Source organism: Anomaloglossus baeobatrachus, chromosome 4 (assembly GCF_048569485.1).
Source record: "Anomaloglossus baeobatrachus isolate aAnoBae1 chromosome 4, aAnoBae1.hap1, whole genome shotgun sequence".
Lineage (NCBI taxonomy): Eukaryota > Metazoa > Chordata > Amphibia > Anura > Aromobatidae > Anomaloglossus > Anomaloglossus baeobatrachus.
The window spans coordinates 404410839-404699196 of NC_134356.1; the positions used below are offsets into that span (position 1 = coordinate 404410839).

The following is a 288358-nucleotide window of genomic DNA, read 5'->3' on the forward strand; positions in this document are numbered from 1 at the left end:
CAGTGTATTATGGCACTGTGTATTATGGCACTGTGTATTATGGCACAGTGTATTATGGCACTGTGTATTATGGCACTGTGTATTATGGCACTGTGTATTATGGCTTGATGTATTATGGCACATGACATGATGTATAATGGCACATGATGCTATTATGGCACTATGTATTAGAGCACATGGCACTATATACAGTTAGGTCCAGAAATATTTGGACAGTAACACAATTTTCGCGAGTTGGGCTCTGCATGCCACCACATTGGATTTGAAATGAAACCTCTACAACAGAATTCAAGTGCAGATTGTAACGTTTAATTTGAAGGTTTGAACAAAAATATCTGATAGAAATTGTAGGAATTGTACACATTTCTTTACAAACACTCCACATTTTAGGAGGTCAAAAGTAATTGGACAAATAAACCAAACCCAAACAAAATATTTTTATTTTCAATATTTTGTTGCGAATCCTTTGGAGGCAATCACTGCCTTAAGTCTGGAACCTATGGACATCACCAAACGCTGGGTTTCCTCCTTCTTAATGCTTTGCCAGGCTTTTACAGCCGCAGCCTTCAGGTATTGCTTGTTTGTGGGTCTTTCCGTCTTAAGTCTGGATTTAAGCAAGTGAAATGCATGCTCAATTGGGTTAAGATCTGGTGATTGACTTGGCCATTGCAGAATGTTCCACTTTTTTGCACTCATGAACTCCTGGGTAGCTTTGGCTGTATGCTTGGGTTCATTGTCCATCTGTACTATGAAGCGCCGTCCGATCAACTTTGCAGCATTTGGCTGAATCTGGGCTGAAAGTATATCCCGGTACACTTCAGAATTCATCCGGCTACTCTTGTCTGCTGTTATGTCATCAATAAACACAAGTGACCCAGTGCCATTGAAAGCCATGCATGCCCATGCCATCACGTTGCCTCCACCATGTTTTACAGAGAATGTGGTGTGCCTTGGATCATGTGCCGTTCCCTTTCTTCTCCAAACTTTTTTCTTCCCATCATTCTGGTACAGGTTGATCTTTCGCTCATCTGTCCATAGAATACTTTTCCAGAACTGAGCTGGCTTCATGAGGTGTTTTTCAGCAAATTTAACTCTGGCCTGTCTATTTTTGGAATTGATGAATGGTTTGCATCTAGATGTGAACCCTTTGTATTTACTTTCATGGAGTCTTCTCTTTACTGTTGACTTAGAGACAGATACACCTACTTCACTGAGAGTGTTCTGGACTTCAGTTGATGTTGTGAACGGGTTCTTCTTCACCAAAGAAAGTATGCGGCGATCATCCACCACTGTTGTCATCCGTGCACGCCCAGGCCTTTTTGAGTTCCCAAGCTCACCAGTCAATTCCTTTTTTCTCAGAATGTACCCGACTGTTGATTTTGCTACTCCAAGCATGTCTGCTATCTCTCTGATGGATTTTTTCTTTTTTTTCAGCCTCAGGATGTTCTGCTTCACCTCAATTGAGAGTTCCTTAGACCGCATGTTGTCTGGTCACAGCAACAGCTTCCAAATGCAAAACCACACACCTGTAATCAACCCCAGACCTTTTAACTACTTCATTGATTACAGGTTAACGAGGGAGACGCCTTCAGAGTTAATTGCAGCCCTTAGAGTCCCTTGTCCAATTACTTTTGGTCCCTTGAAAAAGAGGAGGCTATGCATTACAGAGCTATGATTCCTAAACCCTTTCTCTGATTTGGATGTGAAAACTCTCATATTGCAGCTGGGAGTGTGCACTTTCAGCCCATATTATATATATAATTGTATTTCTGAACATGTTTTTGTAAACAGCTAAAATAACAAAACGTGTGTCACTGTCCAAATATTTCTGGACCTAACTGTATTATGGCACATGGCAAAATGTATTATGGCTTGATATATAATGGCACATAGCACAATGTATTATGGAACTTCTTTTTCAGGGTGTATGTACAGTATCTATATTATATATACTGCTGAAAAAAATTAAGGGAACACAAATAACACAATGGTATTTTAGTATTTTCTTTATACAGTTTATATTTTAAAATATAATTTAGAAGCATCATAATTCGGCAGGGTTCATAGTATATTGTATTACATTATTTTCTGATAAATGTATGTCACACATTCTTTTTTGTTTTAGTTTTGTTTTCTTACTGTTAACAAATTGCAAGTGTTAAACCACAGAAGTTGCCTAAAATATTGTGCAGTATAAGTTGAATCAAGCTTGGTAAAGATCTGCATAGAAAACGTTGACCGTGCAAAACCTAGAGGGCTTGTAAAATATTCTTCAAGTATTATACACTTCTACATGTTTATAAAAATATATTGAAATAAAAAAGAGATAAGGCTTTGTTCACACTAGCATTGAAGAATTGTCATAGAAGTTGCCTAATTGATTGCCAGTGAGTGACTTTAATAAATCTTTATTGCTAGGAATATTTTGTAAGGACTAATCGTACTTTCTGATTTAGATTTGTGTGCTATGTGTGAACACATATGCCACAAACGTGCTTTGTGTTGGTATATACCTGCCATTGCAGGTTATACGTACTAGTTCTCCCCTGATGAACTCTCTGATAACTTGGAGAGGGAAACGCGTTGGGAGGGGTGTAATTTCATTGGGGTAGTTTTTTCTGACTTGGGTGCTGCCCTTGTAAGGGCGAAAGTATTTTGCATGAGCACGACAGGGGTAAGGATTTACTGACTTTGTCCCCCCCATTTTTTAACTCTGCCCTCTTCCACCTGTGGTTATCAGGTGGTGTCTGATCTACTCGGGAGAAGAGTCGGGTGAGATCTATCATTTTATAATTTATGCACTGCACTTTATATCTATTATGATCTGTCGGTTTTAGACAATTGATATTAAAAGTTATATTTTAATATTTGCTGTACTGTTACAGCTGCTGAATTATACTACCTGTAATAGTTCTGAGTGCCCTACACGACCGTAGATTCCCTAATGGGAGAGAATTGGGTTGATCATGCAAATGACACTATGATCAGAGTGCCAGCTTAGTGTGATCCGAGGCTCTCGCTTGAGAAAATCAGAAATTGAGTGAGTAAAGGATGGAGAACAGAATTTCTCCATCGTCTCCATCTTGTGGCATTGAGTGCAGTCCGACGATTTCCACACACCCGTATACTTGAATGTACACTGTCCGATTTGCTCTGCCACTCATAACACACTGCATTTATTTTTTATGCCACATCTGCATGAGAAAAAGAAAACTGATTGGCACTACCCATAGAATAACATTGAATGTAATGTAGTCTAACAAAACATCAGCTAGCACTTGTCTGACTTACTGTATATGCTCATGTGAATGAGCTGTTATGGCACAGCAGGGATCTATCAGATGTTAGCTCCACTTTACTTTTGGATTGGACTCTGCACCTCCTTCTCCTTTGGATCTAATTGTACATCTTTTAGTTATAATTGTTACTCTATGCTCCATTCATATCCACTCAATGTGCATGCTTCATCTACGGCAGATACTTTATGATTCTATCATCATATAGCAGCGAAATGTATGTTTTCATTACCCCCAATATACTCCAATCACACATCTTCTCATATCCTTCTACCCTCAGATTAGAGTTGCCACAAACCTGTATCCCAAGGTTTTTGGGCAAGTGGAGGTCATAGTAATCAATCATTGGAATACCTGATACTATTTATTTAGCTCTTCTTCCTATAGGGTGGTTCACTCATTACTTTACCAGGAAAAATTGCTGTAACTTCCAAAAAAGAAGTACGGAAGTTTGGACTGTATATACTTTGGTTCATGAGAAGTGAGAATGCAATGAACTTCAGTGATTGGGACAAAAAAGATCCTCACGCCGAGCTGTCTCACTGACTTGTTGCCCCACCAGTCACCACCACTATGAAATAGACTTGCTGCACACCTTTCTGGGAGTCTGTAGTTTACATGTGGTGCTTGCATTTCACTTCTGCCAAATTCCTTCTTCATTTGTTAACATTGTACAGATACAGTTTGGAGGAGCATGTTTTCATTGTGAATACTTATCGAAAAACTGAGTCCTTAAAGGGGTGCAAAAATGAGTGTTTAAAGAAGTTTCCAGGTCAAAATCCGCCATCTGTCATTGGTGGACAAGCTGGAATGTACAGGAAGATTACTTGATTGGCATGATGGTGGACGTCCGAAAATGTCTCAGGAAACAATTCAACATGTGAAACAGTGACTTCTGGCATATTACACACTGTCCGAGAAAACATATAGCGAGAAAGTCAGGCTATGACCCCAGATGTCCTGCGTAATACATTCAACAATATGGAACAGAGTGTTCAGGTGTGATTGGATGTGAACGGTGGACATTTTGAACACATGCTTTAAACCATCAGTGTCTCATGAATTAAAGTATCTACAGTCTAAATTTCAGTACACTAGATCATCTCTTTTAGAAGTTACAGCAATTTTTTTTCTGGTAAAATAGCAAGTGATTCACCCTTTATATGAATATAACCCCTTTCAAAAATTGGGAAATTTCTCATGGGTAAAGGATATTCACTCAAGATTTTTTAATTGCACAGTTCACAAATATGACACAAAACAAAGATAGCAGAGCAGCTGAATATCTTGTCTATGTCATACCTAAAATAAATGGCTCCAATGTCTTTTTATTCATGTGATTCCATAATGTGCATAGAAAAAGAACGTTTTCGGTCCCACTGGACCTTCTTCAGTTGTACATTAGGAAAAAAAGCGCCTATGAGTAGTGACATGGAAAGCCTGGTATCCACCACCGAATGTGAGCCGCCAAAAAGTTCTTTTTGTATGCACATTATTGAATCGCATGAATAAAAACACATTGCAGCCATCTGGGAGTGCCTTGTTTCTCCTTTGAAGTTCACAGGCTTGAAATCTATTGAGTCCACCCCTAACTACTATTATTATCTCCATCTGGGAAGTGCCATTTGCTAAATAATCTATACCTAAAATAAATGACAACAAATTAGTTTATTAATTTGTATATGTTTTCCTGAATCTAGTAGAGAAAAATAAATTATAAAATCAGGAAAATGTTGAAGAAACCTTATTAACTCACTTCCTGACAAATATTAAAGCACAACTTATTCTCTATGTGAAGAAAATGGCTTAACACTAGAACTACTGGACTCGTGACACCTATATAGAAATACATGGTGCAAAGTAGTCAAAATGACTACCTCAGTAGTTCTAGTATTAGGCTGGGGCCACACGGGCACTACTGCGATCCACTTGCATGAGACTCGGCTCGTGCTGGCAGTACAGCAGAGCCGAGTGTCATGCCTGTGTCTTTGCAACTGAGGTCCGTTCGTGCAAGCAGACCTCAGCTGCGGGGGGCGGGCCGGCACTCAGGAGGGGAGGGAGGGATTTCACTCCCTCTCTACTGCGTAGCCGGCTATTGCCATTCTCGCACTGCACTAGCAGTACACCGGTGTACTGCGAGTGCAGTGCGATTTTTCTCTCGCCCCATTCACTTGAATGGGTGCGAGAGAAAGAGACTCAGCTTACAATCGCAGCATGCTGCGATTGTTTTCTCAGTCCGATTAGGGCTGAGAAAATAATCGCCCATGTGTGCTGACACACAGGCTAGAATTGGTCCGAGGGGAATGCGATGTTTTATCGCACTCCACTCGCACTGTTTTTCTCGCCGTGTGGCTTAGCCCTTAAAGCAGTGGTCAGGTACCTTTTTGGCTGAGTGAGCCATGAACACCACATATTTTAAAATGTAACTCTGTGAGAGCCATACTCACCATGGGATAGCGGCGGTGGTGGAGCAGCTCAGAAAGTCCCAGGAGGCAGGATCAGTGATACTGCAGGCATAAAAGAGGGGGTGTCACGCCTCAAGAGGGTCAGAGTGTGGAGAGTCGGCGATACTGCTGCGGGCTCGAGGGGTGTCATGGCGGCGGGTGCCATTGATCTGCCAGCGGGCTGCTTTGAATCTCCCGCAGTTGACGAGATCGACTTCAAGAAAATGGCCATGGCGCATGCATAGATTGATGCAATGGACTTCAAGAAAAGTGGAGTCCTACCTGTGCACATGCCACCTTTGTGCCACACACACTAAGAGAGAGACTAGGCACCACCTGGGCAATTAAATAAAGCCATGTGCCATGTACCAAACAAGGACCCAAACAGCAAAAAAAGGTACATGTGAGGCACCAGGCTTTAGAATAGAAGATAATGACTAGGGCGGACCTTGAATTGTGCAAAAATATACAATATTTATTTAGGCAAGGTGGCAATAGACACAAACATAGTTAAAATCATTTAAAATCAGACATGGACACATACACTAACAACTCCATGAATTAGGAAAAAAAAAACACACACATAGGATAACATTAGGAAATAATTGCACATTCAATGTATTCCGTGTGCTCTGATAAGGAACTCATGATAAACCTATGTTAATATTTCCTGCGTGCTATGTATAGTACTAGCAAAGCTCTGAAATGTAGCTGGTGAAGCGCCAAGTGGACTAATAATGGCGGGAAAAAAAAAATATATATATATCTATAGGAAAAAGTGCAAAAAAGGCTAAGTAGCCAAAAACTCACCAGGGGTAAAAATCCCAAGGTAGTTACCAGAGCACTATTGCAGGACCAGGAGTGATAGTGTAGCAGCCCGACGCGTTGCGCCAGTCAAGCTGGCTTCATCAGGAGAATACCACCTAATGTGCTGTGGAGGTATATAAATACGTCCCCAACAAAATATTTGCCCTATCTGAGAGGGGGATAGATGATTGGATTAAATGAAAAACAGGTGTCTTACCAGAGTGGTGATAGAAGGCTTTGTTACCATACAGATCTCTAATCCACATGCTGCCGCCGCCATTATGCAGAAGGACCCGGAAGTATACCATATAGCCACTTGTTCCCCCTGTGGCACACTCTCTGCGTGTCACAGAGCGGAGACTATGCAGCGGTCACGTGATCGATGCAGAGCGCTATCGCGCCATGCATCCTGTAATGTTAAATGGCCACTGGTGGCCAGTGGGTGGTGGAACGCATGCCTGCGTTCCACCGACCGGAAGTGAAGCATTATGCCTGTGCTCATGCAAAATCCCTCATTCTATACGGTCCCCCGGGTACACCGTGCAAGCACAATAGTTCTATGTGTATTGGCAAACTAAATGGACATGCATGGATTATGTTAATAAACCACCCAAGCATATACACATAGTAAATAATAATTATTAAATTACATATGGAAAAATTTCAATCCTCAACAGACCTGCAATGTACATTTAGATAGGCAGAAATATGACGAAAAAAATGCAGTTAGCATAAACTGTCTTCGCATAACTAGTATAGATATAACAACAATCATGCTAATGAACCCCAGTGATGCTGTCGTGTCCAACCTGTTCACTTCAGCATTCCATATCAGCGCTGATATTATATTTTGTTAATGCTTGTAGAACCCCGTGAATAATAAATCCTCATTAATTCCACCAGGATGTACACTATTTAATTTATACATCCATCTGGATTCACTACGTAGGAGAGCTGGTACAACGTTATCCCCTCTAACAGACATCTGGATCAGTTCCAAACCTACAACAAATGTATTCCTAATTTTGCAATTATGCAGTTTATGGTAACGCATATCAACAGTGGAGATTTGATTACATTTTTTAAGATGATTACTACCCAGAGATATATTAGATAGGTGCTGTTGTATTCGCTTACGCAGTTTTTGCATAGTTTGGCCCACATATATCTGTGGGCAGGGGCAAACCAAAGCATAGACAACATTTTTAGATTGACAGTGGATGTAGTTATTCAACTTGTAACTCTTTTGCGTACTAGGGTGTAAAAATTCATAAGTAGCGGGCATAAAGGAACAAATTGAACAATTCCCACAAGCAAAAGATCCTGTTAAGGAGTACCCTCTGTGTAAACTGATTGTGGGCCGTACAAAATGGCTACAACTTAAACAGTCTTTTAGATTTCATGCTCTTCTGGGTGTAAGTTTTGGAGTTGCTGTGATGACATCTTTGAGTTTGGCCTATGTGTGGAGAATGTTCCAATTTTTCTTAAGTATCTTGTGAAGATCCTGCCATTGGTCATTATATGTTGTCACAAGACGTACCATATTGTCTGTTCTTCTCAATTTGGGGGTCAGTAAGTTGGTTCGTTCCATGTCCATAGAGCGAGCAAGAGCTTGACTGATGACTCGTTTTGGATAACCTCTCCTATCCAACCACTGTGCCACCATCTCCGCCTGTGAACGAAAATCGAGTTTCTTTAGTGCAATTTCTTTTTGTTCTGATGAACTGTCCATATGGGATCCCTCTTTTTAAATGTTGGGGATGAAAGCTTGTGTAGTGTAGCAAATTGTTGGTTGCTGTAGGTTTGCGGAATAAAGTAGATGTTATTTTATTGCCCTCAATGGACAATGTAACATTCAGGTAATCGACCGTCATGCCCATCAAGTGTGTCAGGACTATATTGAACATGTTTGTATTTAGTTCCTTGTTGAACTTCACGCCATCATTGATAGTACCCGACCAGATGAAAAGGATGTCGTCGATGTACCTGTACCATCCTACTGCATGCTGTGCAAAATTCTTGTGGGGGTACACCTGAAGTTCCTCCACCACCCCAAAAATAGATTGACATACGACGGGGCGCAACACGCCCCCATCGCTGTGCTAGACACCTGCTCTTAGTAAGTTCGATCAAATACAAAGAAGTTATGATGTAGGACGAAGTATAGGAGATCCAATAGAAGAATGTTATGTGGCTCAGAAAGACCTTCACCAAGATCAAGAAAATTTTTTACCACATTGCAGCCGATGTGCGGAATGTGCACATTCCTCAGATGTGCAGAATACTAGTATACAATGCTTCCACAACTAATGTTATTAGTGTGGAATTTGATGGTATAATCAGATTTTCAAGATTTTGTAAAAGATGCATTGTATCTCTTGTATATGATTTGAGTCTGTGAACTTTTGGTTGTTAAAAATAATAAAATAATCGATATATTCACATACGCGTTCGTTAAGACTACCTATACCAGCTACTACTGGTCCACCCGGAGGAGCAGTCATGGATTTGTGCACCTTGGGTACCAAATAACAAGTGGAGGTAGTAGGTTTGAGGGTGATCAAAAAATTCCGCTCACCTTTGTTAATGATGCCTTGCATGAAAGCTGTTTCAACAATTCTGTCTACCTTCTTTTTGAAGACACAAGTAGGATCTGATGGAAGAGTGACATAAATGGAAGGATTATTCAACTGTCTTTTTGCTTCTGAGAGGTAGAGGTGAACAGGTCAGAGATCAATATTACCTCCTTTATCAGCTTCCCTTACAATGAACTCTTTATTTTCACTTAGTTGTCGTATTGCTTCCCTCTGTTCCTTGGAGATATTGGTAGTCTGCCGTGAATAGGAAGTCAGATTTTGTACATCATGTACCATTACCCTAAAAAAGCTTTGAATAGCAGGAGATAAGGCAAGAGAGGGTGTGGCTTGTGAAGGTAAGCACCGGTCAAACGGTCTCCTACCTGGAAAGTTCTCATTTTCTCCTAATAGATCAAGAAGATCTCTAAAGACCTGTTGTTCATTTTCAGGTAGCTGATTGGCCAAGTCGGGTTGATGGTATAGCAGTTTGAAGGTTAAATTTCTACAAAATAAGTAGACATCTTTGTTAAAAACAAATTCGTCCAATCTCTGTGTTGGAGAGAAGGTGAAACCTTTCTCCAGTACTAACCTCTCAGTAGAAGATAGTTCATAATCCGTCAGGTTGATAATCTGTAGGTCATCAGTCAATTCTGTTGCCAATTCTATCATGCTCGATTCTGTTTGCCCCTTTTCCGAAAGTAAATTGATGTTGTAGGAAAGGTTCTGTTTCTGAGGGTTCTGACGTTTCCTCCACTGACGCCCACCACGTCTGGACCACTGTCTTGATCGCTGGCGTCTGTAGATAAAAAAATCACTCGACGCATAGATACTCGTCTCTTTTCTGCCTTTGTCTTGTATGGGGCTAGATTTTATACATTTATTCCCTGTATGGGACCACCTGAAAGCCCCCTGGGTCTCAAAGTCTTGTTTATTTCTATGAAATTTATTTTTTTTTCCCAGAGATGACATTCTTTTCATAGGCTTCTATAGAACCTTCAAGTTTGGTCAGAAATGGTTTAACTAAACTCTCTTGATCAAAAACATTGATCTCTCTAGTACAAATCTGTATTTCCTCTTTGGTTTGACTAAGGATAAATCTATCATGTTCTATAAGTAACTTCATCAGAATCTGTGACCATTCAACCAATCCTGCCTCCCATGAGGTTTTAAATTTTTCATCTGCCTCCCAAGCCGGAAAAATTTGTACTCTAAGGCGGGCTTTACACATTGTGACATCAGTAACGATATATCGTCGGGGTAACGTCGTTAGTGACATACATCCGGCGCCGTTACTGAAATCGCAGCGTGTAAACCCTAGGAGCGACAATCACCGATCGCAAAAACGGCAAAAATCGTTGATCGGTGACACATCGTTCCTTTTCATAATATCGCTGCTGCTGCCGGTATGATGTTGTTTGTCGTTCCTGCAGCACCACACATCGCTGTGTGTGACACCGCGGGAACGACGAACATCTCCTTACCTGCCTCCACCGACAATGCGAAAGGAAGGAGGTGGGCGGGATGTTATGTCCCGCTCATCTCCGCCCCTCCTCTTCTATTGGCCGGCCACTTAGTGATGTCGCGGTGACGTCGCTGTGACGCCGAACGCACCTCCCCCCTGAAGGAGATATTGTTTGGCGGTCACAGCGACGTCGCCGACCAGGTATATGCATGTGAAGCTGCCGTAGCGATAATGGTCACTATGGCAGCAATCATCAAATGTCGCATGTGATTGATAACCGAGAATATTCCTCCAAACTGTTCACATTCCACCATACCCTGGTGTATTTTTTATGTAGATTAGTTAATTTACTAGTCATTGCCTGAAAATCACCACTCTGTACAACAACACCTGGAATGTCATTGGTCTGAAATATCGCCGTAAACTTATCTTTCCATCCTGCCTCTCTAACATCACGGCCCAACGCCATTTTATTCAACTAACAATAATGTTAATAAAGATGCATAAATAGACAAATACTCAAATAATGTAATGGTGTGCACTCAGCCTATCGTAAGTTTCCTTGCTTCAATGAACCGTTTGACCACCCACTGGCCACCAGCGGCCATTTAACATTATAGGATGCATGGCGCGATAGCGCTCTGCATCGATCACGTGACCGCTGAATAGTCTCCGCTCAGTGACACGCAGAGAGCGTGCCACAGGGGGAACAAGTGGCTGTATGGGATACTTCTGGGTCCTTCTGCATAATGGCGGCGACAGCATGTGGATTAGAGATCTGTATGATAACAAAGCAGGCTATCACCACTCAGGTAAGACACCTGTTTTTCATTTTGTCTAATCATCTATCCCCCTCTCTGATACGGCAAATATTTTGTTGGGGACGTATTTATAGACCCCCACAACACATTAGGTGGTATTCTCCTGATGCAGCCAGTTTGACTGGTGCAACGCGTCGGGCTGCTACACTATCACTCCTGGTCCTGCAATAGTGCTCTGATAACTACTTTGGGATTTTTACCCCTGGTGAGATTTTGGCTACTTAGCCTTTTTTGCACTTTTTCCTATATATATATTTTTTTATTATTAGTCCCCTTGGCGCTTCATCAGCTACATTTCAGAGCTTTGCTAGTACTATACATAGCACGCAGGGAATATTAACATAGGTTTATCATGAATTCCTTATCAGGGCACACGGAATACATTGTATGTGTAATTATTACCTAATGTTATCCTATGTGTGTGTGTTTTTTTTTTTTACCTAATTCATGGAGTTGTTAGTATTTTAGGTGTCCATGTCTGACTTTAAATGATTTTAACTATGTTTGTGTTTATTGCCACCTTGTCTAAATAAATATTGTATATTTTTGCACAATTCAAGGTCCGCCCTAGTCATTATCTTCTATTCTAAATCCTGGTGCCTCACATGTACCTTTTTTTTTGCTGTTTTCGTGCCACCTTTGTGGCCATTTTTTTTAAGTCAATCTCGTCAACTGCGGGAAATTTAAAGCAGCCCCCAGATCAATGGCGCCTGCCGCAGCAACACTCCAAGAGCCCGCAGTATTGCCAACCATGCGCCACCACTGCCGCCCCGGTAAGCCATATGCGGTTTGTAAAACGAACCCCCATTTTTCCCCCAGTTTGGGGGGAAAAAAGTGCATCTTATAAACTGGAAAATATGGTATTTTGTCATTAAAGATTTGTCTGCGACTCAGATGCAGCCATCAAAAGAGCCACATCTGGCTTTCGAGTCATAGGTTCCCGACTCCTGGCTTAAAGTCATAGCGGAGCAGTTGGAATTGGCTTATTGAAAGAAAATATGGCTTCCAAGAAGATAAAATAGGTAGACCAAGGAAGAAGTGAAAGCATCAATAGTACCTTTTTCAGCACTACATGCAGCAAAACCAGTGCCATGATGTGAACAAATAGGAGTAATGGATAAAGACAGATCAAAGCAGATCTGCCACCAGATTTCACAATACAAACGACTTAGGGGTACTTCTCACATAGCGAGATCGCTAGTCCCAGTTTTTGTGATGCACCAGTGACCTCATTAGCGATATCGCTGTGTGTGACACTGAGCAGCGATCTGGCCCCTGCTGTGAAATGGCTGCTCATTACATACAGTGCTGGTTCATTTTTTGGACGTTACTCTCCTGCTGTGAAGCACACATCGCTGTGTTTGACAGCGAGAGAGCAACGATCTAAATGTGCAGGGAGCAGGGAACCGGCATCTGGCAGCCTGCGGTAAGCTGTAACCAAGGTAAATATCTGGTAACCAAGCGAAGCCCTTTGCTTGGTTACCCGATATTTACCTTGGTCACTAGTGTCCGCCACTCTGAGGTTGCAAGCGCCGGCTCCCTGCTCCCTGCACACATAGCCGGAGTACACATCGGATAAATAAGCAAAGCGGTTTGCTTATTAACCCGATGTGTACTCTGGCTAGGAGTGCAGGGAGCCAGCGCTAAGCGGTATGCGCTGGTAACCAAGGTACATATCGGGTAACCAAGGGTAGTGCTTTGCTTGGTTACTCGATATTTACCTTAGTTACCAAGCGCAGCATCGCTTCCACGCGTCGCTGGTGGCTGGGGGCTGGTCACTAGTCGCTGGTGAGATCTGCCTGATTGACAGCTCACCAGCGACCATGTAGCGATGCACCAGCGATCCTGACCAGGTCAGATCGCTTGTGGGATCGCTGGAGCGTTGCTAAGGTGTGACAGTACCCTTACATTATAAAATAGATGTACTTACTGTAAAAAGCCATTATTGGCTGTAAAATCCTGATTTTACATAAACATTTTATCAGTTCAGCTAAAGAGTGAGTTTATTCATTGGAAGTCTATTCAGACACCTGATTGATAGCTGCAGCTTGTACTGAGCAGTGAAAGGAGTGGGAAATCTCAGCAGGTATGAAGGACACAGGGGAGCTGTCAATCAGGAGAGGTGGGTATAGATGAAGTTTTAACAAAAAAAGATTCTACAACCATTCGGACATGGAATATTAAAGTATGAACACAAGGTACAATCAGGTCTAAGGGATTTAATATTATATTCAGTTTGTATGGTGAAATCTGATGACAGATCCACTTTAAAGGGAATCTTTCAGCAGGACTTCACTACCCAAACTATTTATATGTACATGTAGTTCTTACAAAGACCAGTTCAGCCATACCTTTTTCTAAGGGCTCACTCACACATGCTAGAGCATCAGATATATTATGCAAATGACTCTTGGCTCAAATTCTGCTCCAAGTGTGAGCCGAGTGTCAGCTTACGATGATCCGATGATGATGACAATAATGACAAATTAATTTATAGCAAATAGTACAAGTAGTGCTGAAAAGTATGACAAAGTGGGAAATTTGGATTCCATGAAAAGGAATCACTGCACATCAACTGCACATAACTGTTACAGTGCCCATACACATTAGACAGCTGTCGGATGAACAATTGTTCTGCAAATAGCTATCACTCTCAATTCGTGAATCAGCCTCAGCTTATGTCCTGTCACATCTGTGCTGAAACCCCTGGCCTAGTTTCTAGGCAGCACAACAACATTAATATCACAATTATTGATGGGGGCTGTCAGCGTGTGGAAATGTAGCTTGTAGGTTGCTTTGACTAGTTGTCCCTTTCTTCTCCACCTGTGTTTTGCTGCATTGAGCTGGTATGTAATGAACTCTATGCTTGGAGCTATGGGCGAAATGCCTTCTATATAAAACCCAGCAGACAATCTATAGCTGCCAGTCATTTAGTTTGTTCAGCTAGACCTAGTTTCTCTGTTACTTTGTGTGCTTTTCCCAATTCCCTGTTGTCTGACCTCGGCTTGTATTTTGACCACCCGCTTGCCTCCTAATTTTGTCTCTGAGACAACTTCTTGGTATTGACCCTGCAAGACAACATCTCTTGCCTCTGGATTGTTCCTTTGGTCAGCAATCCTTAAGTGGAAACAATCCAGTAGTCTCCATTGTGTAAAAACATCACTTTATAGGTGTTAAAGGGTGAAGGCCAGGGATTCTTCTGGCATTTGCGAGATGGAGTGACTGTGCCAAATCTGTCCAAGGTAGACTTTTTGAGTCTACGGCCTTGGACAGATGTATCCTCACTGAACAGGCGTGAAATTCCACTGGCCAGACCCTTTTCTCCCTCGACATCATCTGTAAGGATTAAATCGGGAGGCCCCCAGACATATTGAGTGGTTTTCCAGCCTTGCTAAAATTGCTAAGTTAGGATAACCTTTATCTAAAGTATGTAGAGAGCTTAATAGATAGATACCACAAAACCCAGATGTGTAGAGGTTGCTGATGTGTCTGTACTGATTGAGTGTGCATTCATAGATGGACAGAAACATGATTTTTGCTTGACTGAACCTTCATTTTTCAACAAAAAATTATTTATTCTATAAGGCTGTTTCCAGAAAAAAATAAAAAAAGACAACAAACAAAATTTGTAACGCTACTATTTATTTTAATGTATCGTTTACAAATAAAATAAGAACAGAAAAGTAGCAAGAGTAATATTTGCACTTATTATACATAAGCACCTTCTGAGTGCAAACTTTCATTACTGCCACATAGAGGTTTTTACAAACATCGCCAACTGTCATGGCGGTGTTGGGATCTGTTCAGACTACAGATTGTGACACTCTGCCTGATAACTTCTCTGATGTCTGTGATCAGTGCAAGCAGACTCAGGCATCGACCAACACAAGGGTAAATCATAGGCAGGCTATCAAGAGTTAACCTTTGCTGGTCTATTTTTTAGTCTCCTTTGATCACATGCTCTGGGGGAGCCAATCACATCTGCTCCGCTCATATATATGCTGGCTAAATCCTTCCTTTTATGCCAGCTATAGTTTATCTAAGCTAGTCTGGTGAAGTGTTGTGGTCTAGACTAACTGGTGGATGTTGTACTTGTAGCTGTGTGCAGTTGTGGATTAACCCTATTTGACTTTTGTGGCTACCTTCCTGCTCTTGCTTTTCTCCTTAGTCTCTCATTGTTTGTTCCAGTGATTTTACAGTGTGTCATAATTTTGGTTTTCCCCTGTCTGTCTTTATCTGTTTACATCTCCCTCCTGAATCTTCCTTCCCTGGTGGAAGGGGGAATCAAATTGATTCTGATGGGGAGTATAGCCAGTCACAAGACTCAGGCATCTCCACCATTAGGTGTAACCCTGAGGTTAGGGATAGCCTAGAGTACCCTAGTGTGAGAGACAGCATAGGAGCTTCTGTTCCATGCTATCCTAAGGTCACATTGTGACAGTTACAGTGCCATTGAGAAATGTTGCAAATTTCTTCATACATATTGCAAAAATACACAATAGATAATAGTACAATACATGACAATAGGTTTTAAAAAAAAACCCATAAACATTTTCAAGAAAAATGTAATGACGATTTCAGGACATGTTGTCAATTTTCAAATCTTCCTATCTTGTGAAATTTGAATAGAATTTTAATTTTGCATAAAAAAGGATAAATTCACAGCAATTTTTTTGCAAAATCTAAAGTGGAAAAAATATGTTCTAACCACGGAGTGTTTGACACACTATAAAGCCATAAAGTGTCTCTACACACTGACAAGTAAAAGTATAACAACGTTTTGAACTTTTGACTTTCAGGCTCCATATCTCACCATCCACTAAAGCTCTGAACATGAGACTACCTTCAATTTATAGACAATCATCTTGGCTATCCCATATATAAATTGTACTTGCAGCTATTTAGCACATGATTAGTTATGCAGATTCTTATCATGTCACTGCATTGCTACTGTTTTGCTGGTGGTGGAAAAATCTTTTTCTTCCTGTATACTGCAAATTACAACCTGTTCTCACATTCCCTAATAGCTCAGGGTGTTATTAGGTTAATTTCCAAGTGGAAGGTCACTGGTTCGAATTGAGGAGCAGCCATGAAAAAGATTTCCCAAGAAAAGAAAAAAGCATCAGGCAAAATATTGGAGTCAACAAGTCGGCTCATACAAGGTCTATCAGTTTTGGCAGGAATAAAACACGGCAGTGGAAGTGGCTCGTATGCTTCATAATAGTGAAATCACATAGTCCATTTTTCTTACCTCTCTCACTACCTTCGGATCTTCAGTGCTGACGTGCACCCCCGCTCTGGATTAATCACTTTGCAGCTTGGCAGCTACATCCCTCCGGATACATGCAGTACCGCAGGTAAAAACGCGGAATGGTGCTGGACCATCCCCCCTTTGTTCTTCTTTACATGTGGAAAGGGAACGTCACACCTTAAATAGGAGCGCCCAGACAGGCTGCAACCCAAACCACAATTAAAAACAATCTCAATGGAGAATGCACAATAAAATAAATTGTATACAGACAAGAAATGTCCGGTGGACCTGTGGAAGCCTAATTAAGGCGAAACGGCCGTCGTCCTCTCTTGGGAGCCGCCAGGCAGGTTGCCTCCAGCCCTCCTCTCACCCATGCACCTGACCAAATAAATGTTTTCCAGCACTAGTACAGCGGATGGAGTGCGGTCTTTTTCTTACCTCTCTCACTACCTTCGGATCTTCAGTGCTGACGTGCACCCCCGCTCTGGATTAATCACTTTGCAGCTTGGCAGCTACATCCTTCCGGATACATGCAGTACCGCAGGTAAAAACGCGGAATGGTGCTGGACCATCCCCCCTTTGTTCTTTGAATTGCTCTGGACTATTTGTTACAGGTCCCTTTGCACGCCGCTCTGTTTGTTTACCTTGACTGTTTGTTCGCGGTGTGATAAAACTGCATGTTAACTATGGAGGTCTCTGATGTTTGCAGCGATGTGCCAGCTGGTGCTAGTGGTGTGCAGGCTGGACGGGCCGATGCCGGCTCCTTCTTTGGTGAATGCAATTTTAAAAAAGACACTGAGGTTCTTGGATTAAAGACACTTGAATATCAGATCCAGAACCTTGCTGAAAAAGAAGTGAGGCTGTTTTGGACTGTACAGTCTTTGCAGTCATATGTGGAGTGCGGTCGGGTCCCACGTGGACTCAGAATTATTAAATCTCTCTCTCACTTCCAGGATGATACTTTGTTCACCCAGCAATGGGAAAGCATACAGCTTGAATGTTCTATGAAGCTTTTACATTTGGTATTGAAAAAGAATGAAGAGGATTATGCCTCATTGACTACTGAGTTGGACACTCTTAAACAGGAGACCTGTGCACGCATGGCTAGTGAGGAATGGACGGCGTTTTCTCAGAAATTGGATAAAAAATTGATTACTGTGCAGACTGATATTAAAAATAAAAAAAGAGAGAAATTCTTGAGGGACAAAAGAGATTACGATCTGAAGCAGGTTTTCTGTTGGACCAAGGATAAAACCAGAAATTACAGACAAAAGTCATATAAAAAGAGGAAATGTGCAAATTCCACCAACAGGGGGTACTGGACCACGGACTCAGAGTCCAGTGGCTCGGAGGACGTGATTCCAGGGCCCTCTGGTGGGGTGTCCTCGTCTGTAAGAACCACCGCCCCTTTAGAAGACGCACCCGGCGGGGGGTAGGAAGAGGTGGAAGAGGCAGGGGTCGCAAGAGGAAATCGGTGTCTTGGAGGAGTTAGGCAGTATTCCTGACCCCCAGTCCCTGGCTAGCACTGTCATCAATCTTTCTTCCCATACGTTATCTCCTGATATGCTGTCCGTCTTGTCCAAGGGTCTAAAATATTGTATTCCTGAGAATTTCGATTTTGCGGACTTTAAAGTTGACCTTTTTAAGGCAATTAGAAAAATTCATTTATACAAACATTTTAGGTCTGTGCCCGATACCCTGAGTGCCGCTCCTGAGGGACATATCCCCTGCAGGGTGGAAAGTGGACGGTTTGATCTTACAGGAGCCTTTGATTCTGATATTATTCAGGGTGCTGGCTTATTGCTTAGCCTAAATGAACCACCTCTTGAGTCAGGCCCTGTTTCCGTCCCTACCTCTTTTGAGCCCGACAGATTTACTAAGGGGGTCAGGTCGGACTTTTTTCCTCCCACCACCCCGGGAAATTTGGTTGATCTGTTCCAGGAGACGGTATTAAGGGATGTTGAGGCACTGGTCTACAAAAGCCCTGTTCCTAATTTGAGTCAAGGGGAGCTGTCCGCCATTCGTACCATGCAGGGTTGGGAGGACACGGTGTTCCGTGAGGCCGATAAGGGGGGCAACGTGGTCCTCCTAACCCGTAGTGGTTATGTTCAGGAATGTCGTAGACAGTTGGCGGACAGGACTACCTATACTCCCCTGTCATCTAATCCTATACAGGGCTTTAAGAAGTCATTGGTACGGTTGCTGGATCGGTACGTGGGCCTTGGCCTGCTCTCTCGTACGCAGGCGGATAAATTGATTCCCCTCCACCCTACGAGACCTTGCTGGTACTGTATCCCCAAGGTGCACAAGAGTAGGGAGAACCCACCGGGTCGTCCGATAGTGGCCGGGATCGGATCCTTGACCGAGCCGCTATCACACTACCTGGATTGGTTGTTGAGACCTATGTTGGGTCATATTCCCTCTTATGTGAGAGACAGTAGTGACTTTTTGGAGTTGCTGAAAGGGGTAACGTGGCAGCAGGGTTTCAACTTGACGACTATTGACGTCGAGAGTTTATATACTCGGATCCCTCAAGGGTTGGGTGTACGGGCCGTGAAGGATATGGTAACTAAATGTGGCAAGAGTGATCTTTTTTGCAATTTCGTGGGTGAAGCCCTGGATTTTATGTTATCCAGGAATGCTTTCATGTTTTTGGACCAATGGTACCTGCAGTGCGGGGGTACCGCTATGGGTACCCCCGTCTCTTGTGCCATGGCCAACATTTTTTTGGGTGCCTTCGAATGCAAATATGTTTTTTCTGACACCAATCCTTATCTGAGGTATATTCGCCACTATCTGAGGTATGTGGATGACATATTCATTGTGTGGGACGGCCCAGAGACTCTGTTCTCGGATTTTGTACACCATCTCAATTCCGTCAACACAATGAATATGTCCTTCACTTCCTCATTTGGTGGCAGCACCCTCAGTTTTTTGGATGTTGATGTTTCCATCAGGGATGGTGTAGTTCACACCCAGGTGTTCAGGAAGCCCACGGCTTCCAATTCACTCTTGCACTATAATAGTGCTCATCCATTTTATACTAAGACGGCCTTACCTTACAGCCAATTTTTGAGGGTTCGTAGGGTCAACAATACAGATGAGTCTTTTTTGCAACAGTCAGCTGACCTCAGGGATAGGTTGCAACAGAGGGGTTATCCTAAGAGGCTTGTCGACAGTGCCTTCGAGAGGGTTAGATCCGGTCCCGCGTTCCCTGTCCAGCGTGACCGTACCATTGACAAGAGAAACAGTCCAAAAAGATTTATTTTTAGTTTCAAATTTGGACCCTTGGATGACGTAATTAGGGGAGTTTTACGTAGAAACTGGCATATTTTGGAGAAGGATTCCGACTTGGCCGAAATGACTGTGGCCAGTCCTTTGGTCACGTTCAGACGCTGTAATAATTTACGTGACATGTTGGTTAGGAACAGGCTTACTAGCACTTCTACATGGTTGGATAAATGTTGCCCCCCGGGTAATTACCGGTGTGGCAACTGTAAGTTCTGCAACCTGCATGTCACTGGCGGATCTGTGCAGGTGGGCCCTCATGTTCATAAGGTGCGTCAGTTCATTTCTTGTAAGTCTAAGTTTGTTGTCTATGTGGTCCTTTGTGTCTGTGGAAGGTTCTACATAGGCAAAACTATTAGGTGTCTATATGTGAGATTCAGAGAACATTACAATTCCATTGCTTCTGGTAAAGGTTCTCCCAGGTTGATTACCCATGTACAGGAACAGCACGGGGGTGACCCCAGTGTTTTGCGTTTCGCGGGCCTGAAGAGGGTCGCCCTCCCGCCTAAGGGGGGCGATCTACACAAATTATTATTACAAGCTGAAGCGAAACTTATAATAAATTATGGGGCGCAGGGCAACCTGGGTATGAATGATCGGGTGGACCTTACGGTTTTCTTGTAGGCTAGACGTTCGTTCTTCAGTTATCCTTCTTTTTTAGTGTAGGGTATGCATATTCCTATGTGTCTTTTGGTGTCTTTGTCTTTTGTTTTTTTGTGAATTTTGTATTTGAGACATTTCTTGTCTGTATACAATGTATTTTATTGTGCATTCTCCATTGAGATTGTTTTTAATTGTGGTTTGGGTTGCAGCCTGTCTGGGCGCTCCTATTTAAGGTGTGACGTTCCCTTTCCACATGTAAAGAAGTGTGGACCTGTGGAAGCCTAATTAAGGCGAAACGGCCGTCGTCCTCTCTTGGGAGCCGCCAGGCAGGTTGCCTCCAGCCCTCCTCTCACCCATGCACCTGACCAAATAAACGTTTTCCAGCACTAGTACAGCGGATGGAGAGCGGTCTTTTTCTTACCTCTCTCACATAGTCCATTTAAGAACCATGGAACACACGTTACACAAGTCTGGAATGGTGGCTCAAAAAAAGATAAAGAAGCCTAGACTTCAAAATCATCATAAGAAGTGTCGGCTCAAGCATGTAAAAATGTGAACAGTAAAAAATTTGAAAATGAGTGATTTGGAGCGATGAGACGAAAGTCAGTAAACTAGGCTATGATAGGTGCAAATGGATCTGAAATAAACAAGAGGAAAAAGGGGCTAAAGGATCGAGAAATTGAAACAACTGTCAAGTTTGGTGAAGGAAGCCATATGATACGGGGTTGTTTCACAGGAAAAGGTTTTGGATACTTGACCAGGATTGTTGGTGGATTGATGGTGGACTATATCTGGGCTATATCTGAGTATCCTGCAAGACGAGTTACATCGTACACTAAAGTGCTGTGGGTATGAAAAAAATGACAGTGTTCCAGCAGGACAGTGACCCAAAGCATATGTCGAGATTGGTGAAGAAATGGTTCAAAAACTATGAAGTAGAGATCCTGGATTGGCCTCCACAGTCCCCAAACCTCAACCCAATCGAACACTTGTGGGTAGAGTTGAAAGAAAAGCTGTTTACATACCCAAATGAGTAGACCAGTATGCACCAAAATTGGGAACTTGTAAAAGAGACCTATAATAATAATTTTTACTTATATATCGCTAACATATTCTGCAGCGCTTTACAATTCATAGGGGACATGTACAGACAACATGGAACGTTACAAAATAACAAAATTCAGATACCAAGAGGAGTGAGGGCCCTGCTCGTGAGCTTACAGTCTATGAGGAAATAGGGGAGGCACAAAAGGTGAATGGGGGAGGGGGTGGGGAGAAGAGAAAAGCCTGTCATATATGGTCCAGCCATCGATTTTACAGGGGATTCAAAACCCGCTGCGTGGACCGGTCACCAGCCAGAATTTATACAGGTACAGAGTGTAAAAAAGTACATGAAGAGGAAGGAAGCAGAAGATACAGGGGACAAGAATTGGAAGTAAATTTTATGAAGGGCAGAATGGGACTAGATTAGATGAGGGAGGGGAGGTGATAGGCTAGTCTAAAGAAATGTGTTTTTAGGGCCTGCCTAAAGGTGTGAATGTTGGGAACTAATTGGATTGTTCTTGGTAGTGTGTTCCAGAGCATAGGCGCAGCTCGTGAGAAATTTTGAAGACGGGAGTGGGAGGTTCGAATTGTTGAGGATGTCAGTCTTAAGGGTACTTTACACACTGTGATATCGGTACCGATATCGCTAGCGAGCGTACCCGCCCCGTCAGTTGTGCGACATGGGCAAATCGCCTCCCATGGCGCACAACATCGCTAACACCCGTCACACGGACTTACCTTCCCTGCCACGTCGCTCTGGCCGGCGAACCGCCTCCTTTCTAAGGAGGCGGTTCATGCGGCGTCACAGTGATGTCACACGGCAGCCGTCAAATAGCAGAGGAGGTGCGGAGATGAGCGGCTGGAACATGCCACCCACCTCCTTCCTTCCACATTGCCGGTGGACGGAGGTAAGGAGATGTTCGTCGCTCCTACGGTGTCACACATAGCGATATGTGATCCGCAGGAACGACGAACAATATTGCTACTGACCAGACAATGATTTTTCATAAATAAACAACCTCTCTCAGACAAACGATTTTTGCCTCTTTTGCAATCGTTTAAGGTCGCTCCAGCCTGTCACATGCGATGTTGCTAACGACGCCGGATGTGCGTCACAAGCACTGTGGCCCCAACGGTATATCATTAGAGATGTCGCAGCGTGTAAATGGCCCTTTAGGTCATTAGCAGAACAGAGGGCACGGGTGGGATGATAGACAGAGATGAGGGAAGAGATGTAGGGTGGTACAGAACTGTGGAAAGCTTTGTGAGTGAGAGTGATACATTTATGTTGGATTCTGTAGCGGAAAGGCAACCAGTGCAATGACTGGCACAGAGCACAGGCATCAGTGGAACAGTTGGAGAGGAAAATGATCCTGGCTGCGGCATTCAGAATGGATTGGAGAGGGGAGAGTTTAGTAACAGGGAGACCAATTAGTAAAGAATTACAATAAACCTGACGATAATGAATAAGGGTAAGTTCACACAGCGCGTTTTTCGCGGCGTTTTTGCCCGTTTTTCAGGTGCGTTTTTGGCCTCAAAACTGCATGACTTTGCTTCCCCAGCAAAGTCTGAGTTTTCATTTTTGCTGTCCGCACACAACTTTTTTTTTAAGCTGCGTTTTTGAGCTTAAAAAAAAATGGACATGTCAATTCTTTCCTGCAGAGATCAAAAACGCAGCCAAAAACGCACCAAATGCATGCGTTTTTTTGCCGCGGGTGCGTTTTTGTGCGTTTTTAGTGGCCAAAAACGCACAAAAACGCAGCGTCAAAAAAAGCAGCGTGTGAACATAGCCTAAGAGCGACAGTAAGAGTTTTTGCAGAGTCAGCGGCAAGAAAAGGTCAAATTCTAGAGATGTTTTTGAGGTGGAATTGACATGAACGAGCAAGTGAACGAATATAGGGAGTGAAGGAGAGATCAGAGTCAAATATAACCCCAAAACAGTGAGTATGCTGCTGGGGTGTAATGGTAGAACCACACACAGAAATAGTAATATTGGGTTTCGGAAGGTTGGGGGAGGGAAGAAACATGAGGAGTTCAGTTTTTAACAGGTTCAGTTTTAGATAGAGGGAGGACATGATGTTGGAGACAGCGGACAGACAATTGCTAGTATTTTGTAATAATGCAGGGGTGATGTCAGGAGATGATGTATACAGTTGGTTGTCATCAGCATGGAGATGGTACTAGAAACCAAATCTGCTGATCGTTTGTCCAATAGGGGCAGTGTATAGAGAGAAAAGGAGGGGAACCCCGACCGTAAGGGCAAGAGGAGAGGAAGTGGAGCCAGCAATAGATACAGTGAATGAGTGGTCAGAAAGGTAAGAGGAGAACCAAGAAAGAACGGTGTCCTCGAGCCCGATAGAGTGGAGCATAGTGAGGAGGAGCTGGTGATCCACAGTATCAAATGCAGCAGAGAGATCCAGGAGAATCAGCAGGGAGTAGTGACCATTAGATTTAGCTGTTAGTAGATCATTAGAGACTTTAGTAAGAGTAGTTTCAGTAGAGTGCAAGGAGCGGAAACCGGATTGTAGAGGGTCAAGGAGAGAATTATCTGACAGATAGCGGATTAGACAGCAGTGGACCAAGCGTTCCAATAGTTTGGAGATGAAGGGGAGATTAGAGACACGTCTGTAGTTAGCGGCACAATTTTGGTCCAGGGATTTTTTTTAAGTAATGAGTGTATGCTGGCATGTTTGAAGGAGGAGGGAAAGACACCAGAGGAGAGAGAGGTATTGAATATTTTAGTTAGGTCAGTTGGGACAGCTGGGCTGACAGATTTAAGGAGATGTGAGGGAATAGGGTCACTGGTGCAGGTAGTAGGGTGAGAAGATGCGATGAGCCTAGTTACTTCTGGGACCTGGGATCAGATTTCGGTTTAGACATGCTTGAATATAATCAAGAGCATGCCCAGAAGGATTCAAACATTTGTTTAAAAGAACTGAAGTCCTCAGTGGTTGATACCTTTTAATGGCTAACTGAAAAGATGGTAATAATTGCAAGCTTTCGAGACTACTCAGGTCTCTTCATCAGGCATGGTATAACACAAAATCTGAAGTAGTAGTCTCGAAAGCTTGCAATTATTACCATCTTTTCAGTTAGCCATTAAAAGGTATCAACCACTGAGGACTTCAGTTCTTTTAAACAAATTTATTTATCTCTACTGGCTAACACGGTACAAAGATATATTTTACTTGTATCAAAATGGAGGATACCAGAATGTACCGCATCTTTATGGAACTAAAGACGCTTCTGAAGAAACGCGCACAACTGGACAGCGACATATTTTTCTTCTTCAGATTTTGTGTTATACCATGCCTGATGAAGAGACCTGAGTAGTCTCGAAAGCTTGCTATTATTACCATCTTTTCAGATAGTCATTAAAAGGTATCAACCACTGAGGAGTCTCTGTTCTTTTAAACAATTTTTTTATCTCTACTGGCTAACACGGTCCAAAGATATATTTTACTTGTATCAGAAGGATTCAGGCAGTGTTAAAAGTGAAAAAGGGATTTACAAAATAAAATAATTTAATTTAGATTTTTAGGAGCAAAACAGTTATAATACTGTGACAAGACAAGAATCTGCATAAGTAATCATATATTAAATAGTTGCAAGTCAAATTTTTTTATGAGATATCCAAGATGATTGTCTATAAAATGAAGGTAGTATCACGCTCAAAGCTGTAGTAGGTGATGTGATATGGAGCCTGAAAGTCAAAAGTTCAAAACATGGTAACGCTTTTGCTCATCATCAGTGTTTGTCACCATGCTATTGAGATATTCTATACCTAATATTATGTAGACATTTTAATACGTCCATGGATTCCAGTGCAGCATGTCATATGCCATGTGAGGCATGCAGAGATTTTTTTTATTTTGAGTCAGAAGTCAGTAATATATAGTATACAGAGTATAATCTACTACATCTAGTTTAGTTGCAACAACTAGTATTTTATTTTTTTAACAACGTACCCTAGTATGAATGGTGCAGCTTTGCAATTTGGTGTTTACATTTACCAAAACACATGTAAGAATAACTTAACTGTAAGAAAAGGTTATAGCCGTTATTTAATGACTTTTAGGTTATATTCAATTTACCCAATCAGAACTTCACAATTCCATTATTGAAAATCCCATGACAACAGTGGTATCTAGAATAAAGACTTGAATAGAAAAATAAAAATGTAAGAGTAAAACAGACAATAGAGCAAACGCAACAGGATCAGAGCATAGTCGGTGAATGTCGGTGAATGACTGGGCATGTGTACTGCGATATATTCACCTGGAGATATTTTCTACTGAATACCAGGAAATGAGCTAACCACAGTAGATATGACAAGCCACAGGAACTAAATGGTAACGAACTACTCTTCAAAGAGCTCTGCACTGGTGCATTGTCTTCATAACTTACTATCTACACTAAACTCATTTTCCATTTTCACATACATTTTTTTATAATAATTAACTTGATGACCTTTTTTATATACAGTACAGACATTCAAATATGATGTAAAAAGAAAAGTTCATAATTGTCAAAAAATATACATCGAAAGATTTTAAAAACATCCAGCATCAAACTCCCGAATCACCTGAGTCTCATACTGAGAATGCAGGTTATACATTTGTGACATTTTGAGAAAAGCGAATCTTAAATTCATCAGCTTCACTGATTTTTTAGCACCAAACTCAATTCATTGTAAATCGATTTGCCTCAAAACACAAGTGCCACAAAGCTATTCATTGGGAACCTGACAGTTGCTACACTCTGCCTGATCTACAGGCAGCATGTTTGTGATGCTGGCTGTATGGTTTCTGACATGTTTGAAAAACATATTTTAATAGCCGCCAGGGACTGACTCTCATGGGAGACACGCAGGTCCCTGGCAGATTTTTCCTGCCCGCTCTCCTGGAGTGACAGGTATTTCCCTATATATGCACACAGAAAAAGCCACTCAATGGGAAAGGACAAGGAGAAGCCACAGGGACTCACCCATCTGAGTAGTCTCCCTTTCAGCTCTGTCCCTGGTGACTCTATGTTTTTGTATGAAACACCACAATGTTTCAGAGTTAAAGAGGTGGTCCACTACAACATCAGTGCCCTCCGGCCGCCCATTTCCCTGCACCGCCCAACTCCCCCCAACGGGTCCCGGGGCCACCATCCCTACCCACGGAGGAGTTAACAACTTGCTGCGCAACATCTCCCCCGGGTGCCCCGTAACTGCAGCGGTGGTGTCCACCTTCACCACATCCCGTGGGTGGCGTAACGAACTTAACATGGCTCCGGCCGTACACCTACGTCCCCAAGCCATAAACCCCTTTTTGATTGGAGTGACCGCAGGACCCCTGGGTCCGGAGACCCTCGAGCCACCCACTGAAGGTCCAGACCCGAGCAGCTCGGCTGCCGAGCACGGGGCAGCACACAATTAGCTGATAGAGATCGCAGCAAAGAAAGCCAGAGACACCCCTGTCACTAATGTGTCACGAATAAAGATGGGCGAACCCGAACTGTAAAGTTCGGGGATCATATCGAACACATAGTGATCATGCACATGATCCCGAACATGAGCTTTCCCTGGAAGCTCGTGTTACAGTTTGGGTCCAGTTTGGGTCCAGGGGTTGTAAAAAAGAGGACATTATTAAAAAAAACATTATGGTCCTGTGACACATCCTGCAGACTTTGTCTCTCAGTCGCTTCTGCTTCTGATCATTGCTGTGTCCCCCAGTAAGCAGCACCACTGACTAAAGGACCTTCCATGACGTCGTAGCCTTGTGACCAGTCTGGTGTGAATGTTTTACAGACATTGGCTTACAGACTGGTCACATGGCTATGACCTCATCGAAGGTCCTGTTAACTGAATCTTGACTGGCACTGTCCAAGTGTCGCATCAGCATCACCCGGGATGGCTGCACACTCTCCTTACAGGAGCGGTCGGCTACATGTATTTCCATGCAGCTGAGGCGCTCGTGTCCAGAGATTGTCAGTCCGTGCCGGGTGATGCCGATGTGAGACTGCACGACTCATATGCAAGTAGAACTCCGGCCTCAGTGTCAGCCTGCTTCTCACTCTGTATAGACGCTGTCTGTACAGAGTGATGAAGCAGAGCTGACAATGCTCTGTCTGCTTCTCACTCTGTATCTGTCTCCTGTCGGGAGAGTGTGCGCCGTACCAGGTGATGCAATGCGACACTCGCACAGTGACAGTCAAATTTCAGTTAACAGGACCTTCGATGACGTCATAGCCATGTAACCAGTCTGTAAGCCAATGTCTGGACACATTCACATTGGACTGGTCGCATGGCTATGACGTCATGGAAGGTTATTTATTCAGTGGTGGTTACCCGGTAGCACAGGAATGATTGGACAGCAGAAGCGGCAAGGAGACAGAGTCTGCAGGACGCGTAGCAGGACCTCTAAGTATAATGACAATGTTTATTATTAACTATACATTGTGTGCAGAATTATTAGGCAAATGAGTATTTTGATCACATGATACTTTTTATACATGTTGTCCTACTCCCAGCTGTATAGGCTTGAGAGCCAACTACCAATTAAGTAAATCAGGTGATGTGCATCTCTGTAATGAGGAGGGATGTGGTGTAATTACATCAACACCCTATATAAGGTGTGCTTAATTAGTAGGCAACTTCCTGTCCTTTGGCAAAATGGGTCAGAAGAAAGATTTGACGGGCTCTGAAAAGTCCAAAATTGTGAGATGTCTTGCAGGGGGATGCAGCAATCTTGATATTGCCAAACTTTTGAAGCGTGATCACCAAACAATCAAGCATTTCATGGCAAATAGCCAACAGGGTCGCAAGAAGCGTGTTGGGCAAACAAGGCGCAAAATAACTGCTCATGAATTGAGGAAAATCAAGCGTGAAGCTGCCAAGATGCCATTTGCCACCAGTTTGGCCATATTTCAGAGCTGCAACGTTACTGGAGTATCAAAAAGCACAAGGTGTGCCCTACTCTAGGAAGGCTGAAAAATGACCACTTTTGAACAAGAAACATAAGATAAAACGTCAATACTGGGCCAAGAAATATCTTAAGCCTGATTTTTCAAAAGTTTTATGGACTGATGAAATGAGAGTGACTCTTGATGGGCCAGAAGGATGAGCCAGAGGCTGGATCAGTAAAGGGCAGAGAGCTCCACTCTGACTCAGACGCCAGCAAGGTGGAGGTGGGGTACTAGTATGAGCTCGTATCATCAAAGATGAATTTGTGGGACCTTTTCGGGTTGAGGATGGAATGAAACTCAACTTCTAGACCTACTGCCAGTTTATGGAAGACAACTTCTTCAAGCAGTGGTATAGGAAGAAGTCAGTATCGTTCAAGAAATACATGATTTTCATGCAGGACAATGCTCCATCACTTCCAACTACTCCACAGCGTGGCTGGCCAGTAAAGGTCTAAAAGATGAAAAAATAATGACATGGCCCCCTTGTACACCTGATCTGAACCCCATTGAGAATCTGTGGTCCCTCATAAAATGTGAGATCTACAGGGAGGGAAAACAGTACACCTCTCGGAACAGTGTCTGGGAGGCTGTGGTGGCTGCTGCACGCAATGTGGATCGTAAACAGATCAAGCAATTGACAGAATCTATGGATGGTAGGCTGTTGAGTGTCATCAGAAAGAAATGTGGCTATATTGGTCACTAATTTTTTGGGGTTTTGTTTTTGCATGTCAGAAATGTTTATTTCTAAATTTTGTGCAGTTATATTGGTTTACCTGTTGAAAATAAACCAGTGAGATGGGAATATATTTGGTTTTTCTTAAGTTGTCTAATAATTCTGCACAGTAATATTTACCTGCACAAACAGATATCCTCCTAAGATAGCTAAATCTAAAAAAAAAAACACTCCAACTTCCAAAACTATTAATCTTTGATATTTATGAGTCTTTTGGGTTGATTGAGAACATAGTTGTTGATCAATAATAAAAATAATCCGCTAAAATACAACTTGCCTAAAAATTCTGCACACGGTTTATTCTTTATTTTACAGCCACCCCCCACCCCATCCCATACCTATAAAGCCTGAGTTCGGTGTTCGGAGTTCGCATTATATCAGAACCCAAACTCGAGCTTTACAAAACGTTCGGGCAAGGTTCCCGATGTCGAACATCGGGAGTTTCACCCATTACTGGTCACGAACTATAAGTTAAACTATTAGATAGAAAAATGACTTACTTGCTTATCTCATTGCACACAGAGTGTACAATAGACACAGATCCTTCTTGTAATGATAAAATGATAGTTCCCACAGAACATACACTAATACTGCATACACATCCCCACAAAATTCCAAAATTGCAAATGGCCCTTAAGTGTAAGTGTTAAATCACTTACATTTGAGATAGAAAAGAGTAAATAGCCATACGGAAATAGGCCCGTGTATTACTTCTAATAGCCTTAGCCGGGAGCACCGATGGCCTAGGCGTCCCGGGCACAACATCGCGTTAGGAGTGGACACGTGTGCCCCTACATAGCGGGATAGACCCACGGGGCACCTAATTACCCCTATATATTTCAGTCTCCACATCACTATCGAAGGAGGCAACTGAGCCACCAATGGAGTCCTTTACCCATATACGCAAGTACTGCCATTTGTGTTCCTAAACACACTTTTTAAATACATTTTATTGGCATATCACCTCTATATTGAATTGTTCTTCCAATCTACAAACAACTTTTAATCAACTGCTGTCTTTAAAGGTACCGTCACACTTTGCAACGCTCCACCGATCCCACCATCTGACCTGGCAAGTATCGCTGGAGCGTCGCTACATGGTCGCTGGTGAGCTGTCAATCACTCAGATCTCCACAGCGATCAGAGATCAGCCACCAGCCACCAGCGATGTGACGACGTTGTGCTTGGTAACCATAGTACACATCGGGTTACTAAGCAAAGCGCTTTGCTTATAGTTACCCGATGTGTACCTTGGCTACGTGTACAGGGAGCAGGGAGCTGGCTTCTAGAAGCTGCGGATGCTGGTAACTAGAGATGAGCAATGTTCGAGTCGAACGGTTCGCCAATTTCATGTTCGAGGGATTTTGGAGGGTGTTCGAGTCGTTCGACGAACTCAAACAATTTGCTAAAAGTTCGGCAGTTCAAGTTATGTTCGAAAACAGTTTGATCACCAAAAAGCGTAGCTAGTTACTAGCTGGCTTTTCACTGTAATAGTGTGAGTCACTGTGAATCATGATATTCTCAAAATTCAGCTTATAGTGTGCGGGGGGGACGGGGTTTAGATCAGTGCTGCTGCTGAGTGCTGAAAGAATGGCGATCGCCTTTTTTTTTTTTCCCTAACCGCACGTACAGTGGGGTGGGCCAGGCTGCCAGCAAATCACAGACACACACATAGCCAAGTAGACTTTTGCCTGACAAGCAAGGGCATGTGTCATAAGCTGTGCATGTCACATGTCCTTGCCTTATAAGACATGGCCCTTTTCCCCATCGCCGCCATTATCTGTCTGCTGCGGGTGGGTGACAGTCACCGCTCCCGCTCCTGCTGCTGTGTGCGCTATAGACATACAGTACAATCTACACAGTGCTTTAGGGATTAGGGATTACTTGTAATTTCAGCCCTTTTCAGGGCTACATTACAGCCGTTCATAGCCATAATTGCTAGGCAGGTCTGTGCCAACACTGTGCTGGGGTTTCTATCACAGCGTATGGCTACATCAGCTCAGGCAATTCCTTGGGGCATTGTTTCATTGGCAGGGATAGAAAGTGAGGCTTCTTTTGCTGACCAGCAAGCTACAGCACCTGTGAATTCTACACACCTGCCCATTTTTGCTACGCAATTTTAATTGCAAACAGTGCTGACACTTTTAGTGGCATACTAAAATTGTCTGGGATACTAACTTAGTGTTCCATTGCTGTCCATCTAGCTACAGCACCTTTGCATTCTACACACCTGCCCATTTTTGCTACGCAATTTTAATTGCAAACAGTGCTGACACTTTTAGTGGCATACTAAAATTGTCTGGGATAATAACTTAGTGTTCCTTTGCTGTCCAGCTAGCTACAGCACCTGTACATTCTACACACCTGCCCATTTTTGCTACGCAATTTTAATTGCCAAAAGTGCTGCCATTGTTAGGGCCATACTTTCATTGTCTGTGATACTACGTTAGGATTCTTCTGCTGACAATTTTGCTATACCACGTCTGCATTGTACAGCTCCTGTCCATTTGTGCTACGCAATTTTAATTGCCAAAAGTGCTGTCATTGTTAGGGCCATACTTTCATTGTCTGGGATACTACATTAGGGTTCCTCTGCTGACAATTTTGCTATACCACCTCTGCATTGTACATCACCTGTCCATTTGTGAACGCAATTTTAATTGCCAAAAGTGCTGCCATTGTTAGGGCCATACTTTCATTGTCTGGGATAGTCACTGTTGGTTCTTCAGCTGTCAATAAAGCTAGACCACCTCTGCATTGTACACCACCTCTACATTTTTTCTACGACATTTTAAGTGTCCAATCTGGTCACAAACAAAATGAGTGGCAAAAGGACAGATGCTGGTGGAAAGGGGAACAGGCGTGTTGGAAAGGGAAAAAAGTTTGTGTCCGTGGGTTAGGTGGTAAAGCTACAGTAACATCTGCTGAAGAAAGGCCATCTTCCAGCATAAGTAAGATGTCTACTACTTTTCGTGGACAATCTGATGTGATCCTTTTCTACGGAACCGAACAACTCTAACAAAGGTAGATGATGCACAAAAAAAGAACATGCTTGAGTGGACCTCAAGTGCTCCAACAAGTGGCCTCTCCTCCACCTCAACTTCAACATCCAAAAACAACAGTCCTCTGAGTTGTCACCTCAATCGCACTTGCTTTCTACCAGCTCTCAAGTCTCCACCCGCCCTGCAGAGTATGGTGTAACAGAGATGGGTGAGTCTGCAGAGCTGTTCAGTCACACTATAGCCTGGGAATCAGAGGTCTGCTCCCAAGCTACAGTGAGTACAGACCAGGAAATGATCTGCAGTGATGCCCAGAAGCTTTGTGAGTCAGATTCAGGCCCTGATGACCAAGTTTCTAATGTAGACCCTCATTCCGAAACTGTAACTCCTCTTGGAGGAGACAATGAGGAACATACTGATGACGATGAGACTCAGATACCTGAGTCAGAGTACTGGTAGCACGTCAACAACTGCATCCTCAGCCACAACTCTGCCTGTGAGCACAAGTCGGGGTGGCTCTGCAGGTCACATGGGCTCTAATAGTTGCCTAGCCTGGTACTTTTTTGACATCGCAAAGGATCACCCAACTCATGTGATCTGTAAGATTTGTCGCCATTCTGTAAGTAGAGGCCAAAAACTCACTAGTTAGACTACTTCGTCCATGAACTGTCACATGAATAACAAGCATAAGTCCCAGTAGGAAGCTCACTAAGCTCACTGTGCTACAATGCGGCCTAGCGGAGCGGGCCAACCACCGTCTGCCCCTTCAAGTGCATCTGCGTACTCTTCATCCTCTATGACTGTGGGGACAGCTGTCACACATGCTTTTCGACGCAGACCTTCCACCTCTTTAACCGTAACAGGCAGTTTGATTGGCAGGTGGTCAGTTGCTTTGGAAGGAGAAACAGGTACTGGTGTAGAGCTCTCTCAGACATCGAGAGCACCAACTTTGGATGAAGGCAACATCATGTCTCCGCCTGCACTTTCCTCACAGACCTGCAATTTTCCAGGGACACCCTACTCAACGCCATCTCCACACAGCAGCCAGATCTCGGTCCCTCAGATGTGGACAATTAAAAGACCATTTCCTCCTAGCCATGACAAAGCTAAGAGGTTGACTTTCACCCTCTGCAAGCTGTTGGCTACAGAAATGCTGCCTTTCTGCCTGGTGGACACAGAGGATTTTCAAGACCTTATGTCCGTCGCTGTGCCCCAGTACCAGATGCCCAGTCGCCACTACTTCTCCAAGAAAAGCGTGCCTGCACTACACCAGCATGTCGCACACAACATCACCGCTTCCTTGAGAAATTCTGTGTGTGACAGGGTGCATTTCACCACCAATAGTTGGACCAGTAAGCATGGACAGGGGCGTTACATGTCGCTGACTGGGCACTGGGTAACTATGGTGAGAGATGGAGAAGGGTCTGCTGTACAAGTCTTGCCGTCCACGAGTTGTGTGTCAATCCTCTGTATGTAGAAGTTCCTCCACTGCTTCTGCCTCCTCAACCTTGTCTGGGTCCTTCACCTCCACCCAAAGCCTGTCTGGTCAGGCAACCCACGTTGTAACTGCACACAAGGAATCCCGCACACCTCCTTACTATGCTGGCAGCAGAGCTCAACGGCATCAGGTGGTCTTTACGTTGAAATGTCTGGGAAATAACAGTCACACAGCTGAGGAGTGGTCAGCTCTGGAGACCGAGTTTCGTAAATGGTTGTCTCCACTCAACCTGCAGCCAGGGAAGGTCGTGTGCGACAATGCTGCAAACCTGGGTGCGGCCCTTCGCCGGGACAAGGTGACACACATGCCTTGTATGGCTCACATGTTGAACCTTGTTGTCCAGCAATTTTTAACCCACTATCCCGGCCTAGATGGGCTTCTGCACAGGGCACGGTCACTCTCTGCTCACTTCCGACGTTCAACCGCTGCAGCTGACCGACTTGCATCGCTCCAGAAGTCTTTCGGCCTGCCGGTTCACCGCCTAAAATGCAATGTATCGACACGCTGGAATTCGACTCTCCACATGTTGCAGCGACTGTGGCAGCACCGCCGAGCCCTGGTGCAATACGTTATGACGTATAGCCTGGGCCAATGAGATGCAGAGGTGGGGCAGATCACGCTGATGGAGTGGTCTCAGATCAAGGACCTATGCACCTTTCTGCACAGTTTCGACATGGCGACAAATATGTTTAGCACTGACAATGCCATTATCAGCATGACAATTCCAGTCATTTACATGCTGGAACACACGCTAAACACTATTCGGAGTCAGGTGGTGGGGACAAGAGGAAGGGGAGGAAGTACAGGAGGATTCATATGCGGCAGGGATACCAACATCTACAAGGTCCAGACGTTCATCATCACCAAGGCGGCAGGCATGGGACGGTGGAGTAGAGGGATTAACAAGGGCGCATGGTAGCAGCCAAACTGTTGAGGAAGGTGCAGGAGCCCAGGAAGAAATGGAGGAAGAACTGTCGATGGGCATGGAAGACTCAGCAGATGAGGGAGACCTTGGTGAAATGTCGGTCGTTCGAGGTTGGGGGGGAGATGTCTGAGGAAAGAAGCACGGTTATCACCTCGCCGCCACAAACACAGCGTGGACTTGGTCCGCATGGATGCGCTAGACACATGAGCTCCTTCTTGCTGCACTACCTACAACATGACCCTCGGATTGTCTGAATTAGAAGTAATGATGACTACTGGTTTGCCACACTATTAGATCCCCGGTACAAGTCCAAATTTGGCGAAATAATTCCAGCCATAGAAAGGGACGCACGTATGCAGGAGTATCATCAGAAGCTGTTACGCAATCTTAGCTTGGTTTTTCCACCAAACACCAGTGGTGCACAGAGTGAATCTCCCAGTTGTAACTTGCCAAGCATGGGACTGTCTCGTCATCATCAGTCAAACTGTACCAGCAACACTGTATCTGGTGGTAACAGCAATTTTATGGAATTGTTTCATAATTTTTTTAGACCATCCAATGCAAGACCACAAGAGACAAGAAGTCTGACACATAGTCAACGGCTGGAGAGGATGATACAGGAGTATCTCTAAATGAACATCGATGCCATGAATTTGCAACTGGAGCCTTGCTCATTTTGGGCTTCCAATCTTGAAAAATGGCCTGAGCTTGCCACTTACGCCTTGGAGATCTTGTCGTGATCCGCAGCCAGCGTTGTCTCGGAACGTGTCTTCAGTGCTGCTGGGTGTGTGGTGACAGATAAGCGCACGCGTCTGTCCAGTGACAATGTGGACAGACTAACGTTCATCAAGTTGAACAAGTCATGGATCCGCAAGGACTTTACTACCCCTGTGTCATCCTGGGAAGAGTAAAGGCTGGCGTATTTTGGAATGTACTTGATGCAAATCAAAATGTGAAGTTTGCAACTGGGGGACAAGTGATGCCACTTAAGTGGTTTCTGTGGCCCAATTTTTGGAGAAAAGGGAGACTCTGCTTGGAGTCCCCTTGCTGTGTTTTACATGTTTTTAGAAGGGCATGACATGCCTATATCGGTGTCTCTTCCTCCTTTTACTCATCCAGCTCTTTTGTTTTTGCATGAGTATATGTCCTTCTCACTTTTCCATGTGTTTGTGGTGTCTTGTGAGTTGTTTGTCACCTTTTGGACACCTTAGAAGGTGTTTTCTATGTATTTGTATGTATTTGTGTTTGCCTGCCATTGTTTTCAATGGGGTTCGAGTTGGTTCGTCGAACGTTCGTCGAACGTTCGACGAACTTGTCCTCCGTTCGATGAACTGAACTCGAACTCTAGGGGAGTGGCTCATCTCTACTGGTAACCAAGGTAAATATCGGGTAACCAAGCAAAGCGCTTTGCTTGGTTACCCGATGTGTACCTTGGTTACCAGCGTCCGCAGAAGCCGTCTCCCTGCTCCCTGCACATTCAGATCGTTGCCCTCTCGCTGACAAACACAGCGATGTGTGCTTCACAGCGGGAGAGCAACGACCAAAAAATGGTCCAGGACATTCAGCAATGACCTGCGACCTCACAGCAGGAGCCAGGTCGTTGCTGGATGTCACTCACAGCGACATCGCTAGCAAGATCGCTGTTGCGTCACAAGAACCCTGACTCAGCAGCGATGTCACTAGCGATGTCGCTTAGTGAGACGTGGCCTTAAGTCTATTAGAAGAATGGGTATTTACTCTTTTCTAACTCACATGGAAATCAGTTAACCCTTAGGGTACCTTCACACTTAGCGATGCAGCAGCGATCCGACCAGCGATCTGACCTGGTCAGGATCGCTGCTGCATCGCTACATGGTCGCTGGTGAGCTGTCAAACAGGCAGATCTCACCAGCGACCAGTGAACAGCCCCCAGCCAGCAGCGACGTGCAAGCGACGCTGCGCTTGCACGGAGCTGCCCTGCGGAGACTGGTAACTAAGGTAAACATCGGGTATGGTTACCCGATGTTTACATTAGTTACCAGCGCACAGCTGTGTGTGCAGGGAGCAGGGAGCCGCGCACACTGAGCGCTGGCTCCTTGCTCTCCTACCATAGCTACAGTACACATCGGGTTAATTAACCCGATGTGTAATGCAGCTACATGTGCAGAGAGCAGGGAGCCGCGCACACTGCTTAGCGCTGGCTCCTTGCTCTCCTAGCTGCTGTACACATCGGGTTAATTAACCCGATGTGTACAGCAGCTACATGTGCAGAGAGCCGGAGCCGGCAGCACAGGCAGCGTGAGAGCTGCAGATGCTGGTAACTAAGGTAAATATCGGGTAACCACCTTGGTTACCCGATGTTTATCTTGGATACAGCTTACCTCAGCTGTCAGACGCCGGCTCCTGCTCCCTGCTCGCTTCATTTGTCGCTCTCTTGCTGTCACACACAGCGATCTGTGTGTCACAGCAGGAGAGCGGCTTTGAAGAAAATGAACCAGGGCTGTGTGTAACGAGCAGCGATCTCGCAGCAGGGGCCAGATCGCTGCTCAGTGTCACACACAGCGAGATCGCTAATGAGGTCACTGCTGCGTCACAAAAAGCGTGACTCAGCAGCGATCTCGGCAGCGAGCTCGCTGTGTGTGAAGCACCCCTTACACCTAGGGTTCATTTGCACTTTTGGAAAGTTGTTGGGATTGTATATGCAACATTATTGTATGTTCTGTGGGCACTATCATTTTGTTATCATTACAAAAAGGATCTGTGCCTATTGTACACTCGTTATGCAATGAGATAAGCGCATAAGCCATTTTTGTATCTAATAGTTAGTTAATTGATTTTATATCGATTTTATATTTTGATAAATTAGACATTTTGAACTTAGTGAAGCCAAATATGTGTATTTTTTAAATTGTTTTAATTGTTTTATTTTCAATGGAGCAAAAGGGGGGTGATTTGAATTTTTTGTGTTTTTTATTTATATTCTTTTAAAACTTTTTTTTTCACTTTTTATTGATTATACTAGTAACCTTGAAGCTGACATAGTCCAATCGCTTCTGCTGTTCAGGGCAATGCTTCAGCACCGCTTGTAAAAAACAAACAAGAAAAGAATGCTCATACTTTGTCTTGCCACGTCTGTAACAACCCGATCTATATATCTGTCACACTAGTTAACCTTTTCAGTGAACACGGTAAAAAAAAATAAAACACATAGCAAAAACTGTCTTTTCATCATACAGCTGATAAAGTGTACTAAAAAGCGATCAAAAAGTCATATATACAGTACATTTAAAACCAGCAGTTTAAATAGACTATCTAAAAAGACACATATGCATGTTTTTCTCACTATCTGACATGAAATCAGAATAAACCTTTCCCGTTTTAGGTCAATTAGGAACCAAAATTATGTATATTTGCCAAATGCCAGAATAATGAGAGAGAGCGAGAGAGAGAGAGAGAGAGAGAGAGAATGTTTTAAGACATTTTTATTACTTTCTGCAAAATCAAAAGTATACATTAATTTCATTAGTATTTGGTACCATTGCCCTTAAACTGTATGACTTGGCTAAAATGTTTTTGATATCCTTCCTCAAGCTTCTCACAATAGTTGGTAGGAATTTGAGCCCTTTCCTCCTGACAGAACTGGTGTAACTGAGCCATGTTTGTAGGTCGCCTTGCTCGCACTTGCCTTTTCAGCTTTGCCCATAAATTTTCAATAGGATTGTGATCAGGGTTTTGTGATGGCCACTACAAAACATTGACTTTGTTATCCTAAAGCCACTTTGTAACCAGTTATGCAGTATGCTTCAGGTTATTGTACATTTAGAAGACCATTTCTGCCCAAGCATTAAGTTCCTGGCTGATATCTTGAGATGTTGCTTCAGTATTGCCACATAATCTTAGTTCCTCATGCACTAGTCCCTCCTGCAGCAAAACAACCCAACATCATGATGCTGCCACACCCGTGTTTCACAGTTGCAATGGTGTTCTTAAGCTTCAAAGCTTCTCCCTTTTTCCTCCAAATGTAACAATGGTCATTACAGCCAAACAGTTCAATTTTAGTTTCCTCAAACCACAAGACATGTCTCTTCAAAATCCTAAAATTAAGGTCTTGGTTCCTGTGTGCATTTGCAAACATAACTCTGGCATTTTTATGTTTCTTTTATCGTGATGGCTTCTTCCTTTTCAGAGTGGCCTTTCAGCCCATGTTGATACAGTACTAGTTGCATTTGGGATAATGACACAATCTTACCAGCTTCCGCCAGCATCTTCACAAGGTCTTTTACTTTTGTTCTTGGGTTAATATGCACATGTCTGACCAAACCATGTTTATCTCTGGTACACAGAATCCGTCTCCTTCCTGAGTGGTATGATGGCTGGATGTTCACATCCTGTTTGTACTTGCAGATAATTGACTCTTCAGATGAGCAAGGCACCTTCAGGTATCTGGAAATTGCACCTGAGGATGAACAAGTCCATAATTCTCTTCCTGAGATCTTGGCTGATTTCTTTTTACTTTCCATGATCCTGCACAAAGAAGCAGTGTGTTTCAGGTGTGCATTGAAATACATCCACAGGTGTGTCTCTAATTAACCTAGATGTTGCCAATAAATCAGAAGCTTCTAAAGACATGACATCATCATATGGGCTGTCCCATATTGTTTAAATGCATAGTACTCTTATGCGGGCATCACACGGTACGATATATCGGGCGATATGTCGGCGGGGTAACATCATAAGTGACGCACATCCGGCATCGTTTGATATATCGTAGCGTGTGACAGCTACGAACGATGGTGAACGAGCAAAAATACTCACCGTATCGTTGCTCGTTGACACGTCGATCATTTTCAAAAATAAAAATTTGTTTCTTCTTCTGTGCGCCGGTGGTTCATCGTTCCCGGGGCAGCAGACATCGCTCCGTGTGACACCCCAGGAACCTGTCCCATCTAAAATACTGTATTTAAAAGCTTACTGGTGGTGGCTGCAGGTTATAGGGGCCAAATATGGTGACAGGTTCACTTTAAAGAAATGATAAAAATGAGCTTTATTATTGCTTATTCCAATAGGTGGCACAAGAGTTCCTGCCTTCTTCCTCTCTGAGAGGCTGTTTGCATAGTCTTCACAAATAATTTTTATTGAAATTTTTAGAAAAATATTTACAGGAAAAGAAAAAAGAAAACAAAAGCAAAAACACATAAACAATATACAATAATCACATCTATAAAGTGGGGAGGGATGAAAAAGGAGGTAAGGGTAGGAAACAATGTTTTATTACAGGGAAAGAAAAAAGGAACATTAAGGCGGGCTTTGCACGCTGCGACATCGGTAACAATGTGTTACCGATGCTGCAGCGATAGTCCCGCCCCCGTCGCACGTGCGATATCTAGTGAAAGCAGCCGTAGCGATTATTATCGCTACGGCAGCTTCACACATACATACCTGCTGTGCGACGTCCCTCTGGCCAGCGACCCGCCTCCTTCCTAAGGGGGCGGGTCATGTGGCGTCACAGCGACGTCACACGGCAGGCGGCCAATTGAAGCGGAGGGGCGGAGATGAGCAGGATGTAAACATCCCGCCCACCTCCGTCCTTCTCATTGCAGCCGGGAGGCAGGTAAGGTGATGTTCCTCGCTCCTGCGGCTTCACACACAGCGATGTGTGCTGCTGCAGGAGCGAGGAACAACATCGCACCTGTCTCTGCACCGGCATTATGGAAATGTCGGAGGCTGCAGCGATGATACGATAACGACGCTTTTGCGCTCGTTCATCGTATCAAAAAGGTTTTACACGTTGCGATATCGAGTGTGACGCCGGATGTGTGTCACTTTCGATTTGACCCCATCGACATCGCACGTGCGATGTCGCAACGTGTAAAGCCGCCCTAACTCTTTTGAAGAAAAGGAAGGGAAGATGACAAAGGTTAATATGTGTATACTTACAATACTATTAATTCCTTATTGACACAGATACTGATAAGTCTAAAAGTAGTAGCTAAAAGGGGAAAAAAACAGGTTAGTAACAAACAGTAGACAATAAACTTTGTTTTCGTGTTTCACGTTTGTCATGTTTTTGAACCTGTGACGACTCAATGGGTGAAAAGTTCTATTGAAATCCACTTGACAATCCTAAGGTGCAGTGAGTACCTAGAGAAGCCAAAAAAAAAGAATCAAACATGTTTATTAGCTGTAAATAAATAAGCTAGATTAGAAGAAAAGTCTCAAGTTCTTTGATGTGTTCCTTTTTCGAGAGCGACATCCATTGAAGTTCAAATCTTGGTTTATTCTTGTCCCTTCACCACAGTGTTGATTTTTAATTACCGAAGAAGGTCTGGGCCATCATCAGGAGAGGAAATTGAGATTGATGGAATTGTAAGATTGATGAGTTGGTTCACTGGTACTTAATTCCTGCTTGGGTTAGTTCTTTCATTATTTTTTAAAAAGATTTACCGGCTTGGATGGTAGATCTGGAGAGGTCTTACTCTTTAAATAGGAGAATGGTGTTGAATGGCTTCTGTGGTTTCTGAGAGTCTCTTGTGACTGCAAATTGGTTATTCCTAATATACGAGGAACAAAATGTATTTATTACGTCTCTATGAATTTTTCCTGGAAGGTGTTGTGGTTCAGGAATCCTGTATGATTCGAGAATGATTTCTTTGTTAGAGAGTTTCAGCAATGTTTGTAATATATTGGTCCAGATTAGCAGGCAATATTTTTTTCAGGAATTCCTTATTTTTATTTTTTTTTTTTTCTGGATTGATCTTTCAAGTTGGCCAATTTAAAAGTCAATGAGGAATTTTCTTCCTGAGTAGTGATTTTGAAGATTTTTCTGATTTTGTTGTAGGGTATTGACTGAGTTGTTTATTTCTTTTAGCTGAATGTTTTATCTTTGAGATCTCCGAGGCAATTATTGAAGTTTGTGATATGATAATACAGGTCTGCGACTAAAAAGCTGTTTGACTATTTTCATCTAATTTCCATGTATTTTGATGTGCTGAAAATGAAAAAAATATTGAAAAAAATCCTGGACGTCAGGATTTGCCACAAAATGCAAAATTCTCTTCAAATGTAGTAAATTTTTCTTAATTTTTATTCTTTTTTTTTTTTTAGGGTTTTGAAAGTCTAAATTACTATTAATTAATTAATTCACATCAATGCATTGAAGATATATAATGCAAAAAAAATATAACTTTCAAAGAAAATAACTTTCAGAGTGAGCTAATGAAACCAGCATCAACATTTTGCAAGCTGAATGAGCAGACTCTAACATGCCCAGGCTTGTTTCAATTGTTTTATCTTTGTTCTCGCCTGTTCACACTTTTTAATCTCAGTTCGTGTTAGCTCTTCATATTCAACCGTGTTTCCCAAAATTAGCATTATGGCTCAGTGGAAGTGTATTATTCACCTGACCGTGCACCCCTCCCCCAGTTGCCACAGGTAATCTCATTCTATATAGCAGGTTCCTACGTGCCCATACACAGGAGGTTTTTAACCCAGAGAGAGGCTTCAGAATAGTGTTAGGTACCCAGTTAGGCTATGTGCGCACTAGGCGTTTTTGCCGCGTTTTTAGCGGCGTTTTTTACCGCGTTTTTGTGCTGAAAACGCAGTGACATTGCTTCCCCAGCAATGTCAATGGGTTTTCAGAAGTGCTGTCCTCACACAGCGTTTTTTTTTAGCTGCGTTTTTGTGGTGACCACAAAAACGCAGCATGTCAATTATTTCTGCGTTTTCCACTGCGTTTTTCACTCATTGAATTCAATGAGATGTTAAAAACGCAATGAATAACGCATATAGCCGCGTTTCTATGACTAAAAACGCAGCTATAAACGCAAGGGGTGGGTACTACAGTGACGTGTACAGGAAGAGGATTCCTTCTGTTGGTAAACACAGAAGCATGAATCCTCCCGGTACCGTCACCGCTGCCTCCACCTCCCGTCCTGTGCATGTCAGCTCCGTGCGGCGCCATGTCTGGGCGGGAGGTGGAGGCAGCGGCGAAAACCAAAGTGAACAGTAGAAAAAAAAAATGTCATATACTCACCTGTCCGCAGGGTCCCGGTGCCATGCCCGCTCCCAGCTCCTCCCGGTCCCGCCGCTCTGGCTGTGTGCAGTCTCCCCGGGGCAGGACCTTGCTTGCAGGACCTGGCGCTGATCACCTGATGCAGTCACCTGACGCATCAGCTGATCGCGGTGTCGCCGGCTTTTTCGCGCCCGGCCGGCTATCAGCTGATCCTGCCGTCAGGGGACTTCATCAGCTGATTACCAGCAGCTCCGGCAGCGATCGTATAGGATCAGACTCCTGTCCAATCGATCGCTCCAGGAGCTGCCGGTAATCACCACAGCACATAAGTGAGTATTATTTTTTTTTTTTTTCTACTGATGCATCTGCTGATTGTATAATCGGCTTTTATACAATCAGCTGATGTATGATGTGATTCAGGCACTTGATCCTGACACATCATCTGATCGCTTTGCCTTCCAGCAAACCGATCAGATGATATTGGATCCGGATTGGACGGCGCGGGACCCTGACCCAGGATTACTGCGGAGGGGGGGTTTATTTCAATAAAGATGGAGTCACTAATTGTGTTGTGTTTTATTTCTAATAAAAATATTTTTCTCTGTGTTGTGTTTTTTTTTTATCATTACTAGAAATTCATGGTGGCCATGTCTAATATTGGCGTGACACCATGAATTTCGGGCTTAGGGCGAGCTATACAGCTAGCCCTAACCCCATTATTACCTAGCTAGCCACCCGGCTTCAGGGCAGCTGGAAGAGTTGGATACAGCGCCAGAAGATGGCGCTTCTATGAAAGCGCCATTTTCTGGGGTGGCTGCGGACTGCAATTCGCAGTGGGGGTGCCCAGAAAGCATGGGCACCCTGCACTGTGGATTCCAATCCCCAGCTGCCTAGTTGTACCCGGCTGGACTCAAAAATTAGGCGAAGCCCACGTCATTTTTTTTTTTAATTATTTCATGAAATAATTAAAAAAAAAGGGCTTCTCTATATTTTTGGTTCCCAGCCGGGTACAAATAGGCAGCTGGGGGTTGGGGGCAGCCCGTACCTGCCTGCTGTACCCGGCTAGCATACAAAAATATGGCGAAGCCCACGTCATTTTTTTTTTCTTTTTGGGCAAAAAACTGCATACAGTCCTGGATGGAGGATGCTGAGACTTGTAGTTCTGCAGCTGCTGTCTGCTCTCCTGCATACACTAGTGAATGGAGGATGCTGAGACTTGTAGTTCTGCAGCTGCTGTCTGCTCTCCTGCATACACTAGTGAATGGAGGATGCTGAGACTTGTAGTTCTGCAGCTGCTGTCTGCTCTCCTGCATACACTAGTGAATGGAGGATGCTGAGACTTGTAGTTCTGCAGCTGCTGTCTGCTCTCCTGCATACACTAGTGAATGGAGGATGCTGAGACTTGTAGTTCTGCAGCTGCTGTCTGCTCTACTGCATACACTAGTGAATGGAGTATGCTGAGCCTTGAAGTTCTGCAGCTGCTGTCTGCTCTCCTGCATACACTAGTGAATGGAGGATGCTGAGACTTGTAGTTCTGCAGCTGCTGTCTGCTCTCCTGCATACACTAGTGAATGGAGGATGCTGAGACTTGTAGTTCTGCAGCTGCTGTCTGCTCTCCTGCATACACTAGTGAATGGAGGATGCTGAGACTTGTAGTTCTGCAGCTGCTGTCTGCTCTCCTGCATACACTAGTGAATGGAGGATGCTGAGACTTGTAGTTCTGCAGCTGCTGTCTGCTCTCCTCCATACACTAGTGAATGGAGGATGCTGAGACTTGTAGTTCTGCAGCTGCTGTCTGCTCTCCTGCATACACTAGTTCTGCAGCTGTCTGCTCTCCTGCATACAATGAACATTTTGAAGAAGGAAATGACATCAGACCTTTTTTTTTTTTTTTTCATCAACAATCTTTAATGGCATTGTGCACTGATTAAAAACGCAGTGAGCAAAAACGCAGCAAAAAACGCACCAAATCGCGGCAAAAACGCATGCGTTTTTGCCGCGTTTTTTTAGCCGCGGGTGCGTTTTTTAGACAAAAACGCACATAAAAACGCAGCGTGAAAAAAACGCCTAGTGCGCACATAGCCTTACGAGATATGTCGTGAAGGGGCAACTGGGCAGATATACAAATGGCCATTTCTATATGCTAAATATCTAATTTTTCTTAGATTTTCCTTAGCAGTAATGCAGGTCCATGTTCACACATTCATGGTTTCCATACTTTAGCATTATCAGAGCACAAACTGTCTTTTTTTGTATTTTATGTCATGTTCAGTTATGCGCCTGTTCACACGTCAGGTCGATGAGGCTGAGTGCAGGCAGTCTTTTTTGTCTATATCAAGAGGGTCATACCTTCTGACCGTGCACCCCTCCCCCAGTTGCCGCAGGTAATCTCATTCTATATAGCAGGTTCCTACGTGCCCATACACAGGAGGTTTTTAACCCAGAGAGAGGCTGCAGAATAGCGTTAGGTACCCAGTTACGAGATATGCCGTGAAGGGGCAACTGGGCAGATATACAAATGGCCATTTCTATATGCTAAATATCTCATTTTTCTTAGATTTTCCTTAGCAGTAATGCAGGTCCATGTTCACACATTCATGGTTTCCATACTTTAGCATTATCAGAGCGCAAACTGTCTTTTTTTGTAGTTTCTGTTACATTTGTGGTGAATATACAGTGTTGAAGCAACAGCTGAATATTACAGACTTTGTAAAAAAAAAGTATACTTCGCATATTTTGGACTAAAACTTGGAGATCAAGATAAAGCTTGGGCGCCTCATAAAGTGTGCAAACGGTGTGTTGAGGACCTACGAAATTGGTTCAAGGGTAAGAAAAAAGCTTTCTGTTATGGGATTCCTATGGCATGGCAAGAGCAAAAGAACCATAGTGACGATTGTTACTTTTGTTCATGCGATGTGAAAGGGTATAATTCAAAATGGAAGCATTCCATTTCATACCTCAATATTCACTCAGCAATTCGTCCCATCCCCAAAGGCACAGATATACCAGTACCCAAGGCCCCTGCTACCTTGAAAGAGATAACTATGTCCAAAGAAGTTGGAGTCATACCTGAACCAGATGAATCAAGTTCTGACTTTGAAGATGGTACAAGACCAAAATTGTTTTCCCAGGAGGAGATGAATGATTTGGTAAGAGACTTAAATCTTCCCAAAGATGCCGCTGAGTTACTCGGCTCTAGGCTCAAAAGCAAGAATTTATTGTTGCCAGGAGTGTCTTTTTCATGGTTTCATTGCATCGATGTCGAAGGTTTGATGGATCAATTCAAAATCCAATATGATTCAGCGCAATGGCGTCTTTTTATAGATTCTTCAAAAAGAAGTCTTAAAACAGTTTTACTCGACAACAGCGGTTTTTATGCTTCCAACTCTGTAGGTCATTCCGTACACCTCAAGGAAACCTACGAGAACTTGGAATTGGTTCTTCTTAAACTTAAATATGAAGACCACGGTTGGCAAGTGTGCAGGGATTTGAAAGTCTTGTGCATGCTGCTCGGGCAACAAGCTAGGTATATCAAATACCCTTGTTTTCTGTGTCTATGGGACAGACGAGACAAAATCACTGGACCAAGAAGAATTGGCAGTCGAGGGTGTTCACAGTTGGTGAAAAAAATGTCCTCCAAGACACTTTGGTTCCTCCTCATAAAGTTCTTCTACCACCTCTCCACATCAAATTGGGATTGATGAAGCAATTCGTAAAATCTCTTCCAAAAGATGGAGAATGCTTCAAATACTTGGTCGCCAAGTTTCCAGGCCTCTCGAAGGCAAAATTGAAGGAAGGTGTGTTCGTCGGCCAGACATTAGAAGGCTTATAGCTGATCAAGAGTATATCAATACTATGACGCATCGTCAAAAAGAAGGGTGGATTGCATTTAAAGAGGTCGTAGAGAATTTTTTAGGCAATAACAAAGACCCTGACTACAAACAAATCGTCGGACGAATGCTGAAAGCATTTCAAGCTTTAGATTGCCTGATGAGTTTGAAAGTGCATTTCCTCCATTCCCACCTTGACAATTTTCCTGAAAATTTGGGAGCTGTGAGTGAGGAGCAAGGTGAATGATTCCACCAGGACATTAAAGAGATGCAAAGAAGATACCAGGGAAGATGGAGCATTACAATGATGGCAGACTACTGTTGGACGCTTCAGAGAGACATTACAGATGCTACTCAGAAGCATAAATGTACCAAGAGAAGCCTCACAGGGAAGAAGAATCGATTTTAATGGGTGTTAGTGAGCTCATTACAGTTAAAAAAATGATTTTCATGAAACATTTGTAATAAAAAAATAATTTTATGAGTCTATTTTTATATTATATTTTGAGGCATTTTCTTATTTAACCACTTCACGACCATGGACAGATATATCCATCATGGAGCATGTCCCGTTAAGCCCCGCCCCCTGCCGCGGGCAGGCGGCGGCGGTCGGCACACATATCAGCTGTTTTCAACAGCTGACATGTGTGCCTGCATGTTGTGAGTGGAATCGCTTCCACTTGCAACATTTAACCCCTTAAATCTCGCTGCCAAAGTCTGGCAGCGAGATCTATACGCGCGCGGCCTTGATTTTTACTTACCGCCGCCCCCACCGGAAGTCACGTGCGTGATCATGTGACTTTCAGTGGTTGCTATCGTAGCGCAGGGTCATATGATGACGCCTGCAGCTATGAAGTTTCACTTTCGTTTTCCCTCGGCCGGGAGCAGAGAGAAACAGGAAGTGACTGAATCTGCTGTTTACAGCCGTATAGCTGTGATCAGCAGATAGATAAGAGCGATCTGATTGCTGATCGCTATAGCCCCCTAGGGGGACTAGTAAAATAAAAAAAAAAGTTTTAAAAAATAAAAAAAAATAAAAAAACCTAAAAGTTCAAATCACCCCCCTTTAGCCCCATTGAAAATTAAAGGGTTAAAAAATAAATAAATATACACATATTTTGTATCGCCGCGTTCAGAAATGCCCGATCTATCAAAATATAAAATCAATTAATCTGATTGGTAAACGGCGTAGTGGCAAAAAAATTCCAAATGCCGAAATTACGTTTTTTGGTCGCCGCAAGTTTTACGCAAAATGCAATAACAGGCGATCAAAACATAGCATCTGCGCAAAAATGGTACCATTAGAAACAACAGCTCGAGATGCAAAAAATAAGCTGTCACTGAGCCATAGATCCCAAAAAATGAGAACTCTACGGTTTTTGGAAAATGGCGCAAAACGTGCGCCACTTTTATTGGACAAGCTTGTGAATTTTGTTTAACCCCTTAGATACAAGTAAACCTATACATGTTTTGTGTCTACAAACTCGCACCGACCTCAGGCATCATACCCATACATCAGTTTTACCATATAGTGAACACCGTGAATAAAACATCCCAAAAACTATTGTCCCATCACACTTTTTTTTCCAGTTTTTCCACACTTGGAATTTTTTTGTTGTTTTCCAGTACACCATATGGTAAAAGTTATGGTTTCATTTAAAAGTACAACTTGTCCTGCAGAAAACAAGCCCTCATATGGCAAGAGTGACAGAAAAATAAAAAAGTTACGGCTCTCGGAAGAAGGGGAGCAAAAAACAAAAACGCAAAAACGGAAAGTGCCCTGGGGCTGAAGGGGTTAACATAGTTACTTAAATTGTCAGAAAACGTGATGTCCTATGACAAAACTAAGGTCATTTTCATATTCAGCACACTCAAAAACAAAGATTACGTGGAATAACCAAAACAGCTCTCGAAAAAAAATTTTTTGCAAACCTGTGTAATTTATTGAAACATTTGAATAAGTTTTTTAAATGTATTCTTTATCTCTGATACTGGTTTATCTGTATCTTCTTTATCTTCCGATCCCATCCCATCGTTATCTGAGTAAGAACTGTAAAGAAAGTTGCTACATGAGTCCATGGGATCATCACTTTTTGGATCAGAATGATTGAGGTCTGTGTCAAAATGGTTTTTAGATTCGATTATAAAGTAGAAAGGTTTCCAGCACTTTCTTGAATAAAATTCAGATTTCTTTATTTCGCAAGTTTAAAACATGGCATGGGGTCGCAGGCCCCTCTGGTGCTGACTCTTAAGGCCGCTTTACACGCAATGACATCGCTAAGGAGATGTCGTTGGGGTCACGGAATTCGTGACGCACATCCGTTCTCGTTAGCGACGTCATTGCGTGTGACACGTACGAGTAACCGCTAACGATCAAAAATACTCACCTTATCATTGATCGTTGACACGCTGTCCATTTCCCAAATATCGTTGCTGTTGCAGGTTCAATGTTGTTCGTCGTTCCTGCGGCAGCACACATCGCTATGTGTGACACCGCAGGAATGAAGAACCTCACCTTACCTGCGGCCGCCCGCAATGAGGAAGCAAGGAGGGGGCGGGATGTTCGTCCCGCTCATCTCCTCCCCTCCACTTCTATTGGGCGGCCGCTTAGTGACGCCGAATGAACCGCCCCCTAGAAAGGAGGCGGTTCACCGGTCACAGCGACATCGCTAGGCAGGTAAGTAGTGTGACGGGTCCGGGCGATGTTGTGCGCCACGCGCTGCGATTTGCCCGTGACGCACAACCGACGGGGGCGGGTACGCTCGCTAGTGATCTCGCTAGCTTGTAAAGTGGCCTTAAGTCGTAGGAGGTTTTTACATTCGTCTTGTTTTTTTAGCAGCTGTTGTAAACGAGTTATTATTTGTAGTGTTATCGGGATAGTTGCTGTAATATGTTGAGAAATCTTCAAATATCTTTTTTAAAAATCCCTTTGTTGCAGGTTTATTTGTAGCTGAGATACGTTGTAGAATAACATGAGGGTTAATTTTTTTATAACAGAAACTCTCATTGGATCTTTATAATAGGGGCCATATCCTATGGATGAATCATATCCTAATGATATGGAGTTATCGGACTCTTTTGAATCTTCTGAAGGATCAAAGGTGTATAAAGGATCTGAATACGAGTCGCTTTGGTAGTTGCCTTGATTATGTGTCTCTGGAGAAGTTTCCTGTTACAGTTTATTTAGTAGAGGAATCTCTTCTGGAAGAACAATCTGAGAAAATTCTCTGTATCGAGGGTATAGTTTAAAAAAGGATTTAAGTGCCTTGTTCTCTTTTCCTTGATTATTGCGATCTAAGTTAGAGGGCTTTTGGTTCTCAGTGGGTCCATTTGAAGTGTTTTCTTTTACTGACAAAAGGAATAGGAATTCAGGTGTATCAAGTAATGTGTTGTAATTGTTATTCAGATGTAAAGAGCATCCAAAATTAGAGGACTCGTCCATAAAAGCGTTTTTGTTGATTTACAATATAGGAAGTTCCTGAGAATTATCAGTTCTATAGTTTTGTAAGTGTTAATAGTGCACTTATTCATTGTGTGGCCTATGGTGTTTCCCAATCTACCCTTTCTAAAAGGAATCCTGGAAATGTAAGTTTTATTTTGGGTGGGTTTTTGGTTGTGCCATTTATGAAGTCTTATACCATCTGTTTGTCTACTTCTAAGTGATGGAATTGGGATGTCATTTTTATTGTAGGCTCCCAGATATGTGCCTCCAGGGTTTGATACTGTGCCTGGAGCAAGCTCAGTGCACTCTTGTTTGGTTGAGTCTTCATTGTGCTTAACCAAAGTGTCTGTTTGTTTTAAATTTAATTCCTCCACCATGACCCATCTATTATTGACCCGCTGTCTCAGCTTGCTGGAAACTAGGGTGAGATTTGTGGTGGCTGCAGCTACAGTGACATTTATAATAAGGAATAACGTTTGGAACACCATTCTAAGTCTGAACTGGGTGCAAAAACCTAAAAAAACATCACTATGGGGAGATAAGGTATGCACACCAGTGACTATGTAAGGGGAATACATGAAAGCAGAAACTGCTGTGTGAATACTGACTTGAAAAATCCAATAGCTATATGTAAGAGTGAAAATGTGAAAAATGGAATCTGCATTACTGCCATGAACATATGAATAAAGAGAAATTTAGCTACTGAATTGATCAATGCAATAGAGCCCCAACACTACGCCAAAGTATTTCTCTACGTTGGGGTCCCTAGCTTGTGTGTGTCCTCTCATGCAGTTAAAAAACTTACCGTGTATGGGAAGCTGAAATACTTTGGCGTAGTGTTGGGGCTCTATTGCATTGATCAATTCAGTAGCTAAATGTCTCTTTATTCATATGTTCATGGCAGTAATGCAGATTCCATTTTTCACATTTTCACTCTTCCATATAGCTATTGGATTTTTCAAGTCAGTATTCACACAGCAGTTTCTGCTTTCATGTATTCCCCTTACATAGTCACTGGTGTGCATACCTTATCTCCCCATAGTGATGTTTTTTTAGGTTTTTGCACCCAGTTCAGACTTAGAATGGTGTTCCAAACGTTATTCCTTATTGTTAGTAGTTTTTCGTTTGGGAACCCTCCCCAACCACACCTATTGCCAATCCATATCATACGCATAAATAGCCTGGGTCTCAGCTTCCCATACACGGTAAGTTTTTTAACTGCATGAGAGGACACACACAAGCTAGGGACCCCAACGTAGAGAAATACTTTGGCGTAGTGTTGGGGCTCTATTGCATTGATCAATTCAGTAGCTAAATTTCTCTTTATTCATATGTTCATGGCAGTAATGCAGATTCCATTTTTCACATTTTCACTTTTACATATAGCTATTGGATTTTTCAAGTCAGTATTCACACAGCAGTTTCTGCTTTCATGTATTCCCCTTACATAGTCACTGGTGTGCATACCTTATCTCCCCACAGTGACATTTATAGCTGCTGCTCTATTCTTCTTAGAGAGGTCTCCCTGTGGTGGGTGCCTCACTACTACATAGTTAGAAATGCTAGGAGAGGATTCAGGACACTGTCCCACTGTGCCAGAGGTTGAGGGGAGACTTTGACATCTATGGAGACCGCGGTTGTGATTGCGATCTTGTGGTTCTGCACAAAAATTCTGTGTTACAATTCTCTATGTGCCTCCCTCCTGCAGGTCTGCATGGGTCAAGGAAGGGGTCCGCTGTCAGTGTACATCTTTGGGTCTTCTCAGATTTAAGGAATTTAAGGTGGCACAGAAGGGTTCTTTACAGAGCGGGGTTTGCGCTCCTGCTTGTGTGAAATCACCACTCCTTGCTTAGTAGCGGTGACACAGCACTTTCCATTAGAGCCTTTGGGGTGTTGATTTCTTCTAGTGGAGTCCAATTTCCTCCTTCTAAAGGATTGAGGCATGTTCCAGAGGGTCTTCCGCACCAAATGTGCTAGCCCAGTGTAGCTTTTCTTTTAAGGTTGAGCAGGAACTCAGACAAACCATGTCTGCTCCAGACCTTCAGTAAACCATGGCCCTCTGTTTGCATCTTGAGCCTGCACAGCAACAGCTGCTCCTAGGTTGTAAACTAGTGGCATTGTTTTAAGCCTATATAACAGGGTGCAAGCACTACTCAAGTAAGGCCGGATGAGGTTTGCAAGCCTAGAAGGGAGGCCATCATGATGGGGTTAGAGCGGAAAGGAAGGGGTTAAGGAAAAATAAGTTCAAGTGGAGGTGAAGGGGTGTGCAAGAAGCATTCATGTTAAGGTCAGATAAGGTCAGGGCTACGAGGGGGTATAAAACAGTATCGCCGCCATGACAGTATTTGAACGCAGGTCAAAAATGCTTCAAGTAGCGTTTTTGAAAAAAAGTGAAAATACTGCAAGTCACTGGATCCTGAAGGTACCGCACGCAACCACATGTGAACGCAACTTACCGCTATTCCATTGAAAATGCATTGAAATGACAACGCATTTGTCAAGGATCCGGTCAGATGCATTTTGCGTTTTTTTTACGTCCGTCAAAAAAAAAGCTGACGTGTGTGAAAGCAGCCTAATAGGGTTTTAGGGAGGATGTTAAGGGGTTTTGTAGAATGACTTGCCAATATGCTTTGTCATGAATTTGACACACTTTGCACAAGGCGTGAATCTGGCGCACTACACATTATATTATTTGTTAGAATTAGTGATGAGCGAGTACGCTTGTCACTACTCGGTACTCGCACGAGTATCACTGTACTCGGGCTACTCGGCGGGTACCGAGTAATTTCGCGATACTCGTGCTGTAGTCGTGGTCTTCATCCCTGCATGTTGGCGCTCTTTTGAGAGCCAGCTCTCATGCAGAGATTGGTCACCTCCATGCAGCAGAGCTGGAAGCGACGCTGGAGGTCCGTGGATTACGCCGGACATGGAGGGCTTTTTGGGGCTTATTAAATTGGTTACGAGGGAATTGGTTTGTGTTTTTTATTTCTAATAAATGATTTTTTCATGTGTGAGTGTGTGTGTTTATTTACTGTAATTTACAGATTAATCATGGAAGGTTTCTCGACATGATTAATCTAGGATGCCTGACATGATTAATCTAGGATTTAGTGGCAGCTATGGGCTGCCAATAACTCCTTATTACCCTGATTTGCCAACGCACCAGGGCAAATCGGGAAGAGCCGGGTACAGTCCCAGAACTGTCGCATCTAATGTATGCGGCAATTCTGGGCGGCTGCTGACTGATATTGTTAGGCTGGGGGGCTCCCCATAACGTGGAGCTCCCCATCCTGAGAATACCAGCCTTAAGCCGTATGGCTTTATCTTGCTGGTATTAAAATTGGGGGGACCGCACACCGTTTTTTTTAATGATTTAATTATTTATTTCACTGCACAGTATACACACGCCCACCGGCTGCTGTGATTGGGTGCAGTGAGACACCTGTCACTCAGCGTGGGGGCGTGTCTCACTGCAACCAATCATAGGCGCCGAAAAGCAGGAAAGCAGGGAATACGAGATTGTTTAATGAGCGGCCGGCTTTTTCAAAAGTGGAAAAGCCGCCGGAGTTTAGTGAACAGCTGTTCAGCGCCGCGGCAGTGATCGGGGAACGGTAAGTATGAGAGAGGGGGGAGACTGACCGACAGATTGTGAGAGGGGGACAGACAAGACAGAGAGAGACTGACAGACAGACAGAGAGACCGACCGACGGACTAAGGGAGATAGAATGAAAAAAATAAAAATGACCGACATCGCTAGTAAAAAGCACAAAACGTGCGTTTTGGACATCGGAGTGCCACACAATGTTTTCACGTAAAATCTTTCATGTAATCTCAAAAAGTAACATACACCAGCTCTATCTCACTATTGGGTATGTGCCCTTAACATTTCCGCCATGAAAATTCATTTTGGTGTCATTTTGGAAGGTTTTCTGGTGAGTCCGTAAAAATGGCGTAAAACTCGGACAAAATTGTTCACAGCTGTGACTTTTGAGTGATAAATGCTTCAAGGGGTCTTCCCCATGCTGTTGCCATGTCATTTGAGCACTCTTCTTTTGTGACATTTTTAGGGTTTCTACATGCTGCCGGGGGGTCATTTCATAAAAATACTCGGGTCTCCCATAGGATAACATTGGGCTCGTTGCTCGGGCCGAGTACACGAGCATCTTGGGATGCTCGGCCCAAGCCTCGAGCACCCGAGCTTTTTGGTACTCGCTCATCACTAGTTAGAATGTGTGTTTTTTGAATTGTGGAAAGTTATAGTTATTTCTGTTTTATACAATTTAGATTGAATACGTCTTCACTTCTAAGGTGTCACATGTTGGGTATAATTTTCTTTCTTAGAAACATTTACAACTTAGGCTAAGTTCACACTTCCGTTGTTTTGCATCAGTCACAATCCGTCGCCTAGAGGAATTACGGTATCCTGCAAAATATTTTGCAGGAATCCTGTTTTTCCCCATAGACTTCTATTAGTGACGGATTGCGACTGATGATGTTGCGTTGCATCCGCTGCGTCGTGGGCAGTCATTTTTTAACTGACCGCCGGGCGGGGGCAACGCAGCCTGTAACGTTTTTTGAGCAGCGTGATCCGTAGGACTGTGCTGCGCATGCTCTCTCTGGCTCCCTGCCCCCGTAACCAGGATAAACATCGGGTAACCAAGCAATGCGCTTTGGTTAGTTACCCGATATTTACAGTGGTTACGGGTGCAGGGAGCCCGCGCTAAGCGGTGTACGCTGGTATCCAAGATAAATATCGGGTAACCAAGCAAAAAGTGCTTTGCTTTTAGTTACCCGATATTTTCCCTGGATACAGTGTGCAAGAAGGCCGACACTTCCCCACTCGGCTCCGCCCCCTCCCGCACTCCGCATGTGTACACTCACACACACACACACACACACTCACACACACACTCACACACACACTCAACACACTCACTTGTCCCCAGCCCCGCGGCACTGACGTCCTCAGCTCCACGGCCCCGTTCGGCTTTGCCCCCTCGCGCTCCGCCCCCTCCCGCACTCCGCATGTACATACGCATGTAGACACACACACCTGTCCCCAGCCATGCAGACCGCGGCACTGACGTCCTCAGCTCCGCCCCCCGAACTCCGCCCCCGCACACAATGGAGTCCAACAATGAAATTCTTTTCTTTGTCATCCGTTGTACAACGCATCAGTCACATGCGTCAAGCAACGCATGTGACTGATGCAAAACAATGGAAATGTTAACTTAGCCTTACACAGCCACAGCCACTGGTGGTAAAAATACTTTTACAATTGTAATGTTTGTACAGTTACAACCATACACCCACTTAGCCTAGTGGGAGTTTTCGTACTTTATGAGCCCAACTTATCAAGACGCATGTTAGTAACGGTGGCATTTAGGAGATGTGGATGACATCAGTAATGTTACCGCTCCGCAAACGTTCTGGTGACGCTGCGTGGTTCTTGACTCTGACCAGCGGTTACGTTACTGATCTCACTACTCTTCAGAGGCACCGAGTCTCACGCAGCACAGGGTGACCCATAAGTGTCTGTTAGCAAAGTCAGAACAATGCTCCATGGATTTAGTTTGTTGGAATCGTTGAACTATGTCAGATGTGCTCTGGAATTTTTATATTTTTAATTCTTTTAATAAAGTAGTGAACAAGTGTAAGTTTCATTTCTTTGTTTGTATGTTTGGGGGTCTTTTCAGGTTTACATTTCTAGACTAGAATGGATTAGGTGGACTACGGCGGAACTACGTGGATTTTTTTTATAATAAAGTGGGGAACATGGGAACGTTTCGGAGGAGTGTTTATTTTAATAAAGGATTTTTGTGTGTGTCTTTTTTAATATTACTGGGCTAGTAATGGGGGTGTCTGATAGACATCTTTCCATTGCTAACACCAGGGCTTGATGCCAGCTCTATTTTTGGACAGTTTACAGCTGTCATCAACCCCATAAACCATTACCCCAATTGCCACTACACCAAGGCGATGGGGAAGAGCCAAGGTAAATCATAAGAATTGGAGCATCTCGTGATGCTCCATTTTCGAGGCTCGTATTTGTAAGCTGGGAAGAGCCCAATGACCATGAACCTTCCCAGTCTGATAGTATCAGCACCCAGCTGTCCGCTTTACCTTTGCTAGTTATCAAAAATTATTTCTATCGCTATCTATCTCTATCTATCTATCCTCTATCCATCCATCTATCTATCTATCTATGTATCTATCATCTTTGCAAGTCTTTAAAACTTATAAATCAGTAATTTCTTGGGTAAAAAAAATTTGTTTAAAAGAACAGAAAGTCCTCAGTGGTTATAAGTGATAATTTCTTGGATGCATTTAATTCTTGTCCATGTCAAATGGACGGAACATGTGTTCTGCACGTAGATATTAATGAGTATGCATGTGAACATGTCTGGTACGTTTGAAAACAGACACCACACGTGCCAAAACACGTATGAGTCAGGGGACCTTAGGCAGTAATCAGGAGGTTTATTTGCCAAACATACAACCTAATTTACAATGGAGGTTGAATAATTTTGATTGAAACTGTACGGAATTTAATTATGTGGATTGTTTTTCTTAGTTCAGTAACTCTTATTTTGCTTAGTTCAAGTTCTCTGATTTTAGAAGAAACTTTCTTTACAAGAGCAAAATTGAGCACAGTTTGCTAAAGTTGCTAAGGCAAACATTATAGAAAAATGAAGTTTCTTTGTGATTTCCCGGAAACCCTCGTGTTTAGTTATGCAGTGTTATGTTAATGAATGATTATGACTACATTCCCATGATGAGCTTTTGGTGAGTTTTTGCTGTTGCAATTTCTGCACTTATTATGTAAATTAGATTAGTTGTATTTTTTTCCATTGTGTTTTTGTGTGCATTTTCTTTTTTTTTTAACTTCGTTTTATTAACAATTTCAAACATGGTACAACTGACATTTGCCAAATAAACATAGTTCAGTATATAGATAATAATATTTGAATATAACAGTGAACAGTCATATAAAGTCCATAATATCTTTAGCACTTAAGATAGAACAATGTTATTATCCATACTTCTTATCATTTGCATATATATCTAATTTTATATTGAGCACAAGAACAGCTCTATCCATCAGTATGACCATATTTTGAAAACAAGATAGAAAGAGGAATAGAAAAAGGAAGAAAGAAAGAACAACATTGCATTATTATACCACAATATACCTACCATTGGACAGTGTTTCATATCCCAACATCTAACGGGAACCACTATTATCCATATAATCTCCCTCAAACCTCCGCAAGTGTGTCTGGAGAAGAATTCCACAAACCCCAGATTTTGTTAAATTTTCCCGGGCACCCCCTATTATAATATACCACCCGCTCATAGACTATGGTTGCATTGACTAGTTTAACCCAGGACCGCACAGTTGGATTCAAATCTCCCATCCACTTCAGAGCTATTAATTTCCTAGCAGAAACAATGCCTCTCTGAGGAATATTGTCATGTAATGATCCCAGGACTAGAGTTGAGCGCGGTTCGTGGTTCGTGGTTCTCCAGTTCGCGGCTCGAGTGATTTTGGGGCATGTTCTAGATCGAACTAGAACTCGAGCTTTTTGCAAAAGCTCGATAGTTCTAGAAACGTTCGAGAACGGTTCTAGCAGCCAAAAAACAGCTAAATCCTAGCTTGGTTTCTGCTGTAATAGTGTAAGTCACTCTGTGAATCACACTATTATCACATTTCAGTGTATAGTGTGCGTGAACAGCGCCTTCAGATCACTGCTGTTTCTATAATGGCGATCGCCATTTTTTTTTTTTTTTTTCTTGTCTTCCTTCCCTAAGCGCGCGCGTCTTGTGGGGCGGGCCAGCATGTCAGCCAATCACAGACACACACACACCTAAGTGGACTTTGAGCCAGAGAAGCAACGGCATGTGTGATAGGATCTGCATGTCACATGTCCCTGCATTATAAAACCGGACATTTTCTTCACGAACGCCATTATCTGCCTTCTGCGTCTTTGGTGTCAGACATCAGTGTCGCAGCTCCGTCCTCCTGAGTCCTATAGCCGATACAGCTGTATGCGCTGCATACACAGCGTTAGACAGCTTAGGGAGAGCACATTCTAGCAGTCCTTTTAAGGGCTCAAAGCGGCAGGGTCAGAGAGCCATAAGTGACAGGTCCTGCAAACAGCAACAGCGTCTGTGTAGCCCAGGTCAGGGATTTCCTCCCTGCATTTCACCATTAGGAGGGAATAGAAAGGCAGGCTTCCATTCCTCTACCCAGAGCACCACAATCCTGCCACTGTACCCTCTTGTCCTCTGCACACTCCAACTCATTCTAACTAAGCCATTATACTAGCAAACACTCAGTGTACCTAGTGGCATCCTAAACGTGGCTATTGGACTTTGCTATAGTCCCACTAGTGCAAAGACATTAGCAGAGCACATCTGCCTGCATTGCACACTCCAAGTTTTTTAAACTAAGCAATTTTACTAGCAAACACTCAGTGTACCTAGTGGCATCCTATACGTGGCTATTGGACTTTGCTATAGTCCCACTAGTGCAAAGACATTTGCAGAGCACGTCTGCCTGCATTGCACACTACAACTTTTTTAAACTAAGCAATTTTACTAGCAAACACTCAGTGTACCTAGTGGCATCCTATACGTGGCTATTGGACTTTGCTATAGTCCCACTAGTGCAAAGACATTTGCAGAGCACGTCTGCCTGCATTGCACACTACAACTTTTTTAAACTAAGCAATTTTACTAGCAAACACTCAGTGTACCTAGTGGCATCCTATACGTGGCTATTGGACTTTGCTATAGTCCCACTAGTGCAAAGACATTTGCAGAGCACGTCTGCCTGCATTGCACACTACAACTTTTTTAAACTAAGCAATTTTACTAGCAAACACTCAGTGTACCTAGTGGCATCCTATACGTGGCTATTGGACTTTGCTATAGTCCCACTAGTGCAAAGACATTTGCAGAGCACGTCTGCCTGCATTGCACACTACAACTTTTTTAAACTAATCAATTTTACTAGCAAACACTCAGTGTACCTAGTGGCATCCTAAACGTGGCTATTGGACTTTGCTATAGTCCCACTAGTGCAAAGACATTAGCAGAGCACATCTGCCTGCATTGCACACTCCAAGTTTTTTAAACTAAGCAATTTTACTAGCAAACACTCAGTGTACCTAGTGGCATCCTATACGTGGCTATTGGACTTTGCTATAGTCCCACTAGTGCAAAGACATTTGCAGAGCACGTCTGCCTGCATTGCACACTACAACTTTTTTAAACTAAGCAATTTTACTAGCAAACACTCAGTGTACCTAGTGGCATCCTATACGTGGCTATTGGACTTTGCTATAGTCCCACTAGTGCAAAGACATTTGCAGAGCACGTCTGCCTGCATTGCACACTACAACTTTTTTAAACTAAGCAATTTTACTAGCAAACACTCAGTGTACCTAGTGGCATCCTATACGTGGCTATTGGACTTTGCTATAGTCCCACTAGTGCCAAGACATTTGCAGAGCGCATCTGCCTGCGTTGCACACTCCAACTAATTATAACGAAGCCATTATACTAGCAAACACTCAGTGTACCTAGTGGCATCCTATACGTGGCTATTGGACTTTGCTATAGTCCCACTAGTGCAAAGACATTAGCAGAGCACATCTGCCTGCATTGCACACTCCAAGTTTTTTAAACTAAGCAATTTTACTAGCAAACACTCAGTGTACCTAGTGGCATCCTATACGTGGCTATTGGACTTTGCTATAGTCCCACTAGTGCAAAGACATTTGCAGAGCACGTCTGCCTGCATTGCACACTACAACTTTTTTAAACTAAGCAATTTTACTAGCAAACACTCAGTGTACCTAGTGGCATCCTATACGTGGCTATTGGACTTTGCTATAGTCCCACTAGTGCAAAGACATTTGCAGAGCACGTCTGCCTGCATTGCACACTACAACTTTTTTAAACTAATCAATTTTACTAGCAAACACTCAGTGTACCTAGTGGCATCCTAAACGTGGCTATTGGACTTTGCTATAGTCCCACTAGTGCAAAGACATTAGCAGAGCACATCTGCCTGCATTGCACACTCAAAGTTTTTTAAACTAAGCAATTTTACTAGCAAACACTCAGTGTACCTAGTGGCATCCTATACGTGGCTATTGGACTTTGCTATAGTCCCACTAGTGCAAAGACATTTGCAGAGCACGTCTGCCTGCATTGCACACTACAACTTTTTTAAACTAAGCAATTTTACTAGCAAACACTCAGTGTACCTAGTGGCATCCTATACGTGGCTATTGGACTTTGCTATAGTCCCACTAGTGCAAAGACATTTGCAGAGCACGTCTGCCTGCATTGCACACTACAACTTTTTTAAACTAAGCAATTTTACTAGCAAACACTCAGTGTACCTAGTGGCATCCTATACGTGGCTATTGGACTTTGCTATAGTCCCACTAGTGCCAAGACATTTGCAGAGCGCATCTGCCTGCGTTGCACACTCCAACTAATTATAACGAAGCCATTATACTAGCAAACACTCAGTGTACCTAGTGGCATCCTATACGTGGCTATTGGACTTTGCTATAGTCCCACTAGTGCAAAGACATTAGCAGAGCACATCTGCCTGCATTGCACACTCCAAGTTTTTTAAACTAAGCAATTTTACTAGCAAACACTCAGTGTACCTAGTGGCATCCTATACGTGGCTATTGGACTTTGCTATAGTCCCACTAGTGCAAAGACATTTGCAGAGCACGTCTGCCTGCATTGCACACTACAACTTTTTTAAACTAATCAATTTTACTAGCAAACACTCAGTGTACCTAGTGGCATCCTAAACGTGGCTATTGGACTTTGCTATAGTCCCACTAGTGCAAAGACATTAGCAGAGCACATCTGCCTGCATTGCACACTCCAAGTTTTTTAAACTAAGCAATTTTACTAGCAAACACTCAGTGTACCTAGTGGCATCCTATACGTGGCTATTGGACTTTGCTATAGTCCCACTAGTGCAAAGACATTTGCAGAGCACGTCTGCCTGCATTGCACACTACAACTTTTTTAAACTAAGCAATTTTACTAGCAAACACTCAGTGTACCTAGTGGCATCCTATACGTGGCTATTGGACTTTGCTATAGTCCCACTAGTGCAAAGACATTTGCAGAGCACGTCTGCCTGCATTGCACACTACAACTTTTTTAAACTAAGCAATTTTACTAGCAAACACTCAGTGTACCTAGTGGCATCCTATACGTGGCTATTGGACTTTGCTATAGTCCCACTAGTGCCAAGACATTTGCAGAGCGCATCTGCCTGCGTTGCACACTCCAACTAATTATAACGAAGCCATTATACTAGCAAACACTCAGTGTACCTAGTGGCATCCTATACGTGGCTATTGGACTTTTGTCAATTCACAGTATTGGAACGTTATTTGCATGACATCTGCCTGCATTGCACACTCTAACTTTTTTAAACTCAGCCATTATACTAGCAAACACTCACTGTACCTAGTTGTATCCTAAACGTGGCTATTGTACTTTTGTCAATTCACAGTATTGGAACGTTATTTGCAGGACATCTGCCTGCATTGCACACTCAAACTTTTTTAAACTCAGCCATTATACTAGCAAACACTCACTGTACCTAGTTGTATCCTAAACGTGGCTATTGTACTTTTGTCAATTCACAGTATTGGAACGTTATTTGCAGGACGTCTGCCTGCATTGCACACTCAAACTTTTTTAAACTCAGCCATTATACTAGCAAACACTCACTGTACCTAGTTGTATCCTAAACGTGGCTATTGTACTTTTGTCAATTCACAGTATTGGAACGTTATTTGCAGCACGCCTGCCTGCATTGCACACTCAAACTTTTTTAAACTCAGCCATTATACTAGCAAACACTCACTGTACCTAGTTGTATCCTAAACGTGGCTATTGTACTTTTGTCAATTCACAGTATTGGAACGTTATTTGCAGGACATCTGCCTGCCTTGCACACTCAAACTTTTTTAAACTCAGCCATTATACTAGCAAACACTCACTGTACCTAGTTGTATCCTAAACGTGGCTATTGTACTTTTGTCAATTCACAGTATTGGAACGTTATTTGCAGCACGTCTGCCTGCATTGCACACTCAAACTTTTTTAAACTCAGCCATTATACTAGCAAACACTCACTGTACCTAGTTGTATCCTAAACGTGGCTATTGTACTTTTGTCAATTCACAGTATTGGAACGTTATTTGCAGCACGTCTGCCTGCATTGCACACTCAAACTTTTTTAAACTCAGCCATTATACTAGCAAACACTCACTGTACCTAGTTGTATCGTAAACGTGGCTATTGTACTTTTGTCAATTCACAGTATTGGAACGTTATTTGCAGGACATCTGCCTGCCTTGCACACTCAAACTTTTTTAAACTCAGCCATTATACTAGCAAACACTCACTGTACCTAGTTGTATCCTAAACGTGGCTATTGTACTTTTGTCAATTCACAGTATTGGAACGTTATTTGCAGGACGTCTGCCTGCATTGCACACTCAAACTTTTTTAAACTCAGCCATTATACTAGCAAACACTCACTGTACCTAGTTGTATCGTAAACGTGGCTATTGTACTTTTGTCAATTCACAGTATTGGAACGTTATTTGCAGGACATCTGCCTGCCTTGCACACTCAAACTTTTTTAAACTCAGCCATTATACTAGCAAACACTCACTGTACCTAGTTGTATCCTAAACGTGGCTATTGTACTTTTGTCAATTCACAGTATTGGAACGTTATTTGCAGCACGTCTGCCTGCATTGCACACTCAAACTTTTTTAAACTCAGCCATTATACTAGCAAACACTCACTGTACCTAGTTGTATCCTAAACGTGGCTATTGTACTTTTGTCAATTCACAGTATTGGAACGTTATTTGCAGGACGTCTGCCTGCATTGCACACTCAAACTTTTTTAAACTCAGCCATTATACTAGCAAACACTCACTGTACCTAGTTGTATCCTAAACGTGGCTATTGGACTTTTGTCAATTCACAGTATTGGAACGTTATTAGCAGCACGTCTGCCTGCATTGCACACTCAAACTTTTTTAAACTCAGCCATTATACTAGCAAACACTCACTGTACCTAGTTGTATCCTAAACGTGGCTATTGTACTTTTGTCAATTCACAGTATTGGAACGTTATTTGCAGGACATCTGCCTGCCTTGCACACTCAAACTTTTTTAAACTCAGCCATTATACTAGCAAACACTCACTGTACCTAGTTGGATCCTATACGTGGCTATTGGACTTTGCTATAGTCCCACTAGTGCCAAGACATTTGCAGAGCGCATCTGCCTGCGTTGCACACTCCAACTAATTATAACGAAGCCATTATACTAGCAAACACTCAGTGTACCTAGTGGCATCCTATACGTGGCTATTGATCTTTGCTATAGTCCCACTAGTGCAAAGACATTAGCAGAGCACATCTGCCTGCATTGCACACTCCAAGTTTTTTAAACTAAGCAATTTTACTAGCAAACACTCAGTGTACCTAGTGGCATCCTAAACGTGGCTATTGGACTTTGCTATAGTCCCACTAGTGCAAAGACATTAGCAGAGCACATCTGCCTGCATTGCACACTCCAAGTTTTTTAAACTAAGCAATTTTACTAGCAAACACTCAGTGTACCTAGTGGCATCCTATACGTGGCTATTGGACTTTGCTATAGTCCCACTAGTGCAAAGACATTTGCAGAGCACGTCTGCCTGCATTGCACACTACAACTTTTTTAAACTAAGCAATTTTACTAGCAAACACTCAGTGTACCTAGTGGCATCCTATACGTGGCTATTGGACTTTGCTATAGTCCCACTAGTGCAAAGACATTTGCAGAGCACGTCTGCCTGCATTGCACACTACAACTTTTTTAAACTAAGCAATTTTACTAGCAAACACTCAGTGTACCTAGTGGCATCCTATACGTGGCTATTGGACTTTGCTATAGTCCCACTAGTGCCAAGACATTTGCAGAGCGCATCTGCCTGCGTTGCACACTCCAACTAATTATAACGAAGCCATTATACTAGCAAACACTCAGTGTACCTAGTGGCATCCTATACGTGGCTATTGGACTTTTGTCAATTCACAGTATTGGAACGTTATTTGCATGACATCTGCCTGCATTGCACACTCTAACTTTTTTAAACTCAGCCATTATACTAGCAAACACTCACTGTACCTAGTTGTATCCTAAACGTGGCTATTGTACTTTTGTCAATTCACAGTATTGGAACGTTATTTGCAGGACATCTGCCTGCATTGCACACTCAAACTTTTTTAAACTCAGCCATTATACTAGCAAACACTCACTGTACCTAGTTGTATCCTAAACGTGGCTATTGTACTTTTGTCAATTCACAGTATTGGAACGTTATTTGCAGGACGTCTGCCTGCATTGCACACTCAAACTTTTTTAAACTCAGCCATTATACTAGCAAACACTCACTGTACCTAGTTGTATCCTAAACGTGGCTATTGTACTTTTGTCAATTCACAGTATTGGAACGTTATTTGCAGCACGCCTGCCTGCATTGCACACTCAAACTTTTTTAAACTCAGCCATTATACTAGCAAACACTCACTGTACCTAGTTGTATCCTAAACGTGGCTATTGTACTTTTGTCAATTCACAGTATTGGAACGTTATTTGCAGGACATCTGCCTGCCTTGCACACTCAAACTTTTTTAAACTCAGCCATTATACTAGCAAACACTCACTGTACCTAGTTGTATCCTAAACGTGGCTATTGTACTTTTGTCAATTCACAGTATTGGAACGTTATTTGCAGCACGTCTGCCTGCATTGCACACTCAAACTTTTTTAAACTCAGCCATTATACTAGCAAACACTCACTGTACCTAGTTGTATCCTAAACGTGGCTATTGTACTTTTGTCAATTCACAGTATTGGAACGTTATTTGCAGCACGTCTGCCTGCATTGCACACTCAAACTTTTTTAAACTCAGCCATTATACTAGCAAACACTCACTGTACCTAGTTGTATCGTAAACGTGGCTATTGTACTTTTGTCAATTCACAGTATTGGAACGTTATTTGCAGGACATCTGCCTGCCTTGCACACTCAAACTTTTTTAAACTCAGCCATTATACTAGCAAACACTCACTGTACCTAGTTGTATCCTAAACGTGGCTATTGTACTTTTGTCAATTCACAGTATTGGAACGTTATTTGCAGGACGTCTGCCTGCATTGCACACTCAAACTTTTTTAAACTCAGCCATTATACTAGCAAACACTCACTGTACCTAGTTGTATCGTAAACGTGGCTATTGTACTTTTGTCAATTCACAGTATTGGAACGTTATTTGCAGGACATCTGCCTGCCTTGCACACTCAAACTTTTTTAAACTCAGCCATTATACTAGCAAACACTCACTGTACCTAGTTGTATCCTAAACGTGGCTATTGTACTTTTGTCAATTCACAGTATTGGAACGTTATTTGCAGCACGTCTGCCTGCATTGCACACTCAAACTTTTTTAAACTCAGCCATTATACTAGCAAACACTCACTGTACCTACTTGTATCCTAAACGTGGCTATTGTACTTTTGTCAATTCACAGTATTGGAACGTTATTTGCAGGACGTCTGCCTGCATTGCACACTCAAACTTTTTTAAACTCAGCCATTATACTAGCAAACACTCACTGTACCTAGTTGTATCCTAAACGTGGCTATTGTACTTTTGTCAATTCACAGTATTGGAACGTTATTAGCAGCACGTCTGCCTGCATTGCACACTCAAACTTTTTTAAACTCAGCCATTATACTAGCAAACACTCACTGTACCTAGTTGTATCCTAAACGTGGCTATTGTACTTTTGTCAATTCACAGTATTGGAACGTTATTTGCAGGACATCTGCCTGCCTTGCACACTCAAACTTTTTTAAACTCAGCCATTATACTAGCAAACACTCACTGTACCTAGTTGGATCCTAAACGTGGCTATTGTACTTTTGTCAATTCACAGTATTGGAACGTTATTTGCAGCACGTCTGCCTGCATTGCACACTCAAACTTTTTTAAACTCAGCCATTATACTAGCAAACACTCACTGTACCTAGTTGTATCCTAAACGTGGCTATTGTACTTTTGTCAATTCACAGTATTGGAACGTTATTTGCAGCACGTCTGCCTGCATTGCACACTCAAACTTTTTTAAACTCAGCCATTATACTAGCAAACACTCACTGTACCTAGTTGTATCGTAAACGTGGCTATTGTACTTTTGTCAATTCACAGTATTGGAACGTTATTTGCAGGACATCTGCCTGCCTTGCACACTCAAACTTTTTTAAACTCAGCCATTATACTAGCAAACACTCACTGTACCTAGTTGTATCCTAAACGTGGCTATTGTACTTTTGTCAATTCACAGTATTGGAACGTTATTTGCAGGACGTCTGCCTGCATTGCACACTCAAACTTTTTTAAACTCAGCCATTATACTAGCAAACACTCACTGTACCTAGTTGTATCCTAAACGTGGCTATTGTACTTTTGTCAATTCACAGTATTGGAACGTTATTTGCAGGACATCTGCCTGCATTGCACACTCAAACTTTTTTAAACTCAGCCATTATACTAGCAAACACTCACTGTACCTAGTTGTATCCTAAACGTGGCTATTGTACTTTTGTCAATTCACACTACTGCAAATCTATGTGCAGCACCTCTGCATGACAACCTCGTGCTCTGTTTTTAATAAGCTATAATGATAGCACAAAATACTGCCATTTTGTGGCATCATAGAACTGGCTGTTGTATTCCATTAGTGCCCCACTGGTGACAAGCTATTTCTAGCACCTCTACATCACACCCTCATGCACATTTTGCTACGCTAATGTTATAGCAAACTCATGGAATTCATTGCTGCATTTCATAATTCGGAGGGATAGAAAGTCAGGCTTCCTTTAGCTTTTCCTTCTGTTCATAGACAGCATCTCCAAGACAAATTTCCCCTCCACGTCTAAGTGTGGAGAGGCAGCTAGTGCGCATGCGTGTGCCGATGTACCCCAGCTGCAGCATAATTACAGTGTTTCGCCTAGTGAGTATGCTCAGCCTGACTGTGCCATTCCTGACGCTAAGTTTTCATTTCGGGATACAGCGCATGCTCCCACACTAAGTGTGAAAAGCCTCTTTGCACAGGTGCTTGCATTCCGTGCCGGGTATAAGTCCTGTTTTGGGCATAGACACCATGCTAAAGCTGATAGTCTTTTTTCAGAGACTGTATTTCATGCTACTGAGCATGCTCAGGCACTTCCTGCATCAGAGACTAGGTCCGGTAATGAACTCTTTGGCCCTGGCCCTGATGTGGGGGTCCCATATAGACCACAGGGCATCAGGTGTCCTCCCAAATGGCTTGCAGAGGCCCACACCTATGACTTGTCACCGCATTATTGATGCTCAGACGATGACTGGTGAGGTGTTTGGGTCATGGCAGCCATGAGGTCATCATTGAAGTTGCGTTTCCAAATAGGACGCTAGTTATGCCACTCATGACGTGTCACTCTACTTTTGTCTCCAGGAGGTGCATTGTGGTTCACCCTGGTTTGGGGCGGACCCAGGTTATAAAAGGGGCTGGAGCCAACAAGGAGGTGCGCAGTCTTCTATTATGCTCCGAAAGAGCACACCTCCATGTGTTGAACCCATTGCGGCTTTAGGCCAGAGGTAGGCAGGGATCGGGTGGTGGATGCAGGCCACCACCACAGTTGGTAACGCAGAACGGTTAAGACCAGCTCCTGTCCTAACAGTCCTGCTTGTGCAGCCCAGTGGCATTAACAGGCCTGCTGCTGCTGATGCGCCTGCTGTCCACAGGTGTGGCCCCTACGCACACGGTCAGCGTACTCAATGGCCCCTGTGTTGTTAACAGGGAGTTCCTGGGCTGGGTGGGCATGTGGACCCTGTGACGCTAACAGGGCTCACAGTCTCCAGATCCGAATGGCGTCTAACTCGGTTCAGGCTACTATTAGTTTCATAGCCACACAGCTCTGTATCCTCCACCAAACCTTCAAGTTGCCAACCTCTCCTTTTCCAACTGGGAGCACGGTGGACACTGACTGCTGATGGGGATATATACCTTTCTCTTTCTTTTCTTATTAATTTTCGTTATATAGCAGTCACAGATTATATACCACTTTATCCAAATCTGCCAGTCCCACTGTAACAGATGTTGTTTCTTCATCAAATGTTACAGTTGCTTAACCACCAAATCCACGGACCAAAACTTTTTTCCCCTTTCCAACACACCTGTTCCCCTTTCCAACAGCATCTGTCCTTTTTCAACTCATTTTGGGATATGACCAAAAGTGCAACTGTGCAGGGACACCGTACTCAACGCCATCTCAGCACAGCAGCCATCCCTCGGTCCCTCCGATGTGGACAAGTAAAAGACCATTTCCTCCTATCCATGACAAAGCGTTGAGATTCACTCTGTGCAGCACTGGTGTTTAGTGGACAAGTAGATCTAAGATTGCGTACCACATTCTGCAGATACTCCTGTATACGTGCGTCTATTTCTATGGCAGGAATTAGTTCGCCAAATTTTGTCTTGTACCGGGGATCTAACAGTGTGGCAACCCAGTATTCAGGATTAGTTCAAATTCATACAATCCGAGGGTCATGTAGGTAGTGCAGCAAGAAGGCGCTCATGTGTCTTGTGCATCCAGGAGGACCAAGTCCTTGGTGTGTTGGTGGCAGAGAGGTGAGAATCGTGCATCCTTCCTCTGCCCTCTCCCCCCAACCTCGCACAACCGAAATGTGAGCAAGCTCTCACTCATCTGCTGAGTCTTCCATGCCCATCGCCAGTTCGTCCTCCATTTCTTCATGGGCTCCTGCACTTTCATCAACACTTTTTGCTGATACTATGCGCCCTTGTTAATCCCTCTCCCTCACCATGACTGCCGCATAGGTGCCGCTGACCATCTGGACCTCGTAGATCTTGTTATCCCTTCCGCATATGACTCCTCCTGTACTTCCTCCCCTTCCTCTTGTCCCAACACCTGACTCCGAATAATAATTACAGTGTGCTCCATCATGTAGATGACCAGAATTGTCACGCTGAGAATGACATTGCCAGTGCTAAACATCTTCGTCGACATTTCAAAACTGTGTAGCAGGGTGCATAGGTCCTTGATCTGACACCACTCCAGCAGCGTGATCTGCACCACCTCTGGATCAAGTTATCCCAGGCTATATGTCTTACCGTATTTCAGCAGGGCTCTGCGGTGCTGCCACACACGCTGCAACATGTGCAGATTCCAATTCCTGCGTGTCGAAACATCGCATTTACGGCGTTTAACTGCCAGACCCTAAGACTTCCGGAGTGATGAAAGTTGTTGAGCTGCTGTGTGCGCACGATGGAAGTGAGCACATAGCGAGCGTGCCCACTGCACAAGGCCATGTAGGCCGTGATGGTGTTTTAAAAATTGCTGGCGAATTCGGTTCAACACGTGAGCCCTAAAAGGCACGTGTGTCACATTGCCCTGAGGATGGCCCGCAGCCAGGTTTGCATCATTGCCGCACACGGCTGTTAAGTCACCAACGGAGTCCGCTCCGTCAATTTGTACTCCGGTCGCCAGGTGACAACGTGTTCCTTTCATGAATAGTGCTGATGATGGGAGAGTAGTCGATGCCAGCGGCGCAGGTGGACGCAGGTTATGCTCACCCACTGGGCTGCATTACCTTGACAGATGCAGAATCTCTGGCTGAATGTAGCTGGTGGGTATCTCACAGATGAAATACCATCATTCAGCTACAACCAATGGGAAGACACCACACCCTTTTTTATGCCCATCCTGTCTGCAGACCACTGCCAGACATAGCTATGAACCTCTGGTTAATTTTACCCCCAGTTCAGTTTTATGATTTTGTGTGCTTGTTACCTGACTACTTTTCCTGCTTGCTGTTTATGTACCTTGTTGGCCGATACGCATTTCACCTCTGCTTGTTTTCTGATTCTTTCCTGGCCGTCCCATTCTGTTCCTGTTCCTCAATTAATGTTTTGACCCTGCCTGACTACTATTCTCTGTAATAGCGGTGTGACTCACATTTCCCATACATTTCAAAGTAAAACTTTGACCGCCTGATGGCATTGAGCTCTGCTGCCAGCATAGTAAGGAGGTGTGTGGTAGTCCTTGTGCGCAGTTGCAAGGAAGGGTGGCCTGACCACACAGGGTTTGCGCCAAGGTAGAGGACCCACACGAGGTTGAAGAGGCAGAAGCAGTGTATTAACTTCTACATACAGAACAAGGATTGAAACAACTCGTGGGGACGGCAAGACTTGTACAGCAGACCCTTCTCCATCTCTCACCATAGTTTGCCAGTGCCCAGTCAGTGACATGTAATGACCCTGTCTATGCTTACTGGTCCAAGTATCTGTGTTGAAATGCACCCTGTCGCACACAGATTTTCTCAAGGAAGTGGTGATGTTGTGTGCGACATGCTGGTGTAGCGCGGGCATGCTTTTCTTGGAGAAGCAGTGGTGATTGGGCATCTGGTACTGGGGCACAGCGACAGACATAAGGTCTGTAAAATCCTGTGTGTCCACTACGCGTAAAGGCAGCATTTCGGTAGCCAACAGCTTACAGAGGGATAGAGTCAACCACTTAGCTTTGTCATGGGTCGCAGTAAGTGGCCTTTTATTTGACCACATCTGAGGGACAGAGATCTGGCTGCTGTCTGTAGACGGTGTTGAGTAGGGTGTCCCTGGAAAAATGCAGGTTTGTGAGAAAAGTGCAGGCGGAGACATGATGTTGCCTTCATCTTGCCTTCAGATCTGTTCATCTTGTATCATTTTTAAAAAACACAGCAAGCAAGGGTTACTCCAAGCGGAGTCTACCTTTTTTCCCCAAATTGGGCACACAGACACCCCATCAGTGGCAGGACTTGTGCCCTAGTTGCAAACAGGATGTTTTGATTTGCATCAAGCACATTCCAAATCCACAAGCATTTACTCTCCCCAGGATGACACAGGGGTAGTAAATTCCTTCTGGATCCATGACTTGTTCATTTTGATGAACGTCAGTCTGTCCACATTGTCACTGGACAGACGCGTGCGCTTATCTGTCAGCACACACCCAGCAGCACTGAAGACACGTTCAGAGACAACGCTGGCAGCTGGACACGACAAAATCTTCAAGGCGTAACTGGAGAGCTCTTGACATTTTTCTAGATTTGAAGCACAAAAGGAGCAAGGCTCCATTTGCAAAGTCATTGCATCGATGTTCATTTGGAGATACTCCTGTATCATCCTCTCCATCCGTTGACTATGTGACACACTTGATGTCTCTGGTGGCCTTGCAAAGGAGGGTCTAAAAAAATTATGAAAAGATTCCATAAAATTGCTGTTACCAGCACCAGATACGGTCCTACTGGTACGGGTAGACTGTTGAAGATGACGAGGCCGTCCCATGTTTGTCAAGTTACAACTGGGAGAATCACTCCCTTCACCTGCACGGTTGTTTGGTGGAAAAGCCGAGCTAAGATCGAGTAACAGCTTCTGCTGATACTCCTGCATACGTGCGTCCCTTTCTATGGGTGGAATTATGTCACAAAATTTGGACTTGTCACGGGGATCTAATAGTGTGGCAAGCCAGTAGTCATCATCACTTCTAATTTTGACAATACGAGGGTCATGTTGGAGGTAGTGCAACAAGAAGGCACTCATGTGTCTTGCGCAGCCATGCGGACCAAGTCCACGCTGTGTTTGTGGCATAGAGGTGCTAACCGTTCTTTCTTCCTCTGTCATCTCCCCCCAACCTCTTTCAACTTAAATTTGACCAAGGTCCCCCTCATCAGCTGAGTCTTCCATGTCCATGGACAGTTCGTCCTCCATATCTTCATGTCCTCCTGCACCTTCCTCAACATCTCGCCTGCTACCATGCGCCCTTGTTGATCCCTGTCCCCCATGGTCCCATGCCTGCCGCGTTGGTGATGATGAACGTCTGGACCTTGGTGATGTTGTTGTGTCTTGCGCATATGAATCCTCCTGTAGTTCCTCCCCTTCCTGTTGTCCCACCCCCTGACTCCGAATAGTGTTTAGCGTGTGCTCCAGCATGTAAATGACTGTAATCGTCATGCTGATAATGGCATTGTCAGCGCTAAACATATTCGTCGCCATGTCGAAACTGTGCAGAAGGGTGCATAGGTCCGTGATCTGAGATCACTCCATCAGGGTGATCTGCCCCACCTCTGCATCTCGTTGGCCCAGGCTATACGTCATGACGTATTGCACCAGGGCTCTGCGGTGCTGCCACAGTCGCTGTAACATGTGGAGAGTTGAATTCCAGCGTGTCGCCACATCGCATTTCAGGCGATGAACCGGCAGGCCGAAAGACTTCTGGAGCGATGCAAGTCGCTCAGCTGCGGCGCTTGAACGGCGGAAGTGAGCACTGCAGACAGTTTCCGTGCCCTGGTCAGAAGGCCATCTAGGCCGGGATAGTGTGTTAAAAATTGCTGGACAACAAGGTTCAACACGTGAGCCATACAAGGCACGTGTGTCACCTTGCCCAGGCGAAGGGCCGCACCCAGGTTTGCAGCATTGTCGCACACGGCCTTACCAGGCTGCAGGTTGAGTGGAGACAACCATTTATTAAACTCGGACCGCAGAGCTGACCACAACTCCTCAGCTGTGTGACTCTTATTCCCAAGACATGTCAAGCTAAAGACCGCCTGATGCCGTTGCGCTCTGCTGCCAGCATAGTAATGAGGGGTGCGTGATTCCTTCTGCGCAGTGAGAACGCTGGTGGCCTGACCAGGCAGGCTTGGGGCGGAGGTGGAGGACCCAGATGAGGTGGAGGATGCAGAAGCAGTGGCGGAACTTGGACAGACAGAGGATTGACAAACAAGTCGTGGGGACGGCAAGACTTGTGCAGCAGACCCTTCACCATCTATCACCATAGTTACCCAGTGCCCAGTCAGCGACATGTAACGTCCCTGTCCATGCTTACTGGTCCAAGTATCGGTGCTGAAATTTACCCGTTCACACACAGAGTTTCTCAAGGAAGCGGTGATATTGTGTGCGACATGCTGGTGTAGCGCGGGCACACCTTTCTTAGAGAAGTAGTGGCGACTAGGCATCTGGTACTGGGGCACAGCGACAGATATAAGGTCTCTAAAATCCTGTGTGTCCACTAGGCGGAAAGGCAGCATTTCTGTAGCCAACAGCTTACAGAGGGATAGAGTCAACCTCTTCGCTTTGTCATGGGTCGAAGGAAGTGGCCTTTTATTTGACCACATCTGAGGGACAGAGATCTGGCTGCTGTGTGTAGACGGTGTTGAGTAGGGTGTCCCTGGAAAAATGCAGCTTTGGGAGGAAAGTGCAGGCGGAGACATGATGTTGCCTTCATCCAAAGTTGGTGCTATCGATGTCTGAGAGAGCTGTACACACTCACTTGTTTCCCCTTCCAAACCAACTGACGACCTACCAAGCAAACTGCCTGTTGCGGTTACAGTGGTGGAAGTTGTGGGTGGAAAAACAGGTGTGACAGCTGTCCCCACAGTCCTAGAAGATGACGAGCGCGCGGATGCCCTGGAAGGGGCAGGCGGTGGATGGTTGGCTCCACTAGGCCGCATTGCAGCACGGTGAGCTTCCCACCAGGCCATATGATATTTATTCATGTGACGATTCATGGAAGAAGTTGTCAAACTGCTGAGGTTTTGACCTCTACTAAGATAACCATGGCAAATGTTACAGATCACATAATTTGGCCGATCTTTTTTTATGTCAAAAAAGGACCAGGCTAGGCAAGGCTTAGAGGCCATGCGACCTGTTGATCCACCCCGAATAATGCTCAGAGGCAGAGTGGTGGCTGAGGATGCAGTTGTAGACGTGCTACCAGTGCTCCGACTGTGTCCAGGAAGGCGCCAGGTTACTTCGACGTCGGTTGCATCCTCCTCCACCGCCTCTATTGACCTCCTTGAGTGTCTGACTGTGGGTTGACAGTAGGTGGGATCTAGAACTTCATCATCAATTGTTGTGTTTGCACTCCCCTCCCCCTCAGACCGAGTTTCTTCTTGCCCTGACCGAATATTTAAGTTGTCATCCCAATCGGGTATCTGCGTCTCATCTTCATCAGTATGTTCCTCATTGCCTATAACCACAGTTGTTGGAAAGGCAGCATTTTGGTAGCCAACAGTTTGCATTTTATGAAAGTCAACCTCCAAGCCATGTCATGCCCTTCTAAAAGCATGTATAACACAGCGAGGGGACTCCAACCACAGTCTCCCTCGTTGCCACTCACTGGGCCACACACACCCCACTTGACTGGCATCGGTTGAGCCCCCTTTTGAAAAAGAAAAAGATGCTTTGCATGAAGCACTCTCAAAAATACGCGTGCCTTTCCCGTCCCCTGGCTGACCCCGGGGAAGAAAAGTCCTCTGAGAGCCATGACTTGTTCATCTTGGTTCTTTTAGAAACACAGCGAGGGGACTCCAACCACAGTCTCCCTCGTTGCCACTCACTGGGCCACACACACCCCACTTGACTGGCATCGGTTGAGCCCCCTTTTGAAAAAGAAAAAGATGCTTTGCATGAAGCACTCTCAAAAATACGCGTGCCTTTCCCGTCCCCTGGCTGACCCCGGGGAAGAAAAGTCCTCTGAGAGCCATGACTTGTTCATCTTGGTTCTTTTAGAAACACAGCGAGGGGACTCCAACCACAGTCTCCCTCGTTGCCACTCACTGGGCCACACACACCCCACTTGACTGGCATCGGTTGAGCCCCCTTTTGAAAAAGAAAAAGATGCTTTGCATGAAGCACTCTCAAAAATACGCGTGCCTTTCCCGTCCCCTGGCTGACCCCGGGGAAGAAAAGTCCTCTGAGAGCCATGACTTGTTCATCTTGGTTCTTTTAGAAACACAGCGAGGGGACTCCAACCACAGTCTCCCTCGTTGCCACTCACTGGGCCACACACACCCCACTTGACTGGCATCGGTTGAGCCCCCTTTTGAAAAAGAAAAAGATGCTTTGCATGAAGCACTCTCAAAAATACGCGTGCCTTTCCCGTCCCCTGGCTGACCCCGGGGAAGAAAAGTCCTCTGAGAGCCATGACTTGTTCATCTTGGTTCTTTTAGAAACACAGCGAGGGGACTCCAACCACAGTCTCCCTCGTTGCCACTCACTGGGCCACACACACCCCACTTGACTGGCATCGGTTGAGCCCCCTTTTGAAAAAGAAAAAGATGCTTTGCATGAAGCACTCTCAAAAATACGCGTGCCTTTCCCGTCCCCTGGCTGACCCCGGGGAAGAAAAGTCCTCTGAGAGCCATGACTTGTTCATCTTGGTTCTTTTAGAAACACAGCGAGGGGACTCCAACCACAGTCTCCCTCGTTGCCACTCACTGGGCCACACACACCCCACTTGACTGGCATCGGTTGAGCCCCCTTTTGAAAAAGAAAAAGATGCTTTGCATGAAGCACTCTCAAAAATACGCGTGCCTTTCCCGTCCCCTGGCTGACCCCGGGGAAGAAAAGTCCTCTGAGAGCCATGACTTGTTCATCTTGGTTCTTTTAGAAACACAGCGAGGGGACTCCAACCACAGTCTCCCTCGTTGCCACTCACTGGGCCACACACACCCCACTTGACTGGCATCGGTTGAGCCCCCTTTTGAAAAAAAAAAAGATGCTTTGCATGAAGCACTCTCAAAAATACGCGTGCCTTTCCCGTCCCCTGGCTGACCCCGGGGAAGAAAAGTCCTCTGAGAGCCATGACTTGTTCATCTTGGTTCTTTTAGAAACACAGCGAGGGGACTCCAACCACAGTCTCCCTCGTTGCCACTCACTGGGCCACACACACCCCACTTGACTGGCATCGGTTGAGCCCCCTTTTGAAAAAGAAAAAGATGCTTTGCATGAAGCACTCTCAAAAATACGCGTGCCTTTCCCGTCCCCTGGCTGACCCCGGGGAAGAAAAGTCCTCTGAGAGCCATGACTTGTTCATCTTGGTTCTTTTAGAAACACAGCAAGGGGACTCCAACCACAGTCTCCCTCGTTGCCACTCACTGGGCCACACACACCCCACTTGACTGGCATCGGTTGAGCCCCCTATTGAAAAAGAAAAAGATGCTTTGCATGAAGCACTCTCAAAAATACGCGTGCCTTTCCCGTCCCCTGGCTGACCCCGGGGAAGAAAAGTCCTCTGAGAGCCATGACTTGTTGATCTTGGTTCTTTTAGAAACACAGCGAGGGGACTCCAACCACAGTCTCCCTCGTTGCCACTCACTGGGCCACACACACCCCACTTGACTGGCATCGGTTGAGCCCCCTTTTGAAAAAGAAAAAGATGCTTTGCATGAAGCACTCTCAAAAATACGCGTGCCTTTCCCGTCCCCTGGCTGACCCCGGGGAAGAAAAGTCCTCTGAGAGCCATGACTTGTTCATCTTGGTTCTTTTAGAAACACAGCGAGGGGACTCCAACCACAGTCTCCCTCGTTGCCACTCACTGGGCCACACACACCCCACTTGACTGGCATCGGTTGAGCCCCCTTTTGAAAAAGAAAAAGATGCTTTGCATGAAGCACTCTCAAAAATACGCGTGCCTTTCCCGTCCCCTGGCTGACCCCGGGGAAGAAAAGTCCTCTGAGAGCCATGACTTGTTCACCTTGGTTCTTTTAGAAACACAGCGAGGGGACTCCAACCACAGTCTCCCTCGTTGCCACTCACTGGGCCACACACACCCCACTTGACTGGCATCGGTTGAGCCCCCTTTTGAAAAAGAAAAAGATGCTTTGCATGAAGCACTCTCAAAAATACGCGTGCCTTTCCCGTCCCCTGGCTGACCCCGGGGAAGAAAAGTCCTCTGAGAGCCATGTCCACATTGTCAGTGGACAGACACGTGTGCTTATCTGCCAGCAGACCCACAGCAGCACTGAAGACAGGTTCCGAGAGAACGCTGGCTGCAGGACACGACAAGATCCCCAAGACGTACGTGGCGAGCTCAGGCAATTTATCAAGATTGGAAGCCAAGAATGAGCAGGGCTCAAGTTGCACAATAATGGCATGTTTCCTTGCATATACTCATATATCTGTGTGTCCTCCTCTTTTTCCTTGTCCAGCTCTTTTGTTTTCGCATGAGTATATGTCCTTGTCACTTTCCCATGTGTTGTGAGTTGTTTGTGACCTTTTGGACACCTTTGAGGGTGTTTTCTAGGTGTTTTTCTGTGTTTGTGATTGCCTGCCATTGTTTCCTATGCAGTTCGAGTTCGGTTCGTCGAACGTTCGACGAACCGAACTCGAACGGGAGGTCCGTTCGGCGAACCAACCTCGAGCCGAACCGCGACCGGTTCGCTCATCTCTACCCAGGACTCTTCCTCCACCACCCCAAACAGGCATATCAAAGGGTCACACAAAACAGGAATCGACACAATCGATATCAGCAGAGATGTCACTCCCCGCCAGTACGAAGATATATTGGGACAGCTCCAAATCATATGTATGAAATTTGCCCCTGAGAGATGACACCTCGGGCACTCTGATGTACGAGAATGGCCCATACTGAATAATCGAGTTGGAGTAAGGTATGCCTGGTGGACAATGTAGCATTGAATCAACTTATTATTAACTGAAGGGGATACCGCAGTCGGAGATTCCAATATCTCTTCCCATTCCTCTCCCTGTAGAGGGGGAATTAGAGATTTCCATCTATCCTGGGCTGGCAAAGGGTCCGACTCCACCCCCACAGACAACAGGTAAGTATATATAGCTGAGATTAGGCTTCGAGGTTCTTGTGATTTTAGAATACCTATCATAGGAAGTGATGATATCCATTTCCTCACTCCAATTCTCTGTTTGTGGGATTGAATCGCTTTGCGAATTTGCATGTATCTGAAAAACTGTGATCTTGGAACATTATATTCAATCTGGACTTGTTCAAAGGACTTGAAGGTTGTGGTTCCCGGGACAAAAAGATCACCTAATGCACTGACGCTGTGAGTGGCCCAGAATTGTGCCGAGGGGTGATCTCTCAGAGTATGGAAGTGGCTATTCCCCCATAATGGGAGTTCCGCCACCACCCCTTCGAAGTGTGCCACCCTCTTGGCTTGTCGCCAGACTAATCTTGCCAACCTGAGGAGGGGTAATTGCCGTGGTGTTGTCAGTCCATCTGATTCCAGAAAACCCATTAAACAATCAGTCCCAGCCGCGTGTGCCAAGTGCCTTCCTCTGGATCAACATGTTAGGCTACGGGTTGAACTAGATGGACTTAGAGTCTCCCTTCAACCTTAAAAACTATGATACTATGATACTATGACTCTCAGATTTTGGCAGCTGACATCCAGGCATCCAAGTCTCTAGTGCCCTAAGCTGTCCCGCGAGGTAGTAGAGGAAGAACTCCGGTAGAGCCATCCCTCCCAGTCTTTTGGATCTCTGTAAAATGGATAACCGAAGTTTGGGTCTGGATTTCCCCCAGATGAAAGAGGTAGTAAGTGAGTTCAACATTGAGAAGAAGGATTTGGGTACTGATACTGCACTATGTTGTAGTGTATAACTAAGCTTTGGAAGTAATATCATTTTGCTTAAATTTATTCTGCCAACCACTGACAGAGGTAGCTTGCTCCACAAGTTATATTTAAGTTTAACGTGCTCCAGAAGTGGTGTTATACTCGTCTGCAGGTCTAGTGTATGGTGTTTCTGTATGTCTATTCCCAGGTATTTAAAGCTAGTTACCACTTGCAGAGGTGACCTACCCTCCATTGAAATTCCAGACCCATGCATTAATGGCATCAAAGCCGACTTATCCCAGTTGATGCGTAGTCCCGAAAACTCCCCAAATTTATCTATAGTGTCTATAACCACTGGTAGAGTCTCTTGCACTCGATCTAAGAAGACAACCATGTCATCCACATACAATCCTATTTGATCTGTGCGGTCGGCTATAGTGATTCCAGTGATCTGTGGATGAGAGCGGATTCTAATTGCCAAAGCTTCAATAACTAGTGCAAACAGTGCTGGAGACAGAGGGCATCCCTGTCTTGTCTTGTGCCCCGATTCAATGAGAAGGGTGTAGACATAGCACCATTGACTAGTATCCTGGCTGTCGGGGACCTATACAACATATGAATCCAATTACTGAATTTAGGCCCAAAGGCGAATCTCTGGAGGCAGGCAAATAAAAATGGCCATTCTACCGAGTCAAATGCCTTGGCCGCATCCAGCGAGGCCAAGGCCCACTCGTTCTCCTGGACCAGTGTGCTATATTGCACTATGGACTGGACCCGTCTTATATTTATAGAGGTGTTTTTCCCAGGCATAAATCCGGTTTGATCTGTGTGAACTATACTCAATATGACTGAATTAAGCCTGGACGCCAGTATTTTGGAAAGATCTTGTAATCCAAGTTAACTAGGGATATAGGACGGTACGAACCGCAGTCTAGTGGGTCTTTACCCTCCTTCCTCAGTACGACTATATGTGCTTCGTACAAGGAGGCAGGTAGAGAGTCGCCGGCTGAAAAATGTGAGAAAACCTCTAAAAGAATCGGGGCCAATACGTCACAATATTTACTATAGAATTCTATGGGAAGGCTATCTGAACCCAGAGATTTCCCCCTAGCCATATCCGAGATGGCAGTAATCACTTCATCCAGTGTGATGTCCGCCTCCAGAGACTCCCGTTGTGATCCACTCAAAGTGGGAAACTCCAAATCCGACAAATATGTCATGCAACTTTGAACTCCATGAGGATTTCTAGAAGTGTATAGGGTTTTATAGTATTCATAAAAGCACTCTAAAATATCTTCAGGGGATGTAGCTATTGAGCCATCCATCCTCTGTATACCCAATATTGTATTTGAAGTGTTGTGCTGCCTAACCAGATATGCCAATAATTAACTGGATTGATTTCCAAGCTCAAAATATGATTGCCGGGTAAAGAACAATTTGCGTTTGGACTAGATCTCAGAGTGCTGCATATATAACCTATATGATTGCATCCAGGCCGCCCTATTTCCATCGGTTGGGGCCAATATATATATTGCCTCTGAGTCCCTAAGTCTCCCCTCTACTATATCATCCTCAGTTTTAGTCACTCTTTTAAGATATGTTATGGTTGAAGACAAACACCCTCTAAGGTAGGCTTTAAGAGTGTCCTACACCAAGTTAATATTCCAGGGTTTAGGGTGGGCTTCCAGGAAATCCTCTATTTGGGTCAGAGTTCTATCACTTTGATCTATTAGTTTAAGCCAAACGTGGTTTGCCAACACCTTGGTTAGTCTTCATAGTAAGAATCACTGGGCTGTGATCTGATATGCCCCTGACCCCGTGTACCACGTCATCCACCCAGGTTGCGATATTGCTCGACCCAAAAATATAATCCAGTCGGGACAGCATGCGTCTAGTAGAAGAATGACATGTATATTCTCGGGTATTAGGATGCCGGAGTCGCCAAAGGTCAATCCACCCACCCCCTCCACGCAATGCTGCAAATCAGTCAAGTGTGTGGCCGAATGTTGTCCCCCTCCATCCATCCGAAACCTGTCCTGCTCCTCATTTATCACAAGATTAAAATCCCCCATACATAACACATACGCATCTGGATAATTGAGGGCAAAGCTCAGTGCTTGTTTAAGAATGGAGATGCGAGCTGGCGGGGGGTTGTAAATGCATAACAGCACATAATCTCTAGAGTTTATAGACGCATATATAAACACAAATCACCCCTCCGGGTCCTGCCTCACCACCTTCACTTCCCAACGGCTATGTCTATGGACCAATAGAGAGACACCCCTCTAGTAGCTGGTGTGAACGCATGTGCCGACCATTGTACCCATGGTTTGTTTACTAGTCTGGCTGTGTCCCGTGTGAGGTGAGTCTCTACCAGTACCACCAGTTGGGCCTTGACTTGCTTAATTTGGGAGAATACCTTAATACGTTTTTTGGGCGATTTAAGGCCTCTGACATTCCAGGTCATAAATATCAGCTCTGACCCCATATCACATAGATTTTTTTATAGAACCAGGATCCCAGGTATAAGACGCTTTCTGCCCTGCAATTAAGTGTGGTTAACCCTCCAACAGTAATAAGCCTGTCCCTGCAAAGAAATAAAGTTAATGCAATTGCAGCTGTAAACATAAAGAACCAATATCGAACTTCAGGACCTTTCCGATACGTCCTGTAAAACATTTCAAACATCAATGGGGATACCACCACTGAATACAGTGTCCTGGTATACGTGGTATAAGGGTGCACAAGATAGGGCTCCCATTTCACAAGAACCAATTCCTGGCCAATTCCTCCATCACTCGAGGCACGGGGAAGTCTCATCTGTCGCCAAAGGGGGCTTCAAGCAACCAGTGAAGAAGAGGGTCGCCAGGGGGCACAGAAAATGTCACCTAGGAAAGTAATCTCATTGCTTCTGCCCCTTAGGTTTCGGGTGTACCTGTAGCCAGTACTCAGCCTCAGCAGGTGTAGTAAAAAACAGAGACGGCCCTTCATGCACTATGCGGAGCCAGGCAGGGTACAGCATAGAGTAGGCGATGTTCCGCTCCCTTAATTTCTTCTTCACCTCCATGAAGTGGGCCCTCTGTTTCTGGAGGTCCACCGAAAAGTCCGGAAAGATCGAGAGCACAGCATTATTGAACTTGAGTGGGCTCTTCTGTTGGGCCAGACGGAGTGCTGTGTCTCTATCTCTGTAGTTGAGCATCCTTGCTAAAAAGGGACGTGGTGGCGCGCCTGGAATAGGAGGCCTCATTGAAACTCTGTGCGCCCTCTCCACCGCAAATGTCGAGGAGAACTCATCTCCGAGATTAGATTTCAGCCACTCCTCCAGGAATTGTTCCGGATGCTAACCTTCCGAGCGCTCTGGCAGTCCTATGATTCGTATATTGTTTCGACGCATGCAGTTCTCCAGATCGTCTGCTTTCTGGCGCCATGCATTTGCCGATCCGGCCACTGTGGGCATTTTTGTTTTGAGTGTTACAGTTTGATCCTCCAGTTCAGACACTCGTGTCTCGACTTCCACTGTTCGGGCCCTCAGGGATTGAATGTCCTGACGCAGGAGGCCCTCCTCTGAATGTACCTCCTCAATCTTCCCTGTGAGGGAGCTGTTGCTTGTAGAAATTTCTTGTAGAAGCTGTTCATACACCTGCCTCAAGGTTAAATCATCTTGATCCTCTGACCCGTCATCCAATAGTGCCTGACCTTTTGGGGTTGCATTTTGTCTTGGCTTTAGGGGCATCTGCCTGACCACCCCTTGCGAACTCCTTAAGTTTGTCAATAGCTCCACTTTGTTTAGGGGGACTTATATTGATACACTGGGGATTTGCTGATTCTGCACCCCTCTCTTATCGTGCCCCCGTGCGTCTGAATCTGTGCCTTTATAATGTATATTTAGTAATATGTCTGTCTCCACTTCCTCACCACATCCAGAGAGCCAGAAAACAGCCACTTATATTGTGGATAATAAGAATGAAGGGAGCCCCAAGGCAGCACAGCACTCAGGGTGTATTTATCAGGATGATGCAGGCCTGCGCAGCGTGTGGACTTCAATATGTGCCACTTATTTGTTTTCATGTGTCAGGGAGAATCTGCAGGGCCTGTGTTTCAAGGCACACACTCCAGACCCTCCAGCACTCTATGGGTTAAAGTCTCATACACAGCCCCTTAATGGGCTGCTGCTCACTGACTGCCAGTTACACAGCTAAGGGATTAACTCCATGTGCTCACTGCTCCTGGATCTTCACCTCTGGCCATAAATCTGTCACTCCTCCGGAGTCATGCTCTGCTGTTGACTGTGAAAATGCAGGCTGTAGGGAAGATGGCTGCTGCTCCACACTCTCCAGCCTCAGGAGATCCAGCAACGCCGTGCAAGAGTCAGGGAATAGCTCCAGTGGGAATCACCAGCCTCCAGATGGTGTCTCCTGTCACAGCAGCAGGTCAGTTAGTAAATGGGTCAGGTAACCGGGTGTAAATGGCCAGGATAAGATCAGGATTATAGGAGCTCTCTTCCCATGCGTCCTCTCTGGTCGGCTACATCACCCCGCCCCGTGCATTTTCTTTACATGCATTTTTTTCTCACATATTTGATGCTGTATTTTTTATCTCTTTTTGGTATGTCATGATTTAAGCAAAGCTGCATTGTTTTTGATACTTCCAGCTTTGCGAAAACATTAGCAACATACTTGTGAGTATTTAATGCATTTCCACAACGGAAAAGCACTAAAAATGCATGTTTGATTTTTACCTGCAGATTTTCTAAATCTACAGTACAGACCAAAAGTTTGGACACAGCTTCTCATTCAGAGTTTTCTTTATTTTCATGACTCTGAAAATTGTAGATTCACATTGAAGGCATCAAAACGATGAATTAACACATGTGGAATGAAATACTTAACAAAAAAGTGTGAAACAACTGAAAATATGTCTTAGATTCTAGGTTCTTCAAAGTAGCCACCTTTTGCTTTGATTACTGCTTTGCACATACTTTGCACTGACGAGGGGCAAGCACCCCGAAACACCGTGTCTGCAAATTGGGATTCTGATCTGGCATATATATCCTAAGTTCTATGTAAAGGATTGCTAAAAATCCACATTTAACTTTTTAGGATCGCTACTTCCAATAGGTGGCGCTGCGCTAGAGTTTGTCTCCTGTCCTGGAGAGACAATTTGCACACTCTTGGCAATCTCTTGATGAGCTTCAAGAGGTAGTCACCGGAAATGGTTTTCACTTCACAGGTGTGCCCTGTCAAGTTTAATAAGTGGGATTTCTTGCCTTATAAATGGGGTTGGGACCATCAGTTGTGTTGTGCAGAAGTCTGGTGGATACACAGCTGATAGTCCTACTGAATAGACTGTTAGAATTTATATTATGACAAGAAAAAAGCAGCTAAGTAAAGGAAAATGAGTGGCCATCATTACTTTAAGAAATGAAGGTCAGTCAGTCCGAAAAATTGGGAAAACTTTAAAAGTGTCCCCAAGTACAGTGGCAAAAAACATCAAATGCTACAAAGAAACTGGCTCACATGAGGAGCGCCCCAGGAAAGGAAGACCAAGAGTCACCTCTGCTGCGGAGGATAAGTTTATCCAAGTCAACAGCCTCAGAAATCGCACATTAACAGCAGCTCAGAGTAGAGACCATGTCAATGCCACACAGAGTTCTAGCACCAGACACATCTCTAGAACAATTGTTAAGAGGAGACTTTGGGCAGCAGGTCTTCATGGTAAAATAGCTGCTGGGAAACCACTGCTAAGGACAGGCAACAAACAGAAGAGACTAATTGGGGCTAAAGAACACAAGGAATGGACATTAGACCAGTGGAAATCTTTGCTTTGGTCTGAGGAGTCCAAATTTGAAATTTTTGGATCCAACTACTGTGTCTTTGTGTGACGCAGAAAAGGTGGACGGATGGACTCTACATGCCTGGTTCCCACCGTGAAGCATGGAGGAGGAGATGTGATGGTGTAAGAATGCTTTACTGCTGACACTGTTGCGGAATTATTCAAAATTGAAGGCATACTGAACCAGCATGGCTACCACAGCATCTTGCAGCGGCATGCTATTCCATCCGGTTGGCATTTAGTTGGACCATCATTTATTTTTCAACAGGACAATGACCCGAAACACACCTCCAGGCTGTGTAAGGGCTATTTGACTAAGAAAGAGAGTGATGGGGTGCTACGCCAGATGACCTGGCCTCCACAGTCTCCAGACCTGAACCCAGTCGAGTAGACCATTAGCTTTAAACAGTAGGGGGCGCCACCACCACCTACATATCAGTAAGAAATCTCATGCTATACTGATGCTTTGTATAAGACCCAGTTTTTTACGCACACCCATTGACTTGAATTCAAGAGTTTGACAACATATACTGTAGAGAAAACTAGCGCATGCTGTGACTTTTTTCACAAGCAATTTCGATCACAAAAATAAATGCTCATCTGAACAGTCCAACTAAATAGCATTGTTTTAAGTACAGCCACTTTTTTCTGAGACAGCACTCAGACCTTACATATTACGTTCATGTGAGCCTACCTAATAATGATTGCACATTAACCATTTTGTGCCAGAGCTTATTTTAGTCTTTGTGATAGGGCCAATTCTTTCACTTCTGACCAGTGTCACTTAATGAGGTTATTACTCTGGTACGCTTCAACAAATTCCAGAAATTCTGAGACTGTTTTTTCGTGACATATTGTACTTCAGGATAGGGGTAAAATTAGGACGATATCATTAGTGTTTATTTGTGAAAATATTGGAAATTTTATTCAAAGTTTTAATTTTTATACCCTTAAACCAGAGAGCTATGTCACACAAAATAGTTACTAATAACATTTCCCACATGTCTACATTGCATCAACACAATTTTTGAAACATTACTTTTTTGTTAGGAAGTTAGAAGGTTCAAAGTTCATCAGCAATTTCTCATTTTTACAATAAAATTCACAAAGCCATTTTTTTTAGGGACCACATCAAATTTGAATTGACTTTGAGAGGCGTAGGTGACAGAAAACACCCAAAACTGACACCATTCTAAAAGCTGCACCCCTCAGACTGCTCAAAATCATATCCAAGAAGTTTATTAACCCTTCAGGGTCTTCACAGGAACTAAAGAAGCAATGTGGAAGAAAAAAATGAAAATGTTACTTTTTCCTACATAATGTTACTTTACCCTCAAATGTTGCATTTTATCAAGGGTAACAAGAGGAAGTGCACTATACAATTTATTGTGCAATTTCTCCTGAGTACGTCGATACCTCACATGTGGTGAAAATCTTAGAGTATTGGTACACGCAGGACTCAGAAGAGAAGTAGCGCTAGTTACATTTTTTTAAAGCAAAATTATCTCGAATCATTAGCGGACACCATGTCATGTTTGGAGAGCGATTGAGGTGCCTAAACACTGGAGCTCCCCCACAAGTGACCATAATTTGGAAACTAAACCCCTCAAGGAATTTATCTAGATGTTTGATGAGCACCTTGAACCACTGGGGGCTGCAAAGTAGTTTATAACGTTGAGCCATGAAAATATAAAGAATACATTTTTACCACAAAATTGTTACTTCATCCAGAGTTCTTTTTTTTCACAAGGGAAAAAATGCACCATAAAATTTATTGAGCAATTGCTCCTGCGTACACCGATATCTCATATGTGGTTGAAATCTACTGTTTGGGCGCACAGCAGGGCTTGGAATGGAAGAAGTGCCGTTTGAATTTTCGAGCACAAAATTGTCTAGAATAGTTGACACCATGTTGCATTTGGAGAGTCATGTGAGGTTTTGTTTTTAGCGGGACGAGCTGACGTTTCTCTTGGTACAATTTTCGGGGCACATAATATTTTTTTAATCATTTTATTTTCTCATTTTTGGTAGGTAGAATTAACATGAAACAGCAATTCAGGAATTGGTTTTTATACCGTTCACTGTCTGGTAAAAGTAACAACACAGGTTTATTCTTTGGGTCAGTATTATTACAGAGATGCCACATTTATCTCATTTTCTATGTTTTGCCGCTTTTACACAATAAAAACGGCTTTTTAGAAAAATTATTTTTTGTATGGCATTGCTGTATTCTCAGAGCTATAACTTTTTTATTCTTCCACTGATGAAGCAGTGTGGCAGCTTGTTTTTTGCGGGAAAAGATGTAGTTTTTAGTAATTCCATTTTTATTTATGTTCAACTTTTTTTATTGAATTTTATTCCACTTTTTTTCTGTTATGATTAAAAAGTATTTTTTTGCCACATTTTTTTAAAAACTGTTCACTTAAGGAGTTAAATAGTGTGACAGTTTTATGAATCAAGTCTGGACGGACGTGGCAATACCAAATACATGTACTTTTTTGTTTACTTTTGTTTTTATATAAATAAATGTATTTTTTGGTATATTTTTTAGAAATTGTCTGTGATTTTTTTACTTTTTACACATTTTGCAAGGTTTTTTTACTTTTTTTACTTTTTTACTTCATCCCTATATGGGACTTTAACTTTTCTAAAGGAGGATTTACACGCTGCGACATCGCTAATGATATATCGTCGGGGTCACGGTGTTTGTGACGCACACCCGGCGTCGTTAGCGACGTTGCAGTGTGTGACAGGCTGGAACGACATGAAATGATCGCAAAAAATACAAAAATCGTTTGCTTTGGAGCGATCGTTTAATTACAAAAAATCATTGGCAGGTAAGTAGCGATGTTGTTCATCGTTCCTGCGGCACCACACATCGCTATGTGTCACACCGCAGGAGCGATGAACATCTCCTTACCTGCGTCCACCGGCAATGCGGAAGGAAGAAGGTGGGCGTGATGTTACGTCCCTCTCATCTCTGCCCCTCCGCTTCTATTGGATGGCCGCTTAGTAACGCAGCAGTGGCCACATCTTTTTAAATCTCCTGAGTACTGCAGGTATGACGCATGGCTACTCTGCTGATTAGGAGTGTTGCTTGACCCCTTGAAAATTTCCTTATCGGGTGTTAGGCTTACTTCAGAAACCTATCACAAGTGTTTAGGATCCCAATGAAGTATGGGAATTTTGGCACACTCATGAATATCTGTATTAAAGTCCTCCTGATGAACCCCTTGATTAATGAACCAGGGGGGGAAACGCGTTGAGGTGAAGGATTGATTGGATTGTTGATTATTGCCGGCCACCCATGCTGCATGTGTCCAAATGAAATAAAGGGAAATGATGGCTATCTGGAACTAACAAACCATCTAATTCTACTAATCCCCTGAAGAAATTCCTGGAGCTTATTCAAACTCAGAGTGGATATGGGAGATATTCAGGATATGTTCATCAAGAGCTTGAATTTTACTAACATGAACTAACATTCTATCCGGACTAATAATAACTACAGCTTGGTTGGCTTTAATTAATTTAGACCAACGGGTGTAATTATTGCATCTGCATCCGTTGGAATATTTATTAATATCTATATAACAAGAGTGCTGGTCTTCTGGTTTTGGATATTCACTGGTACCCACCGGGGATGTAATGATTATCTGATAGTGTGGTTACCGGTGAATGTCCACTTGGTTTGAGGAGGAGTGGCCTTTGTGTGAATATTTTATCTATGGTGGATCTGAGGTATCATTTACTTGAACAATGGTGGAAGCCACTTAAGGGACTTTTTGTTCATTCTGTTGGTGTGTTTGTATTTATGATGGTACAATTATAGTCTCGATATGATCCACCTTACTAAATATAACTAATTCTGTCTTTTACTCCCTTTCTCCTTACATTCATCCACCTTTGGTCTTATTGCATAATTTCATGCGACCAGTGTAGTGTATGTTATATCTTCCTTTGAAGTGGGGATTCGATAGGAAGAGTTTTATGAGGTTTTTGGCCTTCCATCAACTGATATAAAAAATCGTAATATCTGTGTAAAGTGGGTAACTTGATGCCTTTATTGATGCTCCTTTGTTCTGCTTTGTGGGTGTTTTTTTAATGAATAAATAATAAAGTTATTTTAATAAAATAAATTGGGGTATTTTGTTATATTTACTGTCCCAGACCCCAAAGTCAATCTGATTATACTATTTACATGGAGGTTATTATCCATTAAAAATATAGGATTGTATGACTTTTACCGTGAGCTATTATTTTTTATTGTATATTTCTTTACATATTAATGGAAGTAGCCAATTAGGCTGATCCGCTAAGACAGCATATTCATTGACTTGTTTTACATAAAGCACCTTGAACAGAAAATTAGATCAAGGACAGCTGAACCCACAAATTTTGTCAGTTTCAGCCAAAAATGTACTGAGCATGCTAAGTTAAAGATAGAGAAGAAAGATGACTGCTAATGGTTTTTCTGAAGAATATTTAAAGTAGCAAGATTTAGTTTAATGAGAATTTATGATCAGAAAATGACATTTTGATTAAATAAGGTTTTTTGTTAAATATATTTTTTCGACAATTTTTTGACAATGGTTTTTTTTGTTGTTTTTTTTTACATATCTATCATAAGTGTGTCTTGCTTTGTGGAGACCACTGGCGAGTCTGGGACCAGAAGGTTACAACACCTTATTATGCGTAGGGCTACAACTTATATTTGAGTTAATCTACTTTCTTTTAGTGCTGTAGCAGTAAAGGACTCTTTCCTTTCTGGCTGTGCTTTTTAGCCTTAATTTCAGGTGCAGCTCTTTTGTGACTACTGCCCCTCACTATAAAAAGTCACGTCTTACCATCTGATGCTAGTTATAGAATCTCATTCTTATGCTGACCACTTTGGAAGGAGCCTGTTTCTGGAAGAAGCTGAAGAGTCGTGACTATTGCAGCTGTGCTCTTTGGCTGCATTGGAGGAGCTTGGATATTTTTGCTTTTGTGTCTATTTTCCCTCTGTTTGTCTCCCTTACCTTGTGTTGTATTATTGCAGTGGTGAGACTTAAGGTGGTGTCACACACAGCGACAACGACAACGACGTCGCTGCTACGTCACAATTTTCTGTAACGTTGCAGCGACGTCCCGTCGCTGTCGCTGTGTGTGACATCCAGCAACGAGCTGGCCCCTGCTGTGAGGTCGCCGCTCGTTGCTGAATGTCCAGCTTCATTTTTTGGTCCTCGCTCTCCCGCTGTGACGCACAGATCGCTGTGTGTGACAGCGAGAGAGCGACGAAATGAAGCGAGCAGGAAGCAGGAGCCGGCATCTGGCAGCTGTAACCGAGGTAAACATCGGGTAACCAAGGTGGTTACCCGATATTTACCTTCGTTACCAGCCTCCGCCGCTCTCACGCTGCCAGCGCCGGCTCCTGCTCTGTGCACATGTAGCTGCAGTACACATCGTGTAATTAACCCGATGTGTACTGTAGCTAGGAGAGCAAGGAGCCAGCGCTAAGCAGTGTGCGCGGCTCCCTGCTCTCTGCACTGTGACATGTAGCTGCAGTACACATCGGGTTAATTAACCCGATGTGTACTGTAGCTAGGAGAGCAAGGAGTCAGCGCTAAGCAGTGTGCGCGGCTCCCTGCTCTCTGCACTGTGACATGTAGCTGCAGTACACATCGGGTTAATTAACCCGATGTGTACTGTAGCTAGGAGAGCAAGGAGCCAGCGCTAAGCAGTGTGCGCGGCTCCCTGCTCTCTGCACTGTGACATGTAGCTGCAGTACACATCGGGTTAATTAACCCGATGTGTACTGTAGCTAGGAGAGCAAGGAGCCAGCGCTAAGCAGTGTGCGCGGCTCCCTGCTCTCTGCACATGTTGCAGCACAGCGACGCGTGTCGTTATGATCGCTGCTTCGGCTGCTGTGTTTGACAGCTAAGCAGCGATCATAACAGTGACTTACAAGGTCGCTGCTACGTCACAGAAAATGGTGACGTAACAGCGACGTCGTTGTCGCTGTCGTTTAGTGTGACCCCAGCTTAAGATTCTCTCCCTTGCTAGTGAGAAGGCCGGCGAGTTCAGGTCAAGCAAGGTTCTGGATATTTAACAGCAATGGGGAAAGGACCAATATAGGGATGTTAGAGAGTGCAGGGTCAAGTGAGTTACAGGAGGTGTCCCTTCTCCCTATTACCAGGGCCTTTCTTTTATACCATTCCCATTGTTACCTTTGTGTTGCACAGCAGGCTAGGCATCTGTATATCACAATTTGCATTAAAAATAAAAATCTTGCAATATTAATACTGACCACTAGTGCCATTTTAGACTCATAATTTTTTGTATCCGGAGAAAACACATGTACGTAGCCACAATAGTTGAACCCAAGCATACGTTTTAATTGAAGAGTCTAATGAACCTATGCAAACATCATTGTGAAGGGAGGAGGAGCAAGGTCATTTGTGACATCACCTATTGTGGATGGTGTGTAGCATGGCTCGGGGCAGTAGCCATGGGCGAGTGCTTCGTGTTCTGTGCCCTAGTACACAACAGACAAATTGGGGTGCTGTGCGTGTTGTTGTTACCATTGACACCTTCACCTTCAGGCCTGCCACACTCTGTACAGCATCCGACCCCTTTGTCTCCAAGATGAGGAAATCAGCCAAGTTAGTAAAAACAGAGTTTTCTTTGACAATAAATTCAGATACACAGAGCAGTAGGCATTGCACTTCAAGGACACTGCTGTATAATACAGAGGCACGTTCATCAGGATTACAGGTGATGGCACTTTGCTTGTCAATGGTATAAAGGAGGAACAGATTAGGTGAGCCTCCATCTTCCTGGTGCATGGCCACATGGGTCACTGTGTTATGCTGTGAACCCTGCAACCAGACTACTGGCTGTGGTCCCTGACAAGGGCTACTATGACATTTCCAGGAGGGATTTTCCGGTCGTTGATTCCTATATTATTTCCAATTACCCTTACCCGGTATCAATAATACACGGACACTGCTTGCGACTTGGTAAAAAATGGCCACAGCAGCCCTTTATTGCCTATTGTTTACACACTAACACAAGGGGGCGCCGTCCAACGGGCGTCCCCAACATTTAACAATAGGTAATACCATAATAATAATAATAATACAGTACGTAATACAATACGTAACCCTGGGTAGGCCCGGTCCAGAAACCACCTTCCACCACCAAAACATGATCCCTGGCCGCAACACACACCGGGCCGGAGATGAGGTATGAATCACCTACGGATCAATACCCCCCACCTTGCAGGACCCATGCCTGCAAGATCCTTGCAACCGGAGCCACTATATCCTACAAGTGACTCTCCAATCAAATAACATTATCCGTTAAACCGCCTCTGGACCAGACCTACCCCCGCCATAAGTCCGGTCCAGAAGCCATACTCCACCACCAGAACACAATCCCTGGCCGCAACACACCGACCCAGAGATACGAGGCATTAATCACCTACGGATCAATACCCCAACCTTGCAGGACCCCATGCCTGCAAGATCCCTGTAACCAAAGCCACTGTATTCCGCAAGTGACTCTTCAATCACACAAACCGTCAGAAAACACGATCCCTGGCCGCAACACACCGAATCAGAGATACGAGGCATTAATCACCTACGGATCAATACCCCAACCTTGCAGGACCCCATGCCTGCAAGATCCCTGTAACCAAAGCCACTATATCCTACAAGTGACCCTTCAATCACACAACCGTCAGAAACACGATCCCTGGCCACAACACACCGACCCAGAGATGGGGGCATTAATCACCTACGGATTAAAACCCCCCCAAGAAGCATCAAGTATCAACCGTGTCTCAAAACCTTACATTCCTCTTTACCTCCAACTCAATATTATCCCCGGCTGCAACCTCCAGCCCAGAGATATGAGGCATCAATCACCTACGGATCAATCCCCCATGTGCATAACAGTAACTGTGACCTCAAAAACCTTAAAGCCCGTTAGCGACTTTAATCCAGCAACATCCCCGGCTGCAACGAGCCCAGAGATAAGGGGTATTAATCACCTATGGATCAAAACCCCTATGCCTTGCAGAACCACGTGCTTGCACTGCACTTGGATCCAGAACCATGACCCCAACCAGTGACTCCTCCTGCGATTACCATTTCACCAAAATGGATCACTGACCATAACAATGGTCCCATATTTAAATGAGGTAAAAGTCACCAAAGGAGTAATACCCTTACCCAAACCAAAAACACCCGTACTTTCAATTACCTATCACCTGGGGCACTATAGCCACCTGTGACTCCCTGGCAACCATCAACTCCTTAATATATAATCCTTGGCAACAACCCTGACCCATATATAAGGCATTGATCACCAACGGAGCAATACCTCCTCCCTGCAGACAACCTTGTACCTGCAGGTCACCAGTAACCGGAGCCACTGTACCTTCCCCAGTGGCTCTCCATCCAAACACCAGTAACCATTAGAGCTCCTCTGGACCAGACCTACCCCCGCTGCTGTGACAAAGGACATAATCCCCATTATTTATGCTGACCATACACATATACATCATACACATCATATACATATACATATACATATATTCCCACATTACCCCCATCTTATTCACCCACTTCCAAGAATCCCAAATGACAATATACATCACAATCCACAAAGAAATCTCTTTTCTTTCGTTTTGTTTTTTTTTTCGTTTTATTTTATACACGACACTTTCTCCAATCCTTTCTTTTCTCATTTTTTTTTTTTTTTTTTTGTTGTAATGGCTCTTAAAATTGAATAATTATACATGCATATAAACACACCAATAATAACAATACACAATAGAAGGGAGGGTGGGTGGGAAGCTGTCATCCAGGAAGTGCAAAAGGAGGTAATTGACTCCCACCTCCTATTATATACACCATAAAGCTCCCTCCTTTCCTTCCACCACACTCCACCCCCTAACCAATCACCTTCTTTTCCTCATTCCTAAACGAACCAACACTGTTTAACCCCATCAACTCCCTACCCTCCGGGCTGTCATGTCGCCCCTACACCCTATGGGTTCCATGGCTTTCTTGACATTTCCAGGAGGGATTTTCCGGTCGTTGCCACAGCAGCCCTTTATTGCCTATTGTTTACACACTAACACAAGGGGGCGCCGTCCAACGGGCGTCCCCAACATTTAACAATAGGTAATACCATAATAATAATAATACAGTACGTAATACAATACGTAACCCTGGGTAGGCCCGGTCCAGAAACCACCTTCCACCACCAAAACATGATCCCTGGCCGCAACACACACCGGGCCGGAGATGAGGTATGAATCACCTACGGATCAATACCCCCCACCTTGCAGGACCCATGCCTGCAAGATCCTTGTAACCGGAGCCACTATATCCTACAAGTGACTCTCCAATCAAATAACATTATCCGTTAAACCGCCTCTGGACCAGACCTACCCCCGCCTAAGAACAGGCCACGTGACACCTTGCGTGACCTGGACCCCCACACACCCAACGCTTGCTCCCCCAACTTGCAAGCCAAACCAACCATTAAAACCTTTCCATCTATCACTTAAACTCTGAGCATCCAATATATGCACCAGCCAGCGTACCCAGTCCACCTTACTGCACCGCACTCCCCTGATCCTTGGTGGCAGGAGCCACCGGGTCCCTGTGACGGCCACTCAGGCCCACCATGCCACAAGCTCCCAAACTATACTGGAATCCACACCATGCCCCGCTGGCCTTATTATACCCAATTAAATGCAGTACCGACTGTACCATCGTCCTCCCCAGTACCGACCAAAGAACCACTGTACAGTTACCCTGTACAGTCAGTCCTCCTCCTGTCTCCAGCTGAATTAAACCACCACTGGGGTTGAGATACAACAACAGGATGACACTCACACTGCTTATGCTACTGGGTCACTTCGCACCCCAAACCTAGTTCTCCCAGGAAACCGCTAAAGTGAAACCCCGCTGTAAAACGACTGCAATCCATAGCCTTGAAATTTCCCCTACAGCTGACCTTGCAGCTTCCCCAGAGCCAAATATCACTACCGGTCTCCCCTGACCAATTTATTCCGCCATCACACCCTCTGACAACAACAGAGGCTCGAGCTCTCTTCCCCAGAAAATCCCAAAATCTTCCCACATACTTAACTACCACACTAATATACCTTCTTCATCCGAAATCAGGCCCACTTAATTTCAACGAGGCCCACACGGCCTAACGGAACCATGCTCCACCCCAAAGTTAACACGGCCTCAAAAAACAAAACAACCGCAACCATCGCCCTGTACCCCTTACTGAGGCGAAGATATTGAAGCATTACCTTCGATCCCAAGGTCCCCAACAACACCTCCAACCATAATGCATAGTCCGCTTGCCTCCGCAAACCGGAACACGACAAGCTCCCTGTACTGCAATGCCCACCGGAAAATTGCAGCCACACCACTGGCCCGATTGACTCCATATGCAACTATGGGCATCAGGAGACACAACTTTACCAAACACCATATCCGGGCCTTTCGATCTCAAGGAAAAACCTTGTGACATGCAACCCCCTTTGAGCTCTCATATTGCACTCCAAGATAAATTAAAACCTTGGCCACACCATAGTATCCGCTCAAAGCCGACCACCGAGGGGCGTACCACTATTTTCCCGTAACGCACAACTGCACCTTCAAACCAAATACCTTCGTGCCGTGAGACCGGAGCACCACGACTCCCTAAGCAAACCCTTACCCAGATGCCCATACCTACCACCGGGCCAAGCATTCCTTTTTTTTTTTTTAAATTGTATATGAATATTAAATAGACTCCACCAGCCCACAGATGCCAGGAGTCCACCCATGCAAAACACCCAATAATACCAGATGGCCCTAAGCTATCCGACCTACACTCTATGCACCACAAGTACCCAATCCTCTAATCCAAACCACAACTCGCATAGCCTCCACCCGTAATCACGGCTGTCCGAAGAACTCCATTATTCCGTCCGCAGCCCACCATTGCTGATTAACCAAGATCACCCACAGCAGCCCAAAGCTGCCCAGCACCTACATTGACACCAATTCAGTCACGCTGGACTCAACATTCCTCCCAGCACAAACCTCCACAATGGGATAACATGCTGACTAGCCACAAATTAACCCCATGTTACCATTGATGCGGTTGCAAACCTACAAGCCCATTACAGCAACCAACACTTCACCTTCACCTACATTTCCGCTCTCCTTTATTCACTTATCCACAGCAACCCTCGCACCATACCGGGGCCCCGCACCTACACATCACTCACAAAAACCCCCTGAAAACTCCTCGCACACACCGTACCGCGGGACCCCTCGCCCCTTTACCTTACCCACCATAATTCATCCAATAAGAACCACCATGCATCAGAAGATTAATAATGACACACCCCAGCAAACCTTCAATAACTGCGCCGTCTCACCCGCTCACATGTGCCGCAATCATCAGCCCCCTTAACCAAGTCTCACAAGACCAAAACTGCGGTAAACGCCGAACCTCGCCATCCCCAACCTGCAACTGTAACAACCGGACCTGACGCCACCTGCACCCTCACGGCCCCGCTGCCATGAGACCACCCCGTCCGTAACTCTGCCCCTGGCCTCCAGAACATGAACCCACACCCCCCGGGGACCACGGCACCAACCGACCTATGAACTAACCACATGCTCCAAACCCCCCCAGCTGCTACCCATATCTCCAGACACTACTCCACTACAGCGACTGTCCCCCCACCACTACAAAAAGGCTGAAACTTAAATTGATTACCGCGCCAGGCTGCCTCCAGAGGACGCCCTCAGATCAGCCGTCACCGTCCTTTTCGCCAGTCGTCCGTCGCTGATCCCGGGACAGTCCCTCAAGCTGCAGGCACCGAATGCCCGACGGGTTCACCCCCTGACGCCAGGAGCACCGTGTCCACATGCCCTGTTTGGGCCGATTGTCGCCTCCACCATGCTGGGTGCTCCCCTCCTGGGGGAAGCCGCTACTAATGAGAGCTGCACCCTTGTCCCAATGCCTGCTCCAGGATAGACAGCAGGCCTCCTGTCTCCTCCTCGTTGCCACCTGCTGCGCCCAGTCCTCCGGTCCCAATGATCCAGCCACACAGGTGAGGTGACCCTGCAGGCGCCTCCTGTCTCTTCCTCGCCGCCGCCTACTGCACCCAGTCCTCCGGTCCCGATAATCCAGCCACACAGGTGAGGTGACCCTGCAGGCGCCTCCTGTCTCCTCCTCGCCGCCCAGCTGCGGAGGGTCCCCACGGGAGTGGGGGCTCTCACGTTGTCCTCCTCACCCCCACCTTCCCCAAAAGACCCCGGCGAGTCCTGAAACTGCCAGCACTGCAGCAAAGAGGGGGGGGTGGGGGAGGGGAAGGTGCCGAGGAGACACCCAGGAAGCCTGGGTGTGGGACTGCACTGCCTGGGCGCCCTGCACCGCCATGCTGACCAGATCTGAGGATTCCTCAGGACATCATGATGGAGGTTCCCCAGCTCGTCCAAGCTGCAGATCTGCGATGTCCGGATCCATCAGGCTGGATGTCATGATGGAGGTTCCCCAGCCCGTCCAAGCTGTCATTCAGAAAGTGCAAGAGAAGGTAATTGACTCCCACCTCCTATTATATACACCATGAAGCTCCCTCCTTTCCTTCCACCACACTCCACCCCCTAACCAATCACCTTCTTTTCCTCATTCCTAAACGAACCAACACTGTTTAACCCCATCAACTCCCTACCCTCCGGGCTGTCATGTCGCCCCTACACCCTATGGGTTCCATGGCTTTCTAACTCTTCTGTGTCCACAGCTGGATAGATCCTTTTGTGACGCCCCTGGACTAGTCAGGGCGTCACAGGGTACTGCACGCTCTTCATCTCTCAGTGCAGGACTCAACTCCCCCATGGTTCTGGGTTCCTAACCTACAGTTCTGTCTCCATCAGCATTCAAATCCCAATCACACCACACACCACACCCTGTCAGACACACCAGTGGGCTGCTGAGCTGGAATACGGCCGCCCACCTAAGGGTCAGGCAGACTGGTGGGAGGTGACATAGGGGTCAGTCAGCTCCAGGGGAGCAAGGAGAGTGGTAGTCCTCGAGGACTGAGGAGCTAGGGGAGTGTGTGGCTCCCGGGGAGTAAGAGGTTGGGTAGCAAACGGTGGTCTGGGCCTGGAGGAGTCGGAGACCCCGTCGCGGGGTATTGGGATGTGTCGCCCTGGGCAAGCCAGGGGACACAGGTCATCACACCACCACACCCTACATCCCAGTTAGGAACACCACAGCTAACCAAAAATCCTTGTTGCCTTCCTCCAGAGGCTGATGATTCACACCAGGGGGTGAGCCAGGTGGTTGGCTCCGCCCACCGAGGAGTTCACAGCTCTGGAGGCGGGAGAAACCAGACAGAACAGCTCAGGGGGAGCTAGAGTGAGGAGCTAAGTGAAAGGAGTAAACAAGTAGTGAAAGTAGAAAGAAGTAAAGTGGTAAAGGAGGAAAGCAAGAGTGGTGACAGAAAGTAAGCCTGAAGTAGTCCAGCTGTGTGCAGGACAGGTCAGCAAGGCCAGCAACGGCGGTGACTGTCTGGAGGGGGACCGTTTGGAAGTTCCTGGAAGGACCGCGGACGGGTAGTGTCCCGGCGGTCTGGAGCAGTGTACCGAAGGACAGTCAGCACCAGGGCAGGGGCCTCTCGGACCCTGGCAAGGCTAGGAGTCGCCATAATTTGCCAAATCCGTCAGTGAAGGGGACGTAGATCCCCCAACAACCAAGTCCCGATTGAAGGCAACAGCCCAACCAGAGTAGGAGAGACACCGCCACCGCCAAGGCACCAGTCTCTCAGGGCCAGCGCCGGCGGGCAAAGAGTAGAGCTCCTCCGGTCCAGCTTGAAGCTGGGGAGTGGGTTACCGGTGGGAATCCATCGCTACCAACACAGAAACAAAGGTGCAAGGAAAAGGGACATCACCGTCACCTACTGGGAGAGCAAGTGCAGCCGTCCGTGGGAACCGTCTTTCCAGCCGTGTGGTTTACCGTAAAACTGTGTCAACGTCTCAGGCTGAGTGAGTACCACAGTGCCGCAAGGCACAGCGCTGCCCCCGCGTCCCTGCGCCCACCGGGCCCTGCACCTCCCTCACCATCACCGGGCCCCGGGATCACCAACCCCTACCCACGGAGGGGCAACACAACACCTGGCTGCTCCGCACCACCATCCCCGGGATCCCCATATTGAGCAGCGGTGGTGAAATCACCACAACCGTGGGTGGCGTCACGGACAATAAACTATTCCCACACCCAACAACCCCCTTTCACTCACGGGCGAGGAGTGCCGCTCGAGAACCCCCGGGATCCGGCCCACAGCTCGAGCCACCACTGAGCAGCAGCCGCCGGACCTGAGCAGAAGGGGTGAGCGTAGTGTGCTGACACCCTCCTCCCCGCCCGCGACAGGGACTGGGTGCCTAGACCTGGTCTTGGAGGACGGTCAGCAGCTCGAGTCGAATAACCGGTCCGGGACCGAAAGCACAGCGGGGTACTGGACCCTAGGTCGGGGAGTAGCTTCAGGCAACCCGGCAATTAACCTGCGGAGGATAGTGACTTTATGGACTGTCCCCACGAAGCTCAGAGATCAAGGGCACTAGCGCAACGAGGGGGATAGGGCTTTCCAGCCCACGCAGCCCACAGAAATCCCAAGTGTGAGGTCTTGAGAGCACAGCTCCACTATCAACAGTATGGAGCGGAGCCCGGACAGCTTTATGCCAACGGGCCATCAGAACACTACCAATTTGTGCACGGAGGCAGGCTCTGGACCACCCGGCAGTGCTGTGGTGGACGGATACCCGGACGAGCTCCCCTCAAGAGGGCAGCGGCAACCCAGAGACTTGGTTTACTTTGTTGTCAGCATCTGTTTTTCATCACCGGTGCTGTCTGAGTGAGTACATGGTCCTCCCCTGCTTTCCACTAGCCCTGCGCTCCCCTGCACCAGGGAGTCCTGCATCTCGAGTCCCGGGGCCATCCCCTACCCGTGGAGGGAAACGTCATCTGTCTGCCCCACTCCATCGCCCCCGGGTACTCCCATCAGCAGCGGTGGTACTCCCCGTTACCGCACACCACGGGTGGTGTCACGATCTCTTATCCCCTGTAAATAATCCCCCACTTTTCATTTGAGAGTGGCCGTGAGCCCCCGGGCCGGAGACCCTCGAGCCAAAGCCGCGACAACCCCGGATCCGAGCGGTTCGACCGCTGCAAGGGCCGGCATACTTTTCCTACCTAAGATCACCCAGGTCTGTCCGATACTGTACTCACTTCCCTACCAAGTCTCTCTCAAGCTGGTTTGACCGACTTGCCTGTGTGTCTGTCACCAATTATGTTTTTTCTTTCCTGGTCTTGTGCCCTGGTACTGAACACACAAACATAAAATAAGTTGTCTTCTCTTTCAAGGTCTCCGCTACACAGAACTCCTAACAGGAAAACAGTCTCTTGCCCTGCACTTTGGCCCCTCCTACCGTGGACTAGTCTGAACTGTTAACTCTAACTGTCCCTGTTCACTGACTGTTGCTAAGCAGAACACAGCTTTCTCAAATGGCAATGCACAACATTATGCAGGCAAATATTAAGGCTGGAGTCAAACTAGCGTATGCATCCGATACGAAAGCATCGGATGCAATTTGCTAATGACCCCCGGCTCAGGCTCTGCTGCGAGCGTGAGCCAAGTGTCGTGTAACTGCGATCTGATCCTGTCATAGGATTGCAGGTGTGCAAAAGAAGGAAAGATTAATTTCTCCTTCTTCTCCATTGCCTATTTCTGTTAATATTGCTCTGTACTGATGACATCCGAGTGCAGTCCAATGTTTCACACGCAACCATAGACTTGTTTGGGTGTGACTGAGCCGAGGCTCGCACACAATTGTAGCATGCTGCAGTGTTTTTTCTGTCCGATTGGGGCTGAGGAAAACACTAGGGATGATCGAAAACCTTAAATATTCAGCTTTGCGAATATCCGACGAATAGGTCGACGCTATGCGAATATTCGATACGCAATGTAAGTCTACGGGAATCCCGAATAGTTCGGAATAGTTGTTATTCGGGTTTCCCATAGACTGACATTGCGTATCGAATATTCGCGAATAGTCGAATAGCGACGACCTATTCGGCAAATATTTGCGAAGCCGAATATTTGATGTATTCGATCATCCCTAGAAAACACCCCAGATCTGAGTTGCACCATTTACTAACATTGGGCCAAGTGCAATGCAAGAAAAAGTGAATCATTCACCAGTGTGACTCTACCCTTACTTTATCTTAACCTATGTCCAACAAACCCATTTAAACATTATACATCACAGTTCAGATTACATCAATATGATTGGCGTCTTCATGTGGAAACGTGACAGCTTGTCCACCTCCTTATTATTATTATTATTATTATTGTTTATTTATAGAGCACCATTGATTCCATGGTGCTGTACATGAGGGGGTTACATACAGAATACATATACAAGTTACAATGGACAGACTAGCACAGAGGGAAGAGGGCCCTGCCCTTGCGGGCTTACATCCTAAAGGATTTTGGGGAGGAGACAGTAGGTGGGGTGTAGGTGGGGCGGCAGCTCCGCACGGTGGTGGGGCGGCAGCTCCGCACGGTGGTGGGGCGGCAGCTCCGCACGGTGGTGGGGCGGCAGCTCCGCACGGTGGTGGGGCGGCAGCTCCGCACGGTGGTGGGGCGGCAGCTCCGCACGGTGGTGGGGCGGCAGCTCCGCACGGTGGTGGGGCGGTGGCGTCATTGTAGATTATAGGCATTTCTGAACAGATGAGTTTTCAGAGTCCGTTTGAAGTTTGCAAGTGTAGTAGATAGTCTGATGTGTTGAGGCAGTGAGTTCCAGGAGACTGGGGATGCTCGGGAGAAGTCTTGGAGTCGGTTGCATGAGGAGCGGATGAGAGAGGAGGAGAGAAGGAGATCTTGGGAGGACCGGAGGTTACGTTTTGGAGTGTAGCGAGAGATTAGTTCAGAGATATATGGAGGAGACAGATTATGGATAGCTTTGTAGGTCAGGGTTAGTAGTTTGAATTGGATACGATAGACGATTGGGAGCCAGTGGAGGGTCTTGCAGAGAGGAGAAGTGGGGTGGTATTGAGGAGAGAGGTGGATCATTCGGGCAGCAGAGTTAAGGATGGACTGGAGAGGGGCGAGTGTGTTAGCAGGGAGACCACAGAGGAGGATGTTGCAGTAGTCGATGCGGGAGATTATGAGGGCATGCACTAGCATTTTTGTAGATTGGGGATTGAGGAAAGGGCGGATTCTGGAGATATTTTTGAGTTGAAAACGGCAGGAGGTGGTGAGGGATTGGATGTGCGGTATGAAGGACAGGGCAGAGTCAAAGGTCACTCCGAGGCACCGAACTTTGGGTGCTGGGGAGAGCGTGATGTTATTAATTGTAATGGATAGGTCAGGTGGAGAGTGTAGGGGAGATGGAGGAAAGATGATCAGTTCAGTTTTGGCCACGTTAAGCTTTAGAAAGCGAGAGGAAAAGAAGGAAGATATAGCAGATAGGCACTCTGGGATTCTGGACAGCAGAGATGTGACATCTGGACCAGAGAGGTAGATCTGAGTGTCATCGGCATATAGGTGGTACTGAAAGCCATGGGACTTTATGAGTTGTCCCAGGCCAAATGTATAGATAGAAAAAAGTAAGGGTCCCAGGACAGAGCCTTGAGGGACACCAACAGAGAGAGAATGGGATGAAGAGGTTGTGTGGGAATGGGAGACACTAAAAGTGCGGTTGGAGAGGTATGAAGAGATCCAAGAGAGGGCGAGATCTCTGACACCAAGGGAAGAGAGGATCTGTAGTAGCAGGGAGTGGTCAACAGTGTCAAAGGCTGAGGATAGGTCTAGAAGTAGGAGTACAGATGCATTCTATGTTACCTTTCATTGTAATCCTGCCTCTGCTGATAAAAATACTCCTGTAAAAGCTTACTGAAATTGCAGGAAGTATGCCACTATGAAAATTGCAAAATACAGTTTTTTGTTTTTAGTAAAGAATGTAATATGACAAAATAAAAAAGAAACATTGTCAATGTTTGTTTGTTTTTTTTCAAAGTACATGTAACACAAAAACCTGCTTTAAACACGTCATTTTCTGATGATAGTTCTCCTTTAAAAATGACTGCTGTGTAGGCAGGGGGATCTGAAGCTGTCACATGCTTTATAGGAGGTGTTATATTTAATTCTAATCCTATCTAGTGATGAGCGAGTACTAAAAAGCTCGGGTGCTCGAGGCTCGGGCCGAGCATCCCAAGATACTCGTGTACTCGGCCCGAGCACCGAGCCCAATGTTATCCTATGGGAGACCCGAGTATTTTTCTGAAATGACCCCCGGCAGCATGTAGAAACCCTAAAAATGTCACAAAAGTCTCAGAAGAGTGCTCAAATGACATGGCAACAGCATGGGGAAGACCCCTTGAAGCATTTATCACTCAAAAGTCACAGCTGTGAACAATTTTGTCCGAGTTTTACGCCATTTTTACGGACTCACCAGAAAACCTTCCAAAATGACACCAAAATGAATTTTCATGGCGGAAATGTTAAGGGCACATACCCAATAGTGAGATAGAGCTGGTGTAGGTTACTTTTTGAGATTAATACATGAAAGATTTTACGTGAAAACCTTGTGTGGCACTCCGATGTCCAAAACGCACGTTTTGTGCTTTTTACTAGCGATGTCGGTCATTTTTTTTTTCATTCTATCTCCCGTCGGTCGGTCTCGCTCTGTCGGTCTCTCTCTGTCTTGTCTGTCCCCCTCTCACAGTCTGTCGGTCATTCTCCCCCCTCTCTCTTACTCACCGTTCCCCGATCACTGCCGCGGCGCTGCACGGCTGTTCACTAAACTCCGGCGGCTTTTCCTCTTTTGAAAAAGCCGGCCGCTCATTAAACCATCTCGTATTCTCTGCTTTCCTGCTTTTCGGCGCCTATGATTGGTTGCAGTGAGACACGCCCCCACACTGAGTGACAGCTGTCTCACTGCACCCAATCACAGCAGCCGGTGTGTGTGTATACTGTGCTGTGAAATAAATAATTAAATAATTTAAAAAAACGGCGTGCGGTCCCCCCAATTTTAATACCAGCCAGATAAAGCCATACGGCTGAAGGCTGGTATTCTCAGGATGGGGAGCTCCACGTTATGGGGAGCCCCCCACCCTAACAATATCAGTCAGCAGCCGCCCAGAATTGCCGCATACATTATATGCGACAGTTCTGGGACTGTACCCGGCTCTTCCCGATTTACCCTAGTGCGTTGGCAAATCGGGGTAATAAGGAGTTAATGGCAGCCCATAGCTGCCACTAAATCCTAGATTAATCATGTCAGGCGTCTCCCCGAGATTCCTTCCATGATTAATCTGTAAATTACAGTTAAAAAACACACACACCCGAAAAATCCTTTATTAGAAATAAAAAACACTAACAAAGTCCCTCATTACCAATTTATTAACCCCGACAAACCCTCCATGTCCGGCGTACTCCACAGTCCTCCAGCGTCACATCTAGCTGTGCTGCATGCAGGTGACAGGAGCTGCAGAATACACCGCCGCTCCTGTCACCTCCACGCAGCTAATGAGGTGAGTATAGCGATCAGCTGAGCTGTCACTGAGGTTACCTGGATCCAGCGGTGGCCGCGGGTAACCTCAGTGACAGCTCAGCTGATCGCGCTACTCACCGCCGCTCCGGTCAGCTCCATGCACCAACTGAGGTGAGTATAGCGATCAGCTGCTGTCACTGAGGTTAATCGTGGCCACCGCTGGATCCAGCGGTGGCCGGGAGTTACCTGACTGACAGCAGCTGATCGCGCTATTCCCTTCATTAGCTGCGTGGAGGTGACCGGAGCGGCGGTGTCTTCTGCAGCTCCTGTCACTTCCATGCAGCAGAGCTGGACGCGACGCTGGAGGTCCGTGGATTACGCCGGACATGGAGGGTTTGTCGGGGTTAATAAATTGGTAATGAGGGACTTTGTTAGTGTTTTTTATTTCTAATAAATGATTTTTTCGGGTGTGTGTGTTTTTTAACTGTAATTTACAGATTAATCATGGAAGGTATCTCATAGACGCCTGACATGATTAATCTAGGATTTAGTGGCAGCTATGGGCTGCCATTAACTCCTTATTACCCCGATTTGCCAACGCACTAGGGTAAATCGGGAAGAGCTGGGTACAGTCCCAGAACTGTCACATATAATGTATGCGGCAATTCTGGGCAGCTGCTGACTGATATTGTTAGGGTGGGGGGCTCCCCATAACGTGGAGCTCCCCATCCTGAGAATACCAGCCTTCAGCTGTATGGCTTTATCTGGCTGGTATTAAAATTGGGGGGACCGCACGCCGTTTTTTTTAATTATTTAATTATTTATTTCACTGCACAGTATACACACACACCGGCTGCTGTGATTGGGTGCAGTGAGACACCTGTCACTCAGCGTGGGGGTGTGTCTCACTGCAACCAATCATAGGCGCCTGTGGGCATGGAAAGCAGGGAATATGAGATGGCTGTGTACAGAGCACAGCGCGCCCGCCGGTATAAAGGCTCGGTCACGCTGTGCAGGCCGGCCAATCACTGCAATTCCACAACTAACAGGGCTGTGGCATTGCAGTGGTCTGCCAGCCAATCCCTGCATGAGGGCTGGCTCTCAAAAGAGCGCCAACATGCAGGGATGAAGACCACGAGTACAGCACGAGTATTGCAAAATTACTCGGTACCCGCCAAGTAGCCCGAGTACAGTGATACTCGTGCGAGTACCGAGTAGTAACAAGCATACTCGCTCATCACTAATCCTATCTTCTTATTATAATGAGATCATCCATTTGCATCCCCATTCCCTGAATAATTTTAAGTCAAGTCAAATAATCAGCACAACAATGTCCACAAAACATCCCAGAAATGCACAATTTTGTTAGCAAACTTGCCAAACTTGGACCACCTCGGGATCTATGTACAGTTAGGTCCAGAAATATTTGGACAGTGACACAAGTTTTGTTATTTTAGCTGTTTACAAAAACATGTTCAGAAATACAATTATATATATAATATGGGCTGAAAGTGCACACTCCCAGCTGCAATATGAGTGTTTTCACATCCAAATCGGAGAAAGGGTTTAGGAATCATAGCTCTGTATTGCATAGCCTCCTCTTTTTCAAGGGACCAAAAGTAATTGGACAAGGGACTCTAAGGGCTGCGATTAACTCTGAAGGCGTCTCCCTCGTTAACCTGTAATCAATGAAGTAGTTAAAAGGTCTGGGGTTGATTACAGGTGTGTGGTTTTGCATTTGGAAGCTGTTGCTGTGACCAGACAACATGCGGTCTAAGGAACTCTCAATTAAGGTGAAGCAGAACATCCTGAGGCTGAAAAAAAAGAAAAAATCCATCAGAGAGATAGCAGACATGCTTGGAGTAGCAAAATCAACAGTCGGGTACATTCTGAGAAAAATGGAATGGACTGGTGAGCTTGGGAACTCAAAAAGGCCTGGGCGTCCACGGATGACAACAGTGGTGGATGATCGCCGCATACTTTCTTTGGTGAAGAAGAACCCGTTCACAACATCAACTGAAGTCCAGAACACTCTCAGTGAAGTAGGTGTATCTGTCTCTAAGTCAACAATAAAGAGAAGACTCCATGAAAGTAAATACAAAGGGTTCACATCTAGATGCAAACCATTCATCAATTCCAAAAATAGACAGGCCAGAGTTAAATTTGCTGAAAAACACCTCATGAAGCCAGCTCAGTTCTGGAAAAGTATTCTATGGACAGATGAGACCAAGATCAACCTGTACCAGAATGATGGGAAGAAAAAAGTTTGGAGAAGAAAGGGAACGGCACATGATCCAAGGCACACCACATCCTCTGTAAAACATGGTGGAGGCAACGTGATGGCATGGGCATGCATGGCTTTCAATGGCACTGGGTCACTTGTGTTTATTGATGACATAACAGCAGAAAAGAGTAGCCGGATGAATTCTGAAGTGTACCGGGATATACTTTCAGCCCAGATTCAGCCAAATGCCGCAAAGTTTATCGGCCTTCGCTTCATAGTACAGATGGACAATGACCCCAAGCATACAGCCAAAGCTACCCAGGAGTTCATGAGTGCAAAAAAGTGGAACATTCTGCAATGGCCAAGTCAATCACCAGATCTTAACCCAATTGAGCATGCATTTCACTTGCTCAAATCCAGACTTAAGACGGAAAGACCCACAAACAAGCAAGACCTGAAGGCTGCGGCTGTAAAGGCCTGGCAAAGCATTAAGAAGGAGGAAACCCAGCGTTTGGTGATGTCCATGGGTTCCAGACTTAAAGCAGTGATTGCCTCCAAAGGATTCGCAACAAAATATTGAAAAAAAAAACTTTTTTTTGGGTTTGGTTTATTTGTCCAATTACTTTTGACCTCCTAAAATGTGGAGTGTTTGTAAAGAAATGTGTATAATTCCTACAATTTCTATCAGATATTTTTATTCAAACCTTCAAATTAAACGTTACAATCTGCACTTGAATTCTGTTGTAGAGGTTTCATTTCAAATCCAATGTGGTGGCATGCAGAGCCCAACTCGCGAAAATTGTGTCACTGTCCAAATATTTCTGGACCTAACTGTATGAGCTTTCTCATTCTCTATATTTCTCCATGTGTAAGATACGCTCTCTCTCTTCTTCTATATTCAATATTTATAAATCTTTTATTTATATATATATATATATATATATATATATATAGTACAGACCAAAAGTTTGGACACACCTCCTCATTCAAAGACTTTTCTTTATTTTCATGACTCTAAAAAATGTAGATTCGCATTGAAGGCATCAAAACTGTGAATTAAAACATGTGGAATGAAATACTTAAAAAAGTGTGAAACAACTGAAAATATGTCTTATATTCTAGGTACTTCAAAGTAGCCACCTTTTGCTTTGATTACTGCTTTGCACACTCTTGGCATTCTCTTGATGAGCTTCAAGAGGTAGTCACCGGAAATGGTTTTCCAACAGTCTTGAAGGAGTTTCCAGGAATGCTTAGCACTTGTTGGCCCTTTAACCTTCACTCTGAGCTCCAGTTCACCCCCAAACCATCTCGATTGGGTTCAGGTCTGGTGGCTGTGGAGGCCAGGTCATCTGGCGTAGCACCCCATCACTCTCCTTCTTAGTCAAATAGGACTTACACAGCCTGGAGGTGTGTTTTGGGTCAATGTCCTGTTGAAAAATAAAATATGGTCCAACTAAACGCAAACCGGATGGAATAGCATGCCGCTGCAAGATGCTGTAGTAGGCATGCTGGTTCAGTATGCCTTCAATTTTAAATAAATCCCCAACAGTGTCAGCAGCAAAGCACTCCCACACCATCACAGCTCTTCCTCCATGCTTCATGGTGGGAACCAGGCATGTAGAGTCCATCCGGTCACCTTTTCTACAAAGACATGGTGGTTAGATCCAAAGATCTCAAATTTGGACTCATCAGACCAAAGCACAGATTTCCACTGGTCTAATGTCCATTCCTTGTGTTCATTAGCCCAAAGAAGTCTCTTCTTCTTCGCTTGTTGCCTGTCCTTAGCAGTGGTTACCTAGCAGCTATCTTACCATGAAAGCCTGCTGCACAAAGTCTCCTCTTAATAGTTGTTCTAGAGATGAGAAGGTGTGTCCAAACTTTTGGTCTGTAATATATATATATATATATATATATATATATATATATATATAATATATACATTTATTAACTGATAGATGGATAGATAGATGAAGGGAGATTGTCATGGGATGGCAGAGGATAACAGGGGATCGGCTTCTAAACTGCCCCCCAGGCTAGTGGGGCCATAGCTGTCCCTGATCCCAGACTCTCAGACACATCTGATGGTGAGGATGTCTGAGCCGCCTTCATACCCATGCTCTGACCAGCTCTGACTTAATACTCCCTTCCTACCCCTTTGGGGAAGGGGGGTAGGAGCATGTGAACACCAACAGTGATAGACAGAAGAAACCAAGACTCTATTACACTCTATCAAAACTAAAGCAGGCATGATATAACCAAACAACAGTAGGAATTACACACCAAGCAACATTCGGTAAATTACCAGAGTGGAAAACAACAGCACGTACCGGTGTAGCAGAAAGCTATAGTCGGCACAGGAAGACACATTCCTCCTTCTTAAAAATGTGGAGGATACTTATGATAGGTCTCCGGCAACAAGTGATCAAAGAGGTAACCAGCAGGCTGGCAGAAATTAACTCCTGCTAGTCCTATCATTAATGAGCACACAGCTGGTCGATGCCCAAGCCTACCTGTGCAACTCAGAAGCACCAGAGAAAGTATAGTGAGGAGTGTCAGAGAATGTGGACTCAACAGCGTCTGATGCCGCCATTACAATCAGCGAGTCTACAGCAAAACGCTGTGTCACAGATAGATGGATGGATAGGGATTCACCACCATGCGGAGCTGCAGCCTCACCACCGTGTGGAGCTGCCGCCTCACCGCCGTGCGGAGCTGCCGCCTCACCGCCATGCGGAGCTGCTGCCTCACCGCTGTGCGGAGCTGCCGCCCAACCTACACCCTACCTACTGTCTCCTCCCCAAAATCCTATAGAATGTAAGCCCGCAAGGGCAGGGCCCTCTTCCCTCTGTACCAGTCTGTCTACTGTAACTTGTATATGTATTCTGTATGTAACCCACTTCTCATGTACAGCACTATGGAATTAATGGTGCTCTATAAATAAATAATAATAATAATAAATAGATACTATAGATAGATATGTAGAAAAAATATGGAAGGCAGAACTCCAAAAATTGTAGAAATAGGACTTTAAGGCTGTGACCACACTTTGCGTTTCCACCTGCATTTTGGGTGCTTTTTAGGTCCGTTTTGAGAAGCACCTTTTTCATGCCAAAAGGCATGTGTTTTGATTTCACAGCAAAGTCTATGGAAAATGGGGATTTCTAGACCGCACTTTGCGTTTCTAAATGCTGCGTTTAATTTGCATATTTTGCGGCAAAAAACATGCGTTCAAAGAAGCAGCATGTCAGTTGTTTTTGCCATTTTGGGTGCGTTTTGCTAACATTGGAGTCAATGAGAAATGTCAAAAACCAAGTTTCCTACAAATTCCTGCGTTTTACCTGCTTTTTCTGTGCAGAAAACATGCGTTTTGAACTTACAAAACGCATGTTTATTTCACATTAAAATAATGATTTCATATGTCCCTTTACACACACATAATCCGACAATTAAATTAAAGAAAAAGTTAAATTTATTGCTATTTTTCTAATAAAAACTATATTACCGCTATAATTTCATTATATATTTCTATTTTCTTTTTAATTTATGCACTTATGTACTTATTCCTTTTTTTTATCTTTTTTCAATATATTTGAATGTTTAACCTTTATTTAGCAAAACGCATTTGTCAAAACGCAGGTGGAAAAGCAGGTAAAAAGCGCTGAAAACGCATCAAAAACGCGGTAAATACGCATGCGTTTTCAGCGCTAAATTTCTGAAAAAGGCAACTTTGGTCAAATCAATTAAGCACAAAACGTGCGTTAAGAACTGCAAGTAGGAGAACGCAAAGTGCGGTCATAGCCTAACAGCCCAAGTGGCGTGGGGACTTTTTAGCTCCTTGGAACCTATTTCAAGTCTGAAAAACTGAAACAGCGCCACACCACATGGGCTATTAAAGTCCTATTTCTACAAATGATTTTTGGAGTGCTGCTAGATAGTATATCATCATAACACCAAAAATTTAAAAAAATACTGTTTCTGTGACATAAAAACAATAGCACATTTTCACACAATAGATTGCTTTCCATATATTAGTCTGGTGTGAGTCAATTACTGTCAGTGTGATATAGAAATACCCTTGTGACTTCCCTGCCAGCACTTGGCTTGTTTCTATACCCAAGGCCGTGCACTCACTGGGGTTATATTAGTGTCTTGTAATGCTGGATATTGATAACAGCAGGTGCTGCTGACATTTGTAAGTTGCCAGACAAATCAGGAAAGACCGAGCTGAAGTTAGTGCAGATGACACATTTGCCAACACATAGACCACTGTATCGCTTCCTGCTCTACAGATCATACATTTACTACATTTTCTACAAATGCTCGTTTCAGGCTCTTCCTCCTAGATAAGCAGCTGAAGGAAAGGAACGTCTTATATATAAACAACTTCATGTCTCACTGTTACACAGGAAAAGATATGTCTCCATTTCTACGAATAAGTCTCTCCAATTTTGAAGTCGGGCCGTACACACCACCGAATGGGGATGCCATACAGAGACCCTATTGTGCTGTAATAGTCAAAGAAGCTGTTGAGACAGGTATGTGTCCACCTATATGTACTTACGCTTATTCTGCTAGAAAGTTTTAACAGAATCGCCAAGTTGTGCAATAAATTCTTGAACAATATTTATAGAATAGGTTGTATAATAATAATAATAACAATAAGTGACCAGAATTATTGAATAATATATACTGTAATATATTCCTATTGTAGTTAAATATTGGTTTCTATAGATATCATGTCAGATTTGTAAATTGTGATTGATGTTATTTAGTTCAGATATACATTAAAGTCGCTCTCCAAGTTATCACCTAGATATCAGATACGTTACAATGGAACGCCAGTGTGCATGCCCAACCCCCGCTCCATTCATTCTATATGGGAGTGCCACAAAAAGCTGAGCAGACAGCTCATCACACCCATAGGGAATGAATGGAGAGGCAATCAATTATGCACACTGCGGCTCAATTCTAACATGGCTAAAAGTACCCAATTCTGCTGACTAGTGTGGGTCCCAAAGGTTGGACCCCCACCAATCAATTAGTATCTATCCTATGAATAAGTGATTATATGTTTTCACAGAAGATTGAATGGAATGCTATTTGAATGGAATCTGTCACAAGATTTTTTCTACCCCATCTGAGAACAGCATGATGTAAGGGCATAGATCCTAATTCCAGCAATGTATCACTTAATATACTGGCTTCTGTAGTTTTGTTCCAATTACTATTTAATCTGCTGGAAATCTAGTACCAGTGTTGGGGGAGACCTCCAATGGGTGTCTCTCAGGGTCTCGAAGGAGGATTCCAAATCAGACCTGCGCAGATGAATCAGGAGACATGACCACACAGAGACGTGTCTCTATCCGGGAGAAGCTCAATGCTCTTCTGACCCTTGTATTTAAAACATAGCATACATATACAGCTTATTCAGTACATCCACATTATCTATTAACCAACCAGCTAGCTTGGGCATAAATCATTCCCTTATTTGAGCAACATTCTTTAGTAAAGCATTTCAGCTGTATCAAGGCATAGACGAGAGTCTATGAATGGAACAATGTCAGTTACTTATTCTCTTCTATTCATGAATGTCAGTTACTTATTTTAAACTACAGAACAGTATCTCTTCTATTCATGAATGTCAGTTACTTATTCATTAACTAAAACTTATTCTACTTAGCCCTAAGCATAATTTGTTTTGGTTATACATTCCGTTAATATCTCAATTAGGTATATGTGGAGAAGCAATACATAAAGCATTCAAAGGACAGATTATCTTATTATATTACAATGAACAAATGATTCATTGCCTAGGCCTTCACACCAGTAGGTCACTGTATGCTAAGCCTTCCATAACCCAGTACACACCACTGATTGTCAACTTTCTATGTACATTGTGCATAGGCAGAAAGCTGCCAATTGGTGGGTTGTGCGGGGTTACACAGAGCTCATGAATTTGGATAACTACATGGCAGCATCTAGTGATAATCTCCTTCTGATGAAACAGTGATTTTAACCAAACTACAGCAAGTAGCCAATTACTTGCAAACCTTTTGGAATTAAATTCTCTGCCCTTATATTATACTGCTCTCAGATTACATGGCACAAACCTGGTGACACATTACCTTTAAAGGGGTTGTGCACTACTTGGACAATCTCTTCTCATTCCCTATGTGTGCCTCCATAGAAATAAAAAAGTCTATACTCTCAAGTGCTAGCGCGGTTGCAGTGATGTTGGAATTCGCGTTCTCTGTGCCCACGTAACGTTGTTATGACACGCGAGCCCCATGATCAATCAGTGCCAGCTTCTTTCTCCCTGCCATCGGATGTTTAATTAAAAGATGTGAGCGCTGTGGCTGACCTCTCACTTCCTGTTAATTAGTTAAACAGACAAATTCAGGGATAAGACTGATTGGTCGTGGGGCTTGCGTGGAAGAACAATTTCACATGGGCCTCAGGAACGCGAGTTCCGACATTGCTTGAGCAACACCAGCACCGGAGGTGAATATGCTGTATGCTTTTTTATTTTTATGGGGGCACACATGTGAATAAGAAGAGGTTGTCCAATTAGTAGACAACCCCTTTAACTGCTGTCATGCCTTGTGGTTGGAACCAAGGACCTTCTGATTCCCTCCATGTTCAGCCGCCGATTGAACTCTTTTACCTTCAGATTTGCTTCTTTTTCTTATGGTGTGCAGTTAGCACCTGTTTTCTGTTGCTAATTGTCTGTGCTCCAATCACATTATGGGTTTTGCTATATACTCCCTTTTTCCAGTATATCATTGCTGGTTATATTCATCCTGGTGGATTCTGCTAGGGGGTTTCAGCCCCCTGTATTAAGGCTTACTAAGGCCAAGTTTGAGGTCCAGAGCACTGTGGAAGAGGTTTTCTTCCAGCATATCTCTGTACTTGGCCGCATTCATCTTTTCTTCAAGTGCAACCAGTCATCTTGTCCCTGCAGCTGAAAAACACCCCCCAGAGCATGATGCTGCCACCACCTTGTTTCACTGTTGGGATTGTATTGGGCAGGTGATGAGCAGTGCCTAGTTTTCTCTACACATACAGCTTAGAATTATCACCAAAAAGTTCTATCTTCGTCTCATCAGACCAGAGTATTTTATTTCTCCTAGTCTGGGAGTCCTTCATGTGTTTTTTTACAAACTCTATGCTGGCTTTCATATGTCTTGAACTGAGGAGAGGCTTCCATTGGGCCACTCTGCCATAAAGACTTGACTATTGAAGAGCTGCAGTGATAGTTAACTTTGTGGAACCTTCTCCCATCTCTCTATTGCATCTTTGGAGCTCAGCCACAGTGATCTTGGTGTTCTTCTTTACCTCACTCACCAAGGCTCTTCTCCCACAATTGCTCAGTTTGGCTGGACGGCCAGGTTTAGGAAGAGTTCTGGTGGTCCCAAACTTCTTCCATTTAAGGAATATGCAGGCTACTGTGCTCTTAGGAACCTTGAGTACTGCAGAAATTTTTTTGTAGCCTTGGCCAGATCTGTGCCTTGCCACAATTCTTTCTCTGAGCTCCTTAGTGTTACGAATTGGCACCGCTATAGCCACAAGCAGCCTGCTGCGGTTCCTGTTGCGCCCAGGCGCTGGCTGCCATTTTTGGCCGTGCCTCGGGTCATCCAGCTGGCTGCTTCTTCCTCCACGTCTAAGTGTGGAGAAGTGGCTAGTGCACATGCGCGCACCGATTTACTCCAGCCAGAGCCCAAGTCCAGTGTTTCGCCTAGTGAGCATGCTCAGCCTGATAGTGCCATTTCTGAGGCCAAGTCCTCTGTTCAGGCTACTGAGCATGCTCCTACAGTTAGTGCGAAAAGCCTCTTTGCACAGGTACTTGGGCATCGCGCCGTGTCTAAGTCCTGTGTTCTGCCTACTGAGCATGCTCAGGCAGATATTCTGATTTATGAGACTGTTGTTCAGGCTACTGAGCATGCTCAGGCACTTGATGCATCAGAGACTAGGTCCGGTAAGGACCTCACTGGGCATGTCTGTGAGGTGGCAGGCTCTGGTGTTTGGGGCGTGGCTGCCATGAGGTCATCAATGACGTGGCGGTTCCGGATAGGCCGCTGGTGATGTCGATGATGACATGGCACTCTGCTATTGGACCCTGGAGGTGCCATTGTGGTCCACCCTGGGTTTGGGGCAGACCCAGGTTATAAAAGTGGCTGGCGACAACATGGAGGTGCGCAGTCTTCTCATATGCTTGTTCTGAGTACACCTCAATGTATAGAGCCCATTGCGGCATAAGCCTTTGGAAGCGGTAGGTAGGGTTAGGTGAACGGTGCCTGTCACTCCAAGATTCGTGGCTCAGCACATCAGGGTCAGGTGCCGTGCTTCCCTCCTGCCGTTCCAGTCTTGCTGCAGCAGCCCAGTGTTAACTGGGCTGCGTCTGCTGCGCCATCTGTCCGGTTGTGCCCCCTACGTGCACGAACAGTGTACCCCAGGACCTCTGTGGTGTTAACAGGGAGTTCATGGGTTGGGTGTGCAGACCCTGTTATCCTCTTTGGCTTCCCAGTGAACGCTACTGGTGTGACCACCTGGCCTGACGTGTCCTTCACACACGTGGCCAGTCGAGATGTGACCAGAAACGCTAATCAGAGGACCGCTCGGCCTGACGTGTCCTACACATGTGGCCAACAGGGCGCTTTTGCGGCGGTCTTGTGGTCAATGCTACCTGGTCACCACCCAGCCTGACGTGTTCCCTGCACACGTAGTCATTGTAGCGCCAGGTACACCAAAACGCTAACTGGGTTGTCGTCCAGCCTGATGTGTCCCTACACAGATGACCGGTTCCCAGGTTTCCTGGGTTATCTCAGAGCCATCCAGCTCTATATTCTCCGCCTAACCTTCGGGTTGACAGCAGCTCCTTTGTCATCTGGAGCACGGTGGGCCCCGATTGGTGATTGGGACATTTAACACCTTATCTTGATCTGCCAGTCCCCCCGTAACAGTTGGGCAGTTCCTTTGACCTCATGATTCTCATTTGGTCTCTGACATGCACTGTGAGCTGTGAGGTCTTATATAGACAACTATGTGCCTTTCCAAATCAAGTCTTATCAGTTTAATTAAATACAGCTGGACTCCAATAAAGGAGTAGAACCATCTCAAGGAGGATCGCAAGGAAATGGACAGCATATGACTTAAATATCAGTGTCTGAGCAAACGGTCTGAATACTTATGACCATGTGATATTTCAGTTTTTCTTGTTTAAACAATTTTCAAAAATTTCTATATTTCTGTTTTTTCTCTGTAAAGATGGGGTGCAGAGTGTACGTTAGAGAAAAAAAATGAACTTTTTTGAATTTACCAAATGATTGCAATGAAACAAAGAGTGAATAATTTAATGGGGTCTGAATACTTTCCATACCCACTGTTCAGTTATGCCCAAAAGTGTTCATATCCTGGTAACTGTTCCAGAAAATGAAGTATTTCTCTAAGAAAATAATTTCAAGGACACAAATTTTGTTAAACATATGTTTATTTCCTTTGCGTGTTTTGGAACAAAACAAAAAAAGAGAAAAAATGCAAATTGGACATAATTTCATAAAAAACATAAAAAATTGTTGGTACCTTTCCAAAGATTGTGTGTAAACAACTTTGTTTCAAGCATGTGATGCTGGTTCAAACTCACTAGTTGCAAATAACAGGTGTGGGCAATATGAAAATCTCACCTAAAGCTAGGTAAAAAGGGGAGAAGTTGACTCAATCTTTCATTGTGGTTTTGTGTATGCCACACTAAGTATGGAGAGCAGAAAGAGTAGAGGAAAACTGTATGTTGACTTGAGAACTAAAATTGTTGAAAAATATCAACAATCTGCTGAAGGTTACAAGTCCAACATATGAATCAAATGAAACACTATGGAAGGAGGCTCAGGAGGACCTCATTGCTGACACAGAGACATCAAAAAGCTAGACTGTAGTTTTCCAAAATATATTTGAGTAAGCCAAAACCCTTCTAGGAAAGTGTCTTGTAGACAGATGAGACCAAGATAGATCTTTCTGATAAACACAGCTTCTACAGTTTACTGAAAATGGAATGAGGCCTACAAAGAAAAGAATACAGTACCTACAGTGAAATATGGTGACGGTTCAAAGATGATTTAGGGTTGCTCTTCTGGTTTTGGCACTGGGTGCCTTGACATCATAAAATATGAGGATTACCAAAGGAATTTGGGTGGCAATGTAGTGCCCAGTGTCAGAAAGCTGGGTATGCGTCCGACATCATGGGTCTTTCATCAGCATAATAACCCCAAAAATACTTCAAGAAGCCCCCAGAAATGAATGGAAACAAAGTGCCAGAGAGTTCTTAAGTGGCCAGCATTGAGTCTGGATTTAAATCCCATTGAACACCTGTAGAGAGATCTTAAAGTTGCTCTTGTGAGAATGCACGCTTCTAATATGAGAATGTGACGCCCCTGGACTATCAGGTCGTCACAGGGTATTATACACTCTACCCTCTTGTGCTATATCCACCTCCTCCTTGGTTTAGGGTCCCTAACTGCATGGTGTTGCTGACAACAGCCAATAAAATCCTAGGTACACTCTGCACCACACCAGACACACCAGTGGATGGCCTGAGTGGAATAGAGTCGCCCACTTGGGGGGGTTGATTAAGGGGAGGTTAGGAGTGTCAGGAGTAGGAGAGTGAAGTGAGGAAGTAAAGGGAGAGGAGGTCAGGAGCCAGGCTCCTTGGAAGCAACTAGATAGCAGACGGCCATCTGGGCCTAGTAGGAGATGGACCCCCGGTCGCAGGGGATCGTGACAAGGGACACGGAACTGTTGAGGAGGACAGCTGGCGGCCTTGTACCATCACCGGGCTGGGACCAGGGCACGACGGGGTACATGGACCCTAGGTCAGGGAGTAGCTTCAGGCAACCTGACAATTTACCCAATGAGAATGGAGCCTTCAAGATCCGCTCTCCACCCGCTCCAAAATCGGGGTACTAGCGCAATGAGGAGATAGGACTTTCCACAAAAACGGTCCAGAAAGTTCCAAGCGTGAACTCGGAGAGCAAGCTCCCACAGTTAGCCACACTGGGGAGCAGGACCCGACTAGTTTTATGCTACCGGGGCCAAGACAAGAGAGAACTTAGTGCCAGGAGGAAGGTCACAGATCACCAAGCAGCACCATTGGGGATGGGACACAAACTAGCTCCCCTCAGCGGCAGCGGTGTCCAGAACTTTGGTTTATCCGGTAGTTGGTGTCAGATTTATGGACTGAGTGAGTACGCAAGTGACCCCCTGCGCTCCCCACGGCACTCACCGAACACCATTACCAAGTGCCGGGGCATTCCCTGTACCCGTGGAGGGTTCTAACATCCGGCTGCCCCACTCCATCGCCCCCGGGTACTCCCAACTGCAGCGGTGGTACTGCACATTACCACACACCATGGGTGGCGTCACAAAATCTAAATACAATCTCCTGTAAATACCCCCCTTCATTTGAGTGGCCGCACGACCCCCGGGTCCGGACGCCCCTCGAGCCACCGCGGGTCCGGATCCGAGCAGCTCGGCTGCTGGCACGGGGGCGGCCTAGACCAGCATGCAAGAGAAGAGAAGAGAAGCAGCTTCACTTCACCTATACTTTATCTTGTTATTTGAGCACCAGTGTTTATCGGTTATTATATATATCTATCAAGTTTTCCTTTCTGCAGAATGTAGAGTAACACTCTCCTCAGTGTGCTGCTTCATAATAGCAACTGGCTGTCAAATCCAGTCTTGTTTATCAACAAACCATTACTTGTGTTTCCAGCTTGCATGATCATTGCACATACAGTGCCTTGCGAAAGTATTCAGCCTCCTTGAGTTTTTCAACATTTTCCCACATTTCAGGCTTCAAACATAAAGATACAAATTTTAATATTATGGTGAAGAATCAACAACAAGTGGGACACAATCGTGAAGTTGTACAAAATGTATTCCTTATTTTAAATTTTTGTAAAAAATAAAAAACTGAAAATTGGGGCGTGCAATATTATTCGGCCACTTTACTTTCAGTGCAGCACACTCACTCCAGAAGTTTATTGAGGATCTCTGAATGATCCAATATTGTCCTAAATGACTGATGATGATAAATATAAGCCACCTGTGTGTAATCTAGTCTCCGTATCAATGCACCTGCTCTGTGATAGGCCTAAGCCACACGTCGAGAAAATCGGTGCGAGTGGAGTGCGATAAAACATTGCATTCCACTCGGACCAATTCTAGCCTGTGTGTCAGCGCACATGAGCGATTATTTTCTCAACCCTAATCGGACCGAGAAAACAATCGCAGCATGCTGCGATTGTAATGCGAGACTCTTTTCTCTCGCACCCATTCAAGTGAATGGTGCGAGAGAAAAATCGCACTGCACTCGCGGTACACCGGTGTACCGCGCGTGCAGAGCGAGAATCGCAATAGCCGGCTACGGAGGAGAGAGGGAGATAAATCCCTCCCTCCCCTCCTCCGTGCCAGCCCACCCCTCCGCAGCGCTGGCCCGCCCCTCCTCAAAGCCAGCCCACCCCCCACAGCTGAGGTCTGCTCGCACGGCCGGACCTCAGTAGCAGGGACACTCGCATGACACTCGGCTCTGCTGTACTGCCAGCGCGAGCCGAGTGTCATGCAAGGGGATCGCAGTAATCCCCATGTGGCCCTGGCCATAGTCTCAGTGTTCTGTTTAAAACACAGAGAGCATCATGAAGACCAAGGAATACAACAGGCAGGTCCGTGATACTGTTGTGGAGAAGAAGCCGGATTTGGTTGCAAAAAGATTTACAAAACTTTAAACATGCCAAGAAGCACAAGCCATCATATTGAAATGGAAAGAGTATCATACCACTGCAAATCTACTAAGATCCGGCCATCCCTCAAAACTTTCATGTCAAACAAGGAGAAGACTGATCAGAGAGGCAGCCAAGAGGCCCATGGTCACTGTGGATGAACTCCAGAGATCTACGGCTGAGGTGGGAGAGTCTGTCCATAGGACAACAATCAGTTGTACACTGCACAAATCTACCTTTATGGAAGAGTGGCAAGAAGAAAACCATTTCTCAAAGATATCCATAAAAAGTGTTGTTTAAAAGTTTGCCACAAGCCACCTGGGAGACACACCAAACATGTGGAAGAAGGTGTTCTGGTCAGATAAAACCAAAATCGAATTATTTGGGCACAATGCCAAACAATATGTTTGGCGTAAAAGCAACACAGCTCATCACTCTGAACACACCATCCCCACTATCAAACATGGTGGTGGCAGCATCATGGTTCGGGCCTGCTTTTCTTCAGAAGGGACAGGGAAAATGATTACAATTGATGGGAAGATGGATGGAGCCAAATACAGGACCATTCTTGAAGAAAACCCGTTGGAGTCTCCAACAGACCTGAGACTGGGATAGAGATTTGTCTTTCAACAAGACAATGATCCAAAACATAAAGCAAAATCCACAATGGAATGGTTCACAAATAAACGTATCTAGGTGTTAGAATGGCCAAGTCAAAGTCCAGACCTGAATCCAATCGAGAATCTGTGGAAAGAGCTGAAAACTGCTGTTCACAAACGCTCTCCATCCAACCTCACTGACCTCGATCTGTTTGCAAAGGAAGAATGGGCAAGAATTTCAGTCTCTTGATGTGGAAAACTGATAGACACATACCCCAAGAGACTTTCAGCTGTAATCGCAGCAAAAGGTGGCGCTACAAAATATTAACTTAAAGGGGACGAATAATATTGCACACCCCCCTTTTCAGTTTTTTATTTTTTACAAAAACTTAAAATGAGCAATAAATATTGTTCACCTTCACAATTGTGTCCCACTTGTTGATTCTTGACCATTAAATTTAAAATTTTTATCTTTATGTTTGAAGCCTCAAACAGTGGAAAAGGTTGAAAAATTCAAGGGGGCAGAATATTTTCGCAAGGCACTGTATGTAGGCACTGAAAGCGAGCATGAGGTACTAGTTTATAGTGCAGCATACTGACCTAAAAAAAAATCCTGTTACCACTGTTTTGTAAAGTAGGTAAAACTTTCACACTCAGAATCATGCTTTTTATGTATCATCAGTTCTACTTACATTACACAAGATTAAGTGAGCATTGTACCTTTTCAAGTGAAGGATGAATGATTTGCCAACTAAGTCTGACTTTCTTTTATAATTTTCCAATATAATTTCAGTGATTCCAAACATTATTTTATATTTTTTTTTGTTATACTATTTCTTCACAATAAAAGTATGTTTTATGGAGAAAAAAAATACATGTTTTAATTTAACATATTCCAATAGCCAAAACGTTCTTATTTTTTGGTGTATATATAGCCATATCAGGGATTGTCACTTGCCGGATGACTATCTATATATATTGCTACTATTTTAGTTCCGTATAGTATAATAAATAACTTTTATGATACAAAGTTTATGAATTATATACAAAAAAACACAGCAAATCTATGTTTTTTTTATTTGAGGCAACGTGCTATATCAACATTCTTATAAAGGTTGCAAAAATTGCAGTGATATCACATATATATATTTACATATATATTTTTCCCTATGGTTTACTACAGGGTGGGCCACAGAAAACAACTCTTTCCTTTATGTCTGCCTTTGTTAACAGGCACCACCGTATTCATTTTGTGGGAGGTGCTGATGATAGAGGAGATGTTATGGCTAATATCAGTGGGTGACAGTCTCGGTACTTTGGTATGACTAAGACCAGTGGTGCCGGCGCCACCCAGTCGGGTAGAATGGGGGTGTATGCTGTTATTGGCTAACCTTACTTCTCTTTGACTGACCTCCTGGAATCTGATACCAGCTGTAACCCAGACTATGGTTTCTCTAGTAATTCTGTCCTTGTCCTGTCTCTCTTGTTGTTGGTCTGGCTGCTTTGACCATCCTTGTCTCAAGCTCACGCCTCCATTCAGCAGCCGCTCTGAGAATGTAGCCCAGTGGCCTCGCAGTAGGTCCAAATCCCATTGTAGAAGTTAAAGAGTGCTGTCAATCACCATTCAACTTTTTAGCAGTCTCAGTTGGGGGTGGTGCACTTTCACTCCTCCCAAATTCTGCCAATCATAGCTCAGCAGTCTACCCTCCTGAGTACACACCCACAAAGAAGACTGAAGAAACGACCAGTTGGTCACCAAGCAGAGACTTCATAAAGCCCAGAAGAAACAAAAGTGGATATCTTTTAAATGGAGTGATGCACAAAACAGAAAAAAAGTCTCAGATTCAGAGGCTCTTATGGATTTTACTAGGTAGTTAACTAATTTTTTTTTGCAAGTGACAGATCTCAAGTGGCCGACCACATTGGCTGCTCAGTGCAAAACATTTATCAGAGTATATGGGTGTATTGTATTAAAGAGAATCTGTCAGCAAGTTTTTGCTATGTAATCTGAGAATAGCATGAGTTAGGGGCTGAGACACTGATTTCAGTGATATATCACTTTTTAGGCTGTGTGCTGTTGTTTCAGTACAATAAATGTTTTCCAGAAGGAGATCATATCTGCCCAGACTGGGTGCCCCTGTGAGAACTGGTCCAACTACACCCCCAGCAGTGATTAACAACCTACTGTCAATATCCAATGTACACAGAAATCTGTTGTGTGGGTGGGGTTCGCTTTCTAACCTCTAATAAAGACTTAGCAGACTAAAGCTGGGTTTACACACTGCAACATCGCAAACGACATCGCTGTAACGTCACCGGTTTTGTGACGTTACAGCGACCTCCCCAGCGACATTGCAGTGTGTGAAACCTATCAGCGACCTGGCCCCTGCTGTGAAGTTGTGATCACTACAAATCGTTCAGGACCATTCCTAGGTCCTTTGTTTCCCGCTGTGCAGCATGCATCGCTAGCAAGTTTCAGTGTGTAAAGGGGACTTTACAGCGACTCAGCGGCTCTGTCTGTGTAGCGTCCTGATTAGCGGTCACCTGTGAAGGATTCACCTGTGACCGCTAATCCCCTGAGTGACTGAAGTGTCCCCCCCTCTCTCATACTCACCGATCCCCGATCACCGGCGCTGCACGGCGTTCACTCTGCTCCAGCGGCTTTTCCTTTTTTGAAAAAGCCGGCCGCTCATTAAACAATCTCGTATTCCCTGCTTTTCCCCGCCCACCGGCAAATATGATTGGTTGCAGTGAGACACGCCCACACGCTGAGTGACAGCTGTGTCACTGCACCCAATCACAGCAGCTGTTGGGCGTGTCTATACTGTGCAGTAAAATAAATAAATAATTAAAAAATCCGGCGTGAGGTCCCCCCCAATTTTAATACCAGCCAGATAAAGCCATACGGCTAAAGGCTGGTATTCTCAGGATGGGGAGCTCCACGTTATGGGGAGCCCCCCCGCCTAACAATATCAGCCAGCAGCCGCCCAGAATTGCCGCATACATTAGATGCGACAGTTCTGGGACTGTACCCGGCTCTTCCCGATTTGCCCTGGTGCGTTGGAAAATCGGGGTAATAAGGAGTTATTGGCAGCCCATAGCTACCAATAAGTCCTAGATTAATCATGTCAGGCGTCTCCCCGAGATACCTTCCATGATTAATCTGTAAATTACAGTTAAAAAACACACACCCGAAAAATCCTTTATTAGAAATAAAAAACACTAACAAATTCCCTCATTACCAATTTATTACCCACAACAAAGCCCTCCTTGTCCGGCGTAATCCACGGTCCTCCAGCGTCGCATCCAGCTCTGCTGCATGCAGGTGACAGGAGCAGCAGAAGACACAGCCGCTCCTGTCACCTCCACGCAGCTAATGAAGAGAGCCGTGTGATCGGCTGAGCTGTCACTGAGGTTACCTGGATCCAGCGGTGGATGCAGCGGTAGCCGCGGGTAACCTCAGTGACAGCTCAGCTGATCGCGCTACTCACCGCCGCTCCGGTCAGCTCCACGCAGCAAATGAGGTGAGTAGCGCGATCAGCTGAGCTGTCACTGAGGTTACCCGCGGCCACCGCTGCATCCACCGCTGGATCCAGGTAGCCTCAGTGACAGCTCAGCCGATCACACGGCTCTCTTCATTAGCTGCGTGCAGGTGACAGGAGCGGCTGTGTCTTCTGCTGCTCCTCTCACCTGCATGCAGCAGAGCTGGATGCGACGCTGGAGGACCGTGGATTACGCCTGACAAGGAGGGCTTTGTTGTGGGTAATAAATTGGTAATGAGGGAATGTGTTTGTGTTTTTAATTTCTAATAAAGGATTTTTTCGGGTGTGTGTGTTTATTTACTGTCACTTACAGATTAATCATGGAAGGTATCTCGGGGAGACGCCTGACATGATTAATCTAGGACTTATTGGCAGCTATTGGCTGCCAATATCTCCTTATTACCCCGATTTGCCAACGCACCAGGGTAAATCGGGAAGAGCCGGGTACAGTCCCAGATCTGTCGCATCTAATGTATGCGGCAATTCTGGGCGTCTGCTGGCTGATATTGTTAGGCTGGGGGGCTCCCCATAACGTGGGGCTCCCCATCCTGAGAATACCAGCCTGCAGCCGTATGGCTTTATCTGGCTGGTATTAAAATAGGGGGGGACCGCACGCCGGATTTTTTAATTATTTATTTATTTACACGGCACACAGAGCCGCGCGGCATTAAATGAAGTCGGGTGAAGTTCACCTGCTTTTTTGACACGTCCCCAACGACCAGCTAGTCGCTCTGCAGGTCCGGATCGCTGTTAGGTCGTTGGCCAGGTCTGCCTGTTTGACAGCTCACCAGAGACTTTGTAGCGATCCCGGCTAGGTTGAGATCACAGGTTGGATCGCTAGAAAGTCTCAGTGTGTAAACCCAGCTTAAGTGATACATCATTGGAATTAGGGTCTCTTTTCCTACATTATGCTGCTCTCAGATGAGATAGCAAAAACCTTGTGACAAATCCCCTTTATTCCAGTTTATACGAAACCTGCTGTGTGATTAATCTGCATGTAAATAAGCAATGACTCCCTGAAGTAGCAGTACCAATAAGAAAAGTATTTCGATCATATTTCTGATGGAAGAGGCACAATCTTACATGTGCACACAGTGAATGTTTCTGCATATAAATAGACAAATGCTATCATATGATGCTTTTAATGCCACCACTTACAAACAGCTGGAGATTTTTTTATCGTTTCATCTATCAGAAACCCTAAAGTATAACATTGCCAGAAGATGATTTAAATTCTACGCTAACTGGCACTATTGAGTGTAAAAAAAAAACCAACAAAACATAAAGCAGCACCAATCAAATAAAGTACAGATACTAGCCACAATATTCGGACAGCTGAACCACTGGAAATATGTAATAAAAAATAACAGCACTCCAATTTCAAAAAAGGTGAAAAATAAAAAAGTATTTATTAAAGAACAATTCCATAGTTTTTGTATTATTATTTAACTGCTGGAGTATCAGTCAGAGAAGCATGACAAAGACAGAGAACTCCTAGAAATCCCAACACTGACCGGACGTCTCCCGGTGAAGGTATATGAGCTTCTGTCTTTGCTATATTTCATCTGATCTTAAATAGTGACTTGTACAAATATTACAAGCCTTATAGTTAATGTGTTGTATTTCCAATTCATCTTTGCTCTCCAGTGGCCAGTCTTTGAGTTTAGATGAATCAGAGATACTACTCCACACATCAGACAATGGGGCAATAAACCTCCCCAATTCAGTTCTCCCAAAAGTACATATCAGGTATTTCAGCTAAATAAATCACTAGGTTTCTGTTACAATGAACCATTATGAACCATTGTCTGTCTGAATCAATAGTATGTTATAGTTTAACATAATGTATGTACTCAAAAATAACCATTTTTATATTAGTAAACAGATTACTCCACCAAATAGCAAGTACTGATGATGCCATCATCAGTGATTCTATTTCACTTGTATGCCTGCTTGAAAAAATGCTTGAGTCCATGATGGATGAGATGGTGGCACAGGAGGAAGAGGAGCAGGATGAACAGGGAACATTGACACTATTATCAGGACAGTCATCCACACAGGGCTTTGAGGGTAGGTTCCTGTACCAACAGCAGGCATGTACACAAGTTTCCAGCCAGAGGCCAGTTTTGGAGGAGAAGGAACATCTTCACAGCAGGGTGACACTAACATTTGTTCAGGTGCATCAATGGAGCGTTGTTGGTGGGATACAGAGGACCCAACCCACACACCTTAGACTATGGACAGCTTGTTGTTTCTGGGCTTCCTGGCACACATGAGCCAATACATGCACTAGTGCCTGCTCAACAACAACCAACTTGCCAGGATTGTGACTAGTGCTGACTACTACATGGGTACCCTGCTGAATCCATGCTATAAGGACAATGTACCATCGTTACTTCCATCATTAGAGCGTGATTTGAAAATCCATGAATAGAAGTACATGCTGGTAGAGGCACTACTGACGTCGTCCCAACCTTACAGCGGGAGTTCAGTGGAAGGACAAGGCAGAAGAGAAGGAAGTGGTCAACTCAACTGGTGCAACTGGACATGGTGAAAGAGTACGTATCCACACGTCTATCTGTACTAAGTGATGGGTCTGCCACCTTTAACATCTGGGTCTCCAAATTGGACAGATGGTTTGAGCTTGCCCTTTACACCTTGGAGGTGTTGGCCTGCCCTGTGGCAAGTGTACTGTCAGAACGAGTGTTTAATACGGCAGGGGGTCTGCTCACATTCATTAAAATGACCCAGGTGTGGATCACACAGAACATTTTCGTACCTTTGGTTGACAAGGCAACTACACCAGTCGTACTCATCCATTGGTATACTCTATTTGCCATTCAGAATGTTTCGGAGCCTCCCAAAATAAAATAATAACTAAAATAAAAAAGAGTTGGCTACTACATCCTCTGCCTCTTCCACCTATACCGCCACATCCACCTCAACCTCCTCCTTCACTTGGACCTCCTCCTCCTTGTTCAAGACATTTTTTTATTTATTATTATACCTTAATTTAAGTAATTCCCCCCCCCCCCAAAAAAAAACGGAAAGGAAAAAAAGACAAAACACTGTTGGCTACCTCCTCCTCTTTCACCTACACCGCTATGTCCACCTCCACTTGGATCTCCACCTCCTGGTTCAATATTTCTTTTTATTCCTATGTTATTTTAAAGGGCTTCTGTGTGGCTGGGGGACAACTGGGAAAACAAGCTCTGTAAGGCCTTTTTGGAAAATTGTTTCTGTATGGGTAAACTCTGCCAATCTTCACTGTCTGGGTCAACTCTGAAAACTGGCTCTATGGCTCTATATGGGGGGCCTTTTTCAAAATTGTTTCTCTGTAGTGGAATTCTGCCAATCTTGTCTGTCTGGGTGAACTCTGAAAACAGTCTCTTTAAGGGCCTTTTTGAAAATTGTTGCTCTGTTGTTAAACTCTGCCAATGATGACTGTCTGGATCTGAAAACAGGAATGGCTTGATACAGTGATTATTTAGTCTACACCTGATGTGACTGTTATAGCAGCTATTCCTGCAAGCTGCTTGCAATCCAATACTGCTAGAAACAAACGGCGTATCAGTCTCTCACATTATTGTATAGAAAGTTCTTTTATATATAATTAAATTTCACAATTCATATGTTATCCAATTTATTCAAACACCACTGTGCAGAACAGGCAAAAAATGTTTCTTATATCAGTGCGTTGTTATTCTCCAAGTGTTTCTAGATGTTTCTTGATTATTTGAACTTTGTATGGAATCTTTGTTCACTTGGTAGTGTGACGCCCTGGCCTATCAGGTCGTCACAGGGTATTGTGCAATCTGCCCTTTTGTACAGTATCCACCTCCTCCTTGGTTACGGGTCCCTAACCTTTGGTGTTGCCAAGAACAAGCTAATCAAATTCCTAGGAGCACTCTGCACCACATCCACCAGACACACCAGTGGATGGCCTGAGTGGAATAGGATCGCCCAATTGGGGGGTTGGTTAAGGGGAGGTCAGGAGTGTCAGGAGTAGGCCAGTGTAGTGTTGGAGGTGAAAGTGAGAGTAGGTCAGGAGCTGGGCTCCTTGGAAAGGTTCCGGTTCAGAAGATTGGAACATGGATTGGGAACATGGAGAGGCAGGATGGGTATAGGAATTAAGACAACAGACAGACAGCAGACTCGAGTGCTGACGATATTAGTCTCACCAGGAGACCTGCAAAATGTACGCAGACCCTGGAGTTTGGGTATCATAGAAGGAGGAGGGGAGCACGTACGTAAGCCGTGGTGGTGAGGAGATCAGCGTACCTGCCGAGGAAAGTAGGCAAGACAGTGCAGGGATGGCAACGTTACTCTGGTTCTAAGTTACAATCACATTTTTTTGTTTAAACAATTAATTTTTTTCATGTAATGGAATCCTTGCTTTGAAAATGCACAACAGAATGGGAGTACAATATAGTTTTTGAAAGATTTTTGAGTCAAGCTATACTAGTCTTAGGCTGGAAAACTTTCAAAAAGGATTATACAGCCATGCTGACACCGATTTGTTCAGCAGCTCTACAAATCTAAGAGATCTATTCAATAATGTATGCACTTTGCATTGAAGGAATCTGATAATACTTGTATGCCTCCTTAAGCCCACTTTACACGTTGCAATTAGTTGTACAATCGCATTTGCGATGTGACACACCCAGGTTGCATACGGGATCTATGAGATTTCACGTTGGTCGTTCATTTGCTGTCACACGAGCGTTAGTAGTCTATGTTAAATTGGTCAATTTTGTGTGCGATCCTTTAGATCATGTGTTCTGTGACGTATGCATTGAGCACCTTTTTTTTTTTTTATTTATTGACTTGCCAAGCGTGTGTAATGTGTAGAGATGCGTTTTTACTATGTCATCTGCCATTCAGCTCTGCTACATGGCCGCTAACAGCAGACACAGACAGCCATGTAGCAGCGGTGAATGGCAGATGACAGCAGACACAGACAGAGCCGCACTGTCAGAATGAACTCGGGTGAACTTCACCCGACTTCATTGTGATGCTGCGGCTCTGTCTGTGTCGCGTCCTGATTAGCGGTCACCTGTGAAGGACTCACCAGTGACCGCTAATCTCCTGAGTAACTGAAGTTAGCAGCCCTCTCTCATATACTCACCAATCCCCGATCCCCGGCGCTGCACGGCATTCACACTGCTCCGGCGGCTTTTACTGTTTTGAAAAAGCCGGCCGCCCATTAAACAATTTCGTATTCCCTGCTTTCCCCGCCCACAGGCGCCTATGATTGGTTACAGTGAGACACGCCCCCACTCTGAGTGACAGGTGTCACACTGCACCCAATCACAGCAGCCGGTGGGCGTGTCTATACTGTGTAGTGAAATAAATAATTAAATAATTAAAAAAAACGGCGTGCGGTTCCCCCCATTTTTAAAACCAGCCAGATAAAGCCATACGGCTGAAGGCTGGTATTCTCAGGATGGGGAGCTCCACGTTATGGGGAGCCCCCCACCCTAACAATATCAGCCAACAGCCGCCCAGAATTGCCGCATACATTATATGCGACAGTTCTGGGACTGTACCCGGCTCTTCCCGATTTACCCTGGTGCGTTGGCAAATCGGGGTAATAAGGAGTTATTGGCAGCCCATAGCTGCCAATAAGTCCTAGATTAATCATGTGAGGCGTCTATGAGACACCCTCCATGATTAATCTGTAAGTTACAGTAAATAAACACACACCCGAAAAAATCCTTTATTAGAAATAAAAACACACACATATACCCTGGTTCACCACTTTAATCAGCCCCAAAAAGCCCTCCTTGTCCGGCGTAATCCAGGATGATCCAGCGTCGCATCCAGCGCTGCTGCATGGAGGTGACCGGAGCTGCAGCAGACACAGCCGCTCCGGTCACCTCCACACAGCAAATGAACACAGCCGCGCGATCAGCTGCTGTCACTGAGGTTACCCGCGGCCACCGCTGCATCCACCGGTGGCCGCGGGTAACCTCAGTGACAGCAGCTGATCGCACGGCTGTCTTCATTAGCTGCGTGCAGGTGACAGGAGCGGCTGTGTCTGCTGCGGCTCCGGTCACCTCCATGCAGCTGCGGTGGAAGCGACGCTGGATCATCCTGGATTACGCCGGACATGGAGGGCTTTTTGGGGCTGATTAAAGTGGTGAACCAGGGTATATGTGTGTGTTTTTATTTCTAATAAAGGATTTTTTCGGGTGTGTGTTTATTTACTGTAACTTACAGATTAATCATGGAGGGTGTCTCATAGACGCCTGACATGATTAATCTAGGACTTATTGGCAGCTATGGGCTGCCAATAACTCCTTATTACCCCGATTTGCCAACGCACCAGGGTAAATCGGGAAGAGCCGGGTACAGTCCCAGAACTGTAGCATATAATGTATGCGGCAATTCTGGGCGGCTGTTGGCTGATATTGTTAGGGTGGGGGGCTCCCCATAACGTGGAGCTCCCCATCCTGAGAATACCAGCCTTCAGCCGTATGGCTTTATCTGGCTGGTTTTAAAAATGGGGGGAACCGCACGCCGTTTTTTTTAATTATTTAATTATTTATTTCACTACACAGTATAGACACGCCCACCGGCTGCTGTGATTGGGTGCAGTGTGACACCTGTCACTCAGCGTGGGGGGCGTGTCTCACTGTAACCAATCATAGGCGCCGGTGGGCGGGGAAAGCAGGGAATACGAAATTGTTTAATGGGCGGCCGGCTTTTTCAAAACAGTAAAAGCCGCCGGAGCAGTGTGAATGCCGTGCAGCGCCAGGGATCGGGGATCGGTGAGTATATGAGAGAGGGGGATAGACTGACATGGACTGAGAGTGAGGGACAGAGATAGTGACGGACTGACAGAGATTAGTGCATGACAGACATTGTGAGGCGCTTCAGAACGCAGCTTTTCAGCTGCGCTCTGAAGCAGACCTTTTTTAAGCTGCGGTGCAGAGCGCACACCTGCGCACATAGCCTCAGACACAAAAATCGTATGAGGGATGTCACACGTTACAATTGACTAGGTTCGTGCAACAAAACGCTCAATTCTAGAGAATGATACGATGTGTTTGCGATCAACGGTTTTGCGTTCAATCCTGATCGCATGTAGCTGTCACACGCAGATACCTCACAAACGATGCCGGATGTGCGTCACTTACAACTTGACCCCAACGACGGATTGTGAGATATATTGAAGCGTGTGTAGCGGGCTTTAGTAGGTCACTTTCATTTTCTTTCAGAGGATCATCTCATTTCAGCATTTAGGTGGATGTATATAAGGTTTTTCTTGTATATTGATTTTGAGGTTATAGAAGAGTCTCATACATAAGCTTTTCATATATATACATATACAGCGATGAAATAAGTATTGAATACGTCATCAATTTTCTAAGTAAATATATTTCTAAAGGTGGTATCGACATGAATTACTCACCAGATGACGGTAACAACCCGTTCAATCCACACCGGCAAAGAAATCAAACCATAGAGGTCCATAAATTTAGTGATGTGTAATAATCAGAAATGACACAGGCAAAAAGTATTGAACCCGCTAACCAAAATGTATTTATTACTTCAATCAAAAGACTTTGTTGGTGATGACAGCTTCAAGATACCTCCTGTATGAGAAAATTAGTCACATGAACTGCTCAGGTTTCTATGAACTCTGAACTTTAGTTCCTTCCATAAATTTTCCACTGGTTTCAGTTCAGGTGATTGAGCCATTCTAGCAGCTTTGTTTTTCCTCTTTGAAACCAATTGAGAGTTTCTTTGGCTGTGTGTATGTGATCATTGTCTTGCTTAAATGTCCACCCTCTTTTCATCTTCATCATCCTGGTAGATGGCAGTAGATTTTTATAAAAAATGTCTCTGTACATTGTCCATTCATCCTTTCTTCAACCATCTGAAGTTTGCCATTGCTGTATGGTAAAAATAGCCCAAACCATGACGTTCACACCTTCAAACTTCACTGTTGGTATGGTGATTTTGGAATGATATGCAGTGCCTTTTGGTCTCCAAACATGGTGTGTATTATGACATCCAAAGAGTTTAATTTTGGTCTCATCTGATCAGAACATATTCTCTCAGTATTTCACAGGTTTGTCTTAATGTTGTTGAACAAACGTTAAACGCGCTTGAGCATGCTTTTTGTTGAGCAATGTACTTTTGCATGGTGAGTTTGCATACAAGCTGTGGAGGTTGAGTGCATTACTTATTTTCTTTGAATAATTATGATGATAACTCTACTAATAATTCTTTTCACTTCTCTGTCTGAAATTTTGGGTTAAATACCTGGTCGTGGCCAGTTTATGGTGAAATTATGTTCTTTCCACTTCTGGATTATGGCCCCAACAGTGCTCCCTAGTATTCTGTGCTGCCCCCGTGCCAGCAGCCGAGCTGCTCGAATCCTGGTTCTCAGTGGCTCGAGCGTCTCCGGACTCAGGGGTCATGCGGCCACTCAAATGAAGGGTTTTATTTACGAGGTATTTTATAGAGTTCGTGATGCCACCCGTGGTATGTGGTAATTAGGAGTACCACCACTGCAGTTGGGAGTACCCGGGGATGATGGAATGGGGAAACCAGGTACTTTGACCCTCCACGGGTAGGGGGGATACCCCGGGGCTCGGTGATGGAAGGAGAGTGCCGTTCATTGAAAAGGGGTCACTTGCGTACTCACTCAGTCCATTAAGCTGACACTGATAACTGGATAAACCAAAGTTCTGGATACCGCTGCCGCTGGAGGGAGCTTAGTTCAGGTCCCGTCCCCAATGGTGTTGCCTGGTGATCCGTGACCTGCCTCCTGGCACTAAGTTTACTTCTTTGGTGGTTCCGGTAATATGAAACTTGCCGGGTCCCGCTCCCCACTATGGCTAAGTGTGGGAGCTTGCCCTCAGGGTTCACGCTTGGGATTTTCTGGACCATTTTGAGTGGAAAGTCCTATCCCCCTCATTGTGCTAGTACCCCAATTTTGAAGTGGGTGGGAACGGATCTTGAAGGCTCCGTTCTCCTCGGATAAATTATCGGGTTGCCTGAAGCTACTCCCTGACTTAGGGTCCACGAACCCCGTCGTGCCTTGGTCTCAGCCCGGTAATGGTGCAAGGCCGCCGGCTGTCCTGCTGGACAGATCCGTGTCCCTTGCCAAGATCCCCTGCGACTGGGGGTCCAGCTCCTCTAGGCCCAGACCACTGTCTGCCACCTAGATTGCTTCCCAGGAGCCCTGATCCTGACCTCCTCTCACTTTCACTTCTCAGACCCAACTCTCTCCTTCTGACACTCCTGACCTCCTCTCCCAACCCTCCATGTGCGCGACTCTATTTCACTCAAGCCGTCCACTGGTGTGTTTGGTGGGTGTGGTGCAGGGTGTATCTAGGGTTTGATTAGCTGATATAGGCAACACCATATGGTTAGGAACCTTAAACCAAGAAGGAGGTGGATACTGCACGGGAGGGCAGATTGTGCAATACCCTGTGACGACCTGATAGTCCAGGGGCGTCACAATTCTATAATAAATGCCAATATATACTGTATATATGTTTTGCAACAATTAAATTGTGAACGTTTTGAAATAGCTCCCTGGTTTTACAGATGTTTCTTGTGTGGCACCATGGTAAAGAGACACCTATTTATAGGCCGTCAGTTGAACCATATGATATTATTTTTCAGTAAGTGGCAGAATTGCTTTGTAATTACTGATAGATTTCAGCTGGTGCCATGACTTCCTATGGCTTTTTGCATTTCCCGTTTTTCATGTGTTCAATACTTTTTCACTGTGTAATTTATCATCATTACACATCAGTATGATTATGGACATTTATGGTTTGATTTCTTCGCCTACGTGGATTGGATGGGTTGATACTGACATCTGGGGAGAAATACATGTCAATTGCACCTTTAGAGATATATTTATTTATAAAATTGGTGACATGTTCACTACTTACATATATAGACACACCCATACAGTTACTCTCCGACTTTGTGAATCATTTGTATTCGGTCTTTTGAAAACATTTCTTCTTCACAGACCAGCTGTGTGACTTGTGTTGTCATATTTCTGTTGCACTTGTTTTAGAATTGAAAGCAGTGCTGGATATGTTCCAGTTTCAAAGAAATATAATGTGGCGCCCCTGACCTGGTCAGGCACCACTGAGTACTGCACCCATGCTGGGGACAGTACAAAACAGGTAATCCAGAAGGCTGACCGAGGTGTGACTACACAGGCGCATAGTGATCAGGTCTCACACATTTACCTTTGAGAGGACCCCTGGGGATCCCAGGAGGGGGCGAAGCCTCCATCTCCACTCGAGGGGTGTGGTAGAGAGCCTGGTTGCTAGGTGACGTAGGCAAGAACAGGAGAGGAGGGAAGAGTGAGCCGAAGACAGTTGAGTGGTGAAGTTCAGGGAGGGCAGAAGCAGACCCTGTAGCTCTACACAATTCTGACAACGTACGCGCAGTGACTACCGACGGGGGAGAACGGTCACCTGGTAGTGCTGCCCGAAATCCACACACGGCTAAAGAGAGAGCAACGGAGTGGAAAGTAAGGAGACTGTCAGGGAGATACCAGGCCCAAACGGGTAACAGGTCCCAGTGCAGGGATAGATCCACCTGTCCTTTGCCAAACCTGCATGAGGGGGCACTTTACACCCCCAAGACAACACCACAGAGTCCGCAGCCACGTAGCCAAAGTGAGGGCCCATAGCTCACAGGAGGCAAGCAGCCGGAGTGACCTGGTCCAGGCTACAAGCAAACGGGCCAAAAAGAAGGGGAGAGAGGCACCAGCAACTTCCCTGGGCGACCCCAGCAGGGCTTCAAGCAGGGGTTACCCCAAAACACAACGGGCTAAGGAAGGCGAGTTGGTAGCCACCCTCATAAGTCAGCCTGAAGGACACCTGGTTCCAGCCTGGTTCATCCCAGCTACGCCCGGGTTACTCACCCTGCCACCATCAGTGAGTAAAATCCCTGAAAGACATCCTGCTTGTGCGTGTGAGTCATTCTGCGACTTGTAGTTCCACACACCTACACGGGACCCTGGGGCATGCCTCACTCTCAGGAGGCTATTACAACTGACTGCACCTACTATCAGCCCCAGGCACCCCTAACCTGCAGTGGCGGTCCCCACTGACCGCAATTCTGAGAGTGGCATCACGACAATCAAAATAGAGGATTTCCTACCTGTGACGAGATCCAGCCGCGTGGAGTCCCTGAAGGTAATGCACCGCTGCACCGACACCGAGCCTCGGGGCCCCACACATCTGGCGTCACGAACAGGATAAGGACTAGACCTGTTCAGACAGGTGACCATGTGCCTGGGCGGTCCGCTTGGAAAATTGGAAGCGCCGCCATATTGCCACCATGAAAAGCGCGCTGAAAAACAACAGCAGCCCGCGCTGGGAGAAGTTACCGCCCACGAAGAGGTGTGGCTACCCAGGGATCCCCTGAAGGGTCCTGGCCTCGCAAGTGATGAGAGCGGAGGCGTTCAGAGACGTCGGGAAAGAAAGGGAGCCAGAAGCCTGCTACTAGAAGAAGGAGACGCAGAGGAAATGGCGTCTGAACGCAGAGACCCAGAACCAGGCTCCGCTGCCTGGTGGTATCGGGAACTTGCCCAGTTTTGCGACCAACTGGAGGCCAGGGTCGTATGGCAGATCAGCGAGGGACGTACGGAGCTTCTGGAGACGGCTGCAGCGGTTCAGGCCTATGAGAGGGGAACCGCACGACGAGTGCCAGACCGAGCGGCGACGACTCAGACCCCGATGATGTTACCGATGGGTGAGTCCTGTGTTGCCCCTGTCAGCGCGAGTGCCCCGACCCCTGCTGCCATGCCCGCGGTCCCTGGAGAGATGCCCGGCGCGGCGACGCTGAATCAGGCCGCAGCCATGCCAGGTGCGGCCCGCCGAGCCCAGGCCGCCGCAACGATGCCCAGCCCGGCCCGCAAAGATCCGGCTGCCACCGCGACCCTCCTCCACGCCGCAGGTGCGGCCCGCCAAGGACCGGCTGCAGCTGCGACGCCAATCCAGGCCGCAGGGGCGATGCCCAGCCCGCCCTGCACAGATCCCATCGCAGCCGCGATGCCAATTCAGGCCGCCGCAGCGACGCCCAGTCCGGCCCGCCAAGTCCAGGCCGCTGCCACGCCAGGCTCGGCCCGCCAAGATAAGACTGTACAATTATTTACCCCGGCCTGCAAGGCCAGAGCAGACACCGCTCCCCAGCCCAAGGAAGTCCCTGCTAGGAAGTCCCTGCTGGGGGAGGACCCCGAATACTGGAAGCTGAAGGCTGATCTAGAGGCCCACTTCCCAAAGGAGATGGTGGACCGGTATCTGCTCCCTCCGCATACTCACAGGAAAACTCCTGCAACATTCATGTCTAAGGGTCCCCCGCCCTGGCCTGCTGATGAAAATCCATCCCTAGCGCTGCCACAAGAGAAGTGCCCAGAAGAACTAAGGGGGAGGGGAGGCCAGGAAGCTGAGAAGCTGACCCCAGAGCCATCAGCAGTGGATGCAGCACCAGTCCAAGAGCCCGAGATGCTGCCGTACTCCCGCTGGGATGAAGAGGGCCCGACATCCTCCGCTGAGGAAGATTTGTCCAGATACCTCACCTGGGAGCCTGCAAGCGGTGAGGTGGCAGCCAGGCAGGACCCAGCCCGCAGGACACGGCGCCGCAGCAGGACAAGGGATCCACCTGCACAGCAGTCTCCTGAGGAGAAGGACGAGGTCACGGCCAGAGACTTAGAGGAAAAGCGGTCCTTGAGAAGGGCCAAATCGCAGGTCAGAGGCCCACTTTGTCGAGGAGTTGTAGAAGACTTCAGTCTAAGGTCTGGATATGGCTTTATAGTAGCACCTGGTGTAAAAGAGGGCATATTTGTGAACAGAAGGGATGTTAGAGCACACTTACCTAGAGGACATCCAGGAAGAAACCTACAGATAGGAGACCCAGTAGAATTTACAAAGCACCAAGGAGAACGCGGATGGTACGCACTAGATGTCACACCCTGCCCCAGAAATCCCTACAGTAAACCTGCTATCTCAACAACAGAAGATGAGGATACAGAAAAAGAAACAGACGACAGAAACATAGAAAATGTCAGGTGCCAAAGCCCAATAGGCAAAAGCCCTGGTGGAATGGAGTAGAGAAAAGTAAAGAAAACTACAGCAGTTTGAAAAGTTTTGCAACGTTCAAGTTTAAGCACGTGCCCACATGAACTTGTGTGAGAAACCCTTTTGCACTTTAACCCATGAACCTTAAGGCTATGAATTGGCTATAGCCACAAACTCTCGCAGTGTTTATAGTTACCCCATAGGTACGACCACTACCAGGGAGCACGCCTGTTTATGGGGCCTGGCTCTCCACCACAAAGAGGGTACCTGGTCAGCACCAACTGTGGAGGCCGCCTCTACATCCTGCCAGAAGTGGCTGAAGGCGCGGCTCCACCAGGCCAGGTATACCCTGAAACCACCAGACCATGAAAGCCGCCTCTACATCCTGCCAGAAGTGGCTGAAGGCGCGGCCAACGGGAGAGGCAGATGGGAAGAAAGGTCTGGGGAAGCTGATGGCCCAGACCTGGTTACCAAAAGAAACCGGTGACCTGCCGCCTGAGAGGGTTTAGGGTGGGTTAACGAACTTGTGGGTGGAGGGTGGTGATGTATGGTACCTGTTGGTTTTAAAACGTTTTACCATGTTTTACTGTTTTACGCATTTTAAAATGTTGTCTTACAGCCCGAGGACGTGCTGGTGATAACTAAGGGGGAATGTGGCGCCCCTGACCTGGTCAGGCACCACTGAGTACTGCACCCATGCTGGGGACAGTACAAAACAGGTAATCCAGAAGGCTGACCGAGGTGTGACTACACAGGCGCATAGTGATCAGGTCTCACACATTTACCTTTGAGAGGACCCCTGGGGATCCCAGGAGGGGGCGAAGCCTCCATCTCCACTCGAGGGGTGTGGTAGAGAGCCTGGTTGCTAGGTGACGTAGGCAAGAACAGGAGAGGAGGGAAGAGTGAGCCGAAGACAGTTGAGTGGTGAAGTTCAGGGAGGGCAGAAGCAGACCCTGTAGCTCTACACAATTCTGACAACGTACGCGCAGTGACTACCGACGGGGGAGAACGGTCACCTGGTAGTGCTGCCCGAAATCCACACACGGCTAAAGAGAGAGCAACGGAGTGGAAAGTAAGGAGACTGTCAGGGAGATACCAGGCCCAAACGGGTAACAGGTCCCAGTGCAGGGATAGATCCACCTGTCCTTTGCCAAACCTGCATGAGGGGGCACTTTACACCCCCAAGACAACACCACAGAGTCCGCAGCCACGTAGCCAAAGTGAGGGCCCATAGCTCACAGGAGGCAAGCAGCCGGAGTGACCTGGTCCAGGCTACAAGCAAACGGGCCAAAAAGAAGGGGAGAGAGGCACCAGCAACTTCCCTGGGCGACCCCAGCAGGGCTTCAAGCAGGGGTTACCCCAAAACACAACGGGCTAAGGAAGGCGAGTTGGTAGCCACCCTCATAAGTCAGCCTGAAGGACACCTGGTTCCAGCCTGGTTCATCCCAGCTACGCCCGGGTTACTCACCCTGCCACCATCAGTGAGTAAAATCCCTGAAAGACATCCTGCTTGTGCGTGTGAGTCATTCTGCGACTTGTAGTTCCACACACCTACACGGGACCCTGGGGCATGCCTCACTCTCAGGAGGCTATTACAACTGACTGCACCTACTATCAGCCCCAGGCACCCCTAACCTGCAGTGGCGGTCCCCACTGACCGCAATTCTGAGAGTGGCGTCACGACAATCAAAATAGAGGATTTCCTACCTGTGACGAGATCCAGCCGCGTGGAGTCCCTGAAGGTAATGCACCGCTGCACCGACACCGAGCCTCGGGGCCCCACAATAACACGACCATTTCCGTCACTGACCACTGTGTTTCTAGACCTCAACTTTTTCACATTTCTTTTTAACTCACATTAAGGCGGGCTTTGCACACTACGACATCGCAGGTGCGATGTCGGTGGGGTCAAATCGAAAGTGACGCACATCCGGCGTCGCAGTCGATATCGTAGTGTGCAAATCCTTTTTGATACGATTAACGAGTGCAAAAGCGTCGTTATCGTATCATCGGTGTAGGGTCCGACATTTCCATAATTCCGGTGCAGCGACAGGTACGATGTAGTTCCTCGTTCCTGCAGCAGCGCACATCGCTGTGTGTGAAGCCGCAGGAGCAAGGAACATCTCCTACCTGCTTTCCGGCTGCAATGCGGAAGGAAGGAGGTGGGCGGGATGTTTACATTCTGCTCAGCTCCGCCCCTCCGCTGCTATTGGCTGCCTTCCGTGTGACGTCGCTGTGACGCCTCATGACCCGCCCCCTTAGGAAGGAGGCGGGTCACCGGCCAGAGCGACGTCGCACGGCAGGTGAGTGCATGTGAAGCTGGCGTAGCGATAATGTTCACTACGCCAGCAATCACAAGATATCACTGCTGCGACGGGGGCGGGGACTATCGCACTCGACATCGCGGCACCGGCTTGCGATGTCACAGCGTGCAAAATACCCCTAAGGCTAGCGCCACACATCCGTGCCTCCGGCACGTGTTTGTCATTTTTTACACGTACCGGCGGCACGGAGACATGTACAGCAATGCCACCCTATGGTAGCAGGCACACACACGTAAAACCACACGGAACGTGTGTCCGTGTGCGTTTGTACGTGTGTGCGATTTTCAAAGCGCTGACATGTCAGTGTTTTCTCCGGCAGCACGGGTGTTAAACGGCCCGCACCCGTACCACACGGGTGTAGTGTGGATGCGGTCCCGTGTGACACGCGCCGGAGTAAACACACATGTCAGGGAAAAAAAACCAAAACATTAACTCACCTTCTCCAGCCCTCCTGTCTCTGCCGCTGCTGCCTCTTGCTGCCGACCGCCGCTCATTATTCTCATTGAATATTCACTTCACTGCCTGGCAGCAGCAGCAGCGGGGAGACGGGAGGGCTGGAGACCGAGGATCAGCACCACGGACAGCAGGAAGGACCAGGTGAGTATAATAATTACCGATTCTACGTGTGCTATCGCGGATAGCACACGTAGAACACACGTGTCACGCACGTACCAGAGACACGTACTTAACTGCACGCAACACGCAGGGAAAATACGTGTCTCTCGGCACGTGCGTGAATTTCACGTGAGTGTGGCAGAAGCCTAAGGCAGCACATCTTGAAACAACACACAACAATCTCTTTGAAAAACGCAGTCCCCAAAAATTCTTTTATACATTTATATTCCAGTTATTGATAAAAAGGTAAGTGGTTAGTATGAGTATTATGTTGTAATGTATCATTTAAAGGGGTAGTTTCATCTCCAAGATCCTATCCCAATATTTAGTGGGCATTATTATATTAATATTAGCAAATACCTCCATTTAGAAATGTACAAGTAGATATAACTATGTCTCTTATTTCATATGTAGGATATTGCAGCTTAGGTATCTACAATTATGACCATGAGCATCTAACTGTCACTATATGAGAAGACATAACCATAGATAACTAAGCTGCAATGCCCTGCAGATGAGTTAAGAGACATGCTTATATCAGGAGAACTATATTACATTTGTACTAGAAGATATTTCCTAATATTATTATGACACCTACTACATATTGGGATAGGATCTTGGACATGGGAATACCCCTTTAAGCTCTTTAATTACCATTTTTGCCAAGCACAATGCGATACCCTAACTTTGATTCTTATCTGATCCCTCTTTACAGTATTATTTCTTCTCTGTAATTGCAGATACCGCTACATTAATATTTCTTTTTCCTGTAGAAAATGGTAAGATTTTCGTACAGAAGAAGCCAACTATGTTTCCACCTTGGGAGAGCACATTTGATGCTCACATTAACAAAGGAAGAGTAATGCATATAATTGTGGAAGGAAGGACGGCAGGGGTGGTATCGGAGACCACGATTGAACTGTTTTCCCTGGCTGAACGATGCAAAAAAAATAATGGAAAGATGGAGATTTGGGTAAGATTCAATTATATTTCATATTAAGTAGTTGTTCAATAAAGGATAACCATATATGATTTGCTTGTCTGTGCAGTCTACAAGAAAAAAACACAACTGCATGCCCACCTTTGTGACCAGTGCCATTCCTCCATAGTTGACAATGCGTCCACCGGTGGTCAAGTGACAATGATTGACAAATCATATGAACATTGCAGCCAGTCAACAACAGCAGTAGAGGAATGGTGCCAGATTGGGAAGTAAGCAGTTTTTTTTATTTTAGGCTGCACAGTTTCACTATTCTGTGACAAAGCCAGCTAGTGGCGAAACGTGTGGGGTCACTTTTCCTATCTGGCGTGTCTGCATATTTACAAATGCTATATAATGCTCTTTTTACTTTGACTTTTCTGCTTTCTTGGTTTATGCCATTGTGATTATTATTGGATGTTGCATTACTTTTACTTTAGTACCATTATATAAATGTATCTACATTTATTGGTATTTGATATACCATTATGTTAGATTTTGTCTGTTACATTTCGTCCCCTTGTTGCTCCTGCATAATTAGTAAACCCTGGTGTTGAGTTTCTGTCTTCAATTTAGGCTAAAGTTACACAACCAAATAAAAAAATCGTTCATAAATTCATCCAGAAAATATGGACATTTTTTTTCTCATTTGTCTTCTGTCTGCAATCCTTTTTTACACATCCAAATACATTTTCTTGTGTTAATAATGGCAAACTTGGACACTCTACAGCTGCTCCTTATGGAATCCATTATATTAAGGGGGGGTTGTGGGACCATTATACTGAGTGAGGGGCTGTGGGGGCATTAAGGTAAGTGGGGGCTGTGGGGACTATCATACTAAGTGAGGGGCTGTGGGGGCTACTATATTAAGGGGGCATGATACTTAATGAGGAGCTGTGGGTGCATCTCACTGAGTGGTTGTGGGCACAACCGAGTGAGGGGGTGTGGGATCTATCATAATAAGTGATGGGCTGTGGGGGCCATCAGATTGAATGAGGGTTTCATCCTGACAGGCTTTCATACTATGTGTGAGCATTGATACTGTGTGGGATAATTATAAAGACATCCTACAGTTGAGGGGCAGTTTAGGAACATTAAGTTGATGGGGTAATAGACCATCTTGAGAGCATTGAGGTAGCATCATTCTTTGAACCGAGGCACTGTGGTGTCATCATATTTCATGTGGGAATAGGATAAAATAGTGGTGGGGTGGGGGTTGATTCACAGTAAGGATATCATACTTTATATGTGTGGGTGGCGGCAATTTTTTGGAGCATCATACTCTATAATAGCTATGAAAGGGGTGTCATTGGTTAGAACACTAAGGCTATGTGCCCACGGGAGCTCGCACCTGCAGATATATCCGTAGGTATGTCTGCAGGTATCCCGCAGCAGCTCCCCGGAATCCGCAGCTATCCATAACTGCGGGATTCCAGCGAAATAGCTGCGGAAAACCTGCGAACATTCCTGCGACTTACCTATGGAAGTCCTGGCCTCTATCTCCATAGTGAATGGCTGGCAATTCCGCAGGTATTTCCTCAGGAATAATTGAAATGCAGTTACGTGCGGGAAATCCGCAGCATATTCTGCAACCGCACATACCGCAGCATGGACACAGCACTCCCCATGTCCCATAGGATAACATGGGGAGTGTCTGTACTTGCTAAAACCTGCGGATTTATCTAGAAAATAAAGATAAATCCGCAGGTTTTCCACGGCAAAATCTGCGGGTACATAGTCCCGTGGGCACATAGCCTTAGGGGCTTTACACGGGCATTACTGTGTACATGCCACAATAAATGCCATCATAATTGTTTATAAAACTTAGGAAATATGACCCCAGCCTACTCTGCCAATTATGTTTTGGGGGGTGCAGAAGTGAATGGAAGGAGGGTCGTATTAGAACGTTTGTCATGGGACTTGTTATTACTATGTATGCCCCTGAGCCCTCACACAGGTCCATCAGCAGAAAAATAAAGTTTCAATCTCAGAAAAAGGGTGAAATAAACTAATTTTTTTGTACAAAGTTTAGAATTTTTAACGAGTAAAATAAAAAAAAAAAAATAAACCCCCCCCCCCAAAAACTAGAAGTTTGGTATGGCTGTAATCATCCTCTCCTGGAGAATTATTTTGCCAGATCATCATCTCAAAACAGTGAAAACAGTAAAAGCAAAACCCCAAAATGCCATGGTGGAATTATAGATTTTTCCATTAATACATCGTACTTGGAATTTTATCCTATTTTACAGCACAATGAATGGGGAAATGAAAAAGCTACGGTATATTACAGCAATATAAACTGATCACTTTTAGTAATTGTGCTCAATTTCCTTCATCAGATTATCTTATTAAAAATAATTTTGGAGGTTAAAATAGACATTAAATTTATTAATCAACAGGTTATAAGTTAACCAAGGCTATGATTTGAAATTACTGCTCCATATTTTGACTATTCAGTGGCTTGCAGTCAGGAATAAGACATGGAATCAGTAAATATAGACTTTATTACACTATTACTTCTCCATTTCTCCATTCTTAGATAATTTTTATTCAGTTTGCAATTCCTTTTTGAAAACTTTGATGAGATAATATTAGAAATTACTTAATTTCTACTTGTTAAAAATTATTATTTTCTTTTTTTTTTATGTGCAGATAGAACTTAAACCACACGGTAGAATGATAATGAATGCAAAGTATTTTCTGGAGCAATCAGGCAAGTACATTTTCTTTTTAAAAACATTTATTTACAACTGGGTATTATCATAATTTATTCTCCTGCCAACAGATGGTGTTTTCTAACTCAATTTAAAGGGAATCTATCAAGTGCAATATGGACCCAGAACCACAAGCAGTTCTGGGTGTATATTGCTAATCGCTGCCTGACCGTCCCTGCATCTAGTAGCATAAATAAAGAGATCTTTAGAAAAAGTAGTTCTAAAGATCTTTTATCATATGCTAATGAGCGAGGGCTCAGATACAGCACATACCCATTATTTCTATGGTGCTATTCATATGTCTGTGCAACATGGGCATATTTTTTTTTTCAGGTAGCACGGAAAACAAGGATCAATACAAGTCTATAGGGGGCTTTACACGCTGTGATATCGTTAGTGAATTATCGTCGGGGTCACGGTGTTTGTGACGCACATCCGGCTTCATTAACGAGATCACAGTGTGTGATACCTACGAACGACCTTAAACGATCGCAAAATAAGTAAAAATCGTTTGCGGAGAGGTCGTCCTGAAACCAAAAATCGTCTGCTTATTAGCGATGTTGTTCCTCATTCCTGCGGCACCACACATCGCTGTGTGTGACACCACAGGAGCAACGAACATCCCCTTACCTGCGGCCCGCCGGCAATGCGGAAGGAAGGAGGTGGGCGGGATGTTACGTCCCGCTCAGGGCGGGATGTTACGTCCCGCTCATCTCCGTCCCACCGCTTCTACTGGACACCTGCCGTGTGACATTGCTTAGAAAGGAGGCGGTTTGCCTCGACATCGCAGGGCAGGTAAGTCCGTGTGACGGTCACTAACGAGGTTGTGCACCACGGGCAGTGATTTTGCCCGTGTCGCACAACCGACAGGGGCGGGTACGATCGCTTGCGATCTAGCTAGCGAGATCGCAGCGTGTAAAGTACCCTTAAGGGTCTATGAAAAACACGTATAGCACATGGATCAGTGTGCCATTCATGTTGTACATGTTTAACATTGCAAAGTATAAAAGAAGCTTTGTAATTCACTTATTTCTTTACCATCTGTGAAAAACACTGATGACACATGGAAGTTAAAAACAGACACATGAACCATACCCTGATCCAAAACACTGATTTACATCAGTACCATTCTTTTTATGTATATGTTATGGTAAATTGGCTCACTCAGCAGCTTCACAATGTAGACAGAAGAACGCTTCTCATTTGAATTTCCAGCAGTTTTCTTAAAAATGTCATAAACCGACACTAAATGAAGCAAAACAAAAACAGCCTTTTCAGCATAAAGAAAACAAAGCAGTATTTAAACAGTCCTTACATCTACAAAGTCCACTCACACAGAATTTGGGTTCAGCTCTCTTCAAAGAGAGCACAGCTGTAGAGGTCTGCCACCTCCATACACAAAGCACTTCATGGATCCAGGGGGCTTCATTTTACCTGATGGATCACACCCTAGGGTGGAGATATGTGAACAGCCATCTCACCCATTTCTATTACTGTTCTTAAAAAATCCGACCTTTGTCATGGCCGATTACCCAGCTCAGCACATAATAACCTAAGTGAAAAATATTTCGCCTTTAGGATTTTACCATTGACTATTGCAACTTTCAGTCTCTAAGCAGGGAAGTCTCAACAGGGCATCTGCATTACTAGGTAGTTTCCCAAGCTCTACATGGAAGCTGAAATCCTGGAGCACCAGAAACCACCTGATCACCCAGGCATTCTTTCCCTTCCTTGCTCTCATCGATATCAGGGATGTACAATCTCACACCAACCTAAATTTTCAGGGTAACAGGTAGTACTTCAAGGTGTCAAGTGCCCGTTTAATGGCCAAGCATTCTTTCTCCACAACAGCGCAGTTTTTTCAGAGGAAAATAATTTCCTACTCAGGTACAGGGTCTGATGTTCCTCGCCATTCACTTCCTGATACAATACGGCTCTCAACTTGACCTCTGAAACATCCGTTTGGACCACAAACTCCTTCTTGAAGTCAGGTGCCACCAAGTCCAGCTGTTTACACAGGGCTATCTTCAACTCCTGGGAAGCAGTCTCTATTTCGGAAGTCCACTTAACCATCGATGACTTTGTGCCCTTGAGAATGTCAGTTAGAGGTGCGGCTATCATGGCAAAATATGAGAGAAACTGCCTATAGTATCCCACAATTCCCAGAAACGCCCTCACCTGCTTCTTGGAGAGCTCTTGAGACCAATTTTGGATTGCTTCAACTCTGTTTACTTGTGGCTTGATTTCACCCCTACTGACAATATAGTCTAAGTATTTGGCCTCCTCCTTCCCCATGATATATTTTTGGGGGTTTATGGTAAATCCCGCATTCCTCAGTGGAATAAACACCACCTGGATCTTCTTCAGAGGATTTCCTAAATCCAGGCTGAAGAGCGCAATATTGTCTAGGTATACCGCTAAATACTTCTTATGGGGGGCTAGGATCCGGTTCATGACCCTCTGAAAAGTGGCTGAAGCTCCCTGCAACCTCAGCTGGAACCCCTCTTGGGTTTTCTCTATACACAGATGATGCCCCAAGACATAATAATGGGGTATGTCTAAGACCATACATCTATAGGCTCCTGGTACCAACAGTTGCTCTATTACCTCACCCCTCAGGTTGGTAACTTGATATAGCAAGTCCCAAATATCAAGTAGGGGAACCTGGTGTCACCCCTTGGCTACTGAGGAAACCCATTTAGAACTGTAACATTATCAAATGCCCCTTTTAGCATAAGGTCCCTCATTTAAACAGTCCCAAAGTTCAGCCAAATACTCCCAACTCAGGGATGTCGGCCTCATGGGTTGCTGCCTTGGCCTCATCACCAATGAGCACACACAAGGGAAACTTCTTCCCCACCGACTGCAATGAGATTTCTTTAAGGGCGAACCACTTCTTATATGTGGGACTGGGCACTGCCATCTTTGCCACAAGTCCCAGAACATCTATTATCACTGGGTGTAGCAAGTCTATGACCACCGCAACTTCATGTGACTCAGGGCCACAGTTTGTTTCTATTGTCACTCTAGTGACAGGGTTGTCCTTGGCATACCCATGGATATAGCGGACGTCCACTATCTTTCCGGGAATCAACTGGTGGGAGAGTGTGGCCCTTACCAGAGTTGCCAAATTCCCCGAGTCCAAGAGTCCAGTAAATAGTATGCTTTATATAGTCACTGGACATGCCTGTGGACCCTCGCTGGGTTGACCATCCACACTGCAGGCCAGATAAACATAATATGAACAGTGAGATCTTATGCTGCAGTCCATCTGCTCAGTAGTCATGTGAGAATGGGAAACTATGTTTCCTGGGCCATGAAACCCTTTAGAAACCCCAGTACAGATATGCTATTACTCCTGGCTTCTCTATGGACTTCTCAACCGCCTGGTGCCTTTCCATAAGGCCAAATGGAAGGATAACCCCGGCACACTACCACTCCCAAAAATAAACAATAATCCAGTAATAAATATGCAAAAAAAGTTTCTTTATTGATCAGGTTTGTTCAAAATTTATCACGTGCATGTGCTTGGTCCACAAATTAATTAAGACGTTTCGGCCAGGGGCCTTCGTCAGCATGGACTTTTATCACGAAATTAAATGGCAAAGAAACTAGGCTCTTGAGCCGCATTAAGATAATGTGGAGAGTCACTCCAATGTCATACACTGTAATTAATAAGGTACTATCAGGTGCCAAATGTGCACTGCATCAGGGGCGATGTAGCAGGTACTAGGACTCCATACAAAACTAGAAAGCAGGACGGGGGAAGGGTTCCAGGACCTAAATGTCACCCGTCTTCAATGAGACAGCATATACTGAGTCATATTAATATACATGTGGCATAGCTGCTAGACCCTGCTACAGAAGGATCAGGGTTCTTTAGAAAAGCAAGTAGGTTATGGCCTGTGTGAGCTGTTAGTCCTGCCAATATATGTGAAAAGATGCTAACCTAGACACGTCCAGGGAGGAAGTGTGGCCGGTGAATCCGGTAGGAGAATGTGATCATTCCTAACCTCAGCTGGGCATGTGTACCATGTGAGGGGTCCTGCACTTTTGCTGGATCACACCCTAGGGTTCCCTATACGTGAACAGATATCCCACCTATTTCTTTGACTGTTCACAAAAAAATCCATCCCTTGTCATGGCCGATTAACCCTCTCAGCATCTGGCATGCTAGAGCTTATTTTCTAGGTTTCACATCACTGAAGCTAATAACCCCAGTGAACAATATTTCCCCTCCAGGATTGACCATCTCACAGTGTTTAAATAAGGACATGTGAATAAGGCCGCATATAGACTTTTCTATTTCTGAGATGCTAGAAGCAGCTGATGCTTAGAAAGTTCTATGGACAAGGGAGGGAGAGGATGAGTTAGTATCTAGCGGCAGACACCGACATTCTACTGCAAGTTCTCTTGAAACAATAGTTACAATTTATTGGGGTTATTTGAGACTTTTGTAATTTTTCTCTTATGGAGCTAAGAACTTATAAGCATGTAATAGCTAACTACTCAAGTGTTCTTACGAGTGCCGATCTCTTCTCACGTTTCTGCTGGGTCAGATGATGTCTTGTCAACAGATCCGCTTCTTCTCTTTTGCTCTGCTTTATATATGAGGTGCCTCTGCCAATATCATGATGTTTGATAGCCAGTTCCCTGCTGCATAACTACTCTGAGTCAGCTGTCAATTAGCATGTCATTGCCAGTGACACCCTGTCATTGGAGCAAAATGAAAGAGAAAGAGCTGCTTTGTTTATGTGAGGCAAGTAAAGCAGCAAAATCACCAATAGGAACAGTCCATGACCAGTCTGTGCTACCAGAGAACTATATCAGGAAGAATAGGCAGATAGTAGCCTCTCCCTGCCTATAAATTTCACAGGTGTGCAAGGGTAAAACTGTGTGAAAAGTAAGAGCTGATTTTTATATACGTATTTTTTGGATTATAAGACGCACTTTTCCTCCCAAAAATTTGGGAGGAAAAAGAGGGGTGCATCTTAAAATCTGAATGTAGCTTACCGGGGTGGTGGAGAATGGGCACTGTGCTGGCTACGGTGGATGCTGTAAAGAGCAGGGCATGCATGGCTGTGCTGGGTGCGATAGGTGACATGCTCTGTCGGCAGTGCGGGGCTGTGCTTGCTGCGGCGGGTGAGATGCTCTGTCGGCAGTGCGGGGCTGTGCTGTCTGTGGCAGGTGAGATGGTGTGTCAGTGGTATGGGGCCGTGCTGGCTGCAGCAGGTAAGAAGCTCTGTCGGCGGTGCAGGGCTGTGCTGGCTGTGGTGGGCGCTGAGTGGAGCAGGGCGGATGAGATACTCTATCGCCAGTACGATTTTCAAATAATGCTGCCAGGAATCGGCGCGTGCACAGATGGAGCACTCGGATTGTCATTGAGCCAAGAGCTTAATCTGCGCAGGTGCCGATTCCCGGCGGCATTATTTGAAGATCGCACCGCCGAAAGAGCCACACTGCCCTGCTCTACACAGCCAGCATAGTCAGGCGTACAGCAGCCAGCACAGCCGGCCGCACTGCAGCCAGCACAGCTGACCACACCACATCCAGCACAGCCGGCTACACTACAACCAGCACAGCCGGCTACACCACAGCCACTATTGCCCCGGTGACCCCCACTCTACCACTGGTGACGGCCCCAATGGTAAGACACTACTAGAGTATAAAAGAGACCCCATTTTTTTATTTTCTTTTTTTATCTCTATATTTGGGGGTGCGTCTTATAATCCAGTGCGTCTTAGAAAACGAAAAATGCGCTGATCGCAGAACTCAGTTAAAGTATCAAAAAAAACTCCATGACATACAGTTTTTTTAAAAGACGCTGACTTCATAACTTTCTCTTGCCCCATACATACTTTGCTGTAAAACTAGGTGATCAGGACAAGTTGTTAGCTCCATATGTTGTGTGCTCTGTTTGTGTTAAAGAACTATGACAGTGGTCTAAAGGGAAGAAAGAGAACTCTTGTTTTGGAGTGCGTATGATCTGGAGGGAACCGTAAAATCTTAGTGATAACTGTTATTTTGGTACATGCAGTGTGGATGGATTCAGCCTTAAGAATAAGAAGGAAATTGTATACCTCTCGTCAGCGATTGTTCTGTGCCTCACGGTTTAGGAATACCTGTCCTTTCACCTGCAGAGAAACTTGAAGATACACCTGATTCAGCAGACTCAAAACATGAAGAGCAGGATTCTGACTAAGGGGTACTTTGCACGTTGCGACATCACTACTGCGATATCGTCGGGGTCAAATCGAAAGTGACATACATCTGGCGCCGGTAACAACGTCGCAACATGTAAAGCCTAGGAGAGAAGATGAACGAGCGTGAAACAGTCAAAAATCGGTGATCTGTGTAACGTCGGTCATTTTCATAATGTCGGTGTGTCCGTAGGTACGATGTTGTTTGTCGACCCTGCAGCTCCACACATCGCTGTGTGTGAAGCCGCAGGAGCGACAAACATCTCCTTACCTGCACCCGCCAATCACCGGCAGTGAGGAAGCGAGAAGGTGGGCGGGATGTTTACATCACGCTCATCTCCGCCCCTCCGCTTCTATTGGCCGGCCGATTAGTGACGTCACAGTGACGCCGAACACACCGCCTCCTTGAAGGAGGGATTCTTCGACAGTCCCAGCGACGTCGCCGACCAGGTAAGTGCGTGTGAAGCTGCCGTAGCGATAATGTTCGCTACGGCAGCTATTACAAGATATCGCATGTGCGACGGGGGCGGGTACTATCGCGCTCGGCATCGCTATCATCTGCTAGCGATGTTGCAGCGTGCAAAGTACCCCTAAGACTTTCATGCTAGTCCAATGAGCCACAGCTTTCTTTCAAGCTCGAATTAAATGATTTAGTCAGGGACTTAGGGGTACTTTGCACGTTGCAACATCGTTACTGTGATATCGTCAGGGTCAAATCGAAAGTGACGTACATCCGGCGCCGGTAACAACGTTGCAACGTGTAAAGCTTAGGAGAGAAGATGAACGAGCGTGAAACAGTCAAAAATCGGTGATCTGTGTCACGTCGTTCATTTTCATAATGTCGGTGCGTCCGCAGGTACGATGTTGTTTGTCGTTCCTGCAGCTCCACACATCACTGTGTGCGAAGCCGCAGAAGCGACAAACATCTCCTTACCTGCGCCCGCCGATCACCGGCAATGCGGAACGGAGAAGGTGGGCCTTCCGCATTGCCGGTGATCGGCGGGCGGGATGTTTAAATCCCGCTCATCTCCGCCCCTTCGCTTCTATTGGCCGGCCGATTAGTGACGTCGCGGTGATGCCGAACACACCGCCTCCTTGAAGGAGGGATTCTTCGGCAGTCACAGTGACGTCCCCGACCAGGTAAGTGCGTGTGAAGCTGCCGTAGCAATAATGTTGGCTACGGCAGCTATCACAAGATATCGCATTTGTGACGGGGGCGGGGGCTATCGCGCTCGGCATCGCTATCATCGGCTAGCGATGTCGCAGCGTGCAAAGTACCCCTTAGACCTCCCTAAACATTCTGCAGAACTTTTAGGCTCTAAACTAAAGGAAAAGAACCTGCTAGATCCTGGTACCTGTTATTCATGGTACAGAAGCAAAGAAAAGGAATTCCTTCTTACTTTTCTCAAGATGGTGCTCTAGTATAAGATTCAAACTTAAAGTCCATTATGGAGAATATGCCGAAAAGTTTCAAAGCCTTGGGTTATCTGATGAATTTGAAGTTACATTTTTTACATTCCCATTTGGGCTACTTTTTTGAAAACCTTGGTGCTGTTAGTAAATAGCAAGGAGAAAGATTTCAAAAAGATTTCAAGGAGATGGAATGAAGAAGATACCAAGGCAGATGGAACGTGAACATGATTGGGGACGACTGCTGGATGCCTCACAAAGAAAATCCGCTGGCCTTCTATAAGAGAAAAGGTATCAAGAAAAGCTTTGAAGTTAAAGTTTGAAGTTTGAAGTTAAACTTTGAAGTTTAAAGTTTGAAGGAAAAGGCGCAAGAAATGATTTCCAATAAAGTTGCAGAATGAATATGTAATAACTTTATAAATACAATATTGTGCAAATTTTTTGCTACAATAAAGATTTTTCTTGATCCCTTCACTTATACATAATTTCATGAACGTTTTCTGCAAAATCCATATGTGATAGTTAAAAGTAGAATTATTTTATTTATTTATTTATTTACTTCAAATCAGCGCATAAGAATCAGTCATTGCATTTGAAAAAAGAAAATTGATAAACCCAAATTTTGCATACCTGTGTTCTTAAGGCTGCTTTACACGCTGCGACATTGCTAAAGCGGTGTCGTTGGAGTCACAGAATTCGTGACGCACATCCTGCTGCGTTAGCGATGTCGTTGCGTGTGACACCTACGTGCGATGGAAAATTGTCGCAAACACGTACAAAATCGCTAATCGTTTACATGCTCCCCTCTTCCCAATTATCGTTGCTGCTGCAGGTACCATGTTGTTCGTCGTTCCTGCAGCAACACACATCGCTATGTGTGACACCGCAGGAACGAGGAACCTCACCTTACCTGCGGCCGCCGGCAATGAGGAAGGGAATAGGTGGGTGGGATGTTCGTCCCGCTCATCTCCGCCCCTCCGCTTCGATTGGGTGGCCAGTTAGGGATGTTGCTGTGATGCTGAACGAACCACCCCCTTAGAAAGGAGGCGGTTCACTGGTCACAGCGACATCGCTAGGCAGGTAAGTAGTGTGACAGGTACGTGTGATTTTGTGCGCCACGGGTAGCGATTTGCCCGTGACGCACAAACGATGGGGGCGGGTACGCACGCTAGCGATCTTGCTAGCGAGATTGCAGCGTGTAAAGCACCCTTTAGTCCCATGAGAAAAAAAATCTACAAGTTCTGAGTAAGCCCTTCAACCATATGGCAGTCACACATACGATGTCACCTAATGCTCTGATAGATCATTTAGAAAAGCATTTAGGAAAGGTTAACAGGTTGTAGGATTTCTGGGCAATCTGACAAGAGAATTATTTTCTCTTTGATGTTCTTCCTGTGGTGATGAAGAATGAGTATAATCTTTGCTAACTTCTCAAACTATAATGTTATGTTTGTATACCTTAGGAATAACACTTCTTTTGGCCAATTAATGTCTTGAATCGTGAATTCACAGATTTACCACTCTACACGCTCTATCTTTAATATTCAATTATCCCTGAGCTACTGGGTGGAAACTAGCTCCCATGCAATGCACACACAGAAATGAGTCCATGCTGCTCTCCTGGCTCTGTGTAGCATATATTCAGAAGCAGAAACAAAAACATTTTATAGCAGTAAAGAGCAGTGTACCTATGAATCCATCACTGGGGAGAGAACCACCTAGCACCATAACACATCAGCTCCAATTACACTTAACCAGATAATGCAATTGTTTCGAACACATTGGGTGTAGACTAACAAAAAACATGGTTATTAAAGGGCTTAATTGTGGCAGTAATATATAGCATTACCATTAATGAAATGATAATGTATGTAAGGTAATTGTTTTTATACTTTTATTTTATTTTTCATTTTATTTTATGTTTCTTTCCTTCTATAGATCCAAAAAGCCATTATGATCCAGACTCAGAAAGCCAATTTGCTTTACATCAGCGTCGTGGAGCCATTAAACAGGCCAAGGTTCATAACATCAAGTGTCATGAGTTTATAGCTACTTTCTTCCCACAGCCAACGTTTTGCTCCGTTTGTCATGAATTCGTATGGTAATTTTAATGTTTCGTGTTTTTAACCTGAAAACATTCATATTACATGCAGTTATGATTTTGTAAATTTGGTGTACATTTTGATGAATTCGACTTATGATCTTCACTACACTATTCCACCATAGCTGCTCTCATTTTGGCAAAGCGTAACAATGCCAAAAGTCGCCACATTTTTGCATAAATTTGATTTGTGCAGAAATGTTGCAATCATTTCAAGATGTTTGATGCCAGTGTAAGAACCTTGATGAATCAGGGACACAAAATGTAGCATATGATCTGCATTTGTGTCTGCTTTGGCCCAGTCTAACTATTTCTGTTATTGGACAGTTCGACACTGTTCCTTGAGTTATAATATTCACACGGCACTGGGATGCCACACTCTGAGCCTCTGGACTCAGTGTCCCCTTTGGCAACAAGCAGCACCAATACCAAACAAAATATCTTGAGAACAGGGCAAATTGTCAAGTTGCAAGCACTATCTAATTATAACTATATAAAAAGATGGGAAAAACTATTACTCATTATCTAAGCAAATCATACCCAGACTCATATGGACAGCCTGTCACACAGAGGGAGCCAGTGGAGTGCAGCAGGCATGGCGGAGAGTGAGTATGAGTTCCTCGGATAATTGATAATACCTGGCTATCACTTAGTTCACAGTTCGTAATCAATGTTGCACAGATAGTTAACTCTCCAAAATCAACAATGTCTCACCGTATAATGTAAATAGAGTTTTTCTTTAAAATATAACCTTTATTAAATATTAATTGTTAAAAAGTCACCTATAGTGCCTAATTGGACACCACTAGTTCAAACTATAATAAAGGTGCTCTGTATATTCCCAAAGTGCCAACCGGCCAGACCGAAAATATATTGGATTACCCTGATTGGTGTAGTATACTGTGCTCTAAGCTAAAGGTCCAGTCACACTAAACAACTTACCAGCGATCCCAACAACGATAGGGATCGCTGGTAAGTTGCTAGGAGGTTGCTGGTGAGATGTCACACTGCGACGCTCCAGCGATCCCACCAGCAACCTGACCTGGCAGGGATCGCTGGAGCGTCGCTACACGAGTTGCTGGTGAGCTCACCAGCAACCAGTGACCAGCCCCCAGCGCCGCGTGGAAGATGCTGCGCTTGGTAACTAAGGTAAATATCGGGTAACCAACCCGATATTTACCTTGGTTACCAGCTCACGCAGCTACACGTGCAGAGAGCAGGGAGCAGCGCACACTGAGCGCTGGCTCCCTGCTCTCCTAGTTACAGCACACATCGGGTTAATTACCCGATGTGTGCTGCAGCTACATGTGCACAGAGCAGGGAGCAGTGCACACTGCTTAGCGCTGGCTCCTTGCTCTCCTAGTTACAGCACACATCGGGTTAATTAACCCGATGTGTCCTGCAGCTACATGTGCATAGAGCAGGAGCCGGCACTGACAGTGAGAGCGGCGGAGGCTGGTATCAAAGGTAAATATCGGGTAACCAAGGACAGGGCTTCTTGGTTACCCGATGTTTACATTGGTTACCAGCCTCCGCAGAAGCCGGCTCCCTGCTGCCTGCACATTTAGTTGTTGCTGTCTCGCTGTCACACACAGCGATCTGTGCTGCACAGCGGGACAGCAACAACTAAAAAATGGCCCAGGACATTCAGCAACAACCAACGACCTCACAGCAGGGGCCGGGTTGTTGCTGGATGTCACACACAGCAACATCGCTAGCAACGTCACAAAAGTTGTTCGTTAGCAGCGATGTTGCTAGCGATGTTGCTTAGTGTGATGGGGCCTTTAGTGTCAAGCTATAGATAAGCTTGAGGAGCACATAATAGTGCTAGTAGAAGGCAGAGCACCCTTTCCTCCCTAAATTCTACTAGCATTACATCGATGCTCTGCACAGGGGGGCGATCAGCATAGTCAATTTTAAGACATAATTTAACATTGTCTGTGCACAGTTTCCACTTAATATCTAGTGGACCCTAAGCTTAGCCCTACATATAATGCATAGTCCATATAGATTGTACATAGTATCAGCTCTATACACCACAGTATATAAAATGTTGGCTTGTGGTTCATTTTGTGGGGGACTATAAGAGCAGGCTCCTTACTGGTAAATATCTACCCCAATAAGATTGCCTAGCACTATGAGGACTATTCCGATTTCAGACCTTGATGATATAATATACTACACCAATCAGGATAATCTATTTATTTCCGGTCTGGCCGGTTGGCACTTTAGAAATACACAGAGCGCCTTTATTATTGTTTGAACTAGTGGTGTCCAATTGGGCACTATAGGTGACTTTTTAACAATTAATATTTAATAAAGGTTACATTTTAAAGAAAAACTCTATTTAAATTATACGGTGAGACATTGTTGATTTTAGAGAGTTAACTATCTATGCAACGTTGATTACGAACTGTGAACTAAGTAATAGCCAGGTATTATCAATTATCCGAGGAACTCATACTCACTCTCCGCCATGCCTGCTGCACTCCACTGGCTCCCTCTGTGTGACAGGCTGTCCATATGAGTGTGGGTATGATTTGCTTAGATAATGAGTAATAGTTTTTCTCATCTTTTTATATAGGTATAATTAGATAGTGCTTGCAACTTCACAATTAGCCCTGTTCTCAAGATATTTTGTTTGGTCTTTTATTGGTGCTGCTTGTTGCCAAAGGGGACACTGAGTCCAGAGGCGAGACACTGGCTATTACTTAATTTGATGCAATTTTTTATCTATTCACTTGATCGTGTATTAATTCTTTGTTCTAGTACTTTTATGAGAATCTTAATTTAGTTCTCTTCTGCCTTACACGGTTATTTTTTATGAAATGAATATTGTGCATCATAGGCTTTTAGACTAATGTGCAGTGAGGTTGGCTGAATCATAGGTTAGATGATGAATTGTGCCAATATTTGCTGCCATTACATTAATAGATCGTCAATTGCATTCTATTATACTCAAACTATTGAAAACCAATCTTGATATTTGTTGACTATATTGTTAATTTTGTTTAGGGGCCTCAACAAGCAAGGATATCAATGCAGACGTAAGTATTTGTTTTAATTGTCTAGAAAGCTGTATATAATTGTCCATAATATTTATTTTTTCTGTTTCATTTTTTACATGCAGAGTGCAATGCAGCTATTCACAAGAAATGCATTGATAAAGTAATAGCAAAGTGCACAGGATCTGCCATCAACAGCAACGAGACAGTGGTATGTTTGACATCTATATTTTATTTTGTATAATATCTCTTTTATATACTTTATGCAGAAATATATGCAAGTATCATAGTGGGATATTTTATGCAGTGTGGCGAAAGTACAACTCCGTGATTCCACAGCAAAAATCAAAACTAGTCCCCATTATAGATATAGTTATAGGTTTCACATAAATGGCCTCCATAAACATAAGATTGTGAAGAAAAGAACAAATAGGACAAAATAACTGAAAACATCAGTGTGCACATCTATTCAACCCTCTAAAATCAGTACTCTGTAAAACCTCCTTTTGCAGTAATTACTGATGCAAGTTGCTTTGGATAAGTCTCTATGAGTTTTTCACTCTTGCCACTGGGATTTTTGCCCATTCCTCAAGGCAAAACCGCTCCAGCTCCTTCAAGTTAGATGGTTTCCTCTGGTGAACTGCAATATTCAAGTCAGACCATAGGTTCTCAATTGAATTTAAGGTCTGAGCTTTGACTGGACCACTCCAATACATTTACACTCTTCCCCTTAAACCACTCGAGTGTTGATTTAGCAGTATGCTTTAGGTCATTGTCTTGTTGGAAGGGGAACCTCCATCTCTGCCTCAAATCACTGACAGACTGAAACACGCTTTGCTCAAGAATATACCTGTATTTTGCACCATCCATCTTCCCCTCAACTCGGACCATTTTCGATGTTTCTGCTGCCAAAAAAACATCTCCACAGCATGATGCGGCCACCACCATGCTTCACTGTGGGGATGGTGTTCTTGGGGTGATATTCTTTACGTTTATAAAAAGTTCAGTTGTGGTCTCATCTAACCACAACACCTTCCTCCATACATTTGGGGAGTCCCCATGTGTCTTCTGGCAAAATTAAAATGAGCCCTCCAATTTTTATCTGTATGTAAAGGCATTTTTCTGGTCACTTTTCCATAAAGGCCAGCTCTATGGACTGTAAGGCTTATTGTGGTCATATGGACAGATACTCCAGTCTCTGCATGGGAACTCGGCAGCTCCTTCAGGGTTATCTTTGATCTCTGTGCTACCTCCGTGATTAATGCCCTCCTTCCCAGGCTGATAGTTTTGGTTTCGGTCCTTTCTTGGCAGGTTAATTGTGGTATCATGTTCTTACCATTTGATAATAATGGAATTGATGGTGCTTCGGGGGATCATCAGAGGTTGGGTTATATTTTTTAAAACCCAACTGACTTCTACTTCTCAACAACTTTGTCTCTGACTTGTTTGGAAATCTGCTTGGTCTTTATGGTGTTGTTTGATTAGTGGTGCCTCTTGATACTGGTGTTGCAGCCTCTGTGTCCTTTCAGAAATGGTGTGCATATACTAACAGTCCTTGTGACACTTAGATTGCACACAAATGGACTTCTTTTCACTAAGCATGTGATTTAGAAGTTAATTTCTTGCACCAGAAATTTTTAGGGACCTTATAGGAAATTGAGTGAATACATATGCACAGGGCAATTTTTATTTATTTTATCCCATAAATTTAATTTTTGCCTAGATTTTTCTCACTTCATTTCCCCAATTTAGACTATTTAGTGCTGATGCATCACAAATTGGATTACAAAAATATTTAAACACAAATTGTAATTTAAGAAAATAGGTAAGAAGCCAAGGGGGTGAATACTTTTGCAAGGCACTGAATTTTGTCAGCTTCTCGCTATTTCATCTGTGTTTGTTTTGCCTTTTACACCCTTTCAATTAGTTTTCTTCTTCATTTGTGTTCAAATATGCCACCTTTGAAAATATTGGTTTCAAGTTAGTTTACTCCAGTAAAGAATTTATAAATGATGTTGCTTGTAGATAAGTCATTTCATTACCTTACTGCTTGCACTGCACTCCTGACTCATACATGACCACTTCATAAAACCTTCAATTCTCCTCCACTTCAAAAGTGTTTTGAAGCCTAGTCCCTATACCCTTGAGATGCTCTTTGTACCTTCCATCTGCACTTCATAGGCTTTGGCTCTTGTATTAAAAATTATCAAATACAGAATAGCAAATGTAAGCAAGGAACACTTGCTAGACCTCCTTATGATGAGGACTCTTTTGTGTCTTTTCCGTATGTCATTGATGGGATGGGTTTGTTAAGTGATATGACTTTGATGCTTCATTTTTTCTGACATTGTCACTATTAACAGTTAGTGGGTAGAGAATGTGTGACTCACGTTAGTAAGTAATCAACAATTGTACAGTCAATGTCATATTGTGTTACTTTAGAATGAACGTACTCTTTCCAAGTCATGGTTGAAGGTAGTTTCACACATAGTGGGGTTTGGAAAAAAACAGCTATTTTGTTGTCAACAATTTTGTTGTTGACTGTACAAGTCAAAGTACATTTTTGTGACTTATTTGTTGAGTTTGTGCTTTTTACAGTTCTGGTGTAAAAAAGTCATAAACATATTAAAAAGTCCCAAAATTAATGGATAAAATTGATGCCTTTATTTGCAAGATAAAAATAAGTATAAAACAAGTTTGAACAAAGCCTAAAGGAGAAAGTAATGTTTTGTAACTAAAAAATGCTAATATTTCATTGGTATTAGTCGGAGTACTGAAGACCCAATGGTCACTAGTTAAAATAATAGGGGAATGGTATGGTCCCGTCTGTATTTTTCTGGACACTTCCTCTCCTAATTAGGCAAAAATGTGCAACATGGTTCTAGTCAAGTAAATATAATACATAGAATGAAAACGTAGGAGTCACTATATGTAACTTGGGATGAAAGCCCTTCATAGTAGTGAACTGTGGAGGTGTAGTTAGTTGGACCTAAATTATTCAAGTAGTGACATATGCTAGCAATATTTCATAGCTTGTTGTAGTGTGAAAATACTGAATGTGGATGAACTGTGGTGGATGACGGGTTAATCGTGAGTGTCCCTCAGGGAGTTAAAGAGGTATTCCGGGGAGATAAAAAATTCTTCTGCCCTCATAAACTATGCAGTCCTCTATTTTCACAGTACCTGTAATTCAGTGTGTCTAAAGCTGCTCTCACACCTCAGCTTTCTCCAGAGTTGGCTCCTTCTAAGTGGACAGCAGAGGTATGAGCTATAGCTGGCATAGGAAGGAGTGAGGCGTGGATACTTATAGCAGACGGGAGTGGCTGCAGCTGAGATTACAACTACCTGTTAGATCACTTCAGAATATAAATGAAACTTAAGTCCTTCAGTATAGGATGATATTAAATAAGCTCCAACTCAGGATAAACGATGAGCGGGCACTAAAAAAAAACCAAGATCACCAACACGCTGCAACCTTCGGATCCCAGATCCCCCCGAGATCACGACAGACTGTGACACACTCGTGACAGTAACACCACAGATAATAAACATTGATAAATCTGTATCCAGATTATGTTCTGGTTGCCATCTACAGTAAGAGCCATTTAACCAGACCTTCCATAGATTAGCTACACAGAACCCGGTCAGTGATAATTTAATAGCTTGTAGACAGATCAATCCCATGTGCACAGAGCAACAGTTAATACCATCCTCCTGGGCTCATAGGACATCATGTTATTTGCAGCATACCTGCACACCTGTGGTGCTGCTGAGGACCACATTTGTAAAGCTGGCTTAACCCCTTAACGACCGCGGGCAGTAAAATTACGTCCTAGTGGTCATAGTGTTAATCTTCCGCTGCTGCTTCCGGCAGCAGAGGGAGATTAGCACACATCTCAGCTGATTTATACAGCTGACATGTGTGCCTGCTAGGCACGAGCGGAATCGTTATCCGACCATGCCGTTTAACCCCTTAAATGGTGCTGTCAATGAGTGACAGCTTCATTATAATTGCGATCGTGGTAAACATTTACTTACTGCCTGATACCGGAAGTCGTGTGATGTGATCACGTGACTTCTCTTGGTTGTCATGGTAGAACAGGGTCATGTGATGACTCCTGCAGCTCACATGACTCACCGTTTCACCCAGCCGAGAGTTGGGTGAGGCTGGAAATAAGCATATCTGCTGTTCACAGCTGTGTAACTGTGATCAGCAGATATGGAAGAGTGGTCAGACAGCTGATCCATATAGCCCCCTAGGGGACCTAGTAAAATAAAAAAAAAGTTTAAAAAAAAGTTTTAAGAAATAAAAAAAATAAAAAAACCTAAAAGTTCAAATCACCCCCCTTTCGCCCCATTGAAAAATTAAATGGTTAAAAAAATAAAAAATATACACACATTTGGTATTGCCGCGTTCAGAAATGCCTGATCTATCAAAATATAAAATCAATTAATCTGATCGCAAATGGTGTAGCAGCAAAAAAATCCAAACACCAAAATTTGGTCGCCGCAAATTTTGCACTAAATGCAATAACACACGCTCAAAAAGTAGCATCTGCGCAAAAGTGGTATCGTTAAAACGTCAGCCTGAGACACAAAAAATAAGCTGTTACTGACCCATAGATTCCGAAAATTGAGAACGCTATGGGTCACGGAATATGGCATAACACATACACCACTTTTTTCGGCTAAAAGTCTGTTTTTATTAACCCCTTAAAAGTAAAAAAGTAAACCTATTCATGTTTGGTGTCTATGAACTCACACTGACCTGAGACATCACACTGACACATCAGTTTTACCATACAGTGAACACTATGAATAAAATATCTCAAAAACAATAGTGGTATCGCACTTTTTGTTACAATTTTTCCACATTTGGGATTTTTTTGCCGTTTTCTACTACACTATATGGTAAAATTCATCATTTCATTTAAAAAGTACAGCTTGTTCCGCAAAAAAAAAGCCCTCACATGCCTATATTGACGTAAAAATAAAAACAATATGGCTCTCGAAAGAAGAATGGTGAAAAAAAAAACGGAAAGCGCAAAATCGGCCGGTCGTGAAGGAGTTAAAAAGGATCTTGCGAATATAATATACTAACATCACCGCTTAGCCAGGGTCTGAGAATATTTTTGATGATCAAAAATAATAAAACCAAAAAATAAAGATACTGAACAAAAGTATAATCAAAATGTAAAACCAAATTTTATTTAACTGAAATATAAAATAGGATATACATTAAAACCATATGTACGTCAAACATAAGAAAAACATTGCTGTCAGCAAATAGAGATTAAAGGGCTATTCTTAAGTTGTTTCTTGAGCTTCACACAACTCATCAACCTACTTGCTTCCTGGTTTCTGCCATGGTGGGCTCTCCTCTTTAAGTGACAGTTCTTGTGAGCAGCAGAGCTATAGTATTAGTAGAACTATAAAGCTCAGCACAAGTTCTACTATAACACATTCAGTTATCAGTATTTATTCTAAAGTCTACACTGTTATCATTATTAGGAAAACTGCTCTGGAAGCAGCCAATGGAGGGGGTGGTGGTTTTGCAAGATTTAAACAATAGTTTGTCATGATTTGTGAGGGAGAGGGAGGTGAGCAGATAACTGCTATTTAATAGTGATAGGCAAACCTGAATTGTAAAGTTTGGGGTCCGTACTGAACACATAGTGTTCGTGCACTAACTCCCGAACATGGGTTTTCCTGGGAAACCCGTGTTAATGTTCGGGTCCAGGAGCTGTAAAAAAAATACATTATTAAAAACATTATGATTATACTTACTGGTCCCGCGACGAGTCCTGCAAACCCGCTATCTCCCGACGGCTTCTGCTTCCGGGTCCAATCATTAACTTCCGGGGGTATTCACTGCACTGCTCATCACTTGGCAGTCTTCCGATTTTTTCGGCTGTGTTCTCGGTGATGTCACGATTCACCCGAGTCCATGGCTTAGCCATGGACTCAATTGAACTTTGACTATCACTTTCAGTGTCAGCCTGCTTCTCGCTCTGTAGAGATGCTTGTCTGTACAGAGCAATGAAGCAGAGCTGACATTGCTCCCCCTGTGGACTATGTCAGACTAAGGATTTTTGTATAATAAAGGTGAAGTCTCTAAATGTTTGGGTTTTTTTTCGTTTTATTTCTAATAAAAAAAAAAAATAAATTATGTATTGTGGAGTTTTTTTTACCGTTTACTAGAAATTCATGGTGGCCATGTTTAATTTGGCATGACTCCATGAATTGCGGGCTTAGTGCCAGCTGCTAATACAAAGCTGGTCCTAACCCCTTTATTACCTAGCATGCCACTGCCATTGGGGACACTGAACGAGCCAAGTAAAGCAACCTGGAAATGGTGCTAAGAAACAAAGAGCCATTTCCAGGGGTGGCTGCGGGCTGCGTTTTTTAGCGTGCGGGGACCAGAACGTTTAGGCCTTACCACACTGAGAATCCCATCGCCCAGCTGCCTGGTTTTACCTGGTTGTCGATCAAAATACAGCGGGAGTCCACGCATTTTTTTATTTATTTTCTTAAATAATTAAAAAATTAATGGGCTTCCTGTATTTTGATTGCCAGCCAAGGTAAGTCAGGCAGAAGGACAACTGCATGAGAGGACACACACAAGCTAGGGACACCAACGTAGAGAAATACTTTGCATTGATCAATTCAGTAGCTAAATTTCTCTTTATTCATATATTCATGGCAGTAATGCAGGTTCCATTTTTCCCATTTCATTCTTCCATATAGCTATTGAATTTTTCATGTCAGTATTCACACAGCAGTTTCTGCTATTACATGTATTCCCCTTGCATAGTCACTGGTGTGCATACCTTATCTCCATATAGTGATGTTTTTTTAGGTTTTTGCACCCAGTTCAGACATAGAATGGAGTTCCAAACGTTATTCCTTATTTGTTAGGCAGAAGGGGGTGGCAGCCCGTAGCCGTCCGCTTTATTTGCGCTGAGAATCAAAAATACAGCGGAGCGCTATGTCATTTTTTAAAATTATTTATTTATTTTTACACTACTATATGTGTGAGGGACCCAACAGCCAATCACAGATGCTGTCACAGAGTGAGTGTCTGTGATTGGATGCTGGTGTAAACCATGGACTCGGGTGAACCTTGACATTACCGCGAACTCGGCCGAAAAAAGCTGAAGAGTGCCGAGTGACAAGCAGTGCAGTGAATACCACAAGAAGTTAATGATCAAACACGGAAGCAGAAGCGGCAGGGAGACAGCGTCTGCAGGACACGTTGCGGGACTGGTAAGTGTAATGACAATGTTTATTATTAACTATATTCTTTATATAACATTTCTGCTCAGTGTGGATCAACTTTTATCTGTGAACAGCACTGAGGCTCACTGGTCTCTTGTCCAGCATGAGAATGACACATGCTCAGTGGTGTGGTCAGGTACCCTTGTTTTCTAGCACACAGAACATGTTGATGTAAATTGTTTTGAATAGTCTGATGTGACACTTGGGTGCCTCTTACCTCCCTTAACCCCTTCAGCCCCCGGGCACTTTCCGTTTTTGCGTTTTTGTGTTTTTGTTTTTTGCTCCCCTTCTTCCGAGAGGCGTAATTTTTTTATTTTTCCATCAATCTTGCCATATGAGGGCTTGTTTTTTGCGGGACGAGTTGTACTTTTAAATGAAACCATAAGTTTTACCATATAGTGTACTGGAAAACGGCAATAAAATTCCAAGTGAGGAAAAATTGCAAAAAAAGTGTGATCGTACAATAGTTTTTGGGATATTTTATTCACTGTGTTCACTATATGGTAAAACTAAGGTATCTATGTCGGTGCAAGTTTGTAGACACCAAACATGTATAGGTTTAACTTGTATCTAAGGGGTTAAAAAAAATTCACAAGCTTGTCCAAAAAACGTGGCGCACGTTTTGCGCCATTTTCCAAAACCCGTAGCGTTCTCATTTTTCAGGATCTGAGGCTCAGTAATAGCTTATTTTTTGTGTCTCGACCTGACATTTTTAACGGTACTATTTTTGCGCAGATGCTACGTTTTGATCGCCTGTTATTGCATTTTGCGCAAAATTTGCGGCGACCAAAAAACTTAATTTTGGCGTTTGGAATTTTTTTGCCGCTACGCCGTTTACTGATCAGATTCATTGATTTTATATTTTGATAGATCGGGCATTTCTGAACGTGGCGATACCAAATGTGTGTATTTTTTATTTTTTTAACCCTTTAATTTTCAATGGGGTGAAAGGGGGGTGATTTGAACTTTTAGGTTTTTTTATTTTTTTTTAATTTTTTTTTACTTTTTTTTTACTTTTTTTTTTATTTTACTAGTCCCCCTAGGGGGCTATAGCGATCAGCAATCCGATCGCTTTGCACTATCTGCAGATCTCAGCTACAGAGCTGAGAACTGCAGATTTGCTGCTTCACTTTCAATGCCGGCTATATTCCGGCATTGAGAGGAAGTGAGTCATGTTAGCTACAGGCGTCATCACATGACCCTGTGCTACCATGGCAACCGCCGAAAGTCACGAGATCATGTCACATGACTTCCGGTGGGGGCGGGGTAAGTGACTGTCATGGCGGCGCCCATATACATATCGCTGCCAAGATTTTGGCAGCGAAATGTAAGGGGTTAATGGCCGCGGGTGGAAGCGATTCCACCCGCGGCTAGCAGGCACACATGTCAGCTGTTCATAACAGCTGATATGTGCGCGGATCGCCGCCGCCTACCGGCGGCAGGGGGCGGGGCTTACCTGCACACGATCCATGACGTACCCAGTACGTCATGGGTCGTTAAGGGGTTAAATGTGCCTGGAGTTGTGCGGCATTCATCATCCGATTCTAAAGGGCATTGTTCACAATGAAGCGGTCATCAATGTGGGATGTGGCCAAAGGATGTCCACTTCTATGCCTTTCTGGGACTTTTCCAGTCTCTTTGTATCTCTGTTGCAACTTGCTGATGACACTCTGCTACATTCTAAGCTCAGTGGCCACTTCCATCTGAGAACATCCTGCTTGAAGCCTCGCAATGGCAAGTTATTATTGAACAATTGTTAGGTGTCGTCTTGGTCTCATGATGTCAAATTGTGAACAGCATGATGAGAAGGACTGTTTAAATACCAATTCTATTTGAACCCCAAAATATATTGGGTGATTCAGGGACCAAATACCTGTTGTTATTTTTGCCATTAAGCTCCTTGTTAGAGAATAGAGAACAGCAAGTTGTGCAAACAGTACTGACACATTGAACAGTGGGACATGCGCATCCAAAAGTTTAGAGGTCACATTAAGTTTTCCTGAAAAGGTTAGAATGCATTTTAGGATCATCTTGAAATTTCACCCTGAAGCCAAATATCCCTATTTTTTTGTGAGTACTACAGTAGTATAAAGCTGGTGTCACACATAACGACGACGACAACGACGTCGCTGCTACGTCACCATTTTCTGTGACGTTGCAGCGACGTCCCGTCGCTGTCGCTGTGTGTGACATCCAGCAACGACCTGGCCCCTTCTGTGAGGTCGCCGGTCGTTGCTGAATGTCCAGCTTCATTTTTTGGTCGTCACTCTCCCGCTGTGACACACACATCGCTGTGTGTGACAGCGAGAGAGCGACGAAATGAAGCGATCAGGAGCCGGCACTGGCAGCTGCGGTAAGCTGTAACCAGCGTAAACATCGGGTAACCAAGGGAAGACCTTTCCCTGGTTACCCGATGTTTACGCTGGTTACCAGCCTCCGCTCTTGCTGCCAGTGCCGGCTCCTGCACTGTGACATGTGGCTGCAGTATGCATCGGGTAATTAACCCGATGTATACTGTAGCAAGGAGAGCAAGGAGCCAGCGCTAAGCAGTGCGCGCGGCTCCTTGCTCTCTGCACTGTGACATGTAGCTGCAGCACACATCGGGTTAATTAACCCGATGTGTACTGTACCTAGGAGAGCAAGGAGCCAGCGCTAAGCGCGGCTCCCTGCTCTCTGCACATGTAGCACAGCGACGTTATGATCGCTGCTTCTGCTGTGTTTGACAGCTAAGCAGCGATCATAACAGCGACTTACAAGGTCGCTGTTACGTCACCGAAAATGGTGACGTAACAGCGACGTCGCTGTCGCTGTCGCTTAGTGTGACACCAGCTTTAGTGCAATTTTATTTATTCATGTCTGATCTTGTTACTTGACTAAAGGGTACTTTACACGCTGCGATATCAGTACCGATATCGCTAGCGAGCATACCCCACCCCGTCGGTTGTGGGACACGGGCAAATCGCTGCCCGTGGCGCACAACATCGCTTACACCCGTCACACGTACTTACCTGCCTAGCGACGTCGTTGTGACTGGCGAACTGCCTCCTTTCTAAGGGGGCGGTTCGTTCGGCATTACAGCGACATCACTAAGTGGCTGCCCAATAGCAGAGGAGGGGCGGAGATGAGCGGGCCAAACATCCCGCCCACCTCCTTCCTTCCTCATTGCCGGCGGGACGCAGGTACAGTGAGTTTCCTCGTTCCTGCGGTGTCACACATAGCGATGTGTGCTGCCACAGGAACGACAAACAACCTCGCTACTCGCCTGTCAACAATTTTTGGTGTTGGAGCGACCTCTCCAATACCAACGATTTTTACCTCTTTTGCGATCGTTTTAGGTCACTCAGATGTGTTACATGCTGCGATGTCGCTAACGACGCCGGATGTGCGTCACAAACACCGCGACCCTGACGATATATCGTTAGCGATGTCGCAGCGTGTAAAGCCCCCTTTAGGCTTAATTCTCTAATTTTAGTGTTTTTCTTATGTCTAAAGTACATATGGTTTATATTATACGTCATATTTTATATTTCAGTTAAATAACATTTGATTTTTCACTTTGCTTGTTAGGTACATTTGTTTCTGTTTTTTGTTTTTTAGTTTTAGTGTGATATAAAAAACAAAAAGCCAGCACTAAATGTGCACTTCAGCACTAAAAATTCCAAACTGTACTTATTATAAAAATTTTTGAGATTTTTGGCAAAAAATTGCAATTTCTTGAGCTGCCTCGCCACGTCACGGCAAATCTCATTTGAGGCAGTCCTACACTAAAATATTTTAATAAAATGTGCCATACGGCCTCACATATGAATAGTAGAACTGCTCTTAGCAGCACTCACCTGGTCTATTTCAATCCCGTACCCATGACTGAGTCATGGCTGTGGGCGGGACAGGTCCAAGCAAATGCTGCATAAAGTAAATAGCCTGTGGACGAGGCCTGATGACAATGTGAACAGTCACCAACCGCCAAAATCTAGACAGATGGAATACATCCCAAATTGGGGTGCATAGCAAGGTGGAGGTCAACCACCGACCAATTCAATGAAGAAAAAACAAAAAGCAGCACCAAATGTGCACTTCAGCACTAAAAATTCCAAACTGTACTTATTATAAAAATTTTGAGATTTTTGGCAAAAAATTGCAATTTCTTGAACTGCCTCGCCAGGTCACGGCAAATCTCATTTGAGGCAGTCCTACACTAAAATATTTTTATAAAATGTGCCATACGGCCTCACATATGAAATAGTAGAACTGCTCTTAGCAGCACTCACCTGGTCTATTTCAATTCCGTACCCATGTCCGAGTCATGGCTGTGGGCCATCACTGATATAAATCATCTAGAAAAGTCTATGGGTGTGTGAAAATCACGGAGAGCACTTGGATAGCATCAGTGACAATCCGTGTGCTGCTACAATTAACACTGGAATGTATAGAAGACGCCTTCCATGCTTATAATATGTATTACATTTTGGATGCATTCACATCGCTAATAATGACTCTGAAATGAATGCGGCACTCTCCGAATATTATATCCAAGCTTTAGAACTTCTATCATGTCTTTTTGTAAAATGTCATATTCCAATACTCAGCAGATGCCAATGACCTATCTTTTCACAGCTCCACAAGGAGAGATTTAAGATAGACATGCCACACAGATTTAAAGTATACAATTATAAAAGTCCGACCTTCTGTGAACACTGCGGGACTCTTCTGTGGGGCCTGGCAAAGCAAGGATTAAAGTGTGCAGGTAAGTCTAGGAGTCTTATTGACAGCCGTAGAGAAAAGTAGTGACTCTATGTATAGCACTAAAGAGATTTTACACTGAGAAATATCGCCTGGGGTTTCAGCTATTTTGAAAGTTTTATTGGCAATTCAAGAAACAATTAGGCTACATTCCCACAGTCAGTGCTTGTTGAGTTTTTGACATTGCAGAATTTCTTTACCTTAGTTTACGTTTTTTTTACTCCGTTTTTGTGTGTTTTGATGCTGCGTTTTTAATGCTTTTTTGATGCTGCAGTTTTTGTCTGTTTGTTGAGTCATGCTTCAACTCCTTTACCACAGCCATATGGATTAAAACAGCAGCAGAATAGGGTATTTATGCCAGATTGCCGTTCTAAAATGGCGGTCAGAAAAAAGTGAATAGTGCCCCCCCGCGTCAAAGTCTCTGGGGTTTCAGGTACCGGGGGTATCTGAGACCCTGGAGATCATGATTCGGGCTTTTTTTCCCGGTTCCCAGTCACGTGATCATCAGTATACGCCGTATACCAATGATCACATTACAGTAAATGGCAGCTCCAGTGAAAAGGATTTATATCCCACCTGGTATGATCAAACATGTCAGATGGGAGATAAATCTCCCCCCCGGGTCCCCTCCGGTCCCTCATTCTCACCAAAGTGCCTCCCTGACCACCAACCCCCTCACGATCTTCCAAGATGGCGGCGCACACAAGCAGCGAGCCTGCCGCATTCAACATCATCCTCTCATTTCTGTAGCATGTGACATGTCAAATGCGACAGAAAACTCATCCCCAGGTCTTGCCAGGTCACCCACCGTCAACCTCCGTCACCCCCCGATCTTCCCCGGTACCTGCTGTGGCTCCCGTCCCCGAGATCCCTCCTCCTCCTTCTGAAAAGATGGCGACCGCATGCGCAGACAGCGGCTGTCAGCCCACTCCTTACAAGCAGGGACACTGAGTTCACTGCCGCACATACTGCTGTACTGTGGACCGAGAGAGCGTGAATGCTGTAATCTGCCACACTTTTCACATGGAGGGCCTGCTGTTTCAGAAAATGGGGAATACGTTATCTGTGCATGCCCCTCATATTCTGGAATGAAGTTACTGCAGGTCACTCTGCCTTCGTTTGGACCGGGGTAGTGTGAGTGCAGTATTCTCAGATCAGTGCACCCACACTTCTCACATGGAGAACTTGCTCTTTCAGAAAATGAGGGATACGTTCTCTGAGCATGCCTCCTATATTTAGGAAGGTCTAGAGTCGTCGTGGGATCTCCAAAATGGATTACGGCACACCGGATTTTTTCTTTTATATGAATTGGTGAAAGAGAGAATGTGTTGGATTGTTTTTTCAAATAAAATTTTTTTTGTCATCTTTATTTTTTTTTATTACTATCTGGGTTAGTGATTTCAGGTATCTTTTAGACACCGTGACATCACTAACCTCTGGGTTTGATGCCAGGTGACATTACACAGATGGTATCAACCCCATATATTACCCCATTTGCCACCGCACCAGGGCAACGGGATGAGCTGGTGCAAGGCGCCAGGATGGCGCATCAAATGGATGCGCCTCTTCTGGGGCGGTTTCGGCATGCTATTTTTAGGCTGGTAAGGGCCAATAACCATGGCCTTCTCACTCTGAGAATACCAGACTACAGCTGTCCACTTTACATTGGATGGTAATCCAATTTTGGGGGGGGACGCCACATTTTTTTTCTATTATATATTAATAAATAATTAAAAAAAATAGTGTGCTGTGATCTCTAACTTGGATTACCAGCCAAGTTGAAGCTGATGGCTGGGGTCTGCAGCTGTCTGCTTTACCCTAGCTGGCTATCAAAAATGGGGGGCCCCATGTCATTTTTTTAATTTATTTTTTTCCTAAATGCAAGGCTAAGCACCATTTAGTGCCACATAAAAGTCACTAAAGGGTGCCAGCTTAGATTATGCAGGGGGTAGGACATTATATATGTGTTTTTATTTCTATTTATCTATCTATCCATCCATCATATCTTTTTAGGCTGCCTGTTCACAATCAGGGTTTACAGCGTTTTGGACGCAGAGTGTTTCAGCTTCGTTTTGCTATGTTGTGCAGTACAAGCGCAGTGGAAGGCTTTTTAGAAATCTCCTGCCCTCTGTGCTTCTTTTCTCTGCAGCATAAACTGACCTGCGGTGCAACTTCCCAAACCTCAGCATGTCACTTTATGTTGCAGAGACGAGAATATTCTTCACAGGGAGAATAGAGCTAAAGTCCACAGCGGCCCGAACCCGGATCATCGGCAGAGGTAGCTGCGTTCTCCCGTGGACAGCACTTACATCTCTTCAGGGGAGCTGGCACTGCGTCCTAGACGCGGTATCACCGGATCGTGAGCGCATAGCCTAAAAGTTAAATTTTGCTACTACAGCAACATTTTTGTGATGTACCTGTGTATTCAAAATGCTCACTATACTCCTAGATAAAATCCTTGAGGGGTTTCATTTCCAAAATGGGGTCACTTGTGGGGGGTTTCTGAAGTTTAGGTACCTTAGGGGCCCAGCATATGCAACATGGTGCCGGCAATCTATTTCAACCAATGTTCCAAAATTCAAATATTGCTCCTTCTGTTCCAGTCCCTCCCATTTGTCTAAACAGAGGTTTCTGACCACATGTGGAGTATCAGCACGCTCAGAAGAAATTGGGTAACAAATTTTGGGGTCCATATTGTTGTGTTATTTCTTTTAAAAGTGAATAATTTGGGGCTAGAGCAACATTTTTTTGTAAAATGATATTTGTTTTTCATTCCACATCGCTTTAGTTCCTGTGAAGCACCTGAAGGGTTAATAAACTTCCTGGATGAAGTTTTGAGCAGTGTGAGGGGTGCAGTTTTATAATGGTGTCACTTTTGGGTATTTTCTTTCAATTAGGCCCATTAAAGTAACTTCAAATTTGATGTCGTCCCTAAAAAAATGGTTTTGTAAATTTTTGTTGAAAAAATTAGAAATTGCTGATGAACTTTGAAGTTGAACCCCTCTAACTTCTTAACCCCAAAAAAATTAGTTTAACAAATTGTCCTGATGTAAAGTAGAGATGTGGGAAATGTAATTTATTAAATATTTTGTGTGACAAAACTCTCTGGTCTAAGGTCATAAAAATTATAAGTTTGAAAATTTTAGAGTTATAACCTCATAAAGTGACACTGCTAAGAATTGCAAAAAATGGCCTGGGCATTAAGTACAAAAGTGGGTTTGTCCTTAAGGGGTGAAATAAAGCTGCTTTGTTTTTTAAACCTCTCAGTATTGACACTCTTAGGTGTGGATTACATGCATTTTTGATGTGTTTCTGCCACGGAAATGTGACACCCTGGGCAAGCCAGGGGTCACAGGTCATAACACCACCACACCCTACACCCCGGATAGGTACACCAAAGCTACACCAGAAATCCTTGTTGCCTTCCTCCAGGGGCTGATGTCCACACCAGGGGGTGGGCCAGGCGGTTGGCTCCGCCCACCGAGGAGTTCACAGCCCTGGAGGCGGGAAAACCAAGCAGATCAGATTAGTCAGAGTCTGAAGTGAGAGTGAAGTGGTAGAGGAGCAAGTGAGAGGAGTTAAAGTGGAAGAGAAAGTGAAAGTTGAGAAAGCCTGTAGTTGGTCCGGGTGTGTGCCCCGGACTGAGAACAGCAAGGTTAGCAGACGGCGGTGACCGTCTGCAGGAGAGGCTGATCGGAGGTTGCCGAAAGGACCGTGGACGGGTGGTGGCCCGGCGGTACCGGAACGGTATACGAAGAGAAGCCAGCACCATTGGCAGGGGCCTTTCTGATCCCGGCAAGGCTAGGAGTCGCTGTGAATTTGCCAAATCCGTCAGTGAAGGGGACCTACGGGTCTCCCAACAACTAAGTCCCGATTGAAGGCAACAGTCCAAACGTAGGAGAGAGACACCGCCACCGCCAAGGCACCAGTTTCTCAGGGCCAGCGCCTGCGGGCAAAGAGGGGCTCCTCCGGCCTATATCCAAGCCGGGGAGCGGGTTACCGGTGGGAATCCATCGCTACCAACAGTGAACTTAGGTGCAGGAAAAGTGACAGTCACCGCTAACTAACGGGGAAAAGCAACAGCAGCCGTCCGTGGGAACCGTCTTTCCAGCCGTGTGTTTTACCGAGAACTGTGTCACCGTCTCAGGCTGAGTGAGTACCACCGTGCCGTGAGGCACAGCGCTGCCCCCGCGTCCCTGCACCTGACCAAGCCCTGCACCGGCCCTGCCATCCCTCATCCTACACCTCCTCGCTGGGCCCCGGGACAACCACCCCCTACCCACGGAGGGGAGAACTAACAACTTTGCTGCTCCCTGTCACCGCTCCCGGGATCCCTATACAGAGCAGCGGTGGTGTCCACACAATCACCACAACCGTGGGTGGCGTCACGGACAATAAATCCCCCAAACCAATCCCCTTTTCACTCACGGGCGAGGAGCGCCACTCGAGTCCCCGGGATTCGGCCCATCGCTCGAGCCACCGAGCAGCAGCGGCCGCAGCAGCAGCGGCAGCCGGACCCGAGCAGTGGGAGAGTGCAGCGCCCCCTCCTCCGCCCGCGACAACTTGGCGTCACGAACAGGATCTTACCACTCTGCCGTTGGGTAGAGGTGCGCCTTGTTACCGCCGGAGGTGTCCGGCCGAAAAATTTCGGAAGTCGCCATCTTTGTCGCGAAAAGTTCCCGCTCGAGCGTCTTCTCGAGTAGCGGAGGCGCGAAGGCCAAAACCCCGCCCGATAAAGGAGGGGCCGGAAAGAGGCTAAGGGGGACGAAATGGCGACTGATCGCATGTAGCCGCGGCTATAAAGGCAGGGACGCCAGGACTCTGCAGCCATCTTGTTCCTGGGAGAAGCCGCCAGCAACATGTGGATGCCGTCCCGAAGCACCGTAGCCCCCGCGCCTGGAACCGCGGCGTGGGTGGAGATCCGGACCGCGCAGCTCTACCAGAGGCTGCAGGTCAAAATGCAGCTCCTCATGGAGGAGTGGGAGACCGACATGGCGGATGTCATAGCGACCGTGCGGAGACGCGAGGAGGAAGCTGTGGAAGGGAGGGTGAGTAACCCACGCCCCGATGTCTTTGAAGGGCCGGTCATCGCGGCTGCGGGACCCGGTCTAAACCCTCTCGCCCTGCTACCTCCCTCGCCACCTGTCCCGGAAGCCGTGACCCCGCCACTAGGCCCGCTACCACCGCAACCGGTAGCGATACCCAGCATGTCCGCCCAGGCGGACCGACCTGTAGCCAGAGCCTGTAGCCGACCGGAGGTGCTGCCGTGGAAAGCCCCGAAGTCAGAACCGGAGGCGTCCCCCGAGAAACCCCCCGAGCCGGAGTCGACAGTCCGCTCCGTGCCGAAGGCCCAGCAGAGGAAAGCCCCTGTGCCCATCCCCCACACCTCGGCTGAGGTTGCGCCGGGTTGCCGCTGCAAGGTGGCGTCCAAGGCCAAGTCACCGCGGGACCTGCCGCCCAGATCAACAGTAGTGGGCAGTGTCCGAGAGGTCTCGCGGGGCCCGACCCGTGCGCCAGAGCTCGCAGCAGCGCCGTACTGGGACAGGGAGCCGGTACCGCTGGGCCTGGAAATCGAGGAAAGAGAAAGAAGGAAGGCGGAGATGGTGGTCCGTACGATACGGGAGAAGGAGAGCCTGAGACAAGCGACCTTCCGTGTCCGGGGACCGCTGTACGAGGGGCAGGTGTGGTGGTTTGATGTCCGCCGGGGCTATGGATTCATTTATGAACCGGGCCTGGAGGCCGAAGTGTTTATAGCCCGGCAGGATGTGAATGCTCACCTACCAGAAGAGCACCCAGGCCGCAACCTGATGCCAGGGGACCTTGTACAGTACACCCGGCACTGCGGGGAGAGGGGGTTGTTTGCGCTGGATGCAAAGTTGAGGGGCAGCCAGGAGGCCCGTGTGAGCGCCGCACCCCCTCCCTCAGGTGATGTCGAAGAATCAGAGTGATGGCAGCGGAGCACCGCTGCACAGTCCCCGTTGGGACCACCTGTGTGTGTGTTTAAAAAGTTTTGAAAAGTTTTTGAAGAAAATGAAAATGATTACCGAAGGTTAACCTGATTGTCTGCAACCGTGATTTGGAACCGGCCGTTGCTGGCATTGTTGTCCCCGTGGGGACCATCCACAGTTTATGCATAGAAACTTCTATGAACAGGCCCGAGAACTTGCAGGGCAACCACAAACATTAGTGGGTTGTAAATAAAAAAATGCTTTGTTGCAGCTACCCGTTACCGCCTCCGGAGAGGCAGATTGGAGGGAGGGCCCGCAGTGGAGCAGGCTGGGGCCCAGCCCTCTGGAGGGGAAGGACAGATCCCGCTCGGGTGACTTGGTTCAGGACTGGGGTCAAGGGGTGCTGCCTGTTTCTTAGGGGTAGCATCAGGGCCAGGTTACTTGGGTGGGAGAGAGCGGCAGCAGCAACCGTTTGAAATGTTACCGTAACGTTTAAGCAAAGTGCCTCCCGCTGTGGGATGATGTTCTTCTACTTGTATGTGTTACCGTTTTTTATCTCTTTTTTTCAGAAAAATAAAACCGGTGTTGGACGGGCAGCCCGCGGACGGTCTGCATTTTGCTAAGGGGGAATGTGACGTCCTGGGCAAGCCAGGGGTCACAGGTCATAACACCACCACACCCTACACCCCGGATAGGTACACCAAAGCTACACCAGAAATCCTTTTTGCCTTCCTCCAGGGGCTGATGTCCACACCAGGGGGTGGGCCAGGCGGTTGGCTCCGCCCACCGAGGAGTTCACAGCCCTGGAGGCGGGAAAACCAAGCAGATCAGATTAGTCAGAGTCTGAAGTGAGAGTGAAGTGGTAGAGGAGCAAGTGAGAGGAGTTAAAGTGGAAGAGAAAGTGACAGTTGAGAAAGCCTGAAGTTGGTCCGGGTGTGTGCTCCGGACTGAGAACAGCAAGGTTAGCAGATGGCGGTGACCGTCTGCAGGAGAGGCTGATCGGAGGTTGCTGAAAGGACCGTGGACGGGTGGTGGCCCGGCGATACCGGAACGGTATACGAAGAGAAGCCAGCACCATTGGCAGGGGCCTTTCGGATCCCGGCAAGGCTAGGAGTCGCCGTGAATTTGCCAAATCCGTCAATGAAGGGGACCTACGGGTCTCCCAACAACTAAGTCCCGATTGAAGGCAACAGTCCAACCGTAGGAGAGAGACACCGCCACCGCCAAGGCACCAGTTTCTCAGGGCCAGTGCCTGCGGGCAAAGAGGGGCTCCTCCGGCCTATATCCAAGCCGGGGAGCGGGTTACCGGTGGGAATCCATCGCTACCAACAGTGAACTTAGGTGCAGGAAAAGTGACAGTCACCGCTAACTACCGGGGAGAAGCAACAGCAGCCGTCCGTGGGAACCGTCTTTCCAGCCATGTGTTTTACCGAGAACTCTGTCACCGTCTCAGGCTGAGTGAGTACCACCGTGCCGTGAGGCACAGCGCTGCCCCCGCGTCCCTGCACCTGACCAAGCCCTGCACCGGCCCTGCCATCCCTCATCCTACACCTCCTCGCTGGGCCCCGGGACAACCACCCCCTACCCACGGAGGGTGAGAACTAACAACTTTGCTGCTCCCTGTCACCGCTCCCGGGATCCCTATACAGAGCAGCGGTGGTGTCCACACAATCACCACAACCGTGGGTGGCGTCACGGACAATAAATCCCCAAAACCAATCCCCTTTTCCCTCACGGGCGAGGAGCGCCGCTCGAGTCCCCGGGATCCGGCCCATCGCTCGAGCCACGGAGCAGCAGCGGCCGCAGCAGCAGCGGCAGCCGGACCCGAGCAGTGGGAGAGCGCAGCGCCCCCTCCTCTTCCCGCGACAGAAACACAATAAAAACACGAGCGTTTTACCTTTGGATTTTCCACATATAATGCAAGTCTATTCTGCACAGAAAACTCAGGGTACCCACAAGAGAAATTGACAAGCTGTGGATTGTAACAACTCATCGCAGGCGAGTTTATGTAGCGTAAAAAAGAAGCACAGTGGGCAGGAGATTTTTAATAATCCCATCCACGTTGTTTGTACTGTAAAATGCAGCGTTTTTTTGATACAACATAGATATGCAGCATCAAAAACGTGATGAAACGCATTTTGGAAACGTAGCCTAACTGACCTTATCAGATAGTATCTTTAGCTTATTTCCACCATTAGACATTGCATAGTTTTACCAGGAATGTTTATTTAAAGGTTTAACTATCTAAATTGATATTGGTTTCTTTGTACTGTGTATGCGTGTAATTGTATTATATTAAAATAATATATGTATAACATACTGTACATGCAAGAGTCATAAAACAAAAAACACAAAAAGCTTCAATATGGTTTTGTAAAACCTTACTGACATGTATTGTACTGTACTTGTGTGGCGCCCTGGACAAGCCAGGGGCCACAGGTAACAACACACACACCCCCACCCCCAGCAGGTCACAGCAGTCATCTCCAGTGAGACCTGATTTCCTCCCTCGGGTTCAGACAGACACACCAGGTGGGCGGAGTCAGGCAGATGGATACGCCCACAGAGGAGTCTAGCTGGTCTGAGGCAGGAAACAACAGAGACAAGTCCAGGCAGAGGAGGGGAGAGGAGGTGTACAGAGTGGCAGAAGCAGACGGGGGCCTAGGTTGGAGCCTAGGGCCCTCGTGTAGCAGTCAGGCAGACGGTAGTGGCCATCTGCGGGAGCCGGGAACACAGTCTTGGTGGAACCATAGGTAGCCGGGGTTGGGCGGTGGCCCACCGGTACCGAACCGGGGAGCCAGCTGGAAACCGGAGCACAGGAGGAGCGTACAAGAAGGTGCAGGAAAGGACTTACACTACCAAACTGGGGTCAGGGGAAAAACACCGCAGCCGCCTGTGGGACCCGTCCATCCAGCCATTTGTTTTACCAGAGACTCCATATACGTTATTGGCTGAGTGAGTACCACCGTGCCGTCTGGCACCGCGCTGCACCGCGACCCTGCACCTCCCCAACTCCTGCCATCCACCCCTCCAGTCGCTATCACCGGGCCCCAGGACCACCAAAGCCCCCTACCCACGGAGGGTAGAGAAACATCTCAGCTGCTCTCTGTCATCGCTCCCGGGATCCCCGTCCAGAGCAGCGGTGGTGTCCCATTATCACCACAAACCGTGGGTGGCGTCACGGACTACATCCCCAAACCAAACCATCCCTTTTCACTCACAGGCGAGGAGCGCCGCTCGAGTCCCCGGATCCGGCCCATCGCTCGAGCCACCGAGCAGCAGTAGCAGCAGCGCCGGACCCGAGCGCGGTGAGCGTAGCGTCCCCTCCCCGCCCGCGACACTTGCATGTGAATTTTGACATTTAAGGTGCCTGTAGATGTTATTTTACTGACCCTGCCAATTTTAGTGGGATGGGCATTTGTTTCTGAAGGAAATAAGTTATTGCCAGAAGGGTCTGGTAGAAACTCATTCCCTGCTCTTTGTTAAGAACACATGGACACTCGGCCATTATTGGGCTGGCTTATTCCCAACATTGAAAGGTATCACCCATACTCAGTATGGAGCTCTGCCCACTGGCATCCAAGCCAATTCCAAGGATAGCACTCTGGACTAGAGTAGCGATTGTGCATGCGTAACACCGTTCCTTTAATTGTCTACAGGACTGCCAGAGAAAGCCGAGTGCTGCACTCTGCTATCACTGACAGTCCCATGGATAATGAATGGAGCACAACCATTCTAAGGCTGAGTTCACATGTCCTGTAATCATCTGTTAGAATGGATCCTGCAGAGATCCAGTGGCAAAATGAATTCTGCCGTATCCGTCTTTTTTAACATGGGAATCTATGGAGAAGAAATCCATTAACGAATTGCTATTTATCTTCCATAGGAAACGGCTCCTGTAAGAAAAAAATGGATTTGTTACAAATGCAAGAATAACGGATGACAAAATAGCAATCCGTTAACCGTTCTCCATTGACTGCCTTGGTAAAAAAAAAATGGATCCAGCAGTCATCAGTTACTTAACAACGGTCAGAAAAGTTGTGTTCGCACAACTTTTTTCCTAATGGATCTCTGCAGGATCCGCTCTAATAGATGATTACTGGACGTGTGAACTCAGCCTTACAGGGCATTTCATTGCCATGCTCTTGCATGTGAAGGTCAAAGCAAAGAGAACATAGAGAATATAGCCTAACTTTCATTTTTTGGAAAAACCATTCATAATTGTGCCATGATATCTGTTAAATTGGTTAAAGTTCTAATACAACAGATTTTTCAATACTAGTGATTTATTCTAGAAATGATAATCATTGTTTTTCTTGTTTTCTATAAAGAATGTAGTATGAATGTTCATCACAAGTGTGAAAATAAAGTAGCAAACCTATGTGGGGTTAATCAGAAGCTGATGGCAGAGGCGCTGGCAATGATTGAGAGCACACAACAGGTAATTAGTCCTGAAAGCTTTACGGTCGCTCCAATAGCATTTACATTCTCATGTGTTCATGAAGCTGAAAATGGTCTGAACCAAAGTTACTACTGTACATTCTATATCCTGACTTTTTTCACAAAAAAATCAAGAACATTTGCCAGAAGAATGAAGGAGAAACATCCGCAAGGAAAGTTTAGTATTCAGTACTGGACAAAAGAAAATAAACAGAACATGGAAAAGTTGCCTTCTAACTTCTCAGCCAATATGAGCGTGAAAAGTTTTAGGGCTCTCATAAGCATATAACAGATGAGTGCTATCCAATGTTTTATCAGACAGCACTCGGTCCAATGTTATACAATGGGGGAGTCCTGGTGAGCGATTTTTTTTTTCTCATGCCGATTCAGTGTAAGAATGGTGGACTAATGCTGTCAGGTTCCTGCTCCTGAAGACACCAATCGTGTCATTGTATTGTTGTGAAGTGTCCTGTGAATAATGTCTTGCATCTTTTGTGTATGATATCTAATGTGAATTGTAATGTACTGTGAAGTAGAGTGTGATCTGTTTCTATGTAATGCATAGTGTAACCTGTATTATGTAGTGTTGATAATTTGTAATGAGAAGTATGGCATAGCACTTGTGTAGAAAGCTACCATACCGTAGGTAAGCAACAGTTAAGTGTTGGGAATAGCCCACAATGAGAGGTGTTGGTTGATATGGTAAGAGACTCTTCATGTGATTGAGTTTGAGGTATGGAGATCTAGTGAATGGTAGTTACAAACGTATAGTTTGCCAATTGTGAAGGTCGCATAGAGTGGGTGGCTTGTGACAACAAAAGAAAGAAAGGAGACTGGAGATGAGAGAGCGCGAACCTTGAGAGTTTACTGAGACAGAGTGCGGACAGAGTTGACATGAGAGACTGGTCTCAAACCAAACGGCCCCACACAATCAGAGCCAGAGAACAGGACTTTAGTGTTCAGGACCATTATCCGTCAAGTTAACGGGTTTATCCTAACTAGTGTGTGACTGAAGTTGGTTTATCGTAGTAGATTCTCCCCAAGCTTCTGTCAGTGCAAGTGTTGTGTTTGTGTAATCAACTCACACGGGTTAAATAGGTAAAATACTGAAAATACAGCAACTGACCCAACCAGTTCCTGCACAGACTAGAGATTTGGATCTGGTAGTCCCTACTGGTCCCTGTGTGGGATGGAATAGCCCTAACCTCAGACTAAGCAATGTCTACTCGGACCTATACTACCCGAAAGGCCTTTGAGTGCTTCCCATTACCCCTAAGGAACTGAAGGGAAGGGCAGAGTGCAATATACCTACAGAACGGAAGTAGTGCTGAGATTAAAGGGTTCCCAGAGTGAGTAAAAACAAACCACAAAATACCAAATGAAATGATAAAGTACGTACTGCCAGAGAGTATACCACCTACTACTTAACTAGAAACAGAGGATAGGTGCAGGTTGAAAAACATAAACAGCAGAGAGATAAAACCCTAGCTGAACTTTCACTATCTGGAATAAGCAACAGCAGTATGGCTGCACATCCACATGAGAATATCACCAACAGGAAATACCAGTAGGGGGAAGTTATTCATAGCCACATTCGAAAGACAAATGAGTAAATGAAAAAATCTGTTAACCTATTAGACTAAATAGAGGATAGCAGATGAAAAATACCCAGAGAAAAGGTGTATCTGCTGTGGCTCATTGGACAGATAAACCCACCGCAAAGCACAGGCTCAACGGTTCGAACCTCCATGCACGACAAGTTCTACTCTGACCACGGTGATGGGACCCCTGTAAGGAGGCTAGACATGGAGCTGCTGCAAGCAAAATTGATCATCACGAGTTGTACTGTAACACTGAGCTCGGTTGTGCTAGAACTCAAAAGACCAGTAAGATCTGAAGCAACCCAGGGGGAAATAGGACTGTGTCTGGATGTGCCTTGTAGAAGAACTGTAACGTGTTGGAAGATATGTGCCCTGAAGTGTAAAATTGTTGCAAATAATGGACTGTTGAGTAGAGAGATATTGTTTGAAATTAACTATTGGTCTCCTCTTGAGTATAAGTTGTCATCAGGTCCTGACCAGCCAACATCAGTGGCAGTATGCAGCCTGCATGGGTTCACAGCCCACATAGCACAAGTCCACACACCCAGCCAGTACCATTTATTCCATGCAGCTTGCCAGAGTCAATTCCTCTCCCATGACTATCACTACGCGCCATTCTACATTGGCATGAGTAAAAAAGCGCAGCATGCTGCAAGCAGCAGTGTATGTCAGACAACGTGAACCCATTTAAGATTATGGGTGCATGCAAAACATGAGACTCGGATATCATCCGAGTGCAGTTCGATTTACGCAGACTCACAGAATAGAGAAGATGGAGAAATTTTGTTCTCCATCTTCTCCTTACCTGTGCTCCAATTCTCTCATGCAAGGGAATCGGATTGCACAATACTGACATGCGGATGGTTTTGATAAAAGTCGTGTTACCTCAGTCTTAGATTCCCATTTATTGCTATTTCTCATTTTGTAAAAGTGAAGCCGGTTTTATCAAATTTATCACAATTTACATAGGGAGTGCCCACCGTGGGATCATGTGTTCCTTTACAATGCAGGCTTATTTAAACATTTCATTACTTACATAGTTGTTGATATGTCTGATTAGGTACTTGCCCTAGTTTAAAGTATGTATATAGAATTAGTTATAAAATATGGAAAGCAACAAATGGAAAAAAAAAAATCCCCATTTATACACCACAGGGGATATCTATGTGATCTCATAGGTGATGCTTTAGAGCAGGAGAAATCTTATAGTATGTTGAACATTTCTTATACATATATTTTTTACTACACAATTTATGATTATATTCAGGCAGGAGTATACAATAAGCCAATCAATGCATAATGATTGGGATGTTCTTTTCAAATCTATGTTGCCTTTACAATTATTTAAAGGGAATCTTTCACAACGTTTTCACTACCCCAACAGAGAGCTGCATAATGTATGGGCAGAGACCGTGATTGACAGCTTTCTGTATGCACTTTGCATAGGCAGAAAGTTGCTAATCAGTGGTTGAGGCGGAGTTATACAGTGCTTTTGAATATTGAGGAATACTTTGCAATAGTTTTACTCTAGTAATAATGTCCTGGTGATAAAACATTGATTTTATTAAAATTACAGCAAGTAGCTCAGTAAAGACACATCACTGGAATTCAGGGTCTCTGTTTCATGCTGCTCTCAGATTAGGTGAGAAATCCCTGGTGTGAGATTCCATTTACAGAGAGGTTGTCTAATAATAAATATTTTGTGGTATACTTTTGTTCTGATCCTAGGGTAGGCGACAGAGAGAATCTGAACATATCCGCAGAGAAGGACCTGTTCAAGTTGGTGACAGGAGCGCATTTCAAGATCAAGCTGTAGTATTATCTGTAAAGAAAGGTACAAGGCACGATGACATAGAAGCAATATACGGTGTGATTAGCAATGTGATTGACTTCTTACAATATGTGTGCACTGACACAGTGACTATTTTATACTTGTTATTTGTACAGTCTATTTTTATTAGTGACCTACGTGCTACATTTCCTTCTAAATCTGTGTATACCAGAGTCTCAAGGCATTTCTTGGGAGTCACCGGTAGAAGAGCTTCAATATGAAGAGAGAACAGTTGGATCGGCACTGAGGATAGAAGAGCCATGCAGCCACATTAAAGTGACATTTGAAGACTTTGTATTGCATAAAATGCTTGGAAAGGGAAGCTTTGGAAAGGTAACACTTCATCACTAATTCTCCATAATTGATTCATAATTGAATGGTTTTGTAACGTTTAGAACGATTACCTATCCTTAGGAAAGGTTATCAATTTAATGAGGGGGAGTCTGACTCCTATCAATAGAAGAAAGGAGTGCAACTCTTCAAGTTTCAAGTTTGATACTATCATCAAGGGGTTGTCGGGCCTCGAGGTACAAGTCTGCAGTCATGTGACTGCCGGGAGGGGGCAGTCATGTGACCACAATCATGCGATTTGTATACATCCGGCCACATTTTATCTAGACGTACAGTATAGTTCAATTCACTTGTATTGAGCAAGGCCTCATATGTCTAGTTGGCATCTGACCACTTGTATGCAAATCACATACTTGTAGTCACGCGACCAACCGCACCCGGTACCGGCACCAGAGAATCTTGACAGTACTCATATTATACGCTATGAGGATTTACCAGTTTGAAGTCACATTGAGTGACTGTAGACTTGTACCCCGAAGCCAGACAACCCCTTTAATATTACAGTAAGAAGTATATTGACCATTAAGAGAAGAAAATAAAGCGATTGATGCTACGCAAACAATATACACTGACTTTAAACATGTCAATATGATATTTTATATTATTACAGGCAACAAAGAAATCAAGGCCAATTTCAGTAACACTATTTTATTTTTATTTTCTGCTGTTCCTTTGCATTATGTGCTTTCATGATACACATCTAAGAAAAAACTGCACGTGTGTTCAACAGTTCTATCAGCTAATCCCATGGGATCATAGGCCATATTTATACAGGGAAAAGAAGAGTCAGATACTGTACCTTGAAGTATGGATAAAGTATTCATCACAGGAAACCTACCTTTGTGGCAAAATAGATACAACACATAAAAAAAAACACTATTAAGAAATAATAATAATGAAATCAAGCCAATACTAAACATGTTATCTTAATTATTAGTAAAAATAATAATTCACAAAAAATCTGAGTCCCCTCCTTTACATAAACTTGCACTTCACCCACGAGTCACATTCTTGTAGGTTTGGTCTATAACTAATTTCCTTTGTTTTTAAGGAGTTAGTGAAATATATCCTCTTATATCTTTGATTTCTTTAGGTTTTCCTCACAGAACTGAAGCAGACCAACCAGTTCTTTGCAATGAAAGTTTTGAAAAAAGATGTAGTTCTCATGGATGATGATGTTGAATGCACAATGGTGGAGAAAAGAGTCCTTTCTCTTGCATGGGAACACCCTTTCCTGACACACCTGTACTGTACATTTCAGACAAAGGTACCAGCACTTTAATAATCCAGTGTGACAGGCTTCTTCTTTGTCATTGTCACCTATATATATCTTCCACTTGAAAGACACATAGAAGTTAATGCAATGTTTTGGTCAAGTGGGGCAAAAATAGAATTTATTATCTGAGGTTTTCTCAATTCTCATCTTTATGGTACGTCCTCTATTACTCTCCTTTCTCTTCGAACGTATTGTGAAGTTTACTGAAGGTAATAATGTACAAAGCACTGAAATGTACTGTCCTGTTAAATGTAGGGTAATATTCCTTTAAATATAATAATTACGTATGGACCGAAAGTTGTAACAACCGATTTATATTTTTAGGAGTCCATCAGACAGAATTTCTGCCCATCAACTAGGCACAGCTAATTTTGGAAAGTTATGGAACTTTTCAAATCTGTTTATCAGTGAATTTGTCTGTATTCATGTAAAAAATCCATTGCTTGCAAACCCTTGCTTTTCCACATTATATTTGTCTAGATATCAGAATGTACTCATTTGGGGTACAGATGATAGCAGTGAAAAGATCAGTTCAGCCAACTCTTGGGTTAAGCCTGCTGCGGTAGATTGTATTGACAAGCAGAACATTCACAGGTGGACATTGGTACTGAGTTGTGATGAGCAAGTACGTAATATTCGTTATCGCAATACTTGTAACGAGTACTTTGTAATACTGCCGTATTAGTTCTAAATAGTAAGTACAATGCAAGTCAATGGGAAATGAGAGTCATTTTCTGCTGGACCCAACAAAGAGGTCTGGGGGATGGGAAAGTGATGAAAGTGAATGGGGAGAGCCTGGAGAATATGCCTGCATGTCTATCTCGCTCTTGCGATCGATAAATATAAAGCGTGGCCAGCCAATCTCAGTAATGTCACACCCAAGATGGCTGCGGCACTACTGTGATTGGTTAAGAATCCCAACATGTTTAGTGGCTGTAAATCAAGCATACGAATATAGCGAGGTGAGTACACAAAAACTCGCAATGTAACAAGCAACCCGAATACCGTACTATCTGTGGGAGTAGCGAACAGTGAAGATTACACTCCCTCATTACTAGTCCTGAGCCCTTCACTGGCAGTGTCAATACTCCAACTGAGTATGTTCTCATACCCATAATAAAGTGATGTACAAAGCCTCATAATATTCCAGGCTTGAAAAAATCATTAAAAATGAAAGTTTAATTTCTCTATAAAGAGAATGGCTGTAATGGCAAATTAATATATTAAATTGATAGCTTTAATGAAGAAATCCGCTTTGTGGTTCTTTTTTAAACAATATTTGAAGTTTTTTGGCTAAGTAGATTTTGGTTTACAGGGGCTGGACTGTACACTGGGACTTCTCCTCCCTGTCTGTGATTCCCCAGGCCCTCCGTCTGTGCCTCTTATGTTTAAAATCTCAGCAGTGACCTGTCATTCAAAGACCTGAGACAAGCGGATGGGCCGGGAAATTACAGACAGGGAGGAAAAGACCCAGTGCACAGTTTGCCCCTGATGGTGATTAAAAAAGAAACCTAAAAGCAGATTCCTTCCCTAAAAAATTAAATCGATATTACAGCGCCTTTACAGCTATGTCTTTACTTTGTTATTACAGAATAGTGCTAAGAGGTTCTCTTCAACCCCGTCACTACTTGGTGATTTTCCACTTTTTCGTTTTTTGCTGTTCTTTTTCTAAGAGCCATAATTTTTTCATTTTTTTTTGTCAATATAGCCATATGAGGGCTTGTTTTTTGCAGGATGAGTTGTACTTTTGAATAAGACCTTTCATTCTGCCCCATATTGTACTGGAAAAAGAGAAATAAATTTCAAGTGTGGAGAAATTTCAAAAAAGTGCAATCACGCAACTGTTTTTTGGGGGTTTTATTAGTAATGTTAAAAATCACCCAATTGTCCAGTGAAATACATATAAATCAAACAATACAAAACAAATTACAGTCAATACAATGTACAGCATATGACAATTAATAGAAACTGGAGGTATAACACTCCTAATGTCCCTAAAACCTATCTATCAGTGGGAAAACCCACTGAGAGATAATTAACCCCAATTAGACAGTAACACCCCTCCATCAATAACATCCGTAAGGTAAGACAAGGACGGGTAAGTATCCGATCTGAAGAAAACGGTCAATATTGTCCGTGATAATAGCCAAAGATATACTTAGCTTCTTCAGTTATAACCGTTGATGTCTAAAGACATGAATAGTCCACATGGTCCCTTGGGTTGTACAGAGAGTCCATCAAGAATTGTCAGAATTCAGACCAGATGCAGAATTTTTTCAGATGAGAAATGCCTTGACGCATTTCCCCAAACTGGTTCACCAGGAGGCTCCTAACATGATGTACACCCTTGGCATATATCAGATAAAAAATGCAAGGTAGATAGCAGGAGAGGACGGCAAATTAGATAACAGCACTATACATAGTGTGTAATACATCAAGTGCCATAGACCATCATGCTTCCACACTGAAGATGATACTCCTAAGGGGAATTATACAGTCATATGAAAAAGTTTGGGCACCCGTATTAATGTGAACCTTTTTTCTTTATAAAAATCTGGGTTTTTGCAACAGCTATTTCAGTTTCATATATCTAATAACTGATGGACTGAGTAATATTTCTGGATTGAAATGAGGTTTATTGCACGAACAGAAAATGTGCAATCCACATTTAACCAAAATTTGACTGGTGCAAAAGTATGGGCACCTCAAGATAAAAGTGACATTAATATTTTGTAGATCCTCCTATTACAAAAATAACAGCCTTTAGACGCTTCCTGTAGCTTTTAATGAGATCCTGGATGAAGGTATATTTGACCATTCCTGTTTACAAAACAATTCCAGTTCAGTTAAGTTTGATGGTCGCCGAGCATGGACAGCACGCTTCAAATCATCCCACAGATGCTCAATGATATTCAGGTCTGGGGACTGGGATGGCCATTCCAGAACATTGTAATTGTTCCTCTGCATGAATGCCTGAGTAGATTTGGAGTGGTGTTTTGGATCATTGTCTTGCTGAAATATCCATCCCCTGCGTAACTTCAACTTTGTCACTGATTCTTGCACATTATTGTCAAGAATCTGCTGATGCTGAGTTGAATCCATGCGACCCTCAACTTTAACAAGATTCCCGGTGCCGGCATTGGCCACACAGCCCCAAAGCATGATGGAACCTCCACCAAATTTTACTGTGGGTAGCAAGTGCTTTTCTTGGAATGCTGTGTTTTTTTTTGCCTCAATGCATAACGCCTTTTTGTATGACCAAACAACTCAATCTTTGTTTCATCAGTCCACAGGACCTTCTTCCAAAATGTAACTGGCTTGTCCAAATGTGCTTTTGCATACCTCAGGCGACTGTTTGTGGCATGCTTGCAGAAACGGCTTCTTTCGCATCACTCTCCCATACAGCTTCTCCTTGTGCAACGTACGCTGTATTGTTGACCGATGCACATTGACACCGTCTGCAGCAAGATGATGCTGCAAGTCTTTGGTGGTGGTCTGTGGATTGTCCTTAACTATTCCCACCATTCTTCTTCTCTGCCTTTCTGATATTTTTCTTGGCCTGCCACTTCTGGGCTTAACAAGAACTGTACCTGTGTTCTTCCATTTCCTTACTATGTTCCTCACAGTGGAAACTGACAGTTTAAATCTCTGAGACAACTTTTTGTATCCTTCCCCTGAACAACTATGTTGAATAATCTTTGTTTTCAGATCATTTGAGAGTTGTTTTGAGGAGCCCATGATGCCATTCTTCATAGGAGATTCAAATAGGAGAGCAACTTGCAAGTGGCCACCTTAAATACCTTTTCTCATGATTGGATACACCTGCCTATGAAGTTCAAAGCTCAATGAGGTTACAAAACCAATTTAGTGCTTTAGTAAGTCAGTAAAAAGTAGTTAGGAGTGTTCAAATCAAGAAATTGATAAGGGTGCCCATACTTTTGCACCAGTCAAATTTTGTTTAAATGCGAATTGCACATTTTCTGTTAGTACAATAAACCTCATTTCAATCCAGAAATATTACTCAGTCCATCAGTTATTAGATATATGAAACAGAAATAGCTGTTGCAAAAACCCAAATTGTTATAAAGAAAAAAGGTTAACATTAATAGGGGTGCCCAAACTTTTTCATATGACTGTATGTTTACAATGGGATATGTGAAAAAGCTTCACTGTCAGGTGAAGTGACATTATTGGGTATTTATTTACCATATTCACTATATGGTAAAACTAACCTGACAAGTTTGATTCCCCAGGTCAGTATGAGTTTGTAGATACCAAACATGTATAGTTTAAGTGATAAAAAAAATTCTGAAGTTTGTGGAAAAAAAAAGAATTGCTTTTGGCATTATTTTAGCGTTTTCATTTTTCGGATCTGGGGTTGTGTGATGGCTTTTTTTTGCAGCTTGAGGTGACGTTTTAAATCATACCATTTCTGGGGAGATACAATGTTTTCATCACCTGTTATGGCCCAAAAAAACATAATTCTGGCGTTTTGATTTTTTTCCTCGCTACACCCTTTACTGATCAGATTAATTGATATTATATTTTGATAGATTGGGCATTTTTAAACTCGTTAATACCAAATATGTATATTTTTTGTCAATGGGGCAAAAGGGGATGTTTTGAATTTTCAGGGGATTTTGTATTTTTTCAAATTTTTAAAAACTTATTTTTTATTGATATTACTAGTCCCCATAGGGATCGCTTTGATCAGCAGAAATGCTTTTCGCCTGTGAGTGGCAGTGCTCTGCTGACCCTATGCTGTAATGACAATCCATTGGCGCTCCGTGATTGCGTCATGTGGCTGTTGATGGTGGCGGGGAACAGCGCAATCCCTGCCACAGCATGTTAGATCGCGCTGACAGAGTTTGACAGTGCGATCCACCCATGCCAGTTAGCTGCACATGTTGGCTAATCAGATCAGCCAACATGTGCGGGCAAAGATGTGGGCTACCGGCCTGCTTGGAACAAAAGAGGTTTGAATACCTACGCAATTGCTGTAGCTGCTTTTCTCTAACTACTCTGACTAGAAACCATGGTTGCAGCTGTTTTGTTCACTAAACCCTCTTAACTGTTTCCTAGATACCAGCTAAGTGAGGGAATTAAAGGGTTATTCTCATTTCTAAGATCCTATTCCATTATATAGTAGGTGTAATAATAATAATAATATTAGCAAATACATCCAATGAGAAATGTAGTATAGTTCTCCTGATATAGCCATATCTCTTACCTCATTGCAGCTTAGGTATCCATGGTTACATCCACTCATATAGTGAGCATTAGTTAGTTGTTCATCGTCGTAACTATAGATACCTAAGTTCTAATGCTCTGCAGATGAGGTAAAAGACATGGCTATATCAGGAGAACAATACTACATTTCTAATTGGAGGTATTTGTTAATATTATTACACCTACTACATATTGGGATAGGATCTTGGCGATGGGAATACCCCTTTAACTTTTCATGTGTGTGTTGCATACCACATACAAAATAGTACAGTTGTTCAAATAATTAAAGACACGTACATATGTAAATTACACATTAATATTATCCCCAACTCTGGGGTATTACAAATTAAGACAGAAAACTTTGTTGCTCCAAAACTGAGCTCTGCTACATCTGCAACAAAGAAAACTGACTGTATCATAACTGCTGTACCCAATAAGCTAAGTCATATATCGCTAGAATCAGGATATATGTCTCTACCTCATGGTGCTGTCAGATTACATAGAAAAAAACCTGCTGATAGATTCCCTTTAAGAATATGGGAACTAGTATTCCCAGTTTCCTATCTGTGGAAGAAGCCTTCTGCCACGGTGAGTATGGGATAGCGGGGAACCGGGGCTCCTAAGCTGTTCTTCAAGCTAGGGGGCCCTTTGTTATCCCTAATCTCAGGGATAGTCCTGATGGTAGAGAAGTCTGAAGACTGCTTTACACACAACGATATCGCTAGCGATCTCGTTAGCGATGTGACACGCCCAGATCGTTGTTACAATTTGCCAAGATCGCTCATAGGTCGTTTTGTAGCGGTCACACGTATACATCTCACAAACTACGCTACATCGTTCAGCGATATATTGTTTGACCAATGCGGTCGTGTGGATGTTGTTCGTCGTTTGCAGGGTGTCAAATGTAGGAATATGTCTGCTGCGTTCCAAACGATGAACAATATTTTGAAACTGAACGACGTGTCAACGATCAACGATTTTCACCCTATTTGCGATCGTTCAGAGTCGCACGTAGGTGTCACACGCAACAACGTCGCTAACAATGATGGAAGTGCATCACGAAAACCGTGACCCCCGATGACATATCGTCAGATAAATCGTAGCGTGTAAAGCGGCCTTTAGTCTACTTCCAGGCTCTGCTCCTGACCAGTCCTGATCTGATTTCCCCTCATCCTCCCCCAGGGAGACGGGACAGGAGTGTGATGAAACCCACAGATAAAGACATTCAAGGGAAAGCCAAAACCCTCTCACACAGCAAGCACATACAAAGGTAAAGACAATAAGAGGTTCAGGAGGAAAAATAAAAGCAGGAAGGAAGCTACAAAACAACAGGGCTAAACTTCACAACCACACTAAGCAATGAGCACAACTTTAACTTGTAAGTCTGGGACACCACACCTCACAGACCAACATAGAATAATCTATAGCTGGCAGGGGTGAAAGGATTTAACCAGCATAAATAGGAGGGGAGAAGATGTGATAGGCCTCCCCACAACATGTGACCAAAGGAGCAAGCAGATTAGTAAAGCTTAACTCTTGCTAGCCTGCGTATAAATCAGCACACAGCAGGTCAACACCAGAGTTTGCCTGTGTTGATTCCAGATACCAGAGAAACAATCAGGCAGAGTGTCAGAATCTGCAATCTGAACAGCGCCCAAGGCTGCCATGACAGTCAGCAAAGTTTGTGCAAAACTCCATGTGATGACATCTGGGCAATTGACACAGGTTTCATTCATAGATATACCACCAATGTGCCTACTACAGATACTTTTGTTGTATATTGGCAACTAGGAAATTGTTGTCTTGCTAAACTCCTGTCTTTTTAAAGGGGTTGTCTACTTCTAGGACAACCCCTTCTGATTCCATGTTTCCCCAGGCAAAATATAAAAGCCTTTACTCGTTTCCCATGCTGGCGCTGTTCCAGCAGTGTTGATACTCATGTTCCCAAGGCTCGTGTGACATCTCGAGAGAACCGCGTCCAATCATCGTCTGTTTCTGTCTCCTCGCCTTCAGACAAATTAATTACACAACAGGAAGAGAGCGCTGTGGCTGCCACTAACTTTCCTGTTGATTGCACCAATGTCTGAAAGCTGGGAGAGATAAGCAGTGGGCTCGAGGCTCGCATAATGTCACGTGAGCCCAGGGAACACTGACACCTCTGGAACGATGCCAACATTCATGGTGAGTATAGGCTTTGGTTATCTTAGTAGTGGACATTTAATGCAGATATGAGTAATCCAGCATTTCTGCCATATTTCCCTTTCCTATTTGAGTTTCCACCTTTCATACACTCAGCACAGTCAGTGCTGTCTATATGTTTGCTCCAATGGAATAAGCATTGGAATTGAAAGCATAAACTGGAGGTTGATGAACCCACCTTTTTGTCTACTATGTATATGCTGTCTGTCTCAATAAGCACATTGCTCAGATAAGCTTTAGTGGTCATTACACCCCTAAATATCATTCCATCAAGGGCTTCTTAAAAACATTTGCTTTCTATCCTTATAAATAAATTCACACTATTGACATTTGATGCATGTCTTTAACTTCTTAAATAATATTTTTACATTCCTATGGTCTAATATGTTTATTTTGCTAAACAGATAAATATTGCCCAAAGGAACAGTGTCAGGATAGTATCAGAGAAACAGAACTACCTTATGTTATAATATTATATAAATTAATATTATATGATATAATTTTGTAAAAATTACATAAATGAAGAAAATTAATAGTCATTATAGAGTGTAGAATGCAGTATGTTGTTATATTTAAGGTTGCATTCTAGGTTGAGACTGCAACTGAGATGCAAAATGTACTTGTACACCTGTGGTGATATTTCATCAACAATATGGGCAGATTTTATTAATTGTAACATTGGTACGGTATATTTAAGAAGGATTACTTTGATGGCGCCAGGGAATCTAAAAAACATTTTTTGAGACTAGAAGGCTCATGTGACCTTCGCCTTAATAGATTGATCTGCATCAACAAATAAGATGTAAAAATAAAGCTGATGACTTATGGTATTAAAAGTTATAGCTAACAAGGGGAAGACATTGATTGGTAACTATTGTATGACTGCTTTAATAGGGTCAGTAATAATTTATTTTCCTTAAAGGTCCCACGATGATCCCGCCCCTGCTACATCCTGAGGTTGCAGTGCACGGTCATATTAGAAAACATGACAGAGCACTGCGGTGTCAGAGACACACTGTCAGAGCTGCAGCTATGAGCAGTGATGTCACTGAGTTCACCTGAGGTCACAGCTGTTTATTCCCATTCTACTCCAATTGTGACCTCAGGTGTACTGACCTGTGGTGAAATCACTGAACTCAGTTACCTCACCTCAGGTGAAGTCATTGAACTCAATGCCAGATTACTGGATTAGGCTATCTGCACACTATCAGTATTTGGTTGCAGACATTTTTGCACCAAATCTGCATCTCTTGGCAAAAAAATGGACTGATACCACATACGTTTTAATGTAGTTTTGGTGCATTTTTTTCCCAGGAGCAGCACATTTGGTGCAGAAATGTCTGTAACCAAATACTCAATGTACCATCGTGTAATTCGGTAATCTGGCATTGACTTCAATGACTTCACTTGAGGTGAGTTCACTGAGTTCAATGAGATCACCTCCGATCAGTTCACTTAAGGTCACAGCTGGGGAACTGTGGGAACCGACAGCTGTGATGTGAACTCACTGACATCACCACTCACAGCTGCAGCCCTATCAGTGTGTCCCTGATGCCACAGTGCTCTGCCACGTTTTCTAATATGACCACGCACTGCGACCTCAGATATAGCAGAGCCGGGATCAATGTGGCACATCATGTGGATTACGTCAGACCTGAAGGTGTGTGTTATGAGTTAATACAATAGAGAAAGAAGTTTTTTTGTTGGGTTAAGTTGGTAATGTGGAGTCTCATAGATCCCTTCCCATTACTAACCTCGAGCTTGACGAAAGCTGTCATTTTTTGACAAATTACAGCTGTCCTTAACCCCTTATATTACCCTGATTGCAACTGCTCCAGGGCAATCAGGATGAGTATATTAAAGCATCGAAATTGTCACATCTAATGGATGCAACAACTCTAGGGCCACTGCAGGCTGCTATTTTTAGTCTGGGGAGGGTCCAATAATCATGGGCCTCCCCAGCCTGAGAATACCAGACCACAGCTGTCCACTTTATCTTGACTTGGTATCAAAATTGAGCGGGACGTCACAACTTTTTTGAAATTATTTATTTAAATAATTAAAAGAAAAAAAAACCAAACCAAATGGGTCCCTCGTATTTTGATACACAGCCAAGATACCATACACAGCTGGTAGCTGCAGCCTGTAGCTGTCTGCTTTATCTGCACTGGGTATCTAAATATTTTCCAATTTTCCAATTATTTATTTATTTTTACACTCCACTCCACATATGCCGGCACAGGGAGTGGGCAGGGGAAGGTAAACTCCAGCAAGAGTCAGTGTTACAAAGTGTGGGCAGGGGAAGCAGTGCATTTTTGGACCAGGAAGCAGTGTTACAGAAGCAGGGAAACTCAGTAAGTATAATTCTTTTGGTTTAATGATCGCACGGATTTTTTTTTTTTTTTCATTGCGCCAGCCTATCACAGTAATGCCAGGAGCAAAAATGGCCATGTCATTAATCTTATTGGCAAGCAACCCGCCAAACATGTGGGGAGGGGACTTGAAACTCTCAAGGCAAATATCTAAATGCTGGTAGAGTAACGTAAACCATGAATACCTTAATATTTGTTCAAGTAACAAATAGTGCCAAATATATTGGCTCAGCACTACATATCACTAACAATTTTCAATAGGTTAGCACACACTGATCATGGGTTGATCCACAGACAGATATATCGGCATTAATCAGAGGACTGCAATTAGATGTTATCTCAGTTTCAGTTGTGACCAATGTCTGTGGTGAAATACTGAATTACACTGTAAAATTGTCATTGCCTGTATACAAGTGGAACAACAGCAAAAAAAAATGACTAGCTGTCACTCAGTCTGTTCATTTTTATGTGGATTCACAAGGATCTTTGGCTCCCTCTAGTGTAAGCTGGGCTGCATAAAGAGGCAAGTGCTGTCTAATGCCAGTCTCTGGATATTTGAGTGTTATGGGGTAACTAAAGATATTATTGTCTCCATCAATTCTGAGAGCACAGGAATGCTTGGTGCGCTCAGTACTTCTGTGTATGTGAGAGTTATCTATCGGCCAAATGATCGGTTCAGTCGAAATATCTGAAGTGCATATGGGCGGGGGTGGTAGTAAATGAAACCTTTCATTTTGTATGTAAAAAATGTACAGATATCATAAGAAAAATTACATTCTGGTACATGGTACATGCTCATTATCCATAGTCATCAATTAGCAGAGCCACTTTATGGAATGATAATGCCAGTTAGGTGGTAATGATTCAGGTGCCAAGAGGATCTGACGTCAATAAATTAGCTCTGCAAATTTGACCCAGAAGAAAAAGGAAGCTGGAAGTACATCTACAAAAGTCCAGCACACTAATGTCTTTGACCTGAGCAGACATCAAGCATGAACCGTAAGCCTGCTTTACACGCTGCAATGTATCTTACAATGTGTCGGTGGGGTCACGTCGTAAGTGACGCACATCTGGCATTGTAAGTTACATTGCAGTGTGTGACAGATACGTGCGATTGCAATTGAATGTTAAAACGTTCATCGAATACACATCGTACCTTTCTCTAGAATTGCACGTCAGATTGTTCATCGTACCCGGGGTAGCACACATTGCAGTGTGTGACACCCCGGGAACGATGAACAGATCTTACCTATGTCCTGCGGCTCCCGGCCCACAATGCGGACGGAAGGAGGTGGGCGGGATGCTTACATTCCGCTCAGCTCCGCCTCTCCGCTTCTATTGGCCGGCTGCCGCGTGACGTCGATGTGACGCCGAACGTCCCTCCCACTCCAGGAAGTGGACATTCGCCGCCCACATCGAGGTCGTATGGAAGGTAAGTACGTGTGACGGGGGTTAATCATTTGTGCGGCACGTTCAACAAATTGAACGTGCCACACAAACGATGGGGGCGTTGCAAATCGCATACGGTATCGTATGCGAAATTGCAACGTGTAAAGCGGGCTTTACTGCTCCATTTATTGTGTATGGAGTTCTCTTTCAGTTCTATACACTTCATACTGAGTGTATTGTCAACCACTGCTCAATGTAAGCTCCCCCTCACTGCAGTTCTGGACCAAATGAGAACTCAAACCATAAATGATATTTGTCATTTTTTCTGTAGAGAACTAATAAGGTTAAGTTCCCACTATGAGTATTTGGTGAGCTTTTGATGTTGTGTATTTTGTTGCATGAAAAACCTTGCGTCTAAAAGTTCCAGCAAAGTGGATGGGATTTATAGAAATCTCCTACTCAATGTCCTTCTTTTAACACAGTGCAATCTGACATTCAGCTGAAATCCACAACATGTCAATTTATGTAACTGAGTTTTTACAATATTCCACTGACTTGATTTGTGATGAACTCACAGAACGGGTGACATGGCAGAAACATTAACTCTGTGATAAAAAAGAAAATGTGTTACCTAAGGGTACCGTCACACTTTAGCGACGCTCCAGCGATTCCACCAGTGATTTGACCTGGTTAGGATCGCTGGTGCGTCGATACATGGTCGCTGGTGAGCTGTCAATCAGGCAGATTTCACCAGCAACCAGTGACCAGCCCCCAGCCACCAGCGACACGTGGAAGCGATGCTGCGCTTGGTAACTAAGGTAAATATTGGGTAACCAAGCGCTTGGTTACCCGATATTTACCTTGGTTACCAGAGCACACCGCTTAGCACTGGCTCCCTGCACTCCTAGCCAGAGTACACATCGGGTTAATAAGCAAACCGCTTTGCTTATTTACCCGATGTGTACTCCGGCTATGTGTGCAGGGAGCAGGGAGCCAGCACTGGCAGCCTGAGAGCGGCCGACGCTAGTAACCAAGGTAAATTTTGGGTAACCAAGCAAATCACTTCGCTTGGTTACTCGATATTTACCTTGGTTACAGCTTAACGCAGGCTCCCAGACACCGTCTCCCTGCACAATTCAGATCGTTGCTCTCTCGCTGTCACACACAGCGATGTGTGCTTCACAACGGGAGAGCAACGTCAAAAAAATGAACCAGCACTGTGTGTAATGAGCAGCGATTTCACAGCAGGGGCCAGATCGCTGCTCAGTGTCACACACAATGAGATCGCTAATGAGGTCACTGGTGCGTCACAAAAAACGTGACTCAGCAGCGATCTCGCTAGCGATCTCGCTATGTGAGAAGTACCCCTAAGGCAGGGAGATGTGTTACCTCAGAAAACAGCGATGGAGAGCCCGTGCTGTGTTGTCTGTTTGCTCACTTATCATAAGTAGTTCTTCCTTGGCGAGGAAATGTGTCATGTGCCAACCATGAACTTGATCATCTCTGTACGGTCAGACACGGCCATTACACAGTACATAGCAGTGGCACATTTATAAGATTATCTCAGCACAGGAACATTTGTATTAACACACCTAAATTACAAACTTATTCTGAGATCTATTAATTAAAATGTGCTGGCGTTGTTCATGGGACAAAACCCTTAGTAGTTGAAGGGTTTGTGCACATCTGAAAGTTAACACATATCCATTATATAACTATCAAGGAGATATCTTCTGGAGTGCTGAGGGTCTGACTTCAGAGAATAGGACTCTGAAGAAGCAGGCTTGAATTCTGCTTAAATTCAGACAGGGCACTTTGGAGCTCAATTCTCCGGATCGGTGGTGATACCTCAACGATTAGGGAGGTACATGTATGTCCTAAATTATGGATGAGAAATACCTTCCAAACTTGGAAAAATCCCTTTAAGTTTAGGTTAGTACAGTACATGATTAGTGATATCCTAGCACATATTATGCTACAGTCTGACCATAAGATAATAATGGCCCCTGAAAACATAGCATAAATGACAGTACTAAATAAAATAACATTGTCTTCTGAGTGCACAGATAAATGATGAGGGGTATAACTGACCTTACAGTACTAAAGATAACAGTATTTCCTGAGCAAACAGTGTGCTCTGTACAACTCACATTAATAGAATGATGTCTTTCTTCGCTTTACAATACACCCATAGAAACCCATTTCTTAGTCCAGGGAAACTACCGAAGCAGAGGCTGTATAAATCACTGTGCACTTTGTGCTTCATTTAACAGCCAATTACTACTCAGTCTTTTTACCCTAAAACACAATTCAATCAAAGATGGTGTTTAAAAGTCAAATGGGAAACGCAGGAGATAGAGCGAGGTGCAGACGGTGTAAAGATTTTTCTGCCACCTTTTAATTCAAGTATCATGCTGGTTTAGGATTGATTTCTGGATGTCTGACCTTTTTCCCAGCTTGATGGTCACTCAGCACATTAAAGGCTTTCAAAAGAAGAGAGATTCTGCCAGTCAATAGGGCTTTTATACTTTGAAGAGTGGGACCATGTCTACCATGAAGCATCACACATAGGCTTATTTGTGATGGGAACAGCTGGAAAACCTAGAATGAGAAGGTGGAAAACTTTAGAAAAATGAATTTCTTAAACAATTTCACAAGGTTGTTATAGACCTAAAATATCTGAAAATGTAATCAACTTAGTTTACAGTATAAAATTATGTGTATATCCAATACCATCTTTATTTAACCCCCTAGGCCTATGACATTCTTACTTACCCCAATTTGTATCAGTAGAATGAATGAAATAATAATAATTATAATAATAATAGTAATCTACTCCTTTTCAGTCGAGTATGACTATATGGATCATCGTTCGCCAGGCTGTTCTATCCCACGTTACTTCTTTCAGTTCACCAGTGGTCATTCCCGTGTCACTCTTGATGGTGTCGATGTAGCTGTTTTTTGACCATCCTCTTCTTCTGCCACTGAATATTCTGCAAGCATGAATATTTCAATAAAGACTCTCCCACACACCCTTGTTCACCAATTTATTAAAAAGAAATCCTTGTAATTCCAACATAATCCAATGGTGTACCTTCCTGCCAGTGACCTATAGAGCCTCGCTCTGAGAACAAGGTTCAATAGGTTCAATGGGCACTGTGGACCATTACACCATTGGATTATATTGAAACTGCGAGGATTTCTTTTTAATTCCTACATTGGTGATAGAGGGAGTGTTGAAGAATCTTAATTCACCATTGGATTACGTCAGAACTCCGAGGATTTATTTTATCTAATAAATTGGTGAATGAGGGAGTGTGGGGGAGCCTTTATTCAAATAATATAACTATATTTTTCTTGTGCTTTTTTTAACTGTACACTAGTAATGGGGATGTATGACCGACGCCTCTCCATTACTAATCCATTGGCTTGATGTCAATTGTCAATTCATAGGTGACATCAACCCCTAAAGTATTACCTCGATTGCCACTACACCAGGGCAACCGGAAAGAGCCTAGTAAAGCACCAAAATTGGTGCATCTACTGGATGCGCCACCTTTCAGGTGAGTGCAGGCTGCTATTTCTAGACTGGGAAGTACCAAATAATCATAAGCCTTCACAGCCTGATAATACCAGCCACGAGCTGTCGAAATTACCTTTGCTGGTTATCAAAAATAGGGGATACCCTATGCCATTATTTTTAAAACTATTTAAATGAATAATTTAAAAAATAAAATGGCGTGGGGTGCCCTCTATTTTTGATAATCAACCAAGGTAAAGCAGACAGCTGCTTTGCCGGTGTTGGTTATCAAAAATGGAGGGTCCCCATATTACTTTTTAAAATTTATTTTGTCCACAGCAGCGTAGAGGCATCGTCCCGATGCCGAAAAGCTTGTTGATTGGTTGCGCTACACGATCCCAAGGACAATATCATAGGGAGGAAAAATATCTAATTTCCTATAATAGCTAGGAACATATCATACCAAGAAATAGTCCTCCATCCTGGGCCCCTTCCTGGTAAATATGTACTTCATCCTGGTATATATGTCTCCCACTTTGGGCCCCTTCATGACCCCCTTCATGATAAATATGCTTCCCATCCTGGTATATATCTCCCATCATGGATCCCCTCCTGGTAAATATGTCCCCCATCCTTTTATATATGTCCCTATCCTGAGCCCCTTTCTGTTATATATGGTCCCCGTTCTGCTTATAACCCAAAAAAATTCTATTCACCTTCCTCTCTTCCCATGTTGTGCAGCGTCATCCACTGTAGCCAACGCCATATCCGGCAACTGACATTGCATGATGTCACTGCCATGCAATGCCAAAGCCTGGCTTGCCAATGTCAGTTGCTCACCCCATTTGACTAATTTGACTAGCGCCATGTTTTGTAGTGCAGGGACCCAATGGATTTATTTGCCCCTATGTTCTATATATATCAGCCTAATGTGTGTCTGTGGACACACATCCAGCTAAAGTAGGTGCTGGAGTCAATGGGCCTCCTTCACCTCCAGTCCCGGGGCGACTTCTGCAACAGGGATCACTATGACACTGGTTGGTAAATTTCAGCTCTAAAGGCCCCATCACACACAACGAGATCGCTATCGAGATCGTTGCTGAGTCACAGTTTCTGTGACGCAGCAACGATCTCGCCAGCAATCTCGTTATGTGTGACACCTACCTGCGATCATGCCTCTGCTGTGAGATCGCTAGTTGTTGCAGAATGGTCCGGACCATTTTCTTCAAAGGCGATGTCCTACTGGGCAGGACGCATCGCTGTGTTTGACACTGTGTGACAGGGTTCCAATGACCGCCGAGATCGTTATACAGGTCGCTACTGCGACCTGTATCGTTACTGTGTCGTTGGTAAAGTCTGACTGTGTGACATCTCACCAGCGACCTTACCAGCGATCTTTATCAGGACGTATCGTTGTCGGGATTGCTGGTAAGTCGTTGTGTGTGACTGGGCCTTTAAGCCCACAGAACTGTGGATAAAGCTCTTGACAATAGTGTAAACTGTGAAACATGAACATTGAAAAATAGGTAATGTTTTTAAACAATTGGCTATTTAGTTGTTGAGTTAAGGCCGCTTTACACACAGCGACAATGCTAACATGATGTCGTTGGGGTCACGGAATTCGTGACGCACATCCAGCCTCGTTAGCGACGTCGTTGCGTGTGAAACGTATGAGCGACCGCTAACGAGCAAAAATACTCATCTTATCGTTGCTCGTTGACACGCTGTCCAGTTCCCAAATATCGTTGCTGTTGCAGGACGCAGGTTGTTCGTCATTCCTGCGGCTGCACACATCGCTATGTCTGACACCGCAGGAACGAGGAACCTCACCGTACCTGCGGCCACCTGCAATGAGGAAGGAAGAAGGTGGGCGGGATGTTCGTCCCACTCATCTCCGCCCCTCCGCTTCGATTGGGTGGCCGCTTAGTGATGTCGCTGTGATGCCGAACGAACCACCCCCTTAGAAAGGAGGCGGTTGGCCGGTCACAGCGACGTTGCTAGGCAGGTAAGAAGTGTGACAGGGACTAGCGATGTTGTGCGCCACGGGCAGCGATTTGCCCATGATGCACAACCGACGGGGGCGGGTATGCACGCTAGCGATCTTGCTAGCAAGATCGCAGCGTGTAAAGCGGCCTTTAGTGAAGCTTTAGAAAGATTGTGTTACAAAGCATGCAATCAGTATGCAATTCACGCAAAGTATGTCAGTATTGAAGGAGTCCTTTCCACTGACTCTTTCCTTTAAAAAAAAGTGGCTCCTAAATGTCATTTATGATTTGTATAAACATCTATTTATGATGCTCATAGACCTATAAGGCATTTTATAAAGGGCTATCTGGGACTTTTAAGGGATCCTCTATGCATATGATAATGATGACCTATAGATGGGCTAGATAATCTCTATTAGATTGGAAGGGGCTCAACTCATAACTCTCAATCATCCTGGATTCAGTCCCCCTGTCCTGGCACGTCAGGGCTTTGTCCCAATTTCCTCTCACTCCCTTTGTGCAGAATGAAAGCTTTGCTGTTCTGTAAAAAACACTTAAAACTGCAGATTCACATGTGAACCAAAAATGCATCAAATAAGGGGCTAAACGGCATAAAAATGCAGCAATAAATGCAATGTAGTTTGGTGCAGACACCTGAAGAAAACAAAAAACAATATTTATGCAACGTGTGAACACGCCACAGAGAAAAGCCAAATGTCATGTAGCAAAGCTCACATTGAGAAGAGATAGTTATGGCTACTACGACTATGAATAAATGAACAAAAAATAAATCTGTATGTCCCAACTAGAGATGAGCAGGACACACAAATGACACCGTGCCAGCCCTGTCTAACCAAAAGCTGCTAGGGACACTGAAAGGTAAGGGGATCGAAGCCCTCCCATCTAACTGCCATGTTCCACTGACCTGGATGCTTGACCGGAGTCCTATGAAGAGATCCGTTCATCTCAGCCGTCCTGGATACAGCAGGACAGTCACGGATTTGGATCTATGCCTTGCAGATTCGGGCATCTGTTGAATGTCTCTCACTGTCACTGCCCCTCTGCCATTTCCTACAAGAGTAAAAAGAAAAGTGTAGCTAGGGGCATTATCAAAATTGAAGCGGAGCGCTATGGACCACATAATTTGTCCCTCTTTCTGTTCTTCCAAAGTTGGGAGGTACCCAGCATCAACTTATCAGCTAGTTTTAGCTCTAGTAGTGGCCGGACATAAACAATGAAAATCGGTTCACTGTTCAATGTGTAGTCGCCGCTACCTGGTACTGCTCATCAGTTCTTATGCAAAAGAATAGTGTCTGATCTACAGTACCCAACAGCAGTGGCTAATGTTCAATGTAAACATCAAGCTGTCGCCACTGAAGCACTGATCGGTGAAGTGGTCAAGTTTTGGACCCCTATTTATCCAACATTAATCACCTATCCTTAAGCCTGCTTTACACATTGCAATTAGTTGTACAATCGCATTTGCGATGTGACACGCCCAGGTTGCATACGGGATCTTATGAGATTGCACGTAGGTCGTTCATTTGCTGTCACACGCGCGTTAGTAGCCTAGGTTAAATTGATCAATTTTGTGTGCGTTCCTTTAGATCATGTGTTCTGTGACGTATGCATTGGGCACCTTTTTTTTTTTTTATTTATTGACTTGCCAAGCGTGTGTAATGTGTAGGGATGCGTTTTTACTATGTCATCTGCCATTCAGCTCTGCTACATGGCCGCTGACAGCAGACACAGACAGCCATGTAGCAGAGCTGAATGGCAGATAACAGCAGACATAGACAGAGCCGCACGATAAAAAAAGAATGAACTCGGGTGAACTTCACCCGAGTTCATTGTCATGCTGCGGCTCTGTCTGTGTCGCGTCCTGATTAGCGGTCACCTGTGAAGGACTCACCGGTGACCGCTAAACTCCTGAGTGACTGAAGTGAGCATCCCTCTCTCATAAACTCACGATCCCCGGCTCGGCGCTGCACGGCGTTCACACTGCTCCGGCGGCTTTTACTGTTTTTAAAAAGCCGGCCGCCCATTAAACAATCTCATATTCCCTGCTTTCCCCGCCCACCGGCGCCTATGATTGGTTACAGTGAGACACGCCCCCACGCTGAGTGACAGATGTCACACTGCACCCAATCACAGCAGCCGGTGGGCGTGTCTATACTGTGTAGTGAAATAATTAATTAAATAATTAAAAAAAACGGCGTGCGGTCCCCCCCAATTTTAAAACCAGCCAGATAAAGCCATACGGCTGAAGGCTGGTATTCTCAGGATGGGGAGCTCCACGTTATGGGGAGTCCCCCAGCCTAACAATATCAGCCAACAGCCGCCCAGAATTGCCGCATACATTATATGCGACAGTTCTGGGACTGTACCCGGCTCTTCCCGATTTGCCCTGGTGCGTTGGCAAATCGGGGTAATAAGGAGTTATTGGCAGCCCATAGGTGCCAATAAGTCCTAGATTAATCATGTCAGGCGTCTATGAGACACCTTCCATGATTAATCTGTAAATTACAGTAAATAAACACACACACACCCGAAAAATCCTTTATTAGAAATAAAAAACACAAACATATACCCTGGTTCACCACTTTAATCAGCCCCAAAAAGCCCTCCATGTCCGGCGTAATCCAGGATGGTCCAGCATCGCTTCCAGCTCTGCTGCATGGAGGTGACCGGAGCTGCAGCAGACATCGCTGCTCCTGTCACCTCCACACAGCAACTGAAGACAGCCGCGCGATCGGCTGAGCTGTCAGTGAGGTTACCCGCTGTCACTGGATCCAGCGGTGGCCGCGAGTAACCTCAGTGACAGCTCAGCTGATCGCGCTACTCACTGCCGCTCCTCTCACCTCCACGCAGCAACTGAGGTGAGTAGCGCGATCAGCTGAGCTGTCACTGAGGTTACCCGCGGCCACCGCTGGATCCAGTGACAGCGGGTAACCTCAGTGACAGCTCAGCTGATCGCACGGCTGTCTTCAGTTGCTGCGTGGAGGTGACAGGAGCGGCGGCGTCTGCTGCAGCTCCGGTCACCTCCATGCAGCAGCGCTGGAAGCGACGCTGGACCATCCTGGATTACGCCGGACATGGAGGGCTTTTTGGGGCTGATTAAAGTGGTGAACCAGGGTATATGTTTGTGTTTTTTATTTCTAATAAAGGATTTTTTTCGGGTGTGTGTGTGTGTGTTTATTTACTGTAATTTACAGATTAATCATGGAAGGTATCTCGGGGAGATGCCTGACATGATTAATCTAGGACTTATTGGCAGCTATGGGCTGCCAATAACTCCTTATTACCCCGATTTGCCAACGCACCAGGGCAAATCGGGAAGAGCCGGGTACAGTTCCAGAACTGTCGCATATAATGTATGCGGCAATTCTGGGCGGCTGTTGGCTGATATTGTTAGGCTGGGGGGCTCCCCATAACGTGGAGCTCCCCATCCTGAGAATACCAGCCTTCAGCCGTATGGCTTTATCTGGCTGGTTTTAAAATTGAGGGGGACCGCACGCCATTTTTTTTAATTATTTAATTATTTATTTCACTACACAGTATAGACACGCCCACCGGCTGCTGTGATTGGGTGCAGTGTGACACCTGTCACTCAGCGTGGGGGCGTGTCTCACTGTAACCAATCATAGGCACCGGTGGGTGGGGAAAGCAGGGAATACGAGATTGTTTAATGGGCGGCCGGCTTTATCAAAACAGTAAAAGCCGCCGGAGCAGTGTGAACGCTGTGCAGCGCCACGCCGGGGATCGGTGAGTATGAGAGAGGGGGATAGACTGACATGGACAGAGAGTGAGGGACAGAGATAGTGACCGACTGACAGAGATTAATGAATGACAGACATTGTGAGGCGCTTCAGAACGCAGCTTTTCAGCTGCGCTCTGAAGCGGACCTTTTTTAAGCTGCGGTGCAGAGCGCACACCTGCGCACATAGCATCAGACACCAAAATCGTATGAGGGATGTCACACGTTACAATTGACTAGGTTCGTGCAACAAAACGCTCAATTCTAGACAAAGATACGATGTGTTTGCGATCAACGGTTTTGCGTTCAATCCTGATCGCACGTAGGTGTCACACGCAGATACCTCACAAACGATGCCGGATGTGTGTCACTTACAACTTGACCCCAACGACGGATTGTGAGATATATTGAAGCGTGTGTTGGGGGCTTTAGAATAAGCTTTCATTGTTAGAATCGTGAAGGTCTGATTTACAGAACCTGCATCGGTCAGCACAATGTAGACATCTATGGCCCTTTCTTGGTTACGATGCCCTTGGCTTCTTTGTATGAGCAGCCCTTCCTTATACCACATAGTTGAACAGTACACAATGCACTTTAGATGCTGATTATAACCCGAAGTGTACCTTGGAAGAAGCATAAAGAAAAGATATGACTTTTTCTTTATTTAATACTAGCTTTACCCGTAAAAAGCATGAAATAAAAGCACCAAAACCTAGCTGTGTAAAGAAGGCTTTGGATTATTTGTGATCTTGCTATGTTGCTGTAAATTACTCTTTTTATGTTCACAGACATTTTTGATGATGATATTTGTAAAAATTAACTGTCCATGACAGATGTGATGAAGACAGATGATACAGTGTAACAGTCTGGCTACCATGCAATGAACATAATCTCTCGACAGATACGTAGTGATCATCTAATTAACCAGCCGCAGCTGTAGTTAGGAATATTCGGTGATTGAACAATGTGCAGTTTTCAGCTGTTTCATTATTTGGTGTCTGTTCTTTGTCACCTCACCCGTACCTTACAACAACCTCATCTCAGGGCTTTTTCCTTGCCATGGTGTCATTCTTGCCAGGAAGCTGACTCATCATCAGTCAGTGCATTTATACCGCAGTCATAACTGCACACAGGTGACTTATGTGACGCCTGCCTGTTCTAGTAATGACAAAGGAGGTCACAGTATAAGGGGGTGAATAGTTTGATTATAAATTGATGAAAAATTATTATGAAGTTAGATCACATTGTATGGTTGTGGTTTTATTATTACTTCATACACACAATTTATTAACATTAGTGTTTCTTCGACAGGAGAACCTATTTTTTGTCATGGAATATCTCAATGGAGGAGACCTTATGTTCCACATACAAAGCTGCCATAAGTTTGATCTTACCAGAGCTACGTATGTTTCCTACATATTTTTTCTTAAATGTCTTTATAAATGTTTCTAAATCTATTGTTCTCTAATTCTATTATGTTGAACTACTAAGAGGTTTTCCACTACTAATGTGATCAGCTTTCTTTTATCCTTTAACTCTCCTTAACTAACAGTTTCCTAATATACTTCGGCTTCTGTAAGCTTATCTCTAGGATGTTCGTAAATACCTTTTATTCTTGTTGTAGCTTTGATCCTTCCGGCTGCAGACCGGAATCGGACCAACTGACCAGGTCACATCACTGGTGGGGGCTGAAAGGAGAGTTAAGTGTGACTTAGGCATGCGTGCCCAGATTGCTGTCACTCACAGAGTGGCAGCCCTGCCCCCACTAGTGACGTGCCCTGCTCAATTGGTCCAATTTCGATCTGCAGCCGGAAGGATCAACAGGACAATAGCAATAAAGGTATTTAGAAACCTCTTAGAGATAAGCTTACAGGAGCAGAGTAGATAGCAGAAGTATACTAGGAAAGTATTAGTTAGGAAGAGTTAGGATAAAAGAAGTTGTCACATTAGTAGTGCAATACCTTTTAACTAATATTTATGGATAACCCATAGGAAAATGCCATAGATGTTGGTTCAGTGGGGTATCCAAACCTGTAACCCCCACCTATCCAAAGACCTCTGTTCTAAAAATGATAGCCAACAGTGTATAATTGGCATTAAATGTACTTTTACATAGGTTATAGACACTGCAAAAAGCTACTGATTGCTAGAGGTCTAGTTCTCAAGATCCCACCAACTGCACAAAATACTGCTCCTAAGTGTACAGCTCTTGTATGTAGCATGCACACAAAGCGGCGTACAAGCTCAATAGTAAGTCTATTCGCTGCACACTCCATCTGACACAGCTGTGAATGGATTGATTTATCCCATTTAGCCAGCACACTGCTCTGTGCATGTTGCATACAAGAGCTGTGCACTTCAGAGTGTTTTTTTGTGTGGTCGGTGGGGGTTTTGGACCCTCACAGGTTGACAGCTATTTGGAATATCTATAAAATACTGTATATAAAGACTATGTGTAATGACACTTTAAATAAATATTATATATATATATGTGCTCAATATATTAAAGGATTATTCCATTCTTCATAAATTGGTATTTTTAGATAGTGCTTGTAAATACAAGTCATTTTTGTGATTTATTGCTTACTAAGTAGATTAACCATTCTTGAGATATTAACACTTTTCTTTTCCTTACAGACAATTGCCATAAAGACCGACCACTGCTGCTGGACAGCTGAATATGCTTACAAGTGCAATTCTATTGAGCTTGTAAACCCTGTTTTGAAGCTGACCAGGATCGCTGCCACTTCTTAATCCCAGTCATCTACAGCACAGATAACTACTGTGTTTCCCCCTAAAATTAGAAAGTGTCTTATATTATTTTTTGCCCCGAAAAAAATGCTGAAACATGGTGGAAACATGGCTAAATTTACTCCTAAAAGAAGGCAGACAACGACCCCTTCACCAGGAGAATCACCAGACCTCAGACATCTATGTCGCTGTCAGGTCCTCCTGTGTTCCACAGTAGTCGCTCCCCCTGCTTGTGTGACGCCCTGGACTAGTCAGGTCGTCCCAGGTAGTCACACACACACACCCTCCCTTCCCGACTAGGTGACAGCAGCCAACCAAGAAAACCCTTGTCACCTCCCTCCAGGTTTGATGTCCACACCAGGGGGTGGAGCCAGGCAGTTGGCTCCGCCCACCGAGGAGTTCACCGGCCTGGAGGCGGGAAAACAAAGACACAAGTTGTAGTGCAGTGTAGAGAGAAGTCAAGTTCAAAGGCAGACCTGTGTCCAGGCCTGCCAACAGACTATTCCGGTGGCTGGGTCGGAGCCCAGTCCCCTTTGGCAAGGAGGCAGACAGTGGTGGCAGTCGGCAGGAGCTGGGATTACAGCCGGTGGAACCGTAGGGACTGGGGTCGGGTGGTGGCCCGCCGGTACCAAACTGGGGAACCGATTGGAAACCGGAGCACCAGGAGGGGTACTTGACCCAGTACAAAGCCCTGATCCGACAGGGCCGAGTCAAATCAACTGATTGCGGACTGGACTTAAGGACCTATCCCACACAAGACCCGTTAGAAGACAACAGCCCAACCATACAGGGAAAAACCACCGCTAAGGCATAGAGACCCAAGGGGCCAGCGTCTGCGGGCAAATGGGTTCCTACGGCATACACAAGTCGGGGAGCGGACTACCGCTGCTTAGGCATAGGAGTCAAACATTCTTACAAAGAGGTGCAGGAGAAAGGCGGAAACCACCATCCTATTCTGGGAGAAGCTGCAGCTGGCTGCGGGCCACATTCATCACCCCGTTTGGTTTACCGGAGACTCCAGTGTATTGTGTCATAGTGAGTACAGCAGTACCTTCGGGCCGCGCACCGCGCCGCACAGCATCAGCACCCAGCACGCACCCGCTCCCACGCCTTAGCACCTCCCTCGGGCCCCCGGGACTATCGCTCCCATACCCACAGAGGGGTCAACACCAAGCTGCGCAACACCGTCCCCGGGAGGCCTAGTTAACGGCAGCGGTGGTGTCCATCTATTCACCACAACCCGTGGGTGGCATCACGAACTTACATCCCAAAAGAACCGCCGCGGCCCCGGCCGTGGAACTCCCCGTGAAGTCCCTGCGTGTAGCGCCAACTCCCTTGCAAAGCAACGTGACCCCCGGGTCCGTGAGAGGCTCGAGCCACCACCCACCGTACGAGCACGATCCGAGCGGCTCGGTGGTCGCAACCGAGCCCACGGGGCGGTACACTTGCCAGTAATATCACCCACTTAGAGTTTGGAGAGCAGAGTAATACTGTAGGGATTTGGGACTGATGTGTGTGACCAGAATGACGAAGAACCTGACAGGGACACAGATCACTGTGGGAGAGCCCATCCAACGTCGGCACTTGCCAGCTGTAGTTGTTCAGGGTCTGGTAAGGGCGATTTCTTTTTTTTTGGGGGGGTTGTTGTCTGCTTTCTTTTGGGGCTTTCGGCTCTGTTTTGGGGATATCTGCTTTCTTTAATGAAGTGTTTTGCTGTATTCTTTTAACTTTTTTAGCTGCGTAGACACTTCATTATTGAACTGCAACTAGCGCTTCTTTTTGAGTAGGGCTTATATTTTAAGCATACTCCAAAACGGCCAAAAATTCCTGTAATGGCTTGTTTTCTGGGTAGGCCGTATTTTCGGGGAAACATATTAGATAACAGAGGTTGTTGGTCTCCTAATCAACAAGCTGTTAACAATAAAAAAGTGTTTATATCTCAATGGTGGGAAATTGTAATAGGTAGTAAATTGCTTCTTTTTACGACCACTTTTCGACACTATCCATCTGTGAAGAAGGGTCTAACTTTTAATATATTGGCCTCATATACTGTATGCAAAGTGGAATGGTTTGTGGCTTGACCATGGACATCTCTTAGTGCCACATGTCTACAGAATAAAATTATAGCTTAGTATGTGTCAATTTGCTATGGTTTCATCTACTCAACTTAATATTTCCTCATTTTTTTGTAGTTTCTATGCTGCAGAAATTGTATGCGGTCTCCAGTTCCTCCATGCAAAAGGAGTAGTATACAGGTAATAAATACATGTGTTAGTAATGCAATGACATTTGGAAGCCATTGATGTAGTTTACACGAAGACATATTGTTTACTGCAAATATAATCATCCACTAGCAACAGCAGTACATCTTCAAGATACAAATACTTCTGATCTTTTCTATTCTGTGACTATAAGCACATCTTATTGCTTATTGCTTATTGCTTTTGCTATTTAACACATCTGGAATACAAGAATGTTAATACATTTATTGGACAAGCAGAATTAAATAAGCTGAAACAGAAATTTCAATACGGTAGAAAACCAATGAGTCTCATAATGATCTGTTTCATCTGAAAAACAGAATGTTGAAAGCTAGGCTCAGTTTATTGAGACGCGCAGAATATTTTACCTGGGAAAGCTTCTTTTTTCACACTTTAATTTTTTGTAAGGCAAGTATTTTAAACTTTTTTTTTTTTTTAAATCAATGTGTAGAATGTCATCAAAATATGGAAACTGATTTTTATGACAGCTGAAATGGTTAATTAAAGGCCTTACATAGACTAAAATAGGCAAAAAGATTTGTGTTGATAGATATAGATGATTTGGGGGCAGATGTATCTGTCTCTTTTCTATAGTACTTCATGACAGTGATCAATAAGAAAGTAGTATCAAAAGGTTTGAATTTTTCTTAGGATAAAATCAATGAGCAAATACCCTGCAGTAAGTAAATAAATAAATAAATAGTAATAGTACATGTACAGTTGAAACCAGCAGTTTAAATAGACTATCTAAAAACACACATACACATGTTTTTCTCACTATCTGACATGAAAGCAGAATAAACCTTTTAGGTCAATTGGGATTACAAAAAATATTTATATTTGCCAATTGATAGAATAATGAGAGAGAGAATGTTTTAAGGCATTTTTATTACTTTCTGCAAAGTCAAACGTTTACATAAATTAAGAGTACTATGCCTTGAAGTGGGCTTTACACGCTACGACATCGCTAGCAATTGCTAGCGATATCAAGCGTGTAAGCACCCGCCCCCGTCGTGTGTGCAATATCGTGTGTTTGCTCCCGTAGCGAACATTATCGCTACAGCAGCGTCACACGCACTTACCTGGTCGGCGGCGTCGCTGTGACTGCCGAACAATCCCTCCCTCAAGGGGGAGGGACGTTCGGCATCACAGCGACGTCACCGCGACGTCACTAAGCGGCCGGCCAATCAAAGCGGAGGGGCGGAGATGAGTGGGACGTAACATCCCGCCCACCTCCTTCCTTCCGCATTGCGGCCGGCGGCAGGTAAGGAGACGTTCCTCGCTCCTGCTGTGTCACACACAGCGATAGCGATGTGTGCTGCCGCAGGAGCGACGAACAACATTGATAATTAACCATTACCGATTTTTGGTTTTGGAACGACCTCTCCATTGTGAACAATTTTCACCATTTTTGAGGTCGCTTAATGTCGCTGGTGTCACACGCTGCGATATCGTTAATGACGCCGGATGTGCGTCACTAACAACGTGACCCCGACGATAAAACATTAACGATATCGAAGCGTGTAAAGCCCCCTTTAAACAATATGAGACAGCCCATATGATGATGTTATGTCTTTGGAAGCTTCTGATAGGTTTATTAGCAACATATGAGTAAATCATGACACACCTGTGGATGTATTTTAATGCACACCTGAAACACACTTTTTTGTGTAGCATCATGGGAAAGTAAAAAAGAAAAATCAGCCAAGATCTCATGAGAATTGTGGACTTGCACAAGTCTGGTTCATCCTTGGGTGCAATTTCCCAATACCTGAAGGTGCCTCTTTCATCTGTACAAACAATTATATGCCAGTACAAACCAGATGTGAATGTCCAGCCATCATACCGCTTAGGAAGGAAATGGGTTCTATGTACCAGAAATTAATGTGCCTTGGTCAGACATGTGCATATTAACCAAAGAACAAAAGCAAAAGACCTTGGGAAAATGCTGGCAGAAGCTGGTAATATTGTGTCATTATCCACAGTGAAATGAGTACTGTACATGGGCTGAAAAGGTACTCTGCCAGGAAGAAGCCATTACTCCAAAATAAACATAAAAAAGCCATATTAATGTATGCAAATGCCCACAGGAACAGAGACCCTCATTTTTGGAGACATGTCCTGTGGTCTGACGAAACTAAAATGACCGGTTTGGCCATAATGACTATCATAACATTTGGAGGAAAAAGGGAGAAGCTTTGAAGTCTAACAACACCATCCCAACTGTGAAACACAGGGGTGGCAGTACCATGTTGTGAGGTTGTTTTGCTGCAGGAGGGACTGGTGCACTTCACAAAATAGATGGCATCATGAGGAAAGAGGATTATGTAGCAATACTGAAGTATCATCTAAAACATCAGCCCGGAACTTAAAGCTTGGGCGGACAAGGCTCTTCCAAATGTACAATGACCCGAAACATACTTCCAAACTGGTTACAAAGTGGCTTAAGGATAACAAAGTCAATGTTTTGGAGTAGCCATCACAAAGCCCTGATCTCAATCCTATTGAAAATTAATGAGCAAAGCTGAAAAGGCAGATGCGAGCAAGGCGACCTACAAACATGGCTCAGTTACGCCAGTTTTGTCAGGAGGAATGGGCCCAAATTCAAACCAACTATTGTTAGAAGCTTGTGGAAGGATATCCAAAACATTTGACCCAAGTAATATAGTTTAAGGGCAATGGTACTAAATGTTAAATGTATGGAAACTTTTGACTTTGCAGAAAGTAAAAAAAATGCCTTAGAACATTCTCTCACTATTTTGGCATTTGGCAAATATAAATCATTTTATAACGGGAACGGTTTATTCAGATTTTATGTCAGATAGTGAGAAACACATGCAGATGTGTATTTTAAGATAGTGTATGTAAACTTCTGGTTTCAACTGTAAATAACATAGGGTACTTAGATTATACTATTTTGATTAAAAAAGTGTAAGAGCCATCCCACCGTGACAAGGTGTACCGAATCAGGATGGTCCTACCTCTAGTAATTAACCTCTCTTAGTGCCAGCAGGCCTCAATAGAGGGATCAGAGCAGGACCCAGGCCTCACTGGTTTACATCTGCCCATGGAAAGCTAGATAGTCAAGGTTTGGATTTTAGGCTGACCATTCATTTCTACATTGTTATTCTTTCCTGAACATGAACGCTCAGAGAATAACTGGATTGGGTCCTAAGTTTAGGAACACCATATAGCATTGAATACTATTAGCAACTTTGTCTTGTTTTAATGCTATAACTGATTGATTTTCAATAAAACTTAGTCTAGCTTCATGCCTCTGTCATATTTTAGGGACCTGAAGTTAGATAATGTACTCTTGGATATGGAAGGACATATAAAGATAGCAGACTTTGGAATGTGTAAGGAGAATATGTTCGGAGATGTCAAAACAAGTACATTCTGTGGGACACCTGATTATATTGCTCCAGAGGTATGTATTCCTTTTTAGAAAGTTGTTGGGTTTTTTTGCATTGATTCTACAAAATATGAATTTGTTTGATTCTCAAAAGAAGTAAATGTCAAATATGTTGTTTGGACTTAATTCATATTACCTCTGGATTTCAGCTTATACATTGTATATTTTGGTGTAATATTCCAATTGAACAATTACAGCAATTAACAGATGGCAACTCTCTCAGTGCAAAAAAAATTTTTTTTAAAATTTAAAAATTAACCTTTAATATTTCCACTAAAATGGTCAAAGACCAAAGACAAACAACACTAATAGGTTTTAACCCCTCCTGCCTCTTAGGGGATATATATAAACCAAAGTGAGTTTCAACATCAGTACTAGATTAGACCCATCTCACCAAATCATGGGTACCTTTAAAGTCCACTAGTAATGATCATAATAAATTAGATTAATCTCACCAAATTAATACAGGTGCCGCTCATCACAGAAAATGGGGTCCAAGTTATTCCATAATGGAGCCCTTAGGAAATTGGATTTGTCTCACCAAATTTATAAAGGTGCCACTCTTCATGAGGATATTGGGGTCCAATTCATTCCAAATGGAACCCTTAAGAATGTTTTCTCCTGACGCGTTTCATTCAAAATTCACTCTTCAGGGGAGTCAGAAATCCATCTCAGGTCTCATTCAAATATGTACCTGTGGGCTGCACAATATGCCAGAATATACAGAATGACAAAAAAAATAATAATAACGGCAAACCTGCAAGCCCTGTTTAAATTCATAAAAAGCACTCACCAGTCAGCCTAGACCCATCAAGGAGTCATAGATGCAGCGGACCCACTCTTAGTCCCAAGATACATGGACCAGATACCTAAATGACACGCCGAAAAATACACAGTAACAACAAAAATCAGCAATTCAGCGGTCCTCAAAGATCCCACATACAGATGTAGGTAGACGGGGAACTTACCACGTGGCAGGAGCGGCCGTAACTCTCGCTCTCTCAGGGAGCCGCCGCATAATGCCAAGTTTTAAATGTTCCCCCTCATCCGGCCATGTGACGCTGTTTCCGCCCATTTAGTCACATGACCACGGCCGGATGCCGCGTCATGTTGTTTACAATAACTAAGGCAACCAAGTGCCGTCCCCTCACTGCCCGGTCACGTGAATACCACGTCACACAGGCTGAGTATAGGATTACATCAGTCTCAAAACAGAGACAGCACTTTCATTTAATTCATTAGGGCGAACAGCACAGTGTGGTCATTCTTCCAATAAACGGATGTGACCATCACACTAAACAGGAGGAGATTTCATAAAAAGTAGCTACAATAGCATACAGTATTATTATTGTTAGATTGTTTGTAGCATGGAATGTTCACACCGCTGTAAAAGACGGTTCAACCAACGATTGCCACAAACAATTTTAAGGTGACTGCATATTGTATTACAAATTATAGCCATGTCACCAAATTATTAGGACACACCTCTTAAACAAACATCAGAAGTGTGTCACCCATATGTATGGCAGTGTCATTATCATCCAAAAATCAATATTAAAACTCAAAGAATCCCAATAAGGCAAAAGACATCTCCAAGAGAAACATTTTTATATATATATATATATTTGATCATTAAAGAGATCCCATATGTGATGACAATATATGGGGGACTATCCCAAAGAAACTGACTATGATCTAGAAAGATGAAGAAGATGAAAGGGAGGGTAAAGAAGGAATGGAAGAAAAGAGTGGAGTGAAAGGGACTGCCCTTGCCCTAAATAAACTAGCTGTAAATTCTGACCCTACCTATCATGTGGGGGTTGGCGCCCTAAGATAGAACGGTGTGTGGGCGCCCCCACTCGGCCGACGTGTGTCCCTCCTCTCTACCACTGACCCTGCACCACCACTAGATGAAGGGTGCAAAGGAAATTTCCTCATTTAGTCCATTAGGGTGTAGAGTCTTTAACCAATAAATCCATCTGGACTCTTGTTGCAACAACCTCCTGTCCCAATTTCCTCCTCTAGGTAGTGGCTTAACGTGATCAATACCCTGAAATACAATAACAGTGAGGTCCCCATTATGCATGCGATTTATATGTCTTGCCAGTGGTGTATCGTTGTTCAGTCTGATATCCCTAAGGTGTTCACCTATCCGCCGTCTGAACTCCCTGCGGGTCTTACCCACATATTCCATTCCACAGACACAGGTTGCCTTATAAATTACCCCCTGTGTCTTACAGTTGATGAAGGATCGAATATCATATTCCTTCTTCGTCACCTGACTTGTAAACCTTTTGCCAACAAGAATCGAATTGCAGGCTATACAACCGCTACATTTGTAGCAGCCCTTCAGGGTTGGAAAACTGACGAAAGGATTTTTCGGATTGAGATAACTATGGACTAGTCGATCTTTAAGTGACCTTGCTCGTTTATATGTAATGGAAGGCCTATCGGTAAGCAAACTCCCAACATCGCCATCCATCTTCAAAATGGGCCAATATTTCTCAAGGATTTTCCTCACCTCATACGCCCCGTTATCAAAAGTCGTTATGAATCTAATCGTGTCCTTTCCATCATCCTTTGCCATGTTCTTAGGGGGATAAAGAAGATCTGTTCTTCTGACCTTCCTGATGTCAGCAGCCGCCTCTTTTATTACTTTCATTGGATATCCTCTTTCCAAAAATCTCCTTTCCAGATCGTCTGACTGATCCATAAAGTGCCTCTCATTAGAACAGTTACTCCGAATTCTTGCGAACTGTCCCTTTGGGATGCCTTTTTTTAGACTGAGTGGATGACTACTCTCCCACCTCAAGAGTGAATTTGTTGAGGTGGGCTTCCGGTAGGTACTTGTTATCAAATTACCCCTCTCGTCTTTTTCAATCAATAGATCCAGAAAGGATAGTTTAGACCTGTCCATTTCAAAAGTAAAAAACAGACCCAGGTTATTCGTGTTCAGATCGTTCATGAACAACTTCAATTCATTTTCACTGCCTTTCCATACTAAAAAATATCATCTATGAATCTGTACCAGATTCCGATGTTCTCATTGGCAGATTCACGATCCTCTCTGAAGACGACCGTTTCCTCCCACCAGCCCAGGAGCAAGTTAGCGTACGACGGGGCACATGGACTCCCCATCGCCGTACCCCTGAGCTGGTGGAAGGTGTGGCCATCAAAAGAGAAGATATTGTGTGTCAAGCAGAAATTGAGGATGTCCAAGACAAAGTTAGTGTGTTCCTCACACTGTATCCCCCTGCCTTTCAAAAAATATTTTGTTGCTGTCAAACCCAGATCATGGCGTATGGATGAATACAAGGATTCAACATCAATTCCAACCAAAATTGTCTCTTCATCAAAAGAAAGTCCCTCCAGTTTTTTCAACAAATCAGTCGTATCTGCTATATAGGAACCCAAACCTAATACAAATGGTTTCAAGATGTCATCCAAATAGACCCCCAAATTCTGTGTTAGATTGTTCACACCAGAAATTATGGGCCTGCCCTTCAAAGGATCAACACCCTTATGCAACTTAGGTAAACTATAAAAAGTTGCCATAGTCGGATGTTTAGGGAAGAGAAAATCAAATTCAGATTTACCTATCAAATTTTTATCCAATGCGGCAAGGAGGATGGATTTTAGCTCCCTTGAATACTGCCGTGATGGATCAGACCTCAATTTTGCATAACCATTCTGGTCTCCAAGTATATTATAACACATAGTCAAGTATTTGTCACGATCCATCACAACAGTATTCCCCCCCTTATCCGATTGCTTGATAATAATATCTGTAGCTCTCCCCAAAGTGTCAAGGCTCTCCATCTCCTCCCTAGTCAGATTAAATTTCGTCCTATGCTTGGGTTTCAAATTCTCCAGTTCATGAGACACAAGATTACAAAAAACATCAATAGCACTGAGGTCACTCTGGATTGGTGGCATCTTCGTGCTCTTCAACCTGAGATCTGTAAAGGGACCTTGACCAGTTAGGTCAGGCCCCATGACATCCAGATTATATAGAAGTCTGACATCTTCAAGGATGTCATCTGGGATCCCCATATCCATACATATCTTCTTATTGTCTCTAATGAAGAATTTCTTCCATTTTAGTTTTCTGATGGAGAGATTGAGATCCTTGACACTTTCAAAATCATTATAATCCGTTGTGGGCACAAAAGAGAGACCCTTGCTTAATACACTCATCTCTGTCATAGACAGAGCCCTACTTGAGAGGTTCACTACTTGTTGGTATCCTGAGGATTTTGAAAGCCCCCCCTGTTCATTTGATTCCTGAGGAAGTGTTCCCTTGGTTCTAAAAAATGATTACTCTGATAGGGTTGGTTAAACCTGCCTCTACCATTCCCAAAGTTCTTCTTCTTCCTACCTCTTGCTCCTGTATTTCTCCCCTCAGAATCAGACACATCTGTGTCTGTTGTGGAGCACTCAGTTTCGCTAGGTCTCACAAAACGTGGGGGGACAAAATTGTAGATCTTATTCTCTCTGAAATCTTGCATATCTCTATTATAAAATTTGTGTTTTTTATCTTTCAGATGGTACTGATATTTTTCAATCGTGTTTTGCAGAGTTTTTTCTTTCCCCTGAAAGTCTGGTTCTTTCGAGAAAGTATTGGTCATGTCTATCTGCTCTTTAAGCGATTTTTCTAGGTCTGCAAGGTTCTTTTTTTCTTCCTCCATTTTAAAAAAAATTTTTTTTGCACTGAGAGAGTTGCCATCTGTTAATTGCTGTAATTGTTGAATATTGAAATTTACCCATTGGCTATTTGCGTTCTAATTGATGAATATGGCAGGTTTTTTGAGCACAAGTTTTGATACGGGCTCTTGGGCTAATGAGGCGAGGGACGTATTTTCAGAGAAAACATTTATTCAAAAAAAGTACACCCCTACTTTGAATGGTGCTTTTCGAGAATTAACTAAAATTTATAAAAATAGGACATCCTCCTGGTGGGAGGTGCAGTCCCTAGAGGTTTACTTGCGTGATAGGATAGTACCGAGGCATTTGAGAATCTCCCTACAGCCTGGCTATCGTTATAGAAGTCAGGAATTAGCTGCTAAATGGGAGAAGGAAGCAACTGAGAGTTCCCTTCGACTCATGACGTTGCTCCTGGAGGAAGAAAAAAAGAACCTTGCAGACCTAGAAAAATCGCTTAAAGAGCAGATAGACATGACCAATACTTTCTCGAAAGAACCAGACTTTCAGGGGAAAGAAAAAACTCTGCAAAACACGATTGAAAAATATCAGTACCATCTGAAAGATAAAAAACACAAATTTTATAATAGAGATATGCAAGATTTCAGAGAGAATAAGATCTACAATTTTGTCCCCCCACGTTTTGTGAGACCTAGCGAAACTGAGTGCTCCACAACAGACACAGATGTGTCTGATTCTGAGGGGAGAAATATAGGAGCAAGAGGTAGGAAGAAGAAGAACTTTGGGAATGGTAGAGGCAGGTTTAACCAACCCTATCAGAGTAATCATTTTTTAGAACCAAGGGAACACTTCCTCAGGAATCAAATGAACAGGGGGGGCTTTCAAAATCCTCAGGATACCAACAAGTAGTGAACCTCTCAAGTAGGGCTCTGTCTATGACAGAGATGAGTGTATTAAGCAAGGGTCTCTCTTTTGTGCCCACAACGGATTATAATGATTTTGAAAGTGTCAAGGATCTCAATCTCTTCATCAGAAAACTAAAATGGAAGAAATTCTTCATTAGAGACAATAAGAAGATATGTATGGATATGGGGATCCCAGATGACATCCTTGAAGATGTCAGACTTCTATATAATCTGGATGTCATGGGGCCTGACCTAACTGGTCAAGGTCCCTTTACAGATCTCAGGTTGAAGAGCACGAAGATGCCACCAATCCAGAGTGACCTCAGTGCTATTGATGTTTTTTGTAATCTTGTGTCTCATGAACTGGAGAATTTGAAACCCAAGCATAGGACGAAATTTAATCTGACTAGGGAGGAGATGGAGAGCCTTGACACTTTGGGGAGAGCTACAGATATTATTATCAAGCAATCGGATAAGGGGGGGAATACTGTTGTGATGGATCGTGACAAATACTTGACTATGTGTTATAATATACTTGGAGACCAGAATGGTTATGCAAAATTGAGGTCTGATCCATCACGGCAGTATTCAAGGGAGCTAAAATCCATCCTCCTTGCCGCATTGGATAAAAATTTGATAGGTAAATCTGAATTTGATTTTCTCTTCCCTAAACATCCGACTATGGCAACCTTTTATAGTTTACCTAAGTTGCATAAGGGTGTTGATCCTTTGAAGGGCAGGCCCATAATTTCTGGTGTGAACAATCTAACACAGAATTTGGGGGTCTATTTGGATGACATCTTGAAACCATTTGTATTAGGTTTGGGTTCCTATATAGCAGATACGACTGATTTGTTGAAAAAACTGGAGGGACTTTCTTTTGATGAAGAGACAATTTTGGTTGGAATTGATGTTGAATCCTTGTATTCATCCATACGCCATGATCTGGGTTTGACAGCAACAAAATATTTTTTGAAAGGCAGGGGGATACAGTGTGAGGAACACACTAACTTTGTCTTGGACATCCTCAATTTCTGCTTGACACACAATATCTTCTCTTTTGATGGCCACACCTTCCACCAGCTCAGGGGTACGGCGATGGGGAGTCCATGTGCCCCGTCGTACGCTAACTTGCTCCTGGGCTGGTGGGAGGAAACGGTCGTCTTCAGAGAGGATCGTGAATCTGCCAATGAGAACATCGGAATCTGGTACAGATTCATAGATGATATTTTTTAGTATGGAAAGGCAGTGAAAATGAATTGAAGTTGTTCATGAACGATCTGAACACGAATAACCTGGGTCTGTTTTTTACTTTTGAAATGGACAGGTCTAAACTATCCTTTCTGGATCTATTGATTGAAAAAGACGAGAGGGGTAATTTGATAACAAGTACCTACCGGAAGCCCACCTCAACAAATTCACTCTTGAGGTGGGAGAGTAGTCATCCACTCAGTCTAAAAAAAGGCATCCCAAAGGGACAGTTCGCAAGAATTCGGAGGAACTGTTCTAATGAGAGGCACTTTATGGATCAGTCAGGCGATCTGGAAAGGAGATTTTTGGAAAGAGGATATCCAATGAAAGTAATAAAAGAGGCGGCTGCTGACATCAGGAAGGTCAGAAGAACAGATCTTCTTTATCCCCCTAAGAACATGGCAAAGGATGATGGAAAGGACACGATTAGATTCATAACGACTTTTGATAACGGGGCGTATGAGGTGAGGAAAATCCTTGAGAAATATTGGCCCATTTTGAAGATGGATGGCGATGTTGGGAGTTTGCTTACCGATAGGCCTTCCATTACATATAAACGAGCAAGGTCACTTAAAGATCGACTAGTCCATAGTTATCTCAATCCGAAAAATCCTTTCGTCAGTTTTCCAACCCTGAAGGGCTGCTACAAATGTAGCGGTTGTATAGCCTGCAATTCGATTCTTGTTGGCAAAAGGTTTACAAGTCAGGTGACGAAGAAGGAATATGATATTCGATCCTTCATCAACTGTAAGACACAGGGGGTAATTTATAAGGCGACCTGTGTCTGTGGAATGGAATATGTGGGTAAGACCCGCAGGGAGTTCAGACGGCGGATAGGTGAACACCTTAGGGATATCAGACTGAACAACGATACACCACTGGCAAGACATATAAATCGCATGCATAATGGGGACCTCACTGTTATTGTATTTCAGGGTATTGATCACGTTAAGCCACTACCTAGAGGAGGAAATTGGGACAGGAGGTTGTTGCAACAAGAGTCCAGATGGATTTATTGGTTAAAGACTCTACACCCTAATGGACTAAATGAGGAAATTTCCTTTGCACCCTTCATCTAGTGGTGGTGCAGGGTCAGTGGTAGAGAGGAGGGACACACGTCGGCCGAGTGGGGGCGCCCACACACCGTTCTATCTTAGGGCGCCAACCCCCACATGATAGGTAGGGTCAGAATTTACAGCTAGTTTATTTAGGGCAAGGGCAGTCCCTTTCACTCCACTCTTTTCTTCCATTCCTTCTTTACCCTCCCTTTCATCTTCTTCATCTTTCTAGATCATAGTCAGTTTCTTTGGGATAGTCCCCCATATATTGTCATCACATATGGGATCTCTTTAATGATCAAATATATATATATAAAAATGTTTCTCTTGGAGATGTCTTTTGCCTTATTGGGATTCTTTGAGTTTTAATATTGATTTTTGGATGATAATGACACTGCCATACATATGGGTGACACACTTCTGATGTTTGTTTAAGAGGTGTGTCCTAATAATTTGGTGACATGGCTATAATTTGTAATACAATATGCAGTCACCTTAAAATTGTTTGTGGCAATCGTTGGTTGAACCGTCTTTTACAGCGGTGTGAACATTCCATGCTACAAACAATCTAACAATAATAATACTGTATGCTATTGTAGCTACTTTTTATGAAATCTCCTCCTGTTTAGTGTGATGGTCACATCCGTTTATTGGAAGAATGACCACACTGTGCTGTTCGCCCTAATGAATTAAATGAAAGTGCTGTCTCTGTTTTGAGACTGATGTAATCCTATACTCAGCCTGTGTGACGTGGTATTCACGTGACCGGGCAGTGAGGGGACGGCACTTGGTTGCCTTAGTTATTGTAAACAACATGACGCGGCATCCGGCCGTGGTCATGTGACTAAATGGGCGGAAACAGCGTCACATGGCCGGATGAGGGGGAACATTTAAAACTTGGCATTATGCGGCGGCTCCCTGAGAGAGCGAGAGTTACGGCCGCTCCTGCCACGTGGTAAGTTCCCCGTCTACCTACATCTGTATGTGGGATCTTTGAGGACAGCTGAATTGCTGATTTTTGTTGTTACTGTGTATTTTTCGGCGTGTCATTTAGGTATCTGGTCCATGTATCTTGGGACTAAGAGTGGGTCCGCTGCATCTATGACTCCTTGATGGGTCTAGGCTGACTGGTGAGTGCTTTTTATGAATTTAAACAGGGCTTGCAGGTTTGCCGTTATTATTATTTTTTTTGTCATTCTGTATATTCTGGCATATTGTGCAGCCCACAGGTACATATTTGAATGAGACCTGAGATGGATTTCTGACTCCCCTGAAGAGTGAATTTTGAATGAAACGCGTCGGGAGAAAACATTCTTAAGGGTTCCATTTGGAATGAATTGGACCCCAATATCCTCATGAAGAGTGGCACCTTTATAAATTTGGTGAGACAAATCCAATTTCCTAAGGGCTCCATTATGGAATAACTTGGACCCCATTTTCTGTGATGAGCGGCACCTGTATTAATTTGGTGAGATTAATCTAATTTATTATGATCATTACTAGTGGACTTTAAAGGTACCCATGATTTGGTGAGATGGGTCTAATCTAGTACTGATGTTGAAACTCACTTTGGTTTATATATATCCCCTAAGAGGCAGGAGGGGTTAAAACCTATCTATTAGTGTTGTTTGTCTTTGGTCTTTGACCATTTTAGTGGAAATATTAAAGGTTAATTTTTAAATTTTAAAAAAAATTTTTTTTGCACTGAGAGAGTTGCCATCTGTTAATTGCTGTAATTGTTGAATATTGAAATTTACCCATTGGCTATTTGCGTTCTAATATTCCAATTGAGCTCAATGTGAAGTCCAGTATGGAACAGAATGCCAAACAGTTGCAAACATCCCACTTAAAGAGGTTGTCCACTATTTTTACATTGATGGCCTATCCTTAGGTCATCAGTCTGATCAGCAGGAGTCCAACACCCTGCATCCTCACCGATCAATTGTTCAGTGCCACCGCCGGCAGCAGGTAGCTGGCAATGCTCAGTTCCGAAGCTGCCCCATCTTCTGATAGCAGCCGCGACAGTGTGTAATATTTGATGAACCAGACAATTACACATGTTTCCAATGCCTAGATTGTTATGCAGCTCCCACCATGTATAATATTGTGGTAAAGCCCTACAAGAAGATTGCCATGAAGAGAATTCTAAAATTGTACTGTCACTGAAAAATGGGGTCACACAAATTATTTTTCCTATGATTATATAATAAGCAGTTTTTTTTCTGGCTTGTGTTATAGATTTTACTGGGACAGAAATACAGCTACTCAGTTGATTGGTGGTCATTTGGGGTATTGGTCTACGAAATGTTAATTGGCCAATCTCCATTCCGTGGACTGGATGAAGAACAGTTATTTCAGTCTATACGAATGGATGACCCATTATATCCACGTTTTCTCAGTAAAGAGGCAAAAGAAATACTGATTATGGTAAGACAATGTTCAGAATGGCATAGCTACTTTTCTCACATAACAGTTTCTATAGGTCTTTAACTATTAAGACTCTGTTAGTGGGCATGGATTTGAAGATAGGAATTTATGTTTAACACCTTATCATTGGAGATGAGTGGATCCATGGAAGTTCAGAACAGCGGGTTCAGCCGGACTTTAGATAAAGTGCGGTTCGGGACCCGGACTTGACCTGAACCCCAATGGAAGTCACTAATTGGGCAGTTCAGGTCTCTGCCCACATGCAGCCAGCCATAAACAGATCACTTTCAGGGGCGAGTGGGCAGGGTTTTTCCTTTTTTCTTTGTACACACTACATCTGATCATGCAGTTGTTACCCCCAGTGCAAGCCGATCAAACACTTCAAGTGGCTCGCACTGGGCTGAGCATCGAGCGTAACTGAACACAGTGATGCTCGTGCAAGTGATGTTCATACGTAAAGCACCTGAACTCCAAATCCGAACTCTATTTTTTATTTTTGTAAAGTCTGTGTTTGCTACGAACACTGAACCTCGGATTGCTCATCTCTACTTACCATTACTAGTGCTGGGCGGACCTGGACTGTAAAAGTCCAGATCCGCAAGGTTTCAAAGATGCCCGGGTGCCGAACCTGGGCCCGGGATTCCGGATGTTTAATCCGGATTTGGCACACGAGAAATTAAAACAAATAAATAAAGGAAAAATAAAGAAAACAAGAATGAAGCGAGCGCTTCATACTTACCGAGTCTCCATCATGGCAGCCACTGCTTCCAGGTCTCACATTCACTTCCTGTGTCGCGATCGCATACACACGGCTTTCCCTGCTTTCCCCATCCACCGGTCATCCTGTCTTCTGTGATTGGTTGCATTCAGACATGCCCCCAGCCTGTGTAAAAGTTTCTGCCTGTAATCACTGACAGACGCTGTATGCGGGTCAGTAACGAGGTATAAAAATAAATAAATAAAACAATTGGAAAAGGGTACCCCCGGTATTCTGATACCAGCACAGATAAAGCCCATGGCTACAGCACCAGCCCAGCACTTATCTTGGCTGTGTATCAAAAGAAGAGGAACCGCATACGGCTTTTTTTTTTTTTTTATTTAAATAAATGGTTAAAAAAAGCAACATGCAGTTTCACCCAAATCTTCATATCTAGCCTTTATAAAGCAAGCTGGGGGCTTGTATTCTGAGGCTGGCTAGGCCCGTCCTAAAAATATTAGCCTCCAGCCGCTCAGAATTGCCACATCCATTAGATGTGACAAGCCCAGCTCTTTACCGACTCTACCCGATTGCCCTGATGTGGTAGCAATCAGGGTAATGAGGGGTTAATAATAGCGCATAGCTGCTACTAAACCCCAGATTAGTGATGGCAGCGTCTATGACACCCCATCACTAATCTGTAATTTTAAGCAAATAAACACAGACACCGAAAAAATCCTTTATTTGGAATAAAATACAAAAACCCACCCTCTTTCACCACTTTATTAACCCCCAAACACACCTGCAGGTCCGAAGTAATCCACTCAAGATCCCACAGCAATTCAGCTTTTCTACATCTGAATCTTACAGGGAGCACCATAGAACATGACCGTTGTGAGTGCAGACAGGCAATGACTGAGCCGCGATGAGAGCCGACGTCACTCAGGTTATTTGCGGTCACAGCTGGAGATTCCTACGGTCCTCCACCTGTAACAGCAGGTAACCTGACCTCAAGTGACCTCAGTAAAGTCAGTGACCTTACCTCAGATGAGACCTGCATCTCCTGGCAGAAAACCGCGGGGGTTTTCATGCTAAGAGATGTAGGTTTGGTGCTGAAAATTTTACACCATATTACTGCACCTAATCCACAACTTTCGGCAAAAACTCAAATTTTTGTAAGCATTTTTTATGCGGTTTGCAGCTAGAGTTCCTCACAGTCCTGTGATCGCAGGTAACCTGACCTCAGGTGAAGGTCACTGAGTTCACAGACCTGCATCACCTAGCAGAAAACCGCAGGTTATTTTGCTAAGGGATGCAGATTTAGTGCTGAATTTTTTACACCATATTCCTGAACCCAATCTTCCCCTCCTGGCAAAAAACATGTTTTTTTCAGCGGGTTTTTGCCACTGCAAAAACTTGCCTCTCCGGTCCATCCGCTCCTCACCACCACTTGTCCAGTCCTTTTTTCATCTGCAGATAATTATCAACGGCAATGAAATCCCTAGGGCACGTCTGCACAACATATGGTGCACCAGCCTGCATACGGCCTGCCAAGGGGTTTAATGTGGCACACGATAACTGATGACACCAACTCCCTTTTTTTTTATATTCAAATGTATTTGTGTCTTTCAGACATGAATACATTTGAACACTGTGTTGCAATGACTGGGGGAGAGGAGCGCAGAGCAGAGGAGCTTACGTGAGCCCCAGCCCAATGTGCAGTAGCATGATGAAGTCAGCACGCTACAAACCTCATCACACTACTGCAGAGGATGCAGCAGGGACTGGCAAGCACTCAAGGAGGAGCTGAAGATGAAATGTGTCAGGATTGTTGTCACTTTCCAGGGACACAATGAAGCTGTGGAGTATATTATGGCGCTGTGGGGGGTATACTGGGGCTATGGGGAATATTATGAAGTAGTAGGGGACATTATGGAGCAGTGGGAGGATATTATGGAGCCGTGGGAAAATTATGGAGTAGTAGGCAACATTATGGAGTTGTGGGGGATATTATGAAGCAATGGAGGATATTCTGGAGTCATGGGGAACATAGTGGAGCAGTGGATGACATTGGGTAGCAGTGGGGCCCTCACAACTGATCAGCAGCTTTCTATCACTTTACAGTATACACAGAAATATGCCAATCAGTTGTATAGGTGGGGTTATATAGAGCTCAGCTTTCTGAGCAGTGCTAGATCTGCAGCAGATTAAACTGAGATTTTATCAAAATGCAAACTTTCATATCAGTGAGTGACACATATCTGGAATCAGGGACCCTGTGCATACATCATGCTGCTTTCAAATTACATGTCATAGTTTAATTTTAGCATTTAATCTGGACCACCTTTTAGAAGGTTTTGCACTAATCATACAGTGCAAGAAACATGCGTGAGATCATTTTTGAAAAGTTATTTGTGCTTAGAATTGTTTCAAGGTTTAAAAAAATGATTTGATAGTGACAGATATTATTAGTATGTTAGGGCTGGAGATTTTATTTCTGAGGAGTTGCTTTCATGAGTTTTTAACTCTTCCTTTGTCACTGGCTTCTCATAGACCTTTTTGAGAAGTCATAGTATACTGTTATGTGATATATACGCTATATTCCTTAAATTTTGGAATTCCCAGGCTTTGGTTAGCACTTGCAAAAAGGTTCAGTCATTTGGTCATCCCTTTCAGAATAAGGAAAGAAGGATATATTTATGTTAGCCAATAATTTCTGATTTGACAGTGATGACCACTGGTCACTAAGCATGAATATGAAATATGTTGGATCACATCCTTAGTACAATGAATCAATGGATTACCAGTATTGACAACTAAGGGTATGTTTCCACTTTGCAAATATGTTTGGAGATTTTTTGCACCTAAAACTGCATCTCTTGGCAGGAAAAAAAACACTTTTTTGTCTCGGTTTTGAGGTTTTTAATGTGTTTTTTGATGCTCTTTTTAATGCATTGCGATAGTAAAAACACTGGAAAATAAAGTTAGAAACAATTGACATGTCAATTGTTTGGTGCAGTTTTTTTCTGCACCAAAATCTGCAAAGAAAAAAATCTGCACTTCAGTATTCTCATAGAGTTTGCTGGGATGCATTTTCCCTTGCAGATTGATTAAAATCTGCAAGAAAAAATATGAGAAGAATGCAGCATGTACACACAGCCACAAGCAAATATCCTCCTCAGAGAGAAAAAGGACAAGAATTTTAGTGCCACCTATTGGGGCAGCAACCCTAAGCGCTCATCTGCACGATGCGTAAATTCATGCATTTACGCTGCGTATTGCACTGCAGGGTAAATGCATGCGTCCTGAGTCCCCTGCACAATCTATAAAGATGGTGCATGAGACGTGCGCACGTTGCTTGTATGAACGCAGCGATTTGGGTGCTAAAATTTTGACCCAAATCCGTGCGTTCATAAAATGAGCATGTCAATTAATTTGTGCGCTTTGGATGCAGCTCCCACTCTGTCTATGGTGGGAGCAGCAGCCATAGCGCATGAAATCGGCTTTTTTTATACAAAAAACTGCATCCATTATGCAGTGTTTCTGCAGCGATTTGAAGCGCACATGTGCTGTCAAATCGCTGCAGAATATTCAGCAGTTACGTGTGCATGAGCCCTAAAAGTCAATATTGGCCCTTTAACTTTAGGATTGTTATCCCTAATAGGTAGCAAAAGAGTTCTAGTCCTTTTCCTATCAGAAGAAGATATTTACCAGATAATTTACCAGAAGAGCACTGTATGGCCTAAAAGTCTCCTTACACCAGTTTTTCCACAAGGAGAAACTTTCCTGACCCAAACTAAACAAGGGATAACCAATGGATTACCTGGTATTCACCAGGTGAAGGACATTGATTGTACAATAAAACTGGAACTCATTTTAATCTATTTTAAGTGAATATCTGATTGAAAAGGAATAGATACCTGATCACCCCTGACGAAGGTAACGCCGGTGTCACATGTGCGGGCAAGTCCTCCATGTACAGGTCTCCTCTGATCAGGTATCTATTCCTTTTCAATCCTTCCACCACTTTAACTATCCAAACTGTTTGTTTTACAACCGGGTGCCGCTTGGGGTGTGTGCACCATGGCATGCTAAGGCCACTAGTGCTTTATTCTCTTTGGCACACCATTGTTTGCACATACCCCATTCGGTGTCCCCTCCTTTTTGATTACATTGTTACTTTACATGAGACTGACAGTTACATCCATGTCACGTCACCTGTTTGCAAATTCTGCACTTTTTTACCTTCATTAACATGAGATATACACGGTATACTGAAGAACTGTGTGTCTCCCATTCTGCCTTATTTTTCTCCTGGTCATACCTCTTTATTATCTACTAATCAAATTGTTACTATTTTTGCTACTTATTGTTCCTGGACTGTTTATTATATATTACGGAGTCTCTGCCCCCATGCTTTACACTATATGTGATGCCCTCTTCTTCTGGTTTGCACTGCTATTGTGGCCATCTCTTTTTTAACTAATAAATTATTTTTTTACCTCCTCGTTTTTCGTGGAATTTTTTTCTACATTTCTGAGTCTCCTATGTATTTTCCATAGGTTGTTCTACATCCTTACAGCCCTTACACCTCTTTATTATTCAACTTTGATATATGTATTCATGTATGTTGGTGTTATGTACGGTTGTCTTTTTTGATCTATCTCGGTATTCTTTCCAAAATACAGTTGTGACCAGATATATTGGTGACTTACAATATTGCAAAGGGATAGTATCTGCTTCCATGCTACCAGGATCACTACAAAAGTGCCTTCAAGATATGAAACAGACCCTCTTACTGCTACATGAAATAGCTCATTTAGTTACAAGAGATTTGAAAACTGGAAAATGCATTAATTTAGCAGAACACATTGCCTTTGAAAGCACTGAAATGCATATTAGTCCTGACAGGATTATAATTAATTGACAGTGAATATATTCCATGCAGCCCCAGACAGCTAATTAAAAGCCACTATTCATTTACTATACCAAGATGGATAGAAAATAATAGGGTTTAGGCAGCGAATGTCTGACTCAAGTATGTCTGTGACATCTAACAGTTTTCTTCTCCAGCTTGCAGTTCAGAAATGCAAAATACACTTTTGAGGTGAGATATAAATGTTTCCTTTTGACAAACTATAAAACAGAATATAATACTATGGTGATCTGCTACCTGGCACTTACTAAAATATTTATTAGCTCATGCATATTAGCAAAGCCTAGTTTTTAGACCTAACTCGAATTAAAGTTCTGTGAGTATTATATATAAATAAATGAAACTTTGGACATTTTTCATCAGGAAAAAGTGCATCTTATTCATATTCAGGAGACATTTTTCTATAGTCAGGATTTTTACAAACGTTCAGAAACATCTGCAGTCACCAAAATAGTTTAAAAAAGTCAATTAATGAAGACAAAGAGGAGGGATGGTGTGTGTATGTGTGTCCCAACATTGTTTCACTAGGGAAAATAACTAAATAATATGAGTAATGCGGGCTTCACACAGTACAATCTATCGTGTGATTGCACGAGCGATCGTACCCGCCCCCGTCGTTTGTGCGTCACGGGGAATTAATTGCCCGTGGCGCACAAAGTCGTTAAGCCGCCGTCACACGTACTTACCTCCCGGACGACCTCGCTGTGGGCGGCAAACATCCACTTCCTGAAGGGTGAGGGACGTTCGGCGTCACAGCGGCGTCACACAGCGGCCGGCCAATAGAAGCGGAGGGGCGGAGATGAGCTGGACATAAACATCCCGCCCACCTCCTTCCTTCCGCATTGCCCCTGGGACGCAGGTAAGCTGTGTTCATCGTTCCCGGGGTGTCACACGGAGCGATCTGTGCTACCCCGGGTACGATGAACAACCAGCGCAAAGTAGAATAAACGATTTTTTAAAAATGAGCAACGTGTAAACGATTCGCGATTCGTAACCGATTTGCAATCGTTTACAGACGCTCGTAGGTGTCACACGGGACGACGTCGCAAACGATGCCTGATGTGCGTCACGAAAACCGTGACCCCAACGACATATCACACGACAGATCGTCTCGTGTGATGCCCGCATTAGACTTATTTAACAAAAAGAAAAAAAACTTTGTCATATGCTGTTATTGTACTCAGTGATTGCCTGCAGCGTTTACAAGATGATATCACTGCTGCAGACAAACTACCGAGACTGGAGCAGTAGAAGAGAGACAACGTTGGACCCAGGTAGGGTAAGAAGTATTTATTTTGTTTGTTTTTTATAACTATAGCAGTATATGAAATAAAGAGAACATTTCCCTTAAGTTAGAATACTAAGTGAACTGTATCAAAAATGTATTTTAGTAAATATTACCTGTGAATACTCTAGCCATAAACACCTTGATCTTATTTCCAACCTTCAGCTGTTTGTCAGAGAACCAGAAAGAAGACTTGGAATCAAAGGCAACATTCGTCAGCACTGCTTCTTCCAACATATTGACTGGGAGAGACTGGAAAAGAAAGAAATTGAGCCTCCATTCAAACCTAAAGTGGTAATTTTTTTTAATGAATTTTCTGTATCAAAATGTAGCACCGGCGTCCCTACAGTCAGGTTGCTTCCTACTCCACTGCCCTGCGGCCATCCACATGTGCTCCTGCTTCCTCTTCTGGGGCCTGTGCATGCAACTGAGGTCTTCCGGGAGTGTGCTTAAAGGGCCAGCGCACTATTTCCAGGAAATGTACAGTACAGACCAAAAGTTTGGACACACCTCCTCATTCAAAGAGTTTTCTTTATTTTCATGACTCTAAAAATTGTAGATTCACATTGAAGGCATCAAAACTATGAATTAAAACATGTGGAATGAAAAACTTAAAAAAGTGTGAAACAACTGAAAATATGTCTTATATTCTAGGTTCTTGAAAGTAGCCACCTTTTGCTTTCATTACTACTTTGCACACTCTTGGCATTCTCTTGATGAGCTTCAAGAGGTAGTCACCGGAAATGGTTTAACGATAGTCTTGGAGGAATTCCCAGAGATGCTTAGCACTTGTTGGCCCTTTTGCCTTCACTCTGCGGTCCAGCTCACCCCAAACCATCTTGATTGGGTTAAGGTCTGGTGACTGTGGAGACCAGGTCATCTGGTGTAGCACCCCATCACTCTCTGTCTTAGTCAAATAGCCCTTACACAGCCTGGAGGTGTGTTTGGGGTCAAAGTCCTGTTGAAAAATTATATATGGTCCAACTAAACGCAAACCGTATGCAATAGCACACCGCTGCAAGATGCTGTGGTAAGCATGCTGGTTCAGTATGCCTTCAATTTTGAATAAATCCCCAACAGTGTCACCAGCAAAGCACCACCACGCCATCATACCTCTTCCTCCATGCTTCACGGTGGGAACCAGGCCTGTAGAGTCCATCTGTTCCCCTTTTCTACAAAGACACGGTGGTTGGATGCAAAGATCCAAAATTTGGACTTATCAGACCAAAGCACAGATTTCCACTGGTCTAATGTCCATTCCTTGTGTTCTTTAGCCCAAACAAGTCTCTTCTGCTTGTTGTCTGTCCTTAGCAGTGGTTTCCTAGCACCTATTTTACTATGAAGGCCTGCTGCACAAAGTCTCCTCTTAATAGTTGTTCTAGAGATTAGAAGGTCTGTCCAAACTTTTGGTCTATACTGTATGTATTTAAGGCACCCTCCCATTAGGGGAGTTGCCTGTCCAACGCCTTTAGTTAGTCAGTCTTCAGTCTGCTAGCTAGTTAGTTGTCAGATCCTGAGCTCCTGTCCTGTTATCCCTGTGTCTGTCACCTGTACCTGCCTTCCCATACCTATCTGTCACTGCCGTACCCATCATATCTGTCTGTACCCACCTGCTTGTCAGCCTCAGTTATCCCACCTGTACCTGCCTGCATCTGTGTCGGTACCTGAGTCTGTCTCCTGTCCTGGGGCTCAGCTGATACAGTGCCGGTCACTGCTCTGGGAGTGGTACCTAGCGTCTTCCTCCCAGTAGGCATTTAGTTAAGTCCCTTCCACTAAAATGTAAGCCCAGCTCTTCCCTGTGGTCCAATTGATTCACTAACCCCACTCGCTGCCCCTACACTGGCCATGAGTGTTACACACAATCTATATGAGAAAATGAACTTTTTCAATTTTCAGACTGGTCAATAAGCCTAATTTTAAACTCACACTTCCTGATCTTTCCAGAAGGCTTTTCAGAAGTCTCATTATCATCACAAGTAGGATTACAATGAAATGAAACACCTCTGTAGACAGCAGATAACACAGGACTCAACATTTACATTTGTAATATCATATATCATCAAGTACAGTGAACTTTGCCCTAATAAATGTAAGCACATTACATACTTCAATACAACTAAGTAGGGTATAAGTCAGTCTATTACTGCTAATGTCAATGTGGCATTCCTGGAAGAACAGAATATGAGTCTAAATTTAGGTCTAGCAGTCAGTGTTAAAATTTTAAGTTTTGGATTTTTTTATCAAAATGTAAAAAAATTAAATGTATTTTAAAAAAATTAATTTAAAGTGATCATCATGTAAAACGTTCTGTTAACCGGCAGATATGAGGTTAATCTGGAAGTTAATAGTGTTCTGATGCTCTGCTACCGATGCACTGAGAACCCCGCTGCTGGAAGGAAATGAACTTTATTCATCTCGGCAGGCTCAGCTTTCAGTCATAGTGGTGGCACCGATATGGCACGGCATGGCTGAACTGGCTGTGGAGTCAGTGCCAGGAGCGCAGTTATAGCTGCTGATCACTATGCATAGGGCAGTGACTGAAGCCGTACTGGCCCACCCCTAGGACTGAAAGCCCAAGCCTGCTGGGAGGAATAAAGTTAATTTCCTTCCAGCAGTGGGGCTTTTAGTACGGCGGCAACACATTGTCAGAATACTATCAACTAGCAGATTAACTCCGTATCTGCAGGTTAATAGCGTTTTTTACATTATGGTTTGCCTTTAAATTATAGGTAATTTTCTGATGTCACATTCTCTTTAACAATTAACAGTAAAATAATTTCCTCAAAATCCTTTCTTCTCCCCCCAGAAATCAGCCAATGACTGCAGCAACTTCGACAAAGAATTTTTAAATGAGAAAGCCAGAATCTCCAGTACGGACCGGACACTGATTAACAGCATGGACCAGAATATGTTCAATAACTTTTCGTTTGTAAATCCAAAAATGGAGTCAATTGTCTGCTAAGATGATGTCATTATTATCCCCCCCAAAAATAAGAAATTTCAAATGAATTTGCATGAAAACATTTCTGGCCTGCAAAATATAAACTGACAATGCCTATACTCTCACTTTACCATAGGTGGAAAGAGACTGTCACATAACATTATTATGAGCCTCAAGAAATCCCAATATATGTGACCGGCTAATAGACAAGTATTAAGTAGTATCAGGAAGGAAGCTGTATTTATTGTATGCTGATGACCCGGGGACATTTCAGAGTTCGACATTTAGCATTGAAGGGAAGCAGACATGTAAATAGTTATCAATCTGCTCTTTCTAAATTACATTGTTAATGTAAATATATTTGTAATTAGACTCGTACTATAAAAGTGTGTGCAACAAGGTGTACAATGTTAACATGGATGATGGATATCTAACAGTTACTGGAACATTAGCCAAACCTCCCAACTTTTGAAGAATAGAAAGTGGGACAAATGATGCGGCACGCCATTGCCAAATTTTGACCATGCTCCTAACCACACCAATTTGACATTGCTTTCTACCCTGGCAGAAAGAGATGTCAGAGGGGCGGTGGTAGTGAGGAACATTCAGCAGATGTATCTGGAATGGTTGGGGCTACAGATGAGCGGATTGATTCATAGGACTCGTGGTCAGAGTCTAGGTCAGTTATACCTGGCAGCTGGCCTGAAGGCTGCAAATCCCTTACCTTCTGATGTTCCCGGAAGGTAAGGGATTATCCAGAACTAGTACAAAGTCATCTGTGTGTCCTGCTCATCTCTAGTTGGGACCTATGGATTTATTTTTTGTTCATTCATTCATAGTCATAGCAGCCAGAACTTTCTCATCTTGATGTAGCTTCACTATACGATATCTGGCTTTTTTTGGTGTCTGTATGTACGTGTTAACACATTGCATAAATACTGTTTTTTTTTGTTTTTTGCAGATGTCCGTACCAAACTATGCACTAACAATCTTTTTTGGTTATTGCATTTTTGCTGCATTTTTTTACACATTTTCCCCTTTATTTCATGTATTTTTGGTGCAGATGTGAAGTGGCTATTTTAATGTGATTTTAATAATACAGGCGCCAAGAGCAGTGGGTAAAAGAGGAGAGGCGAGTGTTTTCTTTATTTTATTTCATTGTGAAGCCCATAATACTATATGAAGAACTATATGGGGCCCATAATATCGAGGACTATGTGGGACCCATTATTCTGCATGGAGGGCAATATGGGGCCAATAATACTATATGGAAGACTATGTGGGGCCCATAATACTATATGGAGGACTACGTGGGGCCCATAATATTATATGGAGGACTATGTGGGGCCCATAATACTATCTGGAGGACTATGTGGGGCCCATAATACTATCTGGAGGACTATGTGTGGCGCCCTGGCCTAGCCAGGTCGTCACAAATAACACACAAACATCCCCCACCCCCATTAGACAGGGACACCAGCCAAACAAAAACCCTTGTTGCCGCCCTCCAGTGTCTGATGTCCACACCAGGTGGGGCGGAGCCAAGCGGTTGGCCCCAACCACCGAGGAGTTCACAGGCCTGGAGGCGGGAAAAGTGACAGAACAGTTTAGGAGTTTGAAGTGAGAGGAACAAGCACTTGGGTGTCTGGGTTTGTGGCCCAGGCACTGACAGCAAGGTTGGCAGACGGTGGTGGCCGTCTGCAGGAGTGGTGGAGCAACGTGGACCCATAGGACCGGGGTCAGGCGACGGCCCGCCGGTACCGACCGGGGAGCGAAGTGAAGCGAGCACACACAGGAAGGGCCATCGGACCCCGACCAGGCTTGGAGCCGCCGTCAATAGTCAAATCCAAATGTGACTGGAACCCCAGGGGTTTCACAACAGCAAAAGTCCCGATTGAAGGCAACCACCCACACCGTGAGGGTATACAGCTACTGCCTAAGGCTAAAGACCCAAGGGCTAGCGCCTGCGGGCAAACGGGCTCCTCCGGTACCCATACACCGGGGAGCGGACTACCGTTGGGAATCCATAGTAGTCAAAAGGAGAACATCAAGGTGCAGGGAAAGACAGCCGCCATCACCTGTCCGGGGAGAGACACTGCAGCCGGCTGCGGGACCCGTCCATCAGGCCGTTTAGTTTACCGAGGACTTTGTACCTTTCTTGCTGAGTGAGTACACCCGTGCCATCCGGCACCGCGCTGCTCTGTCACTGCAACCCTGCATTTCACCGACCCAGCCTCCCCGTCACATCATTGGGCCCCGGGACCACCGACCCCTACCCACGGAGGGGGAAAACAACATCCCAGCTGCTCCCTACCATCGCTCCCGGGAACCCTGTCACCAGCAGCGGTGGTGCCCATCTTCACCACGACCCGTGGGTGGCGTCACGGACTAAATCCCCCAAACCAACCACCCCTTTTACTCACGGGCGAGGAGCGCCGCTCGAGTCCCCGGATCCGGCCCACCGCTCGAGCCACCGAGCAGCAGCCGCAGCAGCGCCGGACCCGAGCGTTAGCGAGCGCAGCGCAGTGTTGTCCTCCCCGCCCGCGACATATGTAGGGCTCATTATTCTGTATGGAGGACTATGTTGGGCTCATTATTCTGTATGGAGGACTCTGTGGGGCCTATTATTCTGTACAGAGGACTGTATGGGGCCCATAATATTATATGAAGGACTATGTGGGGCCCATTGTTCTGTATGGAGAATTATATGGGGCCCATAATACTATATGAAGGACTAAGTGGCACCCATTATTCTGCATGGAGGACTATGTGTGGCCCATTATACCATATGGAGGAGTGCGTGGAGCCCATCATTCTGTATGTGCGGCCCATCATTCTATGTGGAGTACTACGTGGGGCCTATTATTCTTTATGGAGTATTAAATGGAGCCAATTATTCTGTGTGGAGGACTATGTGGGGTCTGCAACTAGGATCGCCCATGACTTTGACCAAGTTTTTTAATTTTGGCCCTCTGTGTACCGGACTTTGACATCCCTGCTCTAGAGAACAAAAGCAGAAAAACCGCAGAGTTCAGCCACATCTTTAGATGCACAGCAGGTGCAGTTTTCATGGAATCATATCCACTCTCCTTGGGCAGTTAAAGACAGTAGAATTTCTGCGCAAAAAAAACAGCAGAAAAAACCCCTCACGTTTACGCTATATGTGAAAACGGCCCATATGTCCAAGAAAAATGGACATGATTTTAAGAAATCTCTTCACTGTGGGTCTAAAGATGCTGCTGAACGGTTGTGGTGTTTTTCTGTCTTTATAAGTTTCTATGTAACGCCTCAAAAAAACAATTAAAAAAGCATTAGAAACCTGGATTCAAATCTGCACCAAAAACGCATCAAATAAAGGGGAAAACACATATCAGAAATGCAGCAAACATGCAACAATCAGAGATTGTTAATGCAGAAAAAAGCAGTAGAAAAAAACAGCATTTATGCTATATGTGAACACAGCCTCAGCATTACATTTGTATTACTTTTTTATGGGTTTCAAAGCCATTTTTTACACAATAAATAATCTAATCACTGTGTTGTGCAGGTCGTTACGATTACAAAGACACCAAATATGACCATTTTATTTGCTGATTTGTAATGTTTATTATTTTTTTTTTTTAAAAGTACATTAAAAATGTTATCATTGTAATTGTTTATTACTTTTTAGTTATTTTATATGAAGAAAACAAAATCTTTCTTTTGCTCTCCCTCTAGAATACAGCGATCTAGTAATACACTGCTATGTACAATGTATCTCTGTGTATCAGTAAAACTTCCATTTGGAGTCAGAGGATGAAATGCAGCTTCAAGTACAGCAAATTCTCCCTTTGACAACACTGGAGTCTGTGGCTCAAACATTTAGATATTGACTGCAATGTTGAAGGTTGTGGGTTTGAATTACGGGGGCAGAAATGTGAAAAAACAAATTGTAAATGTTTTTCATTAATTTTTGCCGTTTAATAGGAACAAAAAAAATCTATCTTTTTCTGTACCACTAGAATACAGGTACATACAAAAATACATGTACATGTACATGTACACACAAAAACGCACGTTTAACACGTTCTGTTTTGTTCATCCGTGTGACTGTCCGTGTGTGGCATCCGTGTGCTATCCATATGACATCTGTGTGTATTTATGCGGCACCCCAGTAGTCCGGTTGCCACAGTAACATTGCCCTCCTCACAGGGGGTGATCCTATGCCTGGAAGCAAGGGGGACGGGTCTCTCATGCTAGGTACACCAGCACTCAACACTTCCTACTCTGGATCAGAAGGGGAGCTCAAGAACCCGGTTTGAGGGGAGCTTCCCTATGCATTCGGGCCTTGAGGAGGAATTAGGAACACACACAGACACAGAAAGTGAATTAGAACAAGTCAGGAGAAGAGTGAAGACAATCTCTGGGAAGAGAGCTGTGATATAGTTCTCTTAGGACCAAGCGCAGGAAGCAGGACACCGGGGTCCTAGGCTGCATGGGTGCTAAAGCCCCATCAGTTAAACTCGGAGGACAGCAGATTGCAAGTCACATGGCCCCACAGGACACCCGAAGGTAAAGCAGCAAAGTAGAGCCCGGAGCCACAATGGAAGGAGCGGTACCCGTGAAAGGCTCGCGCTGCCCGTCATACGAGTAAGAACAACTACCACCACAAGGAAGAGGGTGGCAGTGTAGCTCCAAGTCGCTGGGACCCACACATTAGAGCACTAGAAGGAAGGTCTACAACCCAACTGGCTAGGGGGATTCCCTCCATTGGTTCCAAGCTGACCGAACCCCCGAAATCTGCTGGACCAGTCTCCCAGGCCTTTACCATCACCTACCAAGTAAAAGGTAAAGGAAACTACGGCCCTTGTGTTCTCCAGTTATTACCAGCATCCTCAGTCCTGCATCCCAACGTTAAGTCCCTTCATCCATTACAGAGACTACTACTCCCATCGGCCCTGGGGCCCAGCTCTGACTGTGGAGAGCTATACCAACTTAGCTGCGTCACCATCTGCCTCAGAGGTCCCATCCCGCAGCGTCGGCTATCTCTGGCAGAGTACCACAGGTGACGTCATGACAGACTACTACTTTATTCCCCTGTAAATAACCTCCCCATTTAAGGACACTGCCAGGGTCACGGAACTGTGCCTCACTGCCGCAACATCCCACCCAAAATGTAAGGACCGGACTGGTAACAAGGCGTGTCACTTATGTGTCATCTGAATGTCATCTCATTACTTCTGTGTGACAGTTCCCCACAAAAAAAAACGCATGGCCGTAAACTTAATAGTTTTTATATTTTAAAGATGTGGATAGATAGATAGATAGATAGATAGGTAGTTCAGCTATTAATCATATAAATAATTAAATGAAGTGGGGTTTTCCCCTTTTTTGATAACTTGCACAGGTAAGCGAGCTTATATTATCATGCTTGGAAAGCACATATGTTTGTGTGTGCTTTTTGTTGACACGTACTAGAAAAAACACAAGACACTGAAATTAATGGATTTGATTAGGGTTGAGCGAGTACATAACTATTAGGACTCATTATACTCGAAAACCACTTAATCACACCTCTGTAAAAATAAATTATTTATTCAAATTAATGGTAGAAAAATATACGACACCAAATATCTGACATAGACACGAAAACACAGTGATCAAATACGGCCTAGTGGAGAGCAGAGGGAGCGTGCAAAGATAGATAGTTGATAGTTTAATGGCTCTCAGTGAACTAGGAGGGACTACAATACTCCTCAACTCCTCCTGCCTGCTTGCGGAGAGTGTTGTAAAGTTTTGAACACTCCCCGCTCCGGGTGGCTGTCCCTATATATCCCTGTACTCCACTGACCTATACCACCACCACCAGGTGCATTGTGAGACGACCAGGACAACATATATATCCTTGGGAGGAGCTGTGGGTACCGGTCTCTTCGGGCCCATCAGCTCTGTCCTAAACTGCTGTTTACAGTACCTGGACTGCAGCATAGTCTGCAATCCTAGTCAGGAACCAACAGATTTTAATACATTATATGTTGTCCTGGTCGTCTCACAATGCACCTGGTGGTGGTGGTATAGGTCAGTGGAGTACAGGGATATATAGGGACAGCCACCCGGAGCGGGGAGTGTTCAAAACTTTACAACACTCTCCGCAAGCAGGCAGGAGGAGTTGAGGAGTATTGTAGTCCCTCCTAGTTCACTGAGAGCCATTAAACTATCAACTATCTATCTTTGCACGCTCCCTCTGCTCTCCACTAGGCCGTATTTGATCACTGTGTTTTCGTGTCTATGTCAGATATTTGGTGTCGTATATTTTTCTACCATTAATTTGAATAAATAATTTATTTTTACAGAGGTGTGATTAAGTGGTTTTCGTGTAACTCCACCTTGGTTGTTATCCTAATAGTGGTCTATGTGTGGACTCATTATACTCATATTGAATACTGTCTAATACACGCGTATTCATTCCGGATAGTATGTGCAATGCAAGTCAATGGGGAAAAACTCGCAATGTAACGAGTAACCTGAATGTCGTACTTTTTGTGCAAGTAGTGAATAGTGCAGCATTCGGGTTACTCGATACATTGTGAGTTTTTTCACCATCGACTTGCATTGCACATGCTATTTGGAACTAATACGCGAGTATTAAACAGTACTCGTTATGAGTATAGCGAGTACGAACAGTTTGGTACTCACTCAACTCTAGGTTTGATGTGTAAAAGGGAACCAAACATCAGGATTTTGGTATATAAGGTAAAGCCAGCGCAGTACTAGCACTATCAGGCACAGGCTGTACATACCATTAGTGGGCAGCTCGGATGTTTAGATTGTGAAATCCATATTTATAAAGTTTGAAAATTCATCATGTTTTTGATTGACGTGTGCACCTCTGCTGATAATGTGCGGGCGGGTTATGCACATGAATCCTGACACACACACACCCCCGCCGCCTGTTCCTCCCTCTCTCTGGCTGTATGTAAAGCTCTCTATTCAGAAACACGGCGTCGGAGTTAGCGCCTGCGCATAGCGCTTATCTCCGGCACCATGTTTCTGAAGCCCGCAGTACCTAGTATTGTGCATGAGAGGGAGGAACATGTGCATAACCCACCCGGACATTATCAGCAGAGGTGCACACGTCAATCAAACAGTGGATGAATTTTCAAATTTTATAAACATGGATTTCACAGCCTAAACATCCGAGCTGCCCACTAATGGCATGTACAGCCTGTGCCTGATAGTGCTAGTACTGCACTGGCTTTACCTTATATAGGAAAATCCTGATGTTTGGTTCCCTTTAAAGTTGTGCATAGATAGAGAGATAACCAATAGACAGCTAGATAGATTTTACAGCTAATAACCAAATAAATATGTACTTAAAAGAAAAAACGTCATAGGGTCCCCCTTATTTTTGATAACCAGCAAGGATAAAGCAGGCACTAGTGAGCTAATATTTTCATATATATTTATGAAATACAGTATATATTTTCATATATATTTCATATATTGCAGCTGTGCCGCCCCCATGCCAGCAGCCGGCGCTGCTCGGGTCCGGGCCTTCAGGGGTGGTGGCTTGAGAGTCTCCGGGGGTCTCGCAGACACGCCGAATAAATGGGGAGATGTAGATGTACGGGCTAGGCCGTAGTAAGTTCGTGACACCACCCACGGTGTGTGGTGAGGTGGGACAACACCGCTGCTGTTGTAGGGCACCCGAGGGAGATGTTATGCATCAAGTTGTTAACCCCTCCGTGGGTAGGGATGGTGGCCCCGGAACCCAGTGGCTCGGTGCAGGGGATAGCGACAACAGGGAGTGTTGGTGTACTCACTGTTAATAAACCACACAAATCTCTTTTAAACCAAAGTGATGGTGGCTGGTGCCACGCCGGTTGCATTCGGATACCCCACTCGGCTGGTAGTCTCTATCCTTTTCCTCTGCACTGTTTGTGTAAGGTGGACTTTCCCAGTGTGAAACTCAGGAGTCCGCTCCCGGCTGGATGTGGCCTAAGGAGCCGTGCCCGCAGACGCTGGCCCGTGCGATCTATGGGCCCTGGCGGTGACCTCTTATCCCTATCGGTGGGCTGTTGTCTTCTATGAGGGACTTTGGGTGGGACAGGACCTCTAATCCTGGCCTCAATCGGTGAATTAACCAGTCCGCTTGTTTACGGTTCTGGCTTCAGGGTCCAAGTACCCCACTTTGTGCTACGGTTTCTGGGTCGGTTTCCTGTGTCGGTACCCCGTGTCGGTACCGGCGGGCTACAACCCTGTCCCGCTCCACCTCGGTTCTGCCAAGCCGTCTTCCCAAGTCCTGCTGACGGAGACCACCGTCTGCCTCCTAGCCAGTGGCACCAGGGCTCCAACCCTGGTACCGTTCAACTTGAATTTTCCTGCTGGAGCTACAGTTAGCTCCAGCCCACACTCCTCTCCACTCAACTGTAGACTAATCTGCTTAGTTTTCCCGCCCTGGGCTGTCTGGACCCTGGATGGGCGTGTCCTAACCGCCTGGTCACTCCCACTGGTGTCAATCTTTTCCTAAGGGGGGTGACTAGGGTTTCTGGTTGGCTGTATGTTTCCTAGTGAGGAAACTGTGTAATGTGGGGGCCTATTTGTGACTACCTGGTTTTGCCAGGGCGTCACACAGCCTCCCCAGAAGTGACACATGACATCAGATGTTCCAATTCTGGTGCATCTCTTCAGATCTTCCTGATGCTCTAGTACATTGGCAATCGGGGTAATGGTATTTGGGGTTGCTGTCAGCTGTGAATTGTCCAAAACACAGCTGACATCTAGCCCTGTTGCTAGTATCTATCAGAGCCCCTAATACTAAACCAATAATAAATAGAAAAATACACACCAAAAAAATACTTTATTTAAAATAAAACACTCCATGCATAGCTCCCCAACTGTCCCGGTTGTCAGTTGGATCCAGGACCCGACAAAGTCGGGTCCGAGCAGGATCTAGACCCTCGTCAACAGACTCTGATGTCAGGTCAAGAAGAGGGTGGCTGTCAGGGTGAAAAGTGAAACAACAGAGAGGATGACGATGAAGTTGTAGATCCCACTTGGTGTGAACCGAGAGGCACGCAGCTGAGCTCAGCAGAGGAGGAAGACGAGGTGATTCCAATTAAAGTTGGTTGTTACGTAAGTGGAAATGCCTGTGGATTTTGACCAATCTCATAGACCAAGCACACCAAATGTTTCACAATCCTGCCTTTCCAACTGGTGGATACAGAGGGTTTTCAAAAGCTGATGGCTGTGGCAGTCCCCCATTACCAGTTGCCCAGTTATCATTACTTCTGTAATAAAGTTGTGCCTGTGTTACACCGTGTCGCAGACAATTTTACCTTTGTCTTGAAAAACTCTGTCTGCCAGGATGCATTTCACCACTGACACCTGGAGAAGCAGGGGCATTACATCTTTTTGACTGGGTACTGGGTTACTCTGGTGGCTTCAGAGGCAGGCGGGGAAGGGGCTGCTTCCTAAGTCTTGAAATCCCCAAGGTATGTGGGACAAGACTCTGGATCTACTGCTTCCTGCACATCTTTTGTTTCCTCCATCCCCTCTAGGGCCTCCACCTGTACCCTCAACCTCTCCCTTAATGTAACATGCTTTCCAACAGTGCAGAGAGAATCCCCCACCTGCATACAACGCACCCAGGGCTCAACGCAAGCAGGCAGTGCAGAAATTAATATGCATTGGAGAACGCAATCACAAAGCTGCAGAGTTGTGGATTGCTATCGGGGCCTAGTTTGATCAATAGCTGTGTCCACTGAACCTGGAGCCAGAGAGGGCCATTTGCGATAACGGTGCAAACCTGGTGGCGGCTCTACACCTGGGCGATATCACACGTGTGCCTTTCATGTCTCACATTCTCAACCGGATGGTTGAACTGGTGCAGAAGGCACGGTAGCTATGTGCTCTCTTCCGCCATTCGCACCCACAGCTTATCGACTTGCATCACTACAAAGGTCTTTCAGCCTACCGGTTAACCAGTTGATATGCGATGTGCCTACACGGTGGAATTCTGTGACGGCCTGGACCCCCAGGGGTTACAGTATAACACACACACATCCTCCCCTGGTTAGGTGACACCAGTCAAACAAAATCCTTGTTGCCTCCCTCCAGGCTTGATGTCCACACCAGGTGGGGCGGAGCCAGGCGGTTGACCCCACCCACCGAGGAGTTCACAGGCCTGGAGGCGGGAAAAAGTAGAGTCGAGTTCAGGAGTTGAGAGTGGAACTGTGAGGAGTAAGAACTCTGTGTGTCTGGGTTGGAGCCCAGGCACGATCAGCAAGGTCGGCAGATGGTGGTCGCCGTCTGCAGGAGTAGGTGGAGGTCAGCGGAACCGTAGGACCGGGGTCGGGCGGTGGCCCACCGGTACCGAACCGAGGAGCAGATTGAAGCCAAGCACCAAGGCAGGGTACTCAGACCCCGACTAGGCTAGGAGCCGCCAAAAAAGTCAAATTCTCTGATTGCGTTCTGGACCTCAGGGGTTCATTCCCAACCAAGTCCCGTCAGAAGGCAACAGCCCAACCCGTCCAAATAAAAGACACCGCCAAGAGCCAGAGATCCAAGGGCCAGCGCCTGCGGGCAACCAGGCTCTCCCGACACGTACACGCCGGGAAATGGACTACCCGTGGGAAGCCATAGGAGTCAAATACACATACATAGGTGCAGGAAATGACAGCCACCATCAACCCGTCCGGGGAGAGTGAGAACACCGCAGCCGGCTGTGGGCCCCGTCCATCCAGCCGTTTGGTTTACCAGAGACTCTGTCCTTCTGTGTCTGAGTGAGTACAACAGTGCCATCCGGCACCGCACTGCATCGCAACGTTGCACCCGCGCCAATGCTGCCTCCCCGCACCGGCACCTGCACCTATACCCTCCTTCCTACCTCTACCTTCCCCAACCGGGGCCCCGGGACCAACGGCCCCTACCCACGGAAGGGTCAACACCTCAGCTGCTCTCCGCCATCACTCCCGGGATCCCCCATCACCAGCAGCGGTGGTGCCCACCATCACCACAACCCATGGGTGGCGTCACGACCGACATCCCACCACAAACCTCCCCTTTTCACTTGTGGGCGAGGAGGTGCTGCTCGAGCCCCCGAGTCCGGCCCCGTGCTTGAGCCACCGAGGAGCAGAAGCAAAGGACCCGAGCGCCAGCGATTCCCAGGCGAGCGGCGTTCCCAACCCCTCCGCCTGCGACAACTTGGCGTCACGAACAGGATCGTACCCGTCTACTTACCAGTAGAAGTGCGCCTTTCAGTCCCCGCCGGCCCCATCTTGGGCGCGAAAGTTCCCGCTTGAGTTGTCTTCCCCGAGCAGGGAAGGCGTGAAAGTGAAGCCCCGCCCCCAAGAGAAGGAGGTGTCAGAGAGAACCAAGGGGGGGCGGGTGAAGGCCTGCCTGATGTAACCGAAGGGATAAAGGACAGGGACGCCAGGACTCTGCCACCCGTATTGTTCCTGGAGGCTGAGCAAGCAGGATGTCCACCCCGTCAAGCAAACCCACGCCCGGAACAGCGGCGTGGGTGGAAGCCCGGGTGGCGCAGCTGAGCCTCAGGCTGCAGACCCGAATCCAGCTTCTGATACAAGGATAAGAGGCTGAAATGGCGGAAGTGGCAGCGGCCGTGTGGGCCCGTGAGGCGGAGGCAGAGTTGGAGGAGCGGGTAAGTGACCCATGCCCCTGTGTCCCGGAGGGACCGGTTGCTGCGGCTGAGCGGCTCGGTCTGCTCCCGTTCACCCTGCTTCATCCCCCACAGCCCGTATCGGTTGTCACTGCCCCGCCAGTCGGGCCTTTTTCCCCGAAACCGGCAGCAGATATCACCGCACCCGCCTGTGAGGACCCGTCCGTGGACGCTGCCCACGGATGACCGCTTGCCCGGCCGTCACCGATTGCGTTACCCTGCAAGGTGCTCGCTCCCTGTAGGGAACCGTCAAACCCAGGGGTGGCCACACCTGAAGAGGCCTCGGCAGTCCGCCCAGCCAGCAGCGTGGTGGATGCCAACCCGAAAAGGGTCCGTAAGGTGCGGCTGGCTGCTCCCAAGCCCCAGGCCTCGGCCGTGGAGGGTTGTAGCTGCAAGGCAGCACGACAGGCCGTGACACAGCGGTGCTCCCCAACCCAGATGGTGCCAGTCGTGGCCAGCACCGGGGAGTGCCGGCTGGGCCCGACCCCCCGCGAGGAAGGAGCAGCCATTTTGGGAGCGGCAGCCAAACCCGATGGGTCGGGAAATCGAGGCCCGGGAGAAGGAGAAAGCCGCTGTGTTGGCCCGCACCATTCAAGCGAAGGATAACCTCCGGAGGGCCCCTTCCAAGGCACGGGGCCCGACCTATGAAGGCCAAGTCCGTCAGTTTTGCCCCCGGCGTGGATGGGGGTTTGTCTATGAGCCGAGCCTGGGAGTCGAGGCATTCTTTTCCCGGAGAGATGTGCACCAGCAGTTGCCCCTGGGACACCCGGACTGTGACCTGGAAGCTGGTGAGCTGGTCACCTACACCTGCCACTATGGGGAGAGGGGCTGGTTCGCCCTGGATGTCCGAAGGAGAATGACCAGCAGCGTTCCCGAGCGGCCCCAGTCCCCTCCCCCACCGTACCATCCGGATGTGGAGCTGGAGGAGTATGAGGAAGGTGACCTCAAATGAAGGCAGCGGTCCCCCGTTGCAAAAGACAGTTGTCCCCCATTGGGACCTACAGTGTGGTAGCCCGTTGGCTATGAAGAGTCCATCCCCGTTGGGACCCTAAGTTATGTGTTTTCCTTTAAAGCCCTTGCCTACATGAGAAACTGCTCATCAACATGGCCGAGAACTTGCAGGCCACCCATGAACTTGTGGGCTTGTAAATAATTCCGGGCTGGAGTCCCGTTAACCGCCTCCGGAGAGGCAGGTTGGAGGAAGGACCCGCAGCAGAGCAGGCTGGGGTCCGGTCACCACCAGGACCGGTGACCATCCTCCGGGGTCAGGGGTCCCCCTGAATGACAACCGGGTGCGAGACACCGTACCCGTTCCCGCTTGGGCAACCTGAACCAGGTTTCTGTTTTCCGGACTGGGGAAAAGGGGTGCTGCCCGCTTCTTAGGGGCAGCATCAAGGTTTAGGTTGTTTGGGAGGGAAAGTGGAAGAACTGGGACCCGTCCATTGTTATTAAAAATGTTTTTATTACCGTTGGTGACGTTTAAAGTAACATGCCTCCCATAAGGGAAGATTTAAAATATGCATACGATTTGTTTGTTTTTATATTTTTCAGAAAAATAAAAGCAGTGATGGACGGGCAGCCTGCGGACGGTCTGCGTTTTACCAAGGGGGAGTGTGACACCCTGGACTCCCAGGGGTCACAGTATAACACACACACACACACACACCCTCCCCTGGTTAGGTGACACCAGTCAAACAAAATCCTTGTTGCCTCCCTCCAGGCTTGATGACCACACCAGGTGGAGCGGAGCCAGGCGGTTGACCCCACCCACCGAGGAGTTCACAGGCCTGGAGGCGGGAAAAAGTAGAGTTGAGTTCAGGAGTTGAGAGTGGAAGTGTGAGGAGTAAGAACTCTGTGTGTCTGGGTTGGAGCCCAGGCACGATCAGCAAGGTCGGCAGACGGTGGTGGCCGTCTGCAGGAGTAGGTGGAGGTCAGCAGGACCGTAGAACCGGGGTCGGGCGGTGGCCCGCCGGTACTGAACCGAGGAGCAGATTGAAGCCAAGCACCAAGGCAGGGTACTCAGACCCCGACTAGGCTAGGAGCCGCCGAAAAGGTCAAATTCGCTGATTGCGGTCTGGACCTCAGGGGTTCATTCCCAACCAAGTCCCGTCAGAAGGCAACAGCCCAACCCGTCCAGATAAAAGACACCGCCAAGGGCCAGAGATCCAAGGGCCAGCGCCTGCGGGAAACCAGGCTCTCCCGCACGTACACGCCGGGAAACGGACTACCCGTGGGAAGCCATAGGAGTCAAATACACATACATAGGTGCAGGAAATGACAGCCACCATCAACCCGTCCGGGGAGAGTGAGAACACTGCAGCCGGCTGTGGGCCCCATCCATCCAGCCGTTTGGTTTACCAGAGACTCTGTCCTTCTGTGTCTGAGTGAGTACAACAGTGCCATCCGGCACCGCGCTGCATCGCAATGTTGCACCCGTGCCCATGCTGCTTCCCTGCACCGGCACCTGCACCTATACCCTCCTTCCTACGTCTACCTTCCCCAACCGGAGCCCCGGGACCAACAGCCCCTACCCACGGAGGGGTCAACACCTCAGCTGCTCTCCGCCATCGCTCCCAGGATCCCCCGTCACCAGCAGCGGTGGTGCCCACCATCACCACAACCCGTGGGTGGCGTCACGACCGACATCCCACCACAAACCTCCCCTTTTCACTCGTGGGCGAGGAGGCGCTACTCGAGCCCCAGGGTCCGGCCCCGTGCTCAAGCCACCGAGGAGCAGAAGCAGCGGACCCGAGCGCCAGCGATTCCCAGGCGAGCAGCGTTCCCAACCCCTCCGCCCGCGACAATTCCACTCTGTACATACTGCAGCAACTGTGGCATCAGCATCAAGACCTAGTGCACTATGTTACAACGCATAGACTGAGACATTGCAGTCCGGATATGGGGCAAATCACGATTGTAGAATGGGCACAGATAAAGGACCTCTGCACACTTTCAAAATAGCTACAAAGATGGTTAGCGCTGATGATACAGTCATTATCATCACTGTTCTGGTCATCTACATTTTGGAACACACTTTGAATAATCTACCGGAAGGAGGTGGTGGTCCCAGAGGAAGAGGAAGAAGCAGAAAAAGATGAAGAAGGGATACTATTTCCTGTAAGGTCTGGACATCTGTTGCATAGGCGGGTGTCATGGAAGGGTGGAGTTTATTGATCGAGGTACCTGACAAATTGGTACTGAAGATGAAGCAGCCGAGAAACAAATTGAGGAAGAAGAGGTGGTGGGTGCAGAAAACTCAGGAGATGTAGAAGATATTGATCCCGTCTCTGTTGTCTGTGGTTGGTTGGAGGGGGTGGAGGATGCAAGCTTGAGCATTACCCGCTTCCAACATAACATGGACCTCATGGAAGCATCCGACACATGAGCGCCTTCTTGCTGCACTACAACATGATGTCGCTATTGTTAGGATTAGAAATAGTGCTGACTGCTGGGTTGCCACTCTATTAGAGCCACAGTACAAGAGTAAATTTAGCATGATGCTTCCCTGAAAAGGGACGCGCGGTTGCTGGAGTATCAAAACAAGATTGTAGACCATCTTAACAGTAGTTTTCCAAAAGACAGCAGTGAGGCACTCAGTGTGCATCACAGTTCTAAAATTCCAACCACAGGAATGTCCAGTCGTCATCGCAGAAACATTAGCAGCAGCAGTTCAAGTGGTACACATTTTTTAGACCATCACATGCACTAGCAGAACAGAGTAGAAATCTGACACATAGTGAACAACTGGAGAGGATGGTGCAGGAGTATCTAGAGCTCAATATCAATGCCATAAGGTGATGCTTGGATCCTTTTGCATTTTAGTCTTTAAAACTGGAAGAGTGGCCTGAGCTCACCAATCATGCATTGGAAGTTGTAGCCTGCCCAGCAGCCAGTGTTCTCTCAAAACGTGTCTTTCAGCGCTGCTGGCAGTGTACTGACATATAAGCGCATCCGGCTGTCCCCTGAAAGTGCAGACCGCCTAACTTTCATAAAGATGAACAAGTAGTGGATGTCCAATGACTTTGCAGACTGTGTAGACTAGGCAATGGTGTAGTGCCAGGGATCTGGGAGCATCAGCCCTACGTCTGTTTGTAATCTTGATGTCTCTGGTGAAGGTAGAAATGCCTGTTCGGGCCTTGTTACAGGGCCAGTCCCATGCATCCATGTTGCAGCGTTTGACTCTTTGTAGTTTGTGTCAATTGTTGCCACTTTTCCGGTTGTCTGACCTTAATTTTTGGAAATGTGGAGACTCCAAGTAGGGCCTCCAAATTGTCTTTTGCCTGCAGTGCCAGGAGTCTGGGAGCAACAGCCCTATGCCGGTCTGTCATCTTGCTGTCGCAAGGGCCGGTCTCATGCATCCATGTTGCGGAATTCGACTATTTGTAGTCTGTGCCAATAGTTGGCACGTTTCATTGTGTCTAACTTTAATTTTTTGAAATGTGGAGACTCCAAATAGGGTCTCCAAATTGTCTTTTGCCTGTACTCACAGTGGTGTGGGAGAAAGAGGCCTAATCCTGTCACTCATCCACCTCTTGATGTTAAAAATGGAAATGCCAGGCCATATCCTGTGTGTTACATGGACTATACCTGACTGCTGTGCAAAGACGCAATGGAGAAATGGGAAGGAGGCGTGGCAATTGATGCCACTGTCCTGCTGTTTGCCTGAAATGTTTTTAAATATCAAGTCTTTAAGATGGATCTGCAAGTTGTGTCTTGTCTGTGCCCGCAGGGATGTGGGATCAAGAGGCCAATCTTATCAATCATCCACCTCTTGATTTTTAAAATGGAAACGTCAGGCCACATCCTGTGTGTTGCATGGACCATACCTGACTGCTGTGCAAAGACACTATGGGGAAATGGGGGCCAATTGATGCCACTCTCCTGCTGTCTGCCGGAGATGTTTTTAAATATCAAGACTCCAAGATGGGACTCCAAGTTGTGTTGTCTGTACTGGAAGGGGTGTGAGAGCACCAGCCCTCCAAATGTCTCTTATCCACCTCAATATTTCTTATGTCAATAGTCTAGTAAGCTAATGGCTGTACCAAAACAGTGGGACGGCACTGTAAAACATATTTTTGCTGTTCTAGAAGCTTTACAACCCCCCTAAAGGTGTTTTCTCTTCCTTAGGTATAGCCTCTCATTGAATCCAATGGGGTGCGAAAATATTCAGTGAACATCAGGAAGTTTGCCAAAGATCGGAGAACCAAACTTTGAAAGGTTTGCTCATCTCTACCCACAACTAGGGTGCACCCCAGTAGTTGTAGATGTGGTTACCTGGTGTTGGGCCCACTCAGATGTGTTTTGCCCATTCCCTCTGTGCTGAATTTCTATTTATGCCTTTAAATAAAAATCATATGTCATGTTAAATTATCCACTATGCCACATACAGCATCAAGAGGTTGCCCTACCCCCACCTTTTACAAAAGCATATATATAAAACATACGTACATCTAATGTAGGGAAAACAGTGAGCAGTATTCTTGTATATACAGTGTAAAGCTGCACTCACTGAATGTACTGAGAGATACTCGCTTGGCTGCTAGATTAAGGCAACCAGGAACGGTTTTCTATTTAAACAGTCCAGTTGGTTATTCACACACAAACCAGCATTGCAGCTACATAACAAAGGCCTTCTTGCAGCTTTAAAGAAGCACAAACATGAGCCTTACTTCGGCTTTACAGAAATGTATATGACATACAGTCTGTTTCAGTATCCCAGTGGAGGTCTAGCACTGTCTACTCACTGAGCTTAGTCAGTATACAACCCTTTTTTGTGTGGTTACCTTTCTGGACCTTGAGCAACACTCCACTCACTGACTCCTGTCGGCACTGACGCTTATGAAACTGTCTCACTGGAATCACTGACCAGGATCTGTGTTTTGCTCAGCACACTGTTTCCTGGCAATCCAAATCCTCAGAAGGCCGGCTGCTTTTCAACAAAGAGCTACCACAGGCTCCAAACACACCTGGCTTCCTTGCCAGTATGTCTCCAAGGAAGTCTGCAGCTAGCTCTAAACCCATATGGTCTGCATACAGGGTGTCTCCAGGAAGTAAACTGCTTCCAAACACACTAAGTGACTGTGGCGCCCCTGCGGCTCCAGTCGCCACAGGGTACTGCTCCTCATTTAAGGTGCAATATTCAGCTCAGGTAAGGAGGGGGTTAATCACCGGTGTTCCACATACACTTTACATACAGCTTAGGAGATTTCTCACTGGGGAGCTGCACTAGGGTAGGCAGGGGGTTGGCCAACACGAAGCTTGGGACTTTACGGTCACTAGGACAACCACTTGGGGGGCGGGTTCCACTTGGGGTAGAGGCAGGAGCAACTCACACACACCCGGCAGTTAAGTCGGGACTTCAGTTCTGGTGACACGACACCACTTCTTCTCCTTTTTCTTTCACGGGGCCTGCGGCTTGGAGCGGGAAGCTCAGCCTGGGTTCACCCTCTCCTGAAGGGACACCCCTTGGATAGGACACTTTGCAAATACCGGTGGCTTCTTCCAACTTATCCGAGGTCAACGGGGCCCAGCACAGCGGTGACTGATGCCTCCTGGGGAATACAAGGACAGTGAGTAAAGACACCTGGAACCGCAGCAGTTGACTCGGACTCTTATTAACGGTGCCCCGCGCTTCGGCGCCAATGGCCACTGCCATTACTACTCCCCTCATCATCCTCCCTGGGACCCGCTCCACCTGTGGGGAGCGAAACCATCTTTGCTGCTATTACCATCCGCCCCGGAAGACAGCGATAGAAGCGGCGGCTAATTCATGGCTATGTACCGCAGGTGGCGTCACGACAATCATCCCCATCCATCCCTCCTTTACGTGGACACCTTGGGGTCACGAAACCGGGCAGGCCAACCGTGACATCCCTTGACCCTTCATTGGCCCGGCGACGAGTAATCCCCCAGGCCCCATGGAGTGCTCTACGACCACGTGACTAAACAATTATTCTCATATATTATACCAGACACACCCATGGGTGGAGGTGTCTGAATAGCCAGAGCTAGCCAGCACTCTGACAACTCGTACATTTGGCCCATAATACATTTAACAAGACTTGTGGAACTCCAAGTCCCATAGTACACATTTTCGGATTTTACATTGCAGAGGACCTCCTCCACTGTGATACATAGCAACCATTTACCATATAAGTGGTCGCAACCTCACAACAGTATACCACAGAAGTGAGTACACCCCTAATATTTTTGAAAATATTTTATTATATCTTTTCATGGGACAACACTGAAGACATGACACTTTGGCACTGTGTAAATTAGTCATTGCACAACTTTTTTAACAGTGTAAATGTGGTGGCCTCTAAATCAGTGTTCGCCAACTCCAGTCTTCACAGCCCACCAACAGTGCATGTTTTCAGGATTTCCTTAGTATAGCACAGATGTTGGAATCATCACCTATACAGGTTACTAAATTATCAACTATTCAATACTAAGGAAATTCTGAAAACATGCACTGTTGGTGGGCGTTAAGGACTGGAGTTTAAGAACAATGCTTTAAAGCAGAGGTCTGAAACACACGGCTCCTGAGGCTGCTTCTTGCACCCCACAGGCACATAGACCCCGTGACCATCGTGGCCAGGTGCTATCACTGTCAGCATTGGTGTATGATGTCACCTGCTGGCCTCTGATTGGTATAGCTGTGCAGAGAGCTTGTCTCTACGCGGTGCCGCAAATCATTCAACTGAAGTAAAGCTCTTCTGGAGGAGGCGACCCTCTGCACCGACAGCATTCGTCTAGGGATCTATGTGCCTGCGCCCTGCAAGAAGAAAAGAAGAGGACATTGAGGCAACGAAGGATAGCTGAGAAGAATCTTTTCGTGTGTGTGTGTGTGTGTGTGTGTGTGTGTGTATGTGAACAACTGCATAATAGGTGGCCTTACTTCAGGATGGGACATTACGAAAAGAAGGGGACTACAACAGGGAACCTTACTACAAAAGAAGACCAGGATGGGCACACGAATGGGCATATTACTATATGGGACAAGATGGGCACATTACAGCAGAGGACAAGGATGGACACATAACTACAGGGGACAAGATAAGAACATTACTACAGGGGACAAGGATGGAGATATTACTACAATGGACAAGGATGGGAACATTACTACAGGATGATGACCAGGATGGGGCAAATTACTACAGGATGGGGACCAGGAAGGAAACATTATTACAAGATTGAGACTAGGATGGGGCACATTACTGCAGGATGAGGACAAGGATGGGGCATATTACTGCAAGAAAGGGAACATGATGGGGAACATTATTACAAAATGGGGGCCAGGATGGGTACATTACTAACAGATGTTGGCCAAGATTACTATATAGTGCTAATTGTAATATGATATTAATTACAAATAGGGACAAAATGTAAAAAATAAATGTAAAATAAAAATTCAAAATAAAGCATGATTTTAAATTACCTTTACAAATGCTTTTTCTTATGTATAAAGTGAAATTTAAAAAAAATGCACATTTGTTACAATAAATGAGTGAAAAATATTAAAAAAAATGTGATCCAAAAGTGTATTGAAAAAAAATATGCTATCACTAAAAATGTCAAAGGATGCATCCCCCCCCCCCACCCAAACTTTTTTCTCTACAGTGGGGAAAAAAGTATTTAGTCAGCCACCAATTGTGCAAGTTCTCCCACTTAAAAAGATGAGATAAGCCTGTAATTGACATCATAGGTATATCACAACTATGAAAGACAAAATGAGAAAACAAATCCAGAAAATCACCTTGTCTGATTTGGCAAGATTGTTTTTACAAATCATGGAGGAAAATAAGTATTTAGTCATCTAAAAACATGCAAGATTTCTGGCTCTCACAGACCTATAACTTCTTCTTTAAAAGGCTCCCCTGTCCTCCATTCATTACCTGTAGTAATGGCACCTGTTTGAACTTGTTATCAGTATAAAAGACACCTGTTTACAACCTCAAACAGTCACACTCCATACTCCACTATGGTGAAGACCAAAGAGCTGTCAAAGGACACCAAAAACAAAATTGTAGCCCTGCACCAGGCTGGGCAGAATGAATCTGCAATAGGCAAGCAGCTTGGTGTGATGAAATAAACTGTGGTGGCAATAATAAGAAAATGGAAGACATACAAGACCACTGAATCTCCCTCGATCTGGGGCTCCACGCAAGAGCTCACCCCATGTGGTCAAAATGATGACAAGAACGGTGAGCAAAAATCCCAGAACCACACGGGGGACCCAGTGAATGGCCTGCATAGAGCTGGGACCATTATAACAAAGGCTGCTATTAGTAACACACTACTCCGCCAGGGACTCAGATCCTGCAGGGCCAGATATGTTCCCCTGCTTAAGCCGGTACATGTCAGGGCCCGTCTGAAGTTTGTGTAGCGCCCTGGAAAACCAGGTAGATACACATATAGGCCCCCACAGAACACCAATCCCACACAGGGTTAAAACAGCCGACCTTAAACCCTAGTCACCCCCCTCAGGGAAGGACGAACACACCAGTGGGCGGGACCAGGCGGTAAGGGAACGCCCAGCTAGGGGTCTGGAGAGCCCAGGGCGGAAAACAGTCAGTAACAGAGGCAGTAAGAGATTGAGTGGAGGTTCCAAGCTGACAAGTGCCAGGGTCGGAGCCCTGACACCTTGGCTAGGTGTAAGACGGTAGGCAGAGACTGCAGGAGACGGGAAGACGGCTAGGTGGATCCGAGGTGGACCGGGACAGGGTTGGAGCCCGCCGTTACCGACACTGGAGAACCGACCCGGAAACCGTGTGCACAGAGGGGGTACTTGGACCCTGAAGCCAGGACCAGCACCGACGGCCTAGCTAATTAACCAATTGATGGCAGGATTTTAGGTCAACCAACCAAAGGACCGGGAACGGACTCCCGTGTTTCAAACCGGGAAGTCCTACCTACAAAACACTGTGTGCAGAGGAGAGAGACTTTGACTACCAGCCCGGGTGTGGGATCAGATATACCCATCTGCGGCAGCCGGTCACCATAACCTTGGTTTACCACAATACTTCCCTGGCCTGGCCGGGTGCGCCGGCCCCTGCAACCACCCTCTTCAGCATGGAGACACTGGGCCCTGGGACATCCATCCAAACCCACGGAGGGGGTTAACATCCAGCTGCCAGACCATCACCCCGGGAGTTCCACAACTGCAGCGGTGGTGCTACATATCACCACACACCATGGGTGGCGTCACAGACATTTTGCAAACAACCCTGTATAAATACGTTCCCCTTTATTCGGAGTGTCCGCACGACCGCCGGGTCCGGAAAACTCCTTGAGCCGTACCGTAGATCCAGATCCGAGCAGCACTGACTGCTGGCACGGGGGCGGCACACCCCGAAACTTGGCGTCACGAACAGGATTCTTACCCATTCACTTACCCGGTGAAAGTGCGCCTTGTTCTGGACTGTCAGAGGTGCTCCGCTGCAAAATTTGTGAAAACCGCCATCTTTGCCACCATTTTTGGGCGCGAGAAACAACAGCCCAGTGTCTTCTTCCCCGAGAAAAGTGTGCAAAGCTGAAGCCCCGCTCCCTGGGAACAAGGCTGGAAGGAAAAACCCTGAGGCCGAAATTGAAACTAGCAAGCCGCATCAAAGGTCTGCTCCCGAAAAACCAAGGGGAAGCAGCAGGAAGATGTCCGCACCATATGTCGTCAATGACAGGGCAGCGGCCGCCGCTGGAGCGGCGGCACCCATGAACAAAGCGGCAGGAGAAGATGCAGCGGCTCCCGCTCCGGACCCAAGTCATGCAGATCACCTTACCTTAGATGTCCGGCCCTGCCTGGTTACCTCAGTATGATGGACGACTCGATGCCCTGCAGGTATTCAAGAAGAAGATATGTGCCGTCCTTGATATGTACGCCATGACCGGCAATCAGCGTGCCGTGGTAGTGCGGGGGCAGCTGACCGGTGCCGCCGAGCAAGAAGTGGAGACTTGGGCCGATGCTGACCGGGCCTCGGTAACCACCATTTTTGACAAGTTGCAGGTCGCTTTTGAAACTCGCACAGAAGCGGAGTTACGAATGCAGTTCTACCATTGCTGACAGCGCCCCCAAGATAGCATCAGGGACTATGCCTTGAGGCTGCAGATCGCCTTGCGTACCTTGAGGCAGATGGACTCCATCAATGAGACTGAGAGCAATAAGATGCTGGTGGAGCAGTTCTTGCAGGGGCTGGGGTCCGCTGAAGATCGCAAACAGCTGCGGCTGTGGGCCTTGGAGCACGCGGACTTGAACTTTGCGGTCCTAAAGGATCGGGCCATAAAGGCCCTACAACCGTCTGAAGATGGTGCTCCCGCTCCATCACCCTGGCAGGCTGAGACTGCCCCCGTCTCGGTGGCACCCCCTCCACTGGCGTTACCAGCGCCCGCCGCAACGTCTGAGGCTTCAGAAGATTTAAGGTCGCAAGTTCAGCGCCTGAGCAAAGACGTTACCCGGATCCTCGCCGCCCTCCAGCTTCCCCCAAAGACCAAGTCACCGGAGAAGATTCAGCTCGCCGACAGCCCGGAAGACGTCCCTTGGATGCAAAGAGGAAGAAGCAGCAACAGCAACAGCAACCGGTATGGACCACCCATTTGCTACAAGTGCAACAAGACTGGTCATTACTCCCACCAGTGTCCTTTAAACGAGCAACCCCTGAGGCCAAGGGCCAATCCTCAGGAATAGATCCTCAAGGCCCAACTAATTGGCGTTACCGGTATGTTGGAGGTCGTCCCATTATCTCCCTTGCGGTGGATGGTATCCCCACGTTCGCCCTCCTGGACACGGCTCTCAGGTAACAACTATTCCTTATGTACTGTACAAACATTATTGGTCTGACAGTGAACTCACCCCACCTGATGCTAGCTTAACCATCATTGCGGCCAAAGGGCTCCCTATGACCCAAGTCGGGTTTAACGAAGTGTCCCTAAAGGTGGGGCGAGTGGAACTGAAACATCAAGCATTCATTGTGGTGCAGAATTACCCTAGTGATCGTAACCCGAAAATGGTCCTAGGGACAAATGTGATTGAGAACTGCATGGGAGAAGTACTGCATTTGTTACAACAACTGTCTGCCACAGCAAGAGCAGGCCGGCAGCGGGCTCTGCAACGTGAAATCCGGGCCCTCCTGCAGCGGCAACAGGTGAACATGTCAGGTGGAGAGATTGGTAGTGTGCAGGTGATGGATGTAGCTCCCCTAGTGGTGCCTCCGCAGAGTGAAATGATGATTTGGTGCAGGGCAGCAGTAGATCCCAGGGGACAGGATTACCCGGCAGTGGTAGAACCTCTACCTTCAGAACACTGGCCCACAGTAATGGCAGTCAGAGTGGTGATTGATGTACAGAAGGGGAGAGTGCCCGTGAGAGTGATGAACTGCGGAGAGGAAGAGGTTAGGCTACCCCGTTATGCCACCATTGCTAAGCTCTTTACCATAAACACTGAAGCCATCCAGGTGGCGACCTCCACCGTCACCGCATCACAATCAGACAGTGCACCAAAGCAGCTAAAGGAGTGGTGTTGAGAGTTACATGTAGGCACTGACTCTACACCCGCACACCACAAGAGAGGGGTGTACAGGGTAGTGCAGGAGTACGAGCAGGTATTCAGCAAACACCCGCTAGATTTTGGAAGGATTAAGGGGGTCCAACACTACATTCCCACCGGTGCACATCCACCTATCAAAGAGAGGTATAGGCCGATTCCGCCTGCACATTACCAGTGTGCCAAAGACATGTTGAGGAACATGAAGGAGGCAGGGGTCATCCGTGATAGTTGTAGTCCCTGGAAAGCTCCGTTGGTCCTGGTAAAGAAGGATGGCACCATGAGGATGTGTGTAGATTACCGGAAGATTAACCAGATAACGCATAAGGATGCGTACCCTCTTCCCCGTATTGAAGAATCATTGGCTGCACTGAAAACAGCTAATTATTTCTCTACTCTTGACCTTACTAGTGGCTATTGGCAGGTGTCCGTTGCTGAAGAAGACCAAGAGAAAACTGCTTTCACCACCCAAATGGGTCTCTGCGAGTTCAACAGCATGCCTTTTGGGTTGTGTAACGCCCCAGGAGCCTTCCAGAGGCTGATGGAGTGCTGCTTGGGACACCGCAACTTCGAGACCGTTCTGCTGTATCTGGATGACGTCATTGTCTACTCCAAGAAGTACGAAGCACATCTGGAGCACCTTGCGAAGGTGTTTGAGGCTCTCTCTAAATACGGGATGAAACTGAAGCCCTCCAAGTGCCATCTGCTGAAGCCTAAAGTGCAGTATCTCGGGCATGTGGTGAGTGCCGAAGGCGTGGCACTGGATCCAGAGAAAGTTACAGCCATTCAGAATTGGCTAAGGCCTACCACGATCAAAGAGGTGATGCAGTTCCTAGGCCTGGTGGGCTATTACTGTCTCTTCATCAAGGGCTACACCAAAATGGCCGCCCCCAAGGAAGACCTCCTGGTGGGACAAACCAAGAACGGCCAGATTCCTGGTCCCCCGTTTACTTGTCATGAAGAGCAGGAAAAGTCCTTCCAGCAGCTGAAGTTGGTCCTGACTAGAGAAGGGATCTTAGCCTACCCTGACTATGGCCTGCCGTTCATTTTATACACAGATGCCAGTAATGAAGGCCTGGGAGCTGTCCTGTCTCACATGCAAGATGGCAAGGAGAAGGTAATTGCCTACGCAAGCAGGAAGCACCGAACGACGGAGAGAAATCCCGAAAATTATAGCGCCTTCAAGCTGGAGTTCCTGGCACTCATTTGGGCGATAACCGAGAGGTTTAAGCATTACCTGGCCTCTGCAAAATTCACTGCCTATACAGACAACAACCCTCTAACTCACCTGGACACGGCGAAGCTTGGTGCCCTAGAACAACGCTGGGTGGCTGTGCTGGCAAATTATGACTTCACCATCAAGTACAGGGCCGGCCGTAAAAACACCAATGCAGATGCGCTGTCTCGGATGCCGCACTCACCTGATGGAGGGGTGGATGAAGACGAGCTGGAAGAACTTGAGTTGCCTGCGTTCCATCAACTTGACAGTGAGAAAAAAGCCAGGCCATATGGTGGCCAGCAGGAGGCAGCCTTCAACCCTTTGCCCCACCATGGGTGGCAGGAAGCTCAGGACAAAGACCCTGCAGTCCAATTAATCAAGAAACTAATCTCACAGGCCCATTCCAGGATGGGGCCCAATGCCCCCGCAGAAGCACAGCGGCTGTGGAGAGAAAAGGACCGGTTGTACTTACATCAGGGCAAATTGTACCGAGGGCTGATTAATCCTAAGGCGCATGAGAAGGCCTGCCAGATTGTAGTCCCGCAAGCGTATGTGTCTGTGGTCTTGGAAGCTTACCACGATGGAACTTTGGCTGAAAGAAGTTGGAGATGCTGCTGAGGGAACGCTTTTACTGGATCGGAATGAGGGAGTCCATCGAAGCATGGTGTAGGGATTGTGGTCCCTGCGTGCTAAGAAGGAAGGATGGAACCAGCCAGAAGGCTCCGTTGCAGCCAATTGTCACCCACCAGCCACTGGAACTTGTCGCATTGGACCACGTCAAGCTCACGCCAAGCCGGAGCTATACCTACGCCCTCACCATCGTAGATCACTACTCCAGGTTCATGGTGGTGGTACCCGTCAAGGATCTAACAGCTCGCACTGCAGCCAGGGTCTTTCAAGCATACTTCTGCTGGCCGCATGGATACCCGGAGAGGGTACTCACCGACCAAGGCCCTGCCTTTGAGACCGAGGTCTTTCAGGAATTCTGCAACCTGTACGGGTGCAAGAAGATCCGTACAACCCCCTATCATGCCCAAACCAATGGCATGTGTGAAAAAATGAACCACCTAGTCCTCAACCTCCTCAAAGTTTTACCCCTCGAAGAGCGGAACCTGTGGCCTGAGAAGCTACCTGATTTGGTGGACATGTACAATAACATACCCAGCAGTTCCACCAAGTGCACACCCGCATATCTGATGAGGGCAAGGCCCAGAAGACTGCCAGTGGATCTGGAGTTTGATGTAGAGGTACCTGAGACCATCACATCAACTACCAACTGGAACACCAAGCATCAGAGGCAGTACCGACAGATCCAGGAATATGTGGAGAGAAACTTGCGCCAGAGCAGAGAAAGTCAAGAGCAGCGTTTCAATAAGCGAGCCCAGGCTGCCCCCTTTGAACCTGGGGATGTAGTACTGAAGAGTAAGAGGATACTGCACAAGTTGGAAGACCAGTGGGAGAGAGCCCCTTATGTCATACAGCCCACTGGCCGGGAAGATCAGAAGACATATCTTGTCAGTCGCGACCAGGGTAAGACTACAACCACTGTCTCCAGGGACCACCCGAAGAAGTGTCCAGAGCCCCTAAGGGTGGTGGAGAAGGTTCCCACTCCCATGCCGGGCGTGGAGAAGAAGAACGAGGTGATCCACACTATTATGGGTGATTTTCCGGCTGATTGACCTATGCAGAATGGAGCGGTGATTGTTCCCGTTATAATGTTCCCACAACCCGTGGAAGATATAGAGCGAGAGAGGTCTATCAGCTACACACCAACACCAGCACCCAGGAATGCACCTACACCACGGCCCCGTAGGTCCTTACCTGCTATACCCGACATCAGGGAAGCGGAACCCGTAACTCACTCTCCCCCACCAGTCCTAAGTGAAGGTAGAGGGCTCTGGAGGTCCACACACCCTAACTTAGGTCAGCCACCACTCAGGTACAGGGAAACTGCAATCTAGTAAGTGGTGTCTGCTTAATGTGTAAATATGTGTGAAAATGAATACCAATTAACCGAATATTTCACCTGATTGACAGCAGATTGTTAAGGTAGCGGTTCCCGGCTACCCCAGTAAAGTTGGACCCCCGTTACAGTTACCGTTTATAAATATGGACCACAGCTTTGGACTGGAAAGCCAACCCAAAAACCTTTGGGCCTTGTAAATAACCTTTGGCTACTTTTCTTGTCCCGTGGCAGCCACTGGAGAGGCTGATTGTAGGAAGGGCCTGAGGTAGAGTTGGCTGAGGCCCAGTCACTACCAAAACTGGTGACAAACCTCCAGGCCAGGGGTCCCCGTACTTGGGAACCCGTGCAAGGACTGTCGGGTAAGGAACTTTTTACCTGGCCCGTATGGGCACCACCCGTTCCTGGACTTGGGAAAAGGGGTGTCACCCAGTTCTTAGGGGTGGCACCAGGGTCAGGTTTGTTTGGGTGGGAGCAAAAAGAAGGTGGCTCGGTCCGTCCCATTCCGTTTAAATGTGCAACGTTTAAGAAATGTGCCTCCCGTAAGGGAAGAAATTGTTTACTATTATTATGCTTGTATTTATGCCTTTTTACCTTTTTCCAGTTCCAGTTATAATAAATGGTGGTGGTCGGACAGCCCACGGACGGTCTGTATTCAATCAAGGGGGAATGTAGCGCCCTGGAAAACCAGGTAGATACACATATAGGCCCCCGCAGAACACCAATCCCACACAGGGTTAAAACAGCCGACCTGAAACCCTAGTCACACCCCTCAGGGAAAAACGGACACACCAGTGGGCGGGACCAGGCGGTAAGGGAACACCCAACTAGGGGTCTGGAGAGCCCGGTGCAGGAAAACAGTCAGTGTTAGAGACAGTAAGAGATTGAGTGGAGGTTCCAAGCTGACAGGTGCCAGGGTCTGAGCCCTGACACCTTGGCTAGGTGGCAGATGGTAGCCAGAGTCTGCAGGAGACGGGAAGACGGCTAGGTGGATCCGAGGTGGACCGGGACAGGGTTGGAGCCCGCCGGTACCGAAACCAGAGAACCGACCCGGAAACCGTGTGCACAGAGGGGGTACTTGGACCCTGAAGCCAGGACCGGCATAGCTAATTAACCAATTGAGGGCAGGATTTTAGGTCCTGTCCCAACCTAAGTCCCGAAAAGTAGACAACCACCCACCGAGAGGGATAGGGCAACCACCAGGGCCCGTAGATTCCAAGGGTCAGCGTCAGACGGGCACGGCTCCCAACCAAAGGACCGGGAGCGGACTCCCGTGTTTCAAACCGGGAAGTCCTACCTACAAAACACTGAGTGCAGAGGAGAGAAACTTTGACTACCAGCCCGGGTGTGGGATCAGATACACCCGTCTGCGGCAGCCGGCCACCATCACCTTGGTTTACCACAAGACTTGTGTGCTTTATTGGACCGTGAGTAACATCCCTGGCCTGGCCGGGTGCGCCGGCCCCTGCAATCACCCTCCTCAGCATAGAGACCCTGGGCCCTGGGACATCCATCCCTGCCCATGGAGGGGTTAACATCCAGTTGCCAGACCATCACCCTGGGAGTTCCACAACTGCAGCGGTGATGCTACATATCACCACACACTGTGGGTGGTGTCACAGACATTTTGCAAACAACCCCGTATAAATACGTTCCCCTTTATTCAGAGTGTCCGCGCGAGCAGCGGGTCCAGAGAACCCCTCGAGCCATACCGTAGATCCGGATCCGAGCAGCACTGGCTGCTGGCACGGGGGCGGCACATTTGCTAGAGAGCATTTGGATTATCCAAAAGAATGTCATATGGTCTGATGAAACCAAAGTAGAACTGTTTGGTAGAAACACAATTTGTCATATTTGGAGGAGACAGAATGCGTCCAAAGAACACCATACCTACTGTGAAGCATGGGGGTGGTAACATCATGCTTTGAAGCTGTTTCTCTGCAACAAACTGATGTGTGTACATGAAAGAATGAATGGGGCCGTGTATCGTGAGATTTTGAGTGCAAACCTCCTTCCATCAGCAAGGGCATTGAAGATGAAATGTGGCTGGGTCTTTCAGCATGATAATGATCCCACGCACACTGCCAGGGCAATGAAGGAGTGGCTTCGTAAGAAGCGTATGAAGGTCCTGAAGTGGCCTAGTCAGTCTCCAGATGTGAACCTCACTGAAAACCTTTAGAGGGAGTTGAACATCCATGATTCCCAGCGACAAACCCAAAAAAATCACTGCTCTAGAGGAGATCTGCATGGTGGAATGGGCCAACTTTTGAAGACTTACAGAAAATATTTGACCTCTGTCATTGCCAACAAAGGATATATAAGAAAATATTGAGATGAACTTTTGTTATTGACGAAATACTCATTTTCCACCATAATTTGCAAAGAAAATCTTACCAAATCAGACAAGGTGATTTTCTGGATTTGTTTTCTCATTTTGTCTCTCACAGTTGTGGTCTACCTATGATGTCAATTACAGGGCTCTCTCATCTTTTCAAGTGGGAAAACTTGCACAATTGGTGGCTGAACTAAATACTTTTTTTTTTTTCCCCACTGTATGTGCGGCCCTTATACTCAGCGAGTTTGAGACCCCTGCTCTAAAGCACTCTAAGGGTATGTGCGCACGTTGCTTTTTACCTGCTTTTTACCTGCTTTTTTGCTGCTTTTTCTTCTGCGCTGTTTAATGCCAAAATGGATGTGTTCTTCTATTCAAGCAAAGTCTATGGGAATTTGGGTTTCTTGTTCACACTATGTTGTTCAAAATGCTGCCTTTTTGTGGCAGAACTTTGGTCAAAAACTCAGCTTTGCAGTGCAAAACCCAAATGGCAAAAACAATTGACATGTTGCTTCTTTGAAAAGCTGAGTTTTTGACCAAAGTTCTGCCACAAAAAGGCTGCATTTTGAACAACATAGTGTGAACAAGAAACCCAAATTCCCATAGACTTTGCTTGAATAGAAGAACACATCCATTTTGGCATTAAACAGCGCAGAAGAAAAAGCAGCAAAAAAGCAGGTAAAAAGCAGGTAAAAAGCAACGTGCGCACATACCCTAAAGCTGCCCGGCCACCACAATGGAAGCACAGTTTCTGGGAGGAAATTAAATGGATTCCACCTGGCAGCCTCCTGCTTTCAGTCACCGCTCAGTATACACTGACCAGCAGCTGTAAGTATGCCCTGCACTACTGACTAAGGTGATAGAAGCAGTTTCTTCTACTGATAGGGGCAAGCACAGAGGAATTATAATCACCGCATGCTAGACTTTGAGCAGTAGCTGGAAGCATGATTGGCCTTATGATTGACAATCGGCTCCACTTGTGGACACAGATAGAAGAGGACACCTGTGTAAGAACAATATATGGGCCCTTTGCAGTCCAATAGTTCATCATAATGCACAAGTCCATCTGCTTTGGAGGCATAAATGGGTCCCTTTCACCCTTGGGCCCCTCTGCGTCTGCACAAGTTGCACCAGTGATATGTCCACTTCCAGACTGCTCTGTAAAGATGTTGTAAAGTGCTGGTGTGGCCAGCCCAAAGAGATGGCCAATAATCGCATAACTTTGTTTTACAATCATGCTGTCATTGGTCACCACACTGTCTGGCCATACTGTAACTCACCTATCCTACCTATCCACTACAAACACCTACACACGTGGTCAAAATTGTTGAACTTTCCTGCTGGAGCTACACTTGGCTCCAGCCCACACTGTTTTCCCGCCCTGGGCTGTCTGGACCCCTAGGTGGGCGTGTCCCAACCGCCTGGTCACACCCACTGGTGTGTCTATCTTTCCCTGAGACCTTTGTCACACGTTCGTGCCTCCGGTACGTGTATGGACAGTTTTTTCACATACCAGAGACACGGGCACACGTTGACATATGTTTTCCTATAGCTTCGGGCACACGTAAGTATTTTTGCATGGAACGTGTGTCCGTTCCGTACTTACGTGTGCCCGTGTGCTCCATACGCCGACATGTCCGTTTTCTCCAGCATCACGGGTGTCACGCGGAACGCAAACGTGTCACACGTAACACACACGGACCACACGGAAGTGTTCCATGTGACACGCACCGGAGAAAAGACATATGTCTTTAAAAAAAAAAAACCTTTACTCACCTTCTCCAGCCCTCCTGTCTCTGCCGCTGCTGTCACTTGCTGCCGACTGCCGCTCATTATGCTCATTTAATATTCACTTCACTGCGGCCGGAAGCTGCAGCAGCGGGGAGTCGGCACGACCGGAGACCGAAGATCAGCACCACGACAGCAACGCCAGGGACAGGTTAGCAGAAAGTTCCCGTTCTCCTTGTGTTATCACGGATAACACACGGAGAACACATGTGTGCCATACACACAGCACACCGAGGACAATCCGCATCTTTGACACGTCCGTGAAACATGTGCGTGATTGTCACGGGCGTGTGACAGAGGCCTGAGTGGGGGTGACTAGGGTTTCTGGTTGGCTGTGTGTTTCCTAGTGAGAGAAGGTGTTATGCGGGGGCCTATTTGTGAATACCTGGTTTTGCCAGTGCATCACATTCCCCCTTGGTTTAATACAGACCGTCCGCGGGCTGTCCGACCTCCACCATTTATTGAACTGCAAAAGATAAAGGGGGGTAAATAATTTACAATTATAATAACAAATTTACAATCAAGTATATGTAGTTTCTTCCCTTACGGAAGGCATTTTTCTTTAACGTTGCACATTTAAAAACGGGACGGGACGGACCGGGTCCTTCTCACCTCAGCCACCCAAAACAACCTAGCCCTGATGCCACCACTAAAACACAGGTTGGCACCTCTTGACCAAGTCTAGGGTAGGTCCGGATGTTGCCCAAACGGGCCGGGTAAAAAGTTCCTTACCCAGCAGTCCTTTTTCAAGGGCCCCACGTCCAGGGGACCCCTGACCCGGAGGGTAGTCACTGGTTTTGCTAGTGACAGGGCCTCAGCCTACTCTACCGCAGGCCCGTCCTCCAATCAGCCTCTCCAGAGACTGCGGCTTGGTGAGAAGGTTGGTCGGGGGCTATTTACAAAACTCAAAAGTTTATGGGCTGGCCCGCAAGTTCAAAGCCATTGTCTTTTAACTATAAAACCGGAAACATTAAACACACACGGTCCCAACGGGGACTTTGCAGGGGAGGTAGCTGGGAACCGCTACCTAAACATCTTCAGCATAGTCAGCACTGGAGAGTGGTGGAGAGCAGTGGGTGTGCAGCTGGGTGCCCATTCTCACTCTCCTTTTGATATCGAGGGCAAATCTCCCCCTCTCTCCACAGTGCCGGGTGTATGTCACAAGCTCTCCGGGTTCCAGGTCTCGGTTAGGGTGCCCAACAGGCAGATGAGGGGCCACGTTCCTCCAGGACACGAATATTTCGGCCTCCAGGCCCGGCTCATATATGAAGCTCCACCCCTTTTGGGGGTTAAAGTGCCGGACCTGGCCTTAATACGTCGGGCCCCTCACCCGGAAAGTGGCGTTCCTCAGGTTGTCTTTTTCCGTGTAGATCCGGGACAGGACCTCCGGCTTTCGTTTCTCCCGGGCGGCAATCTCTTTTTCCCAGCTGGCGCCGCTGGTGTCGTGGGTGGTGGGGCGCTGCGCTCGCTAACGCCGGATCCGGGGACTCGAGCGGCGCTCCTCGCCCGTGAGTGAAAAGGGGGTGGTTTGTTTGGGGATTTAGTCCGTGACGCCACCCACGGGTTGTGGTGAAGATGGGCACCACCGCTGCTGGTGATGGGGATCCCGGGAACGATGGTGGGGAGCAGCTGGGATGTTGTTTTCCCCCTCCGTGGGTAGGGGTCGGTGGTCCCGGGGCCCGGTGGTATGACGGGAAGGCAGGGTAGGTGAGGTGCAGGGTTGCAGGGACAGCGCGGTGCGGTGCCGGATGGCACGGGTGTACTCACTCAGCAAGAGATGCACAAAGTCCTCGGTAAACCAAACGGCTGGATGGACGGGTCCCGCAGCCGGCTTCAGTGTCTCTCCCCAGACAGGTGATGGCAGCTGTTTTTCCCTGCACCTTTGTGTACTGTCTTGACTACGATGGGTCCCCAACGGTAGTCCGCTCCCCGGTGTATGGATGCCGAAGGAGCCCGTTTGCCTGCGGGCGCTGGCCCTTGGGTCTCTAGCCTTTGGCGGTAGCTGTATACCCTCACGGTGCGGATGGTTGCCTTCTAACGGGTCTTTGGTTGTTAGGAAACCCCTGGGGTTCCTGTCACACTCGGATTTGACTGTTGACGGCGAGTCCAAGCCTAGTCGGGGTCCGATGGCCCTGCCTGTGTGTGCTGGCTTCATTTCGCTCCCCGGTCGGTACCGGCGGGCCACCGCCCGACCCCGGTCCTACGGTGCCGCATCGATCCACCACTCCTGCAGACGGCCACCACCATCTGCCAACCTTGTTGTCAGTGCCTGGGCCACAAACCCAGATACACTCCACTTTACTCCTCTCACTTCAACCTCCTGAACTTCACTCTGTCCCTTTTCCCACCTCCAGGCCTGTGAACTCCTTGGTGGGTGGGGCCAACCGCTTGGCTCCGCCCCACCTGGTGTGGACATCAGACCCTGGAGGGAGGCAACAAGGATTTTGTGTTTGGCTAATGTTACTGTCTAATGGGGGTGGGTGTGTGTGTGTGTTACCTGTGACGACCTGGCTAGTCCAGGGCGCCACACTGGCACTCCCAGTACGGAGCATCTGCTGCCTGCTCCGGTTCAACCTGTGCGGGGGCCGGGCCCAGCCGGAGTCCCTCCGTGCTGGATACGACCGGCACCTTCGGCAATGGGGCACCCCGCTGTGACGTGGCCCGCTCTGCTGCCTTGCAGCTACATCCCCGCTGTGCCTCAGCCGAGGCCGGGAACCTGGGAGCAGCCAGCATTGCTTGCGGTGCTGGCTTCCGGTCGGGAACCGCCTCCATTGTGTTCGGGAGGACTGCCGGGGCCGTTGTCATCTCAGGCGCTGCGTCCTCCGGGATCGGGATCAATATTGGGCTGAGGACCGGATGGGACACCTTCCGGGCATTGGTCTGGCGTGGAACCGGTATGGGTGCCGGGGCGGTGACGGGCTCGCTGCTGACGGCATCTGCTAGCTGGCCCTCGTGAGCCGACGGAACGGATACCGCTGCTGGTGTCGGTGGCAGTGGACCGAGCGGGGTGTCAGCAACAGGTATGGGCGGCGAGGGAGGTAGCGTGGCGGGCAGGGGCAGACCGGGCCCCTCAGTGTGGGTCGTGGGTCGCTTACCCACTCCTCCGAGGCTGCTTCCACTTCACGGGCCCAAACGGCTGAGGCCAACTCCGCCATCTCGGCCATCCATCTTTTAAGCAAAAAGCTCGCCTGTGCCTGGATCCGACAGCACATACACTCCGTCTGGGCTTCCACCCAGTCGGTTGTTCCGGGCGCGGGCTCCTTCACTTCGGGCTTGCCAAACGGGTCGGCCATGCTGCACGGTTGGTGGTATCCAGGAAAAAGAAGAGTGGCAGGGTCCTGGAATCCCTGCCCTTTATCTGCTCGGTCACATGTCGCATAATCTTCACCCGCCCCCCCTTGGTCTTTTGCCGGCACTCCTTTCTGCGGCCTGTTAGTTTAGTTTTACGAATTCTGGCTCGCTTTCCGGCCGCATTCCCAGGGGGCGGGGCTTCGGCTTTCGCGCCCTTTTCTCGGGGAAGAAGACGCTGGGCTGTAGTTTTCATGCCCAAAAATGGCGGCAAGATGGCGACTTTTGAAAATTTTGTAACGGATCACCGCTGACTGTCCAATACAAGGCACACTTCCACAAAGTAAGTGGATGGGTAAGTATCCTGTTCGTGACGCCAAGTTTCAAGGTGTGCCGCCCCCGTGCCAGCAGCCAGTGCTGCTCGGATCCGGATCTACGATACGGCGCTGCTCGGGTCCGAGCCTTCTGGGGTGGTGGATCGAGGGTCTCCGGACCCGGGGGTCTTGTGGACACGCCGAATAAAATGGGGGGGATGTAGATGTACGGACTAGGCCGTAGTAAGTTCGTGATGCCATCCACGGTGTGTGGTGAAGTGGAAGACCACCGCTGCTGTTGTGGGGCACCCGGGGGATATGTTGTGCAGCCAGTTGTTAACCCCTCCGTGGGTAGGGATGGTGGCCCCGGCACCCGGTGACTCCGTGCAGGGGATAGCGACCACAGGGAGTGTTGGTGTACTCACAGTTAATAAACCACACAAGTCTCTGGTAAACCAAGGTGATGGTGGCCGGTGCCGCGGCCGGTTGCATTCGGGTCCCCCAGCCGGCTGGTGGTCTCTATCCTTTTATCTGCACTGTTTTGTGTAAGGTGGACTTCCTAGCGTGAAACTCAGGAGTCCGCTCCCAGCTGGATGTGGCCTAAGGACTAGAGCCGTGCCCACAGACATTGGCCCGTGGGATCTATGGGCCCTGGTGGTGACCTCTTATCCCTATCGGTGGGCTGTTGTCTTCTATGAGGGACTTTGGGTGGGACAGAATCTCTAGTCCTGGCCTCAATCGGTGAATTAACCAGTCCGCTTGTTTCCGGTTCTGGCTTCAGGGTCCCCGTGTCGGTACCGGCGGGCTACAACCCTGTCCCGCTCCACCTCGGTTTTGCCGAGCCGTCTTCCCGTCTCCTGCTGACGGAGACCACCGTCTACCTCCTAGCCAGTGGCACCAGGGCTCCTACCCTGGTACCGTTCAACTTGAACTTTCCCACACTCCTCTCCACATTGAACTCCAAACACTTTCTTTGACCCCACTGTTTTCCCGCCCTGGGCTGTCTGGACCCCTAGGTAGGCATGTCCCAACCATCTGGTCACGCCCACTGGTGTGTCTATCTTTCCCTAAGGGGGGGTGACTAGGGTTTCTGGTTGGCTGTGTGTTTCCCAGTGAGGGAAGGTGTTATGCGGGGGCCTATTTGTGACTACCTGGTTTTGCCAGGGCGTCACATGTGCAGTGTACGACTGATTGTTGTCCTATGGACAGACTCTCCCACCTCAGCTGTAGATCTCTGCAGTTCATCCAGAGTGATCATGGGCCTCTTGCTGCATCTCTGATCAGTCTTCTCCTTGTTTTAGATGAAAGTTTGGATGGAAGGCAGGATCTTGGTAGATTTGCAGTGGTATGATACTCCTTCCATTTCAATATGATCGCTTGCATAGTGTTCCTTGGGATGTTTAAAGTTTTGGAAATCTTTTTGCAACCAAATCCGGCTTTAACTTCTCCACAAAAGTATCACGGACCTGTCTGTTGTGTTCCTTTGTCTTCATGATGCTATCTGTGCTTTAAACATAACACTGAGACTATCACAGAGCAGATGCATTTATACGGAGACTTGATTACACAGAGGTGGATTATATTTATCATCATCAGTCATTTAGGACAACTTTGGATCATTCAGAGATCCCCAATGAACTTCTAGAGTGAGTTTGCTACACTGAAAGTAAAGGGGACGAATAATATTGCACGCCCCAATTTTCAGTTTTTTATTTTTTACAAAAGTTTAAAATAAGCAAAAAATATAGTTCACCTTCACAATTGTGTCCTACTTGTTGTTTATTCTTCCCCATAAAATTAACATTTTTATCTTTATGTTTGAAGCCTAAAATGTGGGAAAAGGTTGAAAACTTCAAGGGTGCCGAATACTTTCGCAAGGCACTGTACCTATGACTGAGAGGTACTTCCGAGTTAGGGCATACTGGCCCATTAAGAAAGCAGTCGTGTCAGAGCATGTGCCCTAACGACACTCCCAGGAGACCCTTGTTGCATGCACAGGCCCCGAGAGTCGGCAGCAGGAGTCGGGGACGGGGCAGTCACTGCCTGGGGAGAGGGGCAGGACAGTGTGGGGATACCGGTACAGGCACTACAGTGTATACCCTAAAATAATATCAATAAAAATGTTAGCTCAGGGTGCAAAAATCAAGCCCTCACACAGCTCCATATCCCAAATATTTAAAACATTACAGTTCTGGGAAGTTCAGATTTTTTTCACCAGTTAAATTAAACAAAAACTATACTTATTTGGTATCTACATAATTATATTGATCTGCAGAATAATAATGCTAGGTCAGTTTTATGATAAAAATGAATGCTGTAAATAAAAAAAAAAAAAAACAAAAAAAACCAATTGCAGAACTTTATTTTTTTGCTATTTCAGCACACTTGGAATTTTTTTTACCGCTTACCTTTACTTCATATGATAAAGTGGATAGTGGAATTTAAAACTACAAGTTAAGGCCGCTTTACACGCTACGATTTATTTGACGATCTCATTAGCGATGTGACATGCCCAGATCATTGTTACGATTTGCCGAGATCGCACATAGGTCGTTTAGTAGCGGTCACACGTACCCATCTCACAAACGACGCAAAATCGTTCAGCGATATATTGCTTGACCAAGGCGGTCGTGTGGATGTTGTTCGTCGTTTGCAGGGTGTCAAACTTACCAATATGTCTGCTGCGTTCCAAACGATGAACAATATTTTGAAACTGAACGACGTGTCAACGATCAACGATTTTCAACCTATTTGCGATCGTTCGGAGTCGCACGTATGTGTCACACACAACGACGTCGGTAACGATGCCGGATGTGCGTCACGGAATCCGTGACCCCGACGACATATCGTCAGATAAATCGTAGCGTGTAACGGGGACTTTATTCTCCAAAAAACAAGCCCTCACTAGACTATATGAGCAAAAAAAAAAGAGTTATGGCTCTTGGAATAACATGAGGAAAAAATGTAAGCCCAAAACCAAAAAATTGCCCTTACCTTAAAGAGTTACAACAGCAAATGTAACAGGGTATTAAAAAAAAGCAGTCGCTGATGTTATATTCATATTGGAATGTGTGTAATACTAGATATATTATTGAGCTGTTAATAACAGTAAGGTGGTTTAGAAGGATCAATGACACAGTGGATTAATAGATAAAAGCTAATTTTATTAAATGTCTATTAAGAACAATATATAACCTTTTCCACCATAATAGCGTGTTGGTCTATCCAGCTAGGAATCTAATGCTAGTGTGCTAGTATAAGTGCATCATAATAAATTAGAATATCATCAAAAAGTTAATTTATTTCAGTAATTCAATACAAAAAGGGATACACATATATTATATAGAGTCATTACACACATAGTGATCTATTTCTAGTGTTTATTTCTGTTAATGTTGATGATTATGGCTTACAGCCAATGAAAACCCAAAAGTCATTATCTCAGAAAATAATTATATAAGACCAACTTAAAAAATGATTTTAAACTCAGAAATCTTGGCCTACTGAAAAGTATGCACAGTAAATGCACTCAATACTTGGTCGGGGCTCCTTTTGCATGAATTACTGCATCTGACATGCCCGCACCGGGGCTTGGGCGTTACTCATTAGTGGGCCGTGTTTCTAGTCGTGCGGATGCGGCGGTGGCCAGGCCCAGTTCCATGACCCCGGCGGTGTCGTTCAATAAAGATGGTGGTGGCGGTAATATTTACAGGGGAGATGTCGTGACGACACCTATGGTATGTGGCAAGATAGGTTCCGCCGCTGATGTTCAGTTTTTCCCTGGGGTCGATGGTGACGCCGCAGAGTTGGAATAGCTCTCCAGAGGTAGAGCTGGGCCCCAGGGCTCTTGGGAGTAGTAGTCTGTGATGGCGGGGCACAGGGCTGGAGGCACAGGGAATAATCAGATGACACAGGGATGCAGTCAAGATCTTTACTCACAATTCAGAGTTCCAGGTTAGCACGTCCAGAAAAATGCTGCCTTTGGAGTGCTGGGTCCTACTGTGATGGGCTCCAGCCGATCCCGGATTGTTCGGAGGCACAACCAGGTACAACCTTCTGTGTCCCTTTCCTGGTCATCTTCCTGTGCTTACCTTTCCCCTCTGTCCCGTCCCTGCACACAGAGCCCTGAGCCGGTGTCTGCGGGCCATCTCGGATGGATTGAATCTCTATCCCTTTTCACTGGATGTGTGTGGATTTGGCTTTGGCATTTGAAGTAACCTCTGCCTCCGGTTAGCTAGCTGAGTCTTGAAGTTCTCCACTAGTTGAGGGCCTGGTCTCCTACTGCGGCCAAATCCCTCTACTTCGGCATCTTGTATGTGGAACGAGGTCATGAGAGTATGATCGCTCCCGTGGACTCTAGGACCCTTTCTGTCATGTGCCTGAGCCGAGCTGCAGCAGCTCCAGACCACAGGTCTTCTCTCTTTCACTGCTCCTTCCGACTGTCCTACTTTCTACAGGCTGCTCCCACGAACTAGACCCCACCCCCCAGTGGCCGACATTACCCTGGTCTGATGGTGTGTTGCTGAGTGAGAGTGTCTGTGTTTTGTGTATACCGGTATGTGACCCCCTCCTTACCCAGGAATGGGATACTACACCTCTGGATGAGATGCAGTACCTCTGTGGCAACTGAAGCCTCAGGGGCGCCACACATCAATGCGGAATGGCATGGAGGTGATCAGACTGTGGCACTGCTGAGGTGTTATGGAAGCCCAGGTTTTTTTGATAGCAGCTTTCAGCTCATCTGCATTGTTGATTCTTGTGTCTCTCATCTTCCTTTTGACAATACCTCATAGATTCTCTATGGGGCTTAGGTCAGGCGAGTTTGCTGGCCAATCAAGCACAATGATACTGTGGTTATTAAACCAGGTATTGGTACTTTTGGCAGTGTGAACAGGTGCCAAGTCCTGCTGGAAAATGAAACTTCCATCTACAAAAAGCTTGTCAGCTGAGCATGAAGTGCTCTAAAATTTCCAGGTAGACAACTATGCTGACTTTGGGCTTGATGAAACCCAGTGGACCTACACCAGCAGATGGCATGGCTCCCTAAACCATCACTGATTGTGTAAACTTCCCACTAGACCTCAAGCAGCTTGGATTGTGGCCTCTCCACTCTTCCTCCAGATTCTGGGACCTTGATTTCCATAAGAAATGCAAAATTTACTTTCATCTGAAAACAACACCTTGGACCACTGAGCAACAGTTCAGTTCTTTTCTACTTGGCCCAAGTAAGATGCTTCAAGTATTGTCTATTGGTCATGAGTGGCTTGACACAAGGAATGCGACAGTTGTATCCCATTTCTTGGATACGTCTGTGTGTGGTGGCTCTTGAAGCAATGGCACCAGCAGCAGTCCACGCTTTGTGAATCTCCCCCAAATTTTTGAATGGCCTTTTGTTAACAATCCTATCAAGGCTGCGGTTATTTCTGTTGCTTGTGCACCTTTTTCTACCACACTTTTCCTATCACTGAACTTTCCATTAATATGCTTTAAAACAGCTTTGGTACAGGAGTCTGTGAAAAGCCAGCTTCTTTAGCAATGACCTTTTGTGGCCTAGGCTAGTTTCACACTTGTGTTGAACAGCATCCGTTGCATTGTGTTGTGTGACGGATGCAACGGATGTGTTGCATATAGTGGTACAACGGATGCAACGGATCGTACAAAACAACGGAATGTGCTTTTTTTTTTTTTCTTTACAGTTTTACTGGCGGCAGACTATTGTGAACGATCAGCTGATTGCTCACAGCAGCCGGCCACCGGGTGATCAGCTGATCGTTCACAGCAGCCGACTGCCGGGTGATCAGCTGATCGTTCGGCCGCCGAGAATGTGTGCGGGGGGCGGAGTGCGGGGTGGGTGGAGCAGAGCGGGGCGATGGCGCTGAGGACGTCAGTGCCGGGAACTGCATGTCTGGAGACAGGTGAGTGTGTGTGTGCGTCTGTCTGTGTGGGTGCGTGTGTGCGTGTGTACATGCGGAGTGGAGTGGGGGAGGGGGCGGAGCCGAGCGGGGAAGTGTCGGGCTCCCTGCACACACACACGTAGCCAGGGTAAATATCGGGTAACTAAGCAAAGCACTTTGCTTGGTTACCCGATATTTACCTTTTTTTACCAGCGTACACCGCTTAGCGCTGGCTCCTTGCACACATAGCCAGGGTATATATCGGGTAACTAAGCAAAGCGCTTTGCTTAGTAACCCGATGTGTACCTTGGTTACGTGTGCAGGGAGCCAGAGAGAGCAAGCGCAGCGAAATGCTAAGGATTCCGCTGCTCAAAAAACGTTACATGCTGCGTTCCTTCTGCCCGGCGAAAGCAACGCAGCGTCAGCCAGCGGAAGCAACGCAGGTCTATCAGTCACAATCCATCGTCCATACAAGTCTATAGGAAGCAGCGGAATCCATTAACGGATTCCGCTGTTTTCCAAAACGGTGGATTGCGACTGAAGGAAGAAAATGCAAGTGTGAAAGTAGCCTTAAATTCCTCGTGGAGCACGTCAATGACTGCCTTTTGGACATCTGTCAAGTCAGCAGTCTTCCGTGTGATTGTGTAGCCTACTGAACCAGACTAAGAGAGCATTTTCAACACTTGGAAAGCCTTTGCAGGTATTTTGTGGTAATTATTCTAATTTTCTGAGATAATGATTTTTGGGTTTTCATTTGCTGTAAGTAGAGTTGATCGAGTACCTAACTAATCGCACTCGCTACAGTCATAACAAGTACTGTCTAATACTCGCATATTTATTCCAAATAACATGTGCAATGCAAGTCAATGGGGAAAACTCGCAATGTAATAAGTAACCCGAATTCCGCAGTATTTGCTACCCACACGAAAAGTACGGCATTCAGGTTACTCGTTACATTGCTAGTTTTTCCCCATTGACTTGCATTGCACATGCTATTCGGAACGAATATGCGAGTATTAGACAGTACTCGTTATAAATATAGCGAGTTCGAATAGTTAGATACTCGCTCGACTCTAGCTGTAAGCCAGAATCATCAACATTAACAGAAACAAACACTTGAAATAGATCACTCCGTTTATAATGACCCTATATAATACACTGGGGGCAGACTTATTAGGCAAGTTGTATTTTATCGGAGTTTTTTTATTGTTGATCAACAACTATGTTCTCAATCAACCCAAAAGACTCATAAATAGAGATGAGCGAGCCTCTAGAAGCTCGAGTTCAGTTTGGTTCGTCGAACGGAGGCTGCGTTCGAGTTCGGTTCGGCGAGCCGCGAGACGAACCTCTCGAACCCCATTGAAAACAATGGGAGGCAATCACAAACACATAAAAACACATTATAAATGTACACATACGGTTAATAAACATTGCCATAACACTTACCTGTCCCCGTGACGCGTCCTGCACTCTGTCTCCCGCCGCTATTCCTTCCGATAATCGCTGCGTCCTCCCGGAAACAAGCACTGATGATAGGACCTATCGTGACGTCAAAATAGCATGTGACCAGTCACGTGTATATTATCTCATTGGCTACAGACTGGTCACATGGCTATGACATCATGCTAGGACCTGTCAGTGCACCTGTCGGTGTTCTTTTTAGCATGTCCGTGTACCGGTGAAATGCTCTGGTACATGGTCGACTTCCCGTTCCAGCATGTGGATGCTCTTTACAGAGTCAGCCACATGCAGGGACTAGCTGTCACAGCTAAATAACGGCATCGGGAATCACGTGATCGGAGCACCGTTGCTATTACCATAACAACGGTGCTCCGATCACGTGATTCCCGATGCCGCTATTTACCCATCTGTCAACGGTGACGTCACCGCTTACAGCACGCAGCGGCAGCGGGAATCACGTGATCTGAGCACCGCTTACAGCCAGCAGCCTCTCTCTGATCACTCACGGAGAGAAAAGACTGCACGGGAAGCAGAGTCTTTCTCCCATGCAGTGCTGCTGATGTAGCAAAGCTGCATGGGTTGAACGAGAAAGAAGACAGAAGAGCAGGATCGTGGACGGATGAGAGGGAGTAATAAACATGGAGTCTCTAATGTGTCTGTGTATTTATTTCTATTAAAGTATTTTTTCTCTGTGTGGTGTCTTTTTTTAACCCTTTATTGGAGATTTTTAATGGCCGGGTCAAACTTGCCTGACATTAAGAATCTCTGGCTTAATACTAGCTAGTAAAACAAAGCTAGTATTAACTCATAATTACCCAGCGAGCCACCGTCACCAGGGCAGCTGGATACAGCGCCAGATGATGGCGCTTCTATGAAAGCTCCATTTTCTGGGGCGGCTGCGGACTGCAATTCGCAGCAGAGGCGCCCAGAAACCTCGGGCCAACCTGTGCAGCAGATTCCAATCACCAGCTGCCTAGTTGTACCCGGCTGGACAAAAAATGGGGTGAAGCCCACGTCGTTTATTTTTTTTTTATTATTTCATGAAATTTATGAAATAATTAAAAAAAGGGCTTCCCTATATTTTTAGTTCCCAGCGGAGTACAAATAGGCAGCTGGGGGTTGGGGCAGCCGTACCTGCCTGCTGTACCTGGCTAGCATACAAAAATATGGCGAAGCTCATGTCATTTTTTTTTTTTAGTTTTTTGGCAAAAAAAATAAAAAATGCTTCCCTGGATTTTCCATTGCCAGTGAAGGTAACACCAAGCAGTGGGGGTGAGCAGCCAGCTAGCAATACAAAAAATGCAGCAGGAGCCCATATATATTTTTTTTTAATTATTTATTTAAATGACTAAAAAAAAAAAAAAGGGGCTTCCTGTATTTTGATTGCCTGACATCACAGTGCTGTAAGAATAAATCATTAAAAAAAATGACATAGCGCTCCGCGGTATTTTTGATTCTCAGCACAGATAAAGCAGACAGCTACGGGTTGCCACCCCCATCCGCCTGGCATTACCTTGGCTGGCAATCAAAATACAGGGAAGCCCATTAATTTTTTTTATTTAAAAAAATAGTTTAAAAAAAATGACGTGGGGTCTCCCCCATTTTTGATAGCCAGCTAGGGTAAAGCAGACGGCTGTAGCCTGAAAACCACAGCTGGAAGCTTTACCGTGGTTGGTGATCCAATGTAGAGGTCACCCCAGGCTCTTTTTTAGAATTATTTTATAAATAATAATAATTACAAAAAAAGTAGGGTCCCCCCCAAATTGGATCAACAGCCAAGGTAAAGCGGACAGCTGTGGTCTGGTATTCTCAGGGTGGGAAGGTCCATAGTTATTGGCCATTCACGGCCTAAAAATAACAGGCCGCAGGCGCCCCAGAAGTAGCGCATCCACTAAATGCGCCAATCCTGGTGCTTCACCCCAGCTCATCCCGTGCCCTGGTGCAGTGGCAAACAGGATAATAAATAGGGTTGATACTAGCTGTAAGGTCACCTGACATCAAGCCCAGCAGTTTGTGATGTCATGGCATCTATTAGATACCCAACATCATAAACTGTCAGTACTAACAAAAAAAATAGACAAAAAAAATTTTATTTGAAAAAACACTCCCCAAAACATTCTCTCTTTCACCAATTTATTGTAAGGAAAAAAAAATAAGGGGATCCCACGACTACTCTGGACCGTCTAGAATATGGGGTGACACGCTCAGGGAATGTATTCCCCATTTTCTAGGAGTGCAGACCCTCCATGTGAGGAGTATGGGTGCAATAAATCTGCACACACTCTCTCCGGGTCCACAGGAGCAGAGTCCATGTCATAACTGTTGCTATCAAAGCTGCAATGCCCTGCTCAAGAGGTATGCCTAATCAGGAGAACTATACTAAATTTGATAATAAAGGTATGTCCTAATATTATTACTATTCCCCCTACTATACATTGGTGATAGGATCTTGGAGATGGAATACCCCTTTAAGTCCAGTTATCCAGCCGAATGAATACTAAACAACAGAGCTCGCTATTTAGACATGTTTTCTTGTGGCGTATAACGGACTCTCATGTTTGGTCATCGTTCAGCTGGGCAACTATAAAATGAAATACCTTGTAGAAATTTTATGGAATGTAACAACATGTTCTCTTGTTGATGATATGTGCTTGCTGACATCAAATAAAATATGTTTAAAAAAATAAATAAATCAAATACCTCCATTTGGAAATGTAGTATAGCTCTCCTGATCAACTATGTTCCTTACCTCATGAGCAATGCATTGCAATAGCTTACAGATGCATGGTTACCGCCACTCACTGTGTCTGAACACAGGAAGCTGAGCTGACAGCCGCTCTGTGCATTCGGCAGCGTCTATTGTGAAGGAGGGGGCCGTGGGGGATCAACGCTGCACAGGTACCGTGGGACACCGGGGAACACCGGTGGGTTTATAGGGGGTGACCTGGCAGGGCCTGGGGAGGAGTTGAAATCAGAGGAGTAGGGTGAATGTGGCCGGCGCGCTGCTGTGCGCGCGGCCATCTTGGATTTCCGGGAGGGGGGCGGGGGGGCACTTTGGCGACACCGGGGAACCGGAGGGGACCGGAGAGGAGATTTAGCTCCAATCTGACATGTTTGTTCATGCCAGATGGGAGATAAATAATTTTTTACCGGCGCTGTCATTTACTGTAACGTGATCATCGGTATACGGTGTATACCAGTGATCACGTGAGCGGGGACCAGAGAAACTGGCCTGAATCATGATCTCCAGGGTCTCAGCTACCCCCTGAAACCACAGAGATTTTCTGACGCTGGGGGGCGCTATTCACTTATTTCTGCCTGCTGTTTATAAACGGCAGATCAGAATAAGGCTTCATTCACACGACCGATCCGTTTTTGCGGTCCGCAAAAAAGGTCCTTTTTTTTCACTAATGCATCCGTGAGGCATCTGTTTCCGTTCCGTATACGATCCGTATGTCATCCATTTGTCATCCGAATGCCTTCCGTTTTTTTGCGTACTGCAAAAAAAGTGAAGGCGGGAAAATACATAAATTTACCCAGGATCCATAGCTTCAACCTACATGAGGCGGTCACATGTTCACTCCAGTGCCATTTTCTACTGCTTTTCACAGCGTAGAGCGCTCTGGTGATTTTCCTGTGCTTGTGCACTTCATATCAGTCTTTTCTGTCATTATAATGGCAGAAAGACACATAATGTCCCAGTCTCCTGCATTTTGTAATTTTGCACCCTTTGATGCCTTTCATGTGGCACTAAGGGGTGCTTATCCTTGTATTTAGCCAAAAAAATACATACATTTAAAAAAAAAATGACGTGGGGTTCCCCCTATTTTTGATAGCCAGTTATGCTAAAGCAGACGGCTGCAGCCTGCAGACCACAGCTGGCAGCTTCACCTTGGCTGGCAATCCAAAACTGAGGGCACCCCACGCTGTTATTTTAAATTAAATAAATAATTACAAAAAAAAACAAGTGGGGTCCCCCCAAAATTGGATCCCTAGCCAAGGTAAAGCGGACAGCTGGCGTCTGGTATTCTCAGGGTGGGAAGGTCCATAGTTATTGGACTCTCCCCAGCCTAAAAATAGCAAACCGCAGCCGCCCCAGAAGTGGCGCATCCATTAGATGCGCCAATCCTTGTGCTTTGCCCCAACTAATCCCGTTGCCCTGGTGCGGTGGCAAACGGGGTAATATATGGGGTTAATACCAGATGTGTAATGTCACCTGGCATCAAGCCCTGGGGTTAGTGATGTTACGCGTCTATCAGATACCTGACATCACCAACCCAGTCAGTAATAAAAAAAAAAATAGACGACAAACACATTTTTATTTGAAAAAACACTCCCCAAAACATTCCCTCTTTCACCAAATTATTAGAAAGAAAAACAAATCCAGGTCTGGTGTAATCCAAGGGGTTCCCATAACGATCCATACCATAGTCAATGTCCCAGTCAATTAAGAACAGAATGTTCCATATTGGCTGGGAGAGCAGTGACCTGAGCTAACATCAATAGGTCAGCCCAGGTCACTGCAGGGCATGACAAGTGCTGCTGTCAAGAGGTTAGCGAGGTACATTACCTGGGGTGATCGCTGCACTCCTGATAGCAGAGCTGTCACAGAGTTCAATGACAGCCGCCTTCACAAACAAGTATCGTGGGTTGTGTGTGGGCAGCGGAGTGCGAGGTGGGTGGAGCCGAGCGGGGTATTGTGTGCGGGCAGCAGAGTGCGAGGTGGGTGGAGCCGAGTGAGGCCATGTGTGTGGGCAGTGGAGTGTGAGCTAGGTGGAGCCGAGTGAGGCCATGTGTGCGGGCAGCGGAGTGCGAGGTGGGTTTAGCCGAGCGGGGTATTGTCTGCGGGCAGCGGAGTGCGAGGTGGGTGGAACTGAGTGGGGCCATGTGTGCGGGCAGCGGAGTGCGAGGTGGGTGGAGCCGAGCGGGGCCATGTGTGCGGGTAGCGGAGTGCGAGGTGGGTGGAGCCATCCGAGTGGGGCCATGTGTGCGGGCAGCGGAGTGCGAGGTGGGTGGAGCCATCCGAGTGAGGCCATATGTGCGGGCAGCGGAGTGCAAGGTGGGTGGAGTCGAGCGGGGTATTGTGTGCGGGCAGTGGAGTGCAAAGTGGGTGAAGCCAGCCGAGCAGGTCCATGTGTGCGGGCAGCGGAGTGCGAGGTGGGTGGAGCCAAGTGGGGCCATGTGTGCGAGCAGCAGAGTGCGAGGTGGGTGGAGCCAGCCGAGCGGGCCCTGTGTGCAGGCAGCGGAGTGTGAGGTGGGTGGAGCTGAGCGGGGTATTGTGTGCGGACAGCGGAGTGCGAGGTGGGTGGAGCCAAGCGGGGCCATGTGGCGCTGATGACATCAGTGTCGGGGACTGCATGGCTAGGACACGTGAGTGTGAGTGTGTGTGTGTACATGCCGAGTGCAGGAGGGGGCGGAGCCGAGTGGGGAAGTGTTGGCTCCCAGCACATGTAGCCAGGGTAAATATCGGGTTACTAAGCAAAGCGTTTTGCTTGGATGCACGATATTTACCTTTCTGCCAGCGATGGCTCCCTGCACACTGTAACTGTAAAAAGCCAAGCTTTTGGTTATCGAATCATTCTCGAACGTAACTCGAACTGTCGAGCTTTTAGCAAAAAGCTCCACTTCGAGTTTGATCTCGAGCACCCCCCAAAATCACTCGAACATGAAATTGGCGAACCTCGAACCTCGAACATCGCTCAACTCTACTCATAAATATCAAAGCTTAATATTTTTGGAAGTTGAAGTGAGTTTTTTTTAGATTTGGCTATCTTAGGAGGATATCTATTTTTGCAGGTAACTATTATGCGGGCGTCACACGATACGATCTATCGTTCGATTGCACGAGCGATCGTACCCGCTCCCATCGTTTGTGCGTCACGGGCAATTAGTTGCCCGTGGTGTACAAAGTCGTTAAACCGCCGTCACACGTACTTACCTGCTGAGCGATGTCGCTGTGGGCGGCGAACATCCACTTCCTGAAAGGGGTGGGACGTTTGGCATCACAGCGACGTCACACAGCGGCCGGCCAATAGAAGCGGAGGGTCAGAGATGAGCGGGACGTAAACATCCCGCCCACCTTCTTCCTTCCGCATTGCCGGCGGGAGCCGCGGGACGCAGGTAAGCTGTGTTCATCGTTGCCGGGGTGTCACACGGAGCGATGTGTGCTGCCTTGGGTACGATGAACAACTGGCGCAAAGAAAAATAAACGACTTTTTAAAAATGAGCGACGTGTCAACAATACAAAATTTGCGAACATTCTGCGTCACTCGTAGGTGTCACACGGGACGACGTCGTAAACGATGCCGGATGTGCGTCACGAAAACTGTGACCCCGACTACATATCGCACGATAGATCGTCTCGTGTGACGCCTGCATTACTGTGCAGACTTATTAGGCAACTTAATAAAAATCAAATATATTCCCATCTCACTTGTTTATTTTCACCAGGTAAACTAATATAACTGCACAAAATTTAGAAATAAACATTTCTGAAATGCAAAAACAAAACCCCAAAAAATTAGTGACCAATATAGCCACATTTCTTTATGATGACACTCAACAGCCTACCATCCATAGATTCTGTCAGTTGCTTGATCTGTTTACGATCAACATTGCGTGCAGCAGCCACCACAGGCTCCCAGCCACTGTTCCGAGAGGAGTACTGTTTTCCCTCCCCATAAATCTTACATTTTATGAGGGACCACAGGTTCTCTACGGGGTTCAGATCAGGTGAACAAGGTGGCCATGTCATTATTTTTTCATCTTTTAGACCTTTACTGGCCAGCCATGCTCTGGAGTAGTTGGATGCATGTGATGGGCTGGTGGTGTTTGCAGCAATGGTGTTAGGCCATCCGTAGGTAGAGCTGTGCCTGGGAGATGTTGCAGGGTAATAACAGAGACCACACCAGGTTGTCTTTAACAGTCTCTACTCACTCTGACCTTTGAACCACTGGTTCAGGTCCCTTGGAGTATTAGTGCCAATGTAATTACCTAGGTTGCACTGTCCCCGACACTCTCAGTTGATTGAGTCCCCGTAGCATGGAGCGTTTGTGAACCCCGACTGTCCCTTTTGGGGTACAGTCTCCTTCTCCATACGGCGGGCAGTGCAGACCCTGCAGGGAGGAAAATGTCCGAACCCCCATCCTAGTTTACTGCTGATGCCCCCGGATGATTTGGTTCGGTGAAGTCCGTGAACGTGTTCTCAACGGGCAGGTATTTATCAAACCGTATGAAACTGATGCTTGACTTAGGGCTCTGTGCCCCGTGCGTGCTCTGGTCCCAGCGGTATCTCCGGTACCTGTCCTGGCAACCTCTCTCCTCTGCCCCCAGGTCCCCGTTACACGAACCCAACTCAGGCACGTCCGCACACCTCTTCTGTGTGCCACTCAACTCACTACCGACTACCGACTGACTGACTGACTGCTGACCCCTCCCACCAGGCTGGTTATACCCAGGGACTCGTTCCCATGGCGACCATCTCCTTACATGGTTAACCCTCTATGCCCAGTGTGCAGTGGAGAACTAGAATTTTGGTCGTGTTTTGGTGGAATCGGCACTGGTACTCCAGGTCCCAGGGGGTAGGTCCTGCATCCATAAGGGGATGCAGTTCTCTGTTGTGCCCTGAGGGTCTCGGGGGCGCTACAGATACCACTATGATAACAAAGACAGAAAAAACTTGATAAATGTCAGACTAAAGTGAAGCAAATATTCACCGGAGTCTCCAAATGGAAAAGTGTATTGGAGTGGTAATGTTTCACACCACCACATACTGACTCTATAGGGGATTTCCTAAGTCCGTGGGGACAGACCCTATATGGTGGATAGATGGTGGCATAGGGGGATTAATTTTAGTAAACTTTTCCATCTGAAGATGCTGGATAGCATTTTGCTTCACTTTGAATATTGTTTACCTGATGGATTTGGTGGTTACCTAAGACAAGGAATGTCCGTGTGTAAGAAAAACTGCGACTGATTGTAATTAATAGATTCCATTATTAACTACAATAAATAAGATGCTACAAGAAATCCTGTGATATATGCAGTGCACAATACAGTTCTTTTTTGCACACCGTAGTTTGCTAAAAGGCGCAAGTTATACTGAGAGAAGCCGAAAATGAACAAGTAATAAAAACGTTTATGGTAGCTACAGTGTGGGCTCCTAGAGTTAATTTCCCTGGTAGGCCCCTGGCACCCCAGTCTGACCCTGCCTGTATTAGCAATGTCATATGTAATAACATGAGATGTATTAGTGGTATGCCTAGTAATAGATCATTATGCAAATAGTATCATACTTGCCAAATGACAAATAGTGCTCAATAGCAAAAAGCACAATATACCCAATGGCAAATAATATTGCACAGCATAACAGATGTGCCAAATGACACAATAACTTAGCTTGAGTAGCCTCATGCCTGACGCGTTTCTCCTCCCTTTCCAAATGCCAGGGGTTTCATCAGGGGCATTTGTGGAGCCCCGCATTACCTTCAGGTCGCCTCAGGGTCTCCAGGGACTCCACGTGCTGGGATTCTTCTGACAACAGGCAGGTCAGGTTAACTTCAATGCGAATCGTGACGCCACTCTCGGTAATTGTGGTCAGTGGGTGACCGCCACTGCAATTTAGGGAACGTCTGGGGCTGATGGTAGATGCAGTCAGTTGTTGTGGCCTCCCGAGAGTGCGGCTGGCTCCAGGGCCCAGTGTAAGTGTGTAGTACCACAGGTCGTAGAAGAACTCACACACAGGCAGCAATGTCTTTCAGGGTTATTACTCACTTTCAGATGGTAGCTGGGAGTCAACCCGAGCGATGCTATGATGAACCAGGTGGAACCAGGTATCCCTTCGGCTGATGTAGGGGTGACTGCTGACTCACCTTCCTAGCCCTTCTTGTTTGGGGTGACTCCTTACTTGTAGTATTGCAGGGATCACCCAGGGAAGTTGCAACTGCCGTTCTCCCCTTTCTGGCCTGTTTGCTGGCAGCGTGGACCAAGGTTAAGATGGCTCCAGGCTCAATCCTCCTTATGGGCCCCCCCGTTGCTGCTGATGCTGCGGACTCTGTGTGGTTTGGTGAGGTGCATCCAGCACCCTCACCAGCAGGTTTAGCAGGCCAATTAGATGGGTTCCTGCTCTACGGACCTGTTTCCCCGTGCGGGCTTGGTCTACCGGTAGTCTCCTTACTCAGCCACCTCTGCACTAGGTGGATTTCAGGCAGCACCACTGGGTAGCCTTTCTTCCCCGCCAGCATCCACTACAGGTGCAGGGTCTGAGCATGTCCTGATCTTCTACTCCACACCTCAGACGCGGCTCCTCCACTCCTACTCCTCTGGCTGCCACTGCACAACTCTCTAGCTTCCAGTCCCACTACCCACCACTAGCTGGGATGCGAGGGCCACGCCCCCTCCCTTGGTCTGCCCAGGGGTCCCCTCTAAGCTATGTATGTGTCCTGGTTACTTCGTGTCTGTGTGTCCACACCCTAGTCAGGATTACCTGTTTTGTACTCACTCAGCCTGAGTGCATTACTCAGTGGTGCCTGACCAGGTCAGGGGCGCCACATTCCCCCTTAGTTACCAACAGCACGTCCTCGGGCTGTAAAGACAATGAAATTTAAAGTACAAACTTGTAAAACTTTTAAAACAATATAAAACATCAAAAAACTTCAAACCAGGTACCATACATCACCACCCTCCACCCACAAGTCCATTAACCCACCCAAAACCCTCTGATCTTTCTTGAGGTTGGTGGTTAAAGGGTAAGTCCCTTCTCAGTTGAGCCGCGTCTTTGGCCACTTCTGGCAGGATTGTAGAGGCGGCGTTCTCGGTCAGGGTCACTTCAGACAGGGTACCCACTTCTTTGTTGTGGAGAGCCACATAAACATTTGTGCTCCCTTGTCGTAGGTGAGCCAGGCCCCATAAACAGGTGTGCTCTTAGCTGTTGGACAGCAAGCGCCATCACAGGCATGCTTCCCGGTGGTGCAGAACCAGGCCCCATAAACAGGAGTGCTCTGAAGTTGGTACCAAAGAGGTAACTATCATACACTGCAAGAGTTTGTGGCTATAGCCAGTTCATAGCCTTATGGTCCATAGTATAAATGCACAAAACCAGGTGCAAATAATTTTTCAAAGGGTTCTCACAATAGTTCTTGTGGGCACATCATCTTGAACTTCTTTAACATTGCTGTAACTGGTCAACTGTAACTTTCTTTGCTTCACTTTTCTTACACCAACTTTCTCCTCTCGCTGGCGCTGGGCACTGCTCTTGCGCGGTCATCTGGAACTGTAGTGTCGTCTGATGTTTCATCTTGATCTGTAGCTGTAGCTGTAGCTGTGGCTGTGTCTTTAGCTTGTACACTTGGAGCTTGCTCTAATGGGGGTGATAACCTTGGGGGACTGAGCGGGAGTAGCAGGGCTGTAGCTGGAGCTCTTCAGGCATGGCACTACGTCCAGAGCATACCAGCCCCTTTCACCTTTGTGCCTGGTGAACTCCACTAGGTCTCCCATTCTTAGGTCACGACCAGGGTGTCCTCGGGGCAGGTGGGACCGGACATCTCTTCGGCTTACAAAAATGCCCTCCTTGATGCCAGGCGCCACTATGAAGCCATAGCCACTTCTCAGGCTGAATTCCTCAACCACTCCATGCTAGAGAGGACCTCTGACCTGGTGCTTGGCTTTTCTAAGAGACTGCTTTTCCTCCAGATCTCGGGCTGTCACCTCTTCTTTCTGCTTGTCTGGGGAATGCTGCACAGGGGGTGGTCTTGCTCTCTCACGGCGCCATACTCTGCTGGCTGGCCTCCGCATCACCGCCACCTCGCTGTCTGCGGGCTCCCAAGTCATGTACATGCTGGGTATGAAGATGTCCACTGTTTCTTCCTCAGCAGGGGGCGTCGGAACCTCTTCCCAGCGGGAGTAGGGCAACATCTCGACCTCCGGGCCTCCCTTGCTTCCCAAGGGTGCTGCGTCCTCCTCCGGCTGTTCAGGAATTGGCACTTCAGCCTCCAGGCCTCTCCTTCTCCCCCTTAGTGATCTTGAGCACTCCTCCGGTTGCTCTGGCAGCAGCGCTGGGGACAGGCGTTCATCAGAAAGCCAGAGTGGTGGGCTCTTCCTAGCCGCAAAAGTTGCTGGTACCGCTCCGGGTCCAAGTGACCACCTGGGGACTATGTACCTGTCCACCAGGCCTTTGGGGAAGCGTACACTCAACTCCTCTTTTAGCCACAGAAATACTGGGTCTTCTCCTGGCGGGGACACAGGACACGGTTCTGCAGTCGACGGCTGGGGCGCGCTGGCTGCTTTTGCTTTGCAGGCTGAGGCATCCAGCACCCTCACCAGCAGGTTTAGCAGGCCGATTAGATGGGCTCCTACTCTAGGGACCTGTTTCCCCGTGCGGGCTTGGTCTACCGGTAGTCTCCTTAGTCAGCCACCTCTGCACTAGGTGGATTTCAGGCAGCACCACTGGGTAGCCTCTCTCCCCCGCCAGCAGCTACTACAGGTGCAGTGTCTGAGCGTGTCCTGATCTTCTACTCCACACCTCAAACGCGGCTCCTCCACTCCTCTTCCTCAGGCTGCCACTGCACAACTCTCTAGCTTCCAGTCCCACTACCCACCACTAACTGGGATGCGAGGGCCACGCCCCCACCCTGGGTCTGCCCAGGGGTCCCCTCTAAGCTGTGTGTGTGTCCTGATTACTTCGTGTCTGTGTGTCCACACCCTATTCAGCCTTTAGGATTACCTGTTTTGCACTCACAAAGCCTGAGTGCAGTACTCAGTGGTGCCTGACCAGGTCAGGGGCGCCATACATCCCAAATTGGACCTGAGGCTCATGTAGCCAGATAGACCATGTTGTATTCAAAGGCAGCTTTATACCTGTGGTGTCCCCAGGAAGAAAACTCCCAACAAGTAGCTGGAACGCACGCTAGGCAGTCAGGGTCATTTCCATCCGAGGCCTGAATAGTATGCTGGCCTCTATGGGCGGGGCCATGCTCGAGACAGCCAATCAATCATCTATCAGAAGGTGGGGCAAACAATCTCTGCATAGTACCAACCTCTGCGGCCAGGTAGGGGAAGTCTAGGGAATCCATCCTGGGCAACTCCCCCTCTGAGGTATATATTGATTTATAATTAACGTTGTAGCAAATTTTTATTGTGCTGTATTCAATTGTGTGTGGTTTTAATTAAATAAAGTTATTGTTTTAACATGAATTTGATTTGCTTCCAGGTATGATGACATCACAAGGCACATAACATCACAGTGCACTTGATATCATAGACCTCACATGACATCACAAATGCTATAGAATGTACAAAGCTCTAATCCAGAACCATCTTGTGTCACAGCTTGAAGACGACTGGTCCAGGTAGGTAGCTCTTCACTGAATACTGGAGGATCAGGCAACATCGGAGAGGGGTGAAGAAGGACTCGCTGCACAGCACAAACAGCACAGCAGGATGAGGAACAGATCAGCAGTGTGTACTGTATGGACTCATCACCATGATTGTTCCAAGCAATATCTAGCTGCATGTTTTATTTCTTCTTGACCCTTCCAGAAGGCTGTCATAGGACCTACAATTATCAAGTGAGAAGAATTTTCAGGTTCAGACCTAGAAGGTATGTATGTATGTGTGTGTGTGTGTGTGTGTGTGTGTGTGTGTGTGTGTGTGTGTGTGTGTGTGCGCGTGTAAGTGTGTGTGTGTGTATGTGTGTGTGTGTGTGTGCGCGTGTAATTGTGTGTGTGTGTGTGTGTGTATGTATGATCGCTTCCCAGAACTGCAGCACTGAAGGGGTGTGTGTGTGTGTGTGTGTGTGTGTGTGTGTGTGTGTGTGTGTTTGTGTGTGTGTTCCAAGCAATGAAAGGTTGTTTGTGTGGCCCCAGCAATAAAGGGACTGTGTGTCAGTGTCTATTTAACCCCACTACTAAAGGGGTGTGTGAGGGTTTGTATGGCGTCCAGGTAATGAAAGGATTTATTTGTGATGGTTTGTGTGGAGTCCCAGCAATTAAGGGGTGAGCGTTTCTGTCTGCAGCACTAAAGGGGTGTGTTTGTGTATGTGTTTCTTGAGGTGAGTGTGTATGTGTGTGTTTGTGGGCATATGTGTCTGTATGTGTGTGAGCATCAAGTTGAGTGTGCATATGTTTGTGTGCATATGCCATATTGTATATTAGATTGTAAGCTCCTAGGAGCAGGGTGTGTATATATTTTTCTTTGTAAGATTAGCGCTCCATAGCTTATAATTACTAGTGATGGGTCAATAGCTATTCGGGTTTGGATTAGTTATACTGAATACCGAGTACTATTTCAGTATTAATGAAGAATAATTAACCTAATGCAAGTCAATGTGGAACCCGAGCATTTTTTTTTTTGAAGATGTCCTTAAAATAACACTCAAGTTCCCCATTGACTTGCATTAGGTCAGTTATTCGTGATGAATACTGGAATAGTACTGGGTATTCGATCCAACAATCCAAACCCGAATATTTTACTATCCGCCCATCACTAATAATTACATATAAATATACTGCAATTTGCAGCAGGACTGACGTGATCCAGGGAAATATCCGATCGCCAGAACTGGGGTAAGAAAGGAATTTTTTTCCCCCTGAGGCAGAACTCTCCAGGGGGTTTCTTCGCCTTCCTCTGGATCTTTGGATCCAGTGCCTCTTAGCTGGTCCCCAATGACTGCAGCTGGTTCTGTAGTCCACACGGGGGCTCACCTGAGAGGCACTGTGACCATTGTATAATTTCTCAAATGGCCAGTATACTTTCAATACAATGCTGCTTATTGATCTTCTAATAAAAAGCAAACATAAATTTAGATATATACCGTGTTGTGTGGTTTTTTTTGTCTGAATTTCTCCTCACACAGTGATAATGATGGGAATGATCACTACTACCCTGAATATACCACAACTAGAATCGGGCAGTATAGAGGAGTCAATACAGAGAATAGATGTCATAAGTTCAACTCCTGTCCCAAATTACA

At 45.4% G+C, this 288358-nt stretch overlaps 1 protein-coding gene across 1 annotated transcript; it reads left to right on the forward strand.

Annotated features, from left to right (window-relative positions):
• Window positions 1-110369: 110369 nt before the first annotated feature.
• Window positions 110370-235558, forward strand: PRKCQ (protein kinase C theta). Its single transcript, XM_075345325.1, has 17 exons — window positions 110370-110643; window positions 139799-139998; window positions 142657-142717; window positions 152267-152429; window positions 155445-155476; window positions 155560-155645; window positions 167327-167456; window positions 177732-177841; window positions 181170-181275; window positions 181445-181605; window positions 182717-182890; window positions 204662-204753; window positions 208294-208356; window positions 211654-211792; window positions 221892-222080; window positions 229164-229292; window positions 231805-235558. The coding sequence occupies exons 1-17, from the start codon at window positions 110496-110498 to the stop codon at window positions 231958-231960; spliced, it is 2139 nt and encodes a 712-aa protein (XP_075201440.1). The 5' UTR covers window positions 110370-110495; the 3' UTR covers window positions 231961-235558.
• Window positions 235559-288358: the final 52800 nt, after the last annotated feature.

Coding starts and splice junctions, on each gene's coding strand:
- PRKCQ (XM_075345325.1), top strand. CDS start 110,496: ATGTCTCACTGTTACACAGGAAAAGATATGTCTCCATTTCTACGAATA. Junction 167,457..177,731: donor GCAAGGATTAAAGTGTGCAG/GTAAGTCTAGGA, acceptor TTTTCTATAAAG/AATGTAGTATGAATGTTCAT. Junction 222,081..229,163: donor CAAAAGAAATACTGATTATG/GTAAGACAATGT, acceptor TCCAACCTTCAG/CTGTTTGTCAGAGAACCAGA.